At 40.0% G+C, this 235,486-nt stretch overlaps 3 protein-coding genes across 4 annotated transcripts; 2 read left to right on the top strand and 1 right to left on the bottom strand.

Annotated features, from left to right (window-relative positions):
• Window positions 1–20,039: 20,039 nt before the first annotated feature.
• On the top strand, window positions 20,040–204,002 carry LOC128741205 (FH2 domain-containing protein 1). Of its 2 annotated transcripts, none has more exons than XM_053836838.1 (14): window positions 20,040–20,421; window positions 44,183–44,363; window positions 44,650–44,956; window positions 149,400–149,681; window positions 149,884–150,043; window positions 171,689–171,722; window positions 182,761–182,908; window positions 197,135–198,204; window positions 198,271–198,371; window positions 198,438–198,687; window positions 198,753–198,879; window positions 198,938–199,716; window positions 199,920–200,221; window positions 200,283–204,002. In XM_053836838.1, the coding sequence occupies exons 4-14, from the start codon at window positions 149,448–149,450 to the stop codon at window positions 202,364–202,366; spliced, it is 5,289 nt and encodes a 1,762-aa protein (XP_053692813.1). In that variant the 5' UTR covers window positions 20,040–20,421; window positions 44,183–44,363; window positions 44,650–44,956; window positions 149,400–149,447; the 3' UTR covers window positions 202,367–204,002. The 2 variants fall into 2 exon arrangements, with proteins under 2 accessions (XP_053692813.1, XP_053692814.1); XM_053836839.1 differs by having other exon boundaries at window positions 44,183–44,956; window positions 198,938–199,190; window positions 199,254–199,716; window positions 199,911–200,221.
• A 9,373-nt stretch (window positions 204,003–213,375) lies between these two features.
• On the bottom strand, window positions 213,376–215,344 carry LOC128742856 (male-specific lethal 3 homolog). Its single transcript, XM_053839340.1, has 4 exons — window positions 215,200–215,344; window positions 214,949–215,127; window positions 214,708–214,886; window positions 213,376–214,647 (listed from the first exon to the last, which is right to left on the bottom strand). Exons 1-4 carry the CDS (start codon window positions 215,299–215,301, stop codon window positions 213,491–213,493), a joined length of 1,617 nt encoding a protein of 538 aa, XP_053695315.1. The 5' UTR covers window positions 215,302–215,344; the 3' UTR covers window positions 213,376–213,490.
• Window positions 215,345–225,214: 9,870 nt separating this feature from the next.
• On the top strand, window positions 225,215–226,809 carry LOC128742801 (microfibrillar-associated protein 1). Its single transcript, XM_053839261.1, has one exon. The coding sequence runs from the start codon at window positions 225,267–225,269 to the stop codon at window positions 226,731–226,733; it is 1,467 nt and encodes a 488-aa protein (XP_053695236.1). The 5' UTR covers window positions 225,215–225,266; the 3' UTR covers window positions 226,734–226,809.
• The last annotated feature ends 8,677 nt before the right edge of the window (window positions 226,810–235,486 follow it).

Genomic DNA, 235,486 nt, shown 5'->3' with positions numbered 1-235,486 from the left:
TCGACAATATGTGGCATTTTACAGATGTTCAACGGTTTGTTTCACAAATTTATAATTTAGGGGGAAGTCCTGTATGGCTGGATAGGCCTTTATGCCCGAACACTAGCGATTTCTCAAAAACAACAGTGATAAAAATAGTTGGAAAGAATGAAACTGTAGTACTCTAATGGTTCTATTGTTCTATTCTTTCCAAATAATTTTATCATTCCTTGTTTTTGAGAAATCGCTAGTGTCCGGGCGTAGATGCCTGTGCGGCCAAATAGGACCTCCCCCTACTATATTATTAACAAACGCCTTGAAATATCATTTTTACCAATTTGCATATCATTTGTGCAAATTTAACTGCTTGTTTCCAGAGTTTGGCAGTTTCACTAATTAAACCACTGCAGTTGATTCAACTGCATTAAACTGCAGTTGATGAACGGTATTTATTTACTGGCCTAAGGAACTTTCTCAAAACAGATAATAGTCATTGGGCGCGCAACTTTTGGCTAAGCAAAAATAATAAAGAATTAATATCAGCTTACAGATCATTAACTAACTAATGTTCTCTTTAGCTCAAAAGAAGAATTTCGCTTTTTGGATATTTTAATATATTTATAGCAATACATACAGCCAAAAGTATGTAAAGAATTGTAAGCAACTAACTGACGCAGGTCTTTGAGCAATTCTTTAAGTCTTCGCTCTGAGGATTACTACTTCACATCACATGTATGAATATTCCTTATTTTTTACATCATATTCATTCATACAAGTATCCATGAGAGTGGCGGAGGCGTGTGAATCACGAGCTACTTGCACTGCTTGAGGAGATTCCCATCGTACTTCTGGCGAAAGTCGATAGACTGTTGTGGGCCGGGCACGTCGTACGGATGCCGAACGACAGTGCGTTCGAAACCAGTTTACTTCAACAAACCCACAACCAAGATTGCCAACAGGTTTTCCGGAAAATCTGGCGAACACGAATAAAATGTCAGGCAAAAATCTGGTGGTCAATTAGTCCGATGGGGAGGCGTTTTCCTGAAAAAATCTTACTCGTTTTGCTCACTGTAGATGCAAAATTTCGTCCAAAATTAGAAGTGATGACCTTTTGGCTTCCATCCATTATGGCTTCCGTCCATTATGGCTTCCGTCCATTATGGCAAACATACATTATGGCATTCGTCTGTATGGCTCCCGTCCGTTATGGCAAACATACATTATGGCATTCGTCTATATGGCATTCGTACGTATGGCAACCGTCCGTATGGCTATCGTATTTATGGCTCTCGTCCGGTCACCTTTTAGAACTGTGTTATTCATTGTGAGTTTACATTGTAATTCACCAGGTGGGTTTCATGGGGGCTCGCGCAACTACGGACCAAATTTTTACCATCTGACAGTGAGTACAACGTGCCCACGCACAGACAAAGAGTACAACGTGCCCACGCATCACTCGTCATCAACTTGATTGATTTCAAAGCAGCATATGATACTGTTGATCGGCACCAGCTATGGCACATAGTGCACAAAACCGGTTTTCCGGAAAAACTGACACGACTGATCAGAGTTACACTGGAACGAGTGATGTGTCTCGCGCGTCTCGGGGAGTCCCTTCGAAACGTGTCGCGGGTTGAGGCTTATCAGGCATACTGTTCAACATCAAACTTGAGACGGTGATCTGACGAGCGGATCTGACGGACGATATTTGGCGGAGTACAAAATAAAAGCGAAGAGTGATAGAGGCGCGTGAATTACTAGCTACTAGCACTGCTTGAAGCGATTCTTATCGAACATGTGGCAAAAGTCGATAAGCTATCGTGAGCCGGGCACTTCGTAAAGATGTCGGACGGCACTGCGACGAAAACAGTTCCTTTTAACAACCCCACCGACACAGGGAACAGGCGGCTAAACGTGCAAGATGGCTCGACCAACTCGAAAGTGATTTGCGACTTCTGAGGCGACTGGGAAATTGGCGACGAGTGGCCCAAGATCGAGTTGAATGGAGACGACTGTTTGACATATTGTGTCATCCTCGTCTATCGTACGCAACTACCGACCAATAAGTTTAACCTAACTGATTTTTCTAACGGGATGACGTAACTGTATCAGTAAAGACAGGGTGGCAACTACCTGCAAAAATCTGGAAAACCTGGAATTACCAGGGAATTTTAAATGACCTGGAAAAACTTAATAATCAGGGAATTTTGAACAAAATCAGGGAAGTTTTCAAACAACCGCAATGATCGATTCATTGAGTAGCCAAGCACACTTCGAAATCGGTAAAAAATCAGAGAGGTTGTGTACAAGACACGACCGCATATATAGGTGACGCAGGACTACGTAAGTCTCTTTGTAGTGATAGTAGCATGTATTCATGCTTGTAATCATTCGATTCTTCATGTATACATGCTATATGCAACATATATACATGCTACATGCGTTGTATGTAACGTTTATCAAAGTAGTAACATTGCATACGTTCAATTCTCAAAAAATTGTGAATTTGAAAACAATTTAACAAAATCAAGAACACAAACTATTACTTTCCTGCTACCTTACTGAAATTAAAGATTGTTTTTATTATCCATGGTTTCCCACGTTGAAGGGATTTTACCAATTCAATCCTATTTTATCAACAGCACATCTTTTCACTACACTTCTAATGAACCGGCAAGCATGCGTATTCATACAGAGTCGTATTATAACCGAACACTACAGCTGTAGCACATTTTTCCAACACAGATATCAAATTCGACGAGGTTTAATCGACTCGCAGTAAAGAATTTGCGATCTGTTGGGATAACGAGCTTGTGTCATATTTTCTGGCACACTTCCCTAACACAGACATCAAATTGGACTAGGTTTAATCGCGTTCGTAAGAAATCTGTTGGCACGAGGAGGCTTTGTCACTCTCTCTGGCGTATTTCCCAAGCAAGGACATCAAAATGGTATAGGTTGAACCGAGGTGTTGAGAAATCTTGTTGAAATGAGGAAACTTGGTCACTTGTTTTGGCTTACTTCCCAAGCACAGATATCAAATTGGTATAGGTTTAGATCATCGTAAAGAATCTTCCAACCAATCACGAAGCGAGAATTCTGGTAAAACATAGGTTTATTATTTTCAATTTTTCAATAGCTCAACATCAACAATCCATACTTTTCTTCATTTGGGTCAATTCTTAGAAGATTTTCCGCTCGATTGGTGTAAGAATATTGAAAATTGATCGGAAAACCGCTGAGCTATTAGCGCTCAAAACCTTTCATTTTTCGTGACGCTCGCATTTTTCGATTTTTTGGAATGACACCCTATCTCAAAAGTTACCGTAAGACGTAGTCCTACGTCAAAAGTACGACGCACACACAATAGATTGGATCATCGATAATTAGTTCCGCGATTCGCGAAAATATGGCAAATTTAAATTTGCAGACTCTCGCGTTTCGTTCGGTGTTAGTCAAGTCAAATGACATTAGAGTTTTAGGACGGACCTTTTGCGGCATGTGACTCGATTCGTAGAACATCGAAGTAAATGCGAGTGGCAGCTCGACAAAATGTGGCTTTTCCCGTAACTCTCTTCGCAGAACAGAGCCAAGAACCTCATCAAAGACGTTTCTGCGAAATAACGTTTTATAGAATAACTAGCTGACCCGACAAACTTCGTATTGCCACAAATTAACCTGTGTTGTACATAAATCATGAATCTCGGATGATCTTTGTCACAATCTCGAGTTTTGCAAGCCCCCCAGTGGGCGGCGCTTCCGACGGCGGGTCACCGGCAACACTCGCGACCGTCTCGTCCTGAATGATCTAGTGTTACTATAGATAGTTTTTGTGGTCTTGTATTGACTAATGTTTTATGGAAGACTCTAGAATTTCTCGAGTTCGATTAGTTTTTGAGTTTCGCAAAAATTTCTGTTTTATTTTTGAATGAGAGTCCATATCCCCCTACCACAGGGTTGAGAGGTCTCTAACTATCGTAAAATAAATTCAAGACTCCAAAATCTCCCACATGCCAAATTTAGTTCCATTTGCTTGATTAGTTCTCAAGTTATAAGGAAATTTGAATTTCATTTGTATGGGAGCTCCTCTCTTAAAAGGGGAAGGGGTCGTAATTCACCGTAGAAAAAATTTCTGCCATCTAAAACTCCCACATGCCAAATTTGGTTCCATTTGATTGATTAGTTCTCGAGTTATGCAGAAATTTGTGTTTCATTTGTATGGGAGCCCCCCCTCTTAGTGGGGGGAGGGGTCTCTAACCATCACTAAAACCTTTCCTGGCCCCAAAAACCTCTACATGCAAATTTTCACGCAGATTGGTTCAGTAGTTTTTGATTCTATAAGGAACACAGGACAGACAGACAGACAGACAGAAATCCTTCTTTATAGGTATAGATTATAAATCGAGTATCTCAGTAGAATTCACGAATAATCGAAAAAAATGTGGGAGAAATTCCATTGTCTCACGACAATCGTTAAACTGGCTGATGAAGGTTACAAGTTGTAACCAAAATACGGGTGTAGCAACTCTACCTTCCACGTTACGTATTTTAGGATCTGGCTTGGACCCGGAGGAGTAAAAGCCGATCAATTCATGTAAAGTAAAATAAGCCGCGTTGGTCAGAAACTAGAACAGCAAACGGTGGTATTAAGTAACGAAAATATTTCTTAGAATGCGCATCCCAGTTTACCAAGGGGGTGCGGCGAAATTATAATTAAACACAAGCTCAATTAAACAGCTTTTCCTGCATGACTTGTGACTCGGAGAACGAAAATCAAAAATATGAACATTTCTGCGTGTCCTTGGCACCATGGTGGGTTCTAGAGTTAGCCGCAATGGGCGCTATAGAGTTCGAAGCTGCGAGAAGATAAGAGTGCGAGCGATACTCTTCGCTAATCAATTTTGTTTATCAATTTTTCACTCTTCGCTTGGGCATGAGTTGGCGAGTTAACTTGCGCAGAAAAAAGAACGAATAAGAAACTCACGTGCGGAGTGTAATTTTCCTGTCAGCAGAATAGCAGAAAGTATTGGATACCTGCCTAGGAAAATAGAGTAAGTGGGGAGCTGTCTCCAATTCGGTAGGTTGGGTTAAGACCCGCTGTATGCGGAAAATATACGAAAATTGTTCTTGACAAGTCTAGCAGAATGGTTGGCATACAGAAAAAATGTAAAAGTTTTCCATTTAACTTTATTTTAGAGTCAAACTTTAGCTAGCATCGGTTACAGAAAAACGAATATGTGGCTCGAAGAGAAATTTACGTCATTTCGTCAGGTATGAAATTTGCTAGTGGTGAAAAGCACGGTAAAACCACTTGATCGTGAAAGTGTAAGTCATTAAATTAAATTTAAATTAAATTAAAGTCATTGAAATTTTTGTATTGAAAGCAAGAAACGCACATTCAATGGTCATTGAAGACAACGAATTTCGTAACAACAAACATACGGTGGAACAGCAGCTACTGCTCTAGAGGATACGTGATGTGAAAACACAGATAGAAGTAAAATTTGGATGAGAAATTTTCGGTAAATGGATAATTTTTCTCACTTCCTCGTTGATCGAAAAATAATTCAAATATGAATGAGTGAAACACACTTCCGGGAAAAATTATATCGCAATATGAAATCTAGAATTTAAATACACCTGGAAAAACCTGGAAAAATCAGGGAATTTTGTTTTTCGTATCGAGTTGCCACCCTGAATAGAGCTGTTTCACGCCAAATCGTCCAAAAAAAGCTGAAATCTGAAATGAACCTCTTTGATTTAGATGAAACTTTACAAACGTGTTTGATAGGAGGAAATAGGCACCTTCCTCAGGTTTTGGCGCCATTTTGATTCAAGACTCATTTTTAAAATGGGCGTATTTATTTTCATGTGTATTATGTTTGAAAGATTGTATCTCGAAAACTATCGATTTAGAAAAATTATGTCTAAGCAAAAGTCGTAGAAAATTGATTACTGAACATGAAAAAAATATGCAATTTTTCAAAAATTTGAAAATAAAACTTAAAATCAAGATATCAAAAATATACCGTTTTTTAATTTTTTTTTGAGAAAAATAGAAGTAATTGCAGTATTTTAGAAGTCATTCTGAGAACTTTCATGGACGGACTTCGTAGACCTTCCTTGATATAGGCATACGGTAGGTGACAGCTACCATCCTGGCATACCGAGGATAGCCGAGGTACCGCCTTTCATACCGCTGTCATTATTCCGTTTGGTAGTCTGATGTTACTTGAACGTCTGATTACTTGGGATACGGTTCTTGTTCGATTCTGAGTTGTTTACTGCTCTGTCGATGAGAAGCATTTTTGCGTACTTTCTCTTGTTCCAAACATATCACTGCAATCTCTTAATCTATTTTGGTAAAACTCTACCGATATAAACAACATACTTTTAACTATTTTTAGTTAAAATTTTGGGTTATGTTTACTCACGCGGTAAAAAGTTACTAACTAATCAGCGTGTCCAGTTTTTTCGAATACAGTTTTCAAAATACCCATAACTCAAAAGCGAAAGGTTGAATCAATAAGGTGTTTTCGGATAAGTTGTAGGAAATTAAATGTAGTTTTTAGAATTTTTATAGAAACAGTGAAGCAACTGGAGTAACATGAATAATACGTGTTTAACATAAAAAGTTAAAATAAATCCAACTTTTCTCCGAATATTTAGAAAAAGGCTGCATTTAGAAAAATAATTATGATGACCAATATTGCTGTAAATGACATAAACAACTGTTATTTGTATTACAAATTCATATATTACTTGAAAAATCCCAAGTTGGAATCATGAAAGTCATTGTTCTACGAAGTCCGTCTATGAAAGCTGCTCCATCTCATAAATGACTTTTAAAAGACTGCAAATTATTTCTATTTTTTCCAAAAAAAATTTAAAAATTTTGAAAAATGGTAAACCATTTTGATGCCTTGATTTTAAGTTTTATTTTCAAATTTTTGAAAATTTGTTAAAATATTTTTTTCAGTGCATATTTTTTTCATGTTCAGAAATCAATTTTCTATAACTTTTGCTTAGACATAATTTTTGCAAAATCGATAGTTTTTGAGATACAATCTTTCAAACATAATACACATGAAAATAAATACGCCGTTTTTAAGAATGAGTCTTGAATCAAAATGGCGCCAAAACCTGTGGAAGGTGCATATTTCCTCCTATCAAACACGTTTGTAAAGTTTCATCTAAATCAGAAAGGTTCAAATTTTGTCATTTTGGTGAATGACCCTTTGGGTTTAAACCACTTTAAAAATAAGATCTAGACAAGACTCTAAAATTAAAATAAACTTACCGTCGCAGGGCTGGGAAGCAAAGTCATGCTTACATGTGATTGGTTGATTCGTTAATTCTTGACTATGGTTAATGTTTATGCTTATTACAATAGTGCTTTAACAAACATCTATTATATTTGCCATATCGATCAATTCTTAGAAAAATTTCTGATCAATTGATGCAAATATCTTTAAAATCCATCGAAAAATGGGTGAGTTATAAGCATGAAGAACATAACCACATTTCGTTACATGTTCATTTATCGTATTTTCAAAATGTCACATCAAATTGCATCACGGAAGAAACGCTGTAGAAAATTACCCACTGGGTATTTTCTCTTGAAAATTTGGGTAGAAGTAGTTTAGAGTGTTTTGTTTACACTATATTTTTATCGCGGTCAGTTTTTCGAAAATTGAAAAAAATGGTGTCACCCGAAAAGCAACGTCGTGAATTTATTTTTCGCAAGCACCTGGAAAATCCTCAATTCTCTCATGGATGATGAGACTAACGTCAAGGTGGACTTCTGGCAGTTTCCGGGACTACTGTACTTCACCACCTAGCACAACTTTGATGTCCCAGCACAACTGATGATGTTGATCTACCTCAAGGAGTGTCTACAGAAGCGTATGTCGAATCAACACGTCGGCCCTACGATTTTCTTGCTGGATCTACCTTGGTGCCAATATTCAAAAGATGTATTGGAGTAGCATGAAACCAACGGAGTCAAGGACCGGAATGCCCCCAATGCACTGGAACTAAGTCCCATCGAAAAATACTGGGTTATTATGAAGCAGGCAATACGAAAACATCTCAAGGAGGTCAAATTTGAGGATACAAGAAGAAAAAGTGGGTTTCCGTACAGAAGAAGCTGCAACCAGATGTACAAAACTTTTTGAGTGGAGTTAAGGTGAAGGTCGTCAGAGGCCAGCTGCTTTTTTACTGATTTCAGTACTTGTTTCCACTATCGTTTTGTTTATGCTAAGTTGCTAGTAGTAGGTAGTAATCTGTTATGAACAATTATGAAACGTAGAATCGCGTATCTATTTTTGCTATTGAACTCCGACAGTAATTCTATCACATATGTTGTTACGGTGAATTTTATTATCAGAGAATTTTATAAGTATATTTTCGACACTTTACGACCGTTAATTTTATAGTGAAAATTATTGGCCGATTTCATGCTCAACGTAAATATGGCATCACTCATGTTTCCTTGGTAACGTATCAACAACGACGGTCGCGGATTCGGAATTGCAATCGAAACGAAGTAAAGTTTTTCATATCAATTCAAGTGAACAGTTTGAGCAAAATCATTATAATATCTTACCAGATAACTGCTCGGGTGGTAAATTAAAGTTTTCTGTGTTTCAAGTTAAGTTTCGCGAGTGATGAATGGAACGACCGAAAAAATTAAAGAAAAACCGACGGCGAAAAAGTGAAAATATAGTGATGAATTTTAATTGGGCAGAAATCTCAGTATTTAGTGTAAGTTATGCCCCAAAAATTAATAGAACCTACAGAATGCAATGTTCAGTGCTTCGAGTTGCAAGATCTGATTACGGGCTAGCAGGTTAGTTGAACTAATTTTATTTTTTTTGTGGTTTCCCGAGTCTATGGAAGCATGTTAATACATTGAGGAAGGGAAGGAGAAGTCAGTTCCGGCGTAGTGGCTAGCATTCACGCCTCTCACGCAGAGGACCCGGGTTCAAATCCCAACCCCGCAGAAGTCACGAATGACCCAAAACTGGTTAAAGTGACTATAATCTAAAACAAAAAAAAAAGAAGGGAAGGAAAGGGTGATATTCGGTGCCATACTGACTGCCATAAATGGACTCTGACGACCTTGTCCTTAAGTGTAAGGTGCGAGCATACGGTTATGGTATTGAAGTTGAATGAAATAAATATGCCAAAAGCTTACTAATGGGTTATATTTTATTATCTGAAAGTTTGAAAAGGATCGGTTAATTAGGTAATTTTCTATAGAAGCGTTTCTTCCGTGATGCAATTTGATGTGGGACAAACTTTAGAAAACAAAAACGTAGTTCCACCTTAAAATTGATTAATCTACAACTGTGCTGAAGACACCATTTCGATCAAATAAACCATTTCAATGGATGAAATATTCAATGCATTAGTTCCACTGGAATCGCTCAATTTCCTGTAGGGTCTCGTGTGTTACTCATGTAAAACACCCGCATTCACCTCACAGTAAGTACGTCGGTATGTATCCAGTTCACTTGACAGAACTGCACATGTGCCCCCCCCCCCCAGAAATTGGTTGTGATCGCCATTTCCTTCCGCAGCCCCGCGGCAGGATTTTCTGCCAATCATCTAATCGCTCTCGTAACTTTTGCATCACGTTCCACAAGCTGCATCCAAGGGGTAGCGGCGATGTCGTCGTCGGTGGCGATGTTAATGCTGACCCTCGGAGATATCGACATACGTTCCGCCACTTGGGCTGGATGGTGCACTCCCGCACTACTTTGGCTAATGACTGGCATTATTTCTAATTGAAATCGATAGCGTATGAAATATCTCAATTAATTTACTCTGTCATTAGACCGAATCGGAATGGCTTCATCTCTGCTGCAGTGCTGCGTGCCGGTGTGAATCAACAACACTTGCACCACATCCGCCATCCGCCGTGGGCAAGTGGCTCTCCAGCCAGCAGCGAGCCTCGAGGGGAGCCAAAAAGTGTTCCACAAGGAAGTTGCCGGGTTCTCAAGAGGTTGTCGTTTGGCTGCTGCCTGCCAGATCGATCGGTCGACCTGATGTCGAGTCGAGTGCGAGTAGTGCAATATTGTTCGAACGCAGCAGCATGACAGCACCGCCACGATCGATCCAAGTTCAAGTCATCGTCATCTCGTCATCGCATCGCCGATTGGCCCGAACGTAGTATGACCAGCCAACCGACCGACCGACCGACCGACAGCGACAGTCAGACCGATCGATCGATCGTTTCGTTCGGAACAACCACACGAGGAGGAGACTTCCATCCAACCCAACGTATCAACCGTGCGCGGGCGACCTTCAGAGCGACAAACACGGCCCGTTCCAGTTGGCATATATGGTGATATGAAATAAATGTGTATATTTTGCTTATTTTATTTTATTGCATGGGGAAAATAAAACTACACATTAAAGGTATGAGCTTTAATTTTAAAATTAAAATATGGTTTTAGCGATATTGGTAATAGGGCTGGTTGCGCGTTGATGTTTGTTTGTTTTCGCGTTGTTTGATATCGCAGTCGCGGGGGACAAAAGTTGATAATAATTGCTAGAATGAATCGGAAGGGAAAAACTCAGAAAAACAAAACAAAGCAGTCCAAATTGAATGCAGTGTAAGGATTAAGGTTATATCTTCACGCCAAGAATTTGACCCGATAACGACCGCCTAATCTTCATAGCAAGTCATTTTTGCTGATTAATTTTAAACTCAGCTACAAATACTTTTGAACAGGTTTATTCTTTGTTCAAACAACGAAACGAACGAAAAATTCAAACGATTTCCGTTGCTAAAAGTTGCCGGACGGGCAGCTGATGTCGTGCTACATACTTTCCGTGTCGTACCGTACCGGTGCGAAGCGAAAGACAATTACGTGCGTGACAAAACATATTTTTCATGCGATTTAATGTTCGCTGTGTACGGCTATAGAACGACGATGCCCGTTGATCGCAGTTGTAGCCAACAAGTTAAGCGCTTTCGATGGTGAGTGGGTTGATTGAATCACTCGGACACACAATTGTGTTCACTGTTTTCGATACAGGCAGAACGGCTTGAACCGCTAGAGCTACTAGGGTTGCTCTTCCATATTTCGTGCAGGTTAAATTAGAAGCTAGACTTACTTTACATTACTTTTACTCTTGGGCTGCCAAGTGGTCTGCCTCTAAGTCGACGGCTTTTGTTGGGTTCTTTGCTGAATATTGTTATCGCTGGTCTCTCATCAGGCATCCTTGCTACGTGGCCAGCCCGGTGTAGCTTGTATACTTGGTAAATTTCGTGGTTCATGCGCCTGCCCCACACTACATCTTCTAACATGCCGCCAAGAATTGATCGCAAGTTCTTACGCTCAAGCTCAGAACCAACAGCGCATCGGTAGCTCTCTTGCTGCGTCCACGCTTCTTGGCCGTAGAGTACCGGGGAATTAGCGTCTTATAGAGGGCGAGTTTCGCACGGCGTTGCAGGCTACGTATTCCGTAGGTGGGTCTGTTGGCAGGCGCTATCCGCCTTTTTACTTCATGACTCACATCGTTGTCACATTCGATGCTCGATGTCAGCTGCGAACCCTTAGACCATAAGAGATTTAGTGATGATGGTACCGCTTCTCTGCATGCCTGCCCTTCGAATAGCACCTTCCAATGCATTGTTGAATAGCAAATTCGATAGCCCGTCACCTTGCTTCAAATCATCTAATGTCACAAACGAGTCCGATGTCTCACCCGCTATCCTGACGCTTGATTTTGAACCCTCAGGGGTGGTCAGTTTTGTTAGAAAACCATGTTCAAGCCTAATCCGCTACAGCTCATTTCGTTTAACTGAATCGTACGCCGCCCTGAAGTTCATAAACAAATGGTGAGTCTGCAAGTTGAACTCTCGGAATTTGTCGAGGATTAGTCACAAGGTGAATATTTGGTCCATCGGGAAGCGTCCCTCTCGAAAACCGCACTGGCATTCACCAAAAAAAGTTGCCTGCAACGGCCTCAGTCTATGAAACAGGATGCGGAAGACAATTTTGTATGCAGAATTGACGAGTGTAATGCCCCGAAAATTGTTGTATTCGAGTCGGTGGGCCTTTTTGTGCATAAGGTCTAGCCTTCCAACCAGTTCGTAGGTAGTTCCTCCTTTAGTATAACCTGATGGATTGCATAACACAACTATTTACTCCCGACTGTCAAAAGCTCGCCGTGGATGTCGACCTTTCCAGCTGATTTGCCGATTATTTTTTAACCTCGTTCAAAGTTAGTGGATCCACAGCTTGTCCATCATCCTCAATCACTATCTTGTTTCTGTTGACAGCTTCTTCTTGTTCACCATTCACCAACTTATTCAACAAACAATTGTTTGTATATCTCGATTGCAAGTGAGAGATACGAAATCATATCCGAACGAAAAAGTTATATTTCACACTATATATCTATACCTATAAAAATGGATTTCTGTCTGTCCGTATGTTTCTTATAGAATCGAAAACTACTGAACCAAAAATTACCAAAAATATAGTATTACTGTCTGGTGAATGATGAGACTGATGGAGAGAGTAACAGCGCAAACTAGTTTGTGGTAACATTATATACCGAAAGTGCCAATCATTCAAACGGGTTCTAATTGAATCTAAATTTGTTTTCCAGCAATAAGAAGTAAGAACCTTAGTCATGGCCGATGTACGATGGGCGTCGTGTCGGCATGTTCTTCAGCTCTTTCGTGGCGTTGGCGATCAGCTGCGAAATTATTTGAGACCTTCCGTTTGAGGTTTGCCCAAAAATGTTGTATTGTTTGCAGCTATGTTGGGAGGGTTGGCGATATTCAGTACAACGATTATCTTTAGCTTGTCCATCTCCTCCAGTGATTTTTTGACATAATGCGTTGAGGCCAGGCATTTATTAACCGGTGCCTGCGATATATAATTCGTGCCTGGTGGCATGACAACTGGATGTCCAATGAGGAGCTTCATTGTCGATGTCATCAATGGCCAATAGCAACAGAAATTCGTAAGCGTAGGTGAAAGTGAGAAGCACTCGACTGGAATCTGCAAGGAAAGCGTAGAAGAGGCAGTCCCAGAGGCTCATGGCAACGCAGCTTAGCCAACGAGATCCAGGCTGTAGACGAGAACCTGTCCTGGCGACTCGTAAAAGCTATGGCGGGTAACCGTCAACAGTGGAGATCTCTGATTTTATCCCTTTGATCTGCCGGACCGGCGGACATGGACACATTAGTAGGCCGAGGGACTGCCCAAAAGACCATACCCTCCAGGCGGCAACTTCCAGCAAGCTCTTAATGCTGCATATCTCCCCGTTCACCGCAAGCCTCAAAGAAAAGAACAATGGATTGAACATCTCCTACTTGCTGATCGTCAGTTACAGAAGGACCTACTTTGGGAACTTTGGGGACATATATTGGACGCCATCGCTTACCTCCTTGGTGGGGCGTAATCTATCCAGTACTTTGCCAGTCGTTGCCGTCCAACTTCAAGTAGGTCTCGTCATCCTTCGCCGGAAAGATGCACTTCTTCACCGTTCGGCTTCGACATTTTCAAAGCGCGGAAGGCTGAGTGCACCTTGCTATCGGTGCTCCCTTTTCAGCTTCTGCTGCACTTCTGCCTTTTTCTAGAAAAGAGAGGGTGTTGTATGTGCCGGATCGGCTATATCCGGTGGAAACGAAGTGCCTCACGATGTCCAACTTCTTCAATCCGGGCTGCAGCTAGTGTTGCCAAGTGGCTGGGTTTTTACTTGCAAAGCCGGTGGCCGGTCAATCCGGCAAAAAGGCCGGTTTTCCGACATATAAAGCCGAATTTGTACTTTTTGCTAATTGCCTTGCCTGATTTGCTAAATTTTCTGATAAATTTATTAGCAATCCTGAGCAGTGGAACATTGAAGATAGCCAGTTTTGCAGTGACAATACGTTGCTTCTAGCGGTAATATACACTCTTAAATGTTTCGACCTGTAAATAGATCAGATTTAGCTAAAACTTGGTTGAAACTACTCAAAATGCAAGTGTACAAACTGAAATTTTGGGTAAAAATTTTAACCAATTTTGGCTTCTTTTGGCTTTGGCTTTTTTGGCATCGTCTTCGACAGCACACACCCACCGGGTGCGGGGTCAGCCTCGGAGTCTACGGCCTCTTCCTGGTTCTCTGCTGAAAATAGTTTTAGCTACTCTTTCATCGGGCATTCTGGCCGCGTGTCCAGCCCCCCGCAGCCTGCCACATTGCACTACCTTCACCATATCAGCATATTTGTATACTTGGTACAACTCGTGATTCATGCGTCTGTGCCACACTCCATTTTCCATTTTGCCACCAAGTATAGATCGCAGAATTTTACGCTCAAAAACCCCAAGCACTCGCTGATCAGCTTCCTTTAGCGTCCATGATTCGTGTCCGTAAAGGGCCACCGGGAGGATTAGTGTTCTGTAGAGCGCTTGTTTTGTGCGAATTTGCAAACTACGGGTCTTCAGTTGGCTACGTAATCCGTTGAAAGCCCGATTCGCGGCTGCAACTCGTCGTTTCACTTCGCGGCTTACATCGTTGTCACATGTCACGAGTGTACCAAGGTATATAAATTCCTCCACTACTTCATATCGTTCCCCATCTAACTCCACCTTGACACCAACACCACTTGAGCTCCCACGTTCCCTACCAGCAACCATGTACTTCGTTTTGGCGGTATTAATGGTAAGTCCCAATCTCGCAGCTTCCCTTTTAAAGGGCCTAAAGGCCTCTTCTACTGCTCTACGGTTGATTCCGATGATATCGACGTCATCCGCAAAACCAAGAAGCATGTGAGATTTCGTGATGATAGTTCCATTCCTTTCCACGTTTGCCCTTCGTAATGCACCTTCCAAGGCAATGTTGAATAGCAGGTTAGAGAGTGCATCCCCTTGCTTCAGTCCATCCAACGTCACGAAAGCAGCTGAGGTGTCACCCGCTATTCTAACGCATGATTTAGATCCGTCCAGCGTCGCACAAATCAGCATTACAAGTTTCGTCGGAAAACCATGTTCTAGCATTATCTGCCACAGCTCATTTCGTTTAACTGAATCATACGTCGCTTTAAAGTCCACCAACAGATGGTGTGTCTGCAAGTCCCGGAACTTGTCTAGCAACTGACGCAGGGTAAACATCTGATCCGTCGTGGAGCGTCCCTCACGAAAACCAGCTTGGTACTCGCCGACGAAGGACTCCGCTACCGGTCTCAGTCTGCAGAACAGGATACGGGAAAGCACCTTGCAGGCAGAATTGAGCAATGTAATTCCTCGATAGTTTTTACACTCCATTCGATGTCCCTTTTTGAAAATTGGGCAAATGAGGCCATCCAACCACCCCTCCGGCATTTGTTCTTCCTCCCAGATCCTGACAATGATCCGGTGGATTGCTTCGTACAGCCACTCGCTCCCCGCTTTTAGAAGTTCAGCCGGGATACCGTCCTTCCCAGCAGCCTTATCGTTTTTCAGCTCACTGATTGCCTTCTTAACCTCCTCCTGTGTTGGTGGCTCCACAGCTTGACCATCGCTTACAATTTATATGCTGTCCCTGCTGAACTCCGCATTTACCTCTCCATCCAATAGTGTCTGAAAGTGCTCCTTCCACCTGGCTGCTACCGCCGTTTTGTCGGTAAGCAGGTTGCCAGCACTATCATTGCACATCACAGGCATGGCAAAATTCCTGCATCTCACCGTTTTATAGAAACTCCGTGTGTCGTTGCTGGCGTATCGTTCTTAGGCGCCGGCGAGCACGTGCTCCTCGTACTCGCGTTTCTTTAGACGATGGATTCTTTTTTCCGCAGCTCTGGTCTCTCTGTATCTCTCTCTGTTTTGGCGCGTTGCCGCAGTGAGCATGCGACTCCTGGCCTGGTTCTTTTCATCTGTCACTCTCTGGCATTCAGCATCAAACCAGCTGTTACGCTGTCTTCCACGCGTCCTGCCTACCACCTCTCTCGCTGCTGTTGGATGGCACCAAGGATGTTCCTCCACAGCCCATTTATATCTTCTTCTTCTACCTGCTGTTCTGCAATTCGTTGGTCAAGCTTCCTGGCGTATTCCACTGCTACGCCGTCTGCCGTTAACCGATGGATGTTGAAACGCAGCGTCTTCTCAGTGCGAGTTTTCGCCGTGTTCGACAGCCTTGCGCGAATCTTACTCACTACGAGATAGTGGTCAGAGTCGATATTTGGTCCCCGAAAAGACCGTACATCGATAACATCCGGAAAGTGTCGACCGTCAATCAAGACATGATCGATCTGAGAGCTACCCGTTATCAATACCGTTATCATTGGTCGACAGATGCAGGCTATGTCTTCCAATAACTGGACGGGAGAATTCCTCCCTCCCGATCTGCGCGTTTGCATCTCTGATGATGATTTTCACGTCGTGTTTTGGGCACTCTCCATAGGTCCTCTCAAGCCTGTCGTAAAACTCGTCTTTAGCATCATCGGATTTATCATTTGTCGGTGCGAATAAGTTGATTAGGCTATAGTTGAAGAATTTGCCCTTAGTCCTCAACACGCATATACGGTCATCTATGGGCCTCCACCGGATAACTCGTTGCTTCTGTTTTCCCAACACTACAAAACCGACTCCATGTTCTGCTTTCTTACCGCCACTGTAGTAGATGTGGTACTTGAAAGAAGTGCCTGCAATAGGGTCTACTGCACGGAACTCCCTTTCTCCAGAATTTGGCCACCGAACTTCCTGAATAGCAGCGATCTCTACTCCGAGTTGATGCAGCTCTCGAGCAAGCAAGCCAGCCCGTGCCGGTTCATGGAGAGTTCGGACATTCCAGGTACCAAGTTTCCAATCGTTATCCCTAATCGTTTCCTTGTTTCTTGCCATGTCCTATACCGATTGTTCCGTCCTGAATTTCTTTCTTCGTTGTTCGTGGTAATTGAGTTTTCGGTATACTACCTCACCGCGGTCGCGATACCTACATCTCGCTGATGGGTCTGCCATCTTAGGTATAGCTTGCGGGATACAGCATTTCATATTCAACCGCCCGTTACGAGACAGACGCTGTGTGAGCCGCCCCTCACCTGAACAACAGGCGCTCTAGTTCGCACCTCCTAGCTTAGCTGCTTCAGTAAGTACATGAAGCATTTCCGGGTAAGGCCATCGACCGTCATCATTTGACTTAGATCTGCATGGAGGCACCAGGTGGGAGCTTGAGAGAGCCAGAGCTATGTTTGACGCTCCTTCCAGGTAACTCTCTCCATTTCATACCCATAACATAAAACGGGAAGGACTACATACGTACAAAGTGCAGAAGGCTCCAAATCGTGACGAACGGCAAAATACGGTAGGAAAATCACGGGCCCGGAAACTGTACACCTAGCTGGGACGAAGCCTCATTGTTTCATAATGGATGATGAGACTTACGTCAAGGCGAACTTCCGGCAGCTTACGGGGCTACTGTTCTTCACCGTCCAGCACAAGTTTGATGTTCCGGAGGATATTAGGAGGCAGAAACTTTCAAAGTTTGCGAAGAAATACATGATTTGGCAAGCGATCTGCTCATATGGCAAACAAAGTGCGCCGTTCGTGACTACCGGGATTGTAAACGGGCAAATCTTACGTCAAGAAGTGTCTACAGAAGCGTTTACTTCCTCTGTTGAAGCAACACGAGGGCCCTACGATCTTCTGGCCGGATCTAGCTTCATGCCACTATTGAAGGGATGTCCTGGAGTGGTACGAAGCCAACGGGGTTACTTTCGTGCCCAATGGTATGAACCCTCCCAACGCACCGGAACTAAGGCCCATCGAAAAATACTGGTGTATTATGAGGCAGGCACTACGGAAACATTCCAAAAATCTGAGGAAGATATGGAAAAAAGTGGGTTTTCGTACAGAAGAAGTTGCAGCCAGATGTTGTACAGAACCTTATGCGTGGAGTAAAGCGTAAGGTGCGAGCATGTTCACAAAGATGTTCATTTTACATTCCAGTAAAAATAAAACCACCCTCTGCCATTCTTAGAGGTAGTTGTTATAAGAAATTTAACAAAATTTGATTATTATTTTTAATTTTAAATCCAAATTTTAATACAAATACAAATTAAGATCAAATATTTGAAAAAGTCGTTGTAAATGCAAAATTTGTCATGCATGCTGAAGCACCAGTTTCCGACCCCCCAAGACCAAGTTTTCGCCATTCCTGTACCCCAGTTTTCGCCACCCCCAAAAGCATCGTTTGCATCTTGTTCTGGTCTAAAAATTCGTTTATATTTATAATTTTTCCGAATAATAGAATTTGTTTTCAGTTGAATTGTGAATACAGAATGGATTACCGTTGAGAAATAACCGCATCACTGGTTCTTGTGAACGGTTCAGGAACGGTTCATTGAAATTTGCTAATGGCCAAAAATGATGCTTTTGGGGGTGGCAAAAACTGGTGTACACTAAAGTCGCTTTTTGCGCGGTTTGTTTTTAACGCGACTATTTTTACGCGAATTTCGGAATTTACGCGGTTTTTTTACGCGGTTTTTAACGCGGTTTTGATTTACGCGGGACGTATCCTTTGCGTAAAAAGCAACTTGAGTGTACAGGAATGGCGAAAACTGGGTCTTGGGGGTCGAAAACTGGTGCCTCAGCATGCATCACAAATTTTACATTCACAACGACTTTTTCAAATATTTGGTCTTAATTTGAATACTGAAAACGTAGCAAACATGTTTCTGTTTGATGTAGGCCAAACATTGTTATTCGATATAGAGTCAGAAAAATTCTTACAATTCTTACTGTTAAATTCAATTACTCACCTCCAAATTTTTTTTTGAGTTAGCTGAGTAAATATAAGAAATACACAATTATTGTATGTGTGTATGTATGAGAGAGAGAGAGAGAGAGAGAGAGAGAGAGAGAGATTTTGCCTGTGTGTGTGCGTGTGTATGTTGCATATGGACAAGTAATAGGGTGTTTGCAAGAGCATGATATCCAAATGGGCAAACATTACTGTTTTAGTAAAATGGTCATAACTTCTACAATTTTCAACCGATTGTTATCACTAATCCTCTGATTTATTTGTTTTTTATCGGTCTTTAAGATTCACATAAAATGAAATTTTTAAAATGCGTTAATTTTGTCTAAAATCTTCGATAAAGTTGAAATTGTTCCAAAAAAATGCGTTCTTTTTTATTTTGTTGTGAACAAATTCTCAAATATCTACAGTACTATTATTCTTACAGAAAAGTGAATTTCCACTAATCGATAGCAAATTGTTTCCTCTTTAATACGAAAACAAAAGATTTAAAATTGGTGCATCGTAGCCGGAGAAATTTGTATTTATGTACATGTACTTTCTTTCTCTAAGTAAAATTTTAATTTTAGTGCATATCTCAAAAACTACTTTAATTTTTTCTGACCTCATTTTCGTTTTCAGTGGCCAATTTTACACTAAAAATTACCTTCAGCTTACTGAGTTCATAAATCCAGTTAGTTAGTGTAATAAACAGGTGATCCAATCCAAGTCCAATTCCAAGTTTAAGTCCAAATTCAAATCTAATTCCAAGTCCAAATCCAAGTCCAAGTTCAAATCTAACTCCAAGCCCAATCCAAGTCCTAGTCCAAATTCAAATTCAAGAATGTTTTATGGTTACTCCCCTGGTACATTACCATTATCGCTCAAAAAACTAATTAGGTTTGACTTTCAAAATTTTGAAATCAATAGCTTTCGTGATCTATAACTGAAATGTACAAGACTGCCGTTGTCATTAAGCACAGCAAAACAATTCGACTATCTAACCCGAGAACCACACTACCGACTGACAATCGTTCGTAGCCAAGCGATTCTAGCCAGCCAGCCAGCGCAGCGCTGCTACGGACGGCCTGCTTCGACCGGTTTCCCTCGGTTCGATATAGACGCACTGCATCAGCGGGCCCGGGCAGCGCAGCGCGACAATTTAGCTGAGCGACACGAGAAGGCGTGCGATCGCTTTATGCTAAACAACACACGCAGCGCGCGGCAGCACACGGCGACACGGCATCAGCGAGCAGTGCCGACCCAGCGTCGGAGCCCCATCACTCCTATTAGTTCGGTTCGAACCGTCTGCGCGATCGGATTAAATCGAAGACAGTTGCGCCTGCCGTGCGCCTTAGCCCGTGGTGACAACATTCGCTTTCGTTTCGTCCATTCCAGGCATTCCAAACAACAAAAAAAAGAACAAACGAACTGGAGAAAAGACTCTCTTCGCGGAATATCAGACAGTGCGTTGTGTTATTTGCTAGTGATGCTTGTTTGTGACTTACAGCAGCGATAGACCACCGATCATTCAGTATCAGTTTATACAACAGCCACCCGGTTGGTGGTCATACAATCGTTGTTGGGCCTTCAATGCTGGCCCTTCGTGGGTAGAATTGAAGACTAGAGCCCGGGCATTGTCCATCGGTAGTGCAACCGTAAACGACGTGAACCAAACTGTGGATTACTCAACAAACAAAAGTGCAGCATTAATTGAATGTAAGTGATAGATCTCGTCAATGAAGTAACAGAAACGAATAAGTGAAAGATAAATACTACTCAAGCTAGGCAGAATTCCATTTTTATGCAAATTTCCAGTGAAGAGCTCTTGTCGAGAGTAAACAGGTTTAATTGAATACCGAACAATTATGAAATAGGAATTCAATTATAGCCCCCCGAAGCGGACAGCAATTTGGAGGCAAACAAAACTCACTGTTCTCGGCGCGAACCGAATCAATCTCCCATTGAGTCAACTTATTTGCAAATCTAAGATATTTGGCGTTAGGTGCTGGTGCTGTGGTAATAATATGTAGTGGTGACGGTGGTGGTGGTGGCGGTGGAGAGTGTGCGTGGAAGCAGAAAAATATAATACGAATCTACATGTGCCCGTTGCGGAGAACTTGAAAATCAAGGAGAAAAAGGACGCCCACATTTTCCACACAGCGCGACCACGCGCAACCATAAGAGCCACCTTAGTGGAGAGCTTGCTTGGTTGGTTGGTTGGTGTTGTTATAGTAGCACCAGCTTCGGTTGTTTCTTGCCAGCTAAGTTAACTAACAACAACAAGAACAGCAGCAACAAAGCAGTTTGGCGAACAGCTGGTAGAGGTGTTCAGATTCGGAACAGCAGTCGGTGCAGAATTTTTTTCTAATTAGAAAGTACTTAGGCGTGGTTATTGAGAACAATTTTTGAAGAAAATTCATCAAATTTATGCTTTATGATTCATCAGTTTATGATTGGACAAAACTAAACTCACGGCCTCTAGAATGGTTTGCCGATTTGAACGAGCTAAGCGTGTTGATTATGGTGTGAAATCAGTCAAACAATTCTTTCATTCATTGACTAAAGTTATTTGAGCGTCTTGGTGGAATACGAAAATTGAAATTAAAGAAAAGTTTTTCACGTTTGAATTCCACCATTAATTTTAATCACGATAGATACATATTTTGCCTCAAAAGGTTTTTTGACGTAAGATCGTAGGATGTCTCTCAGAAAGATTTCGAACGCTAATGGCTCTGCCAACTTTGATGGTTTGAATACCGATCGATTCATAATAGATCTAGCAATTATGTGGTTTTTAATACAATTTTCATTTTCAATTACTAAATAGTAAAAATTATTGGAAAGCTTTAAGGTCAAATTTCCTCATACATTTTCTTCATGATTCATGACTTATGACCTTGCTGCACAGACAGGGACGTTGTTAAACACACCATCTCACAGTGGTCAAATTTTGAAAAAACGTGGACATTAGCAATTAGGTAAAATATGCGTAATTTTTCAAGGGTGGTGCCTTCGGAAAAGTTTAATAATAAAATATAGCGCATCTTTCTGTACTATTAGGGTGACCGTGAATTCACTTATTAGGGTAATATAAACTTTTGTTTTTTTTAAATTTCAAAAAAAAAATTCTTCAAAAAGTTGCAGAACATACTAAAATAAGCAACTTTGCTGAATACATTAACTATCTATCTCTCATCGGTTGCGAAATATAATGATGTGTTAAAAAGGAGCACTTAAAAATCAATTATGCTCAATAACTTTGCACACGATTTTTTTACTGCTTTCGAGTGTTCTACAAAGTAATTCAGTATGCTAAAATACACATTTTCTTCGAAGACTGTTTGTCGCTAGGACGCATATTTAATCTATACCTATAAAGAAGGATTTCTGTCTGTCTGTCTGTCTGTCTGTCTGTCCGTATGTTCCTTATAGAATCGAAAACTACTGAACCAATCGGCATGAAAATATGCATGTAGAGGTTTTTTGGGGCCAGGAAAGGTTTTAGTGATGGTTAGAAACCCCTCCCCCCACTAAGAGGGGGGGCTCCCATACAAATGAAACACATATTTCTGCATAACTCGACAACTAATCAAGCAAATAGAACAAAATTTGGCATGTGGGTGTTTTCGGTGACAAGAATTTATTCTATGGTAAATTGAGACCCCTCCCCTCTTTATAAGGGGAATTATAACTCCTCTCCTCTTTACAAGGGGGGGCTTCCATACAAATTTCCTCATAACTCGAGAACTAATCAAGCAAATGGAACCAAATTTGGCATGTGAAGGTTTTCGAGGGCAAGAATATTTTCTATAGTAAATTAGGACCCCTCCCCACTTTAAGAGGGGGGGCTCCTGTACCAAAGAAACACAATTTTCCTCATAACTCGAGAAGTAATTAAGCAAATGGAACCAAATTTGGCATGTAGGTGTTTTTGGATACAAATTTTTTTCTATGATGAATCCTCCCCGTTTTAGGAGGGGGGATCCTATACACATGAAATACAAATTTCCTCATAACTGAAGAACTAATCAAGCAAATGAAACAAAATTTGGCATGTGAAAGTTTTCGAGGGCAAGAATATTTTCTATGGTAAATAAGGACCCATCCCCACTTTAAGAGGGGGGGCTCCTATACAAACAAAATACAAATTTCCTCATAACTCGAGAACTAATCAAGCAAATGGAACAAAACTTGGCACGTGGGTGTTTTTGGAGACAAAAATTTTTTCTATCATGAATTGGGACCCCTCCCCACTTTAGGAAGGGGGCTCCTATACAAATGAAATGCAAATTTCCTCATAACTCGAGAATTAGTCAAGCAAATGGAACCAAATTTGGCATGTGAAAGTTTTCTAAGGCATGAATATTTTCTATGGTGAATTAGAACCTCTCCCCACTTTAAGAGGGGGGGCTCCTATACAAACTAAATACAAATTTCCTCATAACTCGAGAACTAATCAAGCAAATGGAACCAAATTTGACACGTGGATGTTTTTGGAGACAAAAATTTTTTTTATGATGAACTGCGACCCCTCCTCACTTTAGGAGGGGGGGCTCCTATACAAATGAAATACAAATTTCCTCATAACTCAAGAGCTAATCAAGCTAATGAAACCAAATTTGGCATGTGAAAGTTTTCGAGAGCAAGAATATTTTCTATGGTGAATTAGGACCCCTCCCAACCTTAAGAGGGGGGGCTCCTATACAAACGAAATACAAATTTCCTCATAACTCGAGAACTAATCAAGAAAATAGAACCAAATTTGGCATGTGCAGGTTTCTGGAGGCAAAAATATTTTCTATGGTGAATTAGGACCCCTCCCAACTTTAAGAGGGGGTGCTTCTACACAAATGAAATACAAATTTCCTCATAATTCGAGAACTAATCAAGCAAATGGAACCATATTTGGCATGTGGGTGTTTTGGAGGCAACCATTTTTTCTATGATGAATTAGGACCCCTTACCTTTTAAGAGGGGGGGCTCTCATACAAACGAAATACAAATTTCCTCATAACTCTAGAACTAATCAAGCAAATGGAACCAAATTTATACTTTGGGTGTTTTTGTAGGCAAGAATATTTTCTATGGTATATTTTCTATGGATTTCCCCACTTTAAGAGGGGGGGGGGGCTCCTATACAAATGAAAAACAAATTTCCTCATAACTCGAGAACTAATCAAGCAAATGGAACCAAATTTAACATGTAAGCGGTTTTGGACGCAAGATTTTTTTCTATGGTGAATTGAGACCCCTCTCTTCTTTAGAAAGCGAGTTATGGCCCATCTCCCCTTTAAGAGGGTGGGCTTCCATACAAATGAAATGCAAATTTCCTCTTATCTCGAGAACTAATCAATCAAATGGAACTAAATTTGGCATGTGGGAGTTTTAGATGGCAGAAATCTTTTCTATGGTGAATTACGACCCCTTCCCCTTTTAAGAGGGGAGCTCCCATAGAAATGAAATTCAAATTTCCTTATAACTTGAGAATTAATCAAGCAAATGGAACCAAATTTGGCATGTGGGAGATTTTGGAATCTTGAATTTATTTTATGATAGTTAGAGACCTCTTACCCCTGTGGTAGGGAGATATGGACTCTCATACAAATAAAACAGAAATTTTTGCGAAACTCAAAAACTAATCGAACTCGAGAAATTCGAGACTCTTCCATAAAACATTAGTCAATACAAGACCACAAAAACTTTCTATAGTAACACTAGATCATTCAGGACGAGACGGTCGCGAGTGTTGCCGGTGGCCCGCCGTCGGAAGCGCCGTCCATTGGGGGGCTTGCAAAACTCGAGATTGTGACAAAGATCATCCGAGATTCATGATTATGTACAACACAGGTTAATTTGTGGCAATGCGAAGTTTGTCGGGTCAGCTAGTAAGTTATAAAATAAATGAAAAAAATGTGCAATATTCAAATTTTTTTTCTCTATTTCGGGCAGTTTCGCTCAAACCAGACAACCATTAGGTGTAAGTGTTAGGTGTATTATCTATCAAAACAAAAAAATATCTCCATCATGCGCACTCCAAAGAAATCTCAGAAAAATCAATTGAAAAATGTGTTTTTTTAATAAATTTTTTTATAATTCATTAAATATGAATCTTGAATCGTGAAAACCAGTCTTCAGAGAAATTGTGTATTTTAGCATACTGAATAACTTTGTAGAACATTTGAAAGCAATAAAAAAATTGTGTGTAAAGTTATTGAGCATAATTGATTTTTAAGTGCTCCTTTTTGGCACATCATTATACTTCGCAACCGGTAAGATATAGATAGTTACCAATTTCAGCAAAATTGCTTATTTTAATATGCTCTGCAACTTTGTGAAGAAATTTTTTTTTGAAAATAAAAAAAAACAAAAGTTCGTATCACCCTAATAGGTGATCTCACGGTTACCCGAATAGTGCAAAAAGATGCGTTATATTTTATTATTAAACTTCTCCAAAGACACAATGCCTCAAAAATAACTCATATTTGCGTTATAGCAAACTATTGTAATTTTGGTGGTTTCATTAGAGTGATACAAATTTTCGTTTATTTAAATGCGTTCAAAAAGGTATGGTGTCTTCAGCAAAGTTGTAGAACAAATTAAAATAAGCAACTTTGTTAAATGCAGCAACACTCTATCTCTTTTCCTTTTAATTCTATTAAAAAATAACACATTTTTAAATTGTTTTTTATGAGATTCCTTCAGAGTGCTCCTAATGGAAATATTTTTTTATAGATAAAATATAGTACTTTCACCTAATGGATGTCTCGTTTGTGCGAAGCTGCCCGAAATTGTCAAAAAAAAAATTTGAATATTGTAATTTTTTTTTTCATTTATTTTATAACTTATTAAATATGCGTCCTAACGACACACAGTTTTCACTGAAAGTGTGTATTTTAGCATACGAAATAACTTTGTAGAACACTCAAAAGTTCAGGTTTCAGTTTTCACTGAATATCACCCTAATAGGTGAATTCACGGTCACCCTAATAGTGCAGAAAGATGCGCTATATTTTATTATTAAACTTCTCCGAAGACACTACCCTTGAAAAATTACGCATTTTTTTACCCAATTGCTAATGTCCGCGTTTTTTCAAAATTTGACCACTGTGCGTTGTACTGCCGAGGATTACTGGAGGATTTGTCGGCGAGTTAAAATTTGATTCGTATTAGCACGGGCTCTCATAAAGCCCGCCTGATCCTGCCCTACAAACGACGCAAAAAAATCTGGGAGAGCACCTTGTACTTTTACTTGTACTGAAACTAGTAAGATGCAGAGGACGTTAGCTAATTGATATTTTAACTGGCTGTCCACATGTTAGTTGTAAGACAATTATACTTCAAATCAATCGATCACAATGAATGGTGCTATCAACGATTTCGTGAAAATTGACGAATGCGAATCAGTGTTCTGAATGATAACCCAGAATAGTTATTTATTTTTTCGGTTTAATCGTAGTTGTAAGCAAGCTCCTTAAGTATCCTAACTTAGTCAGTTGCATACCAGTTTCAGGCCAGTTCCCTAAATTTGACTAGTGCTACAAGTCATGCAACAATCATTAGAAGATGTGTAGGCTAATTATTGCACGCTTCGTAGTGTTTGCACCTTTTCACGACGGTTTGTTATATTAAATGTAATTTGACAACAACATCGGCTAGATAATTTCATTATCTGTTAGAATGTTACTATTTTCTTAGTAAATCAATGTGGTTTTCAAGCGTAATGACAAATTTTCTTACATGTGTCCCAATTTCGCTTTCACCAAACGATTTTCTTGTCAAAATTATTAAGAAAGTTGATTTAAAAAGTAAGCTTTTATTGAACGTTAGATGCAAATAAACATATTCTATGAGTTTCGTAGCACTGGTAGAAACTTACTATACTCAATAAGTGAATATAGTTGGGTCTTTAGAACACAAGTTGCCGATAAATTCGTAAGTTCAATAATTGAAATAACTAACGAAACTCCTTCCAATTTTATTGTACACCTTTTTTTCTTGTCCTAATTCCTGTTTTTCAGCAAAGTGCATTTGACAGTTCACTTCTTTGCGGTGTTGTTTTTTGTTTATCAACGCAAGCGGTGGAAGCGACGGTTTTCAGTAACGCGATTTTTCCCATTTTTCACTGTATTATATATGGGTCATTCCACGGCAAGTGACCGAGAAAAAGTACAAACTTGTAATCGAGCTTCTCGGATTTTTGCCACATTCGGTCAGATTGTTTGTTTTGCAAAACGCAAAAATCTCAAGTTTGGTGCCGATTGGACTCCCTCTCCCTTTTGCCCCCCGTCCTACCTTTTAATAAGTAAAAGTCTTGTTTTCGTCAAATGCTTATTTTCTTTTCCTTATATCTCCGGAAATATTAAGTCTAGATAGACACTATTTTCAAAGGAAATTGCCCAAGCAATTAAAAAAAACAGTAATCTTTCGCACCAGTGCTGCCAAATATTTTTTAACTCGATTCGATATAGTTTGATCTCAAAAATTCCCCAGATTGTTTACATAAGAATCAGTTATCGTCACGAGGTATTCCTTGACGGTCCAGAGATACAGCGTTTTGAAGCAAGTAACCCTCAATTTCTCATGTAAAAGCTGCGGCCGTCGGCAACGCACTGCATGTTTCTATCGCACAGTGCACTCTTGGCGACAATCTGTTGACAACTGTTGAGGCGCAGCGGTTGGAAACACGCAATTCCAAGCAATTATCAGACTTTCCGTTCCATAATTCCCCGGTTCAACTTGTCGAAATTGGTCCCAGTGCCTTGCCGTTCAACAATAACTCACCGCGAACAAGTGACGGCCGACGAGAAAGACTGGCGATCCTCAAACTCCAGCGGAAGCGCGATGGCAAATTTCGGGCGCTGTTGGAGAACAGAGATGTGGGCTTGTATTTGGTAAAGCATTAGCAATAACATACGACATTAAAAAACCTGACCGACTTTATCGATTTTTCATGTCATTGCGAAAACAATCAAACAACTGCGCTTGATGCTTTGTTCGTACTGCCAGCTTCCCCCCACTCCCAGCACTTCGTATGCGCTGAATAGAGCCAATCTGGCATTTATAACATCCTCTACAGCGGGAAAGCAGCAAGCGTTGAACGGAAGCCTGGTTATGGACGCCTGACAATACTACGCGCCCGTAACGTGCAACAGAAGCTGAAAATGAAAACTGAGAGCTTATCGTTCCACGCCTTGGGTCGGAGCAACGGGCTAAGCGGTCATAATGGGCGACGAAAACTACTTGACGCTGGATGGCAATGACCGCAACAGAACTGAGCACTTTACGTCCCCCACCAAGAAGGCAACTGATGACGTGAAGTATATCTTACGCCCCAAGTTCCCGAAAAAGATCCTTCTGTAACTGGCGATCAGCGAGAAGAGAATGTTCAAGTCTTTCCTTTCGTTCGAGGTTTACAGTGAACGAGAAGATTTTTTTTTGTATGCCAGAAGGGCATTGGGTTAAAAGGCCACTGCCCCAGTCTTAATGATCATCTTTTGTGGCAGCGAGAAGAACACGAAGATACGAATATATAGAATACGAAGTACCTACCGGAAGTTGCCCTCTTCTCTAAGAAGTATCGCGTAAAGGATGTGGCTTTTGACCGCATCTGATCTCAGGCCATTAACTTAAAAGATTACTGGACTTTTATCTACGATCACCAACTCTTCCAACGTCCCCCAACTGCAACTAATAGGAAACTTTTAGGCCAAGCTCAAATGGAGCATTTATTCCAATAATTTTGTTGCCAATATAGAGAAGGAGCTAATCGCCAAAGCCTCGAAAGAGTTGAACAATATGCAGATGTCTATCTTTTGACCGGTCATAGCGAAGGTTCCGGTGAACCGTTGTAAAGCCATTCAGCAGGGCGTCGAAGCATTGTTATAGAAGGCTTAGGCCAATTAAGGAAAGGACTTTGGAAAATTCGTTCCATTGAATTCTCTTTCGTATTGTTTTCATCGCCATTAGAAATTAGTCTATTTTTCCAACACATACATTAAGTGCAGCGAAGTATTGGATAAGGGGCAAATACGAAAAAATGATAAACCTGCTGAGAGTGCATGTTGACCGACATACTCACGAAGCCATTGCAACAGATTCGACTAGAGAAGTTACGCTATAAAGTAGGAATGCCTTGGGTCTAATCGAGAAGGAGTGTTAGAAGCAGTAAGCGTTCAGACGGAACAACCGACCATAGCACCCAAAGTAACCACTGTAGAGAGAAGTTTGTTTTACTGCCTATTCTCATATACTAATAGATCATTGTTTTAGTTCAGATGGGAACTAAATTCATTTAGATTGGTACGGGAGGTCCACGCTTTCTTCTTTCACTATAATTTCAAGGAGTAGAATGGAATTAGTATCGCTTCTGGTTTAACTAGATTCCTTGGAATTCTCTCTACGGTTCATGCTACGCAGTTGGCCTGGCCGTTGGCGTTGACAAGAAAAATGATAGATTTAACCAAGCTCAGGCGGTTGAGTCACTAGCTTTTTATTGGTCGACTTAGTCGAGTTACTCGTGTCACGTGTGACTTATATAATACCAAATGTCGGCCAGTCCAGCAAAGTGACACTCGACGCGACTTACAGGATACGGCCCTATATTTTATTGTTGGGGTCTCTTAGTTATTCTGTTTTAGTGGAATTCCCTTAATTCTCAATATTTTATCCTTTTTTTTCTTGAGTTCGTCTTAAATTAGTAAACTTTAAAAAAAATCGGTGCAGATTTTAGAAAAGTGTTGGTGAATGGAAAAAATATCGCAATTGAAGCAACATTACCTCACAAATCACTCAAACGAGGTAGTTATCACATCCACTGAATTAACGTTATCAGCAAAATATTAAATCTCTTCGTAAGAAGGTTAGGCACTTTCGAAAAGAATGACATCAAATTGATACTTGTGAATAAACGTTACTTCCAGTGCAGCGATCTTCAGTTACGCCAAACCGAGCATCGTACACATCCACTGCATCCCTAAAAACCTTCTCTGATCAGGGTAGGAACGGGACAGCAGCCAGCTCCCCGAGAGTGGAATCAATTAACCGAATCAAGGCCTAGGCAGTCAATATCAAGGACCCATGCGCTCTGCATACTCCATGGCACTCCTGCCGAATCGAATGGATCGGCTTTCCGCTGCTGAGCGGCACTTCGACACCTGTTGCTGCAGCATTCATTCGATCGGTGGTACTACTGGGATCGGTATAATTATGCGCTTTATCATTTGCCGACGTTCCATTCATCAGAGGAAAGGTCGTCCAGTGGGGCGCTACCCTTCGGCAAAGAACAGAAGCGGTTCCGTGTCCTTGATGTGAGCGCCTGCCATGCAGTCGCTTTTCACAATCTCTTTAATTGCTTTTGTCACACCGGGCATTTTTCCGTGCGATCGTTTTTTTTTCTCCTTCAGCTCGAAACAAACGTCCTGTGCATAAACAGGTTCCAAACCAAAATACTCTTCTCGACTGCCAATTCGACTAGGCGTTATCTAGCCATGCGGAAAGATGTAAGTTTTATTAACACTCCACGAGCAAAAAAAAAGTGTCCGCACGTCATACAGCTCTTATCGCTTAGCACCTTCCCTTCCCGAGTCAGTTTCGACAAAATTAAAAAGAGCTACGATATCTGCACTCTGCAGCAGGTCCATACAATTTGCTCGTCACTTTGTACCAAATTGATATTTTAATCCCTCCGGTTTATGCGTTTCCCGGCGAACACAAGCAGCGCAGGCGCTGCTGAATTCCTCCGCACAACACAAAAGTTTGACGGTCGATGACGATGGATGATGCCCAGTCGGCGGTCCGTTCAACCTCCGCCGAACCTTTTTTGTGTCGCAGCAGTAGTAGCAAAATTAGTGTCGATTACCACCTCGTTTTTCAATGGCATTTGAAAAGTAGGTACAGGTTTGGATCAACCAAAATTTGCATTGACTGATGTTGTTCGTCGTCACTGCCGGGCACTTGCTACCAAGTGATGGCTGATTTCGATTGGATCGGTGTGTTTTGCATTAACATTAGCATAATAAAAATAAGAATCCATGCACCATTTTGCGAATGTTATTTCTAGTGGGGCGATCAGATGTAGCATCGTCGAATGATTTTTAGGATCTACCTATTGTTCCAATATCATTTGATATTAATTTACCGTTCTGATTCAACTTTCGAACACTTTGATTAAAGTAAAATGTTCAAAAATGTTTTTATTTTACCTTCTCAAATAGTTTAGCAGCATAACAATTTATTTATTTTCGCGAAACAATGTTAAAAATGAAGATAAAATATTAATTTACATTAAACACCCCGATTTCATCCACCTAATTGTAACCTTTGTTATAACAATACCGTCATCTGGGGCGAGATTGTGCCAAAAAAGCATACGTTTTTGTTCTTTAGCTCAGTATACACACAATTCAGGAATTAAGATGATTTAATATACTAAATTGTTCAATTAACGACTACCGCACAGATGGTTTAGTTACAATACGTCAACAACCGTATCATCGGATGATTCGCCAGTGATTGTTTCTGTTTGCGAAAAGGAACCCACCTCGGAATGCGACGACTCGTTATCGGTTGACTTATGATCGTCAGGCACAGCTGGCATTTGAACAATAGGCTCGGTTGGTCCCCCAGTCTTGCTTGCAGATCGTCGTCGAGGTAATCCAGACTCATGAAAGTGCAAACTTAGAGTTGCTGACTGGTCGCCGCTGGAGGTTGCGGTTGTGCGTCGGCTTGGAATGTTCGGCTTCGTTGAGGAAAATCCGGAAAATCATATCTCGGTTCTTGCCGTCCGGTTCGGTAGCCATCACACCTTTATTGGTTAACCACACCTCGTTAATTCCCTTAAAAGTGAGATACCAAATTTATTTTCTCGTATATTCGAGATATAGGTTTGGTACTTTCGGCAAAGTTGTAGTAAATATTAATACAAATAACATTGTCAAAGACACCATAGTTGTATCTCTTCATGAAATTATCTATGAAGCGTTATTCGTAGACAAACCCTGTAAAACAGTTTTTAAACCCTTACTTATTCTGGTCAATTTTTACGTGTTCATAGTATTCTAGAAAGTTGTTTATCTTGCTAAAATTCACGTTTCTATAGAACATTATTATATGTTATTTTCTAACGTTTCGGAGATTTTGAGCTTTTTTGGTGAAAAATAATACTTCTTTGAGCTTATATATTTCCCAAGGTGGCAATCGGTGCAGATCAAACAACTCCTACTTCGAAAATGAATGTAGACTTAAAACTATTTGACGTAATTAATAAGAGAAAAGCTTCCAAATAACTAACTTAAGTTTATTTTGTTCAATTTTGCATTGCTCTCTCCTTCCGCATTTTTCCAAAACAACATTTGATGATGAATCATCTCACCTACACCTTTATTTAACATAATTAACTATATATGACGTACTGTTTACTTAGTTATTCCGAGAAAATTCGGTCTTTCATGACTCGGCCTTTTGTGACGGTTGTTGAAATTCGGCCATTTGAAAACAAAGTGATTTTTTTAATCACGCAAAAAAAATTAAGATTTTTGGGAATTTTTGCTTGAAGTTTAATCGTGAAACCCGAATTTATTCTTGCTTTTGATACATACGTTGTTATTTTCCATGCAAAAACCTTCCAAAACATACAAGAATTATTTTACTTTCTTCGGAGGAAAAATCACGTTGCGTTTTTTTTTTAATTTTCAACAGTACATGGCGGAAGATAGTTTCCATACCAATGTATGCGCAACCGAAACGCTCCTATAATATTTCAGGATTTTAAGATCGTGATTAAAGAAGCTAAGAAAGACGTCGCGGTCTGGCTTCGAAATACACAATTTATAAATCCCAATATCTCGAAGACATTCGAAAGATTTTATTCAAAAGGGGCAGCTTCGCTGTTAAATACAACAGAAATCTTGATGAAATTTGAACTTCGAACTTCAAATATATTCTGCTGTCAAAAAAACAAGCTATTTTTTGAAAACTTCTTAAATGAAATAAACAATCACCGTGAATGACATTGTGGAATTGAATCGCAGAAAAAAGCTGCTCTATCAAATACTCTTCTTTCTGTCATCGCCGAAAAAAAATTGTCCCTTTGTGAAATGTTTGCCGATTACGAAAAATCTTGGCCAAACTTTGATACCTAGAAACAAATATTGCTGTCATATTAGTTACTTTTTTGTTAAGTTATCATCACATTCAATAGAGGCAGAAATTAAAAGAATATTGTTACCTCAACTGTCATAAAGAAAATGCTTATAATGGACCATATTACTATGGGACAGTTATGCTTTTATTTTGCATATGGAACTGTGGAAGCTTGATATTTTTTGCAAAATTTTTCGAACAAAGTTCGTCTAAATTACAGTTTTTAAGTGAATTAGGATATAAATAAGCTCCTTCCGTGTTTTTCTCAAAATCGATAAAATTCATATGGGACAGTTATGCTTTTATGGGCAGATAAGCAGCCATGTAGGAACTTCTCCAATTTACACAGCCTACAGCTAAACCTCCGATTATTGTAGTTAATTATTTTCTGTTTATAGCACTTACTCAGCTTATTGTCCAGCATATAGATACAGGAAGCTCACTCGATCGATATTAGCGGAATTGGAATGAAATATCCCATATGACGGCTATTGAGCTTTTCTTTTCATGCTCATTTCATTTTCATTTCAGCTTATATTGACAACTATGCACCAAACCTTTACCTCGCTTTATTCGATTAAAATATGTAAATTTTTAATTTAAGAAAGAATTTTGAGACAAACTAAATGTTTTTGGATTCCTTTTGCTTTACTTTTCAACTATTTTTTAACATTTGTAGTTTTTTTCTCAGATAATTTTACTAAGATAACTATTTATTTTATAATATATTAAAATTTGAAAATTTTAAACAATATTTAGCAATTTAGCATAATAAAAATAATACTTTACATTAAAAATTGTGATTCGATAGTACGTAAGTTTCGATAGTACGTACGCTAAACGATGCGCGGGTGTACGTACTATCGAGGTATACCTGTATAACTTTTGAGGATACAAACAGATACAATACACACTTGCTTTTACAGGTTTTTTGTTGTACTTTGTAGTAGGAGTTGTTAAATCTGCACCATTTGCCACCTTGAGAAATATATAAGTTCAAAAGAAGTACTATTTTTCACCAAAAAAGCTCAAAATCTCCGAAACTTTAGAAAATAACATATAGGTAATAATGTTCTACAGAAACGTGGATTTTAGCAAGATAAACAAGATAACGCTTCATAGATAATTTCCGTGTAGAGATACAAGTATGGTGTCTTTGATAAAGTTATTTGTAATAATATTTACTACAACTTTGCCGAAAGTACCAAACCTGTATCTCGAATATACGAGAAAATAAATTTCGTATCTCACTTTTAAGGGAATTAATCACCCAGAAATTTCTCTCACAAGAAGGGGCTTGTTATACCAAGAAATGTTCCTAAAGACTCTACATGCGAAAAATTTTACGTTTCGGCGCAGTATCACACGATCACGTAGTACGCTGTTTGGACCACTGTGCAATGGGAGGACTATCCTGCCCATAAATGAAAAATTGGCTAATATGCCATTTTTTTCATAATTGAGATCATAATATCACATGATAGCATACACTCCAACCAATGTTCCCACGGAAGCCGATTGTAAAAAAATGTATTTTTGGAGACACAGGACGTGAAACAATTTTGGCTAATATCCAAAATAAATGAGAAATTGGCTAATATCCATAATGATTTTAAACCTCATGCGCAGCAACCGATGTGTTCTTATTTCGCATTTTTCGATCACACATTAAAACTGATCATGTGGTGTGGTGGTTTCAGACGTAAGGTTAGCAATCGCAAGGTTTTCGGATCGAATCTTGTTATTTTTTTCACATTTTATCTTTTTTTTTTTACAATCAAGATGGTAGGATTCGCAGCTTCCGTTAATGACGGCATGAAGTGGCTGCTTCTTCCTTCTGGCTTCAAGCGCTTGAGGCACACGCTTCGTTGGCAACTTGTCCGGGGTGCACGGATTACTTGTTTCGTCGTCCACTTCGTCTTCACTTGTGCTTCCGTACTGTTTGAGGTAGTTCAAAGCCATTTTGTAGACTCACTAACAAGAGATAATTCACGACGTATGGACGTTAGCCAAATTTGCTCCCGAATTGTAAACTCTACTTGTGTTTATAAATGAAAAACTGGCTACTGCGTTAAAAACGTCCGGCGGAGGGAATTTGGCCACATATATCGCTGTTTGAACTCAACGGTGTGGCTTCGGCGTGTATGAGGGGTAATATGCACATTAAACAGGTTGCCATTACCGCGTAAAACATCTTTTACAGACAAAAGTAATAAAATTGCATTTTTCTCAAGTTCATGTTGGTGGCATATTAGCCAATTTGTCATTTATGGGCAGTATCTGGACAGCATTTGGCTGCAAACTTGATAATTCAAGTTGCAATAATGGTTATCATTTGTTTATCGGCTACCATGACAACACAACTCGCCTGTTGCTCATCTTGTAGTAGACCTCGATCCTCTGGGAGGTTTGCTGATACACCTGAATCAAACACCAAGCCGTTGTTGCTATCGTAACCCCTAGTACCGTTGGCAGATACCGTTTTCCAATATACTGGATAAACATTTTATGAAATTTGACCTAAATTATTCAAGGAAGCTTACTTTTGACTCTTTTCCCAATCTTTATCCCTTAAATGCGCAATGTTGCTTTAAAACAACATAGTGAAAACCATCCCCAAAGTAAATTATGTTTACCGCTTTTAGCCTAGTATCCAGCTGAAAAGAAAATAGCTCAAGAAAAAATCCTGGTATTTACCGAAGAAATTTTGACAACTGCAAGGCAAGCAATTATCTGTCATTTTTTCTTGTGGTAATAATTGCGCCGGATATTATTCCGTACGGAAAAGTCACGTTTCAATTCACTGGCATGTAAAACTGCGCCATCTGAAAGTAAAACAATATTTCTTGTGAGGTGCATACTGGTAAAGAAATCGCAAACGGAAAATCTTTTCTTCACCATTTCTTGGCCTATCTTTTTGCCCATTTCTTTTCAGGTCGATACTAGGCTTTTAGATAAGCAAGTTTCCTTTTTAAATGATTTTTTTCAGTGTGCGCATTTAAGGGTTAATTCTCCTAAGCTTTAATTACCTTTTATTATTTAATCTACTGTTGGCCTTTTTTGCCATCTGCTGGCATCCTTTTCAGTGATTCATTGTCATCTTTTATCGCTTTTTGGTTGCTCTTGATGGCGTGTTTTGTCGACATTTGTAATCTTTTTTGATATTTCTTGTTTTTCCGTCTTTTGTCGTCTCTTCATTCTCTTATCTTTTCTATTTAGTATCTTCGTCTTTTCTTGATGTTTTTGTCTCTTTTTTTCGTCCTAGCTTTAATGCCTTTTGTCTTGTTTTCATCGCGTTTTGCCGTTTTTTTCATATTTTTTGAAGTTGTTTGGCGTCTTTTAGTCGTTTTTTCACCGTATTTTGTTGTATTTCATCTTTTTTCATCTTTTTTCATCGTTTTTGCCGCCAGTTGGCTTCGAAGTCCGATGCTGGTCTAACAAGCCAGTCGTCGTATGGTCGAATCTCGGCAAGGCGGTGCTTGCTAGGTAAAGTCAGTAGGATCGTTGCACTGGCCCTGTAATTTTCCAGTACTCTAACAGTCGGTTGCGAAGTCCGGCGATAGAGAAGGGTAATGTCTAAAGACGGTATAAACCCAAAGCTTTACTATTCATCGTCTGTGCCTACTTATCTTCACTTTATCTTTATCATTTAAACGTCTTTTTGTTGTCTTTTTAACGCCTCTTCGTTGTCATTTTCTATTCTATTTGCCGTTTTTACGTCGTTCTTTTGCCGATCTTTCGTCGTCAAGTCGTCAAGTCATCAAGTTAGTGTCTTTTCTTCTTATATGTCATCTTCTTATCATCTCTATATCGAATTTTTGTTGTCTTTTCATGGACTTTTTGGCATCTCTTTATCGCATTTTCATTCTGTGTTCATCGTTTTTTAATGCTTGTTTTTGGCATTTGATATATTCGACATCTTCTCGTTGTTTTTAGCATGTTTAGTCGCCTTTCTGTCGTATTTTTTGTTTTCGCGGCTTTCATCGTATTTACGCCATCTTATCATAATTTCTTTGTCTCTTTTAAGTGAATTGTTGTCATTTTATATTTATTTTTTTCTGCGGCTTTTCATCGTCTATTGTCTTTTTGCTGCTTTCTACCGTCTCTTCGTCGTCTTCTCTTCATTTCATTGTTGTCTATTCTTCGTATTCGTCGTCTTTTTGTCATCTCCTTGTCGTATAATTATGGTCTTTTCTAGTAGTGTCATCTGTTCGTTTTTACGTCTAGCTTTCTTTGGCGACTTTTGCCATTTTTATCGTCATTTTTTTGCTGTTGTAGCGTGTTTTCGCTATCATTTCGTAGTTTTTTCTTCGTTTTTTGTCATTTCATTGTCTTTGGTCGCCGTTTCGCCACTTTTTATGGCCTTTTCGTTACCTTTTTGTCGTTTATCACTGTCTTATTTTACGTCAAAGCACTGTCTTTGTGTCGTTCTTCTGTCATCTTTCTGTATTCGACATCTCTTTGTCGTCTTTTTAGCATGTTTTTCTCCCTTTTGAGGTTTTTTATGCGACATTTTATGTTCTGTTTTTTGTTGGTCTTGTTGCTGTTTTCGCTTTGCTTGTTGTTTGGCGTATTGTTATCGTTGATTCTTCAGTTTTTTGTCTTTACATCACTTCTTGCCATTTTTTCGTTGTTATATTTGTACTCAATACAGCGAATATTTTTACTGCATATTTTGTTGTTAAAAAAGCAATATTTTTTGTTGGTTTTCTTTTGCCGTTTCATCGTCTGTTCGTCGTCTTTTCATCATAATTTCATGCTATTTGCGTCATATTATCATTCTCTTTCGCCATCTTTTCGTCAACTTTACATCGTAGTCTCACTATCCTTTCATCAGTCGTCCGTCGTCTTTCCATCGCACTTTCGTTGCCTGTACGCCTACTCTTCGTTGTCTTTCCTTCGTATTTTAGTCACTATTATCGCCTTTTTGTTGTTTTCCGAAGGTTCAACAGTTTTTATTTATCGCGTAAAAAAGTAAAATGCAAATAAGTCAAAGATTCCAACTACTTGGTTATAAAGATCTACCTTTTATGCTTGACAGCATGGCAGTATCAACGCAAATGTTCCCTTTTTAGTTCACGCCTCGTTACCCTCTTTACTATTCTGTAGGGTAATTGATCTTGAATGGACCTATTTAGCGCTTTTTAACACCACCACTCGCACTCCTGCTCAATTTACTCGTCACTTATAAATAATATGTGGTGATGTTACTATTTTTTGGACAGTACCACCTTTTTTCTACATTATCAGTACTTTAAAAATGTATAATTGATGAAACTTTTATTAAATATATCGTTTTTTGCCAAAGCCTTTTTTTGATCTTGAATGGACCTAACATGATCTTGAATTGGACCTATTTTTGATTTTGAAATGGACCTAAATTAGGATTGTCATAGTTTCTTCCATGTAAATGAACAAAATAATAACAAAGAATTTTTTTTTAATAGTACAACTATACTACTGTTATTTATTAATAGGACACAAGGTTGAACAGCTTTTACCTTTCTTATACTCTGTTAGAAAGGTATGAAAGTCGGTTGGAAAATTTGAAATCAGTCACAGTCGCCGAGGGTCTTGTTTTTATGTCAGCCCAACAATTGAACAATGTTTCAGTGACTTGATATGCGTTGTGTATGTATCTGTGTGTGACATTTGTATATTGGGAATTTATAATTACCTGTTGTTCAGATAAGGTTGAAACGATTTCCACGTCATAAAAAAATTATGTCGCCTATTAGTTTCAAAAATTTAAACCATTCATTAAAAATATGTAATATAACTTGTACTAAACGTAGTTTATCAAGTACAGTGGGGTTCGACTTTTTATTTAGTGACTACATATTTCGAAAGGTCAGACTTTTACTGACGTAGGACTACGTCTTACTGCAAAGCATCTAAAGGTTTGCGACAGCCCCTGTCGAACATTTTGAATATAAAACCGTTGCAATCGTGATAAATTCGTTAATTAGTGGTAATTATTCAATTTTTGACACATTTATATGCAATTTTTTCAGTTGAAAAATGGTCTAGATTTTGCCAAGGTTTCGATTTTGGCAACATAGGCGACACGCATTTGTTGTCAAATTCGAAATCATACTGTAAATGGTGCTTGAAAAAATTAGACTTGGTAATTCTACTAGGTTTAAAGGTAAGCTTAGATACTAGGTTTTAATTTTAAATGATAGTCGATGAAGAACTGTACCAGATAGAAAATAGGAAGATTCAAAAATGAATATTTTAGATCTCAGAGTCACTCAATTTCGGTGGACAAGGAGGTATTAATTTTGTCACAAGTCAGAGGGGAGAGGTGCTTAAAGAAAACTTTACATCCCCAAGAAAAAAATCAGAGGGGTTGTGTATAAGATACGACCACGGATGACGTAGTACAACGTTAGTCCGGTTGCATGATTTTGAATATTTTACTAAACTGATTTTTAATCTATCTGTCAATCGACCAAAAGGTGATGTGAAGTCAACCTGCTTACTTATCGCCGGAATATAAGGCCTTTGCAAAATATTTTTTAAGTTTTTGTCATCCACCCCTTTGGAAATTGGCTTAAAAAATCGGGGGGCTAAAAAAATTTGGAGGATATGAGTATAAAATCAATTTTTCGTGGGCTCTACAGCCTGAAAAACTCGAAAAATGAGTGTACTTAACACTTCTAGCACGAAACAGAAATGGAAATTCGAATTCGGAGTTTCCGAAAATCGTCCAAAAAAATTCTCTCGTTTTTGTCTTCTTTTCGTACATATTTGCATGGAAAATAATAACGTATATATTAAAAGCAAGAACAGATTTGGTTTTCACGCTTAAAATTTAAATAAAAATGCTTGAAACCCATGTTTTTTGCTCGATTAAAAAATTCACTTTGTCCCCCCCCCTTTAGTGGCCCAGCACCGGAAGGACAAAAACTTTATAAAATATTTGTAATGGCCTAATTTTACTTTATTCTGAGCCTCATAATTATTTTAAATAAACTAGAAAATTATCAAATACAATATTATTTTTGATATGATATGCACCATATCATTATCCAGGCCTATACCTAATTTCTAAATCCTCCATTGACGCACAGATGATTTTATTGCCAAACCGGGTAATTTTGTAGGGCGGTTGGGCATCACAAAGTTTCACGAGAGTGAGGAAGTTGGCGTTCTTAACCATCAGAAGTGGCTGCTTCTTTTTACTCAGACGAGTCTGATTTTGTGACTACAGGATCCGGTTGAATTTTATTGGCCTTAGGGTTTTCGGTCAGTGCGCTAAAGGTGTTTTGAAGCTTTGGTATATGCTTGATTAACGTGTTTAAACTATTTCTCATCTGAGTTTTGTCAAAACTCAAACTTACAGCAAAACTTTTTGCTGTATTTATATGGAAAATACAGGACGTTATTTGTCCATGGAAAAAAATTTGATTCCAACCATTTTTACGATGTTGCCTGTAGCAGGGATAACCACTTGAAATAGAGTTTGGAATATTAGCTTCGTAACTCAATTCGAAGTTCCAATATTAGAGTTTCCTATACAATAAAGGTATATATAAATCTTCAGAATTGTATTCTCAAATAACTTGTTTCATTCTTCTGTGCATTACTTTTAATGATACAAGAATTGTCCCGTTTAGCATAATTTGGGAATTTTTTTACATAGGGCGAACAAATTGGGAAAATTTTGCTCTACTTATATAGATTACTTATATAGATTATATAGATTACACTTTTGCTTCGTGCTAAAACAAATACGTAAAATCCAATTGAAAAATTTAAGTGTAACTGGTTTTGTGCTAAATGCAAATGAAGCAAAAATAGCTCTTTTTTAAGGGGCATAGTACCTTTTACACCATATTTTTTGCCTAATTTCAAATATTTTTTTCTCGATAACGCGAAAGGCAAATTGAATCGGGTTTTTTGCATTCGAAACATTGAATTTTATACTAATATTTGCAATTTTGTTTTCATAAGGGAACCTCTTTCCCTTGCCCCTACGGCTCCTTGAAGATAATCGTTCAAAAAAACCATGAATTGCGGTACCATGAATTGGCGCTGGGGGGCTTATCCGAATTGAAAAATTCCAAAACGACATGAAAGAACATTAAATTATCTCGTGTTTGATCCATCCTTTTTTAGAATTCGAACACATAACAAGATGGCGGACATTGAAACATAAAAGTATGGTTTTTAAGCGAAAAAATTGACTTTAAACATTTCTAAAAAATTTAAAAATTACAATATCAAGAAAAGGATGAGTCAAACACTAGATAATTTTGTTGGCTTTCAAACAAAAAAAGAATCATAAGAATTGCTTGAGCCGTTCTTGAGATATTTATGGTACCGACTTTCAAAACCTGGTTTGGAGAAAAACGACGTTGAAGTTTTTACTCGTTGTTTAATCGCTCCAGACATGCGCGGTACAAATAGCAAACGAACAAACGATTTCAAACACATATGGTCAAAATGTTAATCTTTCGAAATAATCAATAAAAAAATTTAGGTTTTAAAAAATTGAAAAGGTACCATGCCCCCTTAACAGAAGGCAGTTAGTATCCCTCTTATATTTTGATCCATCTTATCTTTTAATCAATGATGGTTAAAATTTTTGTACAATACTGAGAATAAATTAAGTTTATATTGTTTTAAGCATAAAATGACGTATGTTAGCTAACTAATTAGGAAGACTTTTTAGTTTCAAAACTAGAGGCTACAATGTACAAACACTATGAAGCAACTACGAAAAAGGATGAGTGATAGTTTTTTTTTTTTTGTATGCCAGAAGGGCATTGGGTTAAAAGGCCACTGCGACAGTCTTAATGATCGTCTTTTGTGGCAGGCCCCGATTGCTGTCAACATGAGTGATAGTTAGTTTTATCAATATAATTAAGTTTTTATTTAGGCTATAAATCAAGCCTACTTTCAATATCCCGCGCTTATAGATTAATTATAAACGGAGATACTATAGTGACAACAGGCAGTTTTATGGAATATAGAACGGCGTGTTCGTTAGTGGTAGGCAATGATAGCTACCGCCAGTGATGTCTCGGAGCGCAAAACTAGGTCCATTCTAAAATCAATACTAGGTCCATTCAAGATCAAAAAAGAGGGTTAACATTTTTAAGGAATTTGAAGATTTTACTGGTTTTACTGAACTTTTAAATACCTAAATTGAAAATACACATATTTTAGCATCATTTTAAGAGAATTGTTTTATTTCAAACCAGAAGGGTTCCGGGTAGTAACAGTTTGAAAATACTCTATGGTGACTGCCAAAACGCTGAAAAACAGCTACTTTTAAATACGCGGCAATAAAGTGGTTTTGGCTATAATTTTAATTTAATTTTAGTATATTTACGTTCAGAAATGATTAAAGATAAACATAAAAGCTAAATACAGTACAAAGACTTGATAATTATATCCTAAAATTCTTATTTAAAAATAGGTCCATTCAAGATCAGAATTCGACTAGGTCCATTTCAAAATCATTTACCCTACTTGTTTTCTCTCAGAAGCACTCTATTAGAAACCTTCAATCGGCTCTTAAAGAAGAAAGTTATGCTTTACAGGAATGTATTCACTGCATGTACCGTACTCGTGATGAATGGAGGTGAAAGAAATGTTCAAACTTTTCCGTAAAGTTTGAGAAAATCCGTGGATTTTTTTTCCTGTCCTGGAATCATCACTGCGACCAGTATCGATGATCTATTGTGATATCGCCCGGGTGATTGCTGTAATGGCTATTGATTGAGCGATATGCTTATTCAATTTTACTTATTGAAATCCGTAGATACGAGCACTTGATCCGTAGGTCCGTAGAACTAGGACTAAATCCGTAAATCTAGCATCACTGCCGTGTACAACGCCAACCTTATTTTCGTCGCGTTAAAATCGTTTGACAACTGCTGATGGTAATGTGAATTGCTTGATATTAAGGTTCATTTAAACGGGGCAATTTTCTGGCAACATGGGGAATGCAACATGTGGTATGCGACATGTTGCTTGAAAAAACTTGCATGCCACATGTTGCCAATCTAGACGTACCATTAGGTCCCGTTTGGAAACGAACTGATAAAATTTCTACATAATTATAAATATTGGAGTTTAAAGCCGAAATGAAGTTGGAATAAATTACAGCTATTTGTGTACTGTTAGAACCAAGCACCGATGTTTGAATGAGACGGAAACACATTAGAGCAAAAAAACTTACTCCAATTTTAATAAAATCGCCAAAAATTCCATCGTAAAAAAATTAATTACCAAAGTCGCTCGATATCGAAGTAAGCCTTGGATCATACTGAGTGATTTTATTTAACTTCGACAATTATAGAAACCCGTTCAGAAATCCTTGATGACTTACTCTCCGTTCCAGAATGGAACCGCCCGCTGGAATACCGTTTCAGTAGAATGCGTAAGTTACTCCCGAACCGGGGGAACCGCTTTATGGGTATCTACCCGAACCATCCGCCGGGCCAGCCGGGCCGGTTGAGTGGTACAGTCGTAAAACCCCTAAATATGCACAATACACAAGCGGAACCCATCAGTATTTTCCGCTGGCGATTGATCGTAAAATTGGTCTGATATTTAGCACTTAAGCCGTTCCCGCTGACAGTGCGAGCGTGGTGTCGCCAGCCGTAAAACACTAAGTGGGTTCCAAGTTAATCCGGCGGAATAGGGCAGCCAGTATCAGCTACGTTTGGTTTATGGAAATATGACGACTCTAGTCGGAGATTTAATTGAATTTAATCTGTGTGTTTTTACAGGGCAGAGCACAAATAATTAAACCGAATATGTCCGCAAATGCCGTCCACCACCCTAACCTAAAAATTTGTTCTACAAATCTACAGCAGTCGTCAAAGCATGATCATTCACGGCGATATTTGGACTCGTTGAGCGGAGCACACGCTCAACACGAAGACAGATTATTTAATTGTGGGATGGTTATAAACCTAGCCATTGCCTACGTGTTGATAAAACGGCCGACGGACGTGGTGCTCTCCTCCGCACCCGCAGAGGTTAATTTCTGGACACACACGCGATTCGGTTCGGACAGACGTGATCGCGTGAACAATCGCTGACCGCTCTTGTGGTTGGTTCAATTATCGGTTGAACAACCTCTTTCCGGAGGCGATCTTCACCATCGCTGAATCGTCTTTTCAATGCATTTATTGATCTAAAGCGAATCTATTGTTGGTTCAATCTAACACAAAAAAAAATCCGAATGTTAAGTACCCTAAAAGATTTCGCAAATATGTCAACATTCAAGCGACGGAACAAAAAAAAGCTACGACCTTCACAGCACAACTTGGTGCAAATTTGTTAACAGCTCTTTTTCTTCTCTGCGTCTTTTCAGGATCTTTGACCGCCGAATTGTCGCCGCCGAAAGAAAGGAAAACAAAAAAAAAAAACGGGCGCAGAACAATACTTGCTCGACCGACGACCATGTGGTTAACCGACCCCGACTGATCGCTCGCGCACTGGCCGGGGAACCCACGATGCCCACTAGCCGCACTACGGGCGTGATTGCGTGATTGGTTGGTTCATGCTCCTACGCGATCGAAATAAAAAAAAAGTACACACACAGCACAGTAGAACACTGGCCGCGAGTCGTTCAAGTCCGTGAAACAAAAAACACCCGCATCCCTTCCGGACCTACGGCCGTCGAAGGAATGCGAATGCGACACACACATTTTGAACACGGTTGGTTTGTGGCAAAAGGAATCCCTCGAGTGCCTGTTTGTTTTGCTTAATTGTTATTTGTCTCCGTCGCTTAATTTGTTTGATTAATCTTTTTTTTATTTGCGCTGGTGTTTAATTAAGAATTATTGTTCTATATTTGGAAAGTGCGCGATAAAACAAAAACCGAAAAAGATCGGGCGAAACGGAAATCCCTCCGAGAGAGTGCGAAAGAAGTGCCAGTGCAGTGCAGCGTTGCATCCGAAGTTTAATCCGAAGAAAGAAAATCACGACCGAGTAACGACGTTATCCGGTGATCGTGTAAATTCCCCCGTCAGCAGGACTGCTTTTTAATCCGTTGATCGCTGATAGTTAGTGCGACGCGTTTCGCTGTAAAACCGTTCTCACTTGTACGCATCATTATCCTTATGCGTGGAATCAACCATTGAAGGTAGGTGGTCACCAAGCTTCGACAGCTACTTTAAGCTGCTTTATAAAACAACGAATTATAAAATCAAATCATCCATCAATCAATACAGAACGTTTGAAAATTTATGTTTTACAATTATTGTTACAATTACAATTACTCTTCCTCGCGCCCATACAAATGACAAGTAACAACAGCGCGCCCCTCCAGACCAAAGTTGAAGCTTTGTATACATGTATTGGTGGAAAAAAAATGTGTGCGATCTTGGCAATGCATTGAATACGTGTTTGTGTACATCCATATTCTAATTTACACACACACTAGTATGTGTCGGCAGATAGCATTGCTGTTACTGCCTCTCGACTTTTGACAGAGTTGCCAGTCTCCTTGATGGAGTGTTTTTGATTTGAGACAACTCGACGAACTTAGAAGGACGCGATTAGGTATAAGAACTGGTCCCTTTAGGTCCTCTATGGGTCGTGCATAACGGCAAAGAATAATGCTCTACACTTCAGCAAACTGTGAAGCAACTGTGGAGTGATTCATCCGGTGAGGTTCGAACTGGTGAGGTTTACTTGCATTAGATTCTTCTTTACAATTTGGACTTGGTTTTCCTAAGACACGCCCATGTGTTGTGAAATTGAAGGAAAAGAGTCCCACTCCGGGCTTACGATCTCTCACTGCAATGAAGTTTGTTCAGCAGTCACGTGTGTTAATACTTGTAATGCTGAGTGACATGCTATCAAACTCGCTTGCCACTAGGTCACCTAAATCGAATGCTTCCAACTTCTGTGCACACGTACATCAGTACTGTTTAAGGCAAAATGCACCCAATCAGCCCAAATAACAAAGAACGACATATGTGGGAAGTTTGACCCTACGACTGACCTACGACCTACGACGATTCTGCGAAAGTTACCAACCAACGCCCGTTACGGTAACAAATAGGACTAGTGGAAGTATCGCTCTTTTTCGGTCAAGTAAAGCCAAAGAGGGTATATCAGCTCAGTTCGGTGTATATATCAGTTCAGCTCAGTGTATAATACCAGAACGTTAGAGGTTTACGTTCAAAGATCTACGAGCCCGATGCGGAGCATAATGTTTTCATTCTCACTGAAACCAGGCTGAATGAGGAAATTACCTCACTTCAATTACTAGGTGCAATATATACTGTCTACAGAAAAGATCGGGACCTCAGCAGACGACAAGCACGAGGTGAAGGCGTTACTGTTAGGACTTGTCTGGAAGAGCACACCCTTTGGTCACGCAGTAACCGATCCCTTTGATTCTGCATTTCCAAGGTCCAGCATAGCATTGCTAGATGGCAGATGCCACAGATAGAAATTGTCGTGATCGCGCACTTGATCTTGTTTATGTGAATTCAGAAGTTTCATCGCACTGTATCCGTATTGAAGCGCATGAGCCACTAGTTGATATCCCTAGGCAACATCCGGCGCTACTGGTATCGCTTACCAGACTCCAGCAAGTATCTTTTGAAGATATCTTGGATGTTACCGAGTTTAATTTCTCAAGGACGAATTTTTCTGCGCTTCGATCGTCTCTCTCAACCATTGACTGCAACCGACGTAAACGTAGCAGTAGACATCTTTAAAAAACATTCTAATCCAGCAATTCAGGACGTTTGTTTCCACACCTCGCCCCCGGCCCAAAATTCCTTGGTCAAATAGTCGCCTGCGAGAAATAAAGCGATTGACGTAACACTAACGCTTTGTAAATTGTAACTCAATGAGATGAATTTACGCTTGGTGCTCGCTTGGTTTAAGTTTTTGCTTAATGTGAGCGATTCTTACCACGAAAATATGGCTCCCTATCAGGGGCCTAGTTTTTGCTACAGACAAAGCTCTTATATATATATATAGACTAGTTGAGCCCGAATCCGAAAAATATAAATGCCTGTTAAGAATTCAGAAAACTGCGAATACATTCCATTAACCAGTGTTTGCAAAGATGTTTAATCTTTGTATTAGTGCTTTGAGTTATTATATTGCACTAGGTCCGGTCAAATTTAACACCGACCATATGATATCGCGACAAGCAATCGAGTTGAGCAGGCGAGTCGAGCAGTCGAATCAAGCAATCGAGTCAAGCAGTTTAGTCGAGCAGTCGAGTCGAACAGTCAAGTCGAGTAGTCAAATCGAGCAGTCTAGTCGAGCAGTTAAATCAAGCTATTCAGTCAAGCAGTTCGGTCGAGCAGTTGAGTCGAGCAGTTGAATCTAGTGGTCGAGTCGAGCAGTCAAGTCGAGCGGTTGAATCGAGCAGTCCAGTCGAGCAGTTTAATCAAGCAGTTTAGTCGAGTAGTCCAGTCGAGCAGTTGAATCGAGTAATCTACTCGAGCACTTGAGTCGAGCAGTCGAATTGAATGGTTTAGTCAAGTAGTCGGGTCAAGCGGTTAAGTCGAACAGTCGAGTCAAGCAGTCGAGTCGAGCGGTTGAGAGTTGAGACGAGCAGTTGAGTCGAGTAGTCCAGTTGAGCAGCTGAGTCGAGCAGTCCAGTCGAGCAGTTGAGTCGAGTAGTCAAGTCGAGCAGCTGAATCGAGCAGTTAAGTCGAGCTGTCGAATCAAACAAGTCAAGCAATCGAGTCGATCAGTCAAATCGAGCAGTTAAATCAAGTTGTTCAGTCAAACAGTCCAGCCAAGCAGTTGAGTCGAGCAGTCGTGTTAGGCAGTTGAACCGAACAGTCGAGTCGAGCAGTTTAATCGAGCAGCCCAGTCGAGCAGTTTAATCGAACAGTTAAGTCAAGTAGTTCAGTCGAGCAGTTGAATCGAGTAGTCTAGTCGAGCAGTCGGGCCAAGCGATTCAGCCGAGCAGTTAAGTCGAACAGTTGAGTCGAGCTGTTGAATCAAGCTGTTAGTTCCGTCGAGCAATCGGGTTGAGCGGTTGAGTCGGGCAACCGATACGAATAGTCCTATCGAGTAGTTGAATCAAGCAGTTCATTCGAGCAGTCGAGTAGAGCAGTTGAGTCAAGCAGTCCAATCGAGCAGTTCAATCGTGCAGTTAAGTCGAGCAGTCGGGTCGAGTAGTAAGTAAGTCAAGCAAATGTGTAAGCAGTCGAATCGAGTAGTTAAGTCGAGTAGTCCACTCGAGCAGTTAAATCGAGCTGTTCAGTCAAGCAGTTGAGTCGAGCAGTCGAATCAAGCAATCGAGTCAAGCAGTTTAGTCGAGCAGTCGAGTCGAACAGTCAAGTCGAGCAGTCAAATCGAGCAGTCTAGTCGAGCAGCTAAATCAAGCTGTTCAGTCAAGCAGTCCGGTCCAGCAGATGAGTCGAGCGGTCGAGTCGAGCAATTAAATCTAGTGGTCGAGTCGAGCAGTCAAGTCGAGCACTTGAGTCGCGCAGTAGAATCGAATGCTTTAGTCAAGTAGTCGGGTCAAGCGGTTATGTCGAACACACGAGTCGAGCGGTTGAGACGAGCAGTAGAGTCGAGTAGTCCAGTCGAACAGTTTATTCGAGCAGTTGAGTCGAGTAGTCCAGTCGAGCAGCTGAGTCGAGCAGTCCAGTCGGGCAGTTAAACCGAACAGTCGAGACGAGCAGTTTAATCGAACAGTTCAGTCGAGTAGTCCAGTCGAGCAGTTGAATCGAGTAGTTTAGTCAAGCAGTTGAGTCGAGCAGTCGGGTCAAGCGGTTCAGTCGAGCAGTTAAGTCAAACAGTTGAGTCGAGCAGTTGAATCAAGCTGTTAGTTGCGTCGAGCAATCGGGTTGAGCGGTTGAGTCGGGCAGCCGATACGAATAGTCCAATCGAGTAGTTGAGTCAAGCAGTTCGTTCGAGCAGTTGAGTCGAGCAGTTGAGTCGAACGTCGAATCGAGCAGTTGAGTCCAGCAGTCTACTCGAGCAGATGAATCATGCTGTCCAGTCAAGCAGTCCAGTCAAGCAGTCGAATCAAACAGTCCAGTTGAGCAGTTCAATCGTGCAGTTAAGTCGAGCAGTCGGATCGAGTAGTAAGTCAAGCAAATGTGTCAAGCAGTCTCGATCTGTCCAATCAAGCAGTTGAGTCGAGCAGTCGAATCGAACAGTTTAGTCGAGCAGTTCAGTTAAGCAGTCTAGTCAAGCAATCAAATCGAGCAGTCTTATCGACCAGTCCAGTCGAGCAGTCTAGTCAACCAGTTGAGCAATCGAACAATCCTGCAGTCGACCAATGAGGAGACTGAGAATACAACCCATTGCTACGAAAGCATGCCGTCCTGTCATGGACTTGTTTTTAGTTACCGATAAGCCTCTTATGACGTCCTGTCAGAGACCTGGTTTTCGGTACAGACATAAGCCTCTTATAAAAATAGATTACCGTGAAATTACTTAGTCGCAACGTACTGTTGCGAAAATCCAAAGCGTATATCTCATGGAACCAATATAGATTTTACTCAGCCAAACGGCATCGATCGACAACAACGAATTTAGTACAGTTCACATCACATTGCATTAGGTTCATTGAAGCAGAAGCTCAAGTAGATGTCGTGTACACAGATATATTTAAAAGCGGCATTTGATAGTGTAGACCTCTCTATCCTATTGGCAAAAGCTGAACGTCTTGGCGCTTCACCCGTCATAGTAAAATGGATGAAATCACACCTTATTGTTCGAACTGCATCTATAAAAATTGGAAGGCATGAATCACAAAGTTTGACCAACTATTCGTATGTACCACAAGGGAGCAACCGGGGGCCATAACTATTTTCGTTGTTTTTCAACGACACCTGTTATGTAATACCATCATTTCGATTTCCTATTAATGCTGACGATCTTAATCTTTACTGTGTTGTACGCTCGACGGCTGATTGAATCGAACTACAGCAACACCTGAACGGTTTCCAGGATTGGTACAGGGTGCTTCACCTTTTATGTCGGTATGAAAACATTGAATAACTATAAAAACAAACGATTTCTATTAGTAATGCATTTTTATTTAGTTTGGTTCCTTAAAATTTTCTTGGTTTAGTTTTTGAAAACAATTTCAATAAAGTGACCATCTTTATTAAAAATTACAAATTTACTCCTTTTTTCAGCGTTTTCCATTATCTTTTTTGAGCATCTCGGGTGCTATAGCGTCGATTTCTGTACGAATATTTGCCTTGAGCTCGTATATAGTTTGTGGCTGGTTGGCGTAAACCTTGCTAGGTGATCTGGGTGGCCAGTCAATATCGCCTCTTTTTGATTGACACCAGACGTCCCGGAAATTTTCGTTGCAGAAATTGAATTATTGAATTCGCAGTGTGGCATGGTACACCGTCCTGTTGAAACCAGTAACCTTCTAGACCTTTTTCGCGCATTTGTGGGCAGAAATAATGAGCCAACATCCACCGATATCGATACGCAACTGTTGGGTCCTGAGCAACACTCTCCCTCACTGCTTCAACCAGTTCATTGGAACTTCTTGATCATCTTTGGTGAATGGCGTGTTGACGATCTCCTACTGTCCCGTACTCAAAAAAAATTCGACACCAAACGACTAGAGTGACTATATACAGAGTGGCGCCAAGTCATCCCAAATGTATGCAATGCGGTTTATCCTAGGTTTTTCTTTCTCTTTCCTGCATACGCGTTGGATAGGTGGTCTGCTCGATTGGAATGACACTGACAGATAATTATCATTCCAATTTTGACATTGTCGCCACTCTGTATATAGTCACTCTACAAACGACGAATAGAATTGTCAGATGGTGCCTTTGAGTTAACACAATGAAACGACTATTTTCGATGTAAAGTGTCACTATTTCAGCGCGTTCTTTCGGTATGAAGCGATACATGGCGAAAATTGTACTGGAATGGCGTTTCCAAAACGTATCTAATGAACGAAATCGGTTGGTAAATGTGAAAGTTATACAGCGTTTACATACCGACATAAAAGGTAGAGCACCCTGTATAATATTGTAAAAGTTTTCAAATCAATAGCTCCTCCTGAGGATGCAATTACAATGATTCGTAAGCAGGGATTTTCTAGCAGAGATTCTCTCCCCAATTTAGCATTGTTCTGAATCATTCAACATCCAACTGGTTTTTTGTTCAGTAGTTCAGACTTTATTTATAACAAAAACAACTTGTCGGTTAACTCGTTTTTCACTGACTGGTTATAAAAGAGATTTGACGATTGATCTTATTTCATCGCACGCATGTGTTTGGGTTGGTCAAATTAATTACTACAAACCAAATTTGAATTAGGCAAGTCTACAGTATTTTTAAATACAGTCCGTTACATCATCTTTAATATCATGTTGCGGAAAACAAGCATTCCCCAAAGCTATTTCTGCTTTTGCACAGACCATTACAAAATTATAACATTCTCGAAGACAAATTGTTTACTGCAGAATTCATTTAATCAGCATACTTCGCTAGGCTTGTATAGCCTGCAAATTAGATTAACAGGTTTATTTTTCTGGGTTTATTTAGGTAAAAATGGTAAAAAAATGTTATTTTTTGTTTTGGCAAATTTCGCCTATGCGCAAATCTCTTGCATTCTAGAACGAAGTTTAGTAATAAAAAATGAAAAATACGTGAACTATCTATTATCTTCCAAATCTTAAAGACCGTGAGGTGCCAATAAAATTCAATGAGCAAAACCCATTGCGACGGATGCTAATCAGCATAAATATAAACACATTGGTCGGTCGTAAGAATTCATCTCGTTTCCATCGCAATTTTTCTTCGTCGATTTCTCACTCGCCGATTGGCGACGTAGCCTTGATAACGTTCCGAACAAAACCGAAAACCTTCCATAATCATTCGTCGTCCCATCTTCCTTTTACCTTGTCACTGACCGAGCTGCTCGTACGGACGACGCTGGCCCCCAGATGGTCCAGTCAACTTTTCGAACGTCGTCCGTCAAGGTCAGCAGAGTCCGGGCGTGAATCGCCTTTACCCTGTCAACTGGCTGGCTCTTTACGCGCACACACATGAGCTGTTCTAGCCTATGAAAATTTCACTTTCGCTCTGGCATTCCTTTCTCCCCAACAACCCCTCCCCATCCCTGCCTCGGGGGTGTTCAGCTTCCCCCAAAAACTCATGCTATAAAACCTCTGCCGGTTCATGAAAACGCTCTTCGGCAACGGCCCCATTATCGCTGGTCCGCGCGACCACGAGGCGCAGCGTTTCAGGATGGCGCCAGCGCAGAACCTTCGGTCGCGTATGTCAATAGTCTCTCGGTCGAGGAGCATGTATCACTAGCAGCGTAACACACCAGCCAGCAGCCGGACAGAGCAGGATTGGCAGTGGGACCTTCACCGAAACATATACCCATATTCTCAGGCTCTCGCGTTACACACTGCTCAGGACGCAATCACGATAAAAATTCATGATAATTATGGCGTTTTTACTGCGCCTCGTCGTCGTCGTCGACGTTTACCCGCCCGGGGTGGCAGTTGGGGGTTGTTAATTTCAGTGAGTCTTAATCTTAAATAGTATAAATTACGCGCGTGTCTTCTCATGTTCTCGCGCGGCGGGACCCTCGCGGGCCGACCGTGCGTCGTAGTTCGTAGAACGTGGTGAACCATTCCGATCAGATGGAGCCTTTTTCGCTCCATCTCCTCCGTGTGCCGATCGGTTCAACTGCCAGCGTGAGCTCTCTGTGTGTATTTATGTCTAGGAAACGAGTGATCATGTCCGAAGGCGAAAAGAACGACTTTGCAAAAGTATGTCCAAATTTGGTGCACCTAAGGTCAACTGTTGATGAGTAACCGATAGTTATATAATTTTATCTCGTTTTTTTTTCATACTTCTCTCTGCACCCCTCGTTCATATCACGTCTGAGGTCAGCACACCGCGGAGCCGCGGGGACACGTGCAATTGGAGCCTGCAGCGGGCAGATTTATGTACCAACACTCGGACATAAATTCAAGCATGTAGACTCCCTTCGGTCACGCTGTCGACATCGACATCGGCATCGCGTCTCGTGAAGTCGTGAATGAGCACTCGTTTAATCCTATTTATGAGCAATTTAGCTCACTCAGAACATGCATGCCTCTCCGCGGTTCTGTCGCGATACGGACCGAGATGACCGCGGAGATTGATAATCAAATTGATGTGGTCGTTAATTTCAATGCGCTTCAGCTTCAGCTGCATGATATACCCACTATTTATACATACATTCATTGATGGGGCGCAGCAGCGCATCGATGGCGCACGGAGTCTGGCTGGCCGCCCTAGGATACGTGGCTGGCGCAACTCTGGCTGGCTGATAGGGGGAATAGAACAATTGGACCCTGTTACGACGTGTTTGATGAACGTTTTTAGCTTTACTATGATTATGTTTTCATCTGGACGTAGTCATCGTTCGTAACCAGGAAAACCGGTAGTGCCAGTAAAGATCCCAATTTTGACAGTGGTTATTTTGTATTTCATTGTGTGGCCCTAAAGATAGGATGATCATGAGCCATCAATTTGAACTAGAGACACAGGTCTGCGAAAAAAAATATTGTGGCTTTTCGAGGGACCGAATTTAAAATTAAGAGCATTCTATTCATTCTATCTTTTAACAATCATAGGAAAGAGGGGATCTACCGCCTGTACTTTAACTTATTAACTTATCAGAATTAATTGATTTTTTTGAACTGATCAGTGATTTTCTTAACAATCGTATTGGGTAAGTCATTGTAGTTTTCTTCCAGCAAATTTGCTTCATCTTTAGAGAGACACCTTATGTATAACAAGAAAAATATTCGAATGATTTTTAACCGCTTTACAAGCTTGAAATAAATTTGACACCGTACTGCTGACGGGAGTGCAATTTGTGCAATATGAATTTACTTGAATTTTGTTAAAAAGAAGTTTTCCTTATAATTTTTTCAACGAGTGGTTTTTTCCCGCAGCTCAGTACAGCTCAGTAACGGAGACGCATGGTGTGTTATTTTTACCTGTAATGAAATGGATATTTTTAGTTAGTTTTTGCCAAAAAATATCCGTTTCATCGAATGTGAAATTGTGTCCATTGCCACGGTGTTCAAAACACCGTTTTTAAAAAATAAAATCAACCATTAAATCATTAAAGTTGGTTTGTATTGCCATCCTAGACCGCCGAGCCAAGTTGTAAAAAAATATCGTTGGAAGAATTTTTGAATTGAAGTTTTGAAGTTTTTAAAGACAGATTGCTCATATAAAGTAAATAAAAATCTACAGTAACACTTCCACAATGAACGTAAATCGCAGCCGGTATTGATTTTTTATACAACAAACACCTACTGGCGACCGTTTCAGGAGATTTGCGCTGTATTGGGACTAACCGGAAATGTCCCGGATTAAGTTACCGCTAGGGGAAATGGCCCTGAACCCCGGGGACTACCGTGAAAACCCAAACTCAGTGGTCCTTTTCGCACATGAAGAAAAACTTATCGTGCGACACCTGTAATCACACTAGAATTCAAAAAACTAGATCAATGGAAGCCAATTCTATCTATCTATAGCTATCTAGGGTTACAATGGTCATATCTGGACATCTTCGGGTGATACCGGAAACCCCTACGGAACATAAATACATTGATCTTGTAAATTGATTACAGTCTTTTGCTTAATGTAACAACAGTTAACACAGAAAAAAACAAGATAGAAAAACGCAACAAAAAAAACTGTAAAAAAGTGTAAAAAACGAAAAAGAAAAAGAGCGCAAATGAGGCTTGACAAAAATGATCGAGAACAGAAAAAAAAACAGTGAGAGAAAAGAAACAAAACCCATTAAGTAAACGAAGAAAACGAGAAAGAAAAGGTAGGGTGAACTGGACAAAAAAGGAGAAAAAGCGGGGGTAAAAGAGGAAAAACACGTTAGAAAAGGAGGAAAAAAGGAGACAATCAAGGAGCAGAAAAAATTAAAAACGAACAGAATAAGAAAAAAATGAAAACAAGGCAAAATGCATAAAATGGAATATTGAAAACAGGAGAAGCAGGACGCAATAAAAAGATAAATCTAGCAAACGAAAACGAGAAACGGGATAGAAAAGGGGTTAAACAGCGAAAAAAGACGAAAGCCGGGATCGAAAAAAAGAAAAAATCGAAACGGGACAAAAAAACGCGACAGGAAAAGAACAAAAACCGGGCCTGAAAACGAGGAAAATGGACGTAAAAAGACGAAAAACGAAACAGTAGTAAATTAGGATTAAGGAAAAGCACAATAAACGGAACAGGAAAAGAAGAGTAAATGTACAGAGAAAAAATAAACAGTCGGCAGGTAAAAGGAAAAACTAGAGAGAAAAAGAGGAAATACGGAACAGAAAACAAAAGAAACTAAAAGGTAAAAACAATAACGAGAGAGGAAAAAAAGAAAACCGATAGGGGAAACGAAGAAAACGAGGGAAAGAGGCAAAATGGGATATTAAAGGGGAAAGATCGGACAAAAACCGGGAAGAAAAAATAAAGAAACTTAGAGAGAAAAGGGAGAAAGACAGTCAAAAATAGAATAAACATGACAAAAAGGACGGAAAATGGGAAATCATAAAGAGGAAAATGGAACAGACGAAGACAAAAACTAGAAGAAAAGGAGATAAAATGAGTTAGAAAAAGACGAAACCTCGAAACGAGCAAAAAGAAACAAAACAAAACAAAACAAAAAGAACGGGGAAACAATATCAAAACAAGTGGAAAACATGAAAAACCAAGACTGAAAATAAAAAAATAAGAAAAACAGAACAATAAAACAGGACGCATGGGACAAAAACAGATAAACAAGAGAAAATGAGAAAAAACGGAAGGAAAGTGAGAGCAAACTCCAATAAAACTTGACACAGAAAGAAAATAAACGAAACAAAAACTGGACAAACGAGACTCTCTTTTGCAGCAAAAGGTAAACTATGGGAGAAAATAAGACACAAAATGTCAATTTTGTGATGGGACAGGACACAACGGGATACGGTGAAACTTCGTGTCTAATTTTATGTCAGTACCCGTTTGAGTTAAACTACAAGTGTAAATTAATCCTAGGGGCCCATAGTGGTCCAAACAGCGAAATACGTGATCGTTTGAGATAGCGCCGAAACGTGAAGCTTTTCTCATTATATGAGAAACATTTCTTGGTATAACAAGCCCCTTCTTGTGAAAGAAATCTTTGGGTGATTAATTCCCTTAAAAGTGAGATACGAAATTTATTTTCTCGTACATTCGAGATACAGGTTTGGTATTTTCGGCAAAGTTGTAGCAAATATCATTACAAAAAACTTTGTCAAAGACACCATACTTGTATCTCTTCATGGAAATCGTCTATGAAGCGTTATTCGTGGACAAACCCTTCAAAACAGTTTTTAAACCCTAACTTATTCTGGTCAACTTTTACGTGTTCATAGTGTTCTAAAAAGTTGTTTATCTGGCTAAAATCAATGTTTTTGTAGAACAATGTTATACGCGATTTTCTGCAGTTTCGGAGATTTTGAGCATTTTTGATGAAAAATAGTACTACTTTGAACTTAAATATTTCCCAAGGTGGCAAATGGTGGCAGATCACACGAAAAAAACACACGAAAAAAAAACAAAAAAAAAACAAAACATCAGATGGCTCTGGAACAAGTCTACAGACTAAAACTCAGCAGATTGGTACACATTTCCTTGCAGATTGAAGGATTTCGACACTTCACAGTTTAACTCATCAATTTAAAAAAAATTGCAACAAATAAAACATGGGCTGCTATTAAAAGATATGAATTTTTCATAATTCTTTTGTGTATAAAATTCTTACATAAGAAATGATTAAACCTCCAAATAAAATTTTGTAAGATTTGGCGTAACCACCCCTTCCCCATTATGCCTTACGCAATTAGTGCACGGCCCCCTAGTTCAAGTTCAATTTATTGTCCAATGTGAAGTTCAATTGTACGTCCAAATTTAAACCTATTTTAATTAAAATAAATTCACTAAATTCAAGCTTAATTTCAGATCCAATTTGCTGTTTAATTTCAAACCCATTTCCAAGTCTAATTCAATTCCGATTTGGAGTTAATCCCCATGTAGTAGTTAGCATTCATGCCTCTCACGCCGAGGACCCGAGCTAAATTCCCATCCGCGTGCGCAGAAGTCACGAATGACCCAAGCTGTTAAAGTGACTATAATTAAAGAAAAATCCAATTTCAAATAAAATGGACTTAAAGTCCAATTTTAAGTAAGAACTTTAAATTCTGTGTTGAGTCCGATTTCATGTCTAATTTCAAGTAAAACTTCCAGTCCATTACAGTGAATTTAAGTCAATATTTAGATTCCATTTTAAGTCCAACTTTAAATTCTAATATGAAGTGAAGCTTCAAGTGCAAATTAATTCAAATGCAAGTCTAATTTAATGCCTTGCGGCAAGTTCTGTTTCAAGACGCGGATCTAATGAAATGTCCCGATTTGACCCGTACCATGACTATACCGTGGACACCATTGCACTAGAGTATTCTTTACAACCTAGAAATATGGTTTAAATTGAATTAAAATTGGTGTCTCAGTATGCAATACTCGCTGTCTCACTCTTCCTACCTATTGGGGAACAGTGAGACAAAATGACAGCTTCACATTTGTGATTTTTTTTCCTCCCTTACACGAATGTGTTCGTCCTGAAAAGGACGGTTTTTGGTAATTGGTTGTTAGGAATTTAAGAAAGGTGTGTTATGAAAGTAACGGATGGCAACTAAAATTTTGGAATTTTTTTTCTCAAGCTGTCAAAAAAAGACAAAGATACATGAAGAAGATCTAATTTACAAAAATTAAAAATACATTATCCATTGTTGAAAACCAATTAGTGTACATTTGAAAACGGTCCGTAATCGGATGTTCGGCGAAGCTTCCATTTGATGTCAGAACAGGAGCGTTGTACGGCCGTCATGTCAACTTTGCAAATGCATCTCTTGATTCTACTAATCAACTGTTTGCAATTCGTGGCTCTCCAGTTATTTTTGTACACCAAGGAACTCAAAATCCCGAAGAAATCTTCGATTGGGCGCACTGAGACAGAGTTTTTGGGTCGTGGTTGTTGGGTAAAAATGGGATTGAATGGGTATTCAGGAACGATTGTGTTTTTTGGCATAATGCGATGATGCTCTATCAGGCCAAAACACGTATTGTCCATCTGCATGATGTTTTTGTAGAAACGGGATCAAAATTTTCTTCAAACATTCGTCTGGTGCACATCTTAATTGATAGCCAAACCTTGGCTTGTTGTTGAAGAAACGAGAAAGAGAACGATGTCCTTCTGCGTCCATAATTTTGGTTGGTCTTCCACTACCTTGCTTGCGAATAGTTGTTGGGCATCTTAGGATATGGTAAACAGTCGAAGCCGCAACATATTCGCTTTTTAAATGTTGTACCGTATACTTTTTGCCGAAATTTCTGTTGCAATTCGTAGAAGTGTACAACGTGCTCCCGAAATGCTTCTTGTTTCGACGCTCTACAAAACTGGGCAAGCACAAACAAAACAAAAAATATTAACAAAAAGAAGAGAGAGCGAGCTAACACATACATACTAGCATTTCTCTCGTTTTTTGTTGAGCATAAGGGCCGCGAAAAAATTTCAAAATTTTAGTTGCCACCCGTTACACTTACATGAAGCTCAGTTTTCTATTTTCTTGCAAAATTAGATATAAAACTGAACGAGAGCCAGGTGAAAGATACTTGAAAATAAATTTTATGTAGGGCATAAGCCCTACACTCATTTATTTTGTCAAATCATATTTGAAGACCAACAATTCAAAAGGGCCCAAGTCGAAAACGTAAACAAACCGAGTAAGGGTTCACTTTTCTATGCTAGTCCAGCAAGAAATAACGCAATTGAAGCGCACAACTATAGCCGCTCATTTCTATAGTTGCGCTACAATGTGTTTTCACCTAACAATCTAGCAATGTATACGGAATGACACAATTAAAGGAACACCAAACTTAAATAAGGGAACATTAGCGCAACTATTGGTACAATATAATTGAAACGGATTTTTTCCCTTATAAAGCTCCTCGTACAACGAATATAATTGTTTTGCCTTGTGCCAAATACCTTGTGTTTGATAATTATTATATTCCACAAGCATTAATTGAAGCATATAGCTCAATAAACAAGATAAAAGCAATTGCATTGTGCTTAGCTACTCGACTAATGGAGCGTCTACCCTACAGAAATTAAGCCTTGAGAGTTTTAGAAATTTGAGAAATTTTATTTATTAAGCAAAATAATTACTTCAGAGCAGCAAACTAATGTTTTCAGGGTGATATAATTCAATGAAGAAAAATTACCTTATTTTTCATCAGCAAGGACTAGAAAAAGTTTTTGTTAGATAAACTGACTTAACCCGTAAATATTTTTAACAGAGCAAATAAAAGTTTTCAAATACTATTTCTTTGTTTTTATGGATTACCCACAAAACGCTGGACAAAGTGTTGAGATAGCTGATAAATCAGCACAGACTTCAACGGCACCTCGGGGTATGCAAATGAAGCCACGTTCGTCGAATTTGTCCGCACTTCCGCTGCTGTGACAATCTTTTGTGTTTGTTGCTACCCCACGCAGCACAGGAACTTTCTTCCGCGCTGACGAACACGTTGACGGGACGTTGTCATGAATCAGACCCGGACCCGAACTGATTCGACAGTTCTGATAATAAGTATGCAACGCTAGTGCGACCTGGTTGGGCCACAAATAGACAACTGAGACCAGTCTATCTACTCCGGGAAAGAAAGGGGCTAACGTTCTGCTTCGTCTGTGAATGGTCTGGAACCATTTACGAACTATGCAGACAGCACACGATGACACTCGCTGCAAGTGTTAACAGTTATCTAGTTATGCTGTTTTGAATGCACCACGGCGTCTGGAACGCTTGTGAATGGATGTCTGCAATGAACCTTCTTGGTAAGAAGCAGATGCAAAAACCTACTTATGAATGAAGCATTTGCATGAGAATCATGGAAGTAACAGCGAGTTCAAAGTTCTAATTCATTCAGAAAGCGTGAAGTTCAACAGAAAATCCGAAGAGAATAACTTATGCCCACTTATGTTGTTGCACCGGAACTAACCGTGGATCAAAAACCTTGAACAAATGAATCGCCTCCAATTTGGATCGCATTTGCATACCGTGCCTGCCGGCCGTGCGTGGGTAGGATTGATATCGAAATAATGGTCATCATTTGACGTTTCTAATTGCTTATTTAAAATTGCGTTGACATAATGTCTCCAATAATGGGCTCGCAGTATGGCTGAAAACGGCACGCCATATTCCGATTCCGATATGGTTATCGTGTTCGATTGTCGTTCCCAGTGCAACTCACTCAAATGTTTGCAGCTGTCGGTCGAAATAGGTACTTAAAACCAGTGGAGATAGCACGTTGCCGGACGATCGTAAATCATACCGCATTTATAGCCGAGCCGATCAATCTGTTAACCCATACTGCATACTCATGTATATGCATATCAGATTACCCCCCAGTAACATATTTAGCATAACATGTCTTACAACGGTTTTGAGCAGCAACCGAGCTCTAGAAAGTTTCCATTTGCCTGTAACCCGCGCTCTGGACCGAAATATGCCGGCCCATTGATCTGTGGAATCTCTCCTTCCTAACATTTAGCTCCTTTCGTGAAATAATAACAATTGCCGCAAAGAAAAATATTGCTTCGCGGTCCTCCTACTGCGCTCACCGCTTCGTCCCCCCCCCACCATCGGCAGCTTTTGTCTTTACGGCAACTTTATCCGCTCAAGCTACAAGAGCTGCATATGCGTGTATGGTAAATTGATATTAATAATACTTACACATTATGCCAAACATTATGCTCTCCTCCTTCTCCTCCAGCGTTTCGTTTTTTTCTTCTTCTTTCAATTCAATGCTTCTATAAGCAGCTAACGATTCTTCAACAAATTCACCTCAACCAGCGATCGCATTTTAGGGCTGGTTTTGGTGTGCTTGAGGCTTGGAGTAGGAAGGTAAAACGGACACTCGCTGCTGGTGTTTTTAAAAAAAATAGTGAGAGACAAAAAGCCAAAGAACAATTCAATGAGTGTTGAATGATTCTACTTCTTTGAGTAGTTCCACGCACGGGTAGGTTTTCCCCAGGTTTTCCCCCATCGGAAAGGGCGTGAGAGAACTCACTTGTTGAGCCTCTGTTTTTCTTAGCCTGCGGCGGTGGTCCTTTTCTGCGGTATGCAAATGAGCGTTTTCGGGGTAGAGAGCTATGTTATGTAGCACGGTGGTAGGCCAAATTGTTTCACCACTCACTCAGTGATAATTTTTCTAGCAAATGGTTTCAAGTTGTACAAAAACCGGTAGAACAAAAATTTGCCAAGAATTAAACGTGATTTTCCCGAGACTTTCTCTAGATTGGTGAGAAAAAAAAATTATTCTATGATACTTGGTTCTAGAAATATGAACTTTTGAAACAGGCGATTCCGAGAGAATTGAAAAACTTCCTTTGGAGTTTTCTGGGCAAACAGGAAACCTCGAATTTTAAAAATATTATCTTCATTAATAAGTCTATAGACTATGGCCTTATGCGAAATTTCATTTCATTCGGCCCTGTACCTGTATGATAATTTTGAAAGAAATTTCGACATAGAAATCAGACGTGAAGTTGGACTAGACTTTAAAGCAGTGATGGCCAAACTGCGGCCCGCGAGTTTCGAGATGATTCGTGCGGCCCGCGGACTGATTTGAAAGATGGTAGACTTATGAGCAAATTTGTTGATGACTGAGGGACTCCTACCTCAGTTTAGTCGTAATGTCTCGTGCATGTTGTGAAACTAAATGCTTTCCGGTTTAAATCTTGTGGTGATTCCTAGAAAATGGTTTTTGTTGCTGCATATTTTACATTTTTTATGCACAGGAATGGCCAGAGATTATTGCGACCCGCGGTATTCATAAGCGATCTAATTTGGTCGATACCATACCTTTGCTTGGTCCAAAAGGGCGAAAAGCGGAACTTTTTCCTAGTGTCTTTTGCTTTCATTTAATCATTTATGATCTTCAGCACTTTTGTTCGTATGAATATCCCTCTTAATCTAAAACTGTCAAAAGTTCGTCATTGCTTACTACCGTGAACGTACCATATTCTGCGCAGTTAAGACATTTTTATGATTCCTCCGCTATTATAAGCATTCTAGAGTTAAATTGATAACGTTGATAGCAGCAACATGTAGTGCTACGGTCTATAATATATAGTAAAAAAACATGGGAATTAAAAGTCGACCAACAATTGAGTATATCTTTCGTTTTGTAAACTTGTCCATGGTGCCTAATTCTGCGCACTCTCTTGCCCATGTTCCTAATTCTGCGCATGTTTGTTCCTAATTCTGCGCACCTAAAAAATAACAATAAACATTCATACCATGTAGTTTATGTCTTTATACGATGAAAGCACATCAAAAATCTGACATTAGCCATTACCATGATTAAATCCATGATCTGGCCTTCTTGTGCTGTCCAGGTGGCACAGGAACATTATTATCATTTGGATTGGCTTATTTTAAATATTTTATTGTCGATAACGTGAAGGGCGAGTTCATTCGGGTTTTCTCTATACTGAACATTATACTTTAGACTAATATTAACAATTGTGTTTTCATATAGAAACCACTTCTCCACTCCCTGACAGCTCAATGAAGTTCGACTGTCAAAAAAAATCAGAAGACATGGTTCCATGAATTGGCGTTCGTAGGTTCGGACCCCGAGCCGTAACACAGGATTCCAATCAATGCAAGTTAAAGGTTCTACTTGAATTTCTATGCCTCTATACCTCAGCCATTTGGGAGAAGTTGCGTATTTTTTCGCGATTTCTTCATAGGATACATTACTGCGCAGAATTTGGAACATGAATAAAAAATCTGTGCCTAAATCTGCGCACTACTGCATCGCATTTTTCCAACGAAAACAAGGCATGCAATCACTCTTTTTGCCTAAAACATGACTAAAACTAATTATTCTTTCTAATTATGCTGGGTAATTTGATCATTGCAAAGAATTTGGATCATAATTTTGTTAATTTTCTAGGACAGTTTTAGCGTTGGCGCTAACGACGTTGTTTTCTGACATATAAAATACTTTCAGTTTCACTTTAATTTATTTCGCTGTCAAATATTATGGCCCTTTTGTGAATAATGGCGTAATATTCAACAGAGATTTATAAAAAAATAACGCAATGGCCATAGTTATGCACAATGTTGAAAAATACATATATAAAGAAAAATGCGCAATATATACAAAAATACATATATAAAGCTGCGCAGAATATGGTACGTTCACGGTATAATGAAAATAAAAAAAAAAATTTTTTGTGTTAGGAAATATAGGCAATTTTTTATCGGCAAAGTTGTAAATATTGTAAAATCGAGTATAGAGCTGTAGAGCATTTTCTTTGGAAATTCTTTAAAAACAAGTTTTTCATATTTGGCGTATGTTGGTTGAATTTTACAAGAGTATATGGTTCCATGTGATCATTGAAAGACTCAAAACACATGTTTTAGCAGAAGATTGCAAATCTCTAGGACCTTTCCTTACAAAGTTATCGCTTATTTAAGCTTTATTTTTCCTTAACTTCACGAGCCAAAAGCGATAACTTTGTAAGAAAAGGTCCTAGAGATTTGCAATCTTCTGCAAAAACGTGTATTTTGAGTCTTTCAATAATCACCTAGAACCATATATTCCTGTGAAATGCAACCAACATAAGCTAAGTATGAAAAACTAATTTTAAAGAGTTTCCAAGGAAAATGCTCTATAGCTCTGCAGTCGATAGGAATAGAAATGTCATTTCTTTAGCAAAGTTGTTTACCTTTATATTTTCCATAACTTTGTCGAAGAAACCATGTGTCTAACACAACAAATGGACGTGTATCGAGCCTTTCGCGAGCGCGAAACACATAAAACGTATGCTTGCCGTACTCTCATTTGGGTGGTCGGGGACAAGCGGAACCCATACAAGTTTATAGTACTCGAAGCTTTAAGATGAAGCGCTGATTTCATAAATCAGCTTGCCCCATTTTACCCCATGGGCTCGTGAAGCTATGGAAATTTAAATCTTGAATATGCGATAACTCAGCAAGTAAAGGTCCAAGAGATTTACGGTCCTCTGCAAAAACGTGTATTTTGAGAGCTACGATAATTGCCTAGAACATTGTATTCTTGTAAAATGCGACTAACAAAAGCTTTCATCCTTAGCTTTAACTATAAACCTATAAACTATAAACCAATTTTTATAGAAGTTTTAAAGAATATGCCTTATAGTTCAGCACTCAATAAAGATAGAAATTTTATTTCTTCAGCAAAGTGCCTTTTTTTAACAATATTTACAACTTTGCGGAAGAAACTATGCCTATATTTCCTAACACAAAAAAGTTATTTTTTTATTTTCATTATAGTAAGCAATGGCAAACTTTTGGCAGTTTTAGATTAAGGGAGATATTCATACGAACAAAAGTGCTGAAGACCATAAATGATTAAATGAAAACAAGAGACACTAGGAAAAAGTTCCACTTTTCGCCCTTTTGGACTACTGTGCACTGCTTTAAAGCTAAAATTGGACTTGAAACCGGACTTGAAACCGGACTTGACATAGGACTTTAGTGTCGCTACTCGCACATAACAGTCCCATTTATATAGGATACACCATAGAAAATGAGACTGATATGCGAGTAGCGGCAGTTTAAATTAGACTTAAATCTGGGACTAACTTCGGCTTGGAGATTAACTTCAAATTAAGCTGGAAATTGGACTAAAAATTGAACTTAAATTTGAAGTAATTTGGACTAGAATACTTTCAATTAGACATGAAATCGAACTTGAACTAAAATTTTTAAATTTGTAATTGGACTTGAAATTGAACTTGGAATCGAATTAGACTTGGAATTGGACTTGAAATTGGATTTGAAATTAAAATTAAAACTGGATATGAAATTGGATTTGAATTTAGGCTCGAAATTGAAATTGGACTTGAAATTTGATCTGAAATTGAAATTCAATTTTTAACAGAAATAGGACGTGAACACAATGTTTTACTTAAATTTAGGATTGGAATTTTTCGTCTTATTCTCTCACACGTTTTACCTCTTTTCTGTTCCTTTTTCTATTTTTTGTTCCGTTGTTTTGCATTTTTTGGTTTTTGCCCTCACTTTGGTTCAATTTCTTCCATTCCGTTCATTTTGCTATCGCGTATTTCCTATTTCATTGTTTCGTTTTTCCGCGTTTTGGGTTCCATTTGCTCTTAGGCCATTACAAATATTTTATAAAGTTTTTGTCCTTCCGGTGCTGGGCCACTGAAGGGGGGGGGGGGGGGGGGGGGCGAATAAAAAAACAAAGAGATTTTTTTAATCGAGCAAAAAAAAATATCGATTTTAGGCATTTTTATTTAAAGTTTAAACGTGAAAACCAAATCTATTCTTGCTTTTAAAATATACGTTATTATTTTTCATGCAAAAATCTACGAAAAAAGACAAAAACAAAAGAAAAATTTTTCGACCGATTTTCGGAAATTTCGTTGTTCGAATTTCCATTTTTGTTTCGTGCTAGAAGCATTAACTCAACTCGTACACTCATTTTTCGAGTTTTTCAGGTTGTAGAACCCACAGACAATTGATTTTATGAAAAAAAATTAACTCATACCCTACAAATTATTTTTTTGCCCCCCGATTTTTCAACCCAATTTCCAAGGGGGGGGGGGGTTTGTGACAAAAACTTTTGAAATTATTTACAATGGCCTTATTTACAATCCTGTTTTTGCTCTTGTTTTTCACTCGTTTTTTTTTGTTATTTTCGTTCCTGCTTCCCGTCTTTTCCTTTTTCTTTTTTCGTTTCTAGTTTTCGAATTTTTTTAACTCTCTCTATCTCCTTTCTTTCTCGTTATTCGTCTTCATCTGTACCTGTTTTTCTCTTTTAGATATCCCGTTTCACCTTATTTTCTGTTACGTTTGTTCTGTTTTTAGTTCCCTTCGCCTTTACTCTTTGGTTTTCCTTTTTTCTCCAGTATTTCCTCTTTTTCTCTCCAGTTTCACCATTTTCTTTGATTATGTGGAAAATTATTGTTTGTTTTTCTTCTTTTTCTGACCCATTTTTTCATTCTTTGTCCCATCTTTCTCCTTTTCTATCTGGTTTTACCTCTGTTTTCCGTTTTTCTCGTTCCCTCTATCGGATTTCTTTATTCTTTCTTGCTATTCTGTTCTCTTTTGACTTCACTTGTTTTCTGTTTCATTTTTCCTTTTTCGATTTGTTTTCCTTCTTTTCCTCTCCCGTCTTCTCGCTTTTTCTGTCTTGTATTTTTGGGAGCCGTCTTCCCTCTTTTGTCTCCTTTTTTATTCGTTTTTTCTTTTTTCTGTCACCGCACAGTGGGGCGAATCAGAACAAAACTGAGACAAAACTAATAAAGTTGGTAAAGTAGCGTGGAACTTACATATTTTATTTAGAATTGTGAACCATATCGACTCACAGGCGATAAAAGTTTACAAATATTAAAAAAATCAAAAATTAGGGTGTCTCTAAAACAATTTTCTGTAAAAAGTTTTATAATTATTTGAACTATTTTGTGTTTTTTGCATTGGGATAATTAGGAGAAGTAGTAATGACCTTGTTACACTCAGCAATCCATAACGTTGAACCATATTTAAAAATAAATTTGAAATTTAGAAAAAAGCACTTTCCCCAGCGAATAATCATGTTATTCAGCAAATATTCACTAAAATTTTAATATCATCGAATCACTACGTTTCTACTGACCTCGTACTTACCTTTAGCTGCTAAATGCTCAAGGATTTACTTGAAAATATATCTATAATAGTATTGATAGAAGTAGTTACAAAGCGAAATTGCCTTCTGAGTCTTTGCGCAAAACTGCGCAAAATGTGGTAATGATTTTTGAAAAGTAGACTAAATTCTACATAAAATATATAAAAATGACGGTTACTATCCGTTCCCAAAAAAGATGCTCAACTTTGAAAATGCGAAGTCACAAATGTGTCACTATTTTGAGATCTGAAGTACACTCCCTCCACAATTATGGATCACCCACAATTATGGATCACTTTTGTGTTTCAAGTTAAATAACTCAGTTAAACTAACTATTTGAAGGTATGAAGCATTTTTGCAACGAAATATACCCTATTAACTAGCTTTTAACACGTAAAACATCCTTTAAATCCCGACATTGATACTTTTTCAATGAGCGTATAAAGTTGTTATCGAGAATCTATCAAAATGTCTATCGTTTTTTCAATCAGCATAAGCAGTACGTTCCTCATTCATAAGGTTGCTATGTGACATAATCACCAATTTTCGAGCAAGAAATGACTCGTACATAAAGATCAAGCTAAGTTCTTTACGATTCAGCAATATATTGGTGGTTACCAATAATTTTCCTGTAAAAATAAGTAATTTTCGAAGTGATCCATAATAGGGACCAAAACAAGGTAATTTTTCACAATTATGGATCACTTTGATTCCAATGTAATTTTTACAAATTCAAACAGTTTAGCACCTATTACAAACATTTTTTAAGTAGAATCGAAAGCTGCACAGAGCTGAGTTTTTGGAAAATGCAGTACCTGAATTACGCAGGACAGGAAAGCTACGTAAGGCAGTAAAACACATATGGTACATATGCAACGGTTCATCGCAAAAGTTAAGCGAATGTTAGCTCTCATGCAACAATCTAAAACGTTAATTTTTTCCTTAACTTTTAAGAGAGTTTGAATTTACTGGTCCTTTGAGCTTTCGGTCAGATACGCGCGATTTCCTTCTATGTTTATTTTTCATTTTTTCGGTTTATTGTCGCCTTTCCACTGTTTCATACAGAGTCGCATCATAGCAGCGATTGAATTAAACTCTTGCATCGATTAACTTTTCCGAGATCCACTGTACCTACATCGTAAAAGAAAACTTCATCCTATACTAGTCTTTTCGGAGCCAACGCAGCTGGTGAGCCTAAGATTCTTTTCCAGGACAAAAAATCAGTCGTGAAATCGCGAAAAGCATTTCCAAAGGCTGATCGGTAGGTGTGTTCGAAGAAGGACGGCAGGCATTTAAAGACAGACCAATAGCCACACAAGGTCTTTCATACGATTTGAAACATGTTATTTTTATGTTATTACATGATTTGAATAAAGTTCATTGAGTTAATTCGCTGCAAAAAGTGTATTTTTATTTTGATCCATAATATGATGAAAATTGTTTCATAATTGTGACCGCTTCCAAAAGTGATCCATAATTGTGTATTTGATCAGTCATAATATAAGCTTAATTTCCGTGGAAAACTTACACTAAATGGGTTTAATAACTGAATCAACTGAAAGATTACATATTTCTGTAACCTAAAACATTTATAAACTGCTTTTAAACAATAGTATGCGCTACAATTGATTGTTTTAAAATCATACTTCTGCTTAAATGGTCCATAATTGTGGGGGAACTGTAAATATATTTTAGAGTGTACTTGATTTTCGTCAATCTGCAAAATAAGGTGCTAATCTATAACCATTTCAACACCAAATCACGTTTTCTTTGTATGCAAATACCTAACAGGATTACGATAAGAAACAGTTTATCGAAATTTCCGTTGAATGGAAAATATTGGAAGATGTCTCTCAAACCTCAGATTCAAAAAATTCTCCAAAAGGCTGTATCATTCTCAGTACTCTGAAATTATGGAATATAGTTATTTAGTCTGTCTACTTTCACATAAAAATAATACTTCATGAAATGTGTTTTGTCCCAATATTTTCCACTGTGCAACGGTTTCCTTTTTCTATCTTTGTCCTCTTTTTCATCCTAATTTGCCACTCGTTTTTCCTCTTTTTCTTTTCGTATTTTGTCATTTGCAGTCTTGTTGCGTCTTTTTTCCCTGTTTAGCTCGTTTTCGTCTGTCCAGTTCTTCTTCTTATTATTTCCTTCTCTTTTGCCATTTCTTTTGTTATTTTTTCTCGTTTCAATTTTTTCTCGCAATTTAAATCTTTTTCCGTACACGTTTTTCCTGCTTCCGTAACATTTTTTTTCCTTTTCTTCCTTTTCTATCCCGTTTTCTCGCCTGATAGATGAACAAAAAACCATTTTCTTTATAATTTTTTTTCTTTTCTCATTTTTCTTATTTTGTCTTCGCTCTTTCTCTTTACAGTCTCCTGGTTTTGTGCCTCTTTTCCTCTCTTTTTTCTCCCATTTACTGTTTTCTTTTTTTTCTGTCCCGTTCTAACTCCCATTCTGTCACGTTGTTTCTTTGGTATTGCTTCCTTTTTTTCTAGCCGTTTGTCCAGTTGACACGCTTTTTTTCTAAATCTATCTGAATTGAATCTAAAATCAAAGTTGGAATTTGACTTGAAATTAAAATAAGGTAGGAACTGCAATTGGACTCGAAATGGGTTATAAATTGAAATTCTAATTGCCCTTGAAATTGTATTTGGAATTTTACTTGAATTGGACTTGAAATCGGTGTTGAAATTGGGCATGAAATTAGAATTGAATTTTGAACTGAAATTGGGATTGAACCTAAACTTGAAATTCAATTTAAAACTGTACTTGAAACTGAAACTATCTTTACGCAAATAATTAGATCGCAAATCGAACGCGCATGCCCGACCAGACCCGGCCGAAATTTTTCACCCACTTATACTACATTTTAGGGCGGTTTAAGCGATGCTAACTTTAGCTGCCAGTAGGTGCCTATTTACGGAAAAAAATACTTGTAAAACGGTAAAATTTATGCTTCAAATCAATTTTTAAAGCAAATAAAGCAACATATGATATTTACACCTTCTAGAAAGTTACGTATTTTGATAGTATTAAAAAGTTTGTAGAACATGTCGAACCTGTTAGATGAGGTTGTGCGTACATAAAGTTTGAAAAACTGATTTTAAGGGGATCACGACAGAAAGTCAATTATATCTCGCAAACCATATGATGCAGATATTTAGTATCTTCGACAAAGTTTAATGAAATTCAAAGTTCTCCAACTTTGCCGAAAACATGACCATGCTATCTAGTTCCTGTAAAAAATCAATTTTTTTCAAATTTGTTATCCCCTTAATATCTAATTATATGAAAATGTCATTAGATGCAGAATACTTTTTTATGAAGCTTCTCCTAAGATACCTAAGCTCGAAAACGTCAGGAAAAGCGAGAAAAGACTTTTGACCGCCTTTTTCCAGAATGGTCCCACACTGTGCAATGTGACGTCGTTGAAAAACAGTGAAAAAAGTAGTGGTCCCATATTACTACCTTGCGGAACATCTGAAGTATTGGTAAATTGCGCAGAAATACATGAGCCAAGCTTCACGCGCAATACCCTGTCACGCAAGTACGAGCTGAGCCATTGCACTAGTTGTTGGGTTGCACCGATTCGAAAAAGTTTACACAATAATATTGAATGGTCAATCCGATCAAAAGCTGCCTTCAAGTCCGTGTAGATTGCGTCCACTTGCTTCCTATTCTCTATTTGCGAAATACAGGTAGAGGTAAACTCCATTCGTACAAACGGAACGATCAGGCATGAAGCCATGTTGAGCTGAACATATGTAGTTTTTTGTACGCGACAACATCATACTGCTAACAATTATTTAGAACAATTTTGACGCGGCAGACAAATTAGTAATTCCGCGATAATTTCTAACGGTCCGGCGGTTTTATACACTTATGAAAATTTTCGCGAGAATTACCTGAAATCTATGTTCTGAACCTGTATGAAAAGAACATCTGACCATCGACAGGAAACCCGCAAGTGGCAGAAATACAAATAGTGATTCGAAACTGGTGGCTCTTTTCAAACGGAAGTCGAAATCGTCTCGAGAACCCTCCTACCTTGCACCTCCACGTGGCCCTACCTGGAAATACTCCAATTTGTATATTGAGTAGCCAAGCTAGGAGGTGCATGATCGTGTGATTTTCAGTTCCTGTAGTTTTCGGAGAGCGAAATAAGGCACCGTATCCTTGGCCAAATGCAGCCTTGCTTCTGGTCTAAATTCCATTACTTCATCTCCGAGGGTCCGAAGTACCACTCAACCTTTATTAGCAAAGATTCTCTCAACGATTGTATTGAAAATAAACTTTATTATATAGAAAGCGTGTGGTACGGGAGGTCCACGCTTTTTTCTTTCCCATTAATTTTAAGGCGATGAATGGAATTAGATATTGTTTCTAGTTCCCCTTGATTCCTTGAAATTCTCCTGCGGTACAATCTGCGCAGTTGCTCTGGCCGTTGACAAGAAAATGATTGATTCAAGTAATCGTCATTTTTCAGGATGCTTTCAAGAATTGGCTGCGTCAGTGTGAGATTATATCAGATTAAATTAGGAACTCGAAGCTGTCTCGAGATACGCAGCGAATATGACAGAGGTTTGGCAGTCCGATATCCAGAAACCGAGGAAGAGTGTAGGTTTGAGAAGTTGCCAGACAAAAGTTGTACCGAAAGTTGTAAAGATTTCCAAAAGTCCTGGGTAGAACATGCCGAGCAAACAGTTTCCACAAATTTACTTCGGCTGGTTTGCGGCCGAGTTCGGCGACCGGCGCCATTTACGAGGGTGCATAATTATGATTAATACTATCGATATTTTATGTATGATCTCAATCACCTCCGCGAGCAAATCGGATAATAATAAACGGTAGAAAAAAAAATTACACGAGAACGTCGATGACGACAGACGAACAAATTGTACCGTGAGAATTTACGACTTGCTGCCTTCTTATAGCTGGCAGCCAGGCAAGTGCCATATTGCAAAGCTCGTGTACTTCACATTACGATTCGCATAATCAAGTGAGTCTCGCGTCGCAGTCGCGATCGCGGAGACGAGGGGTAACACAATAGGTAGGCGGTGTTGATGCTTCCAAAACAGTTATTGGGTATATTAATATCATGCCCGGGCATCTACACAGAAAATTATTGCGCGATGAATTTAGTAATTGGAAAGCGATTATTATTTGAACCCCTTGAGCTATCAGAAACACCGAGGTAGTGAAGCACAAAAACTTATCCGCTTCATAAAAGTCATAAATAATGCTAAAATAATACTTTGCGATGAAAAGCAAAAAAACTGAACGAATAACTAGAATCAAACATGAAAATGCACCACCGAAGCAGCGCGATCGTGACGACGATCGTTCTTACATCAGCATGCGGCTGCTGTTTTGGTGAGAATGTAGGTACGAATGTACGTGCCGTGCCTCGCACATGTAATTTTCCTAACCTGGCGGAGAACCAAATGCTAGATCAAAGTGCTGTTAATAGCAAAAGAGCCTCCTTCGATTGTTTGGTTTCATAGGGCTGCGCTGAAAAATGTCAACTCGTCGCTCTAAGACCCTCCCAAACGGTTTCAACTTCTAAGTGGTGAGAATCAGTTTTGAACGTTTGCACACATTCTTCCGGCTAAAACGATATTGGCAGTCGGGTTGAACGTTCGGTGATATTTGGGTTTCAACGACCTGCAAAAAGTAATGGTTTTTATTTCTGTCGCCACAGTCCAGTTCCAGTTAGTCAGGTTTTCAAGTGCGAGTCCGCTTCTAACGCAACCCACGCACGGACCGCGAACTTTAGCTTCTCATCCGGTCGGCCCGAATTCTAAGCCAGAGCCGGCTGCTGTGGCGGAGGCGGCACCAGCCAACATCATGATGATGGAAGCAGCAAACGCTTGCGGCGTTTATTTTGACAAAGCTTCATTTTTAATCTCATCAACCGTCCAAAAACCCCCCGGACGGCTTGGCTTGGTTTGGCCGATGAGTGATTCGATTGGAAACCAGTCAACCAACCGGGCAGCGTGTGTGTGTGTGTTTGAGTGTGGGTGGGTGGCTGGCACAGCACAGGTTCCAAGCTTAACGCGAAAGCACGAACACTCCCCTCCCCTGGGCGGCACACACAGTCCGCCGAGATTGATTCCGATTTGGGGCTTTCATCGGACAAAGCTGACAGGAAACAGAATCGTGCGCCCGAGCGATCGCACGACAGGGCGACCCGCAAGTTGCTGTCGGTGTGATGAACACTGAAAGATTGTTGGTTTAATCGGAGATTAGCTTTTCTGCTGATACGTAAACTTTATTAAATCGGTATTTTAGGCCGGTGCAGGTTGCATCTCAATGAATCGAGCTGGAATCTTTAGCCAGTGATTCAACACACAGTATAGTAAATAACTTTGGAAACTAACGTTTTCGGACGGTATCTTTGAATTAAAATTTGCTTCCCAATTATAACTACTCTTTAACTGTTTCTGAAGGACCTAGATTGATGGAACTCTTTTTTAAAAGTTTTAGAAACCATCATAAGAGTGCAATAGAACATTCAATGTTATTTGTGATGTTGTGTTCAGTGCTGGAAGAAATTGACAGCCCTGTCGAATATCAATTGCATTCAGCGGTTACAGTTTTACCCCTGGCAGTATTCTTTATCTGTCAGTCCATGGACACGACTATTGAACTACTGACGGTGTTTGTCTTTTTCAGTTTTCTACCCTTCAAAGCAATTCATTCATGAATTGCAGTGCTGAATCAAGGCTCGACTAACCTGTCAGTCAGTTAGTCAAACTGTGCTCTAGGAAGAACATGAAGCGAAACAACCCAAAGCCAATCACCGTGTATTGTCACTTGACATTTGAAGTTGTTCGATGGGAACAGTTAACTGTTTCAAAAACGTTCTAACTGTAGGTAAAAATATCAGCAGCAAAGGTAAAGGTTTGATAAACCTAAACTACAATATCTGAGAAAATCAAAATACCAGATAGCAACTAGATCTTGGATCGAAGAGAAGGATCAGTTGAGGTTTTAGTGTTGTTAGAAGTATAAGAAACTTCTTTCGGGAATTCAGTTTAGCAATTCCTGGATAGGGTTGCTTCGAATTTTTTTCAGAGCTCTTAGATTTATGTCTATCAGCCACTCCATTACGGGATACGTTCAGCACTTCTTTGGAACATTCAGGTTGAGATTTTTTCCTTTTCCTAGACTACTCAGGGTTAACAAAAGATGGCTCCTCAAATGGATCATGATTTGCTGACTCAGCAGAGGCCATAAGTCAAATAGGATCATCAGACTCCTAATAACTGTGTCTTAAGGCTCTAGCTGTTAGGAAGTGGCTTTTTAGCATCTCTTTTTGAAATGACCGAAACCAAATTTCAGCAGGTCTATGGCTTACTTACTTACTTATGCTCATGCGATATCCACTAGAATGTTAACTGCATAACAATGTTCCACCAACAAACCCAGTACCAACTGGATTTGAAACGATCACCGTGGTTGTTGTCCAGCATTCTCACATGTACCGCCCAAAGTACAAAGTAAAAAGTATAGTACAAGTACAAGTACACGACGTTCAAAAAGGGCTAGTACTTTCAAGTTCCCGGCGAGCATTGTCCGCGTTTTGTGCTTGAGAGGACTACCGGTATTATTAGCGTTTTGTACACTTGCTACGGGGGTGAAGCTTACCAGACCTTAGAGTCTTGTGGAGTCCGTAGTAAGCGCGATTTCCGGCTAGAATACGTCTGCCTATTACGCTGTTGCGGTTGTTATCCGATGTCATTTGTACAACCCGAGGCAGGCTTGATTTGCTCTTTTTACTTAATTTTTACTCTTTTGACTACAGCGTCCCAGTCAAACAAAATTCGAAATAGTGATGCATAGGCCACTTGTAGAGTTGATTATTATCTACAATATTGTTGAAGAAAGTACAGTTTTATCTTTTATATTTATGGCGCTTTGGGGTTATTACCCCGCTGGTAGCTAAAAGATAACTCTTTTTGCTACCAATGGCATTGCAGCTCTGTAACGCTATAAATACAAAAGATTAAACTATACTTTCTTCAATAATATTGTAGGTAATAATCAACTCTACAAGGTGGCCTATGCATCACATTTTCGAATTCTGTTGGGCTGAGGCGTTGTAGTCAAAAGAGCAAAAAAGAAGTAAAAAGAGCAAATCAACCCTGACCCGAGGTTTACAAATCCATCCAGCACTTCGAAATCGTGCCCGTCTACTATCACACTATCGCCTATGCGAGCTTAATCACGCTCGGTTCCTGCTGCTAATAGATACTTGGTTTTAGATGTATTCACCACTAACCCAACCTTTACTGCTTCACGTTCCAGTTTGGTATACTGCTCAGCAACCACCTGGTACGTTCTTCCGACAATATACACGTCGACAGCAAAATAGGTAAATTGGCTAGATTTATTGAAGACCGTGCCCGCATGTTAAAACCTGCACGTTTCATAACCCCTTTCAGTGCGATGTTGAACAGGAGACAGCCGTTTTCATCCAAAATTTTCCATAGCTCTTCACGGTCGATAGTATCATAGGCGGCTTTGAAATTTATCAATAGGCGGTGCGTAGGGACTTGGTATTGGCGACACTTTTGAAGGATCTGTCGCAGCGCAATGATTTTGTCCGCCTTTGTGGGATACGTTCAGTTTCTTATAGAATTTACGGACTTCATGAGAACGATACAGCTATTTCATGTCCTCGCACTCCATTTATTCCAGGTGCCGCTTCTTATTCCGGAAAAACTGTGTTTGTTGTCTTCGTTTCTGTCTATATCGTTCCACCTTTTGACGTGGCCCCTGCTGTAACATCAATGTCTGCACAGTATTCTTCTCATCTAACATCATCTGGTATTTCGTGTTGAACCAGTCGTTATGTGGACTCCTTTCAGCAAACCCTTCCGCTGCACTGTTGATAGTTGCTTCAACGCTATAATAGCAGTCTTCGAGAGGGCCTTCGTTTAGCTCTCTCTCACCCGGCAGCACAGCGTCAAGGCATTGCGCGTACTCAGTAGATCAGTCAGTAGCAACATTTTGTCGTAAATCTAGCGGAGGAGAAAATCACAAACAGTTATTTTTTGAATTATTGCTCAAAAGGATCATAACATGCATTGGATTAGTGCATTTAAATCGTACCGTTTTGAGCCTTAATGCAAAAGGACATTCAAACTAAATCACACGAAAACATCATGGTTTAGAAACAATTTACTCATGTTACCTTACAGGAATCAAAGGTTGTTGTATTATCAACCCTTCCCATACGTTGGAGACATATTACCAATTCGATCTCTTTTTATCAGTAGCACATCCTTGCCACAACAGAATACATTAACTACTCTTCCAATGGAAATGGTAAACATGTGCATACATATAGAATCATATTACAACCGAACACTGCAGCTGTAGCGCACGTCCCCAACACAGACATCAAATCGGTCGCAGTCGTAAGAAATCTTATTGAAATAACGGGATTTTGTCACTTTTTCCGGCGTATTTCCCACCCACAGAAGGGGCGTCGAAGGACCCACCGAGCCTTTCAGATTAGGGGTCCCATTTCCGAATATTCTCATGACAACGAATGAAGCGTCGGTCGATGTTGGTTCCGGTATTTTGTTTTGGACGTATTTATTTTTAACCCAACTTCGCTGCTTCGCACTCTAGTCTGTTCAGCCAGCGCTACAGACGTTCTTCCGATAATATCCATGTCATCGGCAGACGAACAGATTTGATCGGTTGAAGAATGTGCTCGCGTTTTGATATCCGCTTAGTTTATAACGTCCGGGTAGTACTTTGCTGAATCTCATGCATAAGAGACCATTGATTGACAAGGTCCCCTTCGGGATTCGAATGAACACGGCGATCCACCATCTCACTGCCTATCATGCAGCGTAGCCCTTATTAGTTTGGTCAGTTTTATGGAAAAACCGTCCTCGTGATTTTCCATAGCTTTTTACGGTCAATGGTATCCTACGCAGCTTTAAAATCAATGGAACAATTGTGCGTGCTAACTCTGCATTCACGAACTTTTTGGAGGACAACCACAGCGTGAATATGTAGTCTGCACAGCTGATCAACCTTCAACGAAGTCGGCTTGATAAATTTCTACAAATCTGCTCACACACACTGATGAGCGTCGTCGAAAAATGATCGCATCGAACGATCAACAACCCAACGCCTCTGTATGACACACAAAATACAACAAATAAATTGTATAAAAAGGGCAGTTTGTTATTCTCACAGTATAGTTTGTTGCCTTTCTTATAAATTGGGTAGGTAATACCATCCTTTCACGCCTCCGGTATCCAAAAGTTTTACAATCTGCCGGTGTAGACAAGTGACTAGCTCTCGGGCCTCTTGACCAGCTTCATTCCAATGCCCTCCTTCCCAATTAATTTATTGTTCTTCAGTTGCTTGATGGCCCCCATAACTATACCTATCTTTGGGACCTCTTCCACGTTTATCGCCCGGGCAGCATAAAAAGGTGTCCAACGAAATTTTTTCTGCTTCCACCTTTCGGTTGTCTCATGATCGACGTTCTAGATACTGGCGTACTTATTCTGAGCGTGACACATTTCGGCTTAAGGCCCAGTGCTATTGCGGAATGCGTTAACTTTCTGATAGAACTCTGACGTTTCTGAGTACGATACAGCTGCTCCACATACTTCTGCTCCACATACTTCTGTTATATCCTATTTTTTAATACAGATAAAGCAAAACAGTCTTGAGCAAAAATATTCCTCTTTTATGTGCAAAATGTTTTCTAGAACATTACATTGAGCTATCTGTTGAAATAAACATGTTACAAGTAGAAATGTGATTTGAGAGGTCGTTTATAAACAAAGGTCTATTGCTGAAAATGGGTAAAAGGTATAAGTTTGATATATTCAGAAGAAATACTTGAAATTAGTTTATCTTTGATATTTTGAAATCGAAAGGGTGAAAAAATATTCACTCAAAAAGTTATTACTTAAATTGTTGTTCAGGTTACACCTAAATATTGGCCGACCCCTTCAACAGGTGCATCAATACTTTCATTCAAAAAGTTGCCGAAGACCGCATTGAGCTGAGATACGCCGTTAAACCGCATATATTTTTGTCCCGAAATTTTGATTTCTGGCCCATAGTGCGGTGAGCTAGTCCGCCCCTGCCACAGACATCAAATGGGCCTAGGTTTAATCATCGTAAACAATCTTCGACCTATTGGGACGAGAAAACTTTGTCACTTTTTCTCCTAAAAGGAGAGTAATCGAGATCACAGTAAATATACAATGCATTTAACTGTCGTCCCTGCCTGGGAAACAAGGCGATCACAAAGAAAATGTATAGAGATATTTGACCTTGAAACTTTTCGTAACTTTTCACTAATTAGCGTTTGAAAAAGAAAGTTATGGAAATCTCATAATTGCTACATCTATTATGTGTCGATCGGTATTTAAACCATACAAATCTATTTATAATGGATCATTGAAAAAGCCGAAAGATCTCACAAATGGCTCCAGCATAGACATGTTCTGTCAAACATATTCGACGAACGTCCAGACTGTCAAACTGCAATTCAATTTGATTGGTTCACCCTAAAAGGCCGATTCAGATTAACCGTCAGCAACCGTCAACAACAATGGAACAGAAAGAAATTATGACGTGTTGACATTTTTTCGATTTTTTGGAATTTTTTTGACATTTCAAACCTTGCCGTAAGACGTAGTCCTATAGTTTTTTTTTGTAATTTGACTGTATGTTGCAACCTTCAGGCCTAATCGAATTCATCGTTAACGCATTCATCAATGGCATTGAACAGTTAACGCGTGGGAAAATTGTCAAAATAACGCTGACAGGCCTGTTGACGCACAGTTCTGTTTGATCCTCTCTGATCCTTCCTTTCTAATACGGTGTCCGCAAAATAATTGCGATGATTTAAGAGAAGAACAATAATAATTATTGTAAATCAAGCTAAGATCTAACAAAGGTCACTCTGTAAGTCAATAATAATTAGTAAAAAAACAGCTTAAACATTAACTCATTTCAACTGCCTGGAGCAATTATCTTCAGATCCAAAATCACCTGCTGCTCAATCACTTTGCGAGGAAAAGCAAGTGAAGATTGTGTCGAACTGCAATAAAAATCGACGCCTCTCGCAGCCGCTCGCGCCCGCCGGTCGTCGCCAATAGCGACACAAACAACAATCTTCCGAGCAAGCCCGGCGCACCCAATTTTTATGCGCATAACAAATACGAATTAATCGGTCGACCTTTCCGATGCCAACTGACGGGCACGTGCCACCCCTGAAACGGCTGACTGAGCTGGCCCCTGTGACGGGCTGGATGACGACGCTGCGCTGGCTGGCTCATTTCAATTGTCTTCTAATTTAAACAGCAATTCACTCAGTACGGCTTAATTGACTGAGCTCTGGTACCGAACCGAAGCTTTGGTTGCTTTGATCGAACTTCACGCTTACTGGCTTGATTCGCCGGAGTTTTACGCCGCCGCGCCGAAGCGAATGCAACCGCCAAACGCAACGAAGGGAACTTGCTAGAAGTCTCGCTTTACCGGTCACCAAGGAGCCCCCCGGTTCTAAGGTGCGCCGCACACCGGTGGTGTGCCCATATTAATTGCCAGTCACACTTTTTTCGCCCAGTGACGCTAAGTTTATTGATGCTTAATTTATACGGATATTTAGGCGCCACAATTATTCAGCCATTGTTCCTATTTTTTTTTCTTGCAAACGGTGCATTCAGTGCGCCACGCCGATCATGCGATCTTTCTTCTTACATAACAAATTAATTTTTCATACTTTGTATAGACTTTACACGCTCGGTGGCGTAGATAGCCAGCAAAATGGGTGGTTAAAAATTAGTTACGGCAAGATTGGCATTTAGAATTAGAACTAGATTTTTTCTTCCCAAAATTGTACGTCATCATTATAGACAATGTGAATCATAACTGTATCAAATTGAGGATCGTTCCACGATCCCATCGACGCTACTGTCCGGACTGCATACATTTGCCATTTTATATGGTGCTGGATTCTATAGAAACCCTCATTCAAGGTCTAATATTTTAGCGCCTCAGCCTCGGAGCAATGTTCAAACTCTCAGACGCACCGCGCATCGGAGGCTTGAACACTTTGGCGTCGGCCCCGGGGGACAGAGCCGTGCCGAGCCGACCCCCCCTGGGGAAATCATTCTACCCCCATTGATCTATCGACATGAAACTTGAATCTCGGCTGCCACAGCCTACCTACTCATTGAGGTGTAAAAATGGTGTGTTTATTTTTTTGCTCTCAAGATTCGGTCCCACTTGTTGTACGCTGTCGTTTGCTCCGTCGTCGTCGTCGTTGTCGGCTGTGGGCTTGCCCGAATGAATGAGCAGTCCCACGAGAACATGCATGGAGCTCCTCCCGAGACGCCATACAGCTGGGGGATGGGGCATGACATCATTTGCAGCGTTATATGTGCTCTGTGGCCGCACAAACTACTTTCAATCATGTTCGGCGGCTCTACAGCGAGCGGCTACTGAGGAAGATTAGATCTGGTTTAACCGGAAAAAAAATCTGGTGGGCTGCCGGTCTCTGGATCGATTTTCGAAGGAGTAAAGATCTTCAGACTGACAGCAACACACCCTACCTTCAAGAGGCAGGTTGGTTAGCAGCAGCGGTGGTTGGTGACCTTGTTTTCATCCTTCAACGAGCTTCTCGTATGTGCTCGAGAAGGCCCCTCGACGAATGGCCTTGTTATCTGCATTTGAATAGCAATCAATTGCTATTTGTATGCGACACAAACATACAATTTACACCCAGTTGAAAATGCAAATTTAAAATGTAAACAACGTGCACGACTTTGTAAGTTACGTTCCGTTCGATCTTACTCTAGAGCCCAGGAAATAAGCCTGAAAATAGTAGATTTTTTAAAAACCAGGAAGTCAACTTGCACACGGTTGTGATATGAAAAGATGTTTGTAAAGAAAAATTTCCATCTCCATATCTAGTCTCGAAGTACCATTCAACTTCTCAACGGATTCTACCAACTCACTTTCAAGATGCGCACTTCAGCGGTAAATAACCGCAACAGAGTTAAAGAGACGTGGTGCTAATTCTCCTCACCGCACCGATGTTGTTGTTGTCGTTGTTGGTCGATTTAACTGACTGCGGACTTTATCCTTTACAACGCTACCAATCGTGCGCACATTGACTGATTGGTATCCGCTATCCCAATAAGGAATTGAGGACATTCATTAAGGTCGATTCCAGCCTAGCAGTTCTGTGCGCTGAGCTGAACGAACCAAAAAGGGGGGTAACGAGCGGCAACGACCGGAAAGACAAGTTAAATTTGTTTGCGTATTGGCACAGTCTCAATTTTCAAGTTAGTTATTTATTGTAAAGGGGAAAGTGGGGCTCCGCGGGTTGTCACGTTTTGTTTCGAAAAGGTTTACGGACTTTTGCTGGATTGAGCACTATAGGGCACAACTTATAAACAATAATAAAATCTGGTGAACTAATTGGTTTCTGATGTTGTTCCAGTAAGTTTCCTGTTATTCTTTTTTTCTAAAGCGTGAAAAATATTTTATTTTATTCAGTCTATAGAGGATACAATTAACAAAACGCTGTTCAAGCAAGCAAAACCTAGGCCTTAAATGGTTTTTAACGATAGACTTCGCAGTCAACTACACGTACACGACACGACAGTTACGGGGTTAGTGCAGCAGTCCTGCTGACACTATCTAGCTAGTAGCACAGCACAGCTTAGACTCGAGCACATGACGACTGGCTTGTTAGATCAGCATCGTAGCTCGCTAAGAGATCCCGTTATTCGAGCTCATTAAACTCATTTGTGCTTAACTGAATCGTACATCGTCTCGAAATTGGCAAATTGAATGCTCGGAATTTATCGAAGAAACTATCTGTCGCAATGGCGTTGGGGAATGTCCCTCTCGAAAACTGCACTGGGACTTCATATAATGCCCCAGTATGTAAAACAGAGTACAGGACAGAAATTTGCATGCCGAGTTAAGGAGAGTTATTCACCGTTAAATCCTACATTCGAGCTGACGGCTCTTTCTGGAGGTAGGATATGAGACTTTCGAACTAGTCCGCAGGTAATTACTCCACAGTCCAGTATAGCCCAGTATGGATTGTACAATAAAGTGGTTCGTACCTGACTTCGAAAGTTCAGTGGGAGGCTTCCTAACTGCTTTGCTCATCCAAAGATTCCAATGTTCTGTCTCTGTCGACGGACCCCTTTAAAAATTCTCCTTTATTTTTCAATGGGAAAGAAAACATTTTCAGTGTGATTGTAGTACATTTTCGTAGGAAAATGCCAATAACAATAAATCTCATTTTGCTGAATATTTGTTTGATCATCCATATGCATTCATCTGATTTCTACATAAATAAGGACATATTTGGTAGAGTCGTCTGATTAAAGTGTCTTTTCGCAGTGACTTCAGGAAGGCTCGACGATTTCCTGTAGACAGTGGTGTGTACCTGCCAGGAAGAAACAGACATTCTGCTACCCACACACTCACGCACGCGTATCCTCACTTCGTCTTCCTGCATAGCTTATCCCCGAGTCAAAAAAAACTCGCGGGGAATCAACTGCCCGTGAGGCTAGTGGCGCACTGGGATAACAATTTTGCATTATTTTTTCTACTTCTTCATCACCCTCGATTCTACTCACGGGCGGGAGTACGAGCCGTTGTAAGTAATCGGTATCAGCAGATCTGGCAGCAACGACGAACGACGAGCGACGACTGTAGCTGTTAGCTAAACACCCACTTGCGAAAATTCGTTGTAGTGCATGAAGAAATAAGAGCGGGAGTTTTAAAGGGAAGCTTATGCCGGTGTGTTCGTTAGTTAGAATGAGTACGCGTGTGTGAAAAAAATTAGACCACACGAGTGTGGGCTTCGCAACACTGGCTTTTTTTTCATGTGTGGACTCATCACTGCGACCAGTATAGTTGATCTATTGTGATATCGCCCGGGTGTTTGCTGTATGGCGTGCACTGCATTTCTTTTTGCTATAATCGCTATTGAGTGAGCTTGTGTGTATTGAGGTTTACCCTTCCTTCAAAGCTTGATCTACTTTACCCACTTATTCCTTGCTGCCAGTACTATCCCATATTATAGCCGTCCCTGGCGAGGACTCCTTCGTTCCTCTGACCAGTACAGTTAACTATAGGAGGGACATTTGTACTGCCAAAGGCTTTAGTGAGTAAATGTATATAGAATTCAGCATGAAGTAAGGGTAAATGAGAGGCCTGAGAATAAACCCATGCTAAAGTCACTTGACATCGAATGGCTTGATTCTACTAAAATTCGAACCCACGACCACTCGCTATAACACTGGCTTACTGAATGGGACTTCCAAGATCACAGTCCAGACAGGTGCGACGTGCGATACTTCTTTTAGCCATTCTTCCGTTGAGGCGTGCCCCGCTCACAGCTCTGTTTCTGATCCACAACAGAACTCCTTGAAGCCAGTGTAGATTTACTACCAGAATATACGCGGACTTCGGTATAATAGTCTTAACGGAAACTTAGCTTGGACAGAAAGCACTGCGATCTTCCAAAGGCATGTTTGTTTGTTTTATTTATGCGGTAGCAGGAAACCAATGCTGATTACAAATCATACTTTCCAGGCAAAAAAGTCACAATGTTCAAGCTTTTTAAAACTGTGCCGCAAAGTGAAACTTTCTCCATTTTTAGTTACCTGGTATGCCTTTAGTTGACTAAAACTACTAGGAAATCTTCTCATATTTAATTAAAAAGGAGATGGCTGGCTTGTGGATTTGTTTCTAAAAGTGATCGTAAAGCCCACAGTGCGTGATAAATATAACAACTTTGCAATACAAGCAACGAGATTTTTTTTAAAGCAATCATATTTGAGTGTTTTAAGCGATTTTACTAAAGTTCAATCGTGAAAACCAAATCTATTCTTACTTTTCATGTAGGTATATATTTACGTTATTACGTTGATAAAATCTCGAATTCTTTTCTCAATAGAACTCATCATACCCTGCACATTTGAAAATGCAGCTGAATCAGCATGTTTCTTCTCTGCTTCACCGAAGTCATTGTTTGACAATTGCCCAAAATTTTTCAACGGGTCGAAACTCCGGAGATCGTTTAGAGTAGTGACAGCTAGCTAAATTAGGCCAGAATATAACGTTACCCTTATGTTTACGAATAAATAGCACAATCCGTTTCTTGAAGCATTTTTCCATGTAGGTATAAACTTGATGTCATTGTTGAGGAAGAGATGAAAGGCTCAATCTTCGGTCCACAGCTACATATTCCTGATGCCAGATCATGGTCTTTTTGCGAATTTTTCAGCAAACACGAACTTATACTTGCCTGGCACATTGCCACGCCCAGTTACAATGTAAAATCTTTGACCGGGAGTTGCTTAAATCCCTTTTTCGTCGTCCACTAAAATACATCCGTTGAATTTCGTCAACACTTGTTCGTACAAAGGCCTAGCACGCTTCTTGGCTACCAAATGCTGCTTCAAGTGCCGATTCGGATGTTTATTGTAAGACCTACTACCTATAGCGTTCTCGTGCGAGGATATTCCGCGTGGTTGGATAGTTGGCATCGTACCTTCTTGTTTATTTGTTTATTTGTAAAATAAGGTGGTTTTCATGATATAAAAACATATGACAGTAAATACATACAATAGTACAATTACAAATTTATCGTCTACGATAGAGTCGTCGTTGAAAATTGTTAGGCGTCATGACGAAATCGAACCAACCGTAGAGTTCGTTGAATCGCATCTAGCCAGGAACGTGGCTTGAGCGTTGGCACGTCTTCTTTCAAGAGTCTCCAAGTTAAGCAGACGGCAGCGTTCCTCATATGGCGGAAGGTTTCTGGGATCGCGCCATGGAAGACTGCGGAAAGCATACCGTAGAAATTTTTTCTGCACTGGTTCGATTCTAGTGATCCAAATTTGTTGATATGGACACCAGATCACTGATCCGAATTCCAAAACAGACCTTACACGTGCATAGTACAAAGATCGAAAACAGTACGGGTCACGGAATTCCTAGGCGATTTTAAAAATAAATCCAAGTTGCTTCTTGGCTCTGGAGATAATGTCGTTGTAGTGTATACGGAAGGTTAGTGCGCTATCCAGGACGACACCAAGATCACGAATGTGATAGACGCGTTGTAACAAATGTCCTGCCATGTTGTAGCTAAAAGCTATGGGCTTATTTTTACGATGAAAGGAGATGGCAAAGCACTTTGAGATGCTGAAGGTAAGCATGTTATTCGAGCACTAATCTTCAAATTTGTCCACAAGGTGTTGCAGTTCAATGCAGTCGGAGTCCATTATAATTACTTTAAAGATTTTTACATCGTCAGCATAAAAAGATCGACAGCCTGGTGGCAGGAGAGCTGATAGTTCGTTTATAAAAAGAGAAAAGAGCAAGGGTTCAAGGTTGCTCCCCTGTGGCACGCCAGAGATGTTGTTGAACGAGTCGGAGAACTTTGATCCGATTTTCACACTTAGCCTACGGTGTGTTAGGTACGAACGTAGCCACTTCCAGAACGGTGCGGAAACTCCCAGCTTGTCCAGCCTAGCAAGGAGGATGCCGTGATCCACCCGATCAAACGCAGCTTTCAGGTCCGTGGACACTGCATCAGTTTGCACCCCTTCATTCATGTTGCGCAGGCAGAAAGAGACGAAATCGACGAGATTCGTGGAGACTGAACGTTTTGAAAAAAAAAAAACCATGCAGGTCTGAGGAAATGTAGTGTTGACAGCTAGCGAACAAAGCGTCGTTCACGATTATCTCGAGCACTTTGTTTTGTACGTTGCGCTTATCACCCTTCTTGTGTACAGGGAACATTAACTGATTCTTTCCATAGAGTAGGGAACTTACACTGCTGAATTGAAGCATTGAACAACAGTGAGAGAGGTCCAGCGAAAACAGTAGAACACTTTTTCAGGATGCAAGATGGAATACCGTCAGGTTCGGCCACTAACGAATATTTTAATTTTCCGATGGCGGTTTTCACAATCTCCTTCGTTACACGAAAGACGTTGAGGTTGATGATTTCGTTAGGTGTGTTTATAATAAATTTGTACAAATAAATTTGTGTTGTAAATAAATTACACCAATGCGCAGACAGAGCTCGGCTGCTAGGACTTTCACCCATTGCTGCTCAAGTGTTTCGTAGATCAGGGAAGGGTCGATGGAGCAACTCAGCTTATTAGGGATCGCGATCAACACACCACCGCCACGAGACTTTCTACTGTTTTGCTGGTTACGATCGCATCTAAAGACGGAGAATGCGTTCCCAAATAACTGTTGAGAGTGAATCTTCTCGTCAAGCCAGGTTTCCGTTAATACAATTATATCGAAGTTTGACTCAGCTAGAGCAATATAAAAGTCGTCGATTTTGGTTCGAAGTCCGCGCACGTTCTGGTAATAAATCAGCAATGGAGAATTCGAGTTCAGCTGCGGGTCTGACACAGAACTGGAAACGAGGACGACGTCATCGAAGGAATTGTTATAGGAGTTGTTGCGTTTGCCTGGTGTGAAATTTTGGGAGACCCGTTCCGTACACTTACACGCAGGCCTGTTGTTCGCTGGCAGGAATAACTCGACTGCGGTGTGGAGGTCGGGGGCTACCATAATACCGTAATCATTGCATCCCGGTACAGCATCGTGGTGTGCTACGTCAAGCAAATCTGGATTAATGGTGAGATCGACGTGTGAGGCGACGCAAGGATCACTGGAAACAAAGTGTGTATCAGTGGTAGTGAGGAAACAAACACACTGATACCTGCCTGGATTTGCGGTTTGAAGGCTTCGTTCCATACAATTGCACACAGGGCCGGGACGACTGGCGTGCGCTGGCAGGAAAGGCTCGACTGTGGCAAGGGGAACAGAAGCCTCCGTGATGCTAGAAATGCTCCGAATGACCGCTGGATGTTCCAGCATCCGAATTACCGACGGTGAAGTGGTAGTGGTGCTAGGAGAGTCAGAAGCAGTTACACGACCGAAGATCCTGGAGTTATAGCTGGTTCCGAGGTCGTCGCAGGAGTTACTGCGATCCTTGGAGTAATAGGCGATGAGAGGAGGTTTGATGGTGCCCAGTAATTTTTTGAGATGGCACCCTCAAACTCTCTAAAGAGAAGACCTTGTAGCCAGGTCCCCGTGTTCAATGCGGAGTTTCGTAATTTTGTATCCATCCCGATTTTAAACGAGATGCAGACAAATCTGCATCCTTTTTGGTCAATGGAATGACCTTGAACGGTCCATCGCACTGAAAGCATTCTCTAATCAAATCAGTTACTGCATCCGCTTTAACACTAGGGTGAATTCTGGACAGGTAGAGCCAGAATAATTCCTTCGGAGGGGGAACAGTTTTAACGCCTTCAGAGGTGGATGGTTTCGTACCTCCAAGGAGCGGCTTAGCAATCATAATGCGTTCATCAAGACGACGTTTCATTGGAGTTTCGCCGACACTCATTCTAGGGGCTAGTAGTGTAGAGACAGTCTCTTGTACTTTCTTAGAAAGCTGTTCCATCTGCTTGCCGATGGCCTCACTATGGTTAGCAGACATTGAGGAGACAGCCTGGCCGACGGAGGATAAAACCTGTTTGAGCCATATCCTGGAGGGAGATGCCAGAGTTGGACTAAACGCACCCGAATATCTTCCTCCTCAGCTTTCGGTCCTTAGTTTCGGTTTTCTTAAAAGTTCTTTGCCACTTTTCCACACCTAGGTTAATCCTCCTTATAACCTTTCAGAACATTACACACTATTGATTTTGACATTTTTAACACTTTCGCCTACTTCGATCCAGACCACTCTAGATTTTCCAGGTGTTTGTGCAAGATTTTTTATGTCGTTCGAGATTCATTTTGTACTGCTCCGCAACGTGGTGGAATTCTTTGACGAAACTTGCACCAATGTAAACAAAGTTATGTCAAATGGTTCAAGTTCCTACTACAAGGGGCATACCGATGACTTACGAGGGAGGTCCAATTTTACTGTTGGCCAGGCTTCATTTAGTATTAACTGAATCGGTTCTAGAAAAATCCAGCTCTCTTCAAGCTTTAATTATACGAGAACACCAAACCGGGGGACAGATTTGCTTTGCAATTACGTACATCGCCGCGATGATTGATTATTAATTCTCTAACTCTCCCGTGAAGGTCGCATGTCAGCTTTCCCAGCTTTTTCATTTCATTCGCGCAATCGAACCACTCAGCATTGTTAAGCGCATTAAGTCCGCCGTCGTAGCCAGTGATGATCGTTTAGTGCTGACTACTTAGACTACACACGACAGTCAAGTCAACCGCTGACTCGAATCAACCGGCTGTCATACAGTAGGTTTGTTCTCCCTCGCACTCACACGCACGGCCGAACAGGCCGATGTCCACACATTGTCGCGGGTCTAGCGACGACGACGACGACGACAACGACGCCTGTAGAACGGAACCACTTCGTCGTTGTGCAGTTGTAAAGCCAGCAACGAAAACAGCATTGAAATTGCGACCCCAGATTGCACCTGTTTGAATTATGGCTCATAAATCCGCTCTCGGTGGTGCTAGCGAGCCGGTCAGTGGACGGAAGTGACTGGCAGGAAAATGAAAAACCACCTTCCGGTCCGGTGGGACCGTTAAAGCGTTGCCTTCTTCGGACACCGGGCAAATTCTTTCGGGGTTCCTTCTTTTTCTCCGAAGCATTCTTGATCTTGACTCACACAACAGATTGAGCAACAGCAGCAGCAGGGCGAGTGCGAGAACGTGATTTCTTGGTCGCGGTTTTGCTTGCCGTCTCCGACCACCGCACCGTTCCGAAGCATGTGTGTTAGTGCCGACTGGCTGACTGACGATTGCTTGAATCGATATGGAAAGGTCAAGAAAAAGTGTTTTAGGATCTTTCGGTTGGCCATTGGCACTGAACGACATTGACCTTCTCCAGAGTTGTTAGATAGCGCATTTAGTTTAAACACTACACCAATTACCCAGTTTAGCACACATCCGGGATTGGATCTATCGCCAATCGATAGATAACTGTTGCTGGCCGAGCGAGCAAGTGTCCCTTTATCGTTTCCGTGCGGTTTTTCCTCCGATAAGTGGTATGCATTTAAACTAATTATACCTTATGGCCGTCCTGGTGTGGTGCGGTATAATTTCTGCCCCGCCATCATTACTTTGATGAGCGGTGTGAAACTTGTGATAATAGGCTTGATTTCATCCACCACCGCGCACCACCACCGCTAACCGGTCACGATTATTCGCGCCAATGATGTCACTGACACCCCCAACTTTGTGAGCAAATTGGGAACTCTTGACAGCGTATTTGCGCTGCCGAGATGACAGATACATGGCTATAAAAGAAAAATAACTGTAGGACTGGGTCAAGGTTCCGCAGCGCAAGACCAAGTTCGCGATCGAGCAGCAGCAGAAGAAGTAAAAAAAAAACGCCAGCAACATTTCGACTCGATGACAAACAGCTGACGGTCGACGGCGGCGGCGGCGTCGGGACTGGCGCCATCAACGACGGCTCAAGACATCCGGAAGAGGCGTAGGGGTAACTTACGGCATCATATTATCCGTACACTTACACGAGATGATTCAAAGCCTGCGGAGGTTTCAATGCATGACACACGGCAGCACCATCGCACCGCACCGCCCCGCCCGGCACCACCTCTTGAAAGGTTAAGTACGCGCGTGCCCGTACGATAATGAATTCGTTTTGATAGTGGTCTCTTTATGGCGGTTTTCGTGAAGTTTATATTTTTTATTGGACAGCCTTGCGTTATGTTACTGAAGGTGAACTGAGCTGGTTCAATAGTGCGGAGCGATTAACTGGATTATTTTGTTTTTGTTCTGTATGTCAGTGCAGATTTTAATCGATAATTGGATGAATATGAATATTTTGACGTTCTGGTTTCAGCAATTTAAAACGAAGAATTGTAAGCTCGCCTCATATGTATTATTCAAATCTGTATTGCTTTTTCCCACTGTTCCAAATTGAGTTAATCTGTCGCTAAATATTTTGATTGAAGTTAAATAAAAAGTTTCAAAGTTAAAAGTTTAAAATCAAAGCTGGTTTTAAAGTTGTTAAGAAAACAGAAAACAAGATTGAGTGTGTCCAACCAATAGTAATCTTTGATTATTTTTATTTTATTAAGTAGTAAATCCGAAATAGTACAATTTCAATAAATTGAATTATTCTTTCGTGAAAAGGCAACCACACTTAGGACTAGTAGGTTTCTGGAATAATACCAATCATGAAATTCATACAGATGCCGCTGTAATTCGAGGCAGTCCGCTATCAAACGTACAACTAGGTGAAGCTTGAGATTGGCAGCATAAGTAACAAATCGCTTTAAGATAGCAGACGTCGTTAAAAACCGGTATTGATTCCAGATTACTTCCCTGCGGTACCCGAATGATTTGTGAAATATTGCGATTCATGACTCCTCATTTTTACGGATAGTTTTCGGCCAATAAGGTATGATTTTAACCATTCTACTGTGTTGGACGAGGTTGCCAACGATTCTTGTCAACAAAATAGAATGAACCCCGCAATCAAATGCTACGTATATATAGTGATAGGCATAAAGCCCACCTTGCATATTTAAAAACAATTTCTGGACTATTTCATCAAAAACTACTACCGAGATTTCGAGTATGGTAACAAGTGCGTGTCGCTCATGTTGCCAAAATCGAAACCGTGCCAAAATCAAGACCCTTTTTTGATATGAAAAAATTGAATGTAAATGCGTTAGAAACTGACTAAATATTATTAAGCAATGATTGCAACCATTTTATGTTTAAAAAGTCCGCCGAGAGCCACCCGTCCGGTGCAAGTAAGTTTTTGGCGACATGCGGTGAGACGTAGTCCTACGGCAATAAAAATATTATTGTTCGAAACATTCTATAACCGCAAGCTTTTTTTTTCATAAACACCCTGAGGGAATCATTTTTTCGTCATTTAAAGCATGTATGCGGAAACTGACAACGGATACTTTTGTTGCCAAAATCGAGGCAAGCCAAAATCGAACCATACCAAATTCGAAATCCTACTGTATTACTCTTTCAAGTAATTACCAAGTTTTGCCATTTTTGCTTGATTTTGTTTAATTCCTTACATGACTTTTTTAAAGTGTGCAAATATGCGTTGACAAAAATAAAAGCCCCCCCCAAAATAATATAATATTTAACTCATTCAAAACCGTTGAGTAACCCCTCGTTTCCATATGTTATTACAGCTAGCGCTGTGCGATATTATTTACAACCTTTCAGCGATTCAGTTGACGCGATATAAACAAAGTGTTGCAGATTTCACAGCGGAAAATTGCAGAGAAGTTCGGATTAAGCCAGGGACCAGTCTGTGGAATTGTGCGCAAGCACAAAGCTTACGGTTCGCTTGATGACAGATCCGGAAAAGGCCATCTTCGGAAGACGGAAATGAATAAATCTCCAAAAATACCTCTCGTTGGCGGTATCGGCCAGAACCGTACGCCGCAGAATAGATGAGCATGGACTCAAGAGTAGATTCACAAAAAAACGTTCGTTTATCAGCAAGAAAAACAATCTGAAATGGTTGGTATTTGCCCGGAAACATGTTAACAAACCCAAAGACTTTTGGAAAAAAGTACTTTGAACTGATGAATCGAAATTTGAACTTTTCAACAAGAAGCAGCACGAAAGAATGTGGGGAAAGGGTGATGAAGGATTGCAGGAACGTCATTTGCAGGCTACAGTCAAGCACGGAGGAGGCAATGTAATGGTGTGGGGATGCTTGTCCTGGGCTGGTGTTGGAAATCCGGTGCGAATTCACGGAATCATGACAGCAGATGTCTACATTGACAGCCTCAAGGACAACCTGAAGGAATCGCTTCGAAAAACTTGCTTGCGAAACGGCTTCGTTTTCCAACAGGACAAAGACCCGAAGCATACTGTTAAGAAGACCAAAGCCTATTTCCGTTCACGCAAAACAAAAACCCTTTCTGGGCCATTCTTGACAACAACGTGGTGAAAGATGGTGTCACTTTAGACGTTTTTTACGTTAGATGGCTGCTTGACTGTTTTCGCGATGGCTGCTGCAAATCAACTGATAACGCTGTCAATTTTTTCCATACACGACTGGGTTACTACGATTGGCGATGCATAGGTGGATTCACTAGGGGTAATTGCATGAGAAATAGCTCAGATCAGTAAAAAAAAAATTAATGCAAACGTTATTTAGGCCAATCAAAGGTTCTTATAACAGTGATCTTTGGGTACCTAATATTGAGTAATTCTCGCTGAAATGGGGCCACTATTTACACGAGGTCTTCAAATATTGCGCTTAATTGGTTGAAAATGGTTAAAAAATAAGAATTACACTTTCCATACCTCGAAATAGTGGACCCCTCGTTCGCCAAGGGGTCTAACAATTTCAAAAAAAGTTGAATTTTGAGCAAACCTTGAGATATATATCCGCAATTTTAATATTGAACTTTTCAAAGGAAAATTTGACCGCCATCCACATTTCCTAAAAATCTAAAAAAAACATATTATTTATACATTTGATTGAACAATTTTTTGATAGAAAAAAATAAGCGGCGCCATCTTTGAAGCACTGAAAAAAATGTTCTTGAAAACTTTTTCGATTCCTTTACTGTGATATTCGCATCGGAAAATTCCCAAAAAAACAATGGAAATGTGTCCTGCAGATGCAACTGTCATTTTTGTCCGATTTTTATGATAATTGGTTTTGGAGTAAACTGCGAAAAATGAAATTCACACTAGCCGCCACTGTTGATTCAAGATGGCGTTTAATGATCTGAAAATTTGCCAAAATGCTCCCCAGGTCAAGTACTTTGTTTGAATCATTGCATAATTTAATTAGGTTCGGGGGCATTTTTTGTATAGAAAACTGGCTAGTCCCTTTGCCATAAAACAACAAATGGCTCGGTTCTGTAAAGAAGAACAGGGTTTTCAAATGAAGTAAAATTTTTTTGGCGGTCACCTTGGATTTGGCCGCCATATTGGATTTTATTAACAAATCGCCGTTTTCACCATGAGCCCCCCAACCGATTTTCATTTTAAGACCATCATTAGAAAGCAGAGAAAATCAAAAGAGAGGTATCAAAAGTGTAATTCTTATTATCATTTTCAACCAATTAAGCGCAAAAGTTTCAATATTTGAAGACCTCGTGTCAGTTGTGGCCTCGTTTCAGCGAGAATTACTCGTTGCAATCAAAGAAAAATCGTTCAATAATGAAAATCCTAAAGAATGTTTTCGGAAAAAATGTCTTTCTTTCTTTAGCAGCTGAGAGCCGGGGTGGCTTTTGCCATATGAAGAATTCTTCGCCATTGTAGTTGGTCCTAAGCTACTCGTCGCCAATTCGTTGCGCATCTCGGCACACGCAAGTCAGCTACAATCTGATCGAGCCATCTAGCCATCATTCTTGAAGAGAACGGATTTCATTGCACAGTCATCCGGCATCCTTGCGACGGGGCCGGCCCACCGTAATCTCTCAACTTTCGCCAGGTGTACGATGGGAATCACTCCGAGTAGTGCCTGCAACTTGTGTTTGATAAGCCTCCGCCACTCTCTGCTATCCGTTTGTACTCCTACCTTTCGTTCAACTACGGCTAGTGCACGTATGTCTTCCGTAAGCAAAGCTACTGTCTCAAGTTCGTAGAGGATTACCGATCTGATTAGCGTTTTGTACATCATCAGTTTTGTACGGCGGTGTATGCTTTTTGATCGAAGCGTCTTCCAGCTTGAATGCCTCCTTGAATCTCCTTACTCGTGTTAATCTCGTCGGTGACCAAAAAAAGCACATTCCGTTATCAAAACTTGACCTTCTGTTTTTATACGACCGACTTCGCAGCCAGCTGTTAGAGTGCAGGACAATTGCCGGACCAGTTGCTATGATCCTATTGACTCTCCCAGGCTCTCCTAGTTGCGAAACGTGATCGACCGACGCGTCACCGCCAGCCGCTTTGGCAGTCAGGGGGTTGCCTCTCGGTTCGGCGAGAGCGCGTACGTTAAGTGAAGAGAGGCGGGGGACGCTCTCCGCTTAACTAACTTTTTTTATTAATTTATTTACCTTCAACTTAACTAACCAGTCAGACTAAAGCGGATTCGACATCTAGCGAGGATTTCGAACAAATGATCATTGAAGATCATATTTAGTAGTAATTCGGACACAGAGGCCAGAGAAAAATGCATGCTAGGGGCGATTAGAAAGGCACGAGGTCAGTCGACTTCGAAAAATATCATTGTTTTGATAATTTCAAACAAAATTGTTATGTATAACCATTTGCCACTCATTTATGAGTGAAAAAATGACAAATCATTGGGATTTCTGTCAGTCCAATTCAAACACAATTCGGTCCACATTTCTTCCGTACATTACTTCGAAAGCAAGTGCTTCACTTAATCAATTAATTTATGGCCACTTGGCCTTATTTGCGATTTTCCACTTATTCAACCGAGAATCAATTGACCAAACAAACAGTCGACTGGCTCATGGTGAAGCCAAATGTTAATGGCGATAAAGTACGATGATGATGATGATGATGAGGGCAACCAAATACATATTATGCATAAACAAGTGCGTTTTCTTGCGCCGGGAATCTGCCCACTTGAGAACCGAAATTCCTTTCAATTGTACGTAATCCGCACGGTCATTAGTTGCGGTACTGTTCAGGCCCACCGTGGCGCTCGTTCGCGGCCATGCTGAGGATGCGATGGGCGCAAAAAAAAAAGAAAAGCAAAACAAATCTCCATAAAAATCTGCGTACCATGCATGCATGTATGCTTGCTGGCTGGCAGATTACATCACGGTGCGCCCCAACGCGACGTGACGCTCGGCGGTCGATAATCTCCCGGTGGCACACTGGTAACCTACATTGTATGCACCCGGCCATGATGTACATACGTACGCCGGTCGGTCGAAGCTGCGGCCGCTTAGTCGCGCTACGATTGGTCACGCTTAATTGCCAATAAAACCTTCCAAGGTCGCGAGTGAGCAGCTCAGAAATATGCGATGTCTGTCCGGAGCCGGGCTTAGACCGGTCAGCAGGCGGTTATTATTTAGCATTACCACGCCGTCGCCGTCGCCGAGCGACGCCCTCGCCGGACGGGCGGGCAGGCGGTCGGAGGAAATACGGAAGGTACACATTTTCCTAGTTGTTTTTTGATAACTCTATTACAGTCGATTAGAGTTGAATGGGTAGGATTATTTCTGCAGTGCTGAAGTACGTAGTGATCGTGATTTATTGTGGCGCCATCGGTCGATCGAAACGATCGCATGAAGACACGCAACGAAAAAAAAAATGCTTCGCCAAGTATCAGTACAAAACAAATTATTAAACCTTATATTTATCTTAATTGATTAATGGACGTGCAGCGGGGAATTTGGCCCTGCAAGAGCTTCCAGCAAGAAACGGCCGGTCACAGCAGCAGTGGTGTGAATTTTTTCTTCATCCGCATCGTGTATGGCGCGTCCGGCACAGACAACCCCAACAACCAACAAGGTAACCGAGAGAGCTTGGGGAACCAATGCAATGCTGGAATGCTGAAGGTCTGCAGGAATTCGAAAATTTGTTGTTGGAATTTATTGAATGATTGATGGGAAAATAATTGACGGTGGGCTTAATCGTGCGTCCACGGCGTCCGGCGTACATACATATGTGCGTACAAGCGGTGACAGGGAAACTCGAAACAATTATTGTTATAAAAAATTCGAAGAAGTTTTCCGAGCAGTTTGCTACCTTCCAGGCCTACCGTTGTTTAAGGGCAATGCGTTCGGAACGAAATTGATGGCCGGCAAATTATAATTATTTTGCGTTAATTCTTTGATGGATGGTGGAAATTGGCATGATTGTCGTGAATCGGTGTTCTAGTTATATTCAAGACTTCTGAGCACTTTTTCTCGATCATGTAATATGATCATGATTATTAAAGTCTGACTCGTAAGTTATGATCATTATGGGGTTTGTAGTTTAATATGTACAGTAACTAGACTATTTATTGTGATGGGTTGGCTTCATTACATGGTCGTTACAAAAATAAAATAGAATTAATTACGCTGTCATCTGGGATCTCTTCAAGGGATATTTTTTATAAAGTATCATCCCTAACAACTTCCACTGAAATATGGCAAGAAGCGAATAATACTTGCGGAGAACGTACTGGTTAAAAGAAGATTTTGTACATCATCAGCTTCGTATACCAGCCTATATTCTAGGAAACAATTTCCTAGATAGCTGTTGAAACATTCTTCGGCATCCTTGGCCTGAATAAATGCCTTTGAATATGATTATTTTATTAGGCTTTGCAGCTAATAAACTCTTTTGATGGAGCAGAAATTATGCATCGCTTTTTTCAATCGTCGATTGCTTGTTTCATAATATGTGTAAAATAGTAGTGTGTGTAAATGTGTAAATAGTATTAATGTATAAACAAGATGAGCGCCCTGCTTCAATCAACAACTTCAAAAGATTGAAATTAAAGAAAACTTTGTCACGATTGAGTTCCACTATCAATTTTATTCACAACGGATTCGTATTTCACCTACGACTTGCAGGTTTCATCAGTGTCGGTTTTCTAATTTGCAATTATCAGAGTAATTGCAACAGGTCTGAGATAATTTCCGAGAATTCGAACTGCAGACTCATCTTCTGTACATTTAGTTAAATGGAAGATTTCTCGTGAAAAAAATTTCCGAACAAAACTGATTAGCCGGATTCCTGCTATTGATGCATTAGGATAACCATCATGAAGATGATTTTATTCGAAAGAGTAAATTACAAAATCTCTAGGAAGGGCAAAGTTTCGTTTTAGGTTATCTTCAACCGTGGGTTTTACGTACTGTAGTAGATTCTTCGCTACCGCTCAACAATTTGCTCAAGAAACCTCTTTCTGGCCGGTGCAGAAAGTGGTCGGATGTCCTAGCGCCCCTATATTATTGACTTTTTTTCCTGAGAGGAAACACAGGTTTCCGGGTCGTTCGGCATTGAGGATGCTTCCACTCGCAGGGCAAGCCTAACCGCAATTTTGACTTCAAGTAGCTGTTGTTTTTGTCTTTGCATTAATTCCCTTCTAGTCTGTCAAGTAAACTTTTCTTCACACGTTCTATTGTGGCTTTCTGAATCTGCAGGATTCTCTGGCTGGAAATTTTGCCGAGGTGACGTTATTGAATTTGTCAGCCGATGTTCTGTAATTCTTGTTTATTTCCACTTAACATATTACTCTTTTTCCGTGTTCAAAATCATAGTCTTCGTTGACATTGACATCTTTTCAATATCATAGTCTTCGTTGACATTAGTGACGACCCGTACATATTTGCATCGTGGCATACTATATGCGGTGAAAGGGGAAAACGTAGTTCCCTGTCATTAATTATAAATGGCATTTAAAGCTGTAAAAATTTCTTTAAAATGGATCAACTATTTTATCTGCAAAAAAGCACAAATGAATCATGAGCTTAAACCAGTAACTACTACATAATCAAGTACCATCAAACTGGCTAAAGCCATCTTTGCGACAATAATCGTATAAAACCACTTTATTTACCGATGCCAATCAAGCCATTTCCATTCATCTATGATCTCAACAACGATCCGCAGCTTTTCATTTAACTATGGTCGTACCGAGCCATATACTTTCATTCAATAATGATCGTACCGAATCATTCGACTTAGCAGTGGTCGTACTGAACCATTTCATCCATCTATGGTCGTACCAAACCATACACTTTATTTAACAATAATTTGGTTTTAGTAACCGTTTAGAGTTCAATGGTCCATTCTAAGCCATACAGAACCATTTTATTTATCGTTGGTCGCACCGAACCATTTTAATTCAATGCCATACAGAACCATTTTGTTCACCAATGATCGCGCCGAACCATTTCATACATCTATAGTCGTACTGAATCATATACTTCATTGAACAATGCACTTTGGTTCAGAAAGCCAAAATAAGTGGAATAAATTGTTTACTCAGTAGTCGTTAATTTTAGACTTTTTACGTGTTAGCAACATAATCTTAATTTGGGATGCCGCTTTTTTGAGGTGACTCTTAAAGTAGCCAAGATCCAAAAATTATCTTCAAAACGAAACAAGATAGAAGGATATTTATTTCAGCAATTTTATAGCTTGAAGTATTTTGAGTAATATTGTAGAAGACGAAATCCCTCTATCTCAAACCGTTACCATATTAGGGTGTTTTTCCTGAATGAAGTTAGGGTGACTCTGCTATTTTGCGATTTTTTTATGTAACTTTTTTATTTTGCATTTCACGTAAACTTTGCATTTCTCGTAGAAATGAGGAAAAAAGGTTGCTTACGCTAGTCATTACAACCGACTAGTTGATACTGATCATCGCTCGGAAAGACCTACACTCGTCCCCGCGTGTGTAACCAAGGGTGTAAGATAAAGAAGAGAAGAAGTGATGAAGATGAAAATTGTTGCACCTCATACCCCAACGAAAGTCCCCTAGTAAAGAAAAATCTGTATTCATACATCCTAATATGTCTCTCGCGCTCACGACCTGTTGTCAGTTCATGAGCTTTGGTTTCGTGGGTGGGCTGTGCAGAAAGATGCTACGAAAGATGCTGTACACTCGCGAGTGTATAGGTAACAGAATGTATGCACACAGTACCAGCAGTTGTTTATCATAGGCTTGCGTCAGTGGAATAAGCGTTAGATGCTATGCTTCTCACATTTACTTGCATAAGATTTTCAACCTTATCGAAAACAAATATACAAGTGGCTGAAACACATAAGAATGGTGGCCTCTCATGAAAGGTGAGGCCCGAATTGCGGTAATCCCCGTCGCGAGAACAAAACTAGTTAAACACTTCATTCGGTGTTTGACTGAAATGGGCGAGAACGAGACGCAAATTGCTTCTAAAAATAACGCAATTCCGCCTGCGATGGTGGATATTGGAAGTCGTGGCACACTAACCTGCTGCAACGCGTGGATCTCTTGGCTTGGTAAAATGAAATGAACTACAAGATGTTGCTTCTATGACTTTGCTTCACCTAATTTTCCGCACTTTTCCCTTCATGTTCATAATTTCACTCTAGAGTGCTATGAAACACATTTGATTTCATTACTTTCTTCTACCATTCCCTCTGTTCATTCAAAACACAACCGTTTGCACCACACACACACAACTTCTAACGGCCCTAATGCAAGGTAATCGCAGCCACTTTCACTTATTTGAACCTCCCCCTCTTTTTAGTGAACCACCATCCTTTTGCCAATCCCCTGTGCTTAGGTCAAGAAACATGTATATGCCAAGTTTGCGTGTCTTTCAAACGTAATCTACCGATTTTGATCCTGCTTGCGTCTTTCCAAGATACTAACATTTGAAAACGGCCTATTTTTAACACAAAATTTGATATAGGTGTAGAAGTAAAGCAAATAGCCAGTTTCTTTTTTCATTAAAAGTTGCGTCTTATTGAGCCTCAAAAGTCATCTAAAGAAGTGTTTTGCGAGAAATGCAAAATAAAAAAGTTACATAGATAAATCGCAAAATAGCAGAGTCACCCTAACTTCATTCAGGAAAAATACCCTAATATGGTAACGGTTTGAGATAGAGGGATTTCGTCTTCTACAATATTGCTCAAAATACTTCAAGCTATAAAATTGCTGAAGTGAATATCCCTCTATTTTGTTCCGTTTTCAAGATAATTTTTAGATCTTGGTCAATTTTAGGTTCACCCTTAAATAGCTCATGTCAAAAAAAGCGGCATCCCAAATTAAGATTATGTTGCTAACACGTAAAAAGTCTAAAATCAACGACTGAGTAAAAAATTTATTCCACCTAATTTGGCTTTCTGGGTGCAATGATCGTACCGAATCGTTTCACTTACCAATGACAATTATCGTACCGATTCGTTTTACTTATCAATGGTCATACCGAACAATTCACTTCATCTATGGTCGTACCGAACCATAGACTTCACCAACAGTGATTGTACCGAATCATTTCAGATTGTGGCCATACAGAAATATTTTAGTTACCAGTGGTCGTACCGAATCATTACTTATAATTTAGCTATGACCGCATCGGACCGTCCCAATTATATTCAGATTCGGAGCATCTGGGTTTCCCTTTATCAATTGTGTTGGCCATGTGGACCAAGTCTTTCATCGCAAGGGTCGAAAAAATGAAAGAAAGCAAGGTAATAAACAAGCATTATACAAAAACATACTCTATAAGTTCAGTCATACACGTTTAATTATGGAGTATCCTATCCATACTGGGATAATACGGATAAAATACGGATGCGTACGGATGTACGGATTGTAGATGAAAATATTGCGCATACGCGCAGATCAAAACGACCATTTAAAATACAGCTCTGATCCCTGCAAAGTAAATTGCCTCTTCACGGCTGGAAGGCAAACCCTGTTGAAGGTTGTTTATTTAGTTTCATTCCACTAATAAAGTTATAAGTTAATTTTCGTTTTTCCCACATTTCTGACTTGAACAGTAAAGACGAGTTGGTCAATTAACCAGTAGTGGACCCTTTAGTACCTTTATTTTGAACTGGAAGCGCTAAACCAAATGTTGAGGTCTAAATATTGAGCTCGAAAAAATATGGTTAGAACTTTTTAGAGCAACATTCCTCCAATGTCATTTCTTTAGTCAGATTTTGATTCTACAGACTTTTCTGCTTATTTTGATACTGATTTTGTAATGATCCGACCACGGTAAATGGATGAAAGCTACAGTTATAATAATTTTTTCCAAGCTTCTACCAATAAAATAAAAAAAAAAAGTTTGTTCCAATGTGAAGAGTAGCTTCCGAGAAAAAAGTACATAAAGTTTGAAAATCGTGTTTTTCAGGAGCGGAGTTTTATTCCGTCAAGGTTGGTCCACAACGCACTAGAATCCTTACGTGTATGATCATTTTTCATGTACTTCCCGTGGTCGGATCATTACTAAATTAGTATCAAAATAAGCGTAGAAGTCTGTAGAATCATAATCTGAAAAAATCGTGATTTTTAAAAGCGATCGAGTGGTCGGATGGCCTCATTTGCCCTATTTTTTGAAAAGTATATGAGCAACCCTCGTTGAAACGAAGCCACTACTGACACGAAGTCAATAAATATTGGAACTTTTGTACATGATAGTTTGAAAATGATTAAAAAATGAGAATTACACTTTTAATGCATCGAAACAGTCGTTGAAGTGTGATATTTCCTAAAGTACAAAAGTACCAAAGTTCCAATCTGTGAAGTCTTCGTGGCAGTAATAACCCCGTTTCAACGAGAATTACTTATATCTACTTGAGTGTAGTAGCTGTCGAGGGCATAAGATTGCTCAATTCCACCTATAAGTTGCTCTTACGTATCCTTCTTTGTAGAATGAGATCGTTAGCGGAGTCCTTCATTACCGGGTACCAAACTAGTTTTCACAGATCAGACTAACCTGCGCTAGTTAGTAGACAAGCTCCGGGAATATAACTTGGAGACTCACCATCTGTTTGTTGATTTTAAGGCTGCTTATGAATCAGTCAAACGAAACGAGCTGTAGAAGATAATGCTAGACCATAGTTTTCCTATGAAACAAGTTAAGTTAATTCAGTCTGTCGAGGATGAAGCACGTTCAGAACTTGATCAAATACCGATGAGCAAAAAAAAAAAAACAGTTAAACCAAGGTCTGTTAGAATAGGTGATCTAGTTTTCACAGTTTGTAGGGTAAGGAACGAGTTAAGCAGTGTTACCTATTTTAATCAGTTGAACATAAATGATCCGAAAATGCACTTTTTTATTCATATTTTCAAAATCTTTTGATAGGATCATCTTCACAAATCACTTAACCATACATTTGATACACACAAAAACAATTTACTGGGTTTCCGACAAGAAATATGATGAATTAAAAATTGTTGTCCAAAAACGTACATTTTTCAGCTGCTCTTCAGCAATCGCCACCTCGCTACTAACGAATTCATCAAATTTTCAGCACTGATTACAACCACTCTGAAAGTCAAGCACTCAATTGTCACATACCATATTATTCACTCTCTTTTTTCTATTATCTAAGGCTTTGTCACTAGCCAAAAGTTTTATTATTTTCTAACAAAACTGAAAACAAATTCTGAATTGACGGAACCTGTTCACCAGTAGCAGCAGCTGCAGCACAACTGATGAACTATCGTGTTGCCAAGACACTGTTTCGGTTCTGGAAATAAGAATTTTAAGTTTGAAATTAACTGAAACCTCCAATGGTGAAAACGTGGTTCAATACTTTCAAGAGAAATGTATGTTCATAATTAATTTTTCTTTATTAAAAACAACACAAAAGACAGCTTTTTCAATAATTTTCGAAGATTTTCTCAGTGATTTAATAAAGCAACGATGTGTTTCAATGTTATTTGCTTTGACAACACTGTTCTGAGTCGGATCGTTTGTACTGCTATATGTTTACCTCTTTTGTTCTCCCACCATCCTTATGAACAGCGAGTGAGACGTCAAACTCGCAGTTTCCCATAAGAACACTAGAGAATAAAAGAGACGACGAATACCGTTTGCCGAACGGGTGCGGTGAGTGTATGTCCCGATAAACAATTTAGACAGATGGCATTTTACGCATCTATGCCGATACGCTATGCCGATTACGCATCAGATGCCGATTAGTACGTCGCGGATAGGAACGCGAACTTACTGAATAGGGGGAAAAGTTCAAGGGATTTTTTAAGGGGACGTAAAAAAATTCAGATTTCAGGATTGCTTAAAAAAGGTTCGGTCTGTTCAAAATAAGTTCCGCCGCTCCAACTTTTAAAGCAAAAAATCAAAAGTTTAGCTCAACAATAGTGTCTTCCAATGGTAACAGCTTGAACTAAAGATAGCAAGAAGATTGGTATGCTGATATCCCCCACTTAGTCAACCCATCGCTTGTAATAAGGTAAAACAATCAGTGACCCGCTTAGACTGCTTAAAACTACTTCTTTACCCTACTTCATTGCCGGGAACCAAACTAGTTTTCTCGAAGGTCAAAGGGCACTGACAGATCAAACTAACCTGCGTTAGTTAGTAGGCAAGCTCCGGGAATATAACTTGGAGGCTTATCATCTGTTTGTTGATTTTAAGGCTGCTTATCGAAGTGGAGCTATCGATTCTTTATGATTCCAAACTTTATGTTTTCGGCAGAACAGTCATACGGCAAAGCAAAACGACACTTATTTATTCTATGCCCGACGTTTCGATGTATTTAACATTTAACTCCTTGAGAAAGATGTTAAATACATCGAAACGTCGGGCATAGAATAAGTGTCGTTTTGCTTTGCCGTATGACTGTCCTGCCGAAAACATAAAGTTAAGACTGCTTATGAATCAGTCAAACGAAACGAGCTGTAGAAGTTAATGCTAGACCAGTTTTCTAATGAAACTACTTCAAATAGCCGATGAGCGAAAAACCAGTTAAACAAGATCCTGAGGAATAACAAGTAAGTACCAAAATGGGGATGGAGATCGTAAAAAATTGGAACAACTTTTCCGAACTAATGACACGCGCAAGTTTTACGAGATGTTGAATCAGTCTCGTAAGGGTTACACACCGAAACCTGGCATGCCTAGGGACGAGGAAGATCATCTGATCACAAATGAACGCGAGGTGGTGAATAGGTGGAACACTTCAATGGCGAAGTTGCAGAAGGCGGCGGAAAACGGGAGGTAACGTAGGAATGGTCATGGAAGATAGTAGTATCTCACCACCTGATATTTAAGAGGTCAAACGAAAAATTGGCTTGCTACCGCCTACCAGCAGAGTTTGATAAACATGGCCGAACAACACTGGCAATGTCTCTACACTGGGTTATTTCCAAGTTTCGATAGGAGGAGTAGCTACCGGAGAAACAACTATCGTGGTATGACGTCGATAAACGCAGCCAACGAGGTACTTTTTCAGATCTTCTTACTCCGACTGTCATCGATAGCACATGGTTCCATAGGGAATTATCAGACGGGTTTCTGGGGGGGCTCGCGCAACTATGGAAAAAAATACCGGTAAACAGAAATACAACGTGTCCATGCTTCACTTCAAAGCAGCATACGATACAGTCGATCGAGACCAGCTGTGGTAGATAGTGCACGAACCCGGTTTTCCGGCCAAAATAATGCGACTGATCAAAGCTACATTGGATTGAGATGTGTTTCTAGCGCATCTCGGGTACACTATCGAATCCCTGCCAGACGTGGCGATGGTTCGGCCTTGAGGTGTAATCCGAAAAGCGGCCATCGAAACGAGGCACGACTTTTAGCAAAAGATGCCAACTCCTAGGCTTCGCAGATGACTTTGATATCACAGTCAGGAACTTTCTACTCCAGACTAAAAGTGGATTCTAGGAGGATTTGACTAAAAATATATGTGTCGAAGGACAAATACATGAAAAAATGAAGCTCAAAGGAGATGAACGTACACCTACCACGGATGGTAACCATTGACGGCATCGAACTAGAAATGTTACATGAATTCATGTGTTTAATCGCTGGTGATGACGTACAACCCAAACTGGTAAGAAGCTCCAGCGCTGCATACAAACAGGAAACCGGGCCTATTTCAGTGACGCTGCTCATGAAGGGCATACGCGGCCTTACCGTGTTCGAGCGGAAGGCGCTGCGGACGATATTGGGCGGAGTACAAACTGAAAGCAGAGAATGGTGGAGGCGAGCTGCAGGCACTTCTTGAAGAGATTCCCATCGTACATCATCTAATCGTCATTTTTTTAATGATAATATTTGTAGTCACGTCATTCAAGCCAAAGTCGTGAAAACAGTTTTCCAAATTTTTGGACAAAAACCAGCCTAATGAAGTTCTACGTGAATCATGCGTGCGTGTCTATAACAGAATGCTTCCTTTCTTTAATTTAGTCAAGTAATAATGGACAATAACAATTTACCTAATATATAATGAAACAAAAAAAGTTTCATATTTGATAAACTAGAATAACAATGTATGACAGCAAATTTTAGAAGCAGGAGCAAGTGCCTTAGTAAATGTGCTCCACCGTAAATACTACATCTTGAAAACAAACACTTATAGTGATTTAAAACCTAATAAATTTCTAGAGGAAAAAGACACATTTGGTCATTGCTTAAAGCCCTCCCTTAAACAAGATAATAAAATAGCTGCTAAACGTGCTCAAACAAAAAAAAAAACTGCACAATCCGACTGCGATCAGCGACAAAGATAGAATAAATTTTATGGTGCAAAAAATCGGTAATATCAGCGTGACAAATTTGTTTTTAACGTTGTCAGTTAGCAGTTGCTAAGCAACAAAGTAGCATAAAAAAGCGAACTGTTCTGACTCTAGATTGCTCTGAAGAAGCCATATGTTTCTCAATAGACACACACGTGGGTTGTCTTGAAGTTACAAATGCTAATCTTTACTTTTTTCCGCCACCGAATCGGGAAGGATCGATCTGGATTAATCTGGAATTCACGAGCAATGCTTCCATAACTTGATATTAATCTATACCTATAAAGAAGGATTTCTGTCTGTCTGTCTGTCTGTCTGTCTGTCTGTCTGTCTGTCTGTCTGTCTGTCTGTCTGTCCTGTGTTCCTTATAGAATCAAAAACTACTGAACCAATCGGCGTGAAAATTTGCATGTAGAGGTTTTTGGGGCCAGGAAAGGTTTTAGTGATGGTTAGAGACCCCTCCCCCCACTAAGAGGGGGGGCTCCCATACAAATGAAACACAAATTTCTGCATAACTCGAGAACTAATCAAGCAAATAGAACCAAATTTGGCATGTGGGTGTTTTCGGTGACAAGAATTTATTCTAGGGTAATTTGAGACCCCACCCCTCTTTATAAGGGGAATTATAACTCCTCTCCCCTTTAAGAGGGGGGGTTTCCATACAAATTTCCTCATAACTCGAGAACTAATCAAGCAAATGGAACCAAATTTGGCATGTGTAGGTTTTCGAGGGCAAGAAAATTTTCTATGTTGAATTAGGACCCCTCCTCACTTTAAGAGGGGGGGCTCCTGTACAAATGAAATACCAATTTCCTCATAACTCGAGAACTAATCAAGCAAATGGAACCAAATTTGGCATGTGTGTGTTTTTGAATACAAAATTTTTTTCTATGATGAATTGGGACCCCTCCCCACTTTAAGAGGGGGGGACTCCTATACAAACGAAATGCAAATTTCCTTATAACTCGAGAGCTAATCCAGCAAATGGAACCAAATTTGGCATGTAGGTGTTTTTGGAGGCAAGAATGTTTTCTATGATGAATAAGAACCTCTCCCCACTTTAGGAGGGGGGGCTCCTATACAAATGAAATACAAATTTCCTCATAACTCGAGAACTAATCAAGCAAATAGAACCAAATTTGGCATGTGGGTGTTTTCGGTGACAAGAATTTATTCTATGGTAAATTGAGACCCCTCCCTCTTTATAAGGGGAATTGTAACTCCTCTCCCCTTTAAGAGGGGGGGCTTCCATACAAATTTTCACATAACTCGAGAACTAATCAAGCAAATGGAACCAACTTTGGCATGTGAAGGTTTTCGAGGGCAAGAAAATTTTCTACGGTGAATTAGGACCCCTCCCCACTCTAAGAGGGGGGGCTCCTGTACAAATGAAATACAAATTTCCTCCTAACTCGAGAACTAATCAAGCAAATAGAACAACATTTGGCATGTGGGTGTTTTATTTGGTGACAAAAATTTATTCTATGGTGAATTGAGACCCCTCCCCTCTTTATAAGAGGAATTATAACTCCTCTCCCCTTTAAGAGGGGGGACTTCCATACAAATTTCCTCATAACTCGAGAACTAATCAAGCAAATGCAACCAAATTTGGCATGTGAAGGTTTTCGAGAGCAAGAAAATTTTCTATGGTGAATTAGGACCCCTCCCCACTTTAAGAGGAGGGGCTCCTGTACAAATGAAATACAAATTTCCTCATAACTCGAGAACTAATCAAGCGAATTGAACCAAATTTGGCATGTGTGTGTTTTTGGAGACAATTTTTTTTTCAATGATGAATTGCGACCCCTCCCCACTTTAGGAGGGGGGGTCCTATACAAACGAAATACAAATTTCCTCATAACTCGAGAACTAATCCAGCAAATGGAACCAAATTTGGCGTGTAGGTGTTTTTGGAGGCAAGAATTTTTTCTGTGATGAATTAGGACCTCTTCCCACATTAGGAGGGGGGGCTCCAATACAAATGAAATACAAATTTCCCCATAACTCGAGAACTAATCAAGCAAATAGAACCAAATTCGGCATGTGGAGGTTTTTGGAGGCAAAAATATTTTCTACGGTGAATTAGGATCCTTCCACACTTCAAGAGGGGGGGCTTCTACACAAATGAAATACAAATTTCCTCATAATTCGAGAACTAATCAAGCAAATGGAACCATATTTGGCATGTGGGTGTTTTTGGAGGCAACCATTTTTCCCATGATGAATTAGGACTTCTTACCTTTTTAGGAGTGGGGGGGCTCCCATTCAAACGAAATACAAATTTGCTCATAACTTTAGAACTAATCAAGCAAATGGAACCAAATTTGGCATGTGAGAGTTTTAGATGGCAGAATTTTTTTTCTGTGGTGTATTACGACCCCTTTCCCTTTTAAGAGGGTGGGCTCCCATACAAATGAAATACAAATTTCCTTATAATTTGAGTACTAATCAAGCAAATGGAACCTAATTTAGCATGTAGGAGATTTTTGAGTCTTGAATTTATTTTATGATAGTTAGAGACCTCTCACCCCTGTGGCAGGGGGATATGAACTCTCATACAAATAAAACAGAAATTTTTGCGAAACTCAAAAACTAATCCAACTCGAGAAATTCGAGACTCTTCCATAAAACATTAATCAATAACAAGACCACAAAAACTATCTATAGTAACACTAGATCATTCAGGACGAGCCGGTCGCGAGTGTTGCCGGTGACCCGCCGTCGGAAGCGCCGCCCACTGGGGGGCTTGCAAAACTCGAGTAGTGACAAAGATCATCCGAGATTCATGATTTATGTACAACACAGGTTAATTTGTGGCAATACGAAGTTTGTCGGGTCAGCTAGTGTCTCATAAAAATAAGTTACTTTTTATAGTATTCTTCATGTTAGATCATCTTGCTAATCCATATAAACAGCTATTCTCATGATTCTCACGAACACAATCAAATTTACTGCAAGCCGCCGAAATCAAGGGTCGTCCAAAAAGGTAACTGGCACTAAAAATTTTCGCAAAATGCAAATCTGTATATTGGACAATTAACGACCCGACACGGCGCGCAACACTCAAGAAGACGCAACGCAGTGGCCCAAAGAATGTCATCCCCCCGTGTGGTGGCCGTGAAGTGCAGAACATCCCATAAGAATTACAATAATACATCCACGATGACATTCGCGAGAGGATCGAAAAATAAAAAAATTATACAACCTCACAACGACGGCAGGGAAGCGCGTCATCCGCACATGCCGCACCGCTGCTGGCTGCGCCGCCTTGCGTTCCGTCGATCGGTACGTGATGGGATCGCCATGTGCGGCAACAGAGTAGTAAGGCAACAGGCCGTTTACAACATAGATATGGCAGCAAAAAAACCGCTCCTTTTAGGGAAGAATCAAGATTTTAGCGGTTAGCGCAATGATCCTTGTAGACGCTTTGTTTTCCGCTTTTAATCTTTTCTCATATACACGCCGAGCCGAGTGTAGTGACCAGCCATCGACGGCTCTGTGAACCCCCTCGCTCATTCCTAGATCCCGTCACCAGCCATGTATGAAATATGCTTTGTGGCAGCTGAAGCCGAGTTGTGTCGTGGTTGTTGTTGTTGTTGTTTTTGCCACCGGCCGTGGTCCTCCCCAAACGCGCGCGACAGCGATGACTGGCCGACTGGCTACGATGACTGTGAATCGATCGTCAGGCGGTCAGGCCAAGTCGACGAACCAGCTGAGGTTTTGTCTGTTTACGTAAACTGCGCCACCACCGGACGACGACGACGCCGCGAGAGGACGAGGAAGCGAAAATTGTTAACTTCTAAATATGGAGCCACTTTCCTTGATCTTGGAATTGAACTCGAAAAACGGCCGCCAGCCGTGGTGGTTCAGTTGTTCGTTCAGCAGCCGCCAGTGTGAACTGAACAAATCCGCCGACCGACTGTTCTCCGCTGCTGGTGGTGCAGTTAGATTCCTTTGGCTACACTGCAGCATACACGCACCGTAGAGACCGTAGAACCGGTGGTTACCACCAATTGAGAGCCTCGATGAAGGCGAAAATTGGTGCTTTTCAAACTGCTTGGTATGCGTATAATGTGCCTATAATGACTATCTCATTCTTCGCAGGCTACGATTGACGCCTGACACGCAAATAATTCGTGCTAATTGGGTCATTAACCAATCGAACGAAGCCGATCGCCCGCCACCAGGTCGGGCTTCTAATGAGCTAATTCTGCAGTGCAGGTTGTTTTTCAACTTAAAACCGATTTGAGCGAGCTCATTAATCAATCAGATTTTTTAAGCATTTTAATTAACGTAGCATTTTCCGTTCTTTCTCGCTTGCAGGTAATTCGAGCTGGAACAACTGATGGTTATTCGGAGCGGAGCGACGACTGTCATTTGGTGTGAGTAGATATCTGTCAAGTGGTGATTCTTCCGGGAAAAAATTTACTTTCACCGAGCGCCGATTTTGGGTCAGCCCTTGTCTTAATGTTTGAATGCCATTTGCCCTAATCCCCTGCAACGATTGTGGCTCATTTCACTTTCGACAAGATGTTGTCGGCAAGGGCAAACAAAAGTGGATGTTTTTGTGTGCATCTGCGGAGGGCGACGCGTTTCTTAACCTGTTTTAGACAAACATTATTAATGTTGTGATATGAGTTCAAATTCAACAAAACAAGATGAACAACATGCCTTCATTGTTAAAAGAGCTTATGGTAATTCTTAATAATATGCAATATTTTAATCGAAGAGGACGCAGTCACAACAGTGTTCATTTTGTTTTGACTGTGTTGTGACATCACGCACCTCACAAAGAATTCAAATGCTTGTTCAGTTGAGTGTTTTATTATAATAACTTCATCAGACTGTTCTGTTGTCTTGTTAAAATGGATCTGATAATATGAGACATAAATCAAATCAACGCCTAAATTATCATCTACAAATCATCCTAGAAAGACTTGCAAACACGTTCGGTTCAGCGAAGAGGTCGTAGACCTCGGGCAGTCCCTTATTGAATAAATATGCAGCAGGAACTAGCTAGATGAGATTAAACACAATTTCCAGTCTAATCCAACAATTGGCGTCGTAGCTCATACCTACGACTGTAAATTTCGAAGGCAGCGAATTGACTCAAAGCTCTAAATATATTTTGCAACTCACAGCATTAACATTACATACTTGTTCATTAAATTCTAACATTTGTGCGCAAATAAAATTCATCGCCATATTTTTATCTGTTCACCAATTAAACTTTCAAATATTCTTTCCGATACTTCCACTTATCAAAACACTCGCAAAAGTTTACACGACGATCACAAAAGATTAAGTTATAGTCCAAGTTGCTTTTTAAAAAAAATGATGAAGTTGTCTGTAGTGAGCACTAGAATTAGATAGGGAAAAACTTCAGTTCATTTCGATTCTAATGACGATCCCACGATCGCAGTAGTTTGTTTACAGGTTACTAAGGCAACCACTAGTGTGTCAATAGATAACTTGACGGTTTAGAAAACAAAATTAAAATGCTGTTGGGAATATGCCCAAAAGTCTATCAGTCTATCATTTTTATATTACTAACTATTTATCTCAATTTTATTTTCATGATTTTATGTGAGTTGCTTTAAGTTTAACTAAAGTGTATCTCAATTTAAAAAAGTTTTCTAAATCAGAATTTTTCTTCATTTTTCCGCGATTTTTCACATTTTGCTCAATACTTGTGTTATACAATATTATATATTGTGTTTCTGTCACTTGAGTATATTTTTGTATGATGTTGTGTCTGTTATCTTTGTATATTTTTAAGCCAGTTTTATATCCTGTTTACTTTTGTGTAATTTTTGAATCATATTAATATCATTTTTGAGTAATTTTTCTGTCATTATTTGTATGTTTTCGAAATCAAACATTATTAGGGTAGAGTAATAGAGGAGCTATGTCAGGGTTCAGGGGATAGTATTTAAAGGCAATTAGAATGCTCAATTTACCAGTTTCCAATTAAACTATATGATAATATGGTGCACCATAATGTTGGCTTTAAGTACATCCCAAAATCATACAATTCTGTTGGTTAATATGTCCAAAATATTGCTTTTCCTGACATTACTCTGTGCTCCTAAAGTAGTGGTAATGTACCTTTAATAGTGGAAAATTTGCCTATAATAGTGCAATTTTGTTTACCGCCCTTAGTAACGCTTGCAGTGAGCATGGAAGCAGGTGAATTGTTGCGAATTTCTTAGCCAATTGCACCGTATTGGTCTGTTCAAAAGAAATGTATCATTTCTGTACCAATATCCTAAATTTAACTACATATCTACATGTACCTTAGATAAAACCGTTGACAAATATATTTTTAACTATAGAAAATTGAAATTCTGCTAAAATTTTCTCTAAAATCCTCCAAAATTATAAAATGATTCAAGTTTCCACTATTACTGGTACACCCTATAGAGCCATTTCTGTGTGATTTTGATCAAGAAATTACGTTTTTGGTATCATTTTGCAATTATTTTTGCGTCAGGTTTATTGGTATTTCAGCTTATTTTGTTATTGTATTATCTCTTGTATCATTAGGTGCCATTTTTGTGTCATTTTTATCTTTGTTATACCACAACTAGGTTTAGTTTGGTTATCACTAGCGTACCCTGCCGAAAATAAAAGCTGGGGCAGCCGATCTTTCAGAAGAACGTTTTGGCCCGGGAAAAAGATAAATCGTTAGATGGCGTATCTATTTATTATTTATCACAAAAATACCGGCCGATTAGGTTGAAGAATGAAGACAACCGGATGTGAATTCAAAGTTGAGAAGTACTTATTTCAATTTGGAACTAAGCACTAGAACTTCAAATTAGAATTCAAATTGGACACAAATTAGATTTAAATTGGACTATAGATTAGAATTGGAATTTGGACATTTGAATTAGACTCAAAATTGGAATTCTAATTGTACTTGAAACTGGACTTGAAATCACTGTCACAGTTAGGATCAGTGTGACTTAAAATTGGACCTGAAATTGGCATTAAATAAATTAGAAATTGGCATTAAATAAATTAGAAATTGGGCTTCAAATCCGATATGCAATTGAACTTGAAATTAAGCTTGACATTGGACATTAAATTAATCTTGAATTTGGACTAATTTGAACTCGAAGTTTTACTTCAAACCGGATATGAACACGAAATTAGCCACGAAGTTTTACTTGAAAGTAGGATTGACCATTTTCGTCTTCTTCTTGTTTTACTTCTTTTCAGTTTTTTTTTTATTTTTCAGTCCCGTTTTTGCACTTTTGTTCCATTTTTTTCCTTTTCTGTACCGTTTTTTGGTTTGCACTCTCGATTTTACTGTTTTTTCTCTTTTTCTTTCGTTTTCCTTTCTACTGTCCCGTGTTTCCTGTTTCATTGCTCCGTTGCTTTTCGTTTCCTGTCCCACTTTTTTTTCTTTTCGCTTCTATTCTGCTTCTTCAGGTTTTCCCCCAGTTTCTTGTTATATTCTTTCTCGTTTTTCGTCATCTCTCTTCTATTTTTCCCTTTTTTTGTTCAAAGTTTTCATCTCTTTCTAATTTTTTTTATCTCCTATGTTTCTCGTTTTTCGTCTTCGTCTGTACCGTTTTTCTGTCTTTTCTAGCACGTTTTATTTTGTTTTTGGCTCCCTTTGTAGTCTTTCTTTCCAGTTTACCTTTTACCTCCCATTTTACGGCTTTTTCTCTTTCGTTTTATCTTTACGTTTTTCTGTGTTTCCTTTTTTGTTCTATTTTTACATTTTTTGTCCTTTATCCCTCCTTGTATTATTTTCATCTTTTCATCTAATTTTTCCCCTTTTTTGTCTATTGGCTCTTCCTCTGTTTCATTTTTCTTCTTTTCCTGGTTCGTTTTCGCCCTTTTCCTGAGCCCTGATCGTTCTTTTCCATTTGTTTGCTCTTTTCTCCCAATTTTCCTCGTTTGCAAGTCGATTTTCTGCTTTCCATGTCTCGTTTTTTGTCATTTCCTTCATTTTCAGTCCCGATTTTCGACTTTTTTCGTATTCCGTTCTTATAAGCTGCTTCCCTCCTATTCTGTTGCGTTCTGTTTTCGTTTTCTGATCCCTTGTTTGTCATCCGTTGTCATTTGTTTCTTTTTCTGTCCCCCTTTTTCTGTTCTCGTTTCGTTTCGTGAGATTTAGTCTTACTCACTCACACGTTTCAAGCCTTTTCTGTTCCTTTCTTCTCTTTTCCAGCCCCTTTTTTCACTTCTTGTTTCATTCTTTTCCGTACCGTATTATTGGTCATATTTTTCGTTTTGCTTTTTACTATTGTTTTTAAATTTTCTTCCCAGTTTTCCACCTTTTCTTTACTATTTATTTTTAGTTTTTTTCTATTCCATTTCCTTTACCTTGTTTTCCCTCAATGTTCGTTTCCTCTATTCGTTTTATTTCTCGCTATTCTTAATGTTCTTTTTGGTTTCTCTTGTTTGTTGTTCCATTTTTTCATTCTTGCCTTGTTTTCTATCCTTTTGATTCTCGTTTTTCCACGCTTTTTTCCACGTTTTTTTTCTTTTCCTTTGATGCCCTGCCTGTTATATTTTCTCTCCTCTCTCTCGTTTTTCCTTTTCTCTGTCCGCTAGTCTCCAACCACTCAAATAAGAGTACGGCAAGCATACGTTTTATGTGTTTCGCGTTCGCTATAGGCTTGATACATGTCCATTCTTTTGTGTTGGTAGATAGACACATGGGTTCTTGGGCAAAGTTATAGATAATACAAAGGCAAACTATAGAGTGCAGAACTATAGAGCATTTTCCTTGGAAATTCTTTAAAAATTAATTTTTCATACTTAGCTCATGTTGGTTGCATTTTACAAGAATATATGGTTCTAGGCGATAATTAAAAGACTCAAAATACATGTTTTTGCAGAAGATTGCAAATCTCTAGGACCTTTCCTTACAAAGTTATCGCTTTTGGCTCGACGTTAAGGAAAAATAAAACTTAAATAAACGATAACTTTTTCAGGAAAGGTCGTAGAGATTTGAAGCCATCTGCAAAAACATGTGTTTTGAGGCAAAATGCAACCAACTTACGCTAAGTATGAAAAACTTATTTTTAAAGAGCTTCAAAAAACCATGTGTCTATCTACTAACACCCAAAATGGACGTGTATCGAGCTTTTAGTGAACGCGAAAGACATATAACGTATGCTTACCGTATACTCATTTGGGGGGTTGGGGACAAGCGGAACCCATACATGTTTATAGTACTTGACTTAATCTTTAAGATGAAGCGCTGATTTGATAAATCCGCTAGCCCCATTTTACCCCATGGGATCGTGAAGCTATGGAAACTTAAAGCTTGAATGTGCGATAACTTAGCAAGTAAAGGTCTAAAAGATTTGCGGTCTTCTGTAAAAACGTGTATTTTGAGTGCTTCGATAATTGCCTAGAACATTGTATTCTTGTAAAAGGCAACTTAGAAAAGCTAAGAATGAAAAACCAATTTTTAAAGAAGTTTTGAAGAATATGCCTTATAGTTCAGCACTCGATAGAGATAGAAATTTTATTTCTTCAGCATAGTTGCTTGTTTTGATATTGTTTACAAATTTGCCAAAGAAGCTATGTCTACATTTCTTAACACAAAAAAGTTATTTTTTTATTTTCATTATAGCAAGCGATGACTAACTTTTAACAGTTTTAGATTAAGGGGGCTATTCATACAAAGAAAAGTGCTGAAAACTATAAACGATAAAATGGAAACAAAACACACTAGAGAAAAAGTTCACTCTTTGCTCTTTTGGACTACTGTGGATTGGTCCTCTACGGGCTTAAGACAGTAACTTTGCTTATGGAAGACATACGTGCACTCGCCGTATTCGAACGAAAGGTTTTGCGAATCATTTTTGGCGGAGTACAAACGGATAGTGGAGAGTGGCGTAGGCGTAGAGCGAGTTGCTCAAACTAAAACAACTTGAAACGACAAAAAAGTTTAAAAAGTGTCAGAAAAATTGTAAAACATTCAAAAACGACGATGAAAAACAGAAGAATTCGACAGAAAGACAAAGAAAAATAGCAAAAAGACATTTCGACAATGTCGATAACAGATGGTGACGCAAAAATGGCAAAAAAGTGACGATCCGATTTTACTCAACTTATATTGGCTACATTGGCATTACATTGGCTAAAACCTTTTCTGTGAATAAATTTTATTACACTTATGACTTTGGGCAGCGTTTCCGTAACAAATCATATTTCAAACACGAGTAACATTATAAACCAGATAATAATCTCCCCGTTCAGCTGAGCTAACTTGCGTGTGGTTTAATTTTCTAAAGCTCTTCAGTAGGTCGAGCACTATTCCGAAGGATCGGTGAGTGAATGACATGGAAAATCTTGCCAACCAGCACAAATTAATTTTCGTTGTACGATCTACCGACGTTCGGGCATGTTTCCCATGCCCATGCTTGGCCGTTTATAAAGCACCTAATCAGATTGCATGTGGCATAGCAATTTTCACCAATTGCATTAGTCAGTCGAGTCGAGTTCTTGTGTTTTTTTTGCTTGCTAAAGTTGTGTGTTGCGCTGAAAATGCCTCCGGACGGCAGTTAGACTCACTTCGGAGAAAAAAAAAACACGTTCCAGTGAAACCGCAACCGAGAGGCACTAGCCGGTCGATCGGTCGCTTTCCTGTCCGCCTTTCATGCTGACCACGATCGGCACCGCCCTGCCTGGTTCGCGTTTTAATCAATAGTATGCATGCTGTTTATTGATTTTTTATGACTTTTTTTTTGCTCTCAACGCTTTCCGCCGCAAAATGTATCACATTTTAACGATTACGAATTTATTTTTGTTTTAATTCCTTTTTAATGGCCGGTAGGCGCAGCCGCAAACAACGGATAGATGCTGTTTAAATAGATCCTTTAAGCAGCTTAGCGTTGCTTATCGCTGAAATCCATTGGAAATTGTCCTTGCGATGGAATATTGCTTTATTTCTACGGTTGGTTGCTTGCTGTGAAATAAGCTCGTAAATATGTCCAACTGACAGTAATGCCCCCAAACGACTGCGTACTTCTCGTTAGACAAAACCTCATGGGGAGGAAAATATACGAGCTATCCGATCCGTCCGAGAAGCAAGGTACGTCGTGTCAATACGCGAAGATCTCTACCACTAATGAGAAACAGATTACCATGTCTGATAAAATCTGATCCGGCACCTACGCGAACCGATGTGACGGGATTGGACTTCCTATAGCAGATCCGTCGATCGTGTACGGATCGGGAACTGCCTGCTGAAGAAGGAGTTGTTGCTCCGACTGACGCGCTTTCATCGGTCTGCGACTGAGATGACGGCGGCGGCGCGCCACTGCGGTGAAGGAGAAGGAGGAGCGAGCAGAGCCGTGTGTTGTGAATGAATTTAAATTTATAATGAGGATTAGAACGATCCCACTCAGGCTCGCGCGAAACTGTCAGCCCGACTGACGAGTCTTCCAAGAATCGCCAACAGGTACCTGTCCGGCTCTAATTGACCACGGTGCGGTGCGGTGCGGTGCGAATGATTCACTCGAGCCGGTCGGTGTCGATTCAAGACCCACCTACCGGTTTAAACATATCGGCGAATCGGCACGATTGATTTATTTGCGACAAGCAAGCAAGGGAGCAATTTCGAAGGTTTTTATGGACTTTTCGAAGGGGCGACTAAATTCGCTGTCGATTTATTGACCGGTAAGCGAACTTCTCCACGACAAGATGTAGATATGTTAAGTTAAATTTTTGTCCAAAGCATTGCTGTAACTTTGAAAATGTACCTACATTTGTTTGATTTTCCCACATGATTCAAATGCTACTACAGTTTCAGGAAGGAGCGCAACTAATCCCCCGTTGCGTTGAGCATATTTTCTAAACGGAAAGTGACCAAATGGACAAAGGTTAATTATAATATTTTCAAATGCAATGCAACGCCGTTCAACGAGCCTCTTTAACAATTGTGAAAAACAAACACACCATTCGGAAAGTTGTACGCTAATTCAACATCACTTCTGGTCGGTTTCAAGTATGGCTGGAAATCGTGCTCCGGAGCGTGAAGATTGGTGACACACCTTCGCCGTCGAAAAAGGGCACCATCAGGAATGCGGCAGGCCGTATCGATCGGCCGCAAGCCACTCAGCAAAGTGGACAGTCGAAGCGGAACCCGGTCCCGTAAGGGCCATAAGTCGCATAAGTTTTCTAAAAACAAAAACGGCGAACGCGCGCGCGTGCATAATCTCCTGAAGCGCACTCACACGTGTCATTAGGCGTGTTATCTCGTTGCTGTTTTCCTCTCAAGTAGCGATCAGGCGGAGGGCATTCCAACCGTTTGCCAGGAAAGTGAGAGTAGATACAGCACAACACAGCCAGCCAGCCAGCCCCCAGTGCCAGGGCAGCGCTAAGGAGCTGCCCAGAAAAATTATGCATTCTCGTGTCGTGAATTGCCTGTCGGCGAGAATCCACGGTGGAGGTGGCGGCAACATTGCCTTGCACTGTCCGTTCGTATCTCCTCGTTGCACCGGATGCACGCCCGATAGGACGCCCGTTTACGCTGGACAATAACTGCGCAATTTATGGGCGCACTTCACCTCACTCTCGGCTGTTGTGGTGGATACTGTCCCAGTTGACAACTTGTCCCAGCAACCGAGTAAAATGTGCGGGTTCACGCATTTTGTTTACGTAATATGTATCTCTCCCGGAAGGCAACCCGCGCGGACACGTGAGCATTGTCTTGATGGGTATCGTGGACTCGATGTAAAGCCCATCCGATAATAAATTGTACAAGTTTAACGTCACTTTTTGTGGGGAATCGAAAGCACTGGAGCTCTAATTTTAATTATTGTAAATTTACAATTAAATATTGACTCAATATTTATCAACTAGGTTAACCCGACGTGGCTAGCCACGATACTTAGGTATCATCTCGTGGTAGAACATTTTGAAAAAGTACTCATTTCTAGAATCGATACAAAATTAAAATTCGGTCTCGCCTGAACTATGATTGCAGAAAATATTGATTGCTTTATACCGGTCAGACGCTTGCTATCTAATTCGCTACCACTCGTTGGACCACAACTAAAAAAATATTCTTCGTTTTAGTAAACCTGGCAAACTTTTGGAATGGTTATTTGCCTGAAATCGAACCAATACAATACAAAATCCTTGGATATTTCAGATCTCTGCGGCTTTTTTGCGGCCCAGTCTCATAAGAAATCAGAATACTTTTGAAGCACTTAAGGAAAATATCTAATGCTACTTCTACTAAATTCTTAAAGTTGGGACCTAAATATTTATGTTACTTTATATTGAGATATTTCAGGTCGCGTTCGTAAATCAACTTAACAACAAAATCAGGGAACAATACGTTCCACATAAACCACATTTGGATTACTTCTGGCTTTTTTATCATCAAAGTTTAAATGTGGTCGCTGTCAAATCAGACCGGATCAAGTCGTAAAATTTAAAAAAACATGAGTTAATAATAGCAAATACTCAAGAATTTTCTAAGCTCTATTTTACTCTAAACCTAGACCTAAACCTAAACCTAAATGTTTCCCGTCGTATCCAACAAAAATTATTGAAAATATCAGCATTTTTATGACACACAATGCAAAACTGGTTATTCCTTAATATTTTAGTTTGTTGTCTATCATACGCGATCAATTAAAGTGGAGTCGATTTCATTTCGTATTAGACTCTTCAGAAGAGTAAAAAGGTTTATAAAATGACGCTTTTATGTTAAATTGTTTTAGTGCGTGAATTACCAAAGGAAACATTACAGCGATCAATTGATTTTGTGGAATAATAAAATTTAGTTTGTTTTGAGAATAACAGTTATCGAGATTCAGTGAGAGTTTGGCAACCATATAAAACAAAAGTGGCTGCTTTAAGTAGGCGGCAAAAAAAATCAATTTTAATAGTGTTTTGTAGATGATTAGTTACAAAATAGGTGATGGTAATGTGAAATAGTGAGTCGTGATTTTGCTGTCTATTTGGAATTGTGAAAATAATGTCCTCAGAGGAAAATATCGTCAAAGGAAGTATCTTCTATCTATACCATTTGATTCATTCCATTTCAGCTCATTCCTTTCTCTCACTGCTCGATTCAGCAAGTACGAGTACGAGTGCAGGCGTTAGGCCTTTGTGTGTGTGAGAAAGGGGGACAAAGTTGCCTGCTTTTTTCGCCTCGCCATCCACATATTTTCGTGTGACGATTGCGAAGCATTATTGTTTCTCTATTTTAGAGCAAGGGGCTATAACTTTATGAATTGCTTGCAGATTTTTTCGTTTGCTACGCAGTACGAAGATTGTGTGATTTTTGATTTTGTTGTAATTTAGAGCAATTATAACCGACAAATTTGAATATGTCAGGCTAAGTTATTAATGGTAGATAATGTACCAACAATTCTTGAAATGTACACATATACAACTAACAATTACATTACACTCAGACTCTAAATGCTTAGGACACCCCTCGTTACAAAAGCCATAAGTTTCCTACGTTTCCTATGAACCGGTGTCAGGATTATCATGTATGCGTATTTGTCAGATAATTTCAGAGCCGACCAGAGATACCAGATGTACTAGTTTTCTTTGTAGTATCCAGACTTTTAGAATCTGTAGTTTTCATAAAGGGCAGATACTTGAGATTTTCGTGAGTCTGCTGCAAATTTGTAATCAAATCTTATAAGAGTTGCGCGAAGTGGGTGCGGACGTTGTTTTTTTTTTTTTATTTATTTTCAAGTATAAGTAGGTAATTGTGAAATTTCAATTTTAATTGTGAATCAATTTTGTTGCAATAGAACTTAGTATGTGAAGTAGGTTTGAAAGTTGAAACACACTTTATAAGAATTTATTCTATACCTTGCATAATATGGCATTAATATACTATAAAGAGGAAAATTGATAGTATCTCCATTGTATCTATAGTAAACCTTAATGTATCTATAAGAATCGTTTACCATCGGTCCAGACCGGATAGGATCGATCGTTTTGTATTAGATGGAGACCAGACGAACAGCTGATTATCGTCGGGAAACAACAGTTGCGAGGCTTGCGGGTGCATGATTTACGCTGTCTCATAGGAGATATCATATTCACCATATTTACTGATAACTATAACACTTGGTTGATCATGACATGATGTTCGAATGTGCCTAGCGCTATTCGCGTGCGCATGTCGCTGAACAGCATTGACTGTTTGGTTTTTGTTTTGTTAAAGCGGTTGTATGAACTCACTGAGCTCCCAGGTCGAGCCTTGTTTTGCGGGGCGGTAAATCGGCATTGTGCAGATTTCATGAAAGTGTTTAATGCTTGGTTTGGACTTGCAAGGAGTTGATTGTGCGGTGGATAAGCACGCGTTCTATTTTTTTTCGCCTTTGAAAATTACTTTGGCTTTGAATAAGCAAGTAAATATAAGCAATTTTGGATAATTTGACATTTTCTCAGTAATTTGAAAACTCTGCATTGTTTGTTGTTTGCGGCTCTGTGTACACTTAGGTATCAGGCTTTCACTTTAATCTGTAGACTTCGTAAGCAGTGTTTGGCACTACATCGCATCAACTATTAAAAACATATATTTTCCTTTAATATATTTCTTATATCGCGTGATAAAGATAATAACTACTAGTTTAAAGTTGTAATAAGTAGACAGTTTCATCCATGTTACCGAGAATTATGAATGAAGGGGAATGTTGACTTAACTCACCCCACCACCTCATTTGGTACATCCGAATCCTCTTCGTTACCGGCATTTTTTTCGGTTCGCGGCATTTATGTTTAAACGTGCCAGTCGTACTATACTATAAAATACTCCATTTACAGGGATGAAACATTGTCGCGGTTATGCACGATTTAGCAACACTCCCTACAGCCGGCTGTCTGGAGTTTAAATTGCTATAAATACTAATAATTGAAAAAAAAATAAATACGATCGATTGGATAATGAATAGATGAAAAATATAGCTAAAATTCAACACTTTATAAAAAAGCGACGATCATATCACTTATCAAGGTGAATCCTGATCCAACAAACCCCACCTTACTAGCAAAACTCCTTCCTGTAATCTTTGTAGGGATGCAGAGGTTAACACGGTCCCTAGAACAGCAAAGATTACACTAACATTCCTTCCCCGTTCCCACCTGATTGCAAGGACGTGGCCGGCGCAGTTATTGATCATTATTATGTCGAATCACTGAATTTTGCACAATGAGAATGATCGGTAAATCCCAACCCCATTCATTTGATTCATTGTGCAATTTCACTGATTCTGGTCAATCACTGAGTGCAACCATTGATATGTGCAATCAGTCTAAGCTAAGCTAAGCTAAGCTATCATACGCGATCAATTAAAGTGAGCTGAGATCTATTTAAATGCTTTTTATCATTGAAGAAGTCCTACCAGCCAAAGTTCCTACGTTTATTCGTGCGACGAAGAAGAAAATGTCGACTAATCATTTTAATTTCCGTCATTCATAAATGAAAATAACTCATGCAAGGCATTGTCGTTATTCTACAGCCAGGAAAACTTGCCTGACCTGCAGAAACTTTGCAGAATAATATTTGTCATGCCGTCCTACACAAATAGATGCGCGTTAGCTTCGTAAACATGGTTGTGATTTTCAGTTCGGACGATGAAAAATTTTGATGGACGGATTTTAAAACGGTACGACGAATTTTAGAAAATAAAGTCAGTTGCGTAATTTCATTAATAGGCTTTGATATTCGCTTTTCAGTGATTTCAAAGTTCACGGATCAGAAGGTTAGTGTGTTTTAGTCAAATCAGCACAAGAACTTTTAGAGTATTCATTAAATCCATCCAACAAATGATGAAAATTAGAATGGCTTTACTTACTACGACGGGAATTAGAAATAAACCCTACGTAGTTAAACACAACGTACGCCAGCATCCGGAACAGTTCTGGTCACTTCTACTCTCGGTGTAAAGTGCGAATTTTTGTGCTTCACATTTCGAGAATATATTTAACTCTAGCCTAGAATTGAATACAGTGAAGAGACCATCACATACGGTCCGAGTACTAAACTTCCAGGTCATACTCCGAACAAGTCAAGGCAGCTTCATTGGACGTTGCAGAACTTTTGGCAAAAAAAAACTATCGATTACTAGGGCCGCTGTCTGAACTAGCTTTACGCACATTGTAGTTTGACCGATAAATGTAATCCATGCAGGTCTCAGAACATCACAGTCCAGTATTTTTAATTAATAATAGCACACAACACAAATTTTTCAAAAAACAAGCACAAATTTACACCAGTGAAAAAAAGTCCGGCTGTACGCGATGCTTGCTTCGATCTCTAAAAAATTTGAAATCTTTCAATGACGAAAATTCCATCCTAGCGTTATTTTTTGTTCCTTCAGTTATAGCGGAAAAACTATTGCTAAACGACGGCACATGTCCTGTCGTTAGTTAATCGGTCGCGACTTAGGAACAAGAAATCACGCCATAACTAAATTTTCACCATTGAAAGAATAAAAGTCAGCAAACAAGAAATTTTTTTTTTATTCTAGAATACGTGGTTCAAAAGCTATGAATGTTTTCTAAATAAGCGATATCCTTTGTACCTTGTACCTTTGTAATTTTCTGAAAAAATAGAAGACCTCATTTTTTTTTAAATATTGTTGTCATTCATAAGCCTCTTAACTAGTTATGCACGTGTACAAAATTATATAAATTTCGTAGACCCTTCGATCCGTTTTACATGATAATTTTGAAAAGCTTCTACTTACCTTAGCTATATATCCTCTACAAATTTCATATGGTTAGTTTTAGTCGAATACGGATCAATTTAACAAATTAGCAATTAAATAAAATTGATCAATTTATATATTTTTCAAAGGGACAGGTGCATGGCGCAATTTATTATCATATTACGAAACCACTTAATGATGATTATGCAAAAATAATAAAATATTCTTCCTGCTCGAGTACAGATGATTAATTAATCGTTAATGTATTTTTTTCCTTGTAAAACATCTTAAACTGGAATCACGATCAAAAGGATCAAAGTAAAAAAAAACCCCACGCTTCGTATCATCCGCGCTAAACGAGCAAAAAAAAGTGCCAATCAGCTAACCAACTCATAAAGACCAAAGCCAAAGCTTACCGCAGTAGCAAACTATCTGCGCAACCTAATCCGAGCGGCATGCTTCGAAGATACTCCTGCATATTTGCGTTATGACATCCGTCATGCGATCTACCTGATCCCCGGGCTGGGACAGACAGAGATCACACAGCCAGGTTCTCCATTGCACCGAGCCCGCTTTTGATCGCAATCTTCTCGGTTTTTTTCGCTTCCCTCTAACCAACCACTAGGCTGCCGCGCCAGCTTGCGGTGGATTCGTTTAGCGCGGCTTCAGTTGCGACCTGACGGATCTCAGATATCAATATTGGATGTGTCCCTTTGGACCGATACCCGAGCGATCGGATCGGGATGGGTGCCGTTCGTTGGCTGTGAAAAGAGAAGCCGGCTGTGAGAAATATGGATATGCGGCGTCAAGCTCTGCGGGAAGCCAAAACCGATCGAGGTAAGGCGAGAAGAAGAAAAAAAAACAAGGAGGAAAACGTGAGCTGGATTTATCTTAAGACTAATTGGACTCTGGGCTCTAGAGGAGCGCATACCTAGATCGGGCCGGTTCGGACGGAGGAAACTTCGCAACAACGACAGCTTGGGTGGTTTTGTTGTCGACCGAAGTCTAATGAAGTCGTTTATTGGGTGATTAGAGTATGTGCCATGTTCACGATTGGCGGCCGGGGCCAGATGCGATCACCCGTTAGAAAGTGGTACGAGTGACAGTTTTTCGCGCTTGAAAAGTCGACTGCATTTATGATGGTAATTTCAAATAGTTGCACAATCTTTTCCATCTAATAATTTGATTAAATCTGACATGTACCTCGCAACAATGTTCGGGAAAGCTCGACCTCCTTATGGCCAGGTGGCTTGAACCGGTGGTGGCTTGTGCAAAGTTGTCAGCGTGATGTTGTAATGCAGCGGGTGGATTACTTGATTGAGCCATGCACCGGTTCTGTGCAACCGCCGCGCCGCGCCGGCCAGTCAACGGATAATTGATGAAAGAACAAAATTCTTCAGTTTTAGCTCACGTGTCCACTGAAATACAGGTGTCCAGCTGAATAACAACACCAAACATTGAAGTTGGTTTGTTGACCGACCGACCAGGGACCTTTTTTTTTTAATAGCCAAGCACTTGCCACCCCCGGAGGCAACGACACGCAATTGAACGAATAACTCACATACTTGAAATGATTTATTTGCAATCCGTTTAGCACCCCAACGAACGTGCAATATTCAGTACCGAGAAAAAGCCATTAGAATGATCCGTCTATCTGTCTATCTCTAACTGGCTTCGAAATGAATTGCAGCAATGGAAGTCGACCAGAAGCAATCAACTTTGCATGTCGAGTCGAGCGAGATACGGAAAGAGTTGCGGGGACTAGAGAAATTAAAATTGTAATCCAAATATTTTCCTTGACACTCAGCCGTTGTACGACGCGTTGTCGTTGATGTTGATGCTGTTGCTGTTGTTGTTGTTGTTGCTCCCCGAGGTGATTCTATGGCCCAATAAACAAGCAAACTGGCTAGCTAGTAGTAGCGCCATTATAACAAGTTCAACCTGAGATTAGTGAGACATGTTTACTATTTACCGATTATGCAAATGCCTTACTACAGCACCGGTAGAGCCTAAGTAAGCTGGAAACATGACTTTACATACCGCGCGCACCTTGAGCGATGAATAGTTTCGACTGCGCTGGTTAGTACATTATGAGGTTGGCTCAGAATATGCAGCCGTCGTTATCGGATTGCGAAGTGGAAATTTCCCAACTGCTGCCGGAAGCGGGGCGATGAGTGATTTCTAGCGAATTTCACTGAATATGAGCTTATGAGTTCATCAGGCGAAATGCTTTCTGTATACCGTCACTGAATGTTAATCAGTTGATATTGTTTTGTTTTTGTGTGGAAAAAGCAAAAATGTTCTTTCATTCTGAGTTTTTCCTTTCATAAATAACATTAAACCAGTTCAAGCCTTCTTTTCGGTGGAGTTAATGTGAATTTCGTACTAACTAAGCATCGAACTATCACCAAAAGAATGTCTGTTATCTTAGCAATCAGCATCACACGTAAAATTGGAATTCCTCACCGGTAACAAATGTGGGGTACTACAAGGAAGCAACTTGGGATCTCTACCGTTCACAACATTTTCTAACGATGATGCATTTTGCTCGAAGGCTATAAACTCATTTACACTGATGATCAAAAACTGTAACTTACGTTGAAATGTATCGAAGGCTATTGTCAAAGTGCTGTCATTACATTTCGCTGTATTTCATAGCCAGGTTATTTTGTCTTATCTTAGGAGAAGTTAAGCTCCGTGGGATTAAAGTTCGACCCTGAAGTTCTAATGGATAAAGAGCTTACTTGTTGCCCATCATCCGTCTACTATTGATCGCAAACCGACAATTAGGTTTTACAAAGAAAATAGTCAAATATTTCAACGACCCTTGAAGCCCTGTGTTGCTCACTAGTCCGACCCTAGGGCATGGCATGACAAGTCGCTTATTTACGGTGCACTTTTGACGTTCACACCAGAGTGTTCTTAATGCACCACCAGATGAAAACCGGAAGCGCTATAAATACAAATGACTTTGTCTATCAGCCACTTGAACATCTGCTATTGTAACGAAAGTTCTCATAATACAAGAAACCAAAATCTTTTTCTTCATTTGAATGTCTCTACTTCCTTTATCAGCAACTCTCCTTGTTGTCCCCCAGCTACTTGTAAATCTGTCTTCTTTTCGAGACAGCCTTTATTGCTTTTTTAACTTCTCCCGTGTCAATGGCCACCCTGACACTCTCTTTCAAATGCCCCTTTTTGTCATCCAGCCACTGTACAACTGTTATCGATCCAAATGCGGAGGAAACGTATCTCTTTGTTCAAACCTTCCTCTCCCTTTTTGTTAACCACCCTGCGCATATTTTTGTTTGTCCAAAAACATGTGTGCCAAGTTTGTTGAAGAACCGTACAAAGTTATAGCAAAACATACATTCGCGCTCACCTTCCTCTCTGGGATGCTCATAAAACTGCATTTTGGAAGCTTCTGGTTCCTCTGGTCCAGTCTGGTCTTTTTTACACGGGGGATACGTGCCGTGTAAAATAAAACCGTTTAAAAAAACCGCGTTAATTCGAAAAATGTTGTAAAAAAACTGCGTTAATTAAAAAATCGTCATAAAATAAACCGTATTAAAAAGACTTGAGTGTATATAATTATTGACGAAGATGATCGTCCGACCCCAAGTCGTAGTCTTCTATCAAAACGTCGGTAGAATGAATTTGTATATTGAAGACTACCGACTAGTTGTATCGGATTGCTGCTATGATTGTTATTGTCATTGTCATATGCGAAAAACGTGGCTCAACTCTCGGACGATTTCCAGTCAAGCTATTGGATCCGAATACGAAGTTTTCCGTTGTGATCGGAACCCTAACAAAAGCCGAAAATCTACCGGCGGTGGTGTTCTGATAGCTGTCCATCGCGGATTGGAAACAAGAGCCATCAAGAATAACTCATGGAATTGCGTAGAGCAGGTTTGGCAGGCCATCACGCTGAGTGATCGCTTACTTTTTCTATGTGCCCTATATATCCCACCTGATTATGTTCGCGACCACGATCTAATTGACGCTCACTACCAGTCAGTTTTCAAGGTCACGACTAAAACACGAGGTTTGGTCTACAATCAAACGAGCAAAATCGAATCAAACTGTGCGTGCCCTGCCAACCCTGCCTTCCAATGCTAAAAACGCGTATTTCAATCCAATGGAACACAGGAACACATGCTTGGTCCAACTAAACAACGGTTGTGCCTTGGTTTTAAAGCTTCAAATTTTATCATAAAAAGCTATCAAATTAATCGATTGTCAATTTTACAAAGTAAGTGATTCTCTAAATGGTCGGTGCTAAATCAGACCGGACCTAGTCGCCAAATTAAAAAAAAAAGAGTTAATGATATTACAGTTCAAAACACTAGCGCAGATTGGTAACAAAATATTCTTTTATTAATAATATTAATTGTGATCATTCTAGGCGAAAAAGTGACATTTTTGCAAGCAACATTTTTGAGCCTTATACTTACTCTTTTAGGAGAAATTTCGAAAATCGTTCCAAATTATTGAATTAGTCATTCGTCCAGCAATTACATATCGCAAACTGAACTCTACAGAATGTCAATCACAAACATGTTCTCATGAGCGTTGGAATTCCCTGTCCAAATATTTGCGCAGATGGTTCATTCTGGTCTCAGTACCGCTCGTACCAACTAATGAGTAGGTACATGGCGAAGGCGACAATGGCGCAAGCATGCGGGCAGGCTATGTAGTTTGCGGAAATGACTGTGACTTTCGAAGTTGACGGGCACGCCGACGGACGACGGTAAAACCGTGTCCGACTTCTCCTTCCAGCCCGGGGTATGTTTGTTTATTCAGCAAGAATAAACTCAATCAGAGTGACATTACGCAAACCGCTGCGCGGTTGCGCTGCATCAGCGGCACCGCAGCACTGCTGGCTGTTCTCGGAACGACCGAACTAATTGAGCTAGTTTGTAATCCGCGAAACGAAAGGACAACGGTGCGACCCGCTGCGCACTTACGCAAAACTTGTTAACAATATCGTTCCGCAACTAATGGAACCGATTAGCGCGGTCACCACTAGACCAGATTAAAATTGAAGAGTTATTAGAGAAAAATCAACTTCTAATCAATTTGTCGGATAAGAACAAAGCTACGGCTTAAGGTCTGTGCAAAAGCTCGCACCCAGCCAAGGTCAATACCGGATACTGGAATGATGAATGTGGCAGCGAACTAGCCAAGTGGAAGACAGCCCGGAAAATCGTGTCACTTTATTACAGCGAATGAGCGCGCGTCGTGATCGTTTCATTAATGTTCGACTAAATGTTTAAATGGGCACAATGACAGCCAATAGCGTGCGCGTGCGGGGAAAGAAGTAATAAATCGCACTTCGGTTGATTTTTCATAAAGCAACAAACACAGCGGTAGCGACTAGGACTTGCTGGCGGCAAAAACGACTAATAATAATAAATAAAAATGAATTGAGTAATTCAATCCTTTTTTCTTTGCTTCCATCTGCGAGCGCCACCTGCGAAGAGAAACGGACAACCGGCACGCACGACGGTACACCACGGGTGTAGTAAGCAAACGCGGTTCCATCAAGGAAAGAGGCAGCATCCATCATCACTCGGGAGTCCTCGGATGCCAGTGATTCTACGAACTGATCGATATCTTCTAGGTTTTTTTCCTGCTTACTTGCTCCATACTGTCGTGCTTTTATTTCTGATGCAATTATGGGCTGTCATAACCTCTGTTCACGCTGTCGATCCATTTGAGGATGTTCGACAGCCATCAGCAACTAACTGTGCCCGGGCCCGCTCGGAAATACGCACCCTATAATAATCTTCAGCCAACGTGGTTGGCCATATTTAGGCCGCCTGGTTGTTAATACGTTCATTATTGAAATTGTATACTCGATATAACGTTGAAAAGTCCTATCCTATTTCTTTTCAACAGTCATTGAATATATTCGACTGGATTTCTGCGCCTTTTTATGTTTCTAATTAAACCGTTGTTTACTTTCTACATTTCTATCTTTAAGTCCAATTTTAAGTTACGTGGATGGTGGAAAACTCCAGAGCAAAATCGCAAACTTATCTCCTGTTAGTAACATGGAAATTTTTGGAAATATGTCGTTTTCTTGTTTGTCAATTTCTAAACTGTTAACGACAACATATTTTGTAGTTCCTGGACCGACCGACCGAAGAACTCGGTTTTCCTGATGAATCCAGCGGTAATTCGTCTGCTGGTGGTCCTTGAGAAAAAAAAACCGGAAAGAAGTACGGCAGAAAAAAGATGACAAAAACTGGATAAATGATATGAAAAAAGAGTGAAAATGTGATTGAGATCTTGACAGAATGCGAGAAAAAATAGAAAGGAAAAAAGTACGAGCTTGGACAGAAAAAACGGGAGAAAGGAAGAGAAAAATGACAGAATAGAAGGAAAAACCATTACGAAAACAAGGAAAGCAAGATAGAAAATGAGACAAACTCGACAGAAATGATGAAAGAACGGGATTTAAAAGGAGGAAAAGAAAAGGAGAAAATACGAGAGCAGGAAAATTAAGAAACGAGTACAAAAAAAAAAAAGGAAAATGGAGACAATGTAAAGCCGGAAGGCAAACGGGATAAAACGGAAAGGAAAAATAGAAAATAGAAACACCGTGACCGCTCCTAATTCTGCGCATTTTTCTTTATATAAGTATTTTTTTAACATTGTGCATAACAATGATCATTGCGTTATTTTTTTATAAATGTCTGTTGAATATTACGCCATTATTCACAAACGGGCCATAATATTTGAGAGCGAAATAATTTAACGTGAAACTGAAAGTATTTTATATGACAGAAAACATCGTCATTAGCAGCAACGCTAAGATTGTCCTTCTAGAAAATTAACAAATTTATGATCGAAATTCTTTGTAATGATCAAATTAACCAGCATAATTAGAAAGAATAATTAGTTTTAGTCATGTTTTAGACAAAAAGAGTGATTGCATGCATTGCTTTCCTTAGAAAAATGCGATGCAATAATGCGCAGATTTAGGCACAGATTGTTTATTCATGTTCCAAATTCTGCGCAGTAATGTATCCTAAGAAGAAATCGCGAAAGAATACGCAACCTCACCCAAATGGCTGAGGTATAGAGGTATGAAAATTCAAGTAGAATCTTTAAGTTGCATTGCTTGGAATCCTGAGCTGTGTCTCGGGGTCCGAACCTACGACCGCCAATTCATGAAACCATGTATTCTATTTTTTAATGTCCATCCTCATGGGGCTGTCAGAGAGTGGGGAAGTGGTTTCTATATGAAAACACAATTTTTACTATTAGTCTAAAGTGTAATGTTCAGTATGCAGAAAACCCGAATCAATTCTCCCTTCACGTTATCGAGAATAAAATATTTAAAATGAGGCAATCAAAATGATAACAATATTCGTTTGCCACCCGGACAGCACAGGAAGGCCGGATCATGGATTTAATTATGGTAATGGCTAATGCCGGATTTTTTGGTGTGCTTTCAGCGTATAAAGACATAAACAGCATGGCAGGAGTATTTATTTTGACTTTTTGGGTGCACAGAATTAGGAGCAAACACGCGCAGAATTAGGAACATGAGTAAGAAAGTGCGCAGAATTAGGTACCGTGGATAAGTTTACAAAACGAAAAATATACTCAATTGTTGGTCGACTTATAATTTCCATATTTTTTACCAGATATTATAGACCGTAGCACTACACGTTGCTGCTATCCACGTTGTTAATTTAAATTTAGAATACTTAGAATAGCGGAAGAATCATAAAAATGCCTTAACTGGGCAGAATATGGTACGTTCACGGAAGACGCAAACGAGTAAATAGAAAAGAAATCAACGGAACGGAAAAACGAGACCGATAAAACAACGGGCCTGAAAAAAATGAGACAGGCAAACAAGCGGGCCTGAAAATGAAGAAAATTAGTAGAAAAAAGACGAAAAACGGAACAAAATAGAGATAAACATGAGGAAAATCGGCACTGAAAAATGTGACAAAAACGGGACAAGAAAAGAGAAGAGTAGAAACAACGTGAAAATAGAGTTATAGTTTGACCGCCCGTGAGTTGCCCGCGATTGATCTAGATCAGCTCAGATTGCACGAAGAACTATCAGAATGATGCATGGGAGTAGCAGATCATTCTCAGTGTGCATTTTCTGGTGATCTAATTCTTTGTGATGATCAATAGCAAAGCTGGCCATCACGCCCATGCAGGTCAATTTGGGAGGGAAAGGAATGTTAGTCCGACACTTGCTGACCGAGGAATCATCTGCATTATTCATATGTGTTACAGGAAGGAGTTGTTGTTAGTAGAAAGGAATTGATCTGGATCCACCGAGGCAGGTAGTGCGATCACTGGCATTCGAGCTCGCGTACGATTTAAGGACGTTTTTGGTTACGTGGTCTGTGAGAAATCAGTTTACTGCACCGAAAGTTATGAGCTATCAACATATTCGATTCGTTCGAAAGCGGGCGCGGTCAGTTATTGAATACCGATAGACATTTGTTGCTATGCACGAAAGCTGTCCTGAGACAAACGGGCTTATTTTGGCAATTAAATCGAAAACATTGACTGCGCGAGGTACCTTTTGGCATCCTTCGATCATAGAAGTTGCTTAAAAACTGTGACTACTTTATTAGGAAGCTGTATAAAAGCTGTATAGCAAGCTTTTGATATTTGATAATCATATGATAGAAATAACGCGCGATGTTCCTAGGTCCGATTTCACGATTAAAATGCATGTTTATAAGATTTCAATTTTCGATTTCAATGCAACGAGCGAGACACGAAACCAAACGATGCTAAATTACTATACGAAAAGATTCTCAGTATGTAAGCACCGGTTGTATGAGACTAACCTGAATATTCGGAAATTTTCGCGAAAAGCCAGTTATTAAGAAAATTAAGATCAAAAATAAAACCTTTTTTGTAAATGAAATATAATGGTAATGGTACTAAATAATGAACCATACATTGAAAATTTATATCGAGAAATACTATGCACCTGCGAGATTTACGGTGGCTTGAAAACCTCGTGACAAACTTAAATTTACTATACCTGAAATTAAAAATCAGGCACAATTAAGTGTGTCAATATAGTCCCTACGTTGAACGGCATTTCCTCCTATCAACACTAATATGCAGAGATATAGCGTCCTGCACGCGTATTTTTGATGTTCCTAAGCTGTGGCCGAAAAACTCGGTTTTCCTGATAAATCTAGCTCATCTCCTGGTGGTTCTATAGAAAAAAACGGAAAGAAGCACGAAAGATAAAAGGTGACAAAAACTGGTCAAACGGAATGAAAAAAAGAGGGAAAACGTGATAGAGAAAAATAAGAAAAACTGGCATGAAAATAAGAAAAAACTTGACAGAATGCGAGGGAAAAGTGGAAAAGAAAAAAATGGAGGATTAAAAGGAAAAACGAGCCCAAAACTACGAGTTTGGACAGAAACAACGGGAGAATGGAAGAGAAAAGAAGGAAAAACAATTATGAAAACAAGAAAAGCAAGATAGAAAATGACGACAGAACTGGACAGAAGAGATAAAAAACGGGATTTAAAAGGAGCAAACGAAAGTAGGAGAAAGTAGGAGAGCAGGAAAATTAAGAAACGAGAACAAAAAAGAGGAAAATGAAGAGACAATGTGAAAACGGAAGGCAAACCGGATAAAACGGAAAAGAAAAGTAGAAAGTTACAGAAAAGGAGAAAAAGCAGGACATAATCAAAGCAAGAATGAAATAGAAGAAAACGAGTAAATATAATAGAAGTCAGCGGGACAGAAAACAAAAAGCGACAGGGTCTGAAAATGAGGAAAATTGGAACAAAAAAGTAGAAAAAAGGAACAAAATAGAGAAAAATAAGAGAAATATCAGCACTGAAAAACGTGAAAAACGAGACAGGATAAGAGAAAGAGGAACCAGCGGCCAGGAAAAAGGAAAAACAAGGGAGCAAAAGAATGAAAACTTGAAAAATAGATCAAGGCGTGAAAGAAAAAGAGGAAAACAGGAACAAAAAATAAGACTAGCGAGACAGAAAAACCCGATAGAGGAAATGAGGAAAATAGAAAAAAGAGATCAAACAGGATATGAAAGGAAGAAAGATGACACAAAATGGGATGGCTAAATGGGACAGAAAAAGAAGAAAACAAAAACAGGAAAAATGAACCAAAACAGGTAAAACTGGAGAGAAAAAGACGGACAAATGGGAGATGAAAAAGGAAAACCGTTAAGGAAAGGGAAAAACGACTGCCAAAATCAGAATAAACATGACGAAACAGACGAAAACGGGGAATCTAAAAATGAATAGGTGAAGACAAAAATCGAGAAGGAAAGGAGCCGAAAAAAGTTGCAAAAAAACCAAAACCGGAACGAAAACACGAAAAAAAACACGGACGGAAAGAAAAAGAAAAAGAGGAAAAACGAAAGGAAAAAAACCAAGAAAAGAATAACAACGAAACAAAAAGTGTAAAAATGGAACTGGAAAAAGGAAAAAGAGGAACAATAAAGAGGTGAAACGAGTGAGAGAGTAACAGGAAAAATTTCAATCCTGATGGCAAATAAAAATTCGTTTCTTTTCAAGACTTATTTAACGTCCAATCTCCAATGTCCAGTTCAAGTGGATGCTCGTTTTTAAGCCCTTGAAGTTTGGCTAATTTATTTTAAATTTGATGTACAATTTTAAGGGGAGACCCTAATCTGGAAGACCGAAAAATAATAGATTTTCGTAATTTTTTTTCAGGTGCTAAAACTGTAGTTAAGTGTAGGGGTATTCTGGTGATTGGTTAAGGTATATTCGAAGATATATTTTATATTTTTTGGATACCAGAATAATGATTATTATGCTGGTGACAAGTGGGTGCGTGAATGCCCTCTAGAAAATAGTTCCTTGCTGGCGGTACGTGCCGGGAACCAACGGGGTATCGTAGAACGGATGGATGATGATTGGATGGATGATTTTGAAGCTTTAGATCAATACCGAAATTGTTACGCGGCGGTTTTCGAAAATTCGAGAAATTACCAAAATGGTGGCTATTTTTCCAAAAGAAAGGTATTTTTTCGTCAAAAATCACCAATTATGAGCTCATAAAAATTGAAAAATGGAGATATCAAAAAACGGCTACGTAACAATTTAGATAATTTATTTTTACATCCTGAAATAAATTTCAGCCAAATCGGTACACTAGATTCTGAGATTCGTACAGCAATGGACTTTCCTTGAGGTGACTCCACAATATTTGCCGTAAATTTTCAACAAAATCAGATATCAAAAGAAAACCTTCTGGTATGACTTTTCTAAAGGTATAAACGTCTCAAAAATGCAAAAAAAAAAAAATAAAATTCGATTTCTGTGACTTTTCAGAGTAGGGTCCCCTATTAAGACAAATAGAAAGAAGAATTTCTAGCAGAATTGGCATTCCAATTTCAAACCTAATTTCAAATGTAATTTCAAGTCCAATTTTATTGCAATTTCATAGCCAATTTTAAGTTTAAGTCCAAGGTTAATTGTTCCATTGAATTCCAAGGTTAATTGAATAGAGGTTTTCTGAAAAAAATTTTTTTTTTCATTAAATGTTCGGTTTTGACTCTTAGAAATGATACCCGTAAAAAACTTTCTTTAATAAAGCCTCTCTAACTACTGTAAAAATGAAAAAATAAAATAGGTAGTTTTCAACCCGTCACTTCTCGGATGTATTACATGCCTTTGTGTACCAGTGTCCTCTATTTTCACCACTTCGAAACCATTTTCACCACTCTTTACTCTTGTGGCAAGCAACACACGAAACGAAGGTAATCATTAGCATTTCATTCTGGCAATGCTGCCAGAAAATCTGAAAATTTTGATAAACACTGCAGCCGAAACGAATTTTTTAAAACTCAACATTCGTGATTTGGTGAAAAGAAATTCAACATTCTTGCAATTTGAATTGTTTAAAAAATCGTAGTAAATTCTAGAGTCAACGAAAAAAATATATTATTGCACTATTGTCACTCGTATTGGGAGTACTTTCGAGAAAAAATAAGAAAAGGAGGGGTATGATCTGACGGTAAACCTCTATTGAGTCCAATTTCAAATAAAAGTGTCAAATTCTGTTTTAAATCCGATATCATGTCTAAAAAATTTCCATTTCAAGTTATTCCAAATTTGAGTCCAATTAAAATCAAATTTTAAATCCAATTTGCAGTTTAAAATTTAAAATAAAATTTCAAGCCCAAATTATTCCAAATTCAAGTCTAATTTAATGCTACAACAAATACCTAGACTAAAGAGTAAGTGTACCACAATAGATCAAAATAATGGTCTAACCTAACGACAAAAAAAAACTAATGCCCTATGTAAAGTCCGATTGTAAGTCCAATTTCTTCTGTAATTTCTAGTTTAGTTCCATGCCCATTTTCTAGTCCAATTCCAGTTTTGATTTTAAGCACCAATTGAGATTCGCCATCTTACACTAACTCAATTTCCGGACCAAAACATTTTTCTGAAAGTTCGGGTACCCCACCCTATGTTTACGTCTGGACACGCTAGTGGGTGGAAGTCGGAAACAGAGTATACGAGGGTGTTAGCTCGAAACGCCATCATCTCTCAATTAATGGTTCATTTGCTACGATGGACGACAGACAACGACAACGGAGGAAGGAACGAAGGGGAAGCGCTGCAATTTATTTCACTTCGGATTGTTGCAGTCGCTGCCCGCGATCGATTAATGCAATGCCCCCTAAGTGGGCCTGAGCTGCTGCATAAACAATAGGTTATTGATGTGCTTACGATGAGCGTATGGAATACGATATTTTATGTGTGGTTATTTCGAGAATTAAAAGCGGTTGTTTGGGGGGGAATCAATCATCACTTACTTAATTCATTAGTGCGTACACTTTGCAGAGCAAATAAATTTATTGACATGATGGAACTTCTACGTTTAGTTCAACTTCTACATACAATTTAATTTATGAGTTTGAATAAATTTCTGCTAAATTGAATAATTTTGTTATGCCGAGAAAGTTAAGGTCACGTTCGACTTGGCTTGAGCACCCTTTTCAAACGGATTTAATTCAATCTAGAGCAGCCAGGAATGCAGCAAATGTCTAAAATAATCAAACAATATTTGCCTTCATCATCGCCATCGTCATTATTCAGCAGCGGCCACCACTTGGCTGAAGTGACTAACGCTACCTACAATTTTGTAACGAGATTATTTCAACACCCACTCGAAAAGGCAACCAACAGCTCCGGGCGGGCGGGGTGTGACCCATAGCTTCTTGGTCGAAGGTATCTGCTGGCAGGATCGCGGTTCGGTGTAGAACACCATCGTCGTCGCCGTCGTCATCGTTCGAAGCATTCACGGCACGCAACAACCCTCGACGACCGAGGAAGGTCGCTAATAGCTGTCTAGTAGCAACAAGGAACAAATAATCGAGCTAATAAAACATCAAGATAGACCTGTTCGACTGACTGGTGCTTTGTTGAAAGTTGTCGTTGCTAATAGGTGTCGGGTTGCTTGTTGAAAAATGTTCATCATTGTTCGCAACTTGTAAAATTGAATCCTTTTGGAAAGGATAGAAGATTCTCGCGGTAAGCTTGAAATTCAATATAATCGAAAAGATTTATCACTTGTGATTGTGACATTCGTGAATACAAGCTGAAAGATGAACAAAATGAATGTCGGTCTTCTTAATTCAATTCCAACAATCATCGCTCCAAAAACATCTGTCGCTAAGTCGATTGTGCTGCTCCATGTTGGCTGTCGTTTTCTGATTCAATTAAGGTTTTAAAACACCATCGATTTATAAGCGCATCGGATCTTGCGCAGAATTGATCATGTGTGTGCGTTTGCTTCTTCATCAATCAATCGTCAGACAATCCAGTGAGTGACACAATGTCATCCGCCCCAGCCAGCCAGAGGAGCATTCCGAATCCTACGGAACGGAACGGAAGAAGTCTGGCCAGACTCTCTCGCTTCGATCGTAGTTTGCTGTCTGAGACGGGTACAAAATGATGATTTTTTTCTCATCAATTCTAAGAAATCTAACGCCACACGACCATCATCATCACCACGGCTGCCGAGCCGATGAAAGAGGGCTTTGACTGTAGTAGCAGACGGTTGCAGTCTGAAACGACTGCCATTTTTAATAGACTTGATTGCGCCTTTATGCGTCTGCCAACCGGCAAGAAGTGATATTAAATTCGACCGCTGGAAGTAACAACCGACCTCAATGGGCGTCTAATGGAAATAGAATACAATCCAGATGGCAGTTTTTAATGTGTTCATTGGATTCAACTTTCCGAGGCACATTCATTGCTATTTTTAGTCGTCATAATTGCTACAGGATGCAATATAAATTGAGGATTGAGTGTCTCGATCAATTGACAACTTCAGTTTAGAATAAACATGAATCCGACCTAAAATTTGGATTTTTACTTATTAATTTCCGCGTCACAGTTAGATCTGAGATTTGGTAGACAACACAATGTAAACGTTTACTTCAGTTTGAGACTGAGATTCATAACTTAGCTGCATTGGCTAACGATTACGACACCAACCGCTTTTATGACCTTCGAGATGTATTCCTGCAGTTCAACATTGCCTTCGAAGGTGCAATATTTACTAGCGCTCTTAAGAACACTAAATCTGTCGGTGGTCCTTTACGGATGTAAATCATGAACGTTGAAGCTTTTTTGAACGTAGAATTTTGCGGTCAATATTTGTCGACAAAATGAAAAATGTAGTGTGTCTCAGATGCATAAAGGTAGTACAATGTGAGGGGTTATGTTGGGCTGGGCACGTGGCAAAAAATCCCGACGAAAAAGTAGCTAAAACTAGCAAAGAGCTGTGTTATTGAAGATGATGCTTGTTTAGCTGAAACTCGAAGGGATTAGAGAAGGGCAGTCCTGAACTGACAATACTGGAGGACCATATTTCGATTGTCGCTGGATCGCTGGCGATCATTGCCATTGGTTCTGATTCTGGGTCCGACGCTTATTCTGCTCTAACGGGTGGCAACTAAAATTTTGGAATTTTTTCGCGGCCCTTATATTCAACAACAAACGAGCTCAGAGAGAAATGAGAGTATGTATGTGTTAGCTCTCTCTCACCTCTTTTTGTTAATATTTTTTGTTTTGTTTATGCTTGCCCAGTTTTGCTTAAAGTGGCGTCGAAACAAGAAGCCCGTTGTACACTTCTACGAACCACAACAGAAATCTCGGCAAAAAGTACACGGTACAACATTTAAAAAGCAAATATGTTGCGGCTTCGACTGCTTACCATATCCTAAGATGCCCAACAACTATTCGCAAGCAAGGTAGTGGAAGACGAGCCAAAATCATGGACGCAGAAGGACATCGTTCTCTTTCTCGTTTCTTCAACAACAAGCCCTCTGGTTTGGCTATCAATTAAGATGCACTAGACGAATGTTTGAAGAAAATGTTGATCCCGTTTCAACAAAAACATCATGCAGATGGACAATACGTGTTTTGGCCGGATAGAGCATCATCGCATTACGCCAAAAGCACAATCGTTGCTGAATACTCATTCGATCCCATTTTTACTCAAACCACGACCCGAAAAATCTGTCTCAGTGCGCCCAATCGAAGATTTCTTCGGGATTTGAATTCCTTGGTGTACAAAAATAACTTGATGTACAAAAATAACATACAGTTGATTGGTAGAATCAAGAGATGCATTCGCAAAATTGACATGACGGCCGCACAACGCTCCTGTTTCGACGTCAAACGAAAGCGTCGCCGAACAGCCGATTACGGACCGTTTTCAAATGTACACTAATTTTGTTTTTCAACAATAGATAATGTATCTTTAATTTCGGTAAATCAGATCTTCTTCATGTATCTTTATCTTTTTTTGACAGCTTGAGAAAAAATTCCAAAATGTTGGTTGCCACCCGTTAGCTCTGACGCTTTCTTTGGCTCTGGCGCTGACCTTTACTCTAGCTTTGGCTCTGGCGCTTACTCTGACTCTAACTTTGACGCTTATTCTGGTTCTGACTCTGATGCTTACCCTAGCTCTGGTTCTGACGTTTACTCTGGCTTTGGGTCTAACGCTTACTCTAGCTCTAGCTCTGACGCTTACTCTGGCTCTGACGCTTACTCTGGCTCTGGCTCTAATGCTTACCCTGGCTCTGATGCTTACTCTGGCTCTGGCTTTGACGCTTACTCTGAAGCTTGCTCTAATGCTTACTCTAGTTGTGGCTCTGATACTTACTCTGACGTTTGCTCTAATGCTTACTCTGACGCTTACTTTGGCCATGGCTCTGGCGTTTACTCTGGCTCTGGCCCTCACGCTTACTCTAGTTGTAGCTCTGACGCTTGCTATGGCTCTAGCTCTGACGTTTCCTCTGTCTATGGCTCTGATGCTTACTGTAGCTCTAGCACTGACGCTTACTCTGAGCCCTAGCTCTGCCGCTTACTATGAACTTTAGCGCTGGTGTTTAGTCTGGCTCCGGGTCTAACGCTTACTCTGGCTTTGGCTGCGACGCTTATTCTGGCTCAGGCTTTGATACTTACTAAGGCTCTAGCTCAGACGCTTACCCTGACGCTTGCTTTGATGCTCACTCTGACGTTCACTCTGGCTCTAGCTTTGGCTTTCACGCTTACCCTGGCTGTGGCTCTGATGCTTAATCTAACGTTTACTCTGAATTCTACTCTGCTCTACTCTACGCTCTAGCAAATGAATACCTGATTTATAATAAACACGTGGTTTCGACAGAGGCAACATTCGCAATACACGTACACAGAAGTATCAGAACATTGACCAGGAAAAAACAGGAAGTCCTATCAGGGGCATTAGCAAACAAGTCACTGTTAAGGTAGTTAAACTTTGCTGTTACGAGTTACGAGATTCAAAATACCAAACGACTAACCGCATTCGAAAATGAAACCATGATTGCGTCTGGCAAGTCTCCTTTAGCTTAAATACCTTCTAGCTGCATTAACTAGCATGAGTAATCCGTCTAGCAATTATTTTTGGCCCTCGTAGTTTCTTAGATCACTGTCAGAGATCCTTTGCATCAAATCAGGGCCTATCAGCCATTTTCCAACATTTCCCTAAGACATGAAGCTCAACAATTGCGTGCTCCATCGATACGATGAGTGGTAGCCGGAACGAGACAAGTGTGGTGGGCAAACCGCAAATTGCATCGTATTGCAAATTGGTGCAAATTGATCGTTTGTTATCACTAGCGTCCACTATTAATGGTTTCACCAGGTTTGAGTAGCTCAGACCCTTCTGATCCCACCAAACACAAAGCATTCCCAGCTAGCACCAACTCGTACATCAATCGCGCTTAATCGGATATTGTCGTATATAAATACTTATATAGTCGTAATGCTTAAAATTATTCTTAATCACGTATATTACCTCCAAAATAGAACGGATATGCCAATTTTGCGCATCAAATACGATTTATTAGCATGTATATCTGTACATAATGATGATTTTTATCTTTTTTTTATACATATGAAAATGCTAGTTGGGTTGTCTTTCGTCCATAGAACGATTTGGTTAATTGTTGGTCCCCTTGGACTTATTCCAGATCCTTAACGCTACGAATTCTCGAAATAAACCCATATTTTTTCATCACCAGTCACAATCCTGTGGAAACATGACTTCCTTTCGAATCTGGCGAGAAGCATTTCAGCTTATGTGAAACCTATTTTCGGATCTTCTAGATTTTTCCCACGACCTTCAACAAACGGGTGAAAACAGCTTGAGTCGCATTCCGTTGATCCGCGAGTTGTTATTTGAGTGCCATCTATGCCCAAAAGTATTTACAGTTCACTGATCTCAGACTTTTTCGGCGGTTTTCCACGCTCTTCGTCTCTCACGTCAAATTCACCATTTTGATTTTTTTTAATCCTTCCTCACACATGCCCGTCAGCTATACCTAAATTATCACCAGAAGAATGATGAATGAACTTTTGTTACCTTTGTTATACTATAACAAAGGTTTAAAAATTGGTCGAAAAATACGAAATTGATCCGAGGCCCGGAGCGCCAAGTCACATATACCAATCGATAGGGTTCGACGATTTGAGCAATGTCTGTGTGTGTGTGTGTGTGTGTGTGTGTATGTATGTAATGATTTTTTCTATCGCCTGTTTCTCAGAGATGGCTGAACCGAATTGTTCGCTATTACTTTTGTTTGCAAGGTGTAATTGTCTAGTAGATCACTATTGAGTTGTTTCGTGATACGACGTTTCGTTTAAAAGTTATAAGCAAATATGTGAAAAATACGTGACACGGGTTTCTCTAGAACTACATGACCGATTTCAACGATCTTAGTATCAAATGAAAGCCCTTATTAAAGCTAAATTATTCAGAAATTTTTAATTGAAAACAAACAAGTAGTTTAAGAGTTATGCTTAAAAAACCTGTTTTGACAAGGTAATAATTATCGCCTGTTTCTTAGACATGGCCAAACCGATTTATGCGCTATTAGTCTCATTTGAAAGATAATATATGCTAATAGATCACTATTGAATGGTTTTTTGATTGGACGTTTAATTTGAAAGTTATGACCAACCGTATACACCACACCAAAATTAACAATAATTTATAATGATTTTAACCAAGATAATTTACCTAATTTCAATTATTTTAGTATCAAACGAGAGGTTTTGACACTACGAATATATATGCAAAATTTCATAAGAATTGGTTGTACCGGTCAAAAGATATTAACCCTCAAACACTCGCGCCAACTTTTGCAACACAGTTACTCGCGCGCACTATAACCCCAAACCAAAGAAAACGTGCGCACTAGAGGTTTGACTGGGAAAACTTGGTTTTAGGTTTATCGAACCTTTAGAATAGTTTCTTGAAATTAAAAGCTCTATCGTCTGGTGGAATCTAAATTTTGATTAATCCCCCTAAAGGTGAAATAAAAAAAAATATTTTTTTTTTCAGTGTCAATATAACACATTGATGTGCTCTGCAAAGTTATAGAGCATATTATTACAAGAAATTTTGCTAGAGACAGTAACCTTCCATCTCTGCAGCTAAGATAGAAAAATCTTATTTATTGTATATGAATTTGTAAACTCAGTTTTTATATTTTTGCTCTTTTTGTAATTGTTGTATGACTTTTTATATTACAAAATTGTACAAATGATAAAAATACACAACTTTGCTGAATATAGTATACCTCTAAGTTTGCTTGTTTAGGAACTGTAGAACTTTGATTATAAAAAATACCTTAATTTTGACTACGAATTACTCGACTACCAGCAGACGGATACATTTTAAACATTTTACATTGGCTAGTTTTGCTGCCTACAGACACCATTTTTCCATATGGAGAAACGAGAGAAAATTCCACTTGGGGTCAATTGCAGTACACCTCGCATGCTGATTGTTTCGTTTCTGTGATGGCGGTTTATGCTGATCTATTTTTCCAACAATTTAACGTATTAATGCATTGAATAATTATGACATTTTGCTCAGAATAAGTTTATTGAAGAATATTCGTTAGTTAAACAACGATTTGTAACTTTATAACAATATGGCGTTGAAAAACCTACACGTGTTGTACAAAATACAACAGCGTGAGTAACCGAAGATTAATAAAAATTGATTAAAATTATTCAAGAAAACTCTATTGATGTGAATCAAATAGAATGGCATTACAGGAAATTATGCATAGTTCAAAAACCTATAAACTAGACCTTTACTAGGCAATGTATATGTTAAGAATAAGATTTCCTCTTACAACTTACTTTTATTTGCACTTACTCAAATTAATAACAACTTACTTATCCTTACTCAGCAATTACATGAAAAAAGGATCTATCAAAATTTAAAAGTGTTCCTATTTTGTTCAAAATTTGTAAACTTATTCAATTTTTAAAATTTTTATGTAAACCAACGCATAACGCAACGTTAACCAATAGATGAATTATGTTCCGAAAACGTGTCGATTTCTATCTCAAATACCAAGTAAGACCGTATAACAAAGGTTCCTTTCACCACTAGGTGGATTAAATCGGGTTTTTTTTCCTGATGTTGAAAATTCAGCCTACTCTGTTTTGAATTCATGAATTCATTTGACGTGTTCTTAGCGCATTCCAACATAATATAATTTGTACTCTGCTGTAGTCTTGTTAATCTTGTTGGCACAATGGATCATTTTGGTTAGCTTATGCTCATGCTTGCCGCTAGATGGACACTTAAGCGCTGCGAGCCATACGCTGATACAGAGAACATGTCATAATTTCTTTTCGCTCCTATTTGTTCATATTGACGGTTGCTGACGGTTAATCTGAATCGGCATTTTTGGATGGACCAATCAGATTGAAATGCAGTTTGACTGTCGGTCACAGAGCTCGTCGACTACGTTTGACAGAGCATGTCTATGCTGCTGGAGCCATCTGTGAGATATTTCAGCTTTTTTAATGATTCGACGCATCTCGGGACGACATGTCTCGGAATAGACTTTAGCTCGCCTGTCGTTGTCAAATATGTCTTACGACGGGGTAAAAATAGCCTTATCGAGGTTGTTTTATTTCGAGGTATCTCTCTATTTTGAAGCGAAATGAGTTTGTTTTTTTATTGCGATAACTCCACTCATTGCAATCAATGTCCGTCAAGTCAATGAATGCATTGTCTGGCAGAGTGGCACGGTACTCTACCAGCTGCAGCTGTAGAAGTGGCGCTTGCTTATTTGCCGCTGTGTTACTGCCGATGACAACACCGCACCTTATCACCTTATTGATTGGGAATATACCTTTGTAGGGAGCCGAAGGTTTGAAGCTTGAGAGAAAAGTCCTCCAAGCAAAAATGACTTGTACGTGATTTTTAGAATATTGCCAGAGTTTTTATTTTAATATAGAAATAATCAATTGTTATTTTACACTCACACAAACAAATCGTTCAAAACTACTTTCTTAAACGGACCATTTTGGAAACCAATAGTTCAGAAACCGTGGAAAAATTATTAAACAATTTATTATCAATTTATTAAACAAGTTTAAACGTGAAAATCAAATATATTCTTGCTTTTAATAAAGACGTTGTTATTTTTCATGCAAAAATCTACGAACAAAAAGACAAAAACGAAAGAAAATTTTTTTGGCCGAGCTTCGGAAATTCCACTGTTTGAACTTCTATTTCTATTTCGTGCTAGAAGCGTTAACTCAACTCGTACACTAATTTTTCGAGTTTTTCAGGCTGTAGAGCCTACAGACAATTGATTTTATAAAAAAATTAACTCATATCCTACAAATTATTTTTTGCCCCCCGATTTTAAAGATGGGGGGGGGGGTGACAAAAACTTTGAAAATGATTTGTAATGGCCTAATTCTATCAGATAAAATGTTTTTTTACGGTGAATTTTATAAGTATATTTTCGACACTTTACGACCGTTAATTTAATAGTGAAAATTATTGACCAATTTCACGCTCAACGTAAATATGGCATCACTCCCGTTTCCTTGGTAACGTATCAACAACGACGGTCGCGGATTCGGAATTGCAATCGAAACGAAATAAAGTTTTTCATATCAATTCAAGTGAACAGTTTGGGCAAAATCGTTATAATATCTTACCAGATAACTGTTCGGGTGGTAAATTAAAGATTTCTGTGTTTCAAGTTAAGTTTCGCGAGTGATGTGATGAATGGAACGGTCGAAAAATATTAAAGAAAAATCGACGGCGAAAAAGTGAAAATATAGTGATGAATTTTAATTGGGCAGAAATCTCAGTATTTATTTCAGTATTTGTAAGTTATGCCCCAAAACGTAATTGAACCTATAGAATGCAATGTTTAGTGGTTCGAGTTGCAAGATCTAATTACGGCTAGCAGGTTAGTTGATATTTTGTTGAATCCGCTATCGAAGATCTTCATTATATCCTGCAAATTATTATATAACTAAAATATGTACCCATTTCATTCGCAGGAAAATTATATCCTCCCACTATAAATCATCAATCGGTGTGCATTTTCATTCGTTTCCGGCGGAAGATTATAATTTTGAAAACCGCGGTTGAATCAAATTCAACAGAAGTGTTATACAACCACCGGGAATGTACGGATATTTTCAAGTATATGAAAATGTCGAAGTCAGTACTATCTGTACTTGTGGCTTAAAAAGTGACATTTTCATTGGGACCGGGACCGTCAACAGGAAAATATTCGTGAACGAGCGTTTGAAATGACTCAAATCTCGTCTTGCGTCCACTATTCAGGGACGAAAAAAAATCGGTCGCAAAAAACAGGACGTTAATTCGAATATTGGACGTAAAACGAGAGGACTTTAATTAAAATTTTGGACCTAAACCGAGAGGACGTAGTTCAAATTTTGGACGTAAAAAAGGAGGACGTTATTTCGAATTTTTGACGTAAAAAGAAGTTTCTAAAACCGTCTACTGATTCTTGACGACGACGTTAATTCAAATTTTCGACGTAAAATGAGAGGATGTTAAATCGAATCGAGAGGACGGCAAATTTTGGACGTAAAAAAAGACGACGTTATCTCAAATTTTAAACGTAAAAAGTGAACGTAAAACGAAGTCACGTAAAATGAATGTACTTAAAAAGATATTCCGTGCTATTTTGGCCGGCTTTGACATCCAGCCGTTATGGAACAGAAGTCATGAAGTGGTCAAGAAGCACCACGTCAACAAAGCGAACGAGATAGCTGTCAGAACTGGATTTTTTTTGGATTTTTTGGAGGGTTGGCTGACATCTGCTATTCCGTCTAAGCAATTTTTTATCATTGGTGATGTGAATGTTCCAACTAATCTGCAAAATAATAATGTTGTAGTCAGATATAAAAATTTGTTGGAATCGTATGGTTATGTGTGTACAAATACATTCCCGACGCGGCCAGTAAGTAACAATATTCTGAATCATTTTATTTGTCCTATCGATCTCGCCGCAAAACTGCAGAATCATACGATATTCAGTGATATTAGCGACCATCTTCCTGTTATTTCGTCTATTTTACTGAGTAATGAGAAAAGGCAACAAGAACTAAAAATCAGTATAGTCGACCGTGTCAAATTACACCATTAATTTTCAATGTTTTTAAATGATTTTTGTATTAGTGATAATTTTGATGCTACACTAAATACTCTAATCACAAATTACAACAATCTTTTATCCGCATGCACTAAAACTTTCACCAAAACTGTTAGATTAAAAGGGGAGCACTGTCCTTGGATGACGCACAGCCTTTGGAAATTGACTCAAATAAAAAATAATTACTTTGAAAAAGTCAAAAGTAATCCCAATGACACGCGCTTTAAGGGCATGCTTACTCATGTTTAGAAAAAGCTTAAAGCTGCTAAGAAACGGTGTAAAAGAGAATATCACGAAAACTTACTTGAAAGTTCTAATCATTCTAATGTTTGGAAAAAGTTGAACGAAATTTTTGGACGTTCAAAAACTAGTGACCAAGTCAAATTGCGAATTGACGGAAAAGTCTGAGACTCTGCTTAAGCTTAAAGCTGCTAAGAAACGGTGTAAAAGAGAATATCACGAAAACATACTTGAAAGTTCTAATCACTCTAATGTTTGGAAAAAGTTGAACGAAATTTTTGGACGTTCAAAAACTAGTGACCAAATAAAATTGCGAATTGACGGAAAAGTCTTAGACTCTGATCGCGAAGTTGCTGAAGTGTTTAATAACTATTTTGCTACTATTGGAAATAACCTGGCCGGTAAACTTCCAAAGTCTAGTTTCGATTGTTTGAAACCTTTAAAGTGTGTTAGTAACTCTAACTGATAAATCAACTTGATGTGAAAAAAAGTAGAGGGCATGATAATCTACCAGCAGACTTGATAAAAGCCAACGCACGTCCATTTTCCGAGATAATCGCGAAGCTCTTCAACAGAATAATAGAAACCGGGGCTTATCCTGACGTCTTTAAAATTGCAAAAGTCTCGCCTGTATTTAAATCTGGTGATACTTCTGATCCCTCTAACTATCGCCCTATTTCAACATTATCAGTTTTGAACAAAATCATGGAAAAACTGTTAACAAACCGACTTGTAAACTTTTTCTGTGCTAATAATGTTCTGTACAAGTTTCAATATGGTTTCCGGGAAGGCTGTGGAACATCAACCGCCATTCTAGAGCTTGTTGATAAGTTGTTAGAAGAAATTGACGACAAAAAAAAATCGTAGGTGGTTTATTTATCGATCTTAAAAAAGCATTTGACACCATAAATCATGAAATTCTATTAAAAAAAACTTGAGCGATATGGAGTTAGAGGAGTCGCTAATGACTTGATAAAAAACTATCTAACAAACCGGAAACAATCTGTTGCTATTAACGGTGTTCATAGCACTTTACGATCGATTGACATTGGAGTTCCGCAAGGTAGTAACATAGGTCCTCTATTGTTTTTGGTCTTCATTAATGATATTGGAAAGCTACAACTTCAAGGCATACCTAAACTGTTTGCGGACGATACGGCATTGTTTTACCCTCGCGCTAATGTTCAGTCCATAGTAAAAGACATAGAATCGGATTTATCAACTCTTATTGAATTTTTTAATGGTAATCAACCTCTCGTTGAACCTATCGAAAACAAAATACATACTTTTTCACTCGTCGCGAAAAAAAATCTGTCAACATCCTGATCCGCTCGTCGGCAAATTGATTATTGAAAAAGTTGTGTCTTTTAAGTATTTAGGACTGCATTTAGACTCTTGTCTTTCCTGGGGCACACATATTAAGCATGTATCCAGCAAAGTTTCGCCGCTATGTGGGCTTATGAAAAGAGTACGCTGCTTCGTGCCGCATAAATCATTACTAAAATTTTATTATGCGTGTATCCACTCTATATTTCAGTATTTAGTCATTGTCTGGGGTCACGCTGCTAAATCAAAACTTAAAAAGATTCAAACCTTGCAAAACAGATGTATAAAAATAATTTTCAATTTACCGCATTTATTCTCGACGTATTCGCTTTATACAAGCTTAGATCATAAAATTATGTCCATCTTAGGATTGCGCGACTCTCAAACTATCATGTTTGTACATAATGCCTCACATGACCGAACTTTCCGTAGTAATATTATATTTAAGACCAGGCGAAACTATCCCTATACTAGACATTCGAATGAGTTATTAAGAAGCAGAGCATCTACCAACTTGGGTCTACAACGTATCACTAATTATGGTCCATCAAAGTACAATTTGCTTCCAAATAAAATAAAAACAATAAGAAGTAGTGTCCTTATGAAAAGCAAGCTAAAACAGTATATAATAAGGAATGTAAATGAGTATATTATTTAACGTGTCAACCATTTATACATGTAAGTTTTTTTCTGGCTTCTGCTAGTTTTTTTTCCCTGCATCTCGATTATATAGTAGTTTAAGTAACTTATCTGTGCCACAAACGACTTCACTGTTCGGATTACGAAACTATTCCTGCATCAACTCCTGGTTGAGTAGATCAGAACTACAAATAGTATTTTTATTAAATGTTCATTTTATAACATCTGACTTACAATTAGTTTTTCCTCCTGCGATTTAGTCTCAATAATGTTTTAACTGTGATTTTAACCTGTCCTTTGTAGCTGTCGATTTTAATCTGTTGTGTTTTGCCATAGTTTAGGTTTTAATTATTTTTCATAGTAATTTCAAATAGACGTATCTTTCAAATTTTAGTTTAAGACCAACTAGTAAATGTAAGATTAATTTTAGCTTCTATAACTTCAATTTTAACAATTTTATTCCACGTGTCAACTATCTTCCTTTGTAATCAACTATCAACTATCTTCCTTCCTCTTTGACACTTCTTTCCTATCGCTACCACTACTCTCAGCATGATTTATTACTGTCATGTAAAGCTGTCACGGTTACCGTCACTCTTCTCGAAGGGTAGTCAGAGGAGGGTATTAAAAAAAAATATTTGTTCTTACCTACAGATTTTAAAGTTGATAATGAGTTAGATTAGTTTTGATTTGGTAGTCGATATTTCGATATTTAGAACACCTTTGACTTGTATTCATTACAGGGCAGGACGTGGCTACCGGTAAAATCCGGTAGCTTCAGCACAAAACCATTGTCCATTGTCAAATCTCAAATCGCGGATAAGCAAACAAACAATTATTGATGTCATGTGGCGTTTGTAACTGCGTGAGCTCACAAGTGGTCCGCACCGTCTACGTTGATTGGCACCAACAACGACGCGACACGGCGCGGACTCCGAGCGGCTTCCCCGCGCACCGTTACATCACATTCGCACGCATTGGAGGTTTGGTTGTTTTATCTAAACTCGCCGTTGCCCAGTTGCCCTGCCCGCTCGGTTCGCACTGCGATTCAAACGATGTCAAGTGGCCGGGAACGCCACAGCGTGCTTCGATGTCGTGAGCAGGCGCTTCAGTACATGTCTTTTCGCTGGAAGTGTGAATGAATATGATTGCTGTCTTTTCTCGCCACTACTGTCACCTTGTGTCGGCCAAAGTATATTATTAAAGTTACGCGTATCGCTTGTCCGATGCAAGGTGAGTTAAAATAGGTGATCTAGTTTTCACAGTTTGTAGAAGAGAAGTGCGCGGAACGATTGGTTAGCAACCATCGACGTTGTTTATACATTCAACAGTTTCCGCATTGAAAATTTCGGTGGTCGTCAAGAGTAACCCAGCGGGGGTGAAAAACAAATTTGAACATCAGAAAACCTCTCTTGACTAACCTTGGTCCGATGATTTATTTATGTTATGTTGACTTTTGACTTATTGGCAAGTGATATTACCCTGTCTTGATTTAGAACACGCAGTTTAATAAAAAAAAAATTTGTTTTATAAAATCAAACCAGGATATCAAATAAAACAAACAAACAAGGCTAAATATGCAATTTTGCGGAATTTTATGACCCTCACAGCCAATCGATTGCGACCGGTTGATAGCTTACGTGGTCCTCTCTCTCTCTAATATTTCCCTTCATCAGTCGTCTCGTTAAAAAGCCATTTACTTGATTCCGTCGAGCCCAGCAGTCTGTAACGACACGATCGACTAATATTTTTGTTTACGTCTTCCTTCCATGCTAGATTTCTGAAAAGTGAACGCCGGATCGGCAGAGGACGCCGTCCGCAACGATGACGAACGATAGCAACGGCAGCAGCAGCGGCGGGAAGGCCGGCAACAAGATGGATTCGCGCATCGGGCTGGAGTACATCGTGGAGAACCACGACTACGTTACCAAGCTAGGCCTTGCTCTGGACACCAGCAACACAACCGTGAAGAAGCAAGTCTTCGAGCTGCTGTCGGCCCTGTGCGCCTACAGCTCGAGCGGCTACAAGCGGACCATCGAAACGCTGGAACACTATAAGGTAAAGGTTTCACAAGCTTCTGCTAATCAAATTTTCCACCCTGCCGAGACGCCGACGTCAAATCGAAGCTTAGCGCAGGTTGACCTTGGCGGACCAAGTTTCGATTTGTTCCCCTATGAGTGACCAATATTTTCATCAATTTCCTTGCTTTCTTCTCTCCCTCCGGCTGGATTCCCAAAATGGAACTTCGAAACTCCGACAGAACATCAAAGGCGAACGCTACCGGCTCAACATAGTCGTCGTGGAGTTAGACAAAACAACTTCGGTCGAGTATCAGATTGCGCTGCTGGCGTTCATAAATTGTGTCATTATATCGGCTGCCACGCTGCAGGATCGGATACGAATGCGAAATGAATTTATAGGTGAGTATTTGATTAATTCTTATTTCGGAATGCAAGAGCGAACGTGCGAGAGAAAGAGAGTTGCTGGTGGTACGATCGATCGAATGGCAATGAAAGCGCGGAAGGAGGTTGTGTTTGTTTTCCATTTCGTCGAGAAAATTAAACAAATGAAAAGTTTCAAAGTTAACTTGTATCGATTTCGGTAAACCAGCTCGCGTAATTGCCATAAGTCATTGTAAATACGTGGATAAAGTTGATGATGATGGTGTTAAAAGCACTAGCGTGCCCCCAGACATAAACAAAAGGGGGGCACCCAATCTTTCAGAAAAACTGGGCCTGAAAAATCCGAACTTTCGGGTGCAACTGGGTTTAAACTTAAAGTTAAAATCGTTTTAGAAATCAGATTTTGAACTAAACTAGAAATTAGGGTAGAAATTAGACTTGAAACCGGACTCGGCCTAGAACATCAAATTAGACTAGAATTGGGACTAATTCGGGCTTGAAACTTTACTTCAAATTAAACTGGAAATTGTACTTAAAATTGGATTTGAAATTGGCATTACATGTGGAGTAAATTGGACTGGAAGTTTTACTTTGAATTAGACACGAAATCGGACTTAAAATAGAGTTTAAAGATGTTATAAGAAATTTTATTTGCAACTGGAATTGAGTTAGACTTAGAACTGTAATTGGTATTAGATTTAAAATAGGATTTGAACTTCGCTCGAAATTGAACACAAACGAACATTGGAATTGACATTGGACTCGAAATTAGAAGTAAATGGGACTTAACCCTAAATTGATAGACCGAAAATCCGACAAAAATCGAGCAGTTGAAACAGCCGGTTATAAATGTAGAAATTGTCATTTAAACGTTTCAATTTACGTAAAATTATGTAAATAACAAGTATTTGATGATAGTTCAAAAGGAACAGTCCGAAACTGGAACTCAAAAACTCGACTTGAAATCAGAGTTTAAATTTAACTAAACATTATATTTCAAAGTGGAATTAAATTACACTTGAAATTGGATATAGATACAAAGTTAGATTAGAACTTTGACTAAAATTAAGGTTTTACCTCTTTTCTGCTCTGTTTTTTCTCTTTCCTAGTCCCGTTTTTTCTCTTTTTTGGTATCGTTTTTTTTTTTTGGTTTTCACTCTCACTTTTCTTTCTTCCGTTTTTTCTCTTTTTCTTTTCTGCTTTCCCGTACATCAAAACAAAGTATTCTGAGCTAAGACCTGACTTGATCCAGTTCGACAGACTGTACCGTTTTTTCTGTTTCATCGTTCCGTTTTTCTACGTTTTGTGTTCCATGTTCGTTTATTTTCAATCCTGTTTTTGTACTTGCTTTTCACTCTTTTTTTTTATTTTCTTTCGTGTTTTTCGTCCATTCACTTCCTTATCTCCTTTTTTGCTCGTGTTTCGTCTTCGTCTGTTCCATTCCATGTTCCTTCTTTTTTGAAGTTCATTCTGTTTTTGGCCCCCTTTTTTTCCTTTGCTCTTCGGTTTTCCTTTTTTATTTCCTGTTTTTCATCTTTTTCTTTCTTCTTTGTAGTTATTCTTTACTGTTTTTTCCTATTCAACCCCCATTTTTGTCCCATTTTTCTCCTTCAATGTCCCGCTTTACCTGTTTTTCCCGTTTTCCTCGTTTCCTCAACCGAGTTTCTTTTTTCTCTCTCACTATGGTGTTCTCTTTTGATTTGTGTTTCATTTTTCATTTTCATATCATGTTTTCTCTTCCGTTTCCCAACTTTTCTGTCACTTTTTTTTCATTTTTTATGCATCGTTTTCGCAATATTTGTCTAGTTTTTCGTTGTTCTGTTTCGCCTTTCTCTCTCTTCTTACCACCCGAATTTCTCCGCATTTTTCCTCAATTTTTTGTCATTTTCAGTCTAGTTTCGTCTTTTTCCCTTTTTAACTCCTTATCTATTTTTTCCTGTTCGTCTCTGCTGGTCCTTCTTTTCTGTCACGGGCTATTTTGTGCTTTTTCGTTCCCTTTTGTCTTCCGTTTTCATTATTTCTCTCAATTTTCTTCTTCTTCTTCTGTTCTCGTGGCTCTGGCTCCCGTAATTTCACTTTTCCTTTTCATGCTTCTCCATTCCGATTTTTCTACTTTTCTATCCTTCTTCATTCCCGTCTTCCTCGTTTTATTTATCGTTTTTCTTTCATTTTTATTCTTCCGTCTTTTATCCACTCTGCTCTTTTTAACCTATCTCCTTCTTTTTTGCGCCCTTTTTCCACGTTATTCTCTCGCATATCCCATTTTTCCTCATACTTTTTCTCTTGCCGCTTTTTTTCCTTTCGTTTTCCTTTTCTTTTTAAGCCATTACAAATATTTCAGTTTTTGTCCTTCCGCTGATGGGCACTTGAAAGAGGAGGGGGGGTCTGGCGAAAAAAAGAGATTTTTTAAATCTAGCAAAAAATGCGTTTTAAGCATTTTTACTTAAAGTTTAAATGTGAAAACCAAATCTATTCTTGCTTTTCATATACGCGTTATTATGTATTTTCCATGCAAAAACCTGCTAAACGAACAACAAAAACAAAAGCAACATTTTTGGCCGATTTTCAGAAATTCCATCGTTCGAATTTCCATTTCTGTCCCGTGCTAGAAGCGTTAAAACCACTCGTACACTCGTTTTTCGAGTTCTTTAGGTTGTAGAGCCCACCGACAACTGATTAAATAATAAAAAATTATATCCTACAAATTATTATTTTGCCCCCCGATTTTTCAAGCCAGTTTCAAAGGGGGGAGTGACAAAAACTTTAGAAAATATTTGCAATGGCCTTATTGCAGTTTTTCTAATTCATGCTCTTTTCCGTTTTTTCTTCTTCTGTCTCCTTTTTCTCTCTTGTTTCTTTTTCTGGAGAGCAGCAGGAGATGAACTGCCTCAATGGTGAACATGCTAAGAAAATTTAGTAACATTTTCACAGGAAACGTTGCCTATTGATCTCCTTTTTTGGTCGTTTTTCGTCTTCGTCTGATCCGTTCTACCTATTTTAGTTTCCCCATTTTCATTCCTTTCTGTTATATTTATTCTGTTTTGGGCTACCTTTTTTCTCTTTGTTCTTCGGTTTTCCTTTTTCTTTGATTGTTTGGAAAATTGCGGTTTTTTAATTTTTTGTGTTCCTTTTTCCTGTTTTTGTACCATCTTTCTGTTTCTGTATCTCTTTATCATTTATTAGTTTTCTCCTATCGAGCTTCTTTTTTCTTTCGCGCTTTTCTCTTCTGGTTTCTGTTTCGTTTTCTCCTCTATATCACGTTTTTTTTCTTTTTTCTCGTTTTTCCTTTTTACTGTCCGCTGTTTCCTCGTTTTCTTTTTCCATCCAATTTTTACCACGTCTTTCCTACACTTTTCCTTTTCGTTTTTTTCATCATTTTCAATCTTGTTTCGTCTTTTTTACCTTTTTAACTCCTTTTCTATTTTTTCCTTTGTTTCCTTTTATTTTCCGTTTTCATTTTTTGTCTTAATTTTCGTCTGCTTCTGTTCTCGTTTCTTCGGCTTTTGTAATTTCCCCTTTTCTTTGCCATCTTTTCTATCCCAACTGTTCTTCTTATCAGTCCATTTTCTTTCTCTTTTTTATCGGTTTTCTTTTAGACCATTGCAAATCATTTTTAATGTTTTTTGTCAGTTTTTTGTTCAAGGGGGGGGGGAGGGCCTTGGAAATACGCTTGAAAAATCGAGAGACAAAAAAATAATTTGTAGGATATGAGTTAATTTTTTTTATAAAATCAATTATCTGTGGGCTCTACAGCCAGAAAAACTTAAAAAATGAGTGTACGAGTTAAGTTAACGCTTCTAGCATGAAATAAAAATGGAAATTCAAACAGCGGAATTTCCGAAAATCGACCAAAAAAAATTTCTTTCGGTTTTGTTTTTTTTTCGTAGATTTTCGCATGGAAAATAATAACGTATATATTAAAAGCAAGAATGAATTTGGTTTTCACGTTTAAACTTTAAATAAAAATGCCTAAAATCCATTTTTTTTTGCTCGAAATAAAAATTCTCTTTGTTTTTTTTCGCGTTTTTTGTTGTTTTTTCCTTCATATTTCTTTTCTTTTTATTCCAAATCTTCTCTCTTTCTCCCACCTTTTACCCATTTTGTAACTTCACCCGTTTTGCTTAGCGTTCTTTTACGTTTTTTTTCCTTCTGCCTGATTTTTCTTCTGTCTCACATTTTTTTTTCTGGCGAGCATAATCATTTCCTTGATTTCGTTTGATAGAAAACGGATGTGTCATCGGCAAAGAGCCGCAATTTTCCACCTGATTTTAAATCAGGTTCAGTTTGGCTAGATCGTTGATAAATCAGGTTCAGTTTGGCTAGATCGTTGATAAATATTAGGAACAATAGTGGTCCCAGGTTACTACCTTGGGCCACACCCGTAAACCGTTCCCAGTGAGCTTTTGCAATCTTCAACAGACACGAAATGGGTTCTGTTTGTGAGGGGTAGTTTTTAATAAGTTTTAGTTAAACAAGGGATAACCGAAAACAAAAAAAAACATGGATTTTTTTTTCTTGTTTGTTTCCCATCTTTTAATGATAAAATTTCCATGATAACGTTTTTAATGTTCAAGTCGAAAAACTAGGTTTTCTTGAATATTTACGATGTTCAAGAAAAATTTATTTCTCATGAATCAAATAGCGTAGAGCAAACACTTTCTTATGAAAAGGTATCAGCATTTGTGGCGCGAGCAGTATTATTCACACAATCGTGTGGAAGATGAAAATGTTAAGTAAATTTTCTTAGCATATTCATACCGTGACTGCTCCTAATTCTGCGCATTTTTCTTTATATAAGTATTTTTTAGCATTGTACATAACTATGATCATTGCGTTATTTTTTTTATAAATGTCTGTTGAATATTACGCCATTATTCACAAACGGGCCATAATAATTGAGAGCGAAATAATTTAACGAATTAAATGAAACTGAAAGTATTTTATATGGCAGACAACATCGTCGTTAGCACCAACGCTAAGATTGTCCTTCTAGAAAATTAACAAATTTATGATCGAAATTCTTTGCAATGATCAAATTAGCCAGCATAATTAGAAAGAATAATTAGTTTTAGTCATGTTTTAGATAAAAAGAGTGATTGCATGCATTGCTTTCTTTAGAGAAATGCGATGCAATAATACGCAGATTTAGACACAGATTTTTTATTCATGTACCAAATTCTGCGCGGTAATGTATCATACAAAGAAATCACGAAAGAATACGCAACCGCACCCAAATGGCTGACATATAGAGGCATGAAAATTCAAGTAGAATCTTTAACTTGCATTGATTGGTATCCTGTGCTATGTCTCAGGGTCCGAACCTACGAGCGCCAATTCATGAAACCATGTCTTCTGATTTTTTTAATGTCCAATCTCATAGGGCTGCCAGAGAGTGGGGAAGTGGTTTCTATATGAAAACACAATTTTTAGTATTAATTTAAAGTGTAATGTTCAGTATGCAGAAAAGCCGAATCAATGCGCCCTTCACGTTATCGAGAATGAAATATTTAAAATAAGGCAATCAAAATGATAACAATATTCCTTTGCACCCGGACAGCACAAGAAGGCCGGATCATGTATTTATTTATGGTAATGGCTAATGCCGGATTTTTCGGTGTGCTTTCAGCGTATAAAGACATAAACAGCATGGCAGGAGTATTTATTTTTACTTTTTGGGTGCGCAGAATTAGGAGCAAACATGCGCAGAATTAGGAACATGGGCAAGAAAGTGCGCAGAATTAGGCACCGTGGATAAGTTTAGAAAACGAAAAATAAACTCAATTGTTGGTCGACTTATAATTCCCATATTTTTTACCAGTTATTATAGATCGTAGCACTACACGTTGCTGCTATCCACGTTGTTAATTTAAATCTAGAATGCTTAGAATGGCGGAAGAATCATAAAAATGTCTTAACTGCGCAGAATATGGTACGTTCACGGTAGACTTAAAATTGAACTTGAAATTAGTGTCGAAATTGGGCATGAAATTAGAATTGAATTTAGACTTGAAATTAAGCAAAAATTAGGCTTAAAACAATGGACAAGAAATACGGGACCAGCAAGAGAAAAGACGATAGAAAAAGTGGAAAAACGGAAGGGAAAAAAAAGAAAAGTGAAAGCAAAAACCAAAAAATAAACGATACAGAAAGGAAAAAATGGAACTATTTTTACGCAAATAATTTACTTATCGCAAAAATAGTGTCAAATTAAATTATAAACCGCGAACTTGGTTAAATGGTTAAATTACCAAACAATAGATTGGTGTTGAATTGTATCAAGAGCAGGAGCAGTCAGCATTCAATGAACATACAAAACGATTAGCGTTCATTGAAGCAGTGTATAACGACAATATTTCTAGCCAATCGAAATGTCAAAGTGCCATAATCGTTCGCTACCGGGGCAGGCAGGCTTAGAATGTTTAGCTCGAAATTTACAATGTAATGTTGCATAGCGCAGTACGTAACGTACTGATAAATTGATTTAATTTCCAACGAAATGCTCCGACCAACCTGACCAGATGAAGGAGACGGGGCAGTACCTGCGCAAACAACCCCAGAGCCCAGATAAAACCAACCAAGTTTTTGCGCGTGCACAAACAGAGTTAGTATGAAAAATTGCCGACTAGATATTAAAACATGCCTCCGGGTGGCAGCAGCAGCAGCATCAGCAGCAGCAGCCGAGTGGCAAGTTCATACCGGTCATGATCTGCTAGCTAAGCCGATCGCACCATGCCGCGCCACAAATGGAGGAAACGAAGGTGGTTCGCAAATTGTGCCACATTAGTAAGACAAACGAAACCATACAGGGTAAAAAAGGGGGCAGGGTTTTATGAACTGTTTACCGCCGCCAAGGGCGTATGCTCTCATGCCAGATGTACTACTATTCGAAGTTTAGGTTATTAGGAATGTTTGCTTCGTCCCCTTCGAGATCACATTGGAATCTAGCCTTTCGGAATAGACGATACAAACCGAAAAAAAAAAATTGCAACATGATTATATGAAAACATTTCCCATGATTCAATGGCAAAATTACTGCGGAAAACTTCCGACTGGGATGACTCAATTTCCGTTCCAATGAAACCCGGTTATTTTATACTACTTGGGCGCACGATAAGGTTCACTTTAGTGATCAAATCAGATGCGACATTCTTTTTTTTTTCAACTGAACGAGCGCCCTGTTGTGCCGTCAAACTGACCACTTATCGTTTTATCGCAAAGAATTTTTATTCTAGCCGACCAGCGTCGATTTACAGCAGGGTCTATAAAAAATGTGACGGGGATGCGCTATAGATAATCAACATATAAACAAATTTAGTGCGTCTATCAATTGATGATAATAATACATATATACCGAACACGGTTAAACCAAAAACTATCGTGAATTAAACTTTTCTTCTTATCATTTAATGATATAACAACGCCCAAACACTGTGAAGCGTCCTTAACAAGGTCGAGTCGATAGCACAAAGTGTATGTTACCTGTTATCAGTCTCCTGTGTCTATGTACAGAACACCAGCATATGTTGTTTTTCGTTTTTTTTCACGTTATCACTAATGTGGCGCAATTGATAAGATTGTCTTCACTCTTGCATCAATATGATAATCATTTGTCTTTCGCCATTGGCGAAAAGTTTTGATCAAAATCAAAAATAATAGTATTTTGTTTACAACGCTAACGACTAAGGAGGCCGTTCAACCGCATCAAGCGGTTGTTCACAACAGCTGGGTGTGTTTATCTGTCAAAATCAAGGCACTTGATTTCTCTATTTTTTTTTTTTTTTGCTTTCTGTCTTCCGAATCTAACGCCGAAGTTCAAGTTCATCTTGTCAATCAGATTAATGCTCGATAGCATCTCCGCAGCTTTTCGACTGCATACGACGCCACGTAGCAGCACAGCAGCCCAAGGTTGCTGTGAGCCTACCTTCCACATATCAACGGCTCAGTTGCGAAATCCTTTGCGCCCGTACCCAACGGCGGCTGCTGAACGGTCCCCGTCGGTCGGTCGGTCGGTTGCGGTTGGTCGTAAAAACCAGCAGCACCAAAATTATCTCATAAATCACGCTCTTATGCGTATACTTCGCGCAGACTAAGCTGCGCCGGTGACGGCCCAAACGTGACTTCTGGTTCGAAGCTTTGCCGCGACCGTTTAGGAGAGGCTTTACAGCTGCCGTACGCCTCATAAGGGTTCGCCCTGGGTTACGTAAGCGGGTGACAGAATAAGATGTAAATTAATATGACGACGGTCAGGATGGACTTAAATTAAAATTAGAATCAAATATTCAATTAGTTCGAAGGATCCGATAGCTAAAATAACTAATAATATAATTCGAAACCAATAATTTGTATGAAAATGATAAAAGTTCAACCCAGCTTATTATGAACATGTGCCATCACAAATGACGCAAAAATAATTAAAAAAATTAGTCGGCATTCCTCAATTAGGCTAAAAATTCATACGATTACCCTTTGTGGCCTAAGCTTATAACAAACTTGCCCAAAAAAAGATTGGTTGCAGTCAACCATTGACATCATAAACAAACAATCCAGTGAGAAAAACTAACAAATTCTAATACTTTTGCTATTTTTCCACTACTTCAATTCTTGTAAACGTGTAAGAGCAAAGCCTTGAGTTTTAAAGTCTTTCCAAGACTTATCGATAGACTTCACAGCCGGCTGTTAGAGTACAGGACAGTTACGGGGCTAGTGCAACAATTCTATTGACCCCATCTAGCAGCACCGCCTAGCAGACTAGTATCGTACCTCGAAGTTAATTGGGCGGTTACTTTTATGGAACAATATTTTATATCATGTCTTAAAGAACCGATTAAAAACTTATAGATAAAGATTAAAAACATACAAAACAGGCATATAATTAATTTTTTTAACGATGCCTTTTGACTACAGACGGTAGAAAAGAAACAAAAGTGTTGATAGTATCTCAAGGGTGGACAAGGCATGGAGGGGAAAGAGGGGAACTACGGCTTTACGGTTAAAATCGGACATAACACTGGTTAGACTTAAAGACTTGAAATCGGAGGTAAAATTGGAATTAAATAAGACTTAAAATGAATTATTGGACATGAATCTTACTTGAATCGATTAGAAATCAGGCTTGCAATTGGATCTGAGATTAGACCTCAACGGGACTTGAAAATGCACTTAAAATTGGACTTGAAATAGGCGGTGAAACAGATACTTAAGTAGACTATAAATTAGCATTGAAATTAGAACTCAATTGCATTTCAAATAGTAATTGAAATTAGAATTGTATTTGGGCTTAAAATTAGACATTAAATTGCATTTGAAGTTTGACCTGAAATCGTAGATCAAATTAGAACTAAAATAGACTCGGAATTGAACTTATAATGGGACATTAAATTGGACAGACCAAATTAGACTTGAGATCGGACATTATGGGACAATAAATTGGACATGAAATCACACCTAAGCTGGACTTTGAAATTAAATTAAATTGGAATTGGACTTGAATTAGATTAGTAACTGGCTTTAAAATGGAACATTGAAATTCAACTCGAAATCGAACTTGTGATTGAACATGAAACTTGACTTGAATCTAATCTCCAAATCGTACTTGTAAATTGGCTTAAATTGGACTCGAAATTAACGGCAAAAGTGAACTTGAAACAGAATCAATTTTACCGCAATTAATTTTTCTATCGTTTATTATTCAATACCTGGCTGTTGAATTGACAACTTCAGATTTCCCAGTTGCGTATTAAGAAATTAGAAGGTGGGGCACGTGCCCCAGCCTGGGCACGCCAGTGATTACAATGGTCTTATTTCCATTCAATTTTACCTCATTATTCACAATAGCATGAAAATATTTGAGAATGAAAAAAATTCGATCAAGGACATTTATATATTTCATTGCAGTATATATTATCAATAGCAAGACAAAACAATAGTTTTAGTCACGTTTCAGACAATTAGCATTGAAAATTAATAATAAAATAAAATTAATTATAATTTATTCTATTTTGTTGCTTACCCATAAAACTGGGGAACCTACGAATGGCCGAATAATAAATGGGCGAATTACTAACGGCCGAAACACGAATGGCCGAATGTCATATTCGGCCGAAAATATTCAGGTACTTCTCTTTTTGAGAACAGAATCATTGCACCACCAACTATAATTTCATTGTCGCCGAAATCTATAATTGTTCTGTTAAACGCCCTCAAACGTTTTCTTTCGTCTTTGTACATTCGCCCATTATTGATTTGAAATTTTGCATGTTGTTTTCTACACAAACTGTTGGTTTATCAAACAAATAATTTTTTGACGCTTTCGAACACATTTCCTCTATCCATTTGTTGTAATCTCTATCTTTGTTGTAATTTCCACCGTAATTTTTGAATTTAAATTTGCTATTCACATGTATGTAATGAGAATGTCAAATATTCATTAGATCTTTCATTTTATTTGATTTATCAATCGATTGGTAAGAATTTGTCGAATGAATTACACTACTGAATTTCAATAACTTGTTCTCAAACAATCAGCTTTGTTAGTATATTATACCAATCCGATAAGTTTCATTATTCCTCAAAATATAATCAATGTTATATTGTTAATTTCATTTCTTGCTAGGCTCCTCAAACATACGAAAATACAAATAAATGTACGCTTTGTCTTAAACTCTTTTTTGTCTTATTTATTACTTTGTTATTCAAAATAATTTGAAACGGAAAGAGCGGAAAGGTGAGGAGGGGGGGATTGGTAGCTACGCTTAACAAGTAATCGTTTTGACTCGTACCTTTTGGCCAATGCGGGAAGGTGCATGGGTCGAACCAAGCTATAATCTGGAATTATAACCGGATTCGAACCTACAACGCCCGCCAGGGCATGTGGCTTAATATTTAAATTAAATTAATATTTTTTGAAACGGCGAAAGAACTACCGCGGTGGTTTTACAATTGCCCGAAAGAAATTTTGGAGTAATAATTAAAGCCATCTAAAAAATGATGAAAATTAGAGTGGCTTTCCTTACTACGACGGGAATTAGAAATAAACCCTATTTGGCAATAAGTTTTAGGGTTCTGGAAAAATTACCTACCATTTCTAACTAACGGTTTAACACAGTTGCACAATAGTCGGAAAATTGCGATTTTTGGCCAAAATTATTTTTTTAGTTTCAAATTAATTCGACGACGGACAGGATGGACTTAATTTAAAATTAGAATCAAATATTCAATTTGTTCGAAGGATCCGATTCCTAAAAGAACTAAAAATAATTCGAAACCAATAATTATTATGAAAAAATCCGATGGTTCAACGCAGTTTATTATGAACATATAAGGCCATTACAAATATTTTATAAAGTTTTTATCCTCCCGGTGTTGGGCAACTGAAGGGGGGATGGGGGGTCGTAAAAAAACAAAGAGATATTTTTTTTAATCGGGCAAAAAAAATGCATTTTAAGAATTTTTACTTAGATTTTAAACGTGAAGAACAAGATCTATTCTTGCGTTTCATATACACGTTATTATTTTCCATGCAAAAAACCTATGAAAAGAGCGACAAAAACGAAAGCAAAATTTGTTGCCGATTTTAGGAAATTCCATTGTTTGAATTGCCATATCTGTTCCGTGCTAGAAGCGTTAAATCCGCTCGTATACTCATTTTTCGAGTTTTTTGGGCTGTAGAGCCCACAGACAATTGATTTTATAAAAAAAAATAATTTTCATCCCACAAATTGTTTTTTTGTTCTTTGATTTTTCAAGCCAATTTCAAAGGGGGCGGCGACAAAAGCTTTAGAAAATATTTTGGCCTAATACCGGAAAAATATTTTAGAACATTAATCGGCCTTCTTCTATTAGGCTAAAAATTTACACGATTATCCTTCGTGGCCAAATAGGTAGTCTCAAACTGTTAGTGTACAGTTTCGAGTTACTTCTATGTAACAATGTTTTATATTATTTCTCAAAGAACCGATTAAAAACTGGTTAGAAAATAGACCAACTTCGTCCTTTTGTATTTTCCTTTATTGAAGGTGTTAATAATATCTCAACAGAACGACACACGGCCGAAGGGGGAAAAACGGAGGGTCATTAAACCAAACCCTTAAAAAGTTGTGTACCCCACTTTTCCTCTAAGGCCCGGTGGAGATTTTTGTTGTTGCGTCCTGCGTCCATTGATAAAGAATGTCCACGATAAAATTGCAACACAGGCAAGTCGCAACTTTTGAATCGTTAGGTAAAATTAATTGAAATTTTGCATGGAGAAAGGTGCATTGTTTACACTGGTTGAGTCTTTTTATCAGGTATGCAAAGATCCAGATCGATGGCAAAAAAATTTTGCACGAATATATCAAAAATAAGAATCTTTGACATCGTGCCATCGGTAAAAAATTGAAAATCCCGAATTCTACAGTTTCTCGTGTCATAAAATGATTCGAAGAACATCTGACTGTCGATCGTAAGGCAAGTCCGTATACTGTTAAGGATCACACCCGCGTAGTAGGGGTCATTGACCGGAAACCAAACTCCTCCGTTCGAGATGTGGCAAAAAGAAGCTGATTCTGAGCAAAAGTTTCGTGTAGAATGCCACAACTGGAGGTAGATTACGTACGTGCAAGGTTCAGAAGGCCCCAACAGAACACGGTCGCGAAAAGACATGCCCGGAAGTTTTATGATCGAAAGCTGACGAAACCACGCTGCTGCGTTATGGGCGGCGAAACCTGCGTAAAAGCGGACTCCAACCAGATTCTGGGGAACCAGTATTTCACTGCAAAGGATAAGTTTGATGTTCCAGAGCCCTTCAAAAAACAGACAATGGCCAAGTTTACCGAGAGATTCTTGATTTGGTAAGTAATATGTTCATGTGGAGAGCGGAGTATATCTTTCATGACCGACATCTTTCATAGACATGTGTATTTGAAAGAGTGTCGTCAAAAGTGACTTCTTCCTCTTCTGAAGTCTCACAACTGTCCTACGATCTTCTGGCCGAATTTGGCTTCATGCGGTATGCGGCAAATAATGTCGCTTTCGTGTCGAAAGATCTTAACCCCTCAAATACAGGAGCCACGTCCAATCGAGAAAACCGAGCAATGAAGAAGCAGAATCGTCTGAACCATCCCAAAGTAGTCAAAACAGTTGAAGAAATAAAGAAAACATGGGTAAATATGAAAAAAAACATGTCGGTTTTGAGGTTGTGCAAGATCTCATTGGAGGAGTTAAAGCCAAAATACGGGCATTTGGATTCGGAGGCGAAATAAAATAAAATAAAGCCGCTAAACCTAAGTTTAATCATCTAATTTACCACCCTGAAAATTTTATGGCTATCGGATAAAAAGTCGAGTTTTGCGAAATAATGTTATGTGTTGTAATTTTACCGTGGACACCCTTTAAGGAATATTGCTATATAACCCATATTTGATTTGGTGTTTGTTAAGTCTAATACCCTGCAAGGATCGCCTTGCCAAATTTCAAGGGGCTCCAATAATATCTCTTTTTGAATATTTACATCCTTATATTGAAGTAGCTGACCCGGCAAACTTCGTGCCACAAATTAAACTGTGCTTGTCACGATCTGTAATTTTGCAAGTTTCTGAAGAAACCTTTAATGATTCATTTTAGTAGTTACGTGCCGTCAACTATTAAACCACGGGTAGACTAATATATAAATTTTCAATTTTTCCTCGCAGGAAAGTAGAAAACAAACAAATAGAAAAATTTCCTGTCGCTCGTTCAGACCCAACTGAAGGAAAGTAATAAAGGGTCAGTAGACCTAGGAAAACAAATAAACCCAGACAGAGGTGATTTATGGGGGGGGGCTAATTTGTCGCAACGGCCGGTGCTTCCGACGGCGGGTCGCTGGCCACATACAAGGTCTGTGACCGTCTCGCCCTGAATCATGTAGTGTTACTATCGGTGGTTTTTGGTGGTACTGTTATTGACTAATGTTTTATGGACGAGTGTAAAATTTCTCGAGTTTGATTAGTTTTCGAGTTATGTAAAAAATTCGTGTTATTTGTATGAGAGCCCACCTATCTAGAGAGGGAGGGGTCTCAAACCACCATGGAAAAATTCCTGCCTCAAAAAACCCTGACATGCCAAATTTGGTTCTATTTTTAGATTAGTTCTCAAATTATGCAGAAATTTATGTTTCATTTATTTTTCATTTCATTTTATACCTCTGCGTACAAATTTTCTCGCCAATCGGTTCATTCGTTTCCGAGTTTATAAGGCACATACCGAAATCCATTTTAAATATATACCCAGTTGCAGAGTAATTGGCACAAACGACATTCAGTAGTATCATTTTTACATATTTTATTCCAGTGATGTTTGCTCGGGCAGTGACCAGTCAACAGACCAGAAATAACCCGAAGAGACTATGATGAGGGGAAAAGTGAGAGGAAGAGAGGAAAGAAAAGAGGGAGAACTAAAACAGAGACAGATGAAGAACGTAGAAGTAAGCGAGAAAAACAGAAATAAATAAGCCAGAGAAAAGAAAAACAAAAAGACTGTAGAGAAAAAAATAGACAAACAAAAAATTAGAAAAAGGAAAAAACTGAAATAGAAAAGGGCAGAAAACGAATAAGATAAAAAAAGAAAAAACTAGGTCAGATAAAGACAAAGTCAGAAAAAGAAAAAAACTTAAAGCTAGAAAAACAAAGACAGACAGACATTGTCCAGTCCGATGTGGTTTAAAGGTTCACCAGCATCTGCGATCCACAGGGCCTGTGGGAAAAGTTTAATTAAACTGGTAATAAAGCATGTGGTTGCTTATATTACTAGTTGGCTGCACCACTCCCCACTAGCACGGGTGTTACAAACCAGTTGTGGCAACCGATTTACGACTAATTTCAGTCATAAATAAGTTTCTGCAACCATAAATGCGAAAGGGGTGCTACTTGGGCGTCTCCTATAAGCTTACGATACGTTATACGTATAGCGTAGCAATACAATATGGCGCACTTCAAAATTGATTATTTCGGTTGCTTATCAAACCGCAAAAATCTGTTAGTTTTATAAAGCTATTAAAACAGTAACACCCTGACCCATCAGATTTATTGCTGCTATTATATGAAGAATATTACAGTTTAATATTGTGCCTTGCACCAATTTTACGAGTCCTACACAAATTCATATTTTAATATTAAGTATCCTGTACTTACCAAATACATTGGAAAAATGCTTGTCAAGCAAGGAGGGGTACAGTCAGGAAGTAATGATGAAAAACTGATGGTTCAAATTGCTAAATTGCAAACGCGATTGCTAAATTGCGACTCTAAAAGAGATGGAATCTTCGTAGTGCCATATTCTAGTATTTTGTTTTAGCTCGCAAATAAAACTTTATCAAAACAAAGTGTTTTGCAGAAAGAAAGTTATTATCAATCGGTTTTCCTATCACAGGAAGCAACTAAAATGAATTTGCTAGAAATTGAAATTGACTAACTGAAAATATTTATTTTGTTAAAATAACCAGTTGCAAAATTTCGATGGCGCGTTGACTTTATCCACCTATCCATGTTATGTGTTGAGACTGCTTAAACTTATAACCTGATTCTTACAGATGATATAAAAACCTTCTGAAGAGGAGACCACTTGGTCGAAAGGTAGTTTTATAGCGGTCATTAGAAAATTCTGACAGAGCCCATAGTTTTATTGGCGGTTTTATGAAATTGGTTATGAAAACCACTAAAGGAATGTAATAAAACTTAGAATTGTTACTTTGCCTTGTCTCCCCTGAAATACTATCAACACCTTTGTTTCTTCGCTTTCTTCTACCGTTCCCTTCGTTGTTTGCAGAAGCTACCGTCATAAAAATAATTGTGATTATTTGTTTATTTGTAAAAAAAATCATCGAACACAAGGTGGTCTTCATGATATAAACACATATGACAGTAAATACATACAATAGTACAATTACAAATTTATCGTCTACGAGAGAGTCGTCGTTGAAAATTATTAGGCGTCATGTTGAAATCGAACCAACCGTAGAGTTCGTTGAACCGCATTGCCATAAATCGGATAGGGTCGTACAGTAGTTTGCATTCCGTCCCTGCAGGTGCAGGACATACCTGGTTCTGAGGGGTCGTTCAGGAGCATACAGATTTAGTTGGCTCAGAAGAGCGGGGCTGTCAATATCTCCTAGTAGCAATCTAGCCAGGAACGTGGCTTGAGCGTTGGCACGTCTTCTTTCACGAGTCTCCAAGTTAAGCAGACGGCAGCGTTCCTCATATGGCGGAAGGTTTCTGGGATCGCGCCATGGAAGACTGCGCAAAGCATACCGTAGAAATTTTTTCTGCACTTCTTCGATTCTAGTGATCCGAATTCCAAAACAGACCTTACAAGTGCATAGTACAAAGATCGAAAACAGTACGGGTCACGGAACTCCTTGGCGATTTTAAAAATAAATCCAAGTTGCTTATTGGCTCTGGAGATAATGTCATTGTGGTGTATACGGAAGGTTAGTGCGCTATCCAGGACGAAACCAAGATCACGAATGTTATAGACGCGTTGTAACAAGTGTCCTGCCATGTTGTAGCTAAAAGCTATGGGCTTATTTTTACGATGAAACGAGATGGCGAAGCACTTTGAGATGCTGACGGTAAGCATGTTAGCGAGCACCAATCTTCAAATTTATCCACAAGGCGTTGCAGTTCAATGCAGTCGGAGTCCCTTTTAATTGCTTTAAAGATTTTTACATCGTCAGCATAGAAAGATCGACAACCAGGTGGCAGAAGAGCTGATAGTTCGTTTATAAAAAGAGAAAAGAGCAAGGGTCCAAGGTTGCTCCCCTGTGGCACGCCAAAGATGTTGTTGAACGAGTCGGAGAACTCTGATCCGATTTTCACACTTAGCCTACGGTGTGTTAGGTACGAGCGTAGCCACTTGCAGAACGGTGCGGAAACTCCCAGCTTCTCCAGCCTAGCAAGGAGGATGCCGTGATCCACCCGATCAAACGCAGCTTTCAGGTCCGTATACACTGCATCAATTTGCACCCCTTCATTCATGTTGCGCAGGCAGAACGAGACGAAATCGACGAGATTCGTGGAGACTGAACGTTTTGGAAAAAAACCATGCTGGTCTGAGGAAATGTAGTGTTGGCAGCTAGCGAACAAAGCGTCGTTCACGATTATCTCGAGAACTTTAGAACTTGAGCATAATGATGTTATAACATTATAATGTTTTTGTGTCCATTCAATTTTACGTCATTGATTTATTTATTATTTATTTATTTATTTCGTCAAGCGAAGGTAGGCTGTATACCATAGGCTTAATATTATACATTGATTGCTTACATGCATTATTCCAATTGGTTAGTCGAATTTTTAGCTGTTTTCTGGCTATGGTGATGTCAATGTACTTTTACAATGCTGATTGCAAAAATGCATCATGCGACTGATGGGACTATATTTTGCGTAGCTTGTCCTGTTTGAGTTTTTCAAAAATATTTTCCGAGATCTTAAGCTACGACTGGGTAGATAAAAGATTAATTAAGATAGTATTTTACTAGACTGTAACCGTTGGGAAATAATGTGATTGATGAAGCTAAGCATTGCAAGTTGCTGGTAAAGGAAATGCTGTCCAATTCAATTTACGTAGTGCGTACACAAGAGGAATTGTTTTTGGACAGATTCGATGCATTTTTCATGCATGATTGCGTATGGATTCCATACGACGTTACAATATTCCAGATATGATCACACATCTGTTTTGTATAAGAGTTTGAACCTAAAAATAAAAAATAAGAAAACTTATCCAATTTAATTCTACTATGTGTGTTTTATTCAATGACAGATACGTATTTCGCCTACGACTTGCAGGCTTCCTCAGTGTCTGTTCGAAAACAGACACTGAGGAAGCCTGCAAGTCGTAGGCGAAATACGTATCTGTCATTGAATAAAACACACATAGTAGAATTAAATTGGATAAGTTTTCTTATTTTTTATTTTTAGGTTTCGTATTCTACTAAGACGCTCCAAAAACTTCAGTAAGAGTTTGAAGGTGTAAGGGTCTTCGAAATTATAGCTGAAGCGTTTTATAAAGCCCAGCATGCTATTTACTTTGTAGATAATTGTACTACTAATGTTCAGCAAATGTTATATTTCGAGTTTAAAATTACACCTAGATCCCTTACAATTTTACATTTTCCTACGCACTGGTTTCCTAATAATATGTTTGTTGAACATGTTTGTGTTTTCCTGCTGAATTCAATTGGATTACATTTTTTGACGTTTAGTTGGAGCAAGGTTTTATTGCACCATGTGTAGAATACTTGGATTTCATTCTGAAATGTTTCGAAGTCTTCCGCATTGGTTATTTCCATGAACAGTTTCATGTCGTCTGCGTATACAAGAACACGTATTGAATTAAGAAGAAAGAATATGTCATTTATGTACATGATGAAAAGAAGAGGGCCCAGGTGAGAACCTTGTGGAACTCCAGAAGTGACTTTTATAGGTTTGGAGAAGGTGTTTGGAAAGCGAACTATTTGTTTCCGTTTTATGAGATATGATTGTAGCCATTTCAAAAGTGTTTCTTCTATTCCATATTTTTTCAATTTAAAGATTAGTAAAGGTATGTCAATTTTGTCAAACGCTTTACTGAAGTCAGTGTAATTGTCCATTGTATTCAGAGTTAATGTTAAAAATTCCAAAAGATTATAGGTAGTTCAGCAGCGACCCTAATATATAATTTTTAGATTTTAAATTTATAATCACTTGAGAACAGCTAGGCCTAAGAAAAAAGCTTGCTTCACAAAGGGGAACGGGGGAGTAAAAATTCATCGATCTCATGTTTCCGAAATATATGAATGTTAATGACGTTACGAGTGATCGTAACTAGACACATCATATTGCTGAACGATTTCTCTCAGTGAGGATATTCTCTTTTTGGCCTCTTCTATGACCATTTTCAGTATAACCCGAAAAAACTGGCATATTTCCGACTTACTGAAAGCATCTTACACTCTTCAGCTCTGTTTTTAGTATCGCTTGATGCAAAATTAAATGATAACTTGCCTCGTGAAGTTAACGGAACACAGCTTTTTATATCTACCAGCTGTTGCAAGTTACCCCCTTTAAGTACTTGTTTTACGAATAATGTGGTAGCAAGCAGGATAAACAAAACTAGTTATCATAAATCAATTATTTTGTTTCCTTTTTATTTACTTTACTATAAAAAATGTATGTTAGGCTTCTTTTATTTGACGTGCTTGTGGGCGAAACAAACATTTTACTGACGAAAAAATGACAATGAATTTGATACCATGTTGTAAGATTTTTTAAAAATCACCAAACCAGTAAGAAAGTTAACATAACAGCATCTAGGCTTCTTTGATCTGTTATCAACAAGATTCGGTGACTGATATAGATTGAAAATTGAAGTAACAATTCAAAAAATAAAATAAATTAGACCGATATTGCGTTGTTGCATGTTACCCCGCTGTTGCAAGTTACCCCGTTTGACGGTATGTAAGTAAAATTTGGGTGTTTCTGAAAATTTGTCAAAATTTAAAGATACTTTTTCAATCCGAAAGAGTGTCCATCGATAGCTCTTCACCAGATTTTGGAGCATAATTTAAGCTATCTTAAAAAAATGGAAATTTGAGGAGACATATTTTTAAGATTTTTATCATGATTTTTCATGAAATCATAACGTTTTTCTTTCAGTGTATTTTTTTACTTTAAATACACTTAATTCTCTACAACTTTTCATTTGACATCTTTTGATCAAACAAGTAGTTTTCAGCAAAATTTCATTCCAACCGAAAATAGTCGAAACAAAAATGGACTTTTTCAGCGTTTTGAACTGAAGAAAATGAAGAATTTTTTTTCATACTTTAATAGAGAATACAATGTTTTCATCATAGATTGAGATTTGTAAATTTAAGCTACAAAATGCAGTTTTATGACAAGTTTTATGAGCATTTCTTATAACTTCGCTAGAACAATGACATGGTTGAAGAAATCATAGGAATTTTATCTATAAATTCTTCTTATATCATTTTTGCAAATTTAGTGGATGAAAGACACTGGAGGAAAATTTAAACTATCTGGTCGTTTGAACAATATACGAGTTTTGTTTGCTTCATAGCTAAATCTTGAAACATGCTTTTCTCATTTTTCACCGAATATTTTGAGATTATGCTTTTCTGAAAGGGTATATCAGGTAGTTACGAGATTATGAACCCAGTGAAGAAACGTTTTAGGTTCTTTCCAGTTAGATAATGTTATTGTTACTGGTAGGCGTGATATACTATATACTTAACTGTTTGTCTCATCCCAAGTTTCAAGACAAAATGCTATTATAAGGCATCGTAATGATGGCTATGCAAAGCATATAAAAATAAAAACAAAAACAATTTATTCTATTCTCGGATAATTTTTCAAATAGACCTATGTGACAATGAGAGATTCTCTTCGGGTCTGCTCTCTTCCGCTTTTTACGGCGAACTTTTTTGGAAATTTTCTTTTCTATGCGTGAAAAGCGAAGGAGTGGAAACGCGAAAAGAATCTCTCATTGTCACATAGGTCTATTTGAAAAATTACCCGAGTATTATTATTTTTCGTAAATAATCTATTTTAAGGGGAATGAAGCATACTATTAGAATCACTGTACAAACAGGAACTCAGACTACACCCTTCTTTTGTGTTGTACCTGAATAATTGTCTATGATGGATGAGCCGACTCGTATTGCATAAACATGTCACCAATTTAGCTCGTCATTTGCTAGATTATGTCGACACAATCAACAAATCAAAAAACATACTCCTAATCTATGACTAAACGTCATGATGAATCACAAGCTGCAACAAGGCTAGCGGTTCAACTGAAGTTGCTTACCTGGATAATGCTTCATCTGTGACCGATTCACTGCGAAGTCGGAGTGAGTGAACCGCTCTCAAACGTAGGATGCCTCCGCGTGGGTAAACAACAACAACAGTCCGGTTCGGTGTTCCCTTGCCCAATGAACAGCACATTTCGTATCAGGTAAATCATATTTATTGTACCTGATGTTCCTTATCGCACACTAGAGGCTATCATGATCTGAGTTTTTTTTTTTCGTTGCCGATGGCGTACCGCTTTCTGCAGCAACCTGTGCGGGCGAACAACCGCCAGCCAGTTAACAGACGATACTGTGGAAACTCGGACGCTCGCTCGTTAGTTCGGGGCGCGTGTGTGAAATTAAATCGCAGATACTAACTAAATTAAATTCAACGAAATAGGTCGGATTCGTACAATTATTTTTTTTTTTTTGGGGCTGAAAGTAAACCATGTGAATGGTCACAATAAACAGCATCAACATGACCGTGATGCAACCAACGACTTTAACCGTAGTGATGGATACCGTTAAGACCGTCGACCCCGGCCGGTTGGAAACGAGGGCAAAAATGCCTCCTAATCAATTGCAAACAGAGACCTTCGCGGGCGACCCAATCTCATGTGAGTGGCTCGCTATGAGCGGGAGGGATTATCCACTTAAATCATGTGTGTGCATACGTGACCGGTTCGGTGTACCTACTACTAAGCGAAGCGAAGATTGAAGATTTGTGTGAATGGTTTTCGGAGTCCTAATTGTAGGGCAAGAGCGCAAGAAGCAATCCATCCATCCGAAATGCCGTCGATCATTAGTCGTGCCGTTCTTCAATTAATTTTGTTGTGTTGTGTTTCTTTTTTTTTTTGCAGGTTTAAATCTATTGCCAGTATTAAACAATCTCAGGTGAGTAGCCACTTTAGTTTAATATACTAACCAACCAGTAGTCTATTTATAGAGAACTAGCGAGGACTTGCACCATTCGCTGCGAATCCGGAGGTTCTTTTTGCCCACACAACGACATTTACGTCGCAACTTTGATTGTTGTAACATTCAATTCGCAGTCCGGTGTGAATTTTCAGTCAAGATTATTTTCGACTGTCGATGTACGGCTTAGTGGGCTGTCATTCGAATGCGTATATGTCAATGCTTGAAATTGATTACCTCTTCACTGAATTAGGGTAATAACTAAACCAGATTATTTCCTGGATTACCATTTTAGACGATATTTGTTAGAGATATTTGAGTTGCTTAAAGTAAAAAATCGAGAATTAAACGTGTACTGTTTAAAATTACTACACGTGAGGTTTGTACTTCTAAGAAAATATAGATGAATACAGAAGACAAACAACCAAACACGATTCATTTCCTTCCTGCGTCGTTTGATTCAAACTTTTCGTTTGTTGTCACACTTTTTGATAAGATAGAGTGGCCCCGCGGCGGTATCTTTCAATTCAAGGGTTAGCAGGAGGAAAAAGTGACGCAAAACCTTTCTGTAACGTGACTCTGAGTCAGGTTGTCATCGTTGGCAATCGTACTCGTCAATCGACACTAGTCTGTAAACAATCCGTCAAGAAACGAAACGGTAGCCAAACTGCTTGTTCGATTGTATCGGGCCGTTGTCAATTGTTTCGATTGTACTTTACACTTGCGATTTGACACGAGCTTACCACTGGCTTAAAAATCATTCAAATTTTACTTCAAAATATATAAATAAATCAAAAGGAAAGTTAATCAGTCGAACCATCAGCGGGTGGCTTATGCAAAGCCTACGAGAGATTAAATCACGCCTTTTGATAACGCTTGCTTCAAAGGCAGTGATAACGGAAATTTGGCATCTTGCCGCACGTCATGTCGAGAAAGAAACGGCCAACCACCATCAGCTGTTTAGCTCGCAACACACGTACATACACATAAAATGCGCGATTATGCTGCTGCTGTACGAGCGCGATGATAGTTGGTGCCGTCACGCGGCGAAAGAGAGACATGCGCGCACTAGCGATAGCACGTGTTACGCGACAACATATCTCTCGCATAGCCTGCTGCCACCCATCATAGTAGGAGACACTCCGGTGTACACGCGTGTTCGCGTTCTCGCTCTCTTGCCGGTACGTGTCGTACTCTTTCTCGCTTCTCTTCACTCTTTTGCGTTTCGCTGGCTCTCCCAAAAGCTTCCATCACGATGATCGAACATGTGCGCGATACATACGACATGGTGCGAGAGCTTTACCGCGTAAAGTTTACTCTCTAAAGTAACGAAATTGCCAAACAGGGAGCACTCGATAATTGAAACGAGATGTATTTTAGGCATTATTGAATTTTGATTATCGTGCTAGACGGCTGAACTGTAGAAAGCTACCTAATTGACCGATCCTTTTCAAACATTCAGACTATAAAATATAACTCATTAGTAAAATTTTGGCTTATTTGTTTTATTCAACTTCAATACCATAACCGTATGCTCGCACCTTACGCTTAACTCTACTCAAAAAGTTTCGTACAACATCTGGCTGCAGCTTCTTCTGTATGGAAACCCCCTTTTTCTTCATGTCTTCCTCAGACTTGACCACCTCCTTGGGATGTTTCCGTATTGCCTGCTTCATAATAACCCCGTATTTTTCGATAGGCCTTAGTTCCGGTACGTGTATGTCCTTGGATACGAACTTCGTACCACTCCAGGACATCCTTTGAATAGTGGCATGAAGCTAGATCCGGCCAGAAGATCGCAGGGTCCTCGTGTTGCTTCAATAGAGGAAGTAGACGCTTCTGTGAACACCCCTTGAGGTAGATCTGCCTGTTTACAGTCCCGGTAGTCACGAACGGCGCACTTCGTTTGCCACATGATGCATTTCTTGGCCAAATCATGTATTTCTTGGCAAACAATGAAAGTTTCTGCATCCTTACTTGCTCCGGAACATCAAACTTGTGGTGAGTGGTGAAGTACAGTAGCCCCGGAAGCTGCCGCGCAAAATAAATTCGCAACGTTGGTTTTCAGGTGACGCCACTTTCCGATTTTCGAAAGATTGACCGCGATAAAAATACAGTGTAAACAATACACTCTAAACTACTTCTACCCAAGTTTTCAAGAGAAAATACCCAGTGGGTAATTAACTTGGAGTTAATTATTTTTGGCTAGTTGAGCCCGAATCTTACGATCCGGATATAAATGTCTGTTCAGAATTCCGAAGACTGCGGATACATTCCATTGGCCAGTGTTTGCGAAGATGTTTAACCTTCGTATTAGTTCTTTGAGTTCTTATATTGCATAATATAGCTCTAAGAAGTTGTACCTAAAAGAGTCATAGCCGGACCCTGAAACAAATAGCTTTTATGGTCGTATTAGATTTTATTTAACTGAATAAAAATTTCTGGCTGTTTGCAACATTTATGTAGTATGATTAGAGTAAAATGCTGCTTCGAAAATTCTTGATCGTTTGCTATCATTAACTCAATTTTTAAAATTTTGAGACTTGGTTCGGTCTGATTTAACACCGACCATATGATATCGCGACAAGCAATCGAGTTAAGCAGGCGAGTGAAGCAATTGAGTCAAGCAGTTGGACCGAGCAGTCGAGTCGAACAGTCAAGTCGAGCAGTCAAATCGAGCAGTCAGTCGAGCAGTTAAATCAAACTATTCAGTCAAGCAGTTCGGACGAGCAGTTGAATCAAGTGGTAGAGTCGAGCAGTCAAGTCGAGTAGTTAAATGGAGCAGTTCAATCGAGCAATTAAGTCGAGTAGTCCAGTCGAGCAGTTGAAACGACTAGTCTAATCGAGCACTTGAGCCGAGCAGTCGAATCGAATGGTTTAGTCAAGCAGTCGGATCAAGCGGTTAAGTTGAACAGTTGTGTCGAGCAGTTCATTAGAGTAGTCGAGTCGAGCAGTGCATTCGAGCAGTCGAGTCGAGCAGTTCCTTCGATCAGTTCATTTGAGCAGCAGTCGAGCAGTTGAGTCGAGTAGTCCAGTCGAATGGTTTATTCGAGCAGTTGAATCGAGCAGTCGAGTCGAGTAGTTCAGTCGAGCAGTTGAGTAGAGTAGTTCAGTCGAGCAGTTGTATCGAGCATTTGAATCGAGCAGTTAAGTCGCGCTGTCGAATCAAACAGAAGTCAAAGAGTTGAGTCGAGCAGTCAAATCAAGCAGTCTAGTCGAGCAGTTAAATCAAGCTGTTCAGTCAAGCAGTTCAGCCGAGCAGTTGAGTCGAGCAGTCGAGATGACCAGTTGAACCGAGCAGTCGAGTCAAGCAGTCTAATCGAACAGTCCAGTCAAGCAGTTTAATCGAGCAGTCAAGTCGAGTAGTCCCGTCGAGCAGTTGAATCAAGTAGTTCCGTCGAGCAGTTGAATCGAGTAGTCTAGTTGAGCAGTCTAGTCTTGCAGTTGGGTCAAGCGGTTCAGTCGAGCAGTTAAGTCGAATAGTTGAATCGAGCAGTTCAGTTGAGTAGTCCAGACAAGCAGTTGAATCGAGCAGTTAAGTCGAGCTGTCGAATCACACAGTTAAGTCAAGTAGTTGAGTCAAGCAGTCAGGTTGAATGGCTAAGTCGAGTAGTCTAATCGAGCTGTAGAATCAAACTGTCAGTTGAGTCGAGCAATCAAATCGTGTAGTCTAGTCGAGCAGTCGAATCGAGGAATCAGGTTAAGCAGTTGAGTCGAGCAGCCGATTCGAATAGTCCAATCGAGTAGTTGAATCAGGCAGTTCATTCGAGCAGTTGAGTCGAGTAGTCCAGTCGAGCAGTGGAATCAAGCAGTTGAATCGAGCAGTTGAGTCGAGCGTCGAATCGAACAGTTGAAACGAGCAGATAAATTATGCTGTCCAGTCAAGCAGCCCAGTCGAGCAGTCGAATCGAACAGTCCAGTCGAGCAGTTCAATCGTGCAGTTAAGTAGGGCAGTCAAGTCGAGTAGTAAGTCAAGCATATGTGACAAGCAGTCGAATCGAGTAGTCCACTCGAGTAGTTAAATCGAGCTGTTCAGTCAGGCAGTGAAGTCGATCTGTCCAATCAATCAGTTGAGTCGAGAAGTCGAAACAGTTCAGTTGAGCAGTTCAGTTGAGCAGTCCAGTCGAGCAATCAAATCGAGCAGTCTAATCGACCAGTCCAGTCCAGTCGAGAAGTCTAGTCAACCAGTTAAGCAATCGAGCAGTCCAGCGGTCGACTGAGAATACAACCCATTGCTACGAAAGTATAACGTCCTGTCAGGGACCTCGTTTTAGTTACCGATAAGCCTCTTATGACGTCCTGTCAGAGACCTGGTTTTAGGTACAGACATAAGCCTCTTATATAAATAGATAAGAATTAAACCACCAAACAAATTCTGAACCTGCACTCAATTCCAGGCCACATTTTTATCAGATTTGGTTCCAAACTTTGAACCAGATTTTGGACCTGGATCAAATTCTGAACCTGAATCACATTTTGATCAACATATTTTATCAGATTTCGAACCAGATTTTGGATTAAATTTTGAACCAGATTTTGGAACTGGACCGGGTTATAAAAACCACATTTTGGACCCCATTTGGTGATCAGTTGTTTGGGCCAGAGTTTGGGCCTGAAGTTTATTTTAGGCCACAGGTTTTTGATCTGTTTTTAAACCACCAATCAGATTTCGGATCTGGTTTTGAACCAGATTCTGGACCTGCGCCTGCGTATTGTGGACCTGAACTTTTGTTGCAGATTTTTGAACAGATTTAAACTAGATTCTGGACCAGATTTTGAAACACATTGTTGATCAGATTTTGGATTAGATTTTGGACCCAGATTCTAGACCCGATCTGGACCACATTTTGAGCCTGCATTAGATTGTGGACCAGATTTTGGACCGGAAAAAAACCTTGGGCTTAAACGTCTTTTCTAAGACGTGATCCTTCTTTATCGACAGACTTCATAGCCGACTATTAGAGTATTAGAGTACAGAACAATTACGGGGCTAGTGCAACAATTCTACTGACTCTATCTAGCACCGCCTATTCGAGATTCGAACATGTGACGACTGGCTTGTTTTGGACTACATTTTTGATTAAATCTTGGACCAGATTCTGGCCTTGCGCCAGATTCGGGAATTGAATGAGATTTTAAACAACATTTCAGATATTGGACCTGGACCAAATTCTATACCTGGACTACATTTCCGTCCAATTTTTTATAAGATTTCGAATTATATTTTGAATCACATTTTATATAAGATTCTGTAACTAAATCAGGTTATAAACCAGATTTTGGGCCACATTTTTGATCAGTTTGGATATGGAGCGTATTTTGGGCTACAGTTTTTTCTAGCTATTTTTAAACTACCAACCAGATTTTTTGTCTCAGGTTTCGAACCAGATTCTGGACCTGAACTAGATTGTGAACATTTTTTATCAAATTTTGTTCCAGATTTGTAACAAATTCTGGAACAGATTTGAACCAGATTTTGGACCAGATTTTGGATTACATTTTTGATTAGATTTTGGCATATTTTGGATCACATTATGGGCCTGAACGAGATGTTGGACCTCCATCATATTCAGAACCATATATTGGACCACAGTTTTTAACACATTTTGGATCATATCTGGCACCAAATTTTGAACCACATTCTACAACAAGACCAGAAGACCATGGAAAGGACTCTGGATATTTTCTACCAGATTATAAACCAGATTTTGGACATTTTTTATCACATCTTAGACCAGGAGCAGATTAGGCCACATTTTAATTAGATTTTAAACCAGATTTTGGATCAAATTTTGAACTAGAATCTCGGTCTTGGGCCGCACCTTTTCAGCCGCCCTGACACCCGCTGTTCTAGCATCCTCATCAACAGCGCTCATCCAACGTGTACGGGGTCTGAATATCTATGGACTCATACGACATTCTTTCTCGAGGCCAGCTCACTGTAGCCTGTCGTGTTTTAGCCGCCTCACAACATCCGTATCTTTGTATAGTTGGTTTATATCATGGTTCATGCTGCTGGTTCATGCACCGGCGCCACACTCCTTCTTCTAATATGCGGCCAAGAGTTGATCGCAGGATCTTACACTAAAAACACCAAGCGTTCGTCGGTCGCCCCATTCCAACGTCCACGCTTCGTGGCGTGGGTATGCTCTCTACCAGCCACCATATACTACGTTTTGGCAGAGTTTATGACAAGCCCCTCCCCGTAGCTTCTTCTCGATGATATCGATGTCATCCCCGAACCCTTGGAGCATGCGAGATTTCGTGACGATGGTACCGCTTCTCTGCACGCCTGCCCTTCGAATAGCACCTTCCAATGCAATGTTGAACAGAAAATTCGATAGTTCGTCACCTTGCTTCAAACCATTGAACGTCACAAATGAGTCTGATGTTTCGCCCACTATTCTGACGCTTTGTTGGAAAACCATCTGCCACAGCTCATTTTTTTTAACTGAATCGTACGCCGCCTTGAAGTCATTTGTCAGCGAACATTTGGTCCGACGTAGAGCGTCCCTCTCAAAATCTGCACTGATATTCGCCAACAAAGGTTTCCTGCAACGGCTTCAGTCTATAAAACAGGATGCATGAGAGAATTTTGTATGCAAAATTGAAGAGAGTAATGCCTCGACAATTGCTACGTTCGAGTCGGTGGCTGATTTTGTAAACAAGGCACCTTCCAACCAGTTCGTAGGCAGCGCCCTAGCGTGCAGTTAGCCAGACTGGTCCCCACCGAGGGCGCTAGCTCTAGGGGGCGCCAAAAACGGCCTGAACATCAGTAAAGTACTCTTGAATATACTGTAAAGTACTGAATTCCTGCAGTTGTTCAAATCATGCACGAGTCTAATTCTAAAAAATAATAAACTTCGAAGGAACACTGATTTAAAACCCGATGGGGTGTCAAATCAGGTCTTCGCCAAGGCCACAATGTCACGCTACGACGCACTGGAACCTGGCCTAGAATCTGATGAAAAACCTGATAAAAATGTGAACCAAAACATGGTTCACAATCTAGTCCAAATCTGTTCCAAAATTTGATTAAAAAAATGGTCCACAATACATTCCAGGTCCAGAATTTGGTTCATAATCTGATGCGAAGTCTGGACCAAAATCTGACTGAAAATGTGTTGTAGAATCTAGTCCAGGCTCAAAATCTGATCTAGGTCTAGTCTGACCCACAATCTGGTACAAAATATGGCCAAAATCTAATTGAAAATATAGTCCAAAATCTGCTCTAGAATCCAGTTCAAATCTGTTCGAAAATTTGTTACAAAATCTGGAACAAAATTTGATAGGGACCGCAATCTAGTCCAGGTCCAAAATATAGTCCAGGCTCCAGGCCCAGAATGTGGTTCAGAACGTGATCCAAAATCTAGTTGATGGATTAAAATCTGATCAAAAATGTAGGTTTATAATCACTTTCAGTTCCAGAGTCTGGCTCTAAATTTGATGCAAAATCTTGTCCAAAATTTGATAAAAAATCAGGTCGGGAACAGAATCGGGACAAACTCCACAAACTGGTCCTGGTCTAGAATCTAGTCTAAAATTTGATAAAAAGTGTGGTCCAAAATTTCATCCAAAATCTGGTCCAAATATGGTGAAAATGTGATCCAAAATCTGATCTAGAATCTGAATCATCATCATTCTCCGATTCAGTAATCAGTTTTCCGAGAGTACTCTGCAGCATCTTTTTTCCGTTGATAACCGCCGAATGTTCAGTCGTATCTTCCTCGTTGGTCTCGATTTGAACCTGGCACGAATCTTGCTTACTACGAAATAGCAGTCCGAGTCGACGTTTCGTCTCCGGAAGGATCGCACAAAAAATCATCCAAAAAAAAAGCAGTCATCAATCGAAAGGTGGTTGATCTGATAGCAGGCCTCTCCATTAGGCTGTTTTCAGGTATGCTTCCGAATGTTTTTTCGTGCAAAATTGGTACTACAGATAGCCATAGACTATACGTAGAATACGTAGAATATGCTTGGCCATCGAAAGGCACTGGGTGGTGAACCGTGGAGTACATCCAATCACTGATTTGATGGGAAATTGGAGAAGTTGGTTAAATACTGAGTAGAAAGGAACTAATTTTCCACGATCTTGAAAAGGAAAAAGAGGCCAGAAAGAGAACAGAGATCGTGAAGAATTAAAACACGCCAGTTCTATAAGAAATAAAATCAGTTTCGTAAAGAAATCCACTCCGAAATCTGGCATATGTCCCAATGGGAACGAGAAGGGAACCCTGATCTGAAAGCAGGAGAAGACTCTACCGGAATAGTGGTTGGTAGGCGTCGTTTGTTCGTTTGTTGTGGAACAGTGAATGACTGCCAAAGAGTCAATTGACCGGCCGTCACCTCACTAACGGAAATCAGCCGCGCAATGGGATGATTCCGTACCACGAAAAAATAACTACTACAAGTACGTGGGAGTCGGACGTCATCCAAAATAAGTGAACTTTTGGTTTGCCTCTGTCCGACGTTGTACGACAAACTTTTACCGTGGATTTGAAAAAAAACAGAGAAACAAACACTTTATATCTTCCAATATGAACGCTAAGTCGGAAAACGACTGTTGGCTTCTCTTGAGATGCGGCACAAATTGTACGCAGAGGCCGTTGACAAGAGGCAGAATGAAAGCGTATGGTAAACAGTCAAATGACTGTTTTACAGTGCAAGTTGAATGCAGAAAGCGTACGCGTTAACGCAGTACCAGTCGATTCAGACAATCCATTTTCAAGCTCTGGTGGCATAGTGCCGATAAACGTGGCCTACAGGAACTCTTCTAGATCGGAGTCTGTTTCATGCATTTGTGAAAAACTATCAAACCGGTTTAATGAAAGCTCGAGTCATTTGAAAAATGTTAGAATTAAAGTGTGTCCACTCATTCTTCGACTTCAAAGCAGTATACGATACAGTCGATCGGGACTGGCAGATAATGCACGAATGCGGAGTTCCCGACAAACTGACACAACTGACCAAAGCAAGATTGAATCGATGACGTGTTTCGCGTGTTTTTTAGGAGCACTGTTGAGTGTTCCTTTGAGAAGCGGCGAGTGTAACGACTGGCTTTTCGTATGTTTTTTGCGTACGTGCATAGAAACGAGAGGCACAATGTTGAGCAAGACTAGCCAACTTCTTGGATTCGCAGATAACTTCGACATTATAGCCGGACACTTCAAAATGGCGGAGGAAAACTGATAGCGGAGATAAGGAGGATTGGGTTGAAAAATTTGCGGAAGACAAAATACAGGTTCGAAAAGGACGAATGTGTATCTCCAACGGACGGTAACCATTGCAACAAAGATAGTTGAGTGCAAATGCTTTGGACCGCTGGACACATTTAAAGAAACTGGGTCTACTTTACCCTTCGCTAGACGCTCGGAGTTTATTTTCTGTTCCAATTCTACGTCTATTAGTTTACTAGAAGCGTTCGTATCAGTTGAACTGCGCTTCCTCATTTACTCCCGTGTACTATGCCAACTCTTGGTAAGGAGTTATTGATTTCTCATGATGCACTCTCCAATCCGTCATCAAACTACTAATCTATGCCAGTGTTAAGGTTCAAGCATGGACCATTGATTTCTGAGATTCCAAAAGCAGTTTTTATGCTCAAAACAATAATAATATTCATGAAATGGTTTTCACTTCATTCTTTCGTTTTATCGGAATACGATGAATGTATTTTTGTGAATATAACTTACTCAACAGTCGATTACTGTTATGCACGGGGAAGAGAGGCATTAATGAAAATGGTCATTTAGAATTTTCAAACGGGTGTTTACGCAAAATATTGATTTCCACGAAAAAACATAAAAAAAAGATTTCAATTTCAATCGGACTGTCTTAGGAGTGCCAAAATGAATTTAAATCGTTCACAATATCGCCCACTGCCTGTACCTCACCACCGGAAAAGCATGCAATACGAAAGCTTCGCGAACGTCACCAAACGCTTGATCCATTCTCAATGGGTTAACTCCCATTTGGTAGAGGGCTTGAATTGTAGGCATATAAATGTAGTTATAGTTATCACAATTCTCGGCATGGTTATAGAGACAGAGGAAGAGAGAAGGAGAACATGAGTGCCGACGTGATGCGAAAATAGTCCCATTTCTATAGCTGCTCCTGAGCCTAGCTCTAGGGAAAAGTTCCCATCGTGGAGCAAAAGGCTAAGGCAGTTAGTTACACTTTCACTTTTTCGGCTTGAAAATTCCCATTAATCGAAGAACTGGTAGTGTTTCACATAGAATCAAAAGTGCAATAGTGATTCTGAAGGATGGTCGTAATCTTTCTCGGCTGGAAAACTAGTAGATTCACCCCTTCCGGTGCTACGTTCAAGGTAGAAGCGACGAGGAAAAAGATTATCCCAAGCTTGCAAAAGGATTATGAAAAAGAACCTGCAGCGATTTATTATTAAGTTTTCCCCCTTGACAGTGATAGTTCTGCTGAATAATTCACAGAAGTAGTGTTTTTTTGTTCTCGTTCTGTTTAATGTGAAAAATCTTGTATTGATAGAAACATTCACACTTGACCAAGCCAGAGTATGCTCACAGTTTCTTGGTGAGGTGATACAGTCCCTCCGCCCCATTTCCGTCCGATTCAATCAGCAAGCACAAGGGGGAAAGAAAAACTAACGACTGCATATTTCAGAAGGTTTTACTTTAGCAAACAACCATCAAAAGCGACAACTATGAATATCGTTCAGGAGCTGAGCGAGCTATGTAGGAAAAAGCTCTCCAGCCTTGGCGTACGATTTTCCAACAGTTGAGAGCGAACTTTGCGTGATTTGTGGTAAATTTTTGGTATTCGTACAGCAGCCACCGCCATACATCCACCAATTTAAAAAAAAGCACATTCGTACTCAAATCCAGCAGAATTGGAGCCCATTTAAAGTCACGCTATCCGGCATCATCAATTATTGTTCATTACGGTGCATTTTAGAGCTTATTTATAATTTTTATTCGCTTAGCAAAATTACATTCGGTATTAAGTGATGTGAATATTGGATTCTTTTTTTTTCATTTTGTAGGCGTAATGCCAGAAACGTGCCGGACATTGGAGTGCAAATCGACGTGTTCGACGAGCAGCGAGAATGCGACGAGTCACAGAGCCTGCAAGGGCCCGACGGAATAAATTTAAATTCGCATCTTGATGTCTTCTATGCGATACTGCGACAGGTAAGTCATACACAATGTAATGTACAGTGCAACAACAAACAAGGCACCGGTAATAGTCACCGGCCCGGCCCGCCCGGTCTTTGATCTTTGGCCGATGTGCGAACGACGATGTGCGTACAGCAACAAACACATTTGGGATCAATGAAATGTTGACTTTTTTTTGTGTTCTGCAATATGTATGAGTAGGTGCCGATCTCGATTGTCCTGTCGGTGGTGTTGGATTGATGTTCGATGAATGCCTAATGAGAGTTTCGTTTTTATTTCTATTGTTTGCTCCGAGTAGGCGACGGTTTTCGTTTAGTAGGGTGAGATATTCGCAGCTACGAACCGGTGAAACCCCACATTTTTGTTTACTTTGATTTGCAAAATGAGCTAAAAATTTGAAAACATTGTGTTCAGTCATTAAGTTTGTTATTATTTGCAAAACTCAATCACAGTCACACCCAAACTGTAAATTTAAATTTGGAATTTGTTGCATGATGTATGAGTAAGTAAGTAAGTAAGCTTTTCTCAAAATTGAAACCGATCTTAATTTAATTCCGCCTTCAATTCAATTTCTCCAATCGTTGTCAAACTGCATTTTACACGCTCTTTTCACTTATGCACTTTTCCTCAAATGAGGCTGGGAAGTGGCTGGAAAGCTTCCCACGAATGGAGCTTTGTGTTGGCACAAGAGTCGATACAGTTCGGAGCAAAAAAGACGGGTTGTTTACACTTCAGAAAAACGACAACACCCCTCGAGAACAAAAGAATAATAGCGCTGACGCTTGAACATGAAAGAACATTGCCCGACTGAATGTTTAATTATGCTTTAAACGAAGCTTGCTTGCCATTTTTTATGTTTACCTTGACCGGTCCGTTCCCTGACATCAAAAATTGTGATAAGTACGATCACGCTTTCAGCTGCTTTATCTTCATTTATTTTTGTTAGATTTTGATGCAACTAGTCTAAAAACCAATTAGATCGGGGTGAAATGCAAAAATTTTCGTAGGTTGTCTACAATCTGACAATCTGACTTCGCTGTGGACAGTTAAGTGACGAGCATAGCAAATTTAAAAAGTAAAATCTCTGCCAGTACTATCTCTAATTATACCCGTTTCTGGCGAGGACTCATTGCGTTCCTCTGACCAGTACAGAGTGAGTAGTAATAACTGTCAGTAAAGTAAATGGTCACAGAAATAAGACGCATGCATAAATTTTGAGGGTATGTCGTGTAAAGTAGATCCTTTAGCCCAACCTTTAGACAACCTTTAGCCCAAATTAGTTCAATTCACATTTTTCTCACTCTGCTTTAATCACCAGTCGCAAACGTTGTTGAAAAGCGTTACATCTAGCACGCACGATTTACTAAGGTAAGGTATGTTACTGCTTCGCCGTAATTACCTATTCCCGTCCTATCCAACACAAATTATTAAAAATATCAGCATTTTTATAACACACAATGCAAAACTAGTTATTCCCTAATATTTTAGTTTATTGTCTATCATACGCGATCAATCAAAGTGAGCTGAGATCTATTGAAATGCTTTTTATCATTAAAGAAGTCCTACCAGCCAAATTTTCGACGTTTTTTCGTGCAACGAAAAAGAAAATGTCGACTAATCGTTTTAATTTCCGTCATTCATAAATGAAAATAACTCATGCAAGGCATTGTCGTTATTCTACAGCCAGGAAAACTTGCCTGACCTGCAGAAATTTTGCAGAATAACATTTGTCATGCCGTCTTACACAAATACGTGCGCGTTAGCTTCGCAAGCATTGTTGTGATTTTTAGTTCGGACGATGAAAAATTTTGATGGACGCATTTTAGAATGGTACGACGAATTTAAGAAATAAAGTCAGTTGCGTAATTTAAAAAATATGCTTTAATATTTGTTTTTCAGTGATTTCAAAGTTCACGGATCGGCAGGCAAGTGTGTTTTAGTCAAATCAGCACAAGAAATATTGGAGTATTCATTAAATCCATCCAACAAATGATGAAAATTAGAATGGCTTTACTTACTACGACGGGAATTAGAAATAAACCCTACTTGATTAATTTCATGCGTGCTTGTGTGTAATTTGGGGGTTTACCATTCTTCAACGTTTGCTCTACTCTATCCACTCGTTCCTCATTGCCAGTACTATCTCTAATTATACCCGTTCCTGACGATGACTCATTGTGTTCTTCTGACCAGTACAATACTTACTTAGGTGGCTAGCCCTCCTAAGACAAAGCCTTAAGAACAAAGTTTCTCAAATTTACGCGGTTGTGGTCTTTCATTCTCCAATTCCTTGGACACCGCGAACTCTCCCCCAAATCTCGATCGACCTGGTCTAACCATCTTGCTCGCTGCGCCTCTGGTCGTCCTATTTCTACCAGATTTGAAGCGAACACCATCTTTGCAGCATAGTTGTTGTCTGGCATTCTTGCAACATACCCTGTCCAGCGTAACCGTTCAGCTTTAGCCACCTTTTGAACTAAACTGCTGGGTTTACCATTGAGTTGTGCGAGTTCATGGTACATCCTCCACCTCCATAGTCCGTTCTCTTGTACGCCGACGAAGCTTGTTCTTAGCACTCGTCTTTAGAAAACTCCGAGAACTTACAGGACCTCCTCGTGCATTGTCCATGTTTCATGCGCGTACCTCAAACTTCTCGCCGTCGATTATTATAGTACTGCCCCAGCGGCGTCGGTCGGTCTCGGTCCGCCGCCCAGCATGGCCTTTGTTTTAAACGTATTTACCTTTAGCCCGATCTTTTCTGCTTCGCGCTTTTGTTTATTTGTTTATTTGTTTAATGAAAATTCAACTAACAAAAATGTCTCATTGAATAATCTGAGTCATGTTCTGTTCATAAAAATCTTACGCCATTTAATTTTTGTGCAAACTTATACGACGGTTCGTTGAACTTAAAACGGGTTTTCAACGGCGGAGAAAGTTCGAATGCAGGCAGTTCTTGGTTCGTAAGGTTTCAAAGGTTGTCCGGTGGAATCGCGACTGCAGTAATCGTCGGTCGGAGAGAGCGTTGCGACGCACGAAAGTTTAAGACAGACAGGATTGTCGGTGAATCGATCTCGCCATTTAATATCTTCGCCACACACACTCTACTTGCTGAACCTTCCTACGATGCTCGAGTGTCTGGAGAACCAGGAGACGACATCTGTCGGGGTACGGCGGTAGATTTGCTGGATCACGCCAAGGTAAATCTCTCAACGCAAGCCTCACAAAACGTTTTTGAACTCGTTCGATGCGCAGATTCCATGCCAGCTGGTAAGGGTACCATACCAAGCATGCATTTTCAATTAGTGGACGTACTAATGAACAAATCTTTAGCGATGAAACCTAATTGTAGAGAAGCTTTTGCTATTGCAGTGGTACGATGCAAGTTGAACGTGAGTTTGGCGTCAAGCAGTACCCCAAGGTCGATAACTTCGTCAAGTCTAGTGAGTACAGGCTCATTTATTTGAAAGTTTTAGACGATTGGACCGGCAATGCGGTGGAAAGTCATTACTTAACATTTCGGGATGCTGATCACAAGCCAGTTTTTCCTGCACCAATCTACAAACAAATCTAAAAGCCTCTGCAGCCGGACACAGTCATCTATAGAACGAATCACCGAATATAATTTCAGATCACCTGCATACATCAGTTTACATCCCACTCCAAGCAGCGTCGCAATATCGTTGAAAAACAACGCAAACAGGCAAGGTCCCATGTTGCTGCCTTGAGGGACACCCGAGCAGTTGGTGAACTGGGAAGAGAAACAGGAGTCGAGCTGCACACGTAGAATTCTGCCGCATAAATAGGAATTGAGTCATTTCCTCCATGTAGGTTCCATGTAGGATGTACAGGTGGACGTGAAATCCATGAGGTTTGTGCTTACGAATCGACAAGGCATAAATCCGTGTTGGTCGGTAGAGATACAGCATTTTGGTCTAGCGAGGATAAAATTACTCACTACTATTTCAAACAGCTTGGATCCAGCAGAAAGGCTAGTAATACCACGATAGTTCCGAACATTCCGACGATCGCCACTTTTGAACACAGAAAACATGAATGACTCTTTCCAGATATCCGGAAATTTTTCATGCTCCAATGATTTATTGAAGATAAGGCACAAAGGCTCCACTAGCGCCACTGCACAACGGGCGAAAACTACAGCTGGAATACCATCAGGTCCAGGACAGCACGAACGTTTGAGTTTTTTAGCAGTTGACAAAATCATAACTGGGGTTATCTCGAACGTACTGAGGTCAACAGGAACACCAGCAGAAGCGACGACAGCCTCAGAATCAGATGCGGATTTGTCAGCAAAAACGGATTTAGTCTGGTGTACTATTCAACCACCACCACAGATGTTCTACTGCTGATATCCATATCATCGGCAAAGCAGACGAATTGACTGGATTTGTTGAAGGTCGTTCTTCGTTCTTGTATCACTATATTGAACAGCAGGCATGAAAGCCCATCACCTTGACAAAGCCCTCTGTGTGATTCGAATGAACCAGACAATCCACTCGAAATCTGAACACAGCAATGTGTACTATCCCCCGTAGATTAAATCAGTTTAATAGGCTGCCTGGGGAAGCTGTTCTCGTTCATGATTTTCAATAGCTCTTTTTGGTTAATGGTATCATATGCGGCTGTGAAGTCAACGAACAAATGGTGCGTGGGAACTCTGTATTCACGTTCCTTTTGGAGAATCTACCGCAGTGTAAATATTTGATCCGCTGTTGACCGTCCTTCAACAAAGCCGGTTTGATAAATTCCCACAAATTCGTTTAGTGTCTAGTCGAACTCGCGTTTCCTGCGAACGATGCAACCGCTCCAACTCCGCATACTTCTGCTCTTCCACGTAGCGCTTTTTCTCCCGGTAGGTTTGGTTTCGCTGCATCTTATTCTGTTTGTGTCTTTCCACAAACCGTTCCTCCATCCCATATGTCCGATATGTAGCTCTTCGCTACAACGTTAATGACTATTTTGATGGTGTTCCAACAGTTCTCGAGAGGGGCTTCGTCCAGTTCGTCCCCTTCCGGCAGCGTAGCTTCAAGTGAGTTCCAATAGAATTTGACGTCAATTATGTCTAAGAAGTGATGACAGTAGATCAAAACGTTCTGTCTGATTTGGTGATTTTGGTGGTCATTTTCCGGTTATTTTGAAAATAACAGTAAAATTTTGAAACTGACAAAAATTACATTTATTAACCAGTGTGGACGAAACTATTACTCCCCATGGGGGGGGGGGGATACCATCTGCTAGTTAGTTCAATCAGTTTACTTGACAGCCACGGGCAACCGGTTATATCACACTAGATCGAATACCGTTAGCCCGACGGGCACTATACCGAATGCAACAGTAGCCCGAATGTAGCACAAGCCCGAATGCATGAATAATTTCACAAGAGGCCGCTAAGACATTAAGGGGTATATCAAAAATGACGTCCATCAAATTTTGGTATTTGTCAACATTGATAATTTGATTACTTGAGTTATTATCAAACCTAGGCATTTGTATTTCTGTAATAACAGACATTGAAGACAAATCCCTACTAGACAGTTGTTATAATCTAGTTGTGGTAACCGATTAATGACTAATTTCAGTCATAAATAGGTTGCAGCAACCAGAAATTACAAAAGTGTGCTACTAGGGATCAGATCTTTCTCCATACTACGTTGGCTTTCGGAACCTGATCTATCTTTATTAGACAGACTTTGTAGCCAGCTGTGAAAATACGACACCTGTGTCACGCTAGTGCTATGATCCTAGAGATTTGTGTTGCTTTTCTTCGACTTGTCACAAATTTATTACCTAATTATAAATTATTCCTTGAAATTAAATGAAAAGAAATCTTATCCAATTTAATTCTACTATGCATATTTTTTTCGCCAACGACTTGCAGGCTTCCTCAGTGTCTGTTTTCGAACTAAATTAGCCAAAGCAATTTTACAGTTTTCATAGGAGCTTAAGGTTGCGTAATCTATGTGTGGGTATACATACAAAATTAGAGTTGGTAAACGGATGCAATGTTTGCTTAAGGCTACCTGTGTAGGCATACACAGTTGGTGTAGGTAAATTAATTCTATTGTAAACTAATTCTATTGCAAGTTTGAAATCTAAAAAAATTAAATTAAGGAAAACCTGAAAAAGCCCAATGGAATTATGCGAATAATGTGAAACCGGGATCTGAGAAAGGAGAGAGAGAGCGAAGCTTTTTAACTAGAGGTTGTTGCGTCTGAGTGTGTCTCTGTATGTCTGTGTTTTGGCACATATTTTAAAAGCCAAGAATAACTGTTTCCAGAGTCTTTGTTTAGTAAAGTGGAGGAGCACCTCTTGTAAATCTCTAAACTCTCCGTTACATCCATTTTCCAGGCAGAGCAGTTGTTTATTACCTTTGCGTTGTCAATGGGCAGCGGATGGTTGCCGTTGAAGATATGCTCAGCCACTTTTGATCTAAAATGGTGTGTCAGACCTTTCTCGGCATCTCTTGATGCTTTTGTTACCTCTGCCAAGTGTTCTTTAGTGCGTGTTTGCAGATTTCTTCTAGTCTGGCCGATGTAGACCTTTTCGCTGTGTGGGCAACTGATTTTATAAATCCCGGATTTCCTATGTTCTTCAATCGCGCGTCTTTAGTTGATCCCAACTTACTTTTGAGCTGGTTGTTTCGACTGGTATAGACTAGGTCAACTCCAAATTTCCTCATTTTTTGACGGAGAGGGCGTGTAATGTTTCCGTCGTATTCTACTGCTACTCTCTTAAGTTCTGGTGTTATTGGTGTTAGTGTTATGAGTGATTTTTTGTGTGCGTCTCTTCTTTTCTTGGCAATAATATTCTGGATTGGGCTTTTTTTGTATCCGTTCAGTTTGGCAATTTCCAAAATTTGTGTCAATTCTTTTTGTTTCCCTAACTCACTTAGCGGTAATGTTTCCATCCTATGTATCATGTGATGGAAAGCTACCATTTTGAGTTGGTGGGAGTGGTTAGATGAGCTGTATAACTCGTTTAGTGTTCGTGGGCTTCCTGTAAATTTCAATTTCTGTTTTTGTGCTTTCAATTTGTCTGATTAAAACGATATCCAAGAAAGGAAGTTTTCCATCTTTTTCTATTTCATTTGTGAAGTGTATGTTCCTGTGTGTGCCATTCATGGCCAGTGTTGCCACATGTACAGATTTATCTGTAAAAGTACAGATTTTTCCGATTTTTTTGGTACAGATTCTGTACGGTACAGATTACAGATTTTTGTCATAAAGTACAGATGGGTACAGATTTTTTTGGGTGTCAAAAACTATTTTTTTTATTTCAGTTTTGTTACTGGAAATCAATAGAGGAGCACCTCTTGACATGAACGCAAACAAAACAAAACGTGTCTGTCCTTAAGGTTAGCAAGAATATGTACAAATATTATCATAAAATCAGAAATTTGCGATTTTTATATTTTTTAAAGTAAATAAACAAGGTTTTCCTATGTAACAAACAAACTTAGTGGTACAGATTTTGGTACAGATTTTTGAAAGCAAAAGTACAGATGAAAAAGGTTTTTTTACCTTTCAGTACAGATGAACATGTGGCAACACTGTTCATGGCTGCTAGAATGGTTTCCAGTTCTCCCTTTTTGATTATGCTGAAAAGGTCATCGACGTATCGCCACCATCTTTTTGGGAGTAGGGGAAGGGCGGTAAAGACGGACACCTTAAGGTCAAGAGTCAATATCTACTCAAATATAACTGTATTGATTGCAATTTTCATACAAACTGAAACTTTAAGTCTCTGTCTAATAAAGTTACAGCGTGTACTAGAAAATTTCTTCCAAAATTTATACTTTTTTTAATATTATAAACATTATGTATAAATCAGAGTTTCTGCGCATGGGCGGGAAAGACGGACACTTGATATGGGAAAGACGGACACTCGCGAAAAGGTGTCACGCGCCGACGAATTATCAGTATTAAGAAAGATTAACATATTTCATCATGTATTTAGGAAAGAATTGGCTTGGAAAAACCCCCTACCCAATTCCCCCTTTGAGCGAGGAAATAAAATGGTTCCCTTTTATAATCTTCAATATTTTAATTGGTGATGAATTAATCGTTTCTAAAAGTTGGCCTATTCCAACTGTTAAATGACTTCTGGATACTTTTACATGTATAATATGCAAGTATTTGCAATTTAAATCGTTGTTAGGCAAAATGAGTACGGAATCTTTGTGTCCGTCTTTCCCTACCTTCGGGTGTTCGTCTTTCCCGACTTGGATACCATTTTTTCAAACTTTAATAACTTTTTACTGAATATTCAAAAATTCACTAGATTTCCAATGGACATTCAGTGAAGGGTTAAACTAACGTAATGTCGTCGATATAGCACGAAAGTATTGCTTTTTAACCATTTACCAGCTATTTTCTTCACACACAAAATTACATCGGTTAGCGTATTTAGGCATTTTTTCTTTGTTTTGCTTATAAATTTGACAGCTGCGCTGCTAGAAATCGGCAGTTTAATTCAAAAGTGTTTATTCAGTCTATAGAAACATTTCCCATCATTGGTTTGCTTCAAAAAATTATTGTTTATGAAATATGATAAGTGTCCGTCTTTCCCGCAGTGTCCGTCTTTACTGCCCTTCCCCTACCTGGTTTTGTTCCAGCTTGCTTTCAATGTTCGCCATGAATAGTTCACACAGGAACGGTGATAATGGATTGCCCATCGGTGCACCTTTGAATTGTTTGTAATAATTGTCTCTGAATGTAAAGTAGTTCTCCTTCATACACAAACGTGTCAGCTTTAGATAACCTCCCACCTTTTTTCTCCATGTGTTGTCCTCATGTTGTTTCAATGGCGAGTCTTCCAAGAGGCTTACCGATTCTTTCACCGGGACGCTTGGGAATAAGGCCATAACATCGAAAGAGACCATCATGTCGTCTTCTGCTAGTTCTCCCGATGTTTTTAGGTGTTCTACGAATTCTCGTGTGCTCCTGTCAGTACGGCTCGGGAATATTATTGGCATTCTTTGGAACTCGGTTACCAACCACTTGGCAATCTTTTCCGTGGGTGATCCGATTGCCGTGATTATTTCCCGCATTTCCGCTACTGATTTGTGTATTTTGGGCTGTCCTTTAATTCATGGTAATGTAGGGTTTAATGTCCGTAGTTTTCCTGTTTGTCATGAGTAGTTGGTCATGAAGGTAGCAGGTAGGACATTGCTGGCAGCACTTGCAGAACTGATTTCATTAAAATGGCCATATCTCGGTTGTTTCTCGTCGGATTTCCGTTCTTTTTTCACCAATCGATTGGACGTTCTTTTTTCACCAATCGATTGGAAATGAAATCTAGTTTTACGATAAAATGAATATTAAAAAATTTTCATGACAGATGACAGAAAAAAATACAAGCGATGACAAAATCAGTTTTTGATATACCCCAAAACAACCCGGAATATCTCCGGTGTCCGCTGGCCATTGCCAATCTTGAATTATTTTGGAAAAACTAGAAAAATTTTCTAGTCGAATGGAAGTGGCTTCATCTAAAAGTGTCCAATTTTGTAGAAGTTATGGCCTTTTGAATTTCGTTAAAATTGCCTGTCCCGATCATTTTGTCTAACCCCTGTACAAGTTTAAAACATTATTATTTTTCAAATAATCAGTTCAAGATTTTTCATAAATATACCTTATCCTTAGAACTTTGCAACGATGTATTTAGATTTCCAAAATTCCTTTTGAAACGGAAGTTATGAGCGAATGCCGAAAGGCGGTCCAACCAAGATGACATTCCCTTATTCGTTTATCTGTCAGCCCAATTGTCGTCAGCAATTGACTACTAAGCTGCTGACAGTGTTTATCTTTTTCAGTTTTCTACCCTCCAAAACAATTCATTTATGAATTGCAGGTTCTGCCAAATTGCTCGACTAGCCTGTCAGTTAATTTTCTTGCTTTTGACCGATATTTTGGGTCTCAAAGTTGCCCCTGTATTTGCCCCCGTAATCCCGTATTTTGACCTTAATGGGATTACTTAACCTCAAAATCGACTCGTTTTTGCCTATTTACCCAAGGCTTTTTCTTTTCTTCAACTGTTTTGACTACTTTAGCATGTTTCAGAAGATTTTGTTTCATATTAGCCCAACATTTTTCGATTGGCCACAGCTCCGGTGTAATTTGGGGTGGTTCAGGTCTCTTATGGCAAACTTCGACATCTTCTGATTCTGGAATCAGAGAGGTATTCTGGAGGTATTCTGGAACATCAAACATATTCTTGGCAGTGAAATACTGGTTCCTCGGAATCAGGTTGAAATCCGTTTTCCCTTTAGGTCTCGTCGGCCATAACGCAGCAGTGTGGTTTCGTCAGCTTTTGATCCTTCCGGACACGGTTTTTCGCGACCGTATTCTGTTGAGACCTTCTGAACCTTGAATGTATGTAATCTAGCTCGAATTTTGGCCTTTTAGTTTCGCGTCCAAGTCCCCAGTTAAGCGGGTGTGATCCTTAACAGTATACGAACGACTTTTTTCTCCGCATCCGCTTCGACAGTCAGACGTTCTTCGAACCGTTTTATGATGAGAGAAACCGTAGAATTGGGGATTCCCAACTTTTGTACCGATGGCACAATATGATAGATTTCTATTTTCAATGTACCTGTGCAGATTTTTTTGCAAACGAGCTGTTCTTTCGACGCCATTTTTAGATCAATGCGCGCCTGATGAAAACACTCAAACCCTCAAATCAAGAGGACGTTAATTCAAATTTTGAACGTAAAAAAGAGGACGTTAATTGGAATTTGGACGTAAAATGAAAAGGCGTTATTTCAAATTGTCTAAAACCAGCTAATGATTTTTGACGGCGACGTTAATTCAAATTTCGGACGTAATAAAGTGAACGAAAAACGAAATCACGTAAAATCAATGGATGTAAAAAGAGATTCTAGTGTACTTTGAACTCTCCATGCAAGATTTCAATTAATTTTACCCAACAGGTGTAACTGACGGGGTCGTAACTATCCAGCACTTACGAGACCCCCTAAATCAAGCCTCATGGATGGTAACCGTTCGCGACTTATTGTCAAGAAAACACCTGAAAGCCTTCTGCTTTAACTTTCCCGTTTATTCACGACTTTCCCTTGGGCAGCTCCTACCTTTTGGTATCTGGGGAATTCACTTCCGGGGGAGATGCTGATCGGGATCCGCTTGCGGTCAGGTCGGCGACTTTGGCACGGGGTTCGATGGCTAGCTTCCGGCGTTCCGGCTGCGGGCACACTCTAGCGTTCTGGTCAAGCGTGATGGCGACGACGCGGCTTAACTGCGATGGCGTTGAGGGCAGGGACGCTCCTTCAGCTTCAGAGTTGGCGGAAGTGGTGGCAACGGCGAAGATCAGCAGATGGTCCGTGGTAACGCGCAAGGCCTAGTCCAAACGAAGGTAAACGTCGGGAAACTCAGGAACTCAGGGTAAACACAGGAAACTCAAGGGTCCTAAGAGCGAGAGGACTCTCTTTAGCGTCCGGTTTTAGTCGGTCAAGGTCGAGAATGGGGTCGAAGATTTTATAAATGCCATACCTGTCGCTTGCTTTTTTAACATACGTCTTTCTCTTTCGAAATTCTTCCTTTGCTTCGGTCTTTCACTACTATACTTTTTCTTACACAGCTCCGACTTTTGTATTAGTTTTGTCTTCACTGTCTTAGTTGTGCGACTATATTTCGCTTTTCGGTACCGGTCTCTTTGACTTCAGACAAGGTAATGGCTCAGACTATCTTTTGTCCAACGACCTATAACCTTTCCGCGCTAAAACCTCCACTATCTCTCGCTTACCGTTTTCTTGTCTCTTTGTCGCCACCCGCAATTCATGTTAGCTTTGCTCCATTTTCTGCCCCCTGGTGGTGGGCACGTGGAAGCCGTTGACGTATGGCTGCGTTCGTCGTCGGGGAAAGCTGTTCGCAATAGAGTCTTTCAACTATTTTCTTGACGTAACATTCATTAAATATTATACACGCGCGACAGTCTCCTAAACCTTGGGCAAAGACTATGCCGACGGCTACACAGTTCAAAAGTTAGAGCAATTTGAGTGTGATGCAACTTTACCGTGGACACCCTCTATTAAATTGTTGATTTGGATATTTTACCACAATAGCCAGAAAATATCGTCACTAGTTACTATTTTATGAATTATTACTTTCTATATTTATAGCACAAATTAAGTTGAGAGATGTTACTAAACGGTGTTAACCGTTCTTTGGTGCATATGTTATTATTTAAAAAAATTAAACTTCATATTTGGTTTCAACCTGTGATTGTAAGCAACAAACAATACCACAAGAGAGTAATCTAGGACCATTACTTCAGCGACATCTCAATCATCTTAGACAATTGGTGGGCTCGAAATGTGCTAATCCCGAATGGGTCTAATGGCTCTGTCATCTCTTCTAAACAGAAAAAAAATCCAATTCACTGGAATTATTTTACACCTGGAGAACATGAGAACATGGCATGAAAGCTTAACATTGTGTGTGTGTGTGTGTGTGTGTGTGTGTGTGTGTGTGTGTGTGTGTGTGTGTGTGTGTGTGTGTGTGTGTGTGTGTGTGTGTGTGTGTGTGTGTGTGTGTGTGTGTGTGTGTGTGTGTGTGTGTGTGTGTGTGTGTGTGTGTGTGTGTGTGTGTGTGTGTGTGTGTGTGTGTGTGTGTGTGTGTGTGTGTGTGTGTGTGTGTGTGTGTGTGTGTGTGTGTGTGTGTGTGTGTGTGTGTGTGTGTGTGTGTGTGTGTGTGTGTGTGTGTGTGTGTGTGTGTGTGTGTGTGTGTGTGTGTGTGTGTGTGTGTGTGTGTGTGTGTGTGTGTGTGTGTGTGTGTGTGTGTGTGTGTGTGTGTGTGTGTGTGTGTGTGTGTGTGTGTGTGTGTGTGTGTGTGTGTGTGTGTGTGTGTGTGTGTGTGTGTGTGTGTGTGTGTGTGTGTGTGTGTGTGTGTGTGTGTGTGTGTGTGTGTGTGTGTGTGTGTGTGTGTGTGTGTGTGTGTGTGTGTGTGTGTGTGTGTGTGTGTGTGTGTGTGTGTGTGTGTGTGTGTGTGTGTGTGTGTGTGTGTGTGTGTGTGTGTGTGTGTGTGTGTGTGTGTGTGTGTGTGTGTGTGTGTGTGTGTGTGTGTGTGTGTGTGTGTGTGTGTGTGTGTGTGTGTGTGTATGTGTGTGTGTGTGCAGCGCGTTGGTATCAGCCAATTCAATACTTTTCTTGCTGACTTTACTTTCGTCGCGGACTAAACAGTGACCGATAAAGACAGAATACGAATATTTGGTTAGAGCGAAACGATTTATCTTTTATTTTTAAATGAAACCTTACTCCTTGAAATTGCTCTAATTGCTCGAACATTTCCCTGAACACAGCTCATCATCCTCATCACCAACTATTTTGGCAGTCAAATTCCATTTTTGTTTGAACTGTTTCTCGTCGCTTGTAATTCCGCCCTTATTCTTCAGTTTGCCCTTCACAAATGATCAGTATTTCTCAAACGGTCTTAGCTCCGGGATACTAGCCGGATTCCTTGGGAACCACGGTGACGCCATTGTCACTATACCACTGTTTGATGGAAATTGAATACTTGCGATAACCTGTCAAGTTGGGCCAGAAAAGGTGATTATGCTGCTCCATAAAAGGCAGAAACCTTTTCTGAAGAAACTTTTTTTAAAAAATGGCTTTTAAAAAACTATGCAATTTTATTACATTAGCTGTCACCTGTAGCTGTCCGGGAAAACTAGTTTTATTCTAAACTAGCCCCAAGCTTTGCTTTCTGGAACGAAGTTCCTGTCATTTTTACCACTTCTCTCGAAGACAACTTCAAGAGTTTCATTTGAAAACAGCCACAACTTAACTTTTCAGTTCAAATGCATTCGGTTTGTTGCCACTTTCGGTTTTTTTTGTCGATTTTGCCAATCTGTTTTTGAAATCGTTTCAAAACACACCGCGGATTTGTGATATTTCAACAATTCAGACAATCTACGAGTGGATAGTCCGGGATTGTCAATTCGAGCGTGTAGAATCGGATGGCGATCATAACGATGTGCTTAATAAATAAATGAACTCATCCTAGCAACAAATGTCTACTATGATCGCATACACTCTTGACGCATAACAGTGAAATTTTGAAAATGGCCACATTATTTATTGGTCTGGCTTTTTTCGTGTTCAAACTGATAGAACTTGATATGAACATATGAATTAAAATAAATACATAAATACATGCAATGCTTGGTCATAGAAGCGCCAGATAATAGCAGTGTCCTTTTCCCGCACAGGTCGCCGGTACTCCGCAAGAAATACCGTTTCTCAGTATTCTGCAGCACCTGCTACAGATCGACCCGAAGGAGCCGATCAGCGACATCATCTGGGACACCGCGGAAACGCTGGTGCACCGTGCGACTCTGGTAGAAAATAAGGACGCTTCCGTGCGCCTGCTGCGTGCGCCCAGCATACAGAAGTTCGCTTGCCCGCACTGCAATCGAAGCGATATCACTAGTCCAACCCGAAGGCAATCGGTGGGCCCTCCCTCGTCGGGATCGAACAACATTAGCTCCACCCACTCATCGCCATCATCCTTCCCGGTGGCTCAAGCACCCCCACCTCCTCCTCCACCACCAAACTTGGCACCGCCTCCCCCGCCTCCACCTCCTTGTGTACCTCCCCCGCCGCCACCACCAATGGCCGGTGGTCCGTCAGCTCGCGGTGGTCCTCCGATACCACCCGCACCTCCTGCCCCTCCGGCGCCGAACTTACTCTCGGTGAAAGCCAACGAACTGAACAGACCAAAAACGCCGGAAGCCCAAATCGAAGTAATCAAGCCGCTGCCCCAGCAGGAAACTCCAATCCCCCGTTCCAAGATGAAAACCATCAACTGGAACAAAATTCCTCCGCAGAAAGTGTTCGGCAAACCAAACATTTGGTCCATCGTGGCGGACTCGCACCAGGACAGCCCCATGGCCGACCTGAACTGGGACGAGATGGAGGGCCTGTTCTGTCTGCAGCAAGCCCAGGGTTCGCCGAAACTTGGCCGCGACGGTACGGCGGCCGGCGGTTGCGATAATACGCTGGAGCGAAAGTCCCGCAAAGAGAACGAAATCACACTGCTCGACGGCAAGCGCAGCTTGAACGTGAACATCTTCCTGAAGCAGTTCCGTACCTCCAACGAGGACATCATTCAGCTGATACGGAACGGCGAACACGAGGACATCGGAGCGGAGAAGCTGCGCGGGCTGCTGAAAATTCTGCCGGAGGTGGACGAACTGGAAATGCTCAAATCGTTCGACGGAGACAATAATAGGCTAGGGAATGCGGAGAAGTTTCTGCTGCAGCTGATTCAAGTGCCTAAGTACGTTTGAGGGTGGGATTTTCTTGGGGTTTGGTTTTCTAACGATTGTTTGTTTGATTGTTTTAGCTACAAGTTACGAATCGAAAGTATGTTACTGAAGGAAGAGTTTAAAGCGAACCTAATTTATCTGGAACCAAATATAAATGCAATGCTCTACGCGGGTGAAGGTGAGTGTTCGGTGTCAAGCAGTGCAGTGCTATTAGACAATAATTTTTGTTTATCTTTTGTGTCAGATCTGATGAATAACAAGGCCCTGCAGGAAGTGCTGTACATGGTCGTGGTGGCCGGCAATTTTCTCAACTCGGGAGGATACGCTGGGAATGCGGTCGGCGTAAAGCTATCCTCGCTGCAGAAGCTGACCGACATCCGGGCCAACAAACCGGGCATGAATTTGATACACTTTGTGGCACTGCAGGCCGAGAAGAAAAATGTCGCGCTGCTGGAGTTCCCGAGCCAAATGTCGACGCTGGAAAATGCGACTAAGTAATTTTACTGCTAGAAAGTAGAGTTCTAGGATTGAGTTTCAACTTTTGTCTGTGTTTTTCCAGAACGACAGTGGAGCAAATAAGCAACGAGATCAATGCCATTGATAGTCGAATTAAGAAAATTAAACGTCAGATCGAACTTCCAAAGACCGAAGAGGATATTAAGTATCAGATGGGGGAGTTTATTATCGTAAGTGCACAGTAAGAAAGGTTTTTTATTGGTAAAAATAATACGTAATTGATTGCAGGGTGCTGAAAGGGACGTTGTTATGCTTCAGCGAGCACTGAAAGAACTGGAAGCGATGCGAATACAGTTGGCAGACTTTTTCTGCGAAGACGTGGCGACATTCAAGATGGAAGAATGCTTCAAGATCTTCCATAACTTCAGCGACCGGTTCCAGCACGCGGTTAAAGACAATGAGAAGCGAAAGCTTCAGGAGGAACAGGCGATTCTACGTCGGAAGCAGCGTGAGGAGCAGCTTGCACTGAAGCGAAGGCAATGTGAGTCGAACTTTTATTTGATCTTGCAGGACCAAAAGTGCAATTATGATTGTTATATTTTAGCGAATCAACCCGGAACTCCAGTATCTGATTCGGAGAATAGCTTCCTGCTTGATCCATTGCAGTATGACATGCGGTACAGTCCTGCGATGTCAAGGAGACGAATCGGATCATTTGCCAGCAATGGGGAACCGGTGTTTCTTCGAGAGGATTGTCCCTCGCCGGACATCACACCGAACGGTAGCCTACGGAGAAGACGGAGTCGAGTTCTCTCAGAGGAGGACGAAGGTAATCTCATGGACTTCCTGCGCTCGTCTGGCCATGAAAGTGGCAATCGGGAACGGAAGTCCGTCTCGTACGGTGGTAGTCTAGATCGTTCGTGGGCTCGCCGAGCCCGTTCGGGAAGCGGTAGTAAGAAACGTCCAGATCTGCTGAACGTGGACTTCGGAAACGATCGGGAACGACCGAGTTCGCCGTCGCCGTTAGCCGAATCGAAACCTCTGCCAGTGGAGGAAAATAAACCGAGGTATACTTTTAGCGTTACTTTCATTGTCCTCTTTTATGTGTGGTTCTATTGGTGTGTCTCTTTTGAAGTAAGTGCCTAACCAACCAGTTTCGAACGAATTAAACTAACAACTTTTAGTCGGGAAATGGTCTCTACTTCAAAACGAGATTTGCGCTTTTCTAATCTGCTTTGTTCTCGAACGCTTACTATGAAAGAATTTCCAGGGAGTGGCGACAGAAAATCGAATCATGGCTACAGGCGAACGAAGCGGACGAGAAGCAGAACGAAGACTACAAGAAGAAGAGGAAACTGTTGGCTGTCAACCGTCGATCGTATGAGACTGACAACGAGAGCGATCGCGGCAGCAAACTGGACCCCTTGCCGGAAGAGAAGCAACCGGCTGTAACTTCCCCGGAGAATACTCTCGATCAGTTACCAGCAACCTACAAGCGAGTTTATCCTGACTGGAAACCATCCAGTGCTCTAGAGAAGACTGACGTTATGGGCACCATGGAAGCCATTGCCGGTAACTTCCCGCAACGAAAACACTGAAATTCCGAGTATACTAATTCCTCTGTAATTTTTAGGTGCTCTTCCATCGACCCAAGACAAATCGGCGTTGCGTAAATCTAGCCTCAATAGTCCAGAAGACACGGATGCTCGACGGTACCGAAGGCAGCGATCGAGAGAAGGAGCACCACCAAGCTCAAGTCTGCAATCCATCCTAGAGGAAGACAAGCGCAAGTCGGTGATCCAATCGTTGGGTGATCGACCTCCGTCCGACCGCTTGCAAATCTACATCCGAAGAGGATCGGACAATGTCTCGCAACCGGAGAGTACGGTCACTTCTCCGAAGCCTTCTGCAAGCTCCAACGACGACAACAAACAATCCATCTACATTCGGCAGTCCCACGGAAGCGACAACGCCAGGTCGAAGACCGTGGACACGAAATCAAGGCCCGAAAAGCAGTCCATTTACATCCGGCCAAACGATAACACTTCGTCGACCATTTCTTCGATCAATTCATCCTGCACCAGCACCAGTGATAACCAGTTACCGATAGAGATACCATCCGTTGCACCTCCGCCAAGAAGAGCACGTCGAACGCACCACGTCTACGACGAGATAACGAACAACAAAATAGAAATCGATTCGGACAACATCGAAACACCGCCATCGATTAGGAAGAGCTTTAACCGCGATCATCAAACACCGATCGTGAGCAGTTCGTGCCGGAAGCTCCACCAACCGACAGAACTCGCCAACGAATCGGAAACCAAGGGCACCCTGAACAGTCTCACCGAGTGCGAACCCTTGGGGGATGGCCAGTTCGATCGGTTCTCATCGACGCGCAGGACGCGACGGTTCAAGCGACCCGTCGACCTGAGCAGCGGCAACGAAACTACCTCGCCGGAATCGCTTCCGGATAACCCGCTTTCGATGGAATCCATTCGAAGTCCCGTGGTAGCCGCTGTAGCGGAGATCGAATCAACGGAGAAGCAGAAAGAACTACGCCTAAAACGTTGGCAGGACAAGCTGAACAGCTCCAGCGGAGTCGACGAACGTACCAAGACTTCGGACGCATCTGGCAAAATCACACGAACCGGGCGAAACTTGAGCAGAATTAGCCAGGAAGACGTACGCCAGGCTATCCGCAGTCTCAAATCACCCACGCCGGAAAGAAGCTGGAGTCCATCGAAAGAAATATCCCGCGAGCCATCCGGCACGGTGAAGCTGATCAGTCACGAGTTAAACGACGAGGGTTTCGAAGAAACACAAAGTTTAGTCTCCGATACACCGTCGCACGGTAAAGACAGCACTTCGTCCTGCAACGACTACGGTTCGGATTCCAAAACCAAAACGATTAAACCCCCTAGCGGTGCTTTGGACGGTAGTCCGAAAAAATCCTTGAACAGAGTAAGCCCCAATCTTCCCAGCCTGTTGATAAGCAAAAACCAGTCTGCCTTGGAGCGTAGCAAATCCCTGAGGGGAACTCCGCCCTCTCTAGTCAATAAGAACCTGTTACCACGTCGAACAAATTCGATGAGAAAATCCGAATCGCCGCTGACCGGCCCAAATGTCGCCAAAAGTCAGCTCGATGTTGAGCGAAGCAACTCACGAACCAGTTTGCGATCGTCGCGCTCCTCGCTGAGCAGTGCGGTGTCCACAAAAACAGTCAAAAAGGTGCCATTACGTCCAAAGTCATCACCCCTAACCACATCGAGTGGGCTGGCGGCCACGGCCAGTACAGTGCCAACGTCACTTTCGGCTCACAGTTCACCCTCCAAGAGACCGCTGAGTGCTGGCAGCACCAGGACGACCCTGTCCGGGACGCCAGCGAGTCGCAGCAGTTCCAGTGGTTCCAGTATAGGCCCGACTTCGGCAACCATCGTCGCCGCTAGAAAACCGCCCCTGAAATCCTCCGGTTCCAGCTCACTCGGACCCAGTACTAGCTTTAAAGAAAACCAAAATCAAAACACAATCCGCAGCAAACTGCAAACTAAAACTTCCAGCAATACGAGCATTGCCAATTCGGCGGGCGGAGCCTCGTCCGGTTCGAGTGGTTCCGCGCGGGTCAGTTCGACCCGCAGTACCGCGAGCGTTTCCTCGCGCACCGGAGGTTTCATGCGCCCAACCACAGCCAGTGCTACGAAGGTGAAAGGCAAATAAAAACCCCAAAATCTAATCGAGAAAACAAACAATCTACCACCAGTTAGCTGCCTACTTTGATTGACTCTGATTTTGCTACCCGACTGACGTACTGACTGACAGACAGAAGGTTGTCAACTTCGGTAGGCGCAACTTTAATCGCTCTCGCCGCTTTCGGGTCACTCTGAACAGAAATCTCCGTCCACACTTAAGTCCAATCAAAGCACAGTAGTGTAAACAAAAATAAACAGGACATACTCAGGCTCAGTTCGAGCGATGATGGAAAAGTATTCGAATTTTTTTTTTCGTTAACAATCAATTAAGGTGCAGTTTGCATTCCAGGACAATACCTAGTTATCTTTCTTTTACGAATGGTTTCTACCGCTACGTTACTCCCCTGCCCTTTCGAAGGTGAGCTCTGTTTAATATATGATAAATAATTTAAAAAACTGTTTAACAAATTCACGCAAAAATGCCCCCCCCCCCCTCTCTGAAGCGGAGAATCAAATTTAAGCTTAAGCTAATAGTCAGTTAACGTTGTGAAAGAATGTTAGTATTCGTATTGGTTAGTTAGTTAGGACTCCTCCAAGACAAGAGCACTTGACTAATGTAAAAGTGTACACTAAAATGATGCAACTAAAGGCGACTATTTAACGTTTAGAAGTAATTTATTTACATACATAAAAAGCTTTTGCTTTCGGGAAGCAATTTACATGAACGGAAAAGGAGATAAGTGTTTTTTGTAGGAAAGTGACGATCAAAATTCATTGCTATACTTGCATTACTTAGCATTGCGCGACATTCGAACACACACATTCGGTGGAAACTTTTTTATCTCTCTTTCTCTCTATTAAGCTTAGTTTATAAACAAACAAAAAAAAACAGCATAAAATAAAATCCTTTCTACTTTTTCTACTTTTCGAAAGTTATAACAACAATCGTCAACTGAAGACTTACAGTTAATGTAACAAATTATTTAACCGGAAAAAATACGGAAGCAAACGAGCGAGTAGTAGGTTGCTTAAAACAGTGCTACCACAAAACGTGTCTAGCAGAACTCGTTTAACGCGTGTAACGTTGTTAGCTGTTAGAAGCAGTTAGAACTTCTCTTTAACCTCTTCTTTAAAGTTAGATAGATTTGACTGTGTACTATGGTTAAGACATCTTCACAGAGCACGTGCGTATCGTCCCAAGTAATATGATAAATCCCTAGCGAATAGGCCTAATCATTCCTTCCAACTAACGATGAAAGATTAAAGAAAGAAAAAAACATTTTGTTTTGATAAAAATTCTTGGTTTCGGAACTAATTATAAAAGCAAAAAAAAAACAGTTTTTGGGTATAAATTAAAACTTTTCGGATTAAACGTAATACCTGTATTTACGAGTAAAATGTGAAAAAAATCACGCAATAGAAAAAAATGCGATATTAGTTATTGGATACTAATCGTACTAACAAACAACCTTTACCTTACATAGTGAAGCATGTAAAACGAAACGTAGCCAATCAGAAAAAAAATGACGAATCGAGAAGATCGGACGAAGAAGGAAGGCGAACATGAAAAAAGGAACCGTTATAATTAATGGGGCTGCAAAGAAGAAAATAAGCCTAGCAATGTTCCAGGAGATTGTGTACATTTTAAAAAGCGGAATACATTTTTTACGACAATACATGATGATCCAGTGGTTTGTATTCGAACTGACAAAGGTGAACAGAATTTTGATTTGATAAGTTTTAGACTAATCTCAAGTTGATAAGTTTAACATTTCCGGTTCCACAAGGAATTCTTTTAGGTTCTGTGCCATTCATGTTGAACCAAGCAAAACCAAGTGGCTTTAGAATTGTTACTTGGGATACCTTGGTTGACAACAGAAAACCAAATAAACCAGAGCAATTCTTGGCGTTTTATACACCAATCATCGGTGATGGCAGATCCAATACATTCCGTGCCACCTCAGATATTCGGCAGGGCAGCCATCTCGGACCCCACATATTTCTGTCCTACGATTACCACATGCTGATGATCTAAAAATATTCTTAAGGTGTAGATCGTCAGAGTCCAGTTGCATTTTTTAGTGATTTCAGTATTTTCACGACGAGAACAGAGTTGTTAGTAGTAGGTAATAATCTGTTATGAACAATTAAGAAACGTAAACGTCGGATAACAACGGATAGTGAGAATGATGGTAACGACACAAGGCAGAGCAATGCAGTTTCCTTAGATTTATCGTGTTGGTATGCATGCTGATTTCCATGCAACGACACTATCATATTGAGAAGCGGTGATGTCAAACTTATTGGTCTTAAAGCCTTTTGCTAGGTTTTCTCTTTTTTATCGGCCTTAGGTATACTTTTAGGTATCTGCCTGCTTTCCGTTAATTCTCCAGAATAAGTCCCAAAGTGAAATTGGCTCGAAAAATATTGATAAGCTTTAACATTATAATCCTGTCCATTTTCTGCAAGGAAACGGTCAGAATACCACCCGAATCTGGAGGTTTCATTGGTTCAAAAGAGCTAAGTGCCCATTTGAACGAATCCTACTTAAACAATCGGCGTGTAAGCGTGTAGTCCTCATACCATGGCCATATATTATGTACTATAACCATATTTTAGAAAGTGAGAATGATGGTATATTGAGGACAGCCCTTCGCTATCGCTTGAATCAGCCAGAGAATCGAATACCTGTTTTTACTTGAAGAGCTTTACTCTAAAAAGATTTAGTTAGAAGTGGAATTCCAGTTGAAGTCTGCCAGGATTGGGCAATGGACAGAACAAAATGCATATCGAGGCTATAAAGCTTTTCGAGAGATCCACTGAGCCCGACTGCGACGACAGCAGCAAGAATGGAGAGGAGCAGGCCGCCGGTAAGTTGCCACCGTCCGACTTGATGGACTCTCCGACCAGTAGCTCATCAGCATTAGGACATTAGGGAGACAAACAGCGTCATTCATGATAGTTTTATATTGTTAGTTGAATACCGTTAACGCGGTTAGTCACAAGACATGCGAATCACTCTAATAAAGAAGAGAAATGAGAAAATAACAATAATCATTATAATTAATTACATCCAAAACAATACAATAAAGGCGACAGTAACAAATATGATAGCAATAGTGAAGATGATTATAATTGTAACACCAGTGGCAAGTTACTGTCTCAAGTCCGTAGAGGACTACCGGTCTGATGAGCGTTTTGTACATCGTCAGCTTTGTGCGGCGGCGTATGCTCCTTGATCGAAACGTCTTGCGAAGGGAAAAGTAGGCTCGATTTCCAGCTTGAATGCGTCGTTGGATCTCCTTACTCGTATAATTGTCGGCGGTGACCAGAGATCCCAAACATACGAACTCATCAACCACTTCCAGTTCATCGCCGTCAGTAGTCACTGTCCGTGGGAGGCAAACGTTACTTTCTCGGGAGCCTCTTCGTATCATATATTTGGTTTTCAACGCATTAATTTGTAACCCTATCCTCCTAGCCTCCGTTTTTAGTCTGGCATAGATTATCTCCACCGTCCCATGGTTTCTAGTACTGATGTCGAGGTCGTCTGCAAAGGCTAGGACTTGGCTACTCTTACATGAAGATCGTTCCCCTCGTTTCGATGCCCGCTCGCCGGATCACACTTTCAGTAGCGATATTGAATAACATACAGGACAGTCTATCCCCTTGCCGCAACCCTCTGCGCGATTCGAAAGGACTCGAGAGTGTCCCCGAAACGCGCACGTAGCACATCACTCACTCCAGAGTAGCTTTGATGAGCCGCATCAGTTTGTCCGGAAAACCGTCCCGTCGTGCATTATCTGCCATAGCTGTTCGCGTTCAACTGTATCGTATGCTGCGCTGAAATCCACGAAAATATGAGCACGTTGTACTCTCGACATTTCTGGAGGATTTGACGGAGAGTAAAAATTTGATCCGCCGTAGCAGGGGCCCCCATGAAGCCCGCTTGATACTGCCCTACGAATTCTCTTGCTATTGGGGATAGACGACGCAACAAAATCTGGGAGAGCACCTTGTAGGCGGCGTTGACCAACGTGATGTCGCGGTAATTACAGCAGTCTAGTTGGTCGTCCTTTTTATAGATGGAACAGACTACACCTTCCATCTACTCCTCCGGTAGTTTATCCTTCTCCCAAATCCTAGAAATTATCCAATGAAGTGCCGTTGCTAGCGGTTCTTGGCCATTTTTGTAGAGCTCTGCCGGGAGTCGGTCCTTCCCGGCGGCGCTATTATTCTTCAGCTGACGGATTTCTCGCCGGATCTCTTCGAGATCGGGAGCCGGCACGCTGTTGTCGTTTGTAGGCACTCCGAGATTAACTTTCATAGCGTCTCCTGGTGTTATATCGCCGTTGAGGTGCTCATCGAGATACTGCTTCCACCTGTCGACTCGTCGCTACACATGTCAGTTTTTGGTGTGTAGCCCTTACGAGTTTGGTTCACTTTCTAGTAAAACTTGCGCATGTCATTAGCTCGGTATAGTTGTTCCAGCTCCTCACGATCTCTGTCCTCCTTCTGGAGCTTTTCCTCCTCAGGATCGTGGTCAAATCATTCCGTACTCGTCGATACTTAGCCAAATTCTCTCTCGTGGATATTATATGCTTAGATAATTTTTTCAAGGTCTTTTTTTCCTCTCTATCGCTTCTTGGCATTCCCCGTCAAACCAATCATTTCGTGCACTCGAGGTTTCCACTGCTAGCACCGCGGTCGCGGCCTCGTTGACGGCTGAGCGTATCATACTACATCCGTTTTCGACGGTCGAAGCATCTAGCTCCACAGAGGAAGGCAGAGCTTCATCCAGTACGTGCGCGTAGTTTTCGGCAACTGGCGGGTTTTTTTTGCTACCGGAAGTTGAACCGAGGAGGGCGGTTTTGTCGCGAGGTATAAACCGTCGATAGTTTTGAGCTCACTTGTATTGTTACTAGGTAATGGTCCGAGTCGATATCCGCACCCCGTAGGGAGCGTACGTTGGTGATGTTCGAGAAAAACCGGCTCTCGATGAGAATAGGGTCGATTTGGTTCGAAGTTCGTTGGTTAGGTGATCTCCAGGTGGCTTTGTGGATATCATTGTGAGGAAAGAAAGTGATTTTGACCACCAAGTCTCGGAAAGCTGCAAAGTTGATGCATCGCTGGCCGTTATCGTTCGTGTCGGTGTGCAAACTATGGGTCCCTATCACCGGTTGCCTCCAGCTGCGCATAGAACGTTTCCTTCTCGTCGTCGGGTCTACCTTCGTGTGGACAATGCACGTTTATGATGGTTGGAGCAACGGCCTTTTATCCTCAACACGCACATCCTTTCTTTGATCGCTTTCCAGTCCACTCCGCGATCCTGCATTTTGCCCATCACTAGCCCGTTCCCAGCTCCACCGCTCTGGATCTTTGAACATTGACAAAGGATATTAAAGAATGGCATCGATGCGTATACATGAATATATGCACATGTATGAATGTAGGAATGAATGAATGTAGGACCCGAATCGAACAATATGTAGGCCAAGCAATTCAAAAGTCATTCAAAAGCAGTTTTTTGTTTGAAACAAAAATTCTCTTCATGAAAATATATTCGCTGTGTTCAGATTGGCAAAAAGAATGTAGTGAATACATTTTTAAATACATAACCCCTGTTTTATACCCAAAAATTACTTCCGAAATTGGGCTTTCCGACGAAAACGTAATGACTGCTAGTTTTCCGTTAATAACGAATTGGTGACAGAAAGTGATATTTATTTTCGAAGATGACGGATTGTGTCGATATTTTAGTAAAGATATTTGTTAAGGTTTCTACCGAGTTTCTATAGATTTCTTCTCGAAATGGTAATTATCGCCATCGATTCTTACTATTGACGTCTTTATAAGCTGATACAAACAAAGAAATTTTAAGAAATGGTTGCTCGGGATCCCTTTTGAAGCGGCATGCAGTGAAAACTGAGGTTTTTTTTCGAAAATCTGAGAGAAATGGAGAAGCATCATCATTTTTCGAATTATCAATATTTTGAATAAATTATACAAATTATACACTGCGGCAAATTCTCCAAAAGGGCCGTGAATACAGAGTTCCCACGCATCATTTGTTCGTTGACTTCAAAGCCGCATATGATACCATCCATCGGCCGGAAAGAGCTATGGAAAATCATGGACGAGAACAGCTTCCCCAGGAAGCTCATCAAACTGATTAAATCTACGATGGATGGTACACAGTGCTATGTTCGGATTTCGGGTGGATTGTCAAGTTCATTCTAATCACACAGAGGGCTTCGTCAAGGTGATGGCCTTTCATGCCTGCTCTTCAACATAGCGCTACAAGGTGTTATGAACCGAGCGGATATCAACACGCGGGGCATGATATTCAACAAATCTAGTCAATTCGTCTGCTTTGCCGATGACATGGATATTATCGGCAGAACATCTGTGGCGGCGGCTGAACAGTACACCAGACTAAAGCACGAAGCAGAAAAGATTGGGTTAAAGCTAAATACGTCTAAAACAAACAGAACATCTCGCTCCACCTGGTCTAACCATCTTACTCGCTGCGCTCCTGGTCGTCTTGTTCCTACCGGATTTGAGGCGAACACCATCTTTGCAGGGTAGTTGTCCGGCATTCTTGCAACATGCCCTGCCCATCGCATCTGTCCAGCTTTAGCCACCTTCTGGATACTGGGTTCGCCATAGAGCTGTGCGAGTTCATGGTTCATCCTCCGCCTCCATACTCCGTTCTCCTGTACGCCGCCGAAGATCGTTCTTAGCACTCGTCGTTCGAAAACTCCGAGCACTCGCAGGTCCTCCTCGAGCATTGTCCATGTTTCATGCCCGTAGAGAACAACCGGTCTAATAAGCGTCTTGTACAGGGTGCACTTTGTACGGGGACTTAGTCTGCTCGACCGCAATTGCTTGTGGAGCCCATAGTAAGCACGACTTCCGCTGATAATACGCCTCCGAATCTCACGGCTGGTATCATTGTCCGCCGTTACCAGTGATCCAAGGTAGACAAATTCATCAGACTCAACACCACCATCATCATCAACAATGACCACAGCAACGCATCCAACAGGCATTTCCTCACACCGATCCCGACTGTAGATGTTCCCGAATCTCGGACTGATCCTGCAGCGGCTACCTACAACGTCGCTCCATCTCCCACAATTCGCAACTGCTACCGGCATGGGGTCCGTTAACCCCGGGCATGCCCTCACATCGGCTCTGACTGTAGACGTTCCCGAACTCCGGACTGACCCTACAGCGGCTGCCGGTGTGGGGAGCCTGTCCGTACAGGCAAGTACAAACAAGCGTATCAAAAAAGGACGATTCTCTCCAGTTACCTTCCCTCCTTCAGGCACTGAATTCAGACGAACACGAGACAACGAGAACAAAAGCCAATTCAGCGATATCTCCGAAGCCAGAACAACCAACAATAAAACATTCCTTCTGCAATGGAATGTACGAAGCGTATGGGGAAACTATGCTGATTTCAAAAAACTTGCAGATGAAAATACACCTGCGGTAATCTGTCTACAAGAAATGATGACCGATAAAACCAACAAGCTATTGTGCAATAAATACAACTGGATAACGCATAATCGTCCAGAGAGCATAGGAAAGGGAATCGCCGGTTTGGGAATTCGGACCGACCTCTGTTACCCACTCATAGACAATCCCACAGAAATGCACGCCTGTATAGCTAATATTGGCGAACCATGGAACATAACGGTTATTTCGCTATAAATTCCAAATAATGCGAGCAACGTTAACCTGGTTGACGAGCTTGACGAACTCCTAAGAACAATTGAACCCCCCTATTTAATTTGTTGTGACTTCAACGCGAAACAGGAGGCCTGGGGTTCATCAACCTCCACTGCCCGAGGTCGCAGAATTCTGGAATGGGCCGTTTATAATAATCTTACCGCGCTGAATAATGGAGCACCAACTCATGTACACTGTCCGTCTGGATCATTCTCATCAATAGATGTTTCTTTCGCTTCCACTAATCTTGTTCCTAACCTTTCATGGTCAGTAGAGCAAGACAGCTATCGAAGTGACCATTTCCCAATCTTTATACGGTCCCATGATACGCTCCGAAACATCTTCTATCGCAAAAGATGGCTTTTCAAGGATGCAGACTGCACCGCTTTTGAAGCGCAAATGGATAATATCACGGCCAATATTATCCAGGCTGCATCAGTCTCAATCCCAAAATTAAGTGGAAAAATTGGGAAGAGGAAACAGATTTGGTGGAACCAACAGACAGCGACGGCGGTGAAAAAACGGAGGAAAGCTTTGAGGAAACTTCGTAAATTGAAACCGGACGACCCAAACAAGGAATCTGCACGCCTGAAATACCTAGAAGCAAATAAACAAGCCAGAAATATTATTACGTCGGAATTGTGGCAAAGCTACAACAAACTTGCAAAGAAAAAACATACTGGAGTCCACAGCATCATGATTGACGGGAAACAAATGGATGACCCCCAGGAAATCGCTGAGCACTTTGCCGAATTCTTTGCATCAACCTCATCTACCGCCAACTACTCAAAAGAATTTCAACAAACTAAAACTAAATCGTGAAGAGCTCGACCTCGGCTACAACTGCGAAGAAGCCTCACCCCTAGACAAGGATTTTTCTATAGACGAACTACTACGAGCTCTAGATGCCACTAAAAGTTTATCAACGGGTCCCGATGGCATTGGATACCCGATGCTCAAACGCCCTCCACCCTTATAAGTACTGGAAAAATGGTCAAATACTTGCGAGTAAGATTAGAAACAGCCACACAAGCGATCTCGAAATGGGCTGCCAGCGTTGGTTTCGAAATTTCAGCCGATAAATCTGCAACTATGCACTGCTGCAAATTAAAAAAAAACACCGAAAATGGCAACTCGAAGGTGGGAAGATAATCATGGACGGAGTCGAACTCCAAAGACCAAAAACCGCTAGAATCCTTGGTGTGATTTTCGACAGAAAATGTTTCTTCAACAGTCACACCAAAAAGCTGGTCGAAGAATGCAAAAGTCGCCTCAACCTACTGAAAGCTATTACTCGATGGGTTGATAGGAACACTCTCGAAAGAATTGGCTACGCTGTCGTCCTATCCAAATTGTTTTATGGACTTGAAGTACTCAGGTGGCAGAACGTTATGCAGCTCACTTCAATCTATAACGCCGTTATTCGCACGGCATCGGGTGCCCTTCGAACAACACCAATACAACCAATGATGGTAGAAGCAGCACAACTTCCGCGGGAATTTGTGGCAACCTTAACGCTGGTAAAAAAGGCTTGCAGAACCATGGAAAGAGAAAAGGCTACAACATAAACAGTATGGGAAAAAGCCAATCAAGCACTCGATACCCTAACCAGTCAACAACTGCCGAAAAACGCAAAAATCCACACTAAACTAGGCAGATCTTGGCATAAAGCGGACCCACAAATCAACTGGTCTTTAAAAAAACGCTTCAAAGTTGGTCAAGGGCGTTATATTGCCCAAGAATTATTCCAAAAACATCTGGAAAACAAATATGCCGATTGCGATCTTTGGTTCACAGACGGTTCACTAGCACAATCGAAAGTTGGAGTTGGAATCTTAGGCCCAAAATACCGGCTCAGTGGAAGCCTTCGCAATGAATGTTCCGTATATTCAACGGAAGCTGCTGCAATCGCGAAAGCCACAAAACAAATACAAAATAAAAGTGTAAGTAATATTTACCGATTCGGCAAGTTGCGTACAGGAATTAGAAAAAGGGGTATTGCGTCATCCTTTCATCCAAAAAATTGAAAACGAAATAAAAGATAAGCAAATTACTCTCTGCTGGGTACCCGGTCATCAGGGAATCAACGGAAATGAAGAGGTGGACAATATGGCTCGCGAAGGACGAAATGCGGAGATGGTGTACCACTCAGTTCCTGCAAAAGATGCGGTTGTAAAAAGATTTTGCAAAGAAAACATCAGTCTAACTGGAATGACATATATACAAGAGGCCTTAGATCCATCAAGGGAACCATAAAGAAATGGAACGTCAGAAAAATAAGGCGAGAACAGACAGTACACTGGCAGAATACTTTCTGCCAATCTACATATGCACGCATATGTTGGATGAGAACCTACCAAGCCTGACCGTTATCCGAAGTGACATTGCAAGTATGATCACGCCTTATTTTAATTTTATATAAGCCATAAGGGATAGTTCTCTACCAAGCCAAGTGATCTACCAAGCTTTGTTACTTGGATATGCACTAGACCGTATAGCGCACCGGCTTCTTCCACTAGCAGGCTCAGACTAATCTGTCCCACTAGTTTGAGATACATTACATAGACGATAGTTGGAGATAGAAAGTGAAATAATAGAGTAGAGAGCTTTTGGTTTGCTGTAACGAGATAAAATAATTAATTGAATATGGAATATGCAATCTTACTTACAGTTATATACTATACTCAATGTGTGTTTCTTCAAATCGTCAAAGAACATGTCTTATGCGATTGGCATACTATGTGCCGAGCGATGGCCTGCGGTGCCTTTGCAGATCTGCTAAACATTTGGCGCTTACGCATTCTGCATTGCTGCACGCTTGCGAAACTTGGTGCGTCAGAGGCTGATTGCGACGTAGCTTAGTCAACGATATCCGGACTGTTGATGAGAACCTGTCCTGGCGACCATCGGAAGTGAAGATCTCTGATTTCATTCCCTTTGCTGTGTGCTGTGGTCCTTCCATGTCTCGTGGGGATTCCTTGTTGTTGATGTTGCTGCAGCGGCCTAGCATTCGCGTGCTCATCTTTTAGCGCCAGCCGGGGGGGACTTGGTCCTGTACCCATTGCCGTCCTAATCTCCATTCCGCTCAGCTACTGCCACTATTGCTACTGTGATAATAGTGGGCGGGCCGGGCAATTCACTGCTTACAATTTAAACCAAAACCTGTTGGTGGTACAGCAATCATCACCGCCGCAACTGAATTTATTACTTTAAAGTTTGTTAATATTCTCGAAACAAGTAAAAAAAATAGTCGTTAAGATCAAATACTTTTTATTATTCTTGATATCAAGAAGTCTGGTCCATAGGGCTTTCAAAAAAGACGCATCGTTTATGGGAAAAGAACCGCTTTACGTAGCTCTACAATCTTCAAAGATCACGGCGAAGTGCTTTTCACACCAAACGTCCAACCATTCATTCAAGGAATCAACGAAGTCGCTTCCACCTTCACATCGGACAGCAACGGTCCGGACATTATTCCGACATCATGCAGTTCTAGATCTTCCTCCTTGATCTGGATGCAGCTCAGATCGCTCGAACCTATTGCCAATTGCATTCCCTCTTCCAGTTTGACCAAATCCACCAAACCAGCCTTATCGTTATACAACTCCCGGCCAAACCATTCGTCGTGCTCCTCGATGAATTCGGAGAAACAATCGAGAAACTTCAGCAACAGTTTCAACTTTTCGTCCGCCATTGCCGTAGCGGAAAGAAATTCCGGTAGTTTGATGATTAGTCGTGCCAAATGAGTGGCACCGTAGATCATCGACGGTTCGGCCGGAGCGTTCGATGGCAGAATTTTCCACCCGAAAGCATCATCCAAAATCTCTTTGGTTTGGAATGAAATAGTAATACTCGAGCGAAAGGATGCCTTCAGCAGGGAATACGCTAATGCCTGGGGTGCTCCCGGTGTCAGTGTTTCCGGCTTAATCGAGCTCAGGTCGAGAACAAACTCGTTTTCCTCATTCTTGTGCGAACGCAATCGACGACGCTTTTTTTCCTCCTGAGCTGCAGTCAGACTGGCGGCGGACATCGTTGCCTCGGCGTGATCCAATGCAGGGTCGACCGCTGGTGATTCCAGCCGCGTGGTTAGTAAGTCTAGCGAAAACGTTGGCGATGCAACATATGTGAAGTTCGCGAGATATTCAGGAGACAGAACTAGCTCGGCTTGCTGCCGCTCTTGCGGATAAAGTAAGTAATCCTTCAGGGTGAAATCAAAATACAGCCGCAAGCCATCAGCGACTTCCTTGCAAAGCTCAATATTTGTACGAATGGTTTCATAGTCCTTAGTTTTTTGGTCGCCTTTTATGAAAGAACTGTTCCGCCGGCGTAGCTTCGTCTGTCCTTGGCCAATTTCGAACAATTGCCGGATTGTGTAATGTCGGACAAAGTTCTCCAGAATAGTTACGATTGGAAGCTGAGCAGGAACTTCGATGAGATTGTTCTGGGCAATCATTCGATAGTCAAATTCGAGCAGCCGTTTCAATCGGTCACCAACTTCAACGTAAACTTTTTCCTCTTCATGAGTGCTCTCCACCGAACTGCTGTAATATTCTGTATCCGGGTCTAAATTTGCTACGAAAAAAAAACATTCTTTATTTAAAGAAAACATAAACTTAATTCCGATTAACAAACCATCTATAGTAGCGGTAAAGTCTGTCTCTTCTCGTCCGAAACCATTGCTGCAGGAACTGCCCTCTTCCGAGGAAGCCAGATTGGGTATCTTTTGAGTGCTGGTTGTCAAACTTTCGATGCGTGCTGTTAAACTCTTATCCCTCTGCTTCTTTCGTTCTTTACGATACAAATAAGTACCTCTGTAAGAGTTCATACTGATTTTTTTCTACTGTTCGTAGGTAAACGAATCAAAATAACTCACTGATAAAGCTGCGATTTTTCTGCCAAATCTTTCTGCAGCTGCCGGTTTTCTTCGGTATCTTTGAGAAGAAAATCTTCGCTAACCTTTCGATCCCAAGACGAGTTCCATCCTTGGAAATGAATCAGATACTCAATTACGCGCCGGCCTCGTTTGTCTTTTCCCTCGGAAACATCTAGCACCTATGTGTTACAAGTGAAAAAAGGACGGTAAAATTTGTCTCCCGTAAGGTTCCTATCATGGCCGAAACCTACCTTTGAATCGTACAGCACTTTTGCCTTGGTGGGGTCCGGCTCGTAACATAGCACTTTCTCACCATCCATAAACTTATACTTATGGCCCCGAGTGGACACCATTGTTGAGGGATCAATTTTGAAGCCGTTTTATTTATACTGCGCCGGATAAAATTCGATACAACTTTGTGGGTTTTGCCGAAAACAATACGAAACTTTCCTCGTCCTCGTTTGTTGTTTTGATTGATTCACAATTCAGAATAATTCACATTAGCGTTTGTTTACTGTTTTTTCGGGGTAAAATCAACATTTTGCGTTGTTTGTTACGTCTGACAGTGATGTCAGATAATTTTCTTGAAGCGCTTGAAGATAGAAACCAGAGCTGCCAAGTGACCGAGAAAAAATTCAAACGTGTAATCGATCTTCACGGATTTGAACCAAATTTTGCCAGATTGTTCGTTTTGGGTCAGAAAGTTGGAATTTTTGAGATCAAGTTGTCTTCATTGAAAGAACAATGAAAATTTAGTTTTCAAATTGAGTTTAAAAGTATTTAGCGGCACTGGTGCTTGAAAATAATATTTTTTTCGAATTCCTTGGGTAATTTCCTTTAAAAATGTGAAAATAGGGCAGAAGCACCGGTTTTAGCCATAGCACCTGTTTTGGCCATACTTGTATTTACGTGTTAATTGATGAAATATATGGCTAATAATACAACTTTAGATGAAACTAAATCAAATTTTTGATATTTTTTCATATAACTTATATGAAAACTAATACTAGAAAATTATTATTCTAGGAATATTGCAAAAATAAAACAGGCCTCCCTTAATTTCCCACATAACCTATTGACAGCATAGTATGAGAGGAACTTTCAGTACATAACATTTATTATCTAAAATTATTTATTTTTCGTTGGGTTTTTCCATATGGTGTAATGGATTATTTCTCAAACCATATCGATCATATGATAAACGTGAAGAAGTTTTTTTATATAAAAAAAAGATGTTTAGCCATAGGAGATCAAAAACTTTCGCTATGCCGCTTTTGGCCATACGTCAAAGCAATTTCATATTTCATATGCCCGTTTTCGCCATATGTAAAATCTACTGATATTTAGTTCTGATATTATGGTCGTGGAATTCCAAAATTTTTCTCTTTTTTATCGCTGGAAGACAGTGAGTTACTTAATTGATTAATTTATCAATAAATTTTTTGACTATTTGATATTCTTTGTTGAAGATTGTACACAAAATTATGGCTTCATCGAAAAACATTGCCTGTCAGGTGTACAATCAAAGTATCTTCAGAATACGCGACTCGTAAAAAATAAGGTATCTAAGGTCTAGAATTTGATACCGTACGTGTGGCAAGAGGCAGAAAACCACAACACAGAGTACTGGAACGATACTGTCCAAGGAGGAGGAAAAAATTGTTTCCTGGCTTATTGAAATACTACGTAGCGATTTTATAGTGCAGCATCATACGTAGTTATTCAATGTGAAGGATTTTCTTACCAAAAACAATCGTGATACTGCATAAAATATAATTTTTCATTATTTTACATATTGTTCAAAATATTCACAACTTTTTTGGTAACTTTTATTTACGTTGGACAGGAAATGGTTCTCGTCTCTCATGGTCCGTCATCAACAACTATCAATTTGAACTCCCGAAACTGTGACTTCAGCCAGCGCCCGAGTTAGCGAAGCTATCATGGAAGCTTCCACGTAGATAAACTACGAAGGAATCATAATTAATTTGATAATTGTTTTGATTATACTCTCAGGATAGTGTTTCAGAAAAAAAAGTCGCTCAAGGTTTTCTCTCTACACTCTACATGGGGACTTGGTCAAAGAAAACGGGGTTGGATGACCACTTATAATTTGAAAAGCCATGTAAATACTGGAATAAATTAAATAATACATATGGTTTTCTCAAAGGGAAGTTCAAGTTTTGCTTTCATATCTCGATAGGTTCTAATGTTCCTCGATTACATAAGAAAGTACTGTATCAGACTTAAAATAATGTTGAAATATAATCTATTTCTAGAACAGCATAAATTTCTTTGATTAGTTTCGCTATAAGCGACGATTTCTGTAATTGAGATTAAGTGGCTCGAACAAAAGTATGTTTAGAAAGGCCAATTATTTTTTTCCTTACGGTACCTAGTGATTATTATTCATCACGATCACAATATTTAAAGATAACTATGTTTGAAATTCAGATATCAAAAGGCTGTTACACACTTTTCAAACGTTTGAAGGTAACGCATCAGTATATTACGATATCTCACCAAATTGTCCTATGTAAAGCTGAAAGTTGAATGTCAATTTTTTGCAGTTGTGGTTTATGAAAAACACTTTTGTTTAACATAACTCCGTCATGCCTCCCAGTTTGCCTCGAGGTATAATGCTGGGAGAGGCTGTTAGAGTTAACAGGATCGCAGCAACTGGTCCTGCAATTGTCCTGCACTTTAACAGCTGGCTGCGAAGTCTGTCGTATAAAAACAGTAGGTCAAGTTTCGGTAGCGGAATGTAGCACCTGGGCTTTGCTTTGCTTTTTAAATCGGATAAATTTGTTACACTGATTGCACCCGTAGCAAGCAAAAAATAAAGTAGAAGTGTTGAATCGGCTATGAAAATTATCCAAAAGATTTCCCATAATTGATTATATTGCTGCAAAAACGGATTTATAACTGAAAACTGCTTAAAGGATTAGAAATAATCTCAAATAAACTTAAACATAAGGAAAAAATGATTTTTATTAAAACTTTTTTTTCTAGAACAGCAATTTTTGCACTCTTGCACAAGAAAAGGTGTGACGAAAAAAGGTTAAAATCCCGGAAGCAATGCTAATCCTTGCAATTTCATATTAAAAAGATAACTAATTCAGTTAGTTTACGTGGTAGTTTAACTTGTGTTGCAATATTTTTCAGCAGGGTGGCCAAAATAGGAACACAGAGTGGCGAATAGAAGAACATTATGGCCAAAATAGGAACCCAGCAGAGGTTTTTCAATCGACAAAAATTAAAACAAAAAAGCATATTTTCATCAAATAAACTTATACATTATGAAGATTAAGACTGAAATTACCTGTTGAAGAGATTAAACATATTTAGTTTATTCGTTTTTTATAAAACGTGATCGATACCCTTAAAAGTTTGACAAACTATGGCCAAAACTGGTGCTCTTACCCTAGTGTCTTTCTAAACCCAATATTTCCGGAGATATAAGCAAAAGAAAATAAGAGGTTTTGACAAAAAAGGGTATAGTACGGCTACCCAAGTAACCAGTAAGCACTAAACACTAGTCCTTGGACAACACTGTATAAGCATACAGAACTATGATTAAAAGCATATTTTTCTTTATATACTTCTATAGAACTCACATAATGCTAAAAAGGCGAAATAGCGGGTTGTTAAAATGCTACGCCACAAGCATCCAATAAGCATTATCAATGTTTGTTTGAGGCTTAAACGAAACGTCATTTTGTCTACATTATCGACGTATCCAAAAAGTATCGATGGCATATCGTTTGCTTGTTATGGTAAATAAAAATAGATTCGGTCGGGATTTAAAAAACTAAAAAAGCAAGCGATTTTTTTTTTGCTGCATCTCAAGGGGAGCAGGATAAACAGAACCATTTTTGGAAATGCTGAATAATCTTACCACCTAGACAGGGCTCGAACCGGGAGTTAGTCATGCAACCTCATTCGTTTCCTTGCACGTTTGCTATCTAAACCATAGCGGATGTGATTGATTGAGGTGAAATTAGTCATATTTAAATCTTGGTGATATTCCCTCTCATATCATACCTACTTGTTCTGCATTACCAATAGGGTAGAAAAAGACGGCAAACGTCAGATGGAAGAGGGCACAAATAGTGGCCGCAGACTAGCAAAATAAGAAGTCAAGTACAAGCCGTTCATCAACACTTACGGCTCGTTTTAATGCAATTGACTAAATGCATTATATTGTTACGTTATATGCGCATATATTGCTTTCTTTAATGCTGATTTACGTTAATGCTTCTATGCATCAACAATGTTAATATACGTTTTATAAGCATTAAGATTGCTAATATACAAAAGTTTGGCACTTGGGATGCAGAATTATTTCCAATATACGGTTGCTTAATGCTGATTAATGCTTATGGTTACTTGGGTACCTATCTAAACCCAAAAAAACTTACAACAAGAGTTAAGAAATATCTTCTCGGAACATTCGGCATGGACCAAGGCGACGAAATAAGGACATGGAATGGAGACTTGGTACCTGGAACTGCAGATCGCTAAATTTCGTTGGTGGCGACAGGGTGCTGCTCGATCAGCTAGAACCCCGAAAGTTTGGCATCGTGGCACTGCAGGAGATCTGTCGCAAGGGCTAGAAGGTGTGGAGGATCCGTGGCGGCAAAGCCCAATTTTTCCACGGCGGTGGAGCGACCAACGAGCTGGGAACCGGTTTCCTAATAGTGTTGGGTAAAATGCAGGATCGCGTAATGGACTTGAAAGCGATCAACGAGAGGATGTGCGTGTTGAGGATAAAAGGCCGTTTCTTCAACTATACCATCATAGACGTCCCAGGTAACCAATAAGCATTTGCAATGCAATTAAAAGCAAGCCAATAAGCATTTAAGTTGCCTTAAATGCTACTTAAATGCTATTTTGGCAAAATATGCGACTACTTTACTGCTAGCCCTCGTATAGTGCTGACAATGCTTATTTGCAGCTAGTTACCGACAAGAATTTATATAGAATTATGGATGCCAATTTACAACAGTTATGCAGTCAAAAGGCTGATAAACAGCAACCTGCAGTATAAAACGCCAGGGATGCTAATAAACGATTGATTTACTGCTTATATTAATGCTTATTGGTTACCTGGGGTGCATTGTCCACACGAAGGTAGACCCGACGACGAGAAGGAAGGGTTCTATGCGCAGCTGGAGGCAACGTACGACAGCTGTTCACCACGGGACATCAAGATCGTCATCGGGGATATGAACGCCCAAATTGGCATGGAAGCAATGTGTAGACCGTGATCGGGCCCCATAGACTGCACACCGACACGAACGATAACGGCCAGCGATGCATCGGCTTTGCGGCTTCCGGAGACTTGGTGATCAAAAGCACCTTCTTTTCCCACAAAGATATCCACAAGGCCACTTGGAGATCACCTGACCAACGAACCTCGAACCAAATCGACCATATTCTCATCGAGGGCCGATTTTTCTCGAACATCACTAACGTACGCTCCCTACGGATATTGACTCGGACCACTACCTAGTAGCAATACATGTGCGCTCAAAACTATCGACGGTTTATACCTGGCGACAAAGTTGCCCTCCTCGACTAAACATTCGGCAACTAGACAACCCGCGAACTGCCGAAAACTACGCGTGCGTGCTGGATGAAGCTCTGCCTTCTTCTGTGGAGCTAGATGCTTCGACCCTCGAAAACGGAAAGAGTAGGATAAGCTCGGCCGTCAACGAGGCCGCAACCGCGGTGCTAGGTGTGGAAACCTCGAGTGCACGAAATGATTGGTTTGACGGGGAATGCCAAGAAGCGATAGAGAGGAAAAAAAGAGCTGGGAAAAACTATCTGAGCATATCCACGAGAGAGAATTTGGACAAGTATCGACGAGCGAGGAATGAGTTGACCACGATCCTGAGAAGGAAAAAGCACCAGAAGGAGAACAGAGATCGTGAGGAGCTTGAACAACTATTCCGGGCTAATGATACCCGCAAGTTTTACGAGAAGGTGAACCAAACTCGCAAGGCCCACACACCAAAACCTGACATGTGTAGAGACGAGGGAGGGGATCTAATCACAAACGAGCGCGAGGTGGTCGGCAGGTGGAAGCAGTTCTTCGATGAGCACCTCAACGGCGATATAGCAGCAGGAGACGCAATGGAAGATAACCTCGGAGTACCTACAAACTACAACAGCGTACCGGCTCCCGATCTCGAAGAGATCCGACGAAAAATCGGTCTGCTGAAGAATAATAGAGCCGCCGGAAAGGACCGATTCCCAGCAGAACTCTTCAAAAATGACCAAGAACCGCTAGTAACGGCACTTCACTGGCTGATTTCAAGGATTTAGGAAGAAGAGAAACTACCGGAGGAGTGGATAGAAGGCGTAGTCTGTCCCATCTACAAAAGGGGCGACCGGCTAGACTGCTGTAACTACCGCGGCATTACGCTGGTCAACGCCGCCTACAAGGTGCTCTCCTAGATTTTGTTGCGTTGTCTATCCCCAATAGCAAGAAATTTCGTAGGGCAATATCAGACGGGCTTTATGGGGGCCCGTGCTACTACGGATCAAATTTTTACTCTCCGACAAATCCTTCAGAAATGTCGAGAGTACAACGTCCCCACGCATCATATTTTCGTGGATTTCAGAGCAGCATACGATACCGTTGAACGGGAACAGCTATGGCAGATAATGCACGAGTACGGTTTTCCGGACAAACTGTCGCGGCTGATCAAAGATACTCTGGAACGAGTGATGTGTTACGTGCGCGTTTCATGGACACTCTCAAGTTCTTTCGAATCGCGCACTGACGCGCAGCGGGTTACAGCAAGGGGATGGACTGTCCTATATGTTATTTAATATCGCTATTGAAGGTGTGATCCAGCGAGCGGGCATCGAAACGAGAGGAACGATCTTCAGCAAGAGTAGCCAACTTCTAGCCTTTGCAGACGACCTCGACATCATTACTAGAAACCGTGGACGGCGGAGGCAATCTACGCCAGACTAAAAACGGAGGCTAGGAAGATAGGGTTACAAATTAATGCGTCGAAAACCAAATATATGGTAGGAAGAGCCTCCCGAGAAAGTAACGTTTGCCTCCTACGAACAGTGACTATGGACGGCGATGAACTGGAAGTGGTCGATGAGTTTGTATATTTGGGATCTCTGGTCACCGCCGACAATAATACGAGTAAGGAGATCCAACGATGCATTCAAGCTGGAAATCGAGCCTACTTTTCCCTCCGCAAGACGTTTCAATCTAGGAGCATACGCCGCCGCACAAAGCTGACGATGTACAAAACGCTAATAAGACCGGTAGTCCTCTACGGACTTGAGACAGTAACTTTACTTACGAAAAACATACGTGCACTTGCCGTTTTTGAACGAAAGGTGTTGCGGACTATTTTTAGCGGAGTACAGACGGAAAGCGGAGAGTGGCGGAGGCGTATGAATCACGAGCTACAGGCACTGCTTGGATAGCTTCCCATCGTACACCTAACGAAAGTTGGGAGACTACGGTTGGCCGGCCACGTCGCAAGGATGCCGGATGACTGTGTAGTGAAATCCGTTCTCTTCAAGAGCCCCATCGGCACCAGTAATCCAGCTTTCCACGAGCGATAATGGCGGATATTGAGCACAAGTGGGCGCAATCTTTTGACATTCATTGGAGAAGCGTCAAGTTCGCCCTGACGGAGTTACTATGGATACATTCATGATTGTTTGTTGTTCGAATGTAAAAATGTAAACATTGTTCATTTTTGCAGATCAGCTAAAGAGGAACATAATTGAACGGACAACAAGTTTTATGGATTGTAGCTTTGCAGTTTTCGCAAATTTCAGGGCGAATGTCCAAATACGCAACGGAAAGTTTCTTATCAAGTCGAGACGCTGTTCGAGAGCAAACTTGACAACGGCTCGACCAACATGAAGTTGATGTTTGCGTTAATGTGTAATGTTACGAATGTTTAATTCGCACGATTGTGAAAAAGTATTCTGAGCCAGTGCTTTCAGCAAATTATGGCCGCAAACCACTATAAAAGTTTGAATTCGTTTAATTATGTTCCATTTCAGCTGATCTGCAAAATTAAACAATGTTTACATTTTTACACTCGAACAACAAACAATCATGAATGTATCCATAGTAACTCCGTCAGGGCGAACTCGACGCTCCTCCAATGAATGTCAAAAGATTGTGCCCACTTGTGCTCAATATCCGCCATTATCGCTCGTGGAAAGCTGGATAGAAGGGCTCAACGTGCACGATGGCTCGACGAGGTATAAGCCGACTTGCGTGTGTCGAGACGCGCAACAAATTGGCGACGAGTAGCCCAGGACCGAGTACAATGGAGAGGAATTCTTGATACGGCAAGAGCCGCCCCGGCTCTCGGCTGAATCAGTAAGTAAGTTAAGTGTGTATGTCTATTTGTCTGTGTTTTGAGTACGTTTTTGCAGTGATCAAAATTAAAGATATTTTCGATACAATGGCGATATTTTTCGAAACCTTTCGAACTAACACGATCCCGCGAACACAACGTATATTCGCAGTAAAGCGGGGTACGCTGCTGAAAAGTAATGGGTAAAAAGATAGGACAAGAAATGCTCAAGAAATCGATTTCGTTTACGATTTCTTGAGCAGTACGCACTTCATAAGAAATATTATTTCACGTTCAGATGGCGCAGTTTTACATGCAGGTGAATTAAAACGTCACTTTTCCGTACGGAATAATATCCGGCGCAATTATTACCACAAGAAAAAATGACAGGTGGTTGCTTGCATTGGAGTTGTCAAAATTTCTTCGGTAAATAGCAAGATTTTTTCTTGAGCTGTTTTCTTTTCAGCAGCGTACCCCGCTTAAGTCAGAAACACAGTAGGAATAATTTACAAAATTTCACTTTTCCGTCATAATCGTCACAATACGATAAGAACCGGGGCCGCCCATTTAACAGAAATTCATTCGGTAAATATAATTCACCTTTTCACGTGCTTAATGGAGGACAGTAGAAAACTCTTTTAGCTTCGTAGTTGCAAAATGAATATTCGATTCAATAAGCTACAACATCCGATCCGATAAAATTGCTTAAAACCTGAGAGAGTCGCGAAGACGGTTTTCTTTTTCTCATTCTTTGACAGTTCTTATTCTTCTTATTATATTTGTGTTCATTTTCGGGCTGACTGTTCAAGCGCGTGCGTGAACTTTACATTGGACGTGAAAAGTGCGTGTCTTGCAGTGACATTTTTTGGTGCCAGTTGGTCTGTGGGACATCAGTTTTTGCAAAAATGCTGTGTGCAACATGCGATAAATCGGAAGCGCATAGTTTATTGCATGTAAAATGACACGTTATGAGTACTTTTGTGGGAAATTCGAAAGTATGCTTAGCGTAAAATATTATCAAACATTTTTTTAGTTAGCAGCTAATTTACAACGAAAAAAATAAGACCAATTTAATTTCTTATTTGTGTTTTCCTAAAGAACTACCAGCCGAAAATATGAGTTACCAATACTTTTCCATTTCTGACCAATAATAACAACTGGCTGTATTTAACAGTTCGAACTGGCTGCATTTGACGTATACGGTTTTTTCCTATCCGCGAATCTCTCTCAGGTTAAAACTACCTGAAAGCTTTGTGAAATCGCACACTCTTGAATAAGCTTAACCGTAAATTGGTTGGATTGGATTTAGCTGAAACTAGGTTAAAACTACTCAAAATACACTTACCATATACAAACTTAGATTTTGAGTAGTTTTTCAACCAAAAAATAGATAGTAGGAACTTAAAAGTGCGTTGTTTATGACAGAGAATAATTCAATTATCAGTAGCAAGTAGCTAAAATTGATTGAATTTTTTATCCAAAATTTGAGTTTGTGCGCTTTAAGGGCATTTTGAGTGCCAAGGCATTTTGAGTACTAATTTGACATAAATTTTATCCAAGTGGGGACCTTTCGCTTGGATGTCTGTTCTCTGTGGTTTTACCTAAATCAGACCTATTTACAGGTAGAATCATTCAAGGGTGTATACAAAGTACATATTTTTGTATTAGGTAAATCGCAACGGTAAAATTAGGTAAAACGACCCGAAATAGGTACCCAATGAACTAATAGATAAACTCTCAACCCGTTTAAATTTTAGTTCGTACACGATTTAAACGAGAGATGTCGATTTCGACCGATTGAAATAAAATATCGCACATACCTACTGAGTGAAGAATAATATTGTTGGTCTGGCAGCCGTGTCCAAGGAACTGTCAAAATCGTCAAAGCAGTAAAATTTTCACTTTGTTATTTTAATATCGTAGCAAAACATTCAGTTTACGGAAAATTCAACAACTTCGAGAAAATGAATAATACTCAGGTTTATGGTATCCAGAGCACTGCAGGTGCAATTCCAGTGAGAAATCCCAAAGGTGAGATTTCTATGCAAAAAGTAAAAGTGCATCGCTATGTTTCCGGAAAACGACCAGAATATGCCCAGTACGCGAGCAGTGACGAGGAAACGGATGACGATGATTTCATGGACAATCGTAAAACAGCGGCAGCAGAGGAGCATAATCGCGAAATGCGTCGCGAGCGTGAACGGGAGGATGATGCCCTCCCGGAGGATGTGGATGATCCACGTATCCGTCGGCTGCAGGCAGTTCGTGCTGCCGAAGCGGAGGAAATTGAACGGGAAAGGCATGAACGGCATCGGGTAATTCATGAACCGGAACTGGTTCAATCAGACGAGGAGAAGGAAGAGGAGGAAGAGACTGCGCTGGTTGAAGATCCTCGGCAGCATTTACGTCACCGAAGACGGCCGGAAGAGTCGGAGGATGAGGAAGAGGCTGACGACGATGATGGCGAAGATATTGGATCGAGAAGGCGACGCATTTCGGTTGGATCGGAATCGGAGTCCGAGGCTGAATTGAGTGATACCGAAATTGAACGTCGAAGGCAAATGCTTAAAATGAAAATGCTCCAGCAGAAAAGGGAAGAGGAAGTTCTACAGAAGGAGGACGATCATGAATCCGATACAACCGAGTCGGAGAGTTCGGAATATGAAGAGACAGAAAGTGAGGAGGAAAATGAGCCCCGGCTGAAGCCGTTATTCGTTCGGAAGAAGGATCGCACCACCGTTATCGAAAAAGAACGAGAAGCTAATAAGCAGAAGCAATTGGAGTATGAGGCTAAGAAAGCTGCCAAGGATCGTCGTCGCCAGACTTTAAAGTTGGTTGAGGATAGTATTAAAAAGGATATGGAAAAGATAAAGGTGGATAATGAGCCGAACTTGGCAGATGTGAATACGGATGACGAGAATGATGAGGTGGAATATGAAGCCTGGAAGTTGCGCGAGTTGAAACGAATTAAGCGCGATCGTGAGGAGAAGGAAGCTCTCGACAAGGAAAAGATTGAAATCGAACGTTTGCGGAACTTGTCTGATGAGGAACGCCGCCAGGAGCAGCGACTCAATCCGAAGATAATTACGAACAAAACGGTTAAAGGTAAATACAAGTTCCTGCAGAAATATTACCACCGAGGCGCGTTCTATTTGGACAACGAGGACCAGGTCTACAAGCAGGACTTCTCGGCGCCCACGCTGGAGGATCATTTCGATAAGACCATCCTGCCGAAGGTCATGCAGGTCAAGAACTTTGGACGCTGTGGCCGTACCAAATATACGCATCTGGTGGATCAGGATACGACCAAGTTCGATTCGCCCTGGATCAACGATACTGCAAATAACGTCAAGTTTCACAATGAACGGGCGGGCGGAATGCGGCAGGTGTTCGACAAACCATCGCTGTACAAAAAGAAGCGCGATATGTAATGCTTTGCCAGGGTATTTCTTGCGTTTTATTTTATAAGCATATAAATATATAGTCTGTAGTTATAAGGTTACAAATATAGCGATATAAATAAAAAATAAAATTACTCACTGATTATGTTTTCTCGTTACGAAAATCTGCATATTTCTAGAGAACAATCCAAGCACTTCAAGCAAACTTTTTTCGCTCGATTCATCAAGTTCCTATGAAAAGTATGATGTGTAAATTTTTGGCTCTGTCTCTGACTTCCAAAGAAAAACTTACCGATGGCCAATCCGGTAGTAAGAGAAATTTGCATCCTTCACTCGAAAGAAAGCACACAAAGAATAGAAAATGGGCAAAACCTAGTACGCCGTTGGTCTCTGCACCGATCTCACGCAGGTTGTGGTCTACAAATTTAATCGAAAGCCCAACGGCATTCTTGATGCTGAATTTGCTCTGGAAAAGATAAAACGAATACGAATAGATTAACTGTAGGTGTAGCTCAAGGCAAATACTAGTACAATGTAACAAAATTATTTTTTGTTTTACGATCCAACAAGTGTGCTTCTGCAATTGTCATTTTAAAATATTCGTTTTACCGGGTTGAAATGTGTTTCATTTCCAGGGGCAAGATGGGCACCCCCAAATTTTACGACTTAACTAGCTAAAATAAATCTGCCGTCAAAGTTAATTGTTTTATTTTTTTAGCGTATTATTTGTCTATCATACGCGATCAATCAAAGTGAGCTGAGTTCTATTTTAATGCTTTTTATCTTTAAAGAAGTCCTACCAGCCAAATTTCCTACGTTTTTTCGTGCGACGAAGAAAAAAAAGGTCGACTAATCGTTTTAATTTCCGTCATTCATAAATTAAAATAACTCACGCAAGGCATTGTCGTCCTGACACCAATGAACCTCGACCCAAATCGGCCATATTCTCATCGAGGGACCGGTTTTTCTCGAACATCACCAACGTACGCTCCCTACGGAGTGCGGATATTGACTCGGACCACTACCTAGTAGCAGTACATGTGCGCTCAAAACTATCGACGGTTTATACCTCACGACAAAGTCGCCCTCCTCGGTTAAACATTCGGCAACTAGACAACCCGCGAACTGCCGAAAACTACGCGCGCGTGCTGGATGAAGCTCTGCCTTCCTCTGATGTGGAGCTAGATGCTTCGAACCTCGAAAACGGATGGAGTAGGGCGACATCCATTTAGTACGTCACGCAAATTTTGACAAAAATCAATCCCCTCTCCCCCCCTTGTCACATTTCGTCACACATTCGTGACCACCCTGGAAAAGTATCTCACGTCACGGCAACCCCCCTCCCCCCTCCTTCACAACAAAAATTAAATATTCATTCCAAACTTTTTATTTAAAGCTATCAAATAAATTTCTGTTTCTGTTTCTGTTTCTGTTTGCAGCACAAGGTGGGGCAGTTAGAGCCAAGTCTGTCCAGGGCTGAGATAAGGTGGTTGTGATAATGTTAAAAGAATCCGTGCGGATTACGCTAGCTCCATAATGTATTGGTGATTATGGATTAATGGGCGGAAGAAGAGTGACAGAACTTGGCTTGATATAATTGTGTGCTTGGTCAATATAGCATAAGATGGCTTGTACTTATCTTGTTTTCTCCTTCCTTTGTTTGTTTCCTCATCTTGTTCGTAGTCAATCCTATTAAACCTGAAGCAGGCTCCACGCCGGCCGTCCTCTTTATCGTTGTCACCAGTGTGGTCATCTGTGGCTGGTCTCTTGCCTCCCCTCACGGCAACATTATTGTTGCCGTGAGAAGAAGCGATAGAGATCAGGCAGAAAAGAAAAGAAAAGAGGAATTTTTTAGTCAACATGTTGATTGCAATTTTCAAGTTAGTAATATCACGAGAATTCTATGTCTGTCCATCACCTATGCTACTACCGACTAACTACTCGCTAGGATGGACGCTACTCATCTCCCAAATACCCATGTCATCACGATTCAACAACCTATGGTCATTAAAAGCCACAGCCGCTTCTTTATCTACCATCTTTGCAGTATTGTAGCTGTTGGCGTAAATTTTCGAATATTTTGTGCGGAATATTATTCAAGAGCAATATTATCGCTCAGAACTATCGAAAAACTACTTGAACTTCCGAAAAATAGAGCAGATGCGATATAATGGGGACTGGTACTCGCTCGTATTATTCCCGGTGGCATTAATTGCATATTTGTAGCGGTAGTCAACCGATTTGTCGGTATGCTCTTCAGACCGTGGTCAATTGAAATGATTCTGTAACTAAGAAGGGATGAGGTGGATCAAAAAGAACTTCACTTGGAGATATGTATATATGCCGTGTTAGGTCTTAAGTGCAAGCTGTCACTAAAGCAAGACTTAATAAGATGTTAACGACGTTGATAATTCTGTGAGGATGGTATTGAATCGAAAAATAAATCCTCATACCACGGCCATATATTATGTACTATGACCCCATTTTAGGAAGTGGAAATGATTGAGGACAGCCCTTCGTTATCGCTTGAATCAGCCAGAGAATCGAATACCTGTTTTTGTTTGAAGAAGTTTTAACTCTAAAAAGATTTAGTTAGAAATGGAATTTCAGTTGACGTCTGCCAGCATTGGGCAATGGACAGAACAAAATATATATCGAGGCTATAAGGCTTTTCGAGAGATCCACTAAGTCCGACCGCGACGACAGCCGCAAGAATGGAGAGGAGCAGGCCGCCGGTGAGTTGCCACCGTTCGACTTGATGGACTCTCCGACAGAAGCTCATCAGCATTAGGAAGGCCCTTGGGAGACAAACAGCGTCATACATGATCATTTTATGTTGTTAGTTGAATACCGTTAACGCGGTTAGTCACAAGACATGCAAATCATTCTAATAAAGGAGGGAAATAAGAAAAAAAAAAAAAAAAATTATAATTACATCCAAAACAATACAATAGAGGTGACAGTAACAGCAACGATAGCAATATTAGTAATAATAGTAATAGCATAGGAAACTGATACAGGAAACACAGCTACTGACTATAACTTCCTGCCCATTAATAATTGTAATTTGGCAGCATAGGTATAAGAATTTCCGACTCATCATAGAACACTCAAACATATATTCATTCGTACCTATACACCCATGCACACTCATACATGCATACACATGTATACATGTACGTGTGTGTATATTTTTCAGTGCTGTGCTGTCCATAATCGCATAACAGCCACAAATTCTATGGCAATCTCATAGAAAATGTCTCGATTACGCAAATAAAGACATCACATCATTTTTGAACACTCGTTCGTTCTAACTAGCGATACATTTTAATTTTCATGAGTAAGTCAAAATCTCATGAATGGTGGGTAGGATTTGGTTTCAGTTTTCTAGAGAAATTTCTGTGCATACCAGCAATTCATCTAGGGAACCGATTAAGCCCTCCCGGTGCTTCGGCCCAAACGGATTGAATTTAAAATCAAATCCGTTCGATTTCGCTCCATTCCGCTTTACGAGACACATGCTACACATAAAGCTAAATTATGCAATACTACATACTACACATATACCCAACTTAAACTATAAACATTCTACATGCGGAACTAAGAATTTTTAGGTCGTTTGGCCGAAGTACGCGTCAAACCACCTACCCATGGGAGGGATTTAAAGCTATCAAATAAATTTCAGCAAATAAAATAAGGAAAATTTTCGATCTTATAAGTCATCGATTCACGGATTTTGAAGATGATCTCCAATTGCTGTGATGGGATACGCTTCAAAAGTCGCTGATGTGTCGTCGATTAATGTTTCGCGCATATCCACGCCCTTTACATCGATCCACTCAAATTCGTCTAATCTAGTTGAAAGAACCAGGACTTCCTGCTGGCGTCTTGCAGCAACACGCTTTGGAAGAACTTTTCTAACGGATTTTGTCATTTTGTGTATTTATTCAATCGTGCAATCATTCAACACTACCTTAGATGCGAAATTTAATCCGCAAGTGGCAAAAACTCTATCCTTCAGAGAGCTTTTGAGTGAAGGGGCAGTATAAATTATGCCGAAAAACCTTAAAAGCAGCCGTGGAACTTCGGTATGAGTTTTTGTTTATCGATTGAGTTCAGCACGAATATCAAGGGAAAACATTGCCATGGGTCCTTCTCTGGTAGCATCCCGTAGCCCTTCAGGAGTTTGTACGACTGCTATTTGCGGTTGCAAAAATCTTTTAGGCAGGACGGTACATATTCTGTAAAGCCTTAATGGAGAGTTCATACTACATAGAATAAATGAGTCCTGTTCACACATATATGTTAAAAAAAGTTTTCATTCAAAAAATTTAACTAGGTATTTGTTTTAAATTTCATCAGTACGTTAATTTTATAGAAGCCTTTAATAGTTGTATCTTAAAATGTAGGCTAAATTTTAATTTCCCTAATAAATTTTCCATTTGATTTTTTTTCATGTCACGTCACATAACTTGATACTCTCCCCTACGTCACAAATCGTCACGATTAGGTCAACCCCCCCTCCCCCCTATAAGCGTAACGTACTTTATGCATGCCCCCTAGGATACGCTCGGCCGTCAACGAGGCCGCAACCGCGGTGCTAGGTGTGGAAACCCCGAGTGCACGAAATGATTGGTTTGACGGGGAATGCCAAGAAGCGATAGAGAGGAAAAACTACAAGGTATACAGCCCTAAGGGTTGTACGAAAGGGTGACGTAGGTCTATGTTAACATTATATTGTATTGTATTGAATACATGTTTTACTCGATGAAGTATTCCTCTATGTCAGATCATAAGAGCAAGAACTAATGCAGACTGCATTTCTGGCATGTGTATGTTCATAAGAATCTACCGCCTCCAGCTTGGCTCGTCAAAACAGTAAGCACATGCGCTATGGAAACCGCTCGTTCGTTTCTTGTTTGTGAGTGAATTAGCCAAAATGCCGTCCCGGAAGGCACAGAATTATCATGTCATTCGAGCTCCTAGTAAATGTTTCAAGATAAATGTGAATATCATCCATCAATCAGCCTTGGTGGCCTCCAACATCAAGTAATAATTGAAGAAAAAATTGAACTTTCTTTCAGCTAAAAATATCACTTTAATGTATCAGTAACAGCAAAAATTGTTTTAGGGAATTTCACAGTGTTGTAACTTAGTACCCAAGTAACAATGTAAGTTTTATTGTACTCTTATGATGGTCTTCAAGGCCAAATTTGGTCTGAAATGCCATAATAAGAGTGTAATAAAACCCAAATTGTTACTTGGGTAGTTTGAAGTTGCCGTTGTTGTTTTTTATTAACGACACTTTACACAGTAGTTTGAAAAGAACGCCACAAAAGTAGTATACATTTAGCGTTTTAGGTACGATAAAGTAAACATTTTTACAAGAAAGGCAATTTGCAATTGAAAATGCGAAGTGCAGATTACCAAAAATTTTATTTAACCTTCATTTAATTTGTTGGTGGCCCTTAAAACGGCCATTGGTTACAAATAACATCAAAGCCAAAGCAAGTACTTTTGGTTCTGGTACCTACTTACTGATTGATTAATCTTAAAACAACTGAACTAATCAGAGAGAATTTAAACACAGTCTATATGCCATAATTTAACTATTAGTAGCTGTCATTTTCGATATGAAGGCTACTTCAGAGTTGTCGCCATCCGTGAATGTGTAGTCCGCCAATTTCACACCTCTGATGGCAACAGGCATGTAGGTTATCGGCATCGATTCATTGCATCCTGCACCGAAAAGCTTTTACTAGCCGCTATCACAGTAGTCTGCTCCCTTTTGTCACTCGTACTTACCGCTAGCCTTCCATGTTAACGAAATTTGACCTTGTTTTTACATACTATTTTTACTATTACTATTACGAGAATAGGGCTTTTGCCTATGTGTAAATGTATTAGTGATCTGGGGGGCACACATGGCCTGACAGCCAGGCCAAAATGAATGGGAAAGGTGTTGAATAAGATTTATTTTAATTTTTTTTAAATAAGTATTTTGTTTAAAATACTCAGAAACAGCATAGCGATAAGTTTGAATGATATACAATGTTTTGGATTGCTTTAGAAAAGTTTTGGAAAGGACTTGCTTCCTGTCAACTGTACCAAAAGTATTTTTGAACCTATACTTTACCGAAAAACGTTATCTAATTTGATATCGTTAAGTATCTAACCAATTTTTATGCATGAAATCATATCATATACATAAGTCCTTAAGCTTGCAAGATGTTGAAGGTATAAACAATTTAATAATTACTATTCAAGATTGAAGGCGGCAAATTTAATGGCATTTTTCTAAAGTACTATATTTAAATATAGTTAATGTCAGCAGAAAAGTTAGGTAATGTTTAACTACTCTTGTAGACTAGACGTTTTCAAAGATTTAAGATTTAATAAGAGGTCTATATATTATCAAAATAGTTCAAACCTTGGTTCAAACTTCATATTGCAATTGCCTTGACAATATTCAGATTGGAAGCAGCAAGTTTACATGTTGCAGCAATAACTTTTTCACTGCAGCTTTTCAGTAGTTAGAGTATGTTAGATTCTAAATATTATAAGAAATATTATAAAAATTGGTCGATGATCCCCACGAACACCGCGTCTAAATCTCGCTCAAGTTTTACAAAGTAAAATGCCATTTTTTATATTCTGGCTTAAAGATTTAACCAATTAAACATAAACAATATTCTTTTACTCACTTTTCGTACATAAAAAATGGTAAAAAGCAGTGAGAAATGCAGCTAAACACTTTTTTATTCAATGTTTACATTTTAACTTGAGCTGGCCTAATGCAATGTGTGCCCCCCAGACGTCACATTAGTGTTAGTGTGAAAAGCCCTATGTGAACCAAACTCGCAAGGCCCACACACCAAAACCTGACATGTGTAGGGACGAGGGAGGGGATCTAATCACAAACGAGCGCGAGGTGGTCGACAGGTGGAAGCAGTTCTTCGATGAGCACCTCAACGGCGATATAGCAGCAGGCGACGCAATGGAAGTTAACCTCGGAGTACCTACAAACGACAACAGCGTACCGGCTCCCGATCTCGAAGAGATCCGGCGAGAAATCGGTCTGCTAAAGAATAATAGAGCCGCCGGAAAGGACTCTACAAAAATGGCCGAGAACTGCTAGCAACGGCACCTCACTGGCTGATTTCAAGGAGTCGGGAAGAAGAAAAACTACCGGAGGAGTGGATGGAAGGCGTAGTCTGTCCCATCTACAAAAAGGGCGACCGGCTAGACTGCTGTAACTACCGCGGCATTACGTTGGTCAACGCCGCCTACAAGGTGCTCTCCCAGATTTTGTTGCGTCGTCTATCCTCAATAGCAAGAGATTTCGTAGGGCAGTATCAGGCGGGCTTTATGGGGGTCCGTGCTACTACGGATCAAATTTTTACTCTCCGACAAATCCTTCAGAAATGTCGAGAGTACAACGTGCCCACGCATCATATTTCGTGGATTTCAGAGCAGCATACGATACCGTTGAACGCGAACAGCTATGGTAGATAATGCACGAGTACGGTTTTCCGGACAAACTGACGCGGCTGATCAAAGCTACTCTGCAACGAGTGATGTGTTACGTGCGCGTTTCGGGGACACTCTCAAGTCCTTTCGAATCGCGCAGAGGGTTACGGCAAGGGGATGGACTGTCCTGTAAGTCATTCAAAATCGCTATTGAAGGTGTGATCCGGCGAGCGGGCATCGAAACGAGAGGAACGATCTTCAATAAGAGTAGCCAACTCTTAGCCTTCGCAGACGACCTCGATATCATTGCACAGGAAACCTTGGGACGGCGAAGGCAATCTACTCCAGACTAAAAACGGAAGCTAGGAGGGTAGGGTTACAAATCAATGCGTCGAGAACCAAATATATGGTAGGAAAAGGCTCCACAGAAAGCATCGTTTGCCTCCCACGGACAGTGGCTATTGACGGTGATAACCTGGAAGTGGTTGAGGAATACGTATATTTGGGGTCTCTGGTTAGCGCTGATAATAATACGAGTAAGGAGATCCAACGACGCATTCAAGCTGCAAATCGAGCAGGTTTTTCTCTCCGCAAAACGCTTTGATCAAGGAGCATACACTGCCGCACAAAGCTGACGATGTACAAAACGCCAATCAGGCCGGTAGTCCTCTACGGACTTAAGACAGTAACTTTGCTTACAGGAGACATAGGTACGTGCACTTGCCGTATTTGAACGAAAGGCTTTGCGGACTATTTTTGGCGGAATATAAACGGATAGCAGAGAGAGACGTAGGCGTATAAACCACGAGTTGTAGGCACTACTTGGAGAGATTCCCAACGTACACCTGACGAAAGTTGGGAGACTACGTAGTGCCGGTCACGTCGCGAGGATGTTGGGCAACTGTGCAGTGAAATTCATTCTCTCCAAGAACCCCACCGGCACCAGGAATAAAGAAGCCCAATGTACCAGATGGTTTAACTAGGTTGAAGCCGACCTGCGTGTGTCGAGTCGCTCAACGAATTGGCGACAAGAGGCCCAGGACCGAGTCTAGCAGGATTGGGCTAAAACTTAAATGCGCCGAAGACCAAATACATGGAAGGAAGAGGCTCAAAGGAGACAAACGCGCGCCTCCCATAGACGATAACAGTTGACGTTGACGAATTAGGAGTGATAGATGAATTCGTGGCTTAGGATACTGGGTTCTAGGACTCTCCAGGGTAGAAGGCTGACGAGAAAGCTGATACATTAGCAAGAAAAGTGTCGTCCATTAACTTTATTGGTAAGAATCTTTTTGCGGGGTCTCATCAAGTGA

Source organism: Sabethes cyaneus, chromosome 3, assembly GCF_943734655.1.
Source record: "Sabethes cyaneus chromosome 3, idSabCyanKW18_F2, whole genome shotgun sequence".
In the NCBI taxonomy this organism is placed as follows: Eukaryota; Metazoa; Arthropoda; class Insecta; order Diptera; family Culicidae; genus Sabethes; species Sabethes cyaneus.
This window is presented reverse-complemented; position numbering and strand designations above follow the sequence as displayed.

Excerpts from the sequence above, each read along its gene's own strand:
- LOC128741205 (XM_053836838.1), top strand. The coding sequence starts at position 149,448 with ATGACGAACGATAGCAACGGCAGCAGCAGCGGCGGGAAGGCCGGCAAC. Across the intron at positions 198,880-198,937 it reads AGATGGGGGAGTTTATTATC|GGTGCTGAAAGGGACGTTGT; the intron begins GTAAGTGCACAG and ends AATTGATTGCAG. Across the intron at positions 199,717-199,919 it reads GTGGAGGAAAATAAACCGAG|GGAGTGGCGACAGAAAATCG; the intron begins GTATACTTTTAG and ends AAGAATTTCCAG.
- LOC128742856 (XM_053839340.1), bottom strand. The coding sequence starts at position 215,301 with ATGGTGTCCACTCGGGGCCATAAGTATAAGTTTATGGATGGTGAGAAA. Across the intron at positions 215,128-215,199 it reads AAGTGCTGTACGATTCAAAG|GTGCTAGATGTTTCCGAGGG; the intron begins GTAGGTTTCGGC and ends TGTAACACATAG. Across the intron at positions 214,887-214,948 it reads GAAAAATCGCAGCTTTATCA|AGGTACTTATTTGTATCGTA; the intron begins GTGAGTTATTTT and ends GAACTCTTACAG.
- LOC128742801 (XM_053839261.1), top strand. The coding sequence starts at position 225,267 with ATGAATAATACTCAGGTTTATGGTATCCAGAGCACTGCAGGTGCAATT.